This window comes from Rhineura floridana, chromosome 6 (genome assembly GCF_030035675.1).
Source record: "Rhineura floridana isolate rRhiFlo1 chromosome 6, rRhiFlo1.hap2, whole genome shotgun sequence".
Taxonomy (NCBI): Eukaryota; Metazoa; Chordata; class Lepidosauria; order Squamata; family Rhineuridae; genus Rhineura; species Rhineura floridana.
The window spans coordinates 94,131,793-94,414,924 of record NC_084485.1 but is presented as its reverse complement, the minus strand read 5'-3'; the positions used below and the strand labels follow the sequence as shown (position 1 = coordinate 94,414,924).

The 283,132-nt window shown below is 42.3% G+C and overlaps 7 protein-coding genes and 1 long non-coding RNA gene across 31 annotated transcripts; 5 read left to right on the top strand and 3 right to left on the bottom strand.

Moving 5' to 3' along the window:
* The first annotated feature begins 12,265 nt into the window (after positions 1-12,265).
* PARS2 (prolyl-tRNA synthetase 2, mitochondrial) lies at positions 12,266-19,795 on the top strand. 2 transcript variants are annotated; one of them, XM_061633122.1, is made up of 2 exons: positions 12,266-12,695; positions 15,919-19,795. In XM_061633122.1, exon 2 carries the CDS (start codon positions 15,954-15,956, stop codon positions 17,376-17,378), a length of 1,425 nt encoding a protein of 474 aa, XP_061489106.1. In that variant the 5' UTR covers positions 12,266-12,695; positions 15,919-15,953; the 3' UTR covers positions 17,379-19,795. The 2 variants fall into 2 exon arrangements, with proteins under 2 accessions (XP_061489106.1, XP_061489105.1); XM_061633121.1 differs by lacking the exon at positions 12,266-12,695 and adding an exon at positions 13,521-13,743.
* MROH7 (maestro heat like repeat family member 7) lies at positions 17,130-58,646 on the top strand. 9 transcript variants are annotated; one of them, XM_061633112.1, is made up of 24 exons: positions 17,167-17,205; positions 23,122-23,170; positions 24,199-24,513; positions 25,489-25,601; positions 26,410-26,511; positions 28,231-28,319; positions 28,827-28,947; positions 30,055-30,150; positions 32,080-32,184; positions 32,634-32,772; positions 38,462-38,574; positions 39,318-39,470; positions 40,460-40,614; positions 42,775-42,907; positions 45,235-45,398; positions 46,796-46,933; positions 47,048-47,165; positions 49,727-49,867; positions 52,455-52,616; positions 53,517-53,672; positions 54,164-54,286; positions 55,678-55,780; positions 56,622-56,684; positions 58,082-58,646. In XM_061633112.1, exons 3-24 carry the CDS (start codon positions 24,360-24,362, stop codon positions 58,324-58,326), a joined length of 2,886 nt encoding a protein of 961 aa, XP_061489096.1. In that variant the 5' UTR covers positions 17,167-17,205; positions 23,122-23,170; positions 24,199-24,359; the 3' UTR covers positions 58,327-58,646. The 9 variants fall into 9 exon arrangements, with proteins under 9 accessions (XP_061489098.1, XP_061489095.1, XP_061489099.1 ...); XM_061633114.1 differs by lacking the exon at positions 23,122-23,170 and having other exon boundaries at positions 17,130-17,205; positions 49,727-49,795; XM_061633111.1 differs by lacking the exon at positions 23,122-23,170 and having other exon boundaries at positions 17,130-17,205.
* An 11,606-nt stretch (positions 58,647-70,252) lies between these two features.
* On the top strand, positions 70,253-82,531 carry TTC4 (tetratricopeptide repeat domain 4). Of its 2 annotated transcripts, none has more exons than XM_061633099.1 (10): positions 70,253-70,701; positions 73,446-73,563; positions 73,780-73,878; positions 74,970-75,047; positions 76,301-76,425; positions 76,527-76,613; positions 76,728-76,942; positions 77,588-77,669; positions 79,784-79,866; positions 80,598-82,531. In XM_061633099.1, exons 1-10 carry the CDS (start codon positions 70,594-70,596, stop codon positions 80,698-80,700), a joined length of 1,098 nt encoding a protein of 365 aa, XP_061489083.1. In that variant the 5' UTR covers positions 70,253-70,593; the 3' UTR covers positions 80,701-82,531. The 2 variants fall into 2 exon arrangements, with proteins under 2 accessions (XP_061489083.1, XP_061489082.1); XM_061633098.1 differs by having other exon boundaries at positions 70,255-70,701; positions 73,780-73,941.
* LOC133387729 (transmembrane protein 205-like) lies at positions 79,531-93,070 on the bottom strand. Of its 9 annotated transcripts, XM_061633103.1 has the most exons (7): positions 92,865-93,070; positions 88,984-89,017; positions 87,364-87,456; positions 86,817-86,845; positions 85,061-85,232; positions 84,381-84,544; positions 79,532-84,040 (listed from the first exon to the last, which is right to left on the bottom strand). In XM_061633103.1, exons 5-7 carry the CDS (start codon positions 85,158-85,160, stop codon positions 83,741-83,743), a joined length of 564 nt encoding a protein of 187 aa, XP_061489087.1. In that variant the 5' UTR covers positions 85,161-85,232; positions 86,817-86,845; positions 87,364-87,456; positions 88,984-89,017; positions 92,865-93,070; the 3' UTR covers positions 79,532-83,740. The 9 variants fall into 9 exon arrangements, with proteins under 9 accessions (XP_061489093.1, XP_061489085.1, XP_061489087.1 ...); XM_061633109.1 differs by lacking the exons at positions 85,061-85,232; positions 88,984-89,017; positions 92,865-93,070 and adding exons at positions 85,698-85,747; positions 87,717-87,966 and having other exon boundaries at positions 79,531-84,040; XM_061633102.1 differs by lacking the exons at positions 88,984-89,017; positions 92,865-93,070 and adding an exon at positions 87,717-87,964.
* Positions 93,071-100,664: 7,594 nt separating this feature from the next.
* On the top strand, positions 100,665-124,246 carry FAM151A (family with sequence similarity 151 member A). The gene is made up of 7 exons (XM_061630639.1): positions 100,665-100,800; positions 106,894-107,040; positions 114,265-114,417; positions 116,823-116,982; positions 119,761-119,985; positions 121,933-122,072; positions 124,080-124,246. Exons 1-7 carry the CDS (start codon positions 100,665-100,667, stop codon positions 124,094-124,096), a joined length of 978 nt encoding a protein of 325 aa, XP_061486623.1. The 3' UTR covers positions 124,097-124,246.
* Positions 124,247-125,546: 1,300 nt separating this feature from the next.
* Positions 125,547-280,633, bottom strand: ACOT11 (acyl-CoA thioesterase 11). 6 transcript variants are annotated; one of them, XM_061633095.1, is made up of 18 exons: positions 280,462-280,631; positions 279,809-279,930; positions 198,252-198,364; positions 173,675-173,864; positions 165,400-165,469; positions 157,578-157,638; positions 155,177-155,278; positions 153,718-153,853; positions 152,062-152,218; positions 150,097-150,216; positions 149,519-149,663; positions 143,169-143,224; positions 137,235-137,301; positions 130,512-130,595; positions 129,509-129,642; positions 128,831-128,962; positions 127,334-127,460; positions 125,547-126,730 (listed from the first exon to the last, which is right to left on the bottom strand). In XM_061633095.1, the coding sequence occupies exons 4-18, from the start codon at positions 173,802-173,804 to the stop codon at positions 126,575-126,577; spliced, it is 1,677 nt and encodes a 558-aa protein (XP_061489079.1). In that variant the 5' UTR covers positions 173,805-173,864; positions 198,252-198,364; positions 279,809-279,930; positions 280,462-280,631; the 3' UTR covers positions 125,547-126,574. The 6 variants fall into 6 exon arrangements, with proteins under 6 accessions (XP_061489079.1, XP_061489077.1, XP_061489076.1 ...); XM_061633093.1 differs by lacking the exon at positions 198,252-198,364 and having other exon boundaries at positions 165,400-165,466; positions 280,462-280,633; XM_061633092.1 differs by lacking the exon at positions 198,252-198,364 and having other exon boundaries at positions 280,462-280,632.
* Positions 179,093-183,856, top strand: LOC133387727 (uncharacterized). The gene is made up of 3 exons (XR_009763544.1): positions 179,093-179,540; positions 181,415-181,457; positions 182,606-183,856. It is a non-coding gene; the product is annotated as an uncharacterized LOC133387727 (long non-coding RNA).
* Positions 200,544-203,117, bottom strand: LOC133386729 (uncharacterized). Its single transcript, XM_061630479.1, has 2 exons — positions 203,089-203,117; positions 200,544-201,787 (listed from the first exon to the last, which is right to left on the bottom strand). The coding sequence occupies exon 2, from the start codon at positions 201,384-201,386 to the stop codon at positions 200,736-200,738; it is 651 nt and encodes a 216-aa protein (XP_061486463.1). The 5' UTR covers positions 201,387-201,787; positions 203,089-203,117; the 3' UTR covers positions 200,544-200,735.
* Positions 280,634-283,132: the final 2,499 nt, after the last annotated feature.

The following is a 283,132-nucleotide window of genomic DNA, read 5'->3' as shown; positions in this document are numbered from 1 at the left end:
TGCATAACATAGTCAGACCTTCAGTCCCTTCAGGTCCTTTCTAATCACCATTGCTTGGTTTAAATATTTGGCCACACTTAAAGTGACTAGTTCATCAGAGCCCTGAATAAGAATCTTTAAAAGTGTACTAGCCGAACGACCAGGATAATTTAAAAGAATAGGATTTAAAAGATCTCTTCTGACATCCTCGTAAAATCTGCATTTAAAAAGGACATGCATGACCATCTCCACCTCATGCACATCACAAGGGCAAAATCTAGTATTTCTTGGGATCTTTTCATATCTGCCCTCCAACAGTTTCGAAGGAAGGGCACCAAATCGAGCCAAAGTAAAGGCCCGCCTATATTTAGGGATAAAAAGCCAGTACAGATAACACATCCCTTCCATACAAGGCAATGTGGGTAATCCCAATGCCCTGGGAGAACACGGCCCCTTGGCCGCTGCCAGCAGTTCTTGATTATCTATGTCAATGAGACGTCTTTTAACCAATGCCTTAGCCACTTGGAAATCCATCCATAGCAGTTCTTGGGGTAAAAGACCAAGTGACTCAAGTCTCAGCCTGACCAATTTAGGCCACGTTGCATTATAAGAATCATTTAAAATCTGTCTAGCATAAGACTTTAAAGAAAGCTTACAGAAGCAGTGTAACCAATAATAAATTGTGTGGAGGCAAGCTAAACATTTTAAGGAATTTAAGCCGACTTCCAGCATAAGAACGACCCCTGAGACACATTTAGGGACACCGAGTATAGATCTCAGAGCAGCATGAAGAGGGCTGTGATGTTCCTGCTTATAGTGTAAACATGGTAAGTGCTGTTTATATAGAAGACATATGGTAAGTGGAGTGAAAGAGGAGGGGGGAGTACATGAGCAGTAGAATGCTGGATGATTGGCTGAGCATTTGAATGGCTGGGAGTATAAATGGAAGAATGACAGTTGAATCTGGGTGGATGTTGGGAGTGTGGAGAAAGAGGTGTTTGAGGGTGGAGGTCAGGAGTGTGGAGAAAGAGGGAGTTGGAGTTCTGATTAATAATCAGTCAAGTACAAAACAGGAATAGATGAAACCATACGCTTGTGAAACATTCTAAAACTAATCTTGTTATTTCTGATATTTAATAAATACTTATTTGGTTTTCCAAAGGCCTGATCCTTGGCTGGGGGATGTACATACCAGAAGGGAGGGCAAGGTAATTACCAAGGCTGAACAGAAACAGTATCTAATGGTGGCAGCGGTGAAGGGAGGAATAATAACAATTCAAGTATCCAGAGCAACCCAGAGTTGTATGCGTTATCTATAAAGATACAAGGGGGTTGGGAACAGCATAAGCACGCAGTCACAAAAGTAACCAGCTAGAGAGAGACTCAGGCAAAGTCTCTGGGAGTATTGGTTATAGGACGTGACTGGTGGTGCTGCCTAGCAGGGGGATCTAGTGAGATCTGTGCTAGAGCGGAGTGAGAAACCATATAAAGGACGGTCCGGACTGGTGGTATCCCTGGTGGTGCCTAGTGAAAGGCAGTAGCCACAAGCAGGTGGGACCTGACAGGGAGAACCAGGGAAGGACGTCACAAGGGCCTTCTATGGACCCCTTAAAATATGAGGACCAGATCGGAGCACCATATAGCAACATCGGAATAATTTTGGTCCTAATTATACGTACGGCTGCCGGGACATACCTCCCTCCTTTGCAGAGATAAAATCGTATTAGTGCTCCCAAATTTTTACCAGCTTTGTCTTTTATATAATTTGCTTGTGATTTCCAGCTACCCGACTCATGAAACCACATTCCCAGATATTTGTAGGAATTAACCTGTTCGATTCTACCAGATCCTAAACACCAGGGGAATCTAACCTTCCTGGAACATAGCAGGGTGGACCTCTAAGAGTAAGATCCAAGCCTTTTAGCCTATCTGAGCAACTTTGATATTATTTTGCTACAGCTAACAAATAGAAATATATAAAACTAATTAAAAGTAATCATCCATATATTTGAAAGCTATGATCAAGTCTTCTCTTCTAGAAACTCAAGAAAAATATTCTAAGCATTGTCCATCCAATGGCGTTCCCGCCTTGTGCGGGGGAGTGTTTGCCGCCACCCCACTTCTAGAAGGCTCGGGAACAGTGTCAAAGGTTTCCAGGAGGGTCAGCTGAGGTTTGCTGACCAATGAGATGTGAGGCAGGAGTGGGTTTAAAAGCCCACTCCTCCCTCCAAATCTTGCCTCTTTTTGCCTTGCAGCACCCCCTCCCCGTCAATATGGGCTTAGCTAGTGGCCAGTTGGGGCTGAGTAGGAATTTTTTTGGCGGGATTTTGATTTCAGAATCCCTTTGGTTTTGCCTACTTCATACTGCTGGGTTGATTCGATTGGCTCGTTGTGGATGACCTGTTAATGGCTGGCATGGAATTTGGGCAGGTGAGGAAGGTGGGGACAAAGTAGGACAAGGAGGCATGTTGTTAAAGGGCACTTCCTAGGGAACTACCAGTGCTGAATAACTAGTGGGGATCTGGGCATGTCCTTTTGGGACCAGCTTGCACAGAATGGTGAACGCCCGTACGGCGGGGCCAGGCTGCGGAAGTTGGAAACACATACTTGGCTCTGCTAGCAAGGAGGAACAAGTTTTCCCACTTCCTTGGCTGGGGAGTCACAGTCCATTGAGACTGACATGCCCAGGGGACTGGAGGGAATACTCCCTTTCAGTCAGGTTTATCCTCACCTGCCCAAAGTAAGTTCAATTTGGATATTTGGTTGTAATTGGCTGAAGTTTAATATTTGTTATATTTTAATAAATATAACATTATTCCATTATGGTGTCACGAGTCTTCTTTGGTGTGGTGGCAATGCTCTGTTGTCAGAGCTGCTGCGGATATCCACAGATGTAAAAAATACATTTCCCCACCAAAGCAGTTGTAGAGATCAATTCACCAGTAAGTATTGAGAGAATCCTTCTTACAGGCACATAGCCTAATGTTAACAGATGGCTGAAAGATACATTATAATGAAGACATCCAATGAAGATGAATGTTGGATGATTCAGGACAGGCAAAAGAAAACATTTCTTCACACAGCAACAGCATATAGTTAAACTATGAAAGTGGTTTTCACAAATGGCCACCAACTTGGATGGTTTTAAATGAGGATTAGACAAATTCATGGAGGATATGGCTATCAATGGCTGCTAGGCATGATGGCTGTGCTCTGCCTCCATAGTTGGAGGCAGAAAGCACAGGAGGGGAGATCGCTGTTGTGCTCAAGTCCTGCTTGCGAGCTTCCCATAGGCATCTACTTGGACACTATGCTGGACCAGATGGGCCATTGGTCTGATCCGGGGGCTCTTCTACTTATATATATGCAGGTTGACAGAATCTGTTTCATCTACTTCATACCAGAACGTTATAATTCAAAGGTAAAGCCAAACTAGTTAGTTTGCAATGCATTGTATTGCCAGCACCAATCATTATCAGATATCTCATTGACTCAATAGTGCCAATGCAAACTAAATGTTACTTTTTGCTTAATTAATCTTAGACAAAGATCTACAGGGCTGAGTCTCCATTTGAACATGGGTCTTCCATGTTGACACCCAGCACTGTGTATCCATGAACAAGAGGAAAACCTACTAGGGATTGATCATGTGCACCCAAAATGCATTCATGACACTCCTCTTGCAATCTGTACTAGGGTTGCCAGGTTCATGGCCTGAGACTGATCCTGTGTCTTTAGGAGAAGAGAAAGTCAGCCAAGTGCAGGTGTTCTTGCAACACTGTAATGGGAAAAACCACAAGGTGGAATTCTCCCCCCTGCACAACTTTTAAAGATACAGAAGACCTCTTGGAGGCTGGACTTGGCAACCAAGAGGTCTTATGTTTCTTTAAAAGTTGTGCAGGGGGAAGGGAGAATTCCACCTTGTGGTTTTTCCCATTACAGGGTTGCAAGAACACCTGCACTTGGCTGACTTCTTCTTCTCCTAAAGATACAGGATCAGTCTCAGGCCATGAACCTGGCAACCCTAATCTGTACTAGGTACCCATAGTGGGAAAACCAAACCATCACGGTCATCTACATTCCCCCTATATTTTCTTTGATCTTAGGGGAAATCCCTCTCCAAAATCAATGTTTTAAAAACAAGTGTTTTGCAGTTAGGTGATGGCTATTGCTCACAGTCCATTGTTCACCTAGTTAAGAAGCATTTAAAGGCAAACCTACCTAATTTGCACTCCCCACAACAATACTCAAACTGAAACATAGCCATTCTTTAAAATCCACACTTATCTGAATTTTGCAATGCAGATCTCCAGGCAAGTGATGTTACAAATATGCACATACTGAGGTTAATTGCATATAAAAATGCAAACATCAGTGTAAATAACATACAAAACACACAATACATACAAAAAGGATTAAATTGATTAAATTAAACAATTGATTACGTTTCTTTTAGTTGCAACCCAGTTTTTAATAGCATGATTTTGGAAAGATCTGAAAGGTATATCTATTTCATTGTGGTATAGCAAAGTCTGGCAATTAGCCTTGATAAAGAAATTGTCGCAGAAGTTAAAGATGGTGAAAAACAGAAATGTAAAAACTCTTTTGTGGCAGAGTGGGGGAGCTTTATTACATATACTAATGTAGCAGACAATAAAAACAAAGTTCCCAAGGCATTCCAAAATTTATGAAATCTATAAAGGTGGCCAAATAATAATAACTGATTGTTTGTATATTTAGAAAATCTTATTTTACATATATGTTGTTTACCCCTTACTCTCAATGGACATATGACTTATTTTTTAAAAAGTAATAAAATTAAAAAACCAGCAAAAAGGATTAAATTAGGGGAAATTGCTTGCAAAAATGTGCATAAGGAAAAATCTGTATATTAGAAGACATTTGCATTAAAATGCTGATGAAGATTAATGAGTATTTTTTTAAAAAAAAAAAGCCCTGCAAACTAATGTGGAGAACTGAGCTTAAGACTGGAAAAAATGAGAACCTGAGAGAAACCAAAACTCACCGATTCACCCATCAGTACTGGGAAGAAAGGTCACCAAAGAGGAGAAAATCTGGTGTGGCAGAAAAAAATATATCCGATTTTCTGGAGAAGGGAATTATGGACACCCTTTGTCAAAACCACCTTCCTCCATTTTACAACCATTGAAGGAAGACCCCCTTCATTTGAGGATAGGCAATATCTACACATGTATATCTGGGATGGAGTGCTTCCTGAAAGGAAAAGTGTGTAGGGTTGCCAACTGGTCAGCCCAGCAGGATTCCTGTCCCTTGGACAATAGCTTCATAGATTATAAAATAGAAGATGTAATGTTCCTTACGACTCCATGTTAGGGACACCTTCATATGTTGCATAAGTGTCTGTCATGGAGCTTGCAAGGCTATAGGAGCCTGTCTGGAGCAAGAAGGTTAACAACCTCACAGAAGAACAGCCAGGTGGATCCTGGTCACCATGGTTTATCATGGAGTGGGTCTACCTCATGGGTTGCATGGGAAAGTGTGTGGGATGGACAAAACTCTATCAATACTGGATGGACTAAACTGATTCAATACTGTATTGTGAAAATCCAGAGTTTACAATCCCAGTGGCAAATCGCCTTGACCTGCTACGCTTAAGATGAGTAGATACCCCAAGGGTGTAAGAAGGGAAGAGGAAATGGTAAAATAAGTTCTTTAAATCATGAACATCATGCCCAAAGGAAAACCAGAACCACCAGAACTGCTTTGGGAGCAATGTTTGCTGATCAGCCTAACAGTACGAATCATTTATAAACAACTAGACTACTGGAAACAGGTGCATCATCCAGAATACAATAATGCTATGCTACCTTTTTAGGAGCCGGTGTAGTGTAGTGGTTAAGGTGCTGGACTATGACCTGGAAGACCAGGGTTCGAATCCCCACACAGCCATGAAGCTCACTGGGTGACCTTGGGGCAGTCACTGCCTCTCAGCCTCAGAGGAAGGCCATGGTAAACCCCCTCTGAATCCCGCTTACCATGAAAACCCTATTCATAGGGTCGCTCATAAGTCAGAATTGACTTGAAGGCAAACCATTTCCACTTTCATGCTACCTTCTTGCTGGTCATGGACCGAAATAAACATTCAAATGCATGCTACCTTTTTATGCCTGTGTTAGGCATTATGCCATCTCCCGTTTAGTTTTACTGTTAAATTATGTTAGCTTATTTGTATTGCTTTATACCATGTTATATGGATTTATTTATTTATCTTTGTGTTGATTTTATGATTTCTAATTGTTGCTAATGTATTTTTGAATTGTTATACTTATTGTTAATTTGATATGTTGTGAGCCACTTTGAGCACAATTTTGTGGGAAAGTGGCATACAAATAAACTGGGGGGGGGGAGTGGATCCTTTACCCGTAGGAGAGCAGCTTGTGGAGAGCAAGAGGACTCAAACAAAGAGCAATAGTCAGTAAAGGAGCATACCTAAATGATAGCAATGCTAAGATCCATGCCTCAGGTCAACAGCTTGTGGTGATTTTTCACTGGGCAATCTACCGCTACAGGCTTTAATTAGACAGTGGTACTTGGGGGGCTGTGTGTTTCAAATTCAATTTAGAATCCATTTTAATTCTGCTGGGTCCTACTTTTATGCAGACCCTTTGGAAAAATCAAAGAGGGGTGTGTGCTTTTTCTCTCTTTCTGTCTTTGGGAGTGGCCGGGGAAGCAATCAGAGGGGTTGCTACCTACAACACTCCTTCAAAATTCCAAATGCAGCCATGGGCCCAAGAAATTTGGCAACTCCTGGTGTAAAGTGATGTACATAGGTAGAAAAAATAAAGCCCTAATGACAGCACATAATAAGAGGGTGTCTGAATTAGCTATGATTTACCGTAGGATAGTCTGAAAATGTCCACTCAGTAAAGGTCAGCTTTTCTGCCTCCCGTTCCCTTCCAGGGCTGGCCCCAGGCATGCCGGGGCCCTTGGGCACCATGCTGCCCCAGGCCCCGGTGCTCCCCTTCTGCAATTCACGGCAGGATCTCTGCCACGGATCACAGGGCAGGAGCTTCAGAGCCCCCGCCATTCCCTCGCTCAACCTACCTTTTTTGGCTGTGTTTTCTGGCTGCTCAAACTGCGTGTGCAGGGCTACCCTTAACCAAGATGGCGGCTGAGGTTTCCCTAAGGGGCTGAAGCCTCTGCTGCCATCTTGGCTGATAGCAGGGATGCACACGCATAGCCCCAGGGGCCGTCAGCCAGGGCCCCACCTGGCCTCCCTTTGGAGCCAGCCCTGTTCCCTTCCCCCACTTCAAATTTGATATGCCTTTGCTAGTTTCAGAATAGCACTCATATTATGCTGATCACTGCAGAATTACTAAATACACAATTTATTTGGCCTATACTGTTAAAAAATTGTATAGAGGAAACTATCCTGTGTTTAAGTTAAAAAAGTGAAGGAAATATGTAGTCAAACTGGCCCATTTTACTGAAACTAAACTCTGTTCGATAGCTACAGGCTTCTTCAGACTGAGAAAAATTCACAGCTATTATGCCTGCTCAGATGACTGAAAAACAAACATAAAGACATCTGGCTGATCAGGTTATTAAAATTGTATATTGTGCAAGTAACAGTGAAGCAGGTTTTGTAGAATCACTAGCATGGAGAACAAAGATAGGCTTCCATGGGAAAAGGTTTAGATTAGAACATTGCCAACAGAGAGAGACAAGCAGCAAGCCAACTGAATGCTGCAAACTGAGCCACTAAGAAAGTGAGATTTCTGCTTTGGTCGATATAGGCACAGGCAGTCCTTTAGGTATATGGATCCCGATCATATAAGGCATTGAAGATGGCAAGTGGCACCTGGATTGGACCCCAAAGCATAGAGATAGTTAGTACAATTGATAGGAAATGGGCTATATATGAATGCATTTGCCCATCCATAAAAAGACGTGCAGCTGCATTCTACCTCAGCTGAAGCTTCTGAGTCGTCCTTGAGGGTAGCCCCACATAGAACACATTACACTAGCCAAACCTAAAAGTTGCAAAAGCATGAACAGGTGTGACACAGTAAATACAGTCAAAAAAATGAAAAGCTAATCCTCTCTCTCCACCCCTTTCTCCCTGTGTCATGTCTTTTAGAATGTAAGCCTCCAGGCAGGGACTGTCCTATTGATCTTTGTAAGGCATTCCGAGAGCCTTTTTGGCTAAAGAGCAGGGTAAAAATGCTGTAGGCAAGTAAATGTAGATGCTGGCAACAATTCCAGCTTGCATTTCTAGAAGGAAGCTTAGGCTCTTAAAGTGTTTAGATGGGGAAACAACAATCCCATCACAAGGTTATTAAGTCCTAGACCATGGGTTGTCCTCTGTCTTGTCTGGATTCACTTTCAGTCTGTTCACCTCATCAAATATGCTTTGTTCTCTCAAATTTCAATGTAATGGCTGCTGCTGATAGAGACAGTTCTGGAACAGGAGGAACCAAATAGCAGTTAGTCCAAATGAAGCTGATAGAAGGAGCCTCGTAGTTTCACCTCTCCCTCTGAGGAAAGCAACAAGGTAAATCATTAGGGTGAGGAGATTGGAGGCTCACAGGTGGAAGGTGGGAAAGAAGAAAAATCTGCGCCGGAGAAGAACTAGGGAGTCAAAATGGTTGTATTGTATTAGAGGATATCAACAGTGTGACCAAATCCAAGTACATCCTCTGGGAAGGTAATAGTCCCTTTGTTGTAATTATAACATGAGTATTCATTGTCACTCAAAACCCTACAGGATGAGGCCACCTAGAGCATGAAGAGGTTAAGCAGGATAATTGGCACTGGTAAAACAATCCAAGTAGTTACACAATTTAAAGAAAGCCTCTGAGCAACAGAATAGGAGTAGATGAAGTCCATATTGAATTTTGGTAAAGGTGAGTCTTTTGAGTCCCAGAGACCTCTCCTTGGCTATACAGTCCAAGGATGCAGGTGTAGGCTGCCTCAGGCTCTGTCACACCACCTGGCAGTGGAGCTGTCCTGAATAAATGCTGGTTGGTTCCTCCACGGTCTTCTCTGGATGGCTTTTTTACTCCCTTCTTTGTTATCTCCCCAGTCTTCTCTCCCAATCATAAACTCTCCTCAGAATGTCTTCAATCTCTTCCCAGTCTCCTCATCCAGAAAACTTAGGTATCCGTCCTGTGTCCCTATTGTACACTGCTTAGAAATTGTGATATTAATCAATGCATACATTATTTGTTTGTTTGATTGATTGATTGATTGATATCCTGCCCTTCCTCCCAGCAGGAGCCCAGGGTGGCAAACAAAAGCACTAAAAACACTTTAAAACATCATAAAAACAGACCTTAAAATACATTAAAACAACTTGAAAAACATTCTTTAAAAAGCTTTGAAGACATCTTTAAAAAAAGGTTAAAAACTATTAAACTATTTCAGATTACTGTTGGCCATTTCTTTCATGCATCCCCTCCAATCCTGAGGAATCCAGATGTCCAATCTCTCAAATGTCACTTCGGACATATACCTTGACTTGAATAATATCTATAAGAGGTGTGAAACAGGTCTTACATCTGGACACTAAGTATTGAGGAACATGTTGTAAACACGTGGAGGATTCCTGGGCATGATATATACGCTCTGTAACAATGATGGTTAAATTTATACCCTGTTTTTGTGTTTGTGTTGATTTGTCAATGCCTTGTTTCTTTACAGAAACAAATATGAAAAATTAAAAATTAATTAAAAATAAATGATCTAATGAATGATTGCCTTCAGCAGTTTCTAAGGGTCAAAAAGGGATGTATTGCAGGTATGTTTAGCCTTGAGACAAGAAGACTGAGGGGAGATATGATAGCACTCTTCAAGTATTTGAAAGATTGTCACACAGAGGAAGGCCAGGATCTCTTCTTGATCATGCCAGAGTGCAGGACATGGAACAATGGGCTCAAGTTACAGGAAGCTGGATTTTGGCAAAACATCAGAAAAAACTTCCAAATTGTTAGAGCGGTACAACAATGGAACCTAGGGAGGTGGTGAGCTCTCCCAACACTGGAAGCATTCAAGAGGCAGCTGGACAGCCATCTGTTGGGTATGCTTTAAGTTTGATTCCTGCATTAAGCAGGGGGTTGGACTCGATGGCCTTATGGGCCCCTTCCAACTCTATGATTCTATGATTCCATACAAGGCAACATTGCACAGGGTTATATTTAGATACAGTAATTCCTCAGTTATTGAATCCTCCAGGAAGGAAGCTCCTTTTAAGGCTTTTTTTAAAGGTGAAACAGCTTTGCTTTGCTATGGATAACCTTTCAAGCCCCTGCCTTTGCTTTAAGGTGAAACTGACTAACCTCTGTCTTTGCTTTGCTATGGATAGACATTCAAGCCTGTGCCTTTGCTTTGCTAGGATGAAATTGACGAGCCTGTGTGTTGGCTTTGCATTAAAGAGTTCTCTTGCTTTCTCCCAGGAGTGGGGAGGGAAGGATACAATACAATTCAGAGGAGGAGAAGGAGGGGAGGGGAGGGGAGTGCCATGTAGACACCCTTTAAAGCCCCTGTTGAAGCTGCCCCCACCATTTATGAGCAGGTGTAGGTAACCTATCCTTTCCATATTATGTCTGCCTCTGTTACCAAAGTTTCTGTTAAAGTAATAATGTCCAGAAATGCATCTACTTTGTTAACTGAGGTATTACTGTACTTCAATAACTCTACCAGAAAAGTTTATCTCATCAGTCATAGGCCTTCTCTACATTCAGAGCCAGGAGACCAAAGGTTTATGAGTGATGAACAATATTAAGAAATCTTTGTCTATTGACCTATCCAAGATGAACCTGGTCTCTCAATGCATAATTTTTAATCATTGTATTAATTCTACTGGCCAACAATACATTAAATATATATATACATCCAGATAGCCAAAGAAATAGGGTGATAAACCTTGTTTAGTCCTGTCCATAGTGATTAGGAATAAACCTTAATGTATGCCTCTCCAAGAATCCAGAATACAGCTTTTTTCCAACTAAAAATACACCAGGCTAAAAACAAAAGTCAGGACCAGTGGAATTTCTGTTGTAAATATATTATAAATGTCACCTGGGAAGCTGTCTCCATCTGACATGATTCCTGGATAAAGATTTTTAATGGTATCTCTCACCTGAGGGAAACTGGACTGTCTGGGAACATTTTACGCTGATTTGAAACAGATTTTAAATTTACTCAGCTATACACCTTGATGCTCAGTCAGGATACCCAGTCTTACAGAAGCTTGCAAAAGCATTATAGATTTTTCCCAGGTCATTGATTAAAGCTCCAACATTAATATTTTAACAAAGGAATAACTTTAGCGCTGACTCACAGTTATTCCTTTGCTAAAAGATCAGTGTTGGAGCTTTAGCAAAGGAATAACTTTAGTGTTGACTCACGGTGAAAGCCAGTGTGGTGTAGTGGTTAGAGTGCTGGACTATGACCTGGGAGACCAGGGTTTGAATCCCCACACTGCCAAAAAGCTCACTGGGTGACCTTGGACCAGTCACTGCCTCTCAGCTTCAGAGGAAGGCAATGGCAAACTACCTCTGAATACCGCTTACCATGAAAACCCTATTCATAGGATCGCCATAAGTCAGGATCAGCTTGAAGGCAGTCTGTCCGTTGACTCACAGTATGGCTACGCCTGATCCAAAGCCCTGCCAGATTTATTCCCACGAGTGTAAAACCATTAGTAACTAAAACCTTTTTCTCATCAGCAGCTGGCAGTTCTATATCTCCCCCCCCCCTTGCATCAGTGACCTATAAGTCTTTTGGGAACCAATTTGTGCTTTTGCTCTGAAAGTTTGTCTTGTTTTAAAAGCTCTTCTGTTTCTGTGTGGCTCTGCTTTTCAAAAAGTGTGTGAAGAGCGTCAAGCTTACACATGATCCCCAGATGAACTGCCCTACAATAACGCTGGTGTTATTTCGCAAAACGTTTTCAAATCCTGAGTATATGTCTCTTTTTTATTTTTGTAAGCCCCTAACCAGAGCTTGGAAAAATTACTTTTTTTGAACTACAACTCCCATCAGCCCAATCCAGTGGCCATCCTAGCTGGGGCTGATGGGAGTTGTAGTTTTAAAAAAGTAACTTTTCCAAGCTCTGACCCTAACGCCTAACCCCACTGGTGGGGGGGGGCAGGCAGGCTGGTAAACAGCTTAGTGAGCGGCGGCGGCGGCGGCTTAGGCGAGCAGCGCGGCAGTGCCGGCGTTTGTCGAGGGCGGCGCTGGAGCGGCGCAGTAATAGGTAAGGCAAGCAGGCGAGGAGCGCGAGCGGGCCCGCCTTACGGCGGCGGCAACGACAACCAACGTCGGGGGGTGGGGGGTTGAACCTCTCGTACTGAGTAACAATTTCGATTAGGTTACAAATCTTCTCATCTTAACCTGAGCGTAAATTCTGAGCAGACGTTATAGGATTGCATCGTCTCTCTGTCAAGTCTCCAGATTCCCACCCAAATAATTCTGAATAACCCTAGAGATTTATGTAGGGGCAGGGGTCTATTAAAAATGACATTTTCCACATGAAAGAAGACTTGATTTGGGAACAGTATAACGAACTGTTTTTATTAATGAGGCGTGGCGGAATACAGTGCTGCTCAACCATATCTACTACACTAAAATCCTGGAATTTTCCATTATCTTCTATGGGCAGCTCTCATTTCTGTCCCAAGGAGAAAAGTCGGAAGAGGAGGAATGAGCAAGTTCGGTATTTAGGCAATTGAATCGTGAGTCTAATTTTCCTGTCACTTGGGGGGGGGGGAAATAGAGTAGCAAAGATTAGAGCAGGATGCAGCATAAACATTAGATAAAATGTATCTCTATGATGTATGAGAGGGAAACAGCGGTAGAAGATTAACACGCAGAGCCTGGATTTCACTTTTCTTCTGGTTCCCATTTACAATTTTATCTCTGGGTGGAAGGGCCCACCAAGATCATCCTGGAATGTAATTCACCATTATAGATACAGTGCTGGGCTTCGTTCAGAAAAATCTCCTGTGCCCTCACATTATTGCTTGGCAGGTGCAGCCTTCACCACTGGATCCCCATAATAAAAGGACAGGTATATCAGTTGAATTTTACAGATCACCTGGTATCACCCCGTCCCGCCCTCACTTACGCTATATAGGTTTGGGGGATCGTGGACTGTAAAATCTAGAAAGGTAAACATTCAATAGGCGACGCCTTTCTTATACCTGCATCTCCTTCTGTTGCTTTTCTGCATTCCCCGAGGCATTTGAAATTATGTGAATCAAGTCAGGGGGGAAAGTACATGCTCCTTGCCCAGTTTCTTTTAGGCTTGTTTGTGTATTTCAAAGCGCTGCAATAAAAGGAAGCCTCTAACTCTTCCTACTTTGACATTATAGTTTTTATACAAAATCCTATATATTTCCACAATTCCGGCCCCGCACATGGAAAATTCTACCGACGACAATATAGAACCGAAAATCTCTCCTAAACAAAACGCTGAAGAGGTAGAATACTCTTTTGTACAGCCCCTTTTCGTGTCACGTGAGACTGCCTGATATAGAATCTTTATTGTTACTGGCTGACTTGTTTAGCCGTCCGAGACAGAGAGAAGAGTATCGTTCTTTTCTTCTTCGTCTTCATTTTCTTTATGCTTCCGGTATCGTTCTGAAAGGAAAAGGAAATTGTACCTGCGCCTGCGTAGTTGCCGTCTGTTTTCTCCGCGTGGTGTGTGCAAAGGAAGCTGCAAGAGCTGGAAAGTTGCAATACGGGTTAATAATATCGCTGAGCTTTCGAAGGGGGAATTTGGTAAGACTTTGGTCTTGCAAGTTTCCCATGAACAGAAGCTGCGTCTAGCACTTCAGCGGTGTCCTCTCTCTCTCTCTCTCTTATCTATCTATCTATCTATCTATCTATCTATCTATCTATGTTTCAGTCCCACCTTTCCTCCAAGGAGCTTCTCCTCCCTCTCCATTTTATCCTCACAACAGCCCTGTGAAGTAGTTTATGCTGAGAGACTGTGACTGGTCCAAGGTCACCCAGCAAGCTTCATGGCTGAGTAGGGATTTGAACCCTGGTCTCCCAGGTCCTATTCCCACACTCTGACCACCACACCATATCACTTTTGCTTCAAAGGGCTACTTCTTATGAGATCTGAACTTTATCTACTACACTTACAGTTTAGGTAGCTTTGCCACTAAGTACGTGCAGCCCAAATATTCTGTATCTTTATTTGGAAGTAAACCCTACTGTGTTCAGTGAGACTTCCTTCCAAGTAAGCGTGCACAGGATTGCAGCCTTTGTGGCAAAGCTGCCAGTGCCTACCTCCCTCCACAGAAATATCAAGATGCAGTCCGTATTAAAAGCTGGCACTGATCAACCATATAGACAGTTATCCCAAAATGGATAGGGTTTGCTTGCTTGTTTATTTACCCACACTTTGTGGTATTGCTGAGTACGTGTAAAAGAGTCACCGGTACGGAACCTGTCACTATAAATCTCTGCATCAAAATGATGCAGGAACCGACATTACTCTTGAGAAAGACAGATGCACAACTTCCTGTTGTATTTCTTTATGTACAAGAATAGTTCTTGAACATGAAGTATATGACATAAAAATACAAACTTCACAACTTGCAGGTACATTTGGTTAAACATTTCAATACAAGTCATGATGCTTCAAATGAATTGCATTCTTTCTTGTTTTATTTATGTTTTGGTGTTCATTTGAATTATGAGGTTATGTGTCTGAGCTCACCTTTGCAACTACATATGGATTTCCCGTTCCTCATATCTTGTGTGTAATTTAAAATGTGTTTGGGATAGGAAAACCTGGTTTTTATATCTGTGTAGACCATGATGGAGTGCAGTAGAAATTTGAGAAACAAGCAATGGGTTTAAAGTCCAAGAGACATTTTTTGGCTAAATATGAGAAGTCTGTTGTAACAGCTGTGTAATTGGGGAATGTAGAGGGGAATTTCCATTCCTCTTTTCCTGCTTCCTCTCTTTCCCCACATAGTCCCTGGGGGTACTTTGTGAAGAAATTATTTAGACAACCTCTTCATTTGGTCCAGAAGTGGACTAAGAAGATACTTCAGTTGCTTTCCATGGCTCTTCAAAAGTTGTCTTTTGCCTGTAACTACATGACAAGCCAATTGGTGCTGATATGAAGCCTTACACTACAGATGGGGAAGCTATAGTCCTCCAGATGTTATTGAGCTGAATCTCATCAGCCCCAGCCAGTATGGCCAATGGTGAGGGATGATGGGAGGGCCATGGGTTCTCCATCCCTGCATTATATATTTCCTATACAGATGTGTAAGATCCTCCATGGCGCAGACTGGTAAGCGGCGGTAACGCAGCCAAAGCTCTGCTCACGTCTGGAGTTCGATTCCAACGAAAGGAGGAAGTCGAATCTCCGGTAAAAGGGGTCGAGGTCCACTCAGCCTTCCATCCATCCATGGCCGGTAAAATGAGTACCCGGCATATGCTGGGGGGTAAAGAAAGGCCGGGGACGGAACTGGCAATCCCACCCCATATATATGGTCTGCCTAGTAAACGTCACAAGACGTCACCCTAAGAGTCGGAAACGACTCGCACTATAAGTGCGGGGACACCTTTACCTTTTATACAGATGTGTATGCAAGTACAGGGATACACCTCTTGTGTGAGCATCGCAGGTGTCTCTATTTTGCTGCCTATAGACATGTTTTAAAGGTGATGAAGCAGCTCTTAAAAGTCCTTTGAGCCAGTCTTGGGAAGCATATTCTCCTAGAAACTCTTCATTTCCTTACCAGTTCACTAAATCAACCAGAATAGTTCAACTCCATGTTTAGCCAAAGAAGCTGTGTTCAATGCATTCCATTCTTCTTGTGGTAGCTAGACTTTGTGTAAATTACTTTCCAGCTGGATATAATATAGTTTAATTTGTGCATCTGTTTATGTGAAATTAATTGCTCTAATTTTCTCTCTCTCTGCCTGAAGATTTGAAAGAGAAGCTTCATCTGTGAGTCTTGAAAATGGATGGTCTTAGAAGAGGGAAAACACTCCTTCCTAATTTGATAAACTGGATTGGCTGGTGTCAAAAACAGCAACCATGCTGCAGGTTTTATTGTGATCTTCGTTCAAGACAAAAGTACTTATCGCAGCACTTCCAACTGATGAATCTGTGGGAGGATAGCATAGCATCACAGGAAAGCAAACCAGGAGAACTGACATGTAAAAGTCAGAGACTGATGTTACTAGCAGGACTGATCTATCCAGCCAGCCCCGGCTGCTACCATTATATGCCCTACACTGTCCGAGCATTGGAGAAGCTCATCAAAGTAATAGACCGAGAAATGCAGGCCATAGGGGGACAGAAAGTAAACATGCCCACATTAAGCTCAGCACAGCTCTGGAGAGCCAGTGGAAGGTGGGAACTGATGGGCAGTGAACTTTTACGACTGGCAGACAGGCACAGCCAAGAATACTGTCTAGGACCTACCCATGAAGAGGCCATCACTGACCTAATAGCTTCTCAAGGCCACTTGTCCTACAAACAGCTTCCTCTCTTGCTGTACCAGGTAACAAGAAAGTTTCGAGATGAGCCAAAACCACGTTTTGGGTTGCTGCGTGGCCGAGAATTTTATATGAAGGATATGTACACCTTTGATGCCTCCAAGGAGGCTGCTCTCCAGACCTATGCCCTAGTGTGCAATGCATACTGCAACATATTCAACAACTTAGACCTGCAGTTTGTGAAAGTCCAAGCAGCCACCGGAAACATTGGAGGGACAATGTCTCATGAATTCCAACTCCCTGCCGACGTTGGTGAGGACCGGTTGATGATGTGTGCAGACTGTGACTTTTCAGCCAACGTGGAAACAATATCTCCAGATGAGAAGCATTGCCCAGTTTGTAAAGGAAAACTAGTTGAGAGCAAAGGGATTGAAGTTGGCCATACTTTCTTCTTGAGTACAAAATACTCTTCTGTTTTTAATACTGCCATCCGCACTGCACAGAATAATCATGTTCCAGCTGAAATGGGCTGCTATGGGCTGGGTGTGACTCGGATTCTTGCAGCCTCCATTGAGGTGCTGTCTACGGAGGATGCCATTCGTTGGCCAAACCTCATTGCACCATATCAGGTCTGCCTTATTCCCCCAAAGAGAGGCAGCAAAGAGGAGAAAGGGGCAATGCTCCTGGAGGATTTATATGACTGTATCGTTGAAGGAGTCCCTCAGCTTAAGGAGGAGATAGTGCTGGATGATCGGACTCAATTTACCATTGGTAAAAGATTAAAAGATGCTAATAAACTTGGATACCCCTATATTATAATAGGTGGGGAAAAGGTTTTGGATGAGCCTTCTCTATTTGAAGTATGGAATCAAAACACCAATGAGACATTGTTCCTTACCAAAGAGCCCATTGTTGAATTGCTAAGCAAAGTGCAAATTCCCTAAATATTGAGTATCTGGCTTTTGAGATGTTAATGTTTTCCTCTGTTGTCTTAAGCAGATGGCTATGGAAGTATATGGCATTTTTACTGTATTAGTTTATATTTTCTAAACCAAGGATTGAACTGGAGGCAGCTATGGTGCTGTCTCTGTCCCAAAGCCTCATGTGCAAAGGGTTGCCCACTGATTTCAATGGCAGGGACAGTGCCATCTGTACACTAGGGATGTTCTACAAGGGTAAGGAACCTGTAGGCTTCCAGTTGTTGGAGTCCAACTTCAGTCATCTCCACCCAGCATGGCCAATGGTCAGGAGTGATAGAAATTGTAATCTGACAATATCTGGAAGGCCACAAGATCCCCATCCCTATTCTGTATGGAGGCTTCTCACTAACATACTCAACAGGTGATAAAAGTGTCCTGCTTGACATTTCTTTTGGGGAGGGCAGCATGAAGCTGAATGTAATTAAGGTAAACAGCAAATCTGCAGTGAAGTGCTTACCAGTGTAGCTGTGCTCATGGAAGGATACCATATTTTACTGTCAGGACATCAACAATTGACAGAAGTGAAAAAGCAGATCACAAAAGACAAAAGAGCAAGTTTTTACCCTTCAAGTTTTTTTAGGTGTGCTGTGTCTCTGTGTGAGAGACTCACTTGGATTGTGTACTAAACTGGATCTTTTCCATCATCTTCTGTTGCTTAAATTCAAAGACTGAGTTGCTCAGATACACAATAGTGTGGGCCTTAATTATACCAGCCAAAATGATCTGAAATGATTTGAGATGGACTTTAATGAGAATAATATATCAAGTCAATCTTTGTAACATTTTTTATTTTTAAAAAAGAAAAATCACTTTTTAAGCTGAGTATGCCCCAAATCTGCATGTTAATTAAAAGTAAATTTTCGTCTTCTGACCATGGGGTTGGCTTTCTAAGAATGGATGATCAAGAAACAAATTCCAAACAAAATGAAGGAACCTAGTTTAATGCCAAGCTTCTGAGTGAGCCAATTAAATGAGCTGTTCTGAAATCTTGACACCTAATTACCAAATAGGCTGCTTCTGTTCCTCCCCTCTTTGAGATCATGTGCTGTAATCTGCATTTTCAATATCCATAAGCATTTCACCTAATTAAAATATGTACAGCTAAGCTGAATATTAGTTTGTTTTAAAGAGGCCCCACACTCCTGACTGTTACCTTTTCCAGTGATAAGCAGTGTTGAGAAATTAACAGTGCAATCCAATACATGTAAGCTCCACTCGGTTCAATAGGACTTACTCCCAGGTAAGTGTGTATTGGATTGCAGCCTAAGGCTGCAATCCTCGCCCCACCTAATTGGGAACTTTCAGAAATGGTTAGGAATGTGCTGTAAGCCAGGGATGGAAAAGCTGTGACTCTCTAGGTGGTGTTGGATTACACTTCCTATCTTTCCTGGCCATTGGCTGGAGCTGATGGGCATTGGGAGTTTAATAATTGGAAAGCTACACGTTTCCCATCCCTAGATTACTGTGAAGCATGGAGCCTGCTTTTTTAGTTGCAATTCTGCAGTAAACTGTCTGGGTGACTTTATGCAAGTCCATCACTCATTCACAAACTCAGTCCTCCAACAATATGGTGCAATGAGGTGTGGCTTCCTATTCAACTATTTTGCCAGTTTATTGCAAGGTTTATAACAAAATACTGGCCTTGTTCTACGTAATGCTAAGCTGTGTGAATGAGTCTCACGATCTTGTACTTTCCTTTTCTTCTAGAGGAGATCAGAAACATATGCTTCAATTTCTAACTAAGAGTTGGTAGTCCAAACCTGGGCTAGCAGTATTATGTCCAAACCTGGACAAACTATGGTTATGTTTGACTGTGGTTTAGGGTAGGGGTAGCAAGTGTGGTAGTCTCCAGATGTTGTTATGCTGGCCAATAGTAAAGAATAATTGGAATTACAGGCATCTACCACATTGCCTACACTGGTAAGCAACAGGCCAGCCTCAAACTATAGGTCGTGATCCTGACTTTTTCCCTAAACCATCGTTAAGATTAGCCATAGTTTTGGGTTTAGACATAATGATATACCATGGTTAACTGAGAACCCAAGCAAAAATTTCCAATCTTATGGCCATCAGGAGGGGAAGGGGAATGCATGAGCCTAAGACTCATTCATGTAATGCTAAAACATAACTTATGTTACATCCAAACCAGGACAACACATGGAATGCTTTGAGCACTCTGAAGTGCTGTGTAAATATTTAACCACTTATTTTATTACATCTAATAGAGATGTTGCTGTATTTTGATCATTATTCTTTCCCCCATACCTTCTGCCATCTCTCCCTAATAGTTTCTTGAGAATAAACGCATCCTTGCAACAGCTAGTTGTTTTGTAGGATTTAGCTTCACTCTGCCTAGAGCTTTGAACAGCATCATTTTTGGCAAATTGTGCAAATCTCAAATGAGCTTCAAATTGATCAGCTAGGACACTTCCAGATACTGGCTTTCTTCTCTGCTTGTAGTGCTTTTGTACAAACCTGGCATGCAGGCATGCTTCCCTTTGCATAGGATTACTGCAAAACATCAAAGCTGCAATCCTCAGTCTCTGTACTTTGGCTGTAAGCCCCAATAAATTCAGTGGAACTTATTCCCAAGTAAATATAAATAGGATTGGCCTGCCTGAAGTTAAGCATGTAAGCAAAAGCAACCATCATACAAAACCAGCACCTCCAACCTGCTGTGATAATAGTTATCTCTTTTATTATACAGCATGGATTTTTTGCATTCCGTAATGTTATATTGAAAATACCCCCCATGCCATTCCCATAAGCTCATTTCAAAACAAAACTTTATAAAACTTGTAGTCCTGAATTCAGAAACGCTTGCTTAACAACCCTCTAAATTTTCATGGCAATACACAAGACAGACATAGAATTGAGAGGTCAAAGTGTAAAAAGAGAGAAAACCCAGACCCCTTTTGGACTTTTTTCTGTCAGAGTTCTCATAATTTGTTGAAATTCATTAAAAATCAGCCATGTTCACAGAGTACCTGGAATCCTATTAATGACCTTGCCCCATATTCTGACCTTCATCTTCTGCAGTTTAAACGTTATAAAAATGCCTGGCTGATTTTTAATTAATTTAAGAAATTTAGCATTGAAGTCAATGATAAGCACAGGCATCCTCAGTAAGAACCAACTGCCAGTGTTCTAAAAGCCAGATGCACAGCTGCTTGGCTAGGCTAATTGGGGCCACACCCACACCAGACTTTATTTCACTTGAGACAGTCATGGCTTCCCCCAAAGAATCCTGGGAAGTGTAGTTTGTGAAGGGTGCTGAGAGGAGACTCCTATTCCCCTGGCCGAGCTCCAGTGGCCAAAGTGGTTTAACAGCCGCTCTGAAGCTTTGTGAGGGGAACAGGGCGTCTCCTAGCAACTCTCAGCACCTTTCACTAACTACACTTCCCAGGATTCTTTGGGGGAAGCCATGAGTGTCAAAAATGAAATAGAGGTCTGGTGTGGATGTGGCCAGGGACAGTTTTGGTTTAAATGTGGGTGGGAGGCTACATGTGCCTGCTGTAAAATAAAAAGGGGAAAACGTTGAAAAGCAATGATACTGTTCACAATGTTTTCCTTTTGGAAAGGAAAGCAGCTTCCCCTCTGTTCAGTGCCCACCCACCCAATCTCCTCCCCCAGGTCAGTTTCACCTATCCTAAGCATGATTGCACAGGAGTAAATCCCACTGAACTCAAAAAGCATGCAAATGATCGAACCCACCCTCCCATATGCTCAGAGGCACGTTACCAAATTCTTCCAAGCTACACAGGAAGTGGGTTGAGTTGTGAAAGACCAACGCAAATTGTGTTCACATTTTTACAAATTTGTAGGGCAGTACAATATCTCAGAGAGGAGGTCAGGTCTCCTGCTCCCCTGGTGCATTCACTCTAGCTGCCCAATTTTCCTGCTTTTTAAAGTTTGATAGAAATATCTGTTGGCTATCGGTACATTCTTAAACCACAAGGGTTTTTGCCTATTAGTGAATAAAGAACTCTGGTTTAGTTTGCACCTATTCTTGCTGGGGAAGCTTACTAATATCTGGAGGCACCTTAAGACTCTCTAACCTATTTTTGCTACTCGTGTGCTGCAAGAAGATAGATAGAAATCTTCAAAACTGAACCGGGGTCTGGTCAGGTTGCTTCCTCCTCCCACCTTGTTTCTGTGACTGGGAGAATTGGAGGAAACTACCCTGCTTTGTATACTTCTCTGCTTTTATATACTTTTTATCTCTTTCACCCATCTTCCACTGTCCAGTACTGGTGTAAAGTATGCACACTCCTTCAGGACTCCCTCAGAATCGTCCTCCTTAATATAAGAAATAGCTGGTAGATGGCAGTAGGGATGATTCCCGACCCAAAATCGATAGCATACTGATAAGTGAAACAGGACAGGGTCAAGCAAAAGGTGCTCAAGACAGTAAGACTGGGTTGCTAACCTTTTTGGGTCTCTGGGCACATTTGGAAATTTGAAAGGGTACTGTGAGCATCACCCTCTCTGGCTGCTTCCCCGCCCCCTGCTGCCACCTCCCAAACAGATAGAAAGAGGGGAGGAGGAAAACACATATGCAGATTCTTTGCTTTTCTATGGGGTCTGGGTAGAAGTCACAACCAGTAGATTTCAAACAGTCCTGTTGGGTTTGCATGATTTTACACGGAGCCCCCCAAAGCCACCATCTACATTAGTGGACTGCATAGTAAAAATCATAGATTGGGTTCCTGCCAAAGTCACACACACAAAAAAAATTGATCCAAGACACAGAGCCTCATGGGTCTTCATGGTTTTTACATAGCATGATAACACAACCACCAGCATATCATAGAACACATTTGGTGTTGGTTTTGTGGATTCCTTATAAAAATTATGAGAATTCACAATGATCCATGTTTTTGCACCATAGCTGTGCCAGAAAACCCCAGATTTTATTTTTTTACAGTTGTGTCAAGGTTGAAAGACGAGATCTGTGTTTGGGGGTGAAAAAATTACACAATTTCAAGAGGTTCTTGTTTACTGGATCAAACGTGTAATGTTTACTGGCTCCAACATGGGCCTTCGCTGTCTCTCCTGTGGCATCCCAATTTCTCCCCAGCCTCTGCCCTTGTCACTGTTTCCCTGCCTCCTGCCTCCCAAATCATTCCCCTTTCCCTCCTACCTCTTAGACTGCAATCTAATCCACACTTACCTGAGAGCAAGTCCCATTGAACCCAATGGAGCTTACTTCTGTATTGGATTGCAGCTTTCTATTCAGCTTTCTATTCAGCTGTTAAGATGTCAACTGGAGCTTTGAAAAGCAAATAGTGCTGAAAGAGTAATTAAGAAAGAGCATGGCTCTTCCAGTGTCCTTCAGCTCTGTACTTTTGGGGGGGGAGATAATTACCCTTACCACTTCATTACTAGGAGGGCAGTCTCAAAGGCTTTGCAGACACCAGAGGAAGTCCTCAAGGGCACCATGGTTTCCACAGCCATATGGTTGCCATATTGACAACCCCAGCCATATGGGGTTTTGGAACTTGGGAAGAAAACTTTCAACTTTTTGGTGTGTTTTGACAAGGGAGTGTCCATGGAGTGCCAACATGGTATTATTCAACAACCATGTTCAGCTATCTTACCCATTGTGTCCAGGATCTTGGATACTATGCGACCAGCAATGTAGGCTTGAATGATGACATACACATCTCCATTGTGACATTGACTAGTGAGCCCTTTTCTCCATCAGAGGAAAAGGAATGTGAAACCAGTGAGCAGCTGTGAGCTTTCACCAACAAGTAAGCAAGTGTAATTATTTCTTTTTCTGACTCACTCAATTGTGTCTGAAGGGTAGAGGCCATCTGTTCCTCAATATCAGGCCTACTTCCTTTATCCACAAATGGTGCGGTGTCATTTAGGCACTCAGCTGGGTACCTGGCTCAGTAACCTTGGCCATTCCACTTACTCTCAGTCTTGTGTATCTGAGATCCTAAATTGCTTTGGAGTGAAGGATAGCAATGTAACAAAACTCTTTGGCATGTTCAAGTATGTATTAGCTATTTCTGTGCAAATGAGCTTTGACTGTCACATGTATATGTGCAACCACAAGGCATATTGGTATTTCCCATTTTAAATAATTATCTCCAGTCAGTCTTTCTGTCACCTCTTCACTATGCTTCTCTCTGTACCTAATCCAAATTGGGATCTGATAACCTTAAGGCTAAATCTGGGTAACTTAGCTCTGTAGACTTTGGGGCTGTATTAATTCTTCTTTGGAATAACATTCTTGGTGTAGGCTACTTCTTCCCAAATATTGCTTCTCAAAATCTGAATTGGTTATCAAACAATATTTTTACAAAGGCACTAGACTGCCTCTTACACTTTTTTCTCTTAAAAGAGAAGGACTGTCCCAGTTTGCATGACATAACTCTAAGTCAAATCATGATTTAGAACAAATGCATGAGCATGCAAACTCCTGGAGAGGAGATTGAGGCTGCTTTGCTCCTCTTCCAGTCCTGCTGTGCTGCTGTGAGCTAAGCCATGGTTTGGCTTAGCGTGCCATCCAAGTTTGGACTCATGGTTTGTCTCCTCCAGACAAGCAATCAACTGTTAACCAAGAACAAACCTTGGTTACTGCTTGTGGTTTGTCTGAAGCAAGAAAAACCATGAGACTGGGTTCAGGCAACACACTCAGCTAAATCATGACTTAGTTTGCAGAAGCTGGAGAACCAAAGTGGCCACAAATCTGTGAAAATCTGCATGTCCAAATATTTGAATTTCACTAGTGAGACATTACTAATGTTATCAATTCCTGTCCCTCATACAGGAACACTGTTCATGGTGAGAACATCTGTCTTAAGATTTGGAGCACCTGTGTCTGGGGAAGTCAAGCTATGGATCAGGATTTTCTAAAAGGATACCATCAAGCCTTTTGCAGTTGGTGAAGAATCAGTTGCTCTTTTAGTAATTCAAAAATACCTCTCTGTGATGTCAAAGATGGAGAAAGAAAGAAAAAATCTGGTCACTGGGAATAAAGAGTCAGCCAACATCCTAACAACTCAACAGTGTCCTCTGATGACAAAGGGAGAATTATCCAACAGTCCTCCACCTAGCACATTGCTGGAACACTGCATTTCTGAGGGTAAAGAGTGACCTCTAGGGTTGGGGAAATACGTTGAGCCAAGATTAAAGTACAATAAACAAACCATAAATATTTAAATACCAGCCATTTAATTCTGTCCCCAGTATGATGATGTATCAGCTAGTGCTAAGAATTTAGTAGTCTAGGTTAATGCTTCTAAATTGTTGTGTTTATGGAAACATAACATCTGAAATACCATGGCGAAGCACTGAAAGTCAGTGTTGATGCCCAACTATGTGATATTCCGAGCAGACCCAAGGAAATCAATGGACTTGTCACCCAATCACCCAATTTAGTTTAGTTTATTTAAAATGTTTATTAGTCACTTTTCATTGCCACGGGCAATTCCGGAGCAAAATACAAGTTTTTAAAATAATACAGCAAAGTAAAATATAGCTACATATATGTCTGCAATTTCTTTAAACCACCAGGCAGAACTTACATGGCATTAAAACAACCTGTATGAAAAGTTGTCTGTACTGAGCTAGATAGACCAACAGAACCTATGTGAAGTAAGCCACCCTTTATAGCTGTACTTTATAGCTCTGATTTTATCAGTGTATCAAAATTGGACTGCTAATCTTACAGCTAGATTTTTCCAGTCTGCCCCAAACCCCTCATTCTTACCAGAAATAGGAAAGTCAGATGAAGATTGCAGTGGGAAGATTTCTACTTGAATAAGCAGAGAATCCTTCCTGGCAGCTTTAATTTGCTCCATAAAACTGTTTGAACTTCTTGATGGCCTACCATTGATTTTCAAAGAAAGCAGAGACCCAAATAAATTGCTCAGGATTAGAAATGAACAAAAAGGCCATGTTTTGGAGGAAGAATGAGGATAGATTTGTGCCAGTTTTAGTAAGCCTATGTTTACTACCTCACATGTCTGCTTTAGAGTAACAGAACCAGGAGTGGCAATAGACATGTCCATACCAACGGTGTCCTTTTTCAGTTGCATTTACCTTTTATTTATATCAGCTTCAATAACTTCCAGTGATGTCTATGGAATGATGCTGTACGACCCAGAAGTAAAGGAAGAGGATACTCAGCCAGCCACTGAAAGAGCTGCACTGAATGACTGTAATAAAATGGTATGAACATGTTTCTGTTAATCTGCCTTTATCATCACCCTTCCCTGTACTTCACTCCAACAGGGAGTATACATTTGCAATTTTCTATGTATACCTGAGCCTTAATACAGGTAGGTTCAGAACTTCTTTCAGTGCAAGAGCTCACTTTTGAGTAGATACGAAGCTTTAGTAAATAGGAGTAGATATTTGCAGTTTGGGGGAAGCCAGTATTGGAGAGGTCAGAATGCACCAGTGCTCAGAATCTCTGTTCTCACAGGCACGTGCAGGTCACTGATTCACCTTCCATGTTAGTCCATAGAACAATTGGCTGACTTCAGACTTTTGCAAGATGAAAGTGTTTTGACTATGATGACGTGAGCTCTTAAAACTTTGTCTTCCTTTTCCCATTCAGACAACATGGTCCTTATGTAATCATGGAGATCAGTATCTTCTTGCATATTGTTCAGGGAAGACTAGGGCATAGTGAGCTGATTCTGAGTGAGGGGACTAGGGAAAGCAGAGAGATTGTACTGATTTGTGATGATTATGTTCCAAGTCCTGACAAATTCCTTTCTGTACTAAAAGTATTTTTTTTCTGTATCACAGTAGCTCAGAGTCTGCCCAAACCAGGCATGTTGAAGGAACAGCCCCAAGACACGGTAAAGCCATGAATGCCAGGCAATCAGCTGAATAGCCATTCAGCTACTACTGTCCAATATGCCATTGACTTGCTTTTCCATATTATAATGTAATTAGCTCTGGAAACTGGTTCTGAGCCCATAGGGTCATATGTGCAAGTACCTAAAATCTTTCACCCTTTTCTTGGTAGTGTCAAATAGGTCCACAGGAATTCGATTCGAACATGAGTGGGAATGGTAATCAACCTTACTGCTGTGGGACTCAGAAACTGCAGCTGGTTGAGCAGACAATGGTGAGTCAGATGTAATGTGCATCCTTTACTTTGTGAAGCTGGGGCTTGGTTGAAAACAAATATTGGTAAAATGTAATTGAGTATCTTAGCAATACAAACAGCCCAATCCTATACATATTTTCTCAGAAAACACTGAGTCCCAGTAGTCCTGGAACTAAGTCATCACATGTGAATAATCATCCATTTATTTGCATATTTAATAGATGGTACAATTCGTCTAAATGTTAGACCAGTGCAGAGAACTCACACATTACTGCAGCTAGAGCAGCAACTTTGCTGAACAGAGTAGAAGCGCTGGAAAAGACAAGCTGTTCCTCACAGAAGTTTCTGTTGCTTTTTCACATGAGTGTCTTATTTGTTTACTCAATACCTATCCCATCTTTCCTCCCAAAGGAGCCCTGTCTTCATTTCCCATTGCACCATTCACATGACTCACAAATAAGCCAGTCCTGCTAAAATGCACAAACAAGAAGCAAATTGTAGATATATGAACCCATCTTAAATTACTGGAGACGTCCTTGCTATAGATGCCTAGTTTGCATTTGCCTTGATGTTCTAACAGTGCAATTGAAACCCAAGATTTGCAGGAATGAGAGAGATTCAGCATATCTTTCCTGGTTGAAATGGGACTATACTGGTGTAAATCCATCATCCTAGCTAAGCCAGCAGAATTTAAGCCAGCATAAGTCCCCAAAAAGGGCATTCCAAGGGCACAGCAGGAGTGGGAAGGAGAGACTTACACCTGTTCCAAATCCCTTTCAGTTTGGCTACATAACCTAGTAACCCAGTTGAAAAAGGCCAGCAACAAGAATGATGCAAGTTAAATTCCTCCTGAATGGAGTTTAGAATAGAAGTAACTTATGCCAGCATGACTTGTGCTGGTATACGTTACACTGGCTTTCTGTAGATAGGATTGCTGTGTAAGTCCTCACAGTGCATGATCTTCCAGCTAGTGGGTTGCATTGGGCTCTGACTTGAAGTAGATGGCACCATTTTCTTTTTGCTGTCATTTATCACCTTTTTTTAAAAAAAAAGGAGAGGGGCAGTTTCCTGATGAAAAGGAGGGCAAAAACATCTATGCAGCCCTAGCAGTGACATGCCGGGGCATATGCACCACCCTCGCAGGCCCACTGCCACTATCATGGGGACACTGCAAGTGACTGCCACTCACCTGTTCATGGGAGCAGCTGACAGGGAAAGAGAGGCATTGCCAAACAGAACTCTGAGCTGCATGCCCAAACTTGTTGGCACTGCCAGCTGCCCACAAATCAGCCAAAGGCCACTGAGGGCAGCTAGCTCTGGGCCCCCAAAACTTTGAGCTTGGCCTGTTTCTGTGCCTATCATTATAATTGTGTATTAGAGGTGGTTTGAGCAAGTACATCGTTTCACACCCCGAAAGGCCTGCTATGGCTGCTGAACTTCTCTTGCCTACACAACTGTTGAAATAGCTAGAGCCCTGTCCTCGTTTGCGTTTCATCACCCTAGAGCAGGGATGGGGGATCCTGTGACTCTTCAGATGTTCTTGAACTCTCATCAGTCCTAGCCAGCATGACCAATAGTCAGAGGAGATGGAAGTTAGAATCCAGCCATATCTGGAGGGCCACAGGTTCCCCACCTTCATTCTAAGAGAGAGAATAAGAGAGAGATAAAAATAGGCAATAAATAATTTAACCAAGACCTCATTTCCTTGCATGTTTACCCCTCATCTGGGATTCACAGGTACAGATTTCAGACTTGTCTCTAGACAACATAGATTCACACTCCACAGCTTTGCGCTGTCAGGGGATGCTTCTCCTTGAGGACCTAAGGTACGTCAGATCTATACCCCAACATCCTCTCTGATCCACATATTATAGGAAGGTACAGAAGAGTTAATGAGATGAGAAATGTCATCAGAGACTGCCATGTCTGTGGAATTATTAGAAGCAAAGCACATAGAAAAGCCAAACCTGTCTCGGCTCAATGACTACAGAAGGGATTGTCTTGCTTTATTGCGCTAGTGATGAATAATGTGACATATTTCTGAGTATGCTCTAAAGTTCTACGATCTAGACCTGGCAGTTCTGAACTCAAGTCAGAGCTATAGGCTCAAAAAAGACTTACCCAAGTCCCTTGCCTCATAGTGAGCTGCCATACCATATTCTGAACAGTGACTGCCCCTTTGTAATCTGCTCACACATTCTTACAGCAGTACAGCAACTCATAAATCAGGCATAGTTTCCTTTACTCTGAACTTTTAGGTGACCCATGCCACTTCCACAGAGAAAAAATATAATGTACACTGAATGTTCTCTGTCTGTTCTTCCCCACCTCAGCCAAGTGGAGCCTTCTCTGTGGGCTAAAGAGAAGCTGCTCAGAGTATGCATTGCCAGCATCTTTGCCTTGCCCTCAGTTAACATCTTGCAACGTCAGAATGGGAAAAAAGTCAACATACAGGTATTTTATCACCATGTATTGCAGGGGTGGGGGAACCTGTGGTCCTCCAGATGTTGCTAGACTATACTCCCCATTATCCTTGGTCTTTCGCCATGCTAGCTGGAGCTGATGAGAGTTGGAGTTGAGTCTGGAGGGCCCTAGGTTCCTCCTCATTCATTTATTGATTGTCAGGGCTGTGTCTGAATAATAACGTATTTTGGTGTTGGTGTTTTTTAAAAACATCTAGTTTGTTTTTTTAAAGAACATAAGAAGAGCCTGCTGGATTAGTCCAATGACCCATCTAGTCCAGCATTCTGTTCTCACCGTGGCCAACCAGATACCTATGGGAAGCCCAAAAGCAGGACCTGAGCCCAACAGCACTTTCCCCACTTGTGTTCCCCAGCAGTTGATATACACTGCCTCAAGGACACACGACCATCATAATTAGTAGCCATTGGTAGCCTTATCCTCCACTAATTTAAAGCCACCTTAGTTGCTGGCTACTTCCTGTGAGAGCGAATTCCATAGTTTAACTATACGCTGCATGAAGAAATACTTTCTTTTGTCTGTCCTGAATCTTCCAACATTCGTCACTATTTCTCAGACTTCTGTGATGGCATTGTTGGTCCACTCAACTTTGTCATGTTATGAGAAGGATTCTTTGCCACAGTTGTGTGAGATGCTGGCTTTCTAACAGTTGGATGTGACATCAGGTGATTAACAGATGAACAGCCCTATCAGGATTGGGAAGATAAAGATCTGGCCTTTCCTACTCTTGTAACCTGAGAAAGGGTTTGATGGGGACCTGTGTCTAGTCTACGAGTATGATAAAATGCATCAAGCATGCTGTTCACTGTTAGGCAACCCTTAAGCATTTTAATAGGGCTTTGGAGGGAGAGCTGCATGCATTTTTGAATCTTAGGGGTTGTATTCAACTGTCCTACTCAGAGAAGACCCATTGAAATTAATGAACCTAAATGAATCATGCCCATTAGCTTTAATGGGTCTACTCTGAGTAGGCATGGCATCAAAAACTGCCCTAGGTTTATTAGTTACGTCAGTTCATAGATACTGACATGTAATGTTATAGTAATATATCATATTATACAACTTTTATTTCATTCTCAGGCATTGTACAACCAAACTGTAGAAGCTATGGAAGCAATGCTGAAATGTCTATTATCGGAGAGACCAAATACTACCGAACTGTGTGCACTTTTAGGTGTAAGCAACTGTTATCTATTTGTGCCCCAAGGAATCAGTTGGTGCAAGTGATGAGAATATATATGTGCATTGGTATTCTTCTCTCCAAAGAAAAAATCTATGCCTAGTTTCATGAAGCAGATGTCTTTTTGCCTTTCAGTCTGTGAGGTTTTAACAGAGTTGAATATTATATATAGGAGGAAACTAATCTGGCTTCAGAGAAGAGAGGGGAGGTAATTGCTGCAGTTATATATGAACAGAGGAGTATGTCTGATGATTTAAAAGCCCATAATTTATAAAGAAAAGTCTTTCTCATCTTAAAACCACACCTAGAAATAAATATTTTTTTTCATTCATACAGTCATAGTATGTACAGATGTATAGCTCAGTGGTAGAGCACATGCTTTGCATGCAAAATGTTCCAGATTAAGTCTCTGGCATGTTCAGGTAGTGCTGTGTCTATACAGTAGGGCCCCACTCATACAGCAAGTTCCGTTCCAGGCCCCTGCTGAAAAGTGGGACCCTACTGAGCTGGAAGATCCTCCATGGCGCAGAGTGGTAAACGGCAGTAATGCAGCCGAAGCTCTGCTCATGGCCGGAGTTCGATTCCAACGAAAGGAGGAAGTCGAATCTCCGGTAAAAGGGGTCGAGATCCACTCAGCCTTCCATCCATCCGTGGCCGGTAAAATGAGTACCCGGCATATGCTGGGGGGTAAAGAAAGGCTGGGGACGGAACTGGCAATCCCACCCCATATATACGGTCTGCCTAGTAAACATCACAAGACGTCACCCTAAGAGTCGGAAATGACTCGCACTACAAGTGCGGGGACACCTTTACCTTTTACTGAGCTGGAGCGCAGGAGCTCCCCATGCTCCAGCTGACAGCGATCAGCTGGACTGCGCAAGCTCCCCGCCCTACAGCTGATCGCGTGATCAGCTGTAGTGTGGGGAGCTCCAGCCGCCTTGCTCCAGCTGACAACTATCAGCTGGAGTGCAGAAGCTCCCCGTGCTACAGCTGATCATGCGCTACAGCTGACAGGGATCAGCTGGAACGCAGAAGCTCCCCGCTCCAGCTGATCATGCGCTACAGCTGATCAGATGTAGCACGTGATCAACTGTACTGCAGGGAGCTCCAGCCGCTGCGTTCCAGCTGACAGCGATCAGCTGGAGGGCTCAAGCTCCCCGTGCTACAGCTGATTGCGTGCACCAGCTGATCAGCTGTAGTGCGCAATCAGCTGATCAGCTGTAGTGCGCAATCAGCTGATCAGCTGTAGCGTGCAATCAGCTATAGCGCGGGGATCCCTGTCAGCTGGAGCGTAGTGGCTGGAGCTCCCCGTGCTACAGCTGATAGACCCGCTGGCGCCACCATATTACTGGAACGCCAAAAAGCAGGGCGCCAACAAGTAGGGCCCTACTGTACCCTGGAAAACCATTGCCAATCAGTATAGACCAGGAGTGGTGAGACATTTTCAGCCCCTTTCCTTCTGGGCAACCTTGGAGGAGCCACTTGCCAGTGGTGGGTGGGGCCAGAGACAAAAATGGGCAGAGCAATGGATTTAAATGTTACCTTTATACATCAGGCTAGTTTCCACACATAGAGGCACCCCTCTCTATCCTACATTCAGACAAGCAAGAGGCATTATTAGGGTTCAAGGCCCCAGTCCAGCCAGGCAAAAACACTTGGGGTGTGAAGCGGGTTGCCAGTGAGAGGTGTGGCTTGGAAAAATTCTAGGGGCGAGATAGAGAGTCCTGAGGGTCCCACTTAGCCCTAGGCCTGAAGTTCCCCTGAACTGATAAATGGATGGCCTGACTTGGAATCAGGCAGCTTCCAGTGCGCCTGTGTATGGCAAGCTAGTCAGAAAGACAGGAGCACGGCTTCCAATAGGAGTTCTGATAGTATGTACTTCCTCTTACACAGTTGCTAACAGTTTGTCCCAATAATCCCCCCAGCACTTGGCACCCTGGATGACTTCAGGACAAGCCCACGAACGAGCAAGAGCGGTGAAAGCCTATGTGTCCCTGTTAAAATTCGCAGCCACCTGCCCCATGTTTCACGTGAGTGCTGCCTTTTGACTTGGGGTGGCTTGGCCACAGGTGTTGTGAGGATAAGACATACTCCCATAAGCAAGACTTCAAGACACAGAAGTCTCTGTGTGACCTGCAAATGTTCGGACTGAAAATGGAGGTTGGTATGTGTGAATCAGACGCAGATGGCAAGGTGGCGGGGGGCAATCACCTGACCACTAGTTGCCCGTGTCGCCGCTGCTGCATACTGGCATTGTTTTGAATGAGACTCAACAGGAAAAGATGACTGAATTACAAACCCCATTTCATTTATTTATTTGTTTGTTTGATGTATTTATTATTTATTACATTATATCCCACCCATCCTCCCAAAGGAAGGCGTTTCATTTGAACATGGGGACCTTTTCTATTCAAGCAGCACAAAGATTCCTTGTCTTCCCGTCAGTGTCAACAGAAGCACTCTCAATATCTCCATTCAGATGTCGCATGATGACTGTTCTAGGCTGGGGCTACTGATTGGTCAGCTGTGCCTGCGTCTCAATGATCCCAAAAAGGAGATTGGCCAACATGCGATGGAAGGCATGTATTTCCTGTACTCCCTTATGCTGCACAGAAAGGGTAAGTCAGGAGCACTGAAAACTCCAGTATCTGAACTGTACATCTATATAGCAGGAAACTGTACTTTATTTATTCAGCAACATGCTATTCTGTAGCCATTGGCTTGCTGCCTCTGAAACTATTTTCTTCTCTCCTATATTTTACTGAATTGGGGTATTGCATTATACTAGGAGTCCCCAGGGGCACAACTGAAAATCAAATAAACTGTTGTTGGCACCACAGAATACCCATTTCACAGAAGAAAAAATATTGATGCTCAGAATGTCCTCCTCCCACATCAGACAAGATCCACCCACCCACCCACCAAAAGACAAAAACTCACACCCAAAACAACACCCACCACCACCAAACAACCAAAAAAGGAGGAGGGCTGTCTGAGGGCATTGTGTTGCCCATGGACACGTTGTTGGGCACACAGCATTGTATTATGTAGCTATATATTGGCTATTGTAAACTCTCTTGAGGTCATTAACAATGAAAGGCCAAATCTATAAATAAATAATCACAAGGGACCACCCACTGGAGACTATTCTGCAGAATAGTCAGTGCAATTATTCCACAATTAGTTTTGGAGGGTTTTTGTAGTGTGAATTGTGCAAAGTGTTGCTGTACTTCACATATTCACAGAAACAGAAGGAAAAGAAAATGGTTTACTATAGGAAACGTCACTAAAACTGCAAAGTAAATCAAACATTTAAAGTGACTATTTGAACTATATCAACTGTCTTAATATTGTTGCTTCCTCCCTGCTAAAACAAGATCAGCACAGCATATGTCTTGTTTCAGCTATTTGGACTGATTGCAGGCGTTGTCACCTCTCACCATATGCTCAGAGGCACATGTTACCAAATTTTTCCAAGCTACACAGGAAGTAGATTGGATTGTGAAAGACCAACCCAAATTGTGTTTGCATTTTTACAGATTTGTAGGGCAGTACAATATCTCAGAGAGGAAGTCAGGTCTCCTGCTCCCCTAGTGCATTCACTAAAGCTGCCCAACTTCCCTGTTTTTTTAAAGGTTGATAGAAATATCTGTTGGCTATAGGTACATTCTCAAACTGCAAGGGTTTTTTTGCATATTAGTGAATATCTCTGCTTTTTAGTTTGAGAGGTAAGAAATGCTATCTTGTGCAAGTTTGCTGAGAATGGATTGATCATTTCCATACTTATTGAGTTAGTGGGATTTACTCCCCTGAAATCATGCAGGACTGGAGTGGGCAGAGGAGGAGAAAGTAGGAAGAGGGGAGGGGAGGAAGAAGGGAAGGAGAGGAAGGGAGCAGAAGGAGAGAGGGGAAAGGAGAGAAGGGGGGAGGGGAAAGGCAGGTTTGACCATTTGCATGCTTATTGAGTTCAATGGGATTTACTACCATGCAGTCATGCTTAGGATAGGTAAAACTGACCATGGGGGAGGGAGAGAAGGGGGTGGGGAGAGGGGAGGGGAAGGAGAGAGGGGAGGGGAAGGAAGGGAATGTGATTGGAAGGGGGAGGGACAGGAGGGGACAGGAGGGAGTAGGATGGGAGGGCAGGTTTGATCATTTGCATGCTTTTTGAGTGTAATGGGATTTACTCCTATACAATCATGCTTAGGATAGGTGAAACTGACCTGGGAGAGGGGCAGGGAAGAGGGGAGGAGGAGGAGAGGGATGCTAAAAAAGAATTTGAGGAGCACATTGCTAAGAACATAAAAACCAACAACAAAAAATTCTATAAATACATTCAAAGCAGGAGACCATCTAGGGAGGCGATTGGACCCTTGGATGATAAGGGAGTCAAAGGTGTACTAAAGAACGATAAGGAGATCGCAGAGAAGCTAAATGAATTCTTTGCATCTGTCTTCACAGTGGAAGATATAGGGCAGATCCCTGAACCTAAACTAACATTTGCAGGAAGGGATTCTGAGGAACTGAGACAAATAGTGGTAACGAGAGAGGAAGTTCTAGGCTTATGGACAATATAAAAACTGACAAATCACCGGGCCCGGATGGCATCCACCCAAGAGTTCTCAAAGAACTCAAATGTGAAATTGCTGATCTGCTAACTAAAATATGTAACTTGTCCCTCGGGTCCTCCTCCGTGCCTGAGGACTGGAAAGTGGCAAATGTAACGCCAATCTTCAAAAAGGGATCCAGAGGGGATCCCGGAAATTACAGGCCAGTTAGCTTAACTTCTGTCCCTGGAAAACTGGTAGAAAGTATTATTAAAGCTAGATTAACTAAGCACATAGAAGAACAAGCCTTGCTGAAGCAGAGCCAGCATGGCTTCTGCAAGGGAAAGTCCTGTCTCAGTAACCTATTAGAATTCTTTGAGAGTGTCAACAAGCATATAGATAGAGGTGATCCAGTGGACATAGTGTACTTAGACTTTCAAAAAGCGTTTGACAAGGTACCTCACCAAAGGCTTCTGAGGAAGCTTAGCAGTCATGGAATAAGAGGAGAGGTCCTCTTGTGGATAAGGAATTGGTTAAGAAGCAGAAAGCAGAGAGTAGGAATAAACGGACAGTTCTCCCAATGGAGGGCTGTAGAAAGTGGAGTCCCTCAAGGATCGGTATTGGGACCTGTACTTTTCAACTTGTTCATAAATGACCTAGAATTAGGAGTGAGCAGTGAAGTGGCCAAGTTTGCTGACGACACTAAATTGTTCAGGGTTGTTAAAACAAAAAGGGATTGCGAAGAGCTCCAAAAAGACCTCTCCAAACTGAGTGAATGGGCGGAAAAATGGCAAATGCAATTCAATATAAACAAGTGTAAAATTATGCATATTGGAGCAAAAAATCTTAATTTCACATATACGCTCATGGGGTCTGAACTGGCGGTGACCGACCAGGAGAGAGACCTCGGGTTGTAGTGGACAGCACGATGAAAATGTCGACCCAGTGTGCGGCAGCTGTGAAAAAGGCAAATTCCATGCTAGTGATAATTAGGAAAGGTATTGAAAATAAAACAGCCGATATCATCATGCCGTTGTATAAATCTATGGTGCGGCCGCATTTGGAATACTGTGTACAGTTCTGGTCGCCTCATCTCAAAAAGGATATTATAGAGTTGGAAAAGGTTCAGAAGAGGGCAACCAGAATGATCAAGGGGATGGAGCGACTCCCTTACGAGGAAAGGTTGCAGCATTTGGGGCTTTTTAGTTTAGAGAAAAGGCGGGTCAGAGGAGACATGATAGAAGTGTATAAAATTATGCATGGCATTGAGAAAGTGGATAGAGAAAAGTTCTTCTCCCTCTCTCATAATACTAGAACTCGTGGACATTCAAAGAAGCTGAATGTTGGAAGATTCAGGACAGACAAAAGGAAGTACTTCTTTACTCAGCGCATAGTTAAACTATGGAATTTGCTCCCACAAGATGCAGTAATGGCCACCAGCTTGGATGGCTTTAAAAGAAGATTAGACAAATTCATGGAGGACAGGGCTATCAATGGCTACTAGCCATGATGGCTGTGCTGTGCCACCCTAGTCAGAGGCAGCATGCTTCTGAAAACCAGTTGCCGGAAGCCTCAGGAGGGGAGAGTGTTCTTGCACTCGGGTCCTGCTTGCGGGCTTCCCCCAGGCACCTGGTTGGCCACTGTGAGAACAGGATGCTGGACTAGATGGGCCACTGGCCTGATCCAGCAGGCTCTTCTTATGTTCTTATGTTCTTATGTTGAGAGGGGGAGGAATGGTAGGGATAGGGAGGAAGGAGGGGAGAGAGGGGGAGGGGGAGGAGATTGGTTAGGTGGGCACTGGGCAGAGAAAAAGTCCTTTCCTTTTCAAAAGGAAAACATTCTGAACAGTATCATTAGTTTTCAGGGTTTCCCTCACCTTTTTATTCTACAGCAGGCACATGTAGTCTCCGACCCACGTTTAAACCAAAGCTGTCACTGGCCACATCCACACCAGACCTTTATTTCATTTTAGACTGTCATGGCTTCCCCCAAAGAATCCTCGGAAGTGTAATTTGTGACAGGTGCTGAGAGTTGCTAGGAGACGCCCTCTTCCCCTCACAGAACTACAGTCCCCAGAAGAGGTGCTGTTATATCACTCTGCCCACTAGGAGTCTCCTAACAACTCTCAGCACCCTTCACAGACTATACTTCCCAGGATTCTTTGGGGGAAGCCATGACTGTTTAAAGTGGAATAAATGTCTGATGTGGGTATGGCCCCCTGATTAGCCAAGCCAAACAGCTGTGAGTCTGGCTTTTAGAACCCTGACAGTTGGTTCTTACTGTGCATGCCCACACTTATCATTGACTCCAATCTTAAGTTTCTTAAATTAATTAAAAATCCGTCAGGCATTTTTTTTACTTTTAAACTGCAGATATTGAATGTTAGAATACGGGGCAAGGTCAGTAATAGGATTACAGGTACTCTGTGAACATGGCTGTTTTTCAATTAATTTCAACGAATTGTGAGACCACTGACAGAAAAAAATCCAGCCAGTGTCTGGATTTGTTTTTATCGGGTTTTACACTTTGAACTCCCAATTCTCTCTGAGTGTTTTGTGTATCACCATGAAAACTTAGAGTGTTGTTAGGCAAGTGTTTCTGAGTTCAGGACTATAAGTTTTGTAAGGTTTTATTTTGAAATGAGCGTATGGGAAGCAGCAGAATGGCATGGGGGGTATTTTCAATTTAACATTGCGAAATGTGAAATATCCATGTTGGCTATAGCATACAGCCACTCTTGTGGCTGTATAATACACATATATATCCAACACAAAACCAAATTAAAGTATTTCAGATGACTTTGTATTACTTCATTTGGAAGATATGTTCTGGAATGTAGAAAAGTCCACAACTAGCCATTGGATGTTTTGCATCATTGTTAAGGAATTCCAAAATTGGTGAGTGGAACAAAAGTGCTTTTAGAACCATCACTGTCACTTGAGGCCCAGGTGACCTCAGTGCCTAGGCGGGCCTATGTCCAGTTGAAGCTGATGTGCCAGTTATGGCTATTTCTGCATAAAGGTAGCCTGGCCATCTCTGATAGTCTGTTAGATTATTGTAACATGTTCCACATAGGACTGCCCTTGAAGATGGTCTGGAAATTACCACTAGTACAAAATGCAGCAGCCAGAATGCTGGAAGGGGCAGCAGGCCACAAGCATATTATTCCTATTTTAAAACAGCAACACTGTTTGGCAGTTGTTTTTTGAGTCCAATTCAAGATGCTTACTCTGACATTTCAAAGCCCTAACTGGCCTGAGACCTTGTTTGACCTTGTTGTTAACTGTCCTATGGCTTGTACAAAGAGCAGTATGTAAATCATCAAAATAAATAACTTGCACAGCCTGAATTTGCTACTTGTGGTTGAATTCCACTTGCAGAATAGTGAGTCTGGAAGTGCCCTGTGTCTATTCTCTTTCCTGTTCCTAAGCATGCTTCTGTTGTTCCCTCATCTACTGAACTCAAGGCCCACCCTTAGCTGTAGATGACTCCTACAGGCTCTCGCTAGTATTTTTGGCCATTCTGTAGCATTTACCTGTAATTTCCCTAAGAAAAGATGTTGCTAGCATGGTTTGGTCCCGGGGCCATTATGGATCTGACCATTATGCGTCATTAACCAGCCATTTCGGCTCCTTGACCATCTTTTGTCCAAACTCCAGACACCTACATAACAGTCAGATAGCAAACTTGCAAGATACAAAATAAAAAGAAGAAGAAGCACGTATTAAATGGGAAACTTTAAAATCTCTCTTTTTCTGACTAGGCACTGAAATGAACACTGACTCCCTGGAAGCAGAGCCGCTCCACGTTTATGAAGAGGTTTTGGGTGCCTATGACCCTACTACATCTCAGCAAAATATTGCCCGTATTATTAAAGTAAGTCTTCAATCCTAGATGTGATACAGTAGAGGATCTGCAAATCATTGTACATCATTGCAGAGACCATCCTATTTTTTTAACTTAGTCCTCCTGATAGGGTGTAAAGAGGGGAACAAATCATAACTATAATTATTTAATCTTTGCAGTGATATTTGGGACAAAGATTTCAATCTCCAGAACATAGTTCATCAGGGCTGCAATCCTATGCACACTTATTTAAGAGGAGAAAGGCCCATTGAAGTCAGTGGCACTTCTAAGAGTACATGCATCAGATCTTGCCTATTCTCATTTTTCTTACATAAAACTTGGGGAAGGGCTGTAGCTCAGTGATAGAGCACATGCTTTGCATGCAGAAAGTCTCTGGTTTAGTCTCTGACATCTCCAGGTAGGGCTGGGATTGCCCCCTGCGTGAGAGAGCTGCTGCCAGTCAGTGAAGACAGTACTGAGCTAAATGGACCAATGGTCTGACTTGGAAAAAGACAGCTTCCTATTTTCTTATGTAAAACCAAATGTTGAGAACATTGAGTTGTAATTCTGTACACTTTTACTTAGGAGCTAATCCTATGGAATTTAACTTCTGAGTAAACGTGCACAGCAACTGGCTCCTCCACAGAACCTTTATTCCTTCCTGCAAAGGTCTCTCAATAAGGAAGACATTTGAGCTTGACTTACTGGTCTACTCTCAGCTGTGTTCCTAGCTTAGAATACCACAAAATGCTGCTCTACGTCTCCCCTCTCAGGAATTTGCGCCATACCTCACCTCAAGACAGATGACAGAGCTTTTCTTAACCGCTATAGGCTGCCTTAAGGAAGCCAATAGGAGCACCACTGCAGCATCACACACCATCACATCTGTCATCCTGGAGCAGTACAAGCACAAGTTACGTAGGCAGGTAGGAGATGTCTGGAACAGGGAGGGAAAGCCAAGGAGTGACTGTGGCAGCTTCTTTAGAGGTGCCACTAAGATGTTATTGCCTGAGGTAAATGGGTCTGTTGCGAAGGCTGTGTCAGTGCTCGCAGGATGTCTTCCCATGTCAGTACCTCATTATTGATTAGCTGATTCACACACATCCAATATTGGGCAGAACCAAATTGACCCGAGCAGGGAATTTTTGAACCTTCTCACCCCTGGGGACAGTGCTGGCCTAAGACATTTTGCTGCCTGAGGCAGAGTAACAAGTGGCATCCCCAGCCCAAGGCCAGTCCCATTATTTTGGCACCTGAGACAGAAAATCTCACAGGCACCTCTCCTCCTCCTTGGCAGTAAAAAATATGATTATTTATTAATCTGATACTCTTCCCTGAAAACGCAACCTTACTCTGCCTCATGGTGGGCATTCCTGCCTGGCAATGTAAGTCTCCATTTCGGTAAAGTTTCCACAATAGCAGTGAAGGAGGCCACATCACTGTTTGTCACCTTTCACCTCATGGAAGATGACTGCCTGAAGCATGGAGCATTTTGTATCCTTGCATGTTGTTGTTATCATCATCATCATCATCATATTTATTTCCTACATTTCTTCCAAGTTGCTCAAGCAGTTGTACATGGTTCTTCTCCTCCTCCTCTCCATTTTATTGTCACAGCAACCCCGTGAGGTAGGTTTAGGCTGAAAGACAGTGACTCGCCCAAGGTCACCCAGTGAGCTTCATGGCTGAATGTGAATTTAAACCCTGGTCTCCCAGGTCCAAGTCCAACACTCTAACCACTACACTACACTGATTAGAACCCTGGTTCCCTTCTGCTCCCTCCTCCAATGTATATCCCCTGCTCTTTGGGGGATCTTGTAAAATTCTGGTTTGTATCTTGCTGATGTGGTACCCACCCCATGCCCTACTTGGCTCCAGCAGGGCATTTAATTGAATCATGGTTGTTTTCTTTAAGGTGCCAGAAATTGTGAATAAGATTTACCAGCAGCTTGGTTCCATCTACCAGTTCCAGGACAGGCACATAATGATGGGGATTATGACTGAGCTGGCTCATACCTACATGGCAGAAGTATGCAGTGCCCTTCTCCGGTGCCCTTTCCCAGTCGACAGGTACATAGCTCCATGATGCTTAGCCCAGCTGGTCCAGTCTTCACCCTCTAAGCATCGTGGAGGGCAGGGAGACATGATAAAGGTTTGTCTTAGCAAAGATAAATAAAAGCAGCCAGGAAGATCCTTATGGCTGCCACCCTTTCCCACAAGAATAGACTGGAATGCCACCTGCTAGCAGACTGAGTGTGAAGCTTAACAGCCTCAGGCCATCACCCTACGTAACCAAATTCATAAGAAGAGCCTGCTGGATCAGGCCAGTGGCCCATCTAGTCCAGCTCTCATATCCTGTTCTCATAGTGGCCAACCAGGTGCCTGGGGGAAGCCCGCAAGCAGGACCCGAGTGCAAGAGCACTCTCCCCTCCTGCGGCTTCTGGCAACTGGTTTTCGGAAGCACACTGCCTCTGACTATGGTGGCAGAGCACAGCCATCATGGCTAGTATCCACTTACAGCCATCCTCCATGAATTTTCTAATCGTGTAAAGCCGTCCAGGTTGGTGGCCATTACTGCCTCTTGTGACAGTGAATTCCATAGTTTAACTATGCGCTGCATGAAGACGTACATTCTTTTGTCTATCCTGAGTCTTCCAGCATTCAGCTTCATTGGATGTCCATGAGTTCTAGTGTTATGTGAGAGGAAGAAAAACTTTTCTCTGTCCACATTCTCCATGCCATCCATAATTTTATACACTTCTATCATGTTGTCTCTAACTCGCCTTTTCTCTAAACTAAAAAGCCCCAAATGCTGCAAATTTTCCTCATAGAGGAGTCGATCCATCCCCATGATCATTGTGGTTGCCCTTTTCTGGACCTTTTCCAACTCTAGAATATTCTTTTTGATGTGAGGCGACCAGAACTGTACACAATATTTGGAATGTGGCCACATACAGAAAGATCAAACAGCTCATGACCGGGAGGGTTGGAGCAAAAGGCGTGGTATGGCTATGAGTTAGAGGAGGCATAAGGAAATGTAGGTAGACTCTGGGTTGACAGGAATAGAATGTGGAACTGCTCATGCTAAAGAGAGAGGTCAAATTTTAAAAAAGGATAAGGAGGAAAGGGGTGTATATTGCTGCAGGCCCTGGTCAGAAGAAAGGAGATTGTACTGCTAAGAAACCAGACAATAGCTGGGTAAGGAGAGATAAGTATGGCCTTTGTATCTACTACCATAATGTTTCTTATGTCTGGAAAAACCTCCCTCTTCATCCTCCTGTTCCCTCCTTGAAATCACTAGTGCTTCTCTTCTTTCAAATACCTCTCCAAAACCCACTGTTTCCATAGAGCAGTCTCTACATGGAGAACTTGTGGCCCCTCCAGGTGTTCTATGACTCCAACTCCCATCAGCCCCAGCCAGCATGTCCAATGGCCATGGGCGGTGAGAGTTGTAGCCCAACAACATCAGGTAGACTAAAGGTTCCTCCAGATGCCTGCTTAAGACCATCATCACCAAATATTTCCTGTGCACCTTCCTAACCTAGCAGCCAGCCCCACTGCTCCTTTATCAAGCCTTATCTTCTCTCACACTTTTCGCCATGCCTGCCTCTCAGCTCAGTTGTAAGCTTATGGACTGTGATGAAGCCTACACCTAGCACTCTTTGGGTTGGAGCATAAATGTGTAAGCAAAATAAATAAAATAAAAGCAGTGGCTGAAAAGAAGACAAGGTTCAGGAGAGGCAGAGCTGGCGTCAAGGGTCTGCATGGTTGGGCATCTACTGAGCGCCACTGACATGACCCCCTTGATGCAATGAGGTGGTATTCTAAAACACAGCTTAAAAATAGTCTTTCATCAATGATCTTCAGGATGCCAGGAAAAGTCCCCTTCAGCCATCAAATGCCTGGGTAAACAGGAACATTTTCAAATTCCTCCTGAAGGTTTATAGTGATGGGAGACAGACGCACCTCATTGGGGAGGTCATTCCACAGACAGGAATGTATGACTCTCCAGTCCTGATGTTGCTGGACTACAACTTCCATCATTCCTGGCGACTGGCTGTGCTGGGTGGGGCTGATAGGAGTTGAAGTCCCAACAACGTCTGAAGGGCCACAGATTCCTCATCCCTGCTTTATACAGTCAAAAGAGTGGAGGGAAGGACAATGGCTGAATTGTGAATACACAACTTGAAATGTGTCTGTTTCCCCCCACCCCACCCCTCAAACTTGCAGGTATGCTGCTGAGATGTGGTATGTGTTAACCAAAACATGCTCATATGATGAACTAACTGTCCTTGTGAACGTACTGCTGAAAAAGCTGCAGCGGAGCCCAAAGTCCACTGGAAACTATATCACACCTCTGGCCGTAAGAAATTGTTCAAACTTGTCTCTCCTTCCCAATAGAAAGGAACAAAACTACTGGATGATTTTTACAAACGAGCTCCAAAGAGAGATGGAAGAAAGCAAGTTCCAGTATTTGTCCTGAAACAACTTCTGTGTAAGGGCTGCTTCGGATATGGCAAAATCCACTGTAGGAAACAGCATGCAGCCTGTGTTTGTCACATCACCCAATGATTACATACATCAACATCTTTCTATTATGTACATGCAAAGCCATGTAATTGTCAGAAATGAAACGTGCTAGTCACATGTAACAAGCATGCCATGCTGTATCCAACAAGGAGAACTTTTCATGCCAGAAGATTGTAAATGACCTGACTGATGTCACTGTAAAAGTGTGAAAAACCCTAATAAATGATCATAGATCAATCCATCGCAGGTCCTAAATGCTACTCATAGGGAAGGGCAGTTTGTATTCCATGTCTCAACAGTCCTCTTAGGCATCCAAACCCCCACTCAATTAGAATTGTGTAAGGTGAAAAACCACATGAATCTAGAACCTAAAACTACTGAGAATCTTTTCAGATATTGCTACTCCTCTTTTCAGGGGAGAAGGAGGAGGATAATAATGCATAATAATATATAACACAGTCATGGATGCCTACCAAATTTCACACACATAGCCTCAGGTTGGTCACTATTATTAGCCCCTTGTTACAGAACTGCAGTGGGCAGGGCTGAGACTCAGGAGATAATTGATTAGCTCAGGAAACATAGTGAATCTATGCCAAGACAATTTTGAGTTGGATGTTTCCTGCTTAACAGCTTAGTTTCTTTGCCATATATAAGGATATATAGGAATATAGAAACAAAATCTGTTCTTGAGGTCATTGTCCACCAGAAGAATACAGCATCTCTTACTCCAAATGGATTTACATGAATACAAAACAGTTTTTAAAAACGACCTCAGTGCTTAATTTGGATTGTTGATGTTAATCCCACAAAATCTGCTTCAGAAGCTTTAAATGGACCTTTGCATTTTATATCCCATATCCTGTAATAACTTGAGCAGTTGGAGAAAAGAGTTCTTTCAGACATGTGTAGGGTGCCTTTCCATCACCACTGATAAACACTCACCCATCTGTCAGTAGAGCAGGATTAGAAGTGTGGCTTCTAGGCAGGAGAACAGGCTATAACGTTGAGGTCAGCTTGACCCTTATCTTAAAGCACAGACCTGATATTTTACTCAGGGTGGTGTCTTGTCAAATTTGGGTCTAAACAGAAGCTCAAGATTATTGTTCACATTACTTTTGTACTCCATAGGGATAATTTGATATTGTTTGTGTTTTAATGAGAAAATACATCATTTGTACTTTTCAAAACAATACAGAAACTGAAACAAATGCATATATAAATATGCATACAAATGCATACATTGGTGAAAAATAACAAACAAAAATGCAATCTGTTAGGGGAAATAGATTGCTATATATATTAGACAAAACAGCATATAAAATGTGTTTATTAGGATAAATTCACACTAAAATGGTGATGAATTTTCATGAGGATTTTGGGGAAGGGGTCACAAACTGCTTCAGAAATGTGGAGAACTGAATTTAACATTGGAAAAATCTTAGAGTACCAGAATTGACAGATTTGTCCATCCCTAGTGCTCCATGCTCACATTTTTGTGCTCCAGGCTCAAATTGCCACAAGGGAAGTGTAATATAAACTATCCAATTAGCATCTACAGCTAATACTTGGGCATCCAATTAAATTAATTATGCTATTTGTGAGCTATTAAAATAAAAACAGTGAACTCTATAATTACCACAACATTTGTGTTGTGGGACCTCTCAAACCTTCAGAGTGATATATGCAGATTCAATAGTTGAATAAAAGAGGATCCAACCCTTTTACTTTCTTCTGCTTTTGATTTAGAAACGTAAATACTTTTTCATCAATTAAGAGTGTTCTGTGACAACATTCACCTGCTATTTATGTATATCCATCCTTAGCATACAGTATGCTAACATAATTCATCCCAGATCCTTACTTCCTTGGTATGTTTTGTTTTTAATATTTTGATTGCGTTCTGTAATCTCAATATTACACACTTTTGTGGTTTGGTATTTTAGCATTTCCTATAAGGGTAATTATCATACCTAATAATATTATATATCTAATTATACAGAGGCTGCATAGACCATTAACCTAACCCAGTAAGAGGTCTTTACATTTGAAATTAGCCCAGAAAGAAAAGAATAAGTGGTACTGGAGTAACAATCCCCTGCAAGAAAATGAGAACTGCAAAGAAAAGATCTTACTACAGTGTCTATTTCCCTCTCTCAGGCTGCCAGCGCTTTCTGCAAGCTGTTATCTATGCCCAAATGCTCAAATGTGGCACTCGACATCTATCCCCGGCTGTTGATGGCACTGCTTGTTCAGGTGCACTATAGCATCAGGCACAGCGTAATAAAGAACTCAGATTCTGAGGAGGAATTTGAGCCTGTGGGGTAAATATGAGAGAAATTGTTATGGTAGGAGCCAAACACCCTCATGGACATATTAAGTGCTCCTTTGTAATGACGTGCTTCCATGCACTATATTCTCTTGAGTAAATAATGCACACACACACAGATCAGGGAATAATCTGGCCTAGCGTCAGTACCCTCAGGCAGTTGCTGCTTCACAGCACCTCAAAAGAGAATCTACCACTTTCACTTATCCTGAGCTTCACACCCCCTTAAAAAAGGCAGCCAAGTTTGGAGGTTGCCATTTTAATTTCTGACAATGCCCCTGATGTAGCATTGCTGTGGGGCATTGGTGGAGGACAAAGCATTGCAAGCATCAGAAAAGCCTCAAATACTTGCAATGGTCAAAGTGGAAGTTCCCAAAGATGGCTGTATTGCAGGAAGGATGCAAGTCCCCACCTGTGCATCAGAAGGGAGACGTGCTGACCCTTCAAACTCTTATGTTCTGCAGATACAATTCAGTAGCAGGACTACCTGACTGTCCCTGGATAGGGACAACCTGACCACTGTAGTCCATGCATTGGCAATCTTAAGAATAGATTACTGCAATGCACTTTAGGTGGGGCTGCCCTTGGGTCTGGTCCAAATGTTTCAGGTAGTGCAGAACACTGCAGCTAGACTAGTGATGGGAACAGACTACCACCAACACATTACACCAGTGTTAAAAGGCAGTGGTCTCCCATTTGCTACCAGACCAGGTTCAAGATTGTTGTACAAAGCCCTTAACAATTTAGGACCAGGATGCTTTAAGGGCTTCTTTACCCCATATGTCTCCATCTGATTGCTGAGATAATCTGGGGGAGCATTATTAGTAGTCCCCCTAGACCAGAAACATAACGCATGGCAATAAGGAGTCATGTCTTCAGTATAGTGGGCCCAACTCTATGGAACTCCCTTCTAGTAGAAATCATGCAGGTGCCATTCCTTCAGACACCCAGTTAAAACTGTTTTTTACCTGGAGGGATTTTCGCCATGAATCTTGCTCTGATGTTTTAATTTCCTTTGTTTAATTTGTTTCCAATTTTGTGTATTGTGTTTTTAAATTTTTGTATGCTGCTTTGGGACCAGTGGTGAAAAGTGGGTTATACATTTTTTAAAAAAAACATACAATAGTACTTAAAATGTATATAGTGCTTTCCTAACTGCTCAAGTGCTTCATCAGTAATCCTTACACCAGCCCTGTAAAGTAGACTTTACTATTATCCCCATATTGCAGATGGAGGGGCAGAGTCCAGAAGAGCAGTGGCTTACCTAAGGCCACCTAGTGTATGAGTTCATGACAGAGGTAACATATGAACTGGGAATTTCCCAGCTCACACTCTGAGTCACTGTGCTACACCTGATCCCTGATGTGTCTCCTGTTTGTTTGTTTAATTCAGCTATATTGTGACAGCACTGAAGACTCTTCTCCTAGCTGCAAGGTGTTATTGCGAGTTTGCTCTTATTGAGAAGGAGCAGGGCTGGGAGCTGCTCACCAGCTGCAACGATCACCATCGGGGGGTAGCCCTTCTTGCAAGGTATGAAGTAGTAAGAATTTGGTCAGAACACACCAAAGCACATTTTAAACATTTCCCAAGTGCAGAATTAACCTCTGACCATATGTGTTTATTTGTGTTGTGTTTCTTAACCAGAATCATGCTTCAGTGCTCCTATTATTTCAACCTCCTGAGGATCTTGTACCTCTTAGTTCCCTTCCTGGAGCGAGGAGATGAAGAGCACCAGATCACAGCAATGGCTTTCTTCATTGAGGTAAGAACCACTGATATAACTTCTGCACTTTGGAAAAATAGAGGCCTGCCTGGGAATGCAGAGTGACTTGATGTGCTTGTCTCAAAGGATGGTTGTACAAATATAGTGGCAATGTCCCTATGTGACTCTATGGTGTGTTGTCAAATAGTTATTACTGGTGCTGTAACTGGGTTTGGATCAAAGAGAATGAATTATACTTGTGCTAGTGCATCTGAAGAGCAGCTTAATCCTGTTGTATTGTGTGCAGGGCACTGTAGTTAGAATAAATTAGGTAAATAATCTGGTTTATTAAAACAATCCAATTATATTTATTAAAAACATAAGCAGTTCAGTTGTGGCAAAATAAGTAACAAGCAATAAAAGAACTAGTAATATCACCTACAGTGCTAAGTTTGGGACTCTACCAGTGGCATACTCGTCTTACCCAAAGCCATACTTCCAAAGTCCAAATGAGAAGCAGGCAGACCTACCACATTGTGAGGTCAGGTCACTTCCAACATTGCTGCTGGTTTATTGTGTGGTTAATCTGGAATCTGGAGACACTACCCAAGTTATTAAAAGACTTCCACTTTTTTCAGACGTTACAAAACCAGCCCGGATTAAAAACAGATTTAACTGCTTAGCACCACATAATCACTATGAACAAAAAAAAATTATATCAAGGAACAGATATCAGAGGAGTAGATGTATTAGTCTGTATATGACTAAAGGGAAACTTTCACCACACCTCCAGTTAGTTTACCATCATACTTGCAACACAGCATCTTTCTACAACTACCATCTTACCCACTGGATACAGCAAATATCTACTCAACACTAACAGGAGGAGAATTCTGTATGGACTCCTTCAGATGGTCACAACACCAGATTAGAGACTGACACAGAGCTTATCCACCACCATCCACGATCTGCAGTAATCAGCTAAGAGCATTGTTTTAGCACAAAATTACTACACAGTTAAAGGGGCCAACAAAAGAGGGGTTGCAATAATCATGAACAAGTTGGACTATATACAGGAGGCTGAGAGACAATTCTCTAACACCAGATTTTGCAGGACCCTGTCCTCAGCCCCCACTGAGGAATACCAGAAGGAACTAGATAACCTGATCAAGAAAATTCCTACAGATTTACAAGATCAAATCTACACGCACACACAACCCAGGAACCTCAACCAGGGATCTTTTACTCAAAATTTACATGCCAGGCAATCCTGGACACCCCATTGTTTGGGTGTTGGTAGTATTATGGTTGGTGTGTCTGGTCATTCTCACACCATATGCTGCCAATGCTCCACATTTCTTGGAGAACACTACAGACTTTTGGAGGAAATTACAATCCATTGACAATCTCCCAGAGAATACCATGCTTACTACCATAGATATTGAGACCCTTTACAACAGTGGGGAACCGCTAGCCTGTGGGCCTCATTAGTTGCACCTAGCCTCCCCACAAGGCTCGCATTTTGGCCCAGCCACACCCACCTGCCATCATGTATTACATCAGGAGTATTACATCAGGTGAAGATGAGGCTGGGTCAAAAGGAGTTGGCAAGTCCCAGCAATCAGTTTATCATCACTGCCAAGTGTGGCACTTTGAAGCCCCAACAATTAGCAGATTGTCTGGACTTTTGCCCATATGGCTTAAATGGATCCCCTGCAAGCCATGCTGTTAAATTTATGAGGGAGAGAGATAAGCAGTCTTTAGTAAAGACTCAGCTAATTGGGCTGCCTTTGTGATATTTTAAAACTCCTTTTGGGACAGGAGTTTTTAGACAATGGACTACAATGAACTACACCAAGATGTACCATTTGATGGGACTGATCCTTTATTCCAATTATCTTTGTGCACCAAATTGAGCCCTGGTGCATACTATAGTTCAGGAGTGGGGAACCTGACTTGGATGGCACATCAGATCCTTATTTCCCCTACCCTTGCAGGCCAAATTTGAGAGGTAGGTGGGGCCACTCGCCTGTCAATTGCCTGATGCCACGATGACATCAAGTGATGATCACTGGAATTTCAAAACACCACACAGGGCATGCAGTGACCACTGCCTGGTGCTTTGAAATGCCAGGATTAAAGTAACAACTGATGGAAGGTGACTTCAGCCTTGGGGATCTCTGTCACACAGCTGATGTGATCCAGACACAACTCTACCTGCCCCACACCTGATGTAACCTATGATGTCAGGTGTGGGGCAGGTGGCGTAATTTGGGGCAAACAGGCTCGCAGGTCAAATGGCCAGAGATTCCCCACCCCTGCTGTAACTGAATGCAGCACAAAGAATAAACAATATAAATTTCCTTAAAGACACAAGAATGGATGGATCATCTCTACTGCAGGCTTTCTGCTTAACATGGACCAAGAAACTGATTGGAGTGCCAGTGGAAGGGCCACTGTGTACTGTGAAATTTGGGCAGAATTTGTAACCAAGTGCCAGAAGCAGATTAACACATTTTCAGCATCTGAATAAGTTCCTGGGGATGTTGCTTCCTAGATCAAACTGAAGCAGGTAGTTGCTCGTCAACTCATTTCTCGTTGACCTGTTCTTTGTCTTTTAGCTTCTTTGTATGTCAGAGGCCAGAAGACTTCCAAAACAATATTCCTTGTATCGTCTGAAGCGAGGACTGGTTAGTGAAAACCCCATCATCCGGGCATTGTGTATCAAAGGACTGGTCAATATAGCAGACTGGATGGGGGAGGTAAATGACAGGGCCTGTTGTGTAATTTCACTGGATTTTGTCTAGAAGTTCAGAAATATTTACTGAGGATTTAATTATATTCCTATAGACCTCACAGAGGTGCTTCAGATTCCATTCCTGCAAAGCAGATTGAGATCTTAGCTGATGTAGGGAGGTGCTAGTGAAGTAAAACCACAGAGAAAGTGATTGGTCCTATCTGCCACAGCTCACAGAAGATACATTTTACACTCTGATGTAAACTGCTGCCTAAATTAAAACTATAGTTTTATGCATCTGGTTCCATATGGCTAATTTCCACTATCACCCTTGGTTGCATGGCTAGCCAGCCATTTGTGTGGTGATCAGGGTTGAGACTTTGCATTTTCATGGACAAGCAGATGTAGCAGCACTCTGTCATGAGCCCAAATCACAAATCAGTGTGCCTTTGCTCAATCTACTTTAGAGTTGTTAGTAGTGGCATGCTTTCTTTCTCCACTGGAGCAAGCATTTCCTGTGGTGGCTTCCAGATGACCTGTTTATTGACCATTCATCCTGATTTGCTTGCACAAAGTTTGTGGAGAGGTTATATGATGCTGTGTCAAGCAATCATAATCTTATGCTTTCCAGTGCATTTTCCTATCTCTTTCCTTATTGCAAAAAGTCCAGTTTTGGAGGGAAGCGGGTTTGTTGTGCAAGAGCACGATATCAACTTTAATTGCACAACCTGCATTTGCCAGGATTTTGTCATGCCCCTAATTCCACCCCTTTACAGTGATTGGTCCATAATGGTAGTTTGCCTTTCATGTTCTTTTCCATAAGAGCGCAAAAACATATACCTTTTTTTTAAATAATGCGAATGCACATGTTTGTGTTTAAATAGAAATTCCTTCAACTGCAGAAGGCACAAATCATTATTATTTATTATTATTAACAAAATTAATGGAAATGGTTATTTTATAAAATACCCTTGTCTGGGCTGTTACATATAACATAGTACATACTACTTAAAAGTTACTAATACAGAGGTAAATTCCGTGTTTTCAATGAATTGTTTGTGTAATATTGCAAAATAGCTCTGTTTTTAATTGACTGTGCCCACCTTGCCTTAAATGAAGTGGTTTAAACGTAGCAGGCTGAAAACATGCATCTTGGGCAGGCTAAGTTTATTTTTTCCAACAGCTAGAGTCATTGTGGTAAGCGGCGGTAACGCAGTCGAAGCTCTGCTCACGGCCGGAGTTCGATTCCAACAAAAGGAGGAAGTCGAATCTCTGGTAAAAGGGGTCGAGGTCCACTCAGCTTTCCATCCATCCGTGGTCGGTAAAATGAGTACCCGGCATATGCTGGGGGGTAAAGAAAGGCCGGGGACGGAACTGGCAATCCCACCCCATATATATGGTCTGCCTAGTAAACGTCACAAGACGTCACCCTAAGAGTTGGAAACGACTGGCACTACAAGTGCGGGGACACCTTTCCCTTTTACTTTAGAGTCATTGTTGAAGTAGCAACATATTGTAATCAGTCTGATTTTACATCAAACTGCAGTTTCAGATTCAACTGTTAATGAACCCAAAATAGAAATAGGACATAACCTCCAATTTGAAACACAAAAGGCTGTCTTCATCATGTGACATTGACCAATAAGAAGGCTTTGAAATTAATAAAAATAAATTTGACACAGGTTTCTACGATAAATAATGAGGGAAATATAATTTTCTAGATTAGATTCTCTGTAGAAACAATAGTAACACAGGAAAGAAGTAAGAACACCAACAAACATACAAAAATGTAATTCTCCATCTTTGGCGATGGCAGGTATTGCCACTCACCATATGCTCAGAGGAACATATTACCAAATTCTTCCAAGCTACACAGCAAGTGGACTGTGAAAGACCAACCCAAATTGTGTTTACATTTTGACAAATTTGCAGGGCAATACAGTATCTCAGATAGGAGGTCAGGTCTCCTGCTCCCCTGGTGCATTCACTATAGCTGCCCAATTCCCCTGATTTTTAAAGTTTGATAGAAATATCTGTGGGCTATAGGTATGTTCTTAAACCACAAGGTTTTTGCCTATTAGTGAAAAAACCTTTCCCGCAATCAGAAACCCTGGTAAGGGGGCTTACTTTTGAGTAGATATGTATAAGATTTCAATTTTAATGCACTTTTACAGTTGAAGAAGGTGGGTGCTTGGCTTTTTGTAATATTACAAAGGAATCTTAAGCCTCTGATGCTATTCTGGAGCTTCACTTTCTTGGCCTCAAAAATGTTTCTAATCCTGTGCTTTCCATTTAAACATATATGAGAGCCAGTGTGGTGTAGTGGTTAAGGTGCTGGACTACAACCTGGGAGACCAGGGTTCGAATCCCCACACAGCCATGAAGCTCACTGGGTGACCTTGGGCCAGTCACTGCCTCTCAGCCTCAGAGGAAGGCAATGGTAAATCACCTCTGAATACCGCTTACCATGAAAACCCTATTCATAGGGTCACCATAAGTCGGAATCGACTTGGAGGCAGTACATTTACATTTACATTTTCAGAATAACTTGTTATCCATAGTGTGGTATATAAACTGGATCACTGGAACTTAAATTACACTTTTATGTACAGGAGGTAAAGGTCTTATTGCCAGCCATGACAAAAGGCCTGTCTGGAATGGATGGGCAGCTGTTTGTGGAGACTGTTGCTGAAATTGAGAAGATTCTTGCAGGAACAGAAGGAGCAGACTGTATTTGCAATCTCACCCTTTCTCTTCAGGAGCTATTCAGTGATGTAAGAAAACAGCTGTGTTTTGTTTGTTGCAAGCCAGGATGCAATCTTATCCTCTCACAGAAGCAATTCTCTTTTGAGGTCCCATTGATACTGAAATCTGTTGTGGTGTATTTAGCTTGGGGACTTCCCATGTTCAAATCCCTGCTCTAGCAGTGCCATTAAGGAAAATGGGTGTCCTTGTGGCTGTCGCTTTCTCTTTCTCAGCACAAGCTACCTGACAGGGTTGTTGTGAATATAAAATAACGGGATAATCACATGTGCGGCTTTAAGCTCAGAGATGGAGCAAAATAAAAATGTAACAAATAATCATCCTGCCTATAGTTCTATACTGCATAGCTTCAACAGGAAAAAAGCAGAGATGGCTCAAGATATGTTAAGGTCTGAGCCAGAAAATCCATATGATGCTAAAAATATAATAATAAAGAATTTACCATCTTTTAATGATACCCTGAAATCTGAATCACCCTACCTAATGGAGGGTCCTGGAAAATATGGTGCAGCTACTACTATCTCATATAGCCCTATACATCTTGGGACCAGATTACCTAAGGATTATCTCTTCCCTATTCCTGACTGATCGCTGTACTCTGCAGAAGAGGGCATTCTGCCAATACCATCTTATCAGGAGGTCCTTGCTGCACGATGTTGGAAATGGGCCGTTAGTGTGGTGGCGCCTATCTTTTGGAGTAACTGTTTAAAATGATTTTTTATAGAGAGTTGTTTTAATTATGTTTTTATTATATTGTGAAATTACTTCAAGATGTTTCCTAGGAAGTGATTCATAAATGAAAACAAATAAATAAATAATGGGTGGGGAAATGGCTAGTCCTTAGCAAATTTTATCAGACTTAATATTCACTGCAACACTCTCACTGGCTTCCTTTGTTTTGATAATTACAGGAGAGAGAAAGTGTCCGGGCTTCTGCCATATGTCTTTTTGGGAAGATGGTAAAACGGGCTAAAAAAAGCAACAAACTTGCAATAAAGAATCAAATACTAGAAAGCATGGTTCCATTACTTCTGCATCTCCAGGAGGAGGACTATGACATCACCACGGCAAGCTTCTGCCAACATTTCTCTCTCAATTTCCAAGGCAACCATCAAGATATTAGCAAACCAGATAATTCAGGGAGCTAGTATGGTGTAGTTGATTAGAGTGATAAACTAGGACCTGGGAGACCAAGTTTCAAATCCCAACTCTGCCATGGAGATTGCTGGGTGACCTTAGACTGGTCACAGTTTCTCAGCCTGCGGGTTGTTGTGAGGATAAAATAGAGAGGGAGAACCATGTATGCCACTTTTAGCTCCTTGGAGGAAAGGTGGGATAATAAATAAATAATTCAAGCAAAACCTCTATTCTATCCTTTTTGCACCTGTATCTGCATACCTACATACTTCCTTGAGTGTAAATAAATTTACATGTTCAGAACTCTTTACTCTTTGTGAGCAATTACCAGAAGGTCTATTCTTCCTAAAGGCTATTCAGTAACTGGATGTTATGCTTTCTTAATGATGTAAACCATACATTCTCCCTTCGTGTCTTGCAGAAATGTAGATATGCCTTACATGAATCCTGTCACTTCCTGGGGTGGAAATTGCCAAAGCAGCTTGTCAGCAAGCAAACCTGGCATGAGCATGAAGACGTTCTGCATGAAACCTGCCAGTATCTTGTATGTTATCTACAACTTCTGAACAAATGACGCTTTGGGGATGTTTTACATGCAAAGCATGTGCTCAACCACTGAGCAACATCCCCTTGCCAATTCTTTGCTAAAACGTCTTCGTTAGCAGAAATGATTCTTGACACAAGAACAACAGAGGGATAGAAAACAAGCCTGATTGTGGCAATGATAATGACATTGGAAGAATTAAAACAAAAACAAACAAGCCATTACTTTTTGCATCAATCAGGGTATTGTTGTTTTTAAAAGTATGCATTTTAAAACTCCCTTTCAGGCTTAGGTGAGGGGGGAACAGGAGTGTTGATAAATGTTTTTAGAAGATCATGGGGTAACATTTCTAATTCCAAGATTTTGGAATCATGGAGTGGAATCTAATACTGCCATTCTGCTCAGTAATGGCTTGTGATCCAACAGTTGCTTCTGCAATGTCAGAGGGACTTATTTTCAAGAAGGAGTTGCCGATAATCCCCTCCCCCTCTTCTTATGTTAGCAGAGGGATCTCTTTTAACAAAAGCCATTTTGTGAGTGGGACATCAGCACTAGGATTCCTCTTCCTGGTTGTGGCTGTGATGGGTTATGTACATCATTCTTGATTTTTCATTACAGCCTGACTTTGATTTGTGTACTGGACTTCTCTAAAATGATTTTGGTAATGATAGGTTCTTTATTTATATAGCTCTTTCCTAAGAGTGCAAACAGCTTCACATACATTATCTGACTTACTTACTGTGAGGCAGGTTAGCACTATTCATTATCTCCATAGTACAAGCGTGAGACTGAATCACTTAATGACTCCTAGTAAGTTGTGTCTGAGGTGAAATTTGAATGGTGAATGCCTTAGCTCATAAAGGGCACAGGAATCCAAACTCCCAATCCACCATGCTGGAGAAAGTTTGGATGGAGCAGAGGTAGCCCTCTGCCTAGCTATGCAAGGCTCTGCCAGCAGGGGAGCACCACAATCAGTATGGAAGCTCTGCCAATAAGGAGTGCCCAAATGCACCCATTCATATGGCAGACAGGCAGACGCTACTGCAAATGGCATCTTTGTCAATAGTAGCCAATAGAAACCTCTGAAATGGGGTTGGGCTGGACCAGCACAGGATCTGCTAGAGCTTGTGTGGATCCCGCTGCCATCACATGACAGCCAAGGACCCAGATCTGTTTGTTGCTGAAGCCTGAGAGCTGGTGCAGAGAAGACACATCCCCCACCCCAGCCAGCGCAAATACCACAGCTGTGAATGCAATGCTGGCTGTGCCACTCCATCAACCTACTGATGCTATCTGGGGGTTAGGAAGGATAGCACCCTAATTTTCTTAATAAACTGTGGCAGCTGCTCAATTATTGGATGAAGCCAATTATGCATTTTTTGAGTTTTCAGGTACAGAAACAAGAGGGAAATCTCCAGAGATTCTTGTACCAGGGCCTTTACTACACTGAGAGTCCACTTCTTCCTATAAAAAGGGCTTCCATCATGTTCCTTGGTAAATGAAAAATAAGTTAGCCTCTTCCTATACTTGTATGAGTAAAGCTTAACTGTTTATATCAGTTGTTGCCCTGAATTTTTGATTTCATTTCAGTGTTGAGAGGATTAATTAAAAAAATAAAAAACACAGTCCTGCTAAAGCAGAGGTAGGGAACCTTTTTCAACTCAAGGGTCACATTCCATTATAGAAAACCTTCCAATAGTGGGCATGCCCAGAGCCAAAGGAGTGTGAAACAATGGATATGACTCTTACCTTTGTACAGCAGTCTACATTCCAGCCACACAAAAGCCAGATCTTTCTATATATGTATATATACACACACCCCTCCGTCTAGGTAAGCAAGAAGCATTGACACAGTTCAAGGACACAGACAACAAAAGCATTCAAGGAAGGCATGAATTAGGGCTATGAAAGGGCATGACCTGTGTATAGTACTGAGGGTCAGACAGGCCTGGGGAGCTTTATTCAGCTCATGGGCAAGGTTTGCCACCCCAATGTTGAAGGAATGCCAGTAAAGATGCTTTGCTAACAGCTGTATGGATGGAAGCTTCCGCTTGGCAAGTGTGGATATCCACTTAAAATAAGCTTTTATGGTCTTTTACTTAGCAAAATCAACAGGAATGTTCTGCTAACTTCAGAACCTACATCAGCCCTTCCTTCCCCAATTGTCTGCTACAGTTTTATCCTTTTTCTTGTGCATAACTACTCTAAACATATCATCACTGAAGTTACACTGAAAGCAAGGGCTTATTTGCAAGTACATACACTTGCTACCAGACAATTCTGCTAGACAATGACTCAAAGAAATGATATCTAATTACTTATGTGTTGCCTTTAGGTTTCCTAGTACAACATATGTACAGCAGGGCAGGAAAGATAGAATTGGATATGATAATTCATGGTAAGTAAAGACAGAATATGTAAAATCATTGCAGTTGTATGTTTAGGTATTCAGTAGATGATGCATTTTCAGCACCTACTGAAGACCTTCCTCTTTCAACAAACCTTTCAAGACCTTTATCCCAATCTATATCTGTATTAGAATATTCATATGGGATACATAAAATCACACAATATAATCAAATATAAATTTACATTGCTTTGTAAAGCAATCAAACAAAAAACTGCATTCTTCTGTATTCAAAATTGCACAAACTACTGGATACTTGGATGTTTTAAATATGTAGAATCATATATTCAATTATTTTCCAAAGCTCCATCAGTCATATACAAGCAAGTTTACAGTCTTGGTTTTTGCAGGTTGTCAATTTTACCAACAGATATGAGAGATTCTATAATGTGGTTTCACATCATAGTTATATGAACACAATTGTGCTGCAGTTCAGGAAACTGGGTCACTAGAAGAAACTGCAGCATTAAGGGATTTTTTAGAAAGGACTGCCTTTCTAAAAAGTAAATTCTAATCCTCAGTTGCAGAGAAAGAATGACTAATGTTGTATCTTAGTAGTTAGCAGCTTACATTACACCTGTGCTAAAAGAGCTACACTGGCTCCCAGTTTGCTTCTTAGTACAATTCATGGTGCTGGTTTTGACCTTTAAAGCCCTAAACAGTTTGGGACCTAGGTGTCTGTCTGCCCACCTTCCCCTCATTAGTCATGACCATCGCAGGGGCAAGTGCCTGTTGCAAGTGCCTGCTATTTCTGAAGCCTGATTGGTGAATACTCCCAATGGAGCCTTCCCTGTTGTGGCCCCTAGACTATGGAATGCCCTCCCCTGTGAGGTAAAATCAGCCCCTTCTCTTCCCAGTTTTAGACGGTTGCGGAAGATCCATCTTTTTATATAAGCATTTGGCTAAATTTCTACCCCTGCATTTTGACATTTTTTTTGTTTATGTATGGTTCTTTATGGTTTTGTATTTTAAATTTCTGTGTGGTTTTTATGTATGGTTTGCATTTTTGAATCATTGTAATCCTCCTTGAGACCTGCATTCTGGGCGAAAGGAGACAACATTCAGGACTTGTGCCTTTCCCCTTCTCTCTCCCCCCCCCAATCTCTCTCTCATCTCTCCACCCTACCAGTGTCTAATAATAACCTTCATAAATGGGAACAAGCTTTTCATCCACTCAGATTGTGTAACTAAAATGAGATACACAAGTAAATTCTCCTAATATATTCTAATAATAAAATGTGGATTATTTGGAATTATTTTTAAAGATATCCACAACCACACTGTCCTTTTCTGGATAATACTAAAGGTTAATGTGAAAGGATTTGTATTATTAATATTGATTTGGATCAGAGTTCCTTTATGTGTTAATGATTCCCTTTCATTTTCAGCTCTCGAAGGCTTGATGCATGACCCTGACGCTTCTGTGTGCATAGCTGCAGCTCATGCCCATGACCGTGTTTCTTCCGTTCACTCCAAAGAGAAGGATGGGCTTGATGGCAACAGCAAGAGAGTGGCCAGTGACACTGCAACTGAAGATTCTACGAGGAATTCCAGAACGCAGAATATTATCCGCAGCAGCCCTTCCAGACTTTTTGCTGTTATCAGCCTCTGGAAATCAGCCAATGGAAATTAATATTTGGCCAAAGATGGAAGGAGCTTGGTATACCATTTCATAAGAACAAAAAAGGCTGTGAAGATCACTTTTCCTACACCCAATTTCAGCAAAAACAACAGTATAAGAGACCACAAAAGGAATTGTTGATCTACTAGGTACCTGGATAATAAACACCACTGATTCCCTACAGAATCCAGCCTCTTAGGCTTTTTCTTGCTACAGCTACATTACAATAGCTTTTCTATAAAGGTCAAGGCATCCCCCAATCATTTCTTAACTTGTGAACAACTCTCCTGCAAGTCCCTTTTACATGATTGTAGACAGATATATTAGATCGATAGGAGCCTTGGTATGGAAGGATGGGGGGCAGATGTGCTACTGCTTCTCTTTCCACACTTCTGTAAATCTAGTTTGATGTGTACACCAATGCAGGAGAGGCATAGTGTAAGCTTCCAATGAATTTCTAACTATTTTAAAGATAAAATAACATTCAACAAAAGGTTCAACAAGAGGATAGGCATTGCTGGAGGTGGGTAGTCTTAGTGTTCATCACATTTAAAAATCCATATATGGCTCATTGAGCTTGAGAGCAACTCTGTAAAACAAAATAAGATTAAAAGATGACTAAATAGTAATGACATGCGGGAGGGAATTGTTTATTGGAGATATACCATTAGGTATATATGACCCAATGAGAGCTAGTGTGGTATAGTGGTTAGAGTGCTGGACTATAACCTGGGAGACCAGGGTTCGAATCCCCATATAGCCATCAACTTCACTAGGCTCACTGGGTGACCTTGGGCCAGTCACTTCCTCTCAGTCTCAGAGGAAGGCAATGGAAAACTACCTCTGAATACCGCTTACCATGAAAAGCCTATTCATAGGCTCGCCATATGTCGGAATCGACTTGAAGGCAGTCCATTTCCATTTTTTCATATATGACCTTCATGCAGTCACGAGCTAGAGGGAGCCCCAGCTGACAAAGCGTCAAGGCGAGTTAAGCAGCAGAGTGAGTTCGGCAGCAGGGCGAGGAGGCCAGGGCCCCCCACTCTGCCTGTCTGTTCCCTAACCTCAACTAAACCGCAGTCTCCAACCCATTAACGTAATAAACTTTAAACAAAACTATGCAGGTAAGAAGCCAGCAGGGGTGTGGGGGCTTTCCAGTGTTTTGCACCGCCTGCAGCATGTATGACTATCTGCCTGTTGGACAGAAGTCGTGGGTGTGCTCTCGGTGCAATGAGCTCCTGACTCTCCGGGAACGACTTCATTTCCTTGAGGCCAAGGTGGCAGACCTGGAAAAGCTGAGAGAGGCAGAGAGGTGTGTGGAGGAGGCCTTCAGGGACGTTATAGCTGTGTCCCACTCCAACGATGATAGCTCTCCTGCTATCATGGACAACGATGGTCTCGGGGAAGGAGAGCGTCCAGCTGAGGAAGAGGGAAACGATCCCTTAGAAGGGACCCATTCCTTGGGGGATGAGCAGCTATCCTCTCGTGCCAAGAATATATCTCCAGAGGGTGGAGGATCCTTGTAGTGGGTGATTCGATCATTAGGAACATAGACAGTGGGGTGTGTGATGGGCGTGTAGACCGCAAGGTGTTTTGCCTGACTGGTGCGAAGGTTGCGGATATCACCCGTCGTTTAGATAGTTTGGTAGACAGTGCTGGGGAGGAGTCAGTGGTTGTGGTGCACGTTGGCACCAACGACATGGGGAAATGCAGCCGTGAGGTCCTGGAAGCAAAATTTAGGTTGCTAGGTAGGATGCTGAAAGCCAGCACCTCCAAGGTGGCTTTCTCTGAAATGCTACCGGTTCCACGCGCAGGACCAGCCAGCCAGGCCCAGCTTTGCAGTCTCAATGCGTGGGTGAGATGATGGTGTCGGGTGGAAGGATTTGGATTTGTTAGGCACTGGGGAACATTTTGGGACAAGCCGGGCCTGTACAAAAGGGACGGGCTCCACTTGAACCAGAATGGAACCAGACTGCTGGCACTTAAAATTAAAAAGGTAGCAGAGCAGCTTTTAAACTGACTGAGGGGGGAAACCCGACAGGAGCTGAGGAAGGTCCAGTTCAGAATAAACCTCCCCCCTGGGATAAAAACCAAAGTAATCTTGAAATTTTAAAAGGGGTAGGCCTAGAAGTAGGCATTGTCAGAGCAGGGGCACAGGATATCAATTCAGAAGAGCAAAATTACCACAGGCCAAACCACAAGTGCCAAAGACACTTGAAGAGAGACACTGCTTACAAGTGCCTGTACACTAATTCTAGGTACCCTCTGAACCAAGTTGGGAGAACTGGAGTGCTTGGTCTTAGAGGAGAGCATAGATATAGTGAGCATAACGGAGACCTGGTGGAATGGAGAAAACCAGTGGGATACGGTTATCCCTGGATATAAACTATATCGGAAGGACAGGGAAGGACGTACTGGTGGCGGAGTCGCTCTATACGTGAAAGAAGGCATTGAATCCAGCAAGCTTGAAACCCCAAAAGAGGCGGACTCCTCCACAGAATCGTTGTGGGTGGTGATACCATGCCCCAGGAGGGACTTAATACTGGGATCTATCGTCCCCCTGATCAAAATGCTCAGGGAGACCTTGAGATGAGATATGACTTCCCAGGAGGATCGCTCCGCCTGTGCTGCCTCTGAGACGGGCTCCCGTCTTGGATGAAACTTTTTCAGTTTTAAAACCAGTCAGAAGGGCTTTTTGACTGGGGAAAATTTCTTCCGGATAAGGAAGAAACATAGAGATTTCCCACACAGCTTTGTTGTGTTTGTTGGAGACTGGAATTCATTAGAATTGTCTGTGAAAGAAGGCCTTCCAGCAGCTTGGACGGAGCTAGGATTTCTAGCTAGCTCAGCTGATTAAGTGAGCCGTTTTTTTTTCTTCAAAGAAAAACGGATTAACAGGCAAGCATTCTCCTGTCTATGCTCATTATTTTGTTATCTATACAGCTAAAGAGATTTGTCAAAGAACCAGCAATTAAGAAACCTTGGGTGAGTCATAACCTTCTCTTTTATTCATGGAACTAAGGGGAAGAAAATAAAAATAGCCTATCTTTTTTTTATTATTGCAAAAAGCTGGCATGGAAATCAGCATTATAGAGATTACAAACGGATGAGGGGTTTCTAATTGGAAGAGAAAAAAATTTTTTTTGATTTATAAGACTTCTGAGTAATATATGTCTGGGACTATTTTTTCCGGTCTACTTTTTTCTTTTTTCTTTTTGACGAATCTGCTCATTCTTTCTGCTACTAGTTATTTGGATGCTGTGAACTAAAGCTGTTTTTGTACTTCTGGACATATAAGAGATAAGGAAGTCCGTGCTGTCTAGAGTGTGACGTCAGTTGGTTTGAAAGATTAACTCCTTTGTAACTGGATAAAGAAATAAACTGTTCTTTGCTTGGGACATTGAAAATTGAAGGAGTTTTGTTCCTTTGGTTTTAAGAATGACAATTAAGAAGATGGTTGAGATCATGGATGTACAAGAAGGGACTTTATCTTTAGATATGTTTCAGAAAATAATGAATGGGATTAAGCTAACAAAACAAGAACTGAAAAATAACAGACAAGCATTGAAAATTGAAATTGGCAAAATGAGACAGGAGCTGAAAGAAATTCAGGATTCTATGAGAAAGGAGAATAAAGATAGATCTGGAAAACCAAAAAAGGATGAAAGAAAAATTAAAGGCAAGGTTCAAACTATGGAGATTGGATTAAATATGGACTTGGAAAAAGATTTGGATTTCCTGGCTGTGATGGATCCTGGAGACAAATATTACGGTTTGGAACTCAGCACTGTCCCTGAAGGAATTGATGAAGAGATTGGAGATAAAGATATTATCGGTTTGAAAAAATTCTTGGACTGGAAGGATTCGATGGAACTTGAAATGGAGAAAGTTTACAGAATTAATCCCTGTTTTGTGTCAATGGAAAAACCTTCAAGAGATGTGCTAGTGTATTCTGTAAAAAAGAGGCACAGAGATGCAGCTTTGCAACAATACTTCAGTGATACGTTCGGAATTGATGGCAAGGAAATATCTGTGATAAAGGAAATTCCTATCAGACTCTTATTATATGACTATGACAGCAAGATTATTGGGTGCGTAAAGATGGAAGATGGAAGATGGAACCAACATGGATAATGGAAGAAGAGCGATTTGAAATTACTGGACTTAGTAGACTTGATGAGTTGGATTAATTGACATGTCTATCTAGAAAAAGATGGATGGACATATATCTCAAGGATTGGAAACTTCTCTTTGACTTTTTGTGGAAGAATAAAATGATATGATGTTAATGAGATTTGATACCAACTAAGATAACCGCTGGAGGAAGGTGATTTTATAATCTATTAAGAGACAGGCTGGTTATATATTATAGACTTATAGCTGAACTACGACAAATCGGAAGTCAATAGTTTTTTTTTCTTTTTTATTGTATTAGTTATTAATTTGTGTTTTTTCTTTTTGTATTGTTTTGGTTTTGAAAATTTGAATTAAAATTAATTGAAAAAAGAGAGAGAAAAAAAGAGATGAGATATGAAATTGAGGAAGCATCCAAACTAGGAAATGTGGTAGTAATGGGTGACTTCAACTACCCGGACATAGACTGGCCGCATATGTGTTCCAGTCATGACAAAGAAGCAAAGTTTCTAGATATTCTAAATGACTATTCCCTAGACCAGTTGGTCATGGAACCGACCAGAGGGACGGCAACCCTGGACTTAATCCTCAGTGGGGACCGGGACCTGGTGCGAGATGTAAGTGTTGTTGAACCGATTGGGAGCAGTGACCACAGTGCTATTAAATTAAACATACATGTAACTGGCCAATTGCCAAGAAAATCCAACACGGTCACATTTGACTTCAAAAGAGGAAACTTCACAAAAATGAGGGGATTGGTAAAAAGAAAGCTGAAAAACAAAGTCCAGAGGGTCACATCACTCGAAAATGCTTGGAAGTTGTTTAAAAACACTATATTAGAAGCTCAACTGGAGTGCATACCGCATATCAGAAAAGGTACCGCCAGGGACATGAAGATGCCAGCATGGTTAACGAGCAAAGTCAAGGAAGCTCTTAGAGGCAAAAAGTCTTCCTTCAGAAAATGGAAGTCTTGTCCAAATGAAGAAAATAAAAAAGAACACAAACTCTGGCAAAAGAAATGCAAGAAGACAATAAGGGATGCTAAAAAAGAATTTGAGGAGCACATTGCTAAGAACATAAAAACCAACAACAAAAAATTCTATAAATACATTCAAAGCAGGAGACCATCTAGGGAGGCGATTGGACCCTTGGATGATAAGGGAGTCAAAGGTGTACTAAAGAACGATAAGGAGATTGCAGAGAAGCTAAATGAATTCTTTGCATCTGTCTTCACAGTGGAAGATATAGGGCAGATCCCTGAACCTAAACTAACATTTGCAGGAAGGGATTCTGAGGAACTGAGACAAATAGTGGTAACGAGAGAGGAAGTTCTAGGCTTATGGACAATATAAAAACTGACAAATCACCAGGCCCGGATGGCATCCACCCAAGAGTTCTCAAAGAACTCAAATGTGAAATTGCTGATCTGCTAACTAAAATATGTAACTTGTCCCTCGGGTCCTCCTCCGTGCCTGAGGACTGGAAAGTGGCAAATGTAACGCCAATATTCAAAAAGGGATCCAGAGGGGATCCCAGAAATTACAGGCCAGTTAGCTTAACTTCTGTCCCTGGAAAACTGGTAGAAAGTATTATTAAAGCTAGATTAACTAAGCACACAGAAGAACAAGCCTTGCTGAAGCAGAGCCAGCATGGCTCCTGCAAGGGAAAGTCCTGTCTCAGTAACCTATGAGAATTTTTTGAGAGTGTCAACAAGCATATAGATAGAGGTGATCCAGTGGACATAGTGTACTTAGACTTTCAAAAAGCGTTTGACAAGGTACCTCACCAAAGACTTCTGAGGAAGCTTAGCAGTCATGGAATAAGAGGAGAGGTCCTCTTGTGGATAAGGAATTGGTTAAGAAGCAGAAAGCAGAGAGTAGGAATAAACGGACAGTTCTCCCAATGGAGGGCTGTAGAAAGTGGAGTCCCTCAGGGATCGGTATTGGGACCTGTACTTTTCAACTTGTTCATTAATGACCTAGAATTAGGAGTGAGCAGTGAAGTGGCCAAGTTTGCTGACGACACTAAATTGTTCAGGGTTGTTAAAACAAAAAGGGATTGCGAAGAGCTCCAAAAAGACCTCTCCAAACTGAGTGAATGGGCGGAAAAATGGCAAATGCAATTCAATATAAACAAGTGTAAAATTATGCATATTGGAGCAAAAAATCTGAATCTCACATATACGCTCATGGGGTCTGAACTAGCGGTGACCGACCAGGAGAGAGACCTCGGGGTTGTAGTGGACAGCACGATGAAAATGTCGACCCAGTGTGCGGCAGCTGTGAAAAAGGCAAATTCCATGCTAGCGATAATTAGGAAAGGTACTGAAAATAAAACAGCCAATATCATAATGCCGTTGTATAAATCTATGGTGCGGCCGCATTTGGAATACTGTGTGCAGTTCTGGTCGCCTCATCTCAAAAAGGATATTATAGAGTTGGAAAAGGTTCAGAAGAGGGCAACCAGAATGATCAAGGGGATGGAGCGACTCCCTTACGAGGAAAGGTTGCAGCATTTGGGGCTTTTTAGTTTAGAGAAAAGGCGGGTCAGAGGAGACATGATAGAAGTGTATAAAATTATGCATGGCATTGAGAAAGTGGGTAGAGAAAAGTTCTTCTCCCTCTCTCATACTAGAACTCGTGGACATTCAAAGAAGCTGAATGTTGGAAGATTCAGGACAGACAAAAGGAAGTACTTCTTTACTCAGCGCATAGTTAAACTATGGAATTTGCTCCCACAAGATGCAGTAATGGCCACCAGCTTGGATGGCTTTAAAAGAAGATTAGACAAATTCATGGAGGACAGGGCTATCAATGGCTACTAGCCGTGATGGCTGTGCTCTGCCACCCTAGTCAGAGGCAGCATGCTTCTGAAAACCAGTTGCCAGAAGCCTCAGGAGGGGCGAGTGTTCTTGCACTCGGGTCCTGTTTGCGGGCTTCCCCCAGGCACCTGGTTGGCCACTGTGAGAACAGGATGCTGGACTAGATGGGCCACTGGCCTGATCCAGCAGGCTCTTCTTATGTTCTTAAGAATGCTAAATGCTACTTTATAGGTTTGACCTGGGCTTTGATGATCACAAATGAAATATGTGAACTGATGATAAAACCATTGTGCTTGAGATGTCAGTTGACAATGAAAGTTCTGTGTTTGGTGTTTGATTTATGACAAATTATCCATATATAGAACTCACAACTTCATGCTGAAGTCATCACCAACTGATAAAAATAATTAATGCCTTTGATTTCCAGACCCTGATATTCTGTTCCAGGCAATTAAGACTCCTGTTCCATCAGTAAATCTGCAGTGCTATAACTGCTCTTGATCCTGCTGTCACAGAGCTGATCTCTTAGGCAGGGCAGGAAGTGTCATTGAGTTCTCTCCTTTCAGCACACTCTCCCTGAGGAGGCACCAGTGTTGATCCCTAAGGTTTATCTGGATTCACTTCTCTTTCTTCATCCCTCAATTTGAGAGCAGGGGTAAAGATGGAGAATGCTATTTTCAAAAGGCAACCCTATTAACCCTACTACATCACACTGAAATTATAGTTTGCCTTGTCACATCCAGTGTACGTTGATGATTTCCTAAGAGCATCAGTAATCAAAGTGCTAGTCTGTTAAGGGGGATGCCAAAAATGTGGCCATAATTCTATTGATCGTTACTCTCCTCCTTCCATAGCTGTCATTTTCCAACCTCATGCATGTTTAGTAGTGAAGCTGCTGTTATAATTTGCACGGATAAAGACAAAGCATGGTGGGAAAAGCTAAAGTTGCTTCTAACAAAGTACAGAATTGTGGATCTTGTGTATGGAACAAACATGCAATTAAAAACATTAATGTTAAACAAAAATTATGGGTAGAGGAGGAAGAGTGCTTTATTTTTGTGGTTTATCAATGGAAATGTTTGCCATGCAGGATCAAAATGTCTTCTCAGTAACATCTTTTTTATTACTTATGCCACAATATTTAGCTTTTAGATAGCACTCCGCAGGAGTGGGCTGAAGGTAGACCAGGATCTACTGGTAGATATTTGAGTGATGTGAAGTACATCAGCAAGGATTTCTTATTCCCAACTGTTTAACAATGGCAACAACAAGAGAACTCTTTCCCACCCACCCCCAAAATTATACTGGTGAAATGAATAAACCAGGGGAAGAGGTAATCAGGGGTGGAGTTTTGCAGGTAAGGATTGTGAGCTCAATTCAGTTTGGTACCCAAATAAATTCCTGGGATAAGAACACTTTAATTCTAAGCGTATATCTTTTGCATCTGGCTCTAGCTGGTAGATCTTGGGATCCTAGTAAAAAACAAAGTAGATCACACAAGTCTGATCTATAGTATTCAAAGAACTTTATGTACATGTTCTTAGAAATCCTTACAATAATCCTACAAGATAGATTTGTGTTAAAATGGCATGCTTTACCATAAAGCCAATGATGCAGCTGCTTTGGGTAGCTGACTCTAGAGAAGGGTGCTCTTTTCTTGCCTGCAATGTTGATTAATAGTGAGAAGTGATGTAGCAAAAGCAATTAGGAGCTATAACAGAAGGTCTGAGCAAGTGATATCAATGAGATTAAACAGGAAACCTATTACGCTCCAACAGCAAACACAGAAGAAGAGGAACTGGAAAGATTTTATGGAGAAGTACAGGAAGAAATTGATCACACACAAAAACAAGATGTGCTGATAATGATGGGGGAATGGAATGCAAAAGTAGGGAACAGAGAAGAACTAGAAACTGTGGGAAAATGGGGTTTAGGAGATAGAAATGAAGCAGAAGAGAGCCTTATTGAATTCTGTGAAACCAACTATTTGTTTCTTGCGAACACATTTTTTGAGCAACCAAAGAGACGACTGTATGCATGGACATCACCAAATGGTCAATATAGGAATCAAATTGATTATATAATTGGTAGCAGAAGATGGAGAAGTTCCATATTTTCTGCGAAAAGAAGACCAGGAGCAGACTGCAGTACAGATCATGAACTGGTCGTATCAAAAATCAGAGTAAAGCTAAAGAAGAACAACAAAGCAATCATAATGACAAAATACAATTTAAATAACATTCCAGAAGAATATAAAGATCAAATAAGGAACAGATTTGAGGCTTTAAACTTAGTTGATAGAGAAGCAGAAGAACTATGGATTGAAGTCAGAGACATTATCAGGGAAGAATGCAAAAAAAATACCTCTAGTTAAAAGGAGAGAAAGACCTCAATGGATAACTGACGAAACTCTTAAAATGGTTAAAGAAAGGAAAGAAAAAGAAGATAGAAACACGGTCAGAACCCTAAATGCAATAATACAGTGACTAGTACGTAGGGACAAAGAACTATTACAATAGTTAATTGTATAGAAATAGAAGAGGATAACAAAAAGGGTAGAACAAGAACCCTATTCCAAAATATTAGAGAAATTAAAGGGAAATTTAAACCAAGAGTAGAGATGCTGAATAATCAACAGGGGAACACACTGACTGACCGAGATGATATAAAAGGAAGATGGAAGCAATACACTGAGGAACTTTATCAAACAGATGCAAGGACGACAGATTCATTCACGGAGGAACCGTATGATGAAGAACCAGAAATTTTAGAAAGTGAGGTGAACGCTGCTCTTAAAATACTTGGAAGAAACAAATCACCAGGAACAGATGGCATACCAATAGAGTTGCTACAAGCTACTGAGAATGAATCCATGCAAATTTTGACAAAAATGTGTCAAGAAATATAGAAAATTAAACAATAACCCACAAACTGGAAGTGTTCAATATACCAATTCCTAAAGAAAGGGGATCCCAGGGAATGCAGTAATTATCGAACTATTGCCTTAATATCCCATGCAAGTAAAGTAATGCTCATGATTCTACAACAAAGGCTCTTACCATATATGGAGCAAGAAATGCCAGATGTCCAAGCTGGATTTAGAAAAGGAGGCGGTACCATAGATCATATTGCAAACATACGTTGGAAATGAAACCAACCAAGAAATTTCAGAAGAAAATCACCCTGTGCTTTATAGATTACAGCAAAACCTTTGATTGTGTAGATCATGAAAAACTATGGAATGCTTTAAAAGAAATGGTGGTGCCACAGCATCTGATTGTCCTGATGTGCAACCTATACTCTGGACAAGAGGCTACTGTAAGGACAGAACATAAACCAATTGGTTCCCAATCAGAAAGAGTGTGAGACAGGGGTGTATTTTATCACCCTATTTGTTTAATCTATACACAGAACATATCATACAGAAAGTGGGATTGGAACAAGATGAAGAAGGTGTGAAAATTGGAGGGAGAAATATCAATAATTTAAGATATGCAGATGACACCATACTGCTAGCAGAAACCAGTAATGATTTGAAACAAATGATGCTGAAAGTAAAAGAGGAAAGCACAAAAGCAGGACTACAGCTGAACGTCAAGAAGACCAAAATAATGACAACAGAAAACTTATGTAACTTTAAAGTTGACAATGAGGACATTGAACTTGTCACGGATTATCAATACCTTGGCACAGTCATTAACCAAAATGGGAGACAGTAGTCAAGAAATCAGAAGGCTAGGACTGTGGAGGGCAGCTATAAGAGAACTAGAAAAGGTCCTCAAATGCAAAGATGTATCACTGAACTCTAAAATCAGGATCATTCAGACTGTGGTATTCCCAATCTATGTATGTGAAAATTGTGAAAATTCGACAGTGAAAAAAGCGGGTAAGAGAAAAATCAACTCATTTGAAATGTGGTGTTGGATGACAGCCTTGCAGATACCATGGACCACGAAAAAGACAAATAATTGGGTGTTAGAACAAATTAAACCAGAACTATCATTAGAAGCTAAAATGATGAAATTGAGATTATCGTACTTTGGACACATAATGAGAAGACATGATGCACTAGAAAAGACAATGCTGGGAAAACAGAACGGAGTAGAAAAAGAGGAAGGGCAAACAAGAGATGGATTGATTCCATAAAGGAAGCCACATACCTGAACTTACAAGATCTGCACAGGGTGGTCTATAACAGATGCTATTGGAGGTCATTGATTCATAGGGTCCCCATAAATCATAATCGACTTGAAGGCACATAACAACAATTCTTTAAAGTAGTTTGAATTCGACGTTTTAAGGTTGCATTCCCATATTGACTTAGAGAAGGAAGCCCCATCAAATTCAGTAGGACTTGCTTCTGTCTAGACATGTACAGCAATACACTATACAGTAGGGCCCTTTACGGCGCTTCGCTAATGCGGCGGTCTCAATTAGGCGCAATTAGACTAAAGCCCCCGTAACGTAACCAGACCCCCGCCGAAAAGCAAATACCGCTGAAAAGCGGAACTCATTGAACAGAATGGTGCACGACTCCCAAAAACCACCGTAAAAGCAGAACAAGCACCATATGAGTGGGGCTTTAGTCTAATTGCGTCTAATTGAGACCGCTGCATTAGCGAAGAGCCGTAAAGCAAAACGCCATAAAGCAGGGCCCTACTGTACAACTAACTTCTTAAGGCAAATCAGCATTTTGCATAATGTCTGCCTAGGTGTTCATTACAACTTCCTGTCCTTAGTAATTATTTCCTTAGTCACTTGGGCTGATGGAGCAACTCAGCTTCGAGTCCAGGGCCGCTATTCCGCGCCTGGCTCTGTCTGCCTTTTCATCCCAAGTCTCCCCTCAGGCTGAAAGGGGTCTCGCCTCCCTGGGCTCTCACATTCAAGGCAAACACGCACGACCTCCGCCGCAAGCTCCTTGCCTCCCCCTTGCAGCTCCCTGCTTTCTCTCCTCCTCCGAGTCCTTCCTCTCAGTGACACGCCAGTTCCGATACAAGCTCCTAGGCGTTAATCTCGTCGCTCAGGTCGACTTTTCCCACCTCCAGCCCTCCCTCAGATTCCTCAGGCAATTGACGCCCCTCAAGAGACCTCATTTCTGACTGGCAGAGGCGGCGCAGCGGCAGCAGCAGCAGCAGGCATGAAAACAAAGCGGAGAAAAACGCGAGTGTGTAAAAGTAACGTCTTCGGCCTACGATGACGTCGCATCGCCACTGTCAACCAAGAGAAGTTGCTTCTGACTTCCGCATCTTGCTGCTTTTGGACCCGGGGCCGCCTCCGGAAGGGCGGAACGATCGACGCTGGCAGGGCCTGGGAGCGAACCCCAAATGGCGGAGTCTGCGGAGGAACAAGAGGCGGATTTAGATGCCTTCCTAGACAAATTCCGGGGCCCTCAGCGCTATGAGGGGGCATTCAGTCCACAGAACTGGGAGCAGGTGCGACTCGGGGGGAGGGAGCGGCTGTTATCCTCGGAACTGAGTTGACAGGGGCAGGAGAATGGCGTACGAGACAACGTGGCTCAACCCCAGTGCAAAAAGGCTGCTGGGGAGATCACTTGGGACTTGGAGTGAGGAGAGAAAAGAGTGTGATCTTGACTATGCATTAGGGGCAGCTAGTGTAGAGGCTTGGAGGCTGATCCCTTGGAGAGCCGAGTCTGGCATACGCAGTTATCCTTACAGCAGCCCTGTGAGGAAGGCTGAAGGATAATGGCTAGCCTAAGCTTTGTGGCTTAGTAGGATTTTGAAGCCGCCTCTCGTTGCATCGTCTATGCTATGGTGTGGTGGTTAGACTGCTGGACATTTTGAGACTATGCAAAATGCTAATTTGCCCTGAAGCTAGCAGACTGACTACTGTCTTGCAGCCTAACCTACCTAACATGGTTGTTGAGATGATAAAATGAGGTGGGGGAGACTCGTGTGCCATCTTGAGCCCCTTGGAGGAAAGGTGGGAAATAAATGTAATAATAAATAAATAAACACTTACTAGCCTTATGCAAACCACTAACTCTCAGGCCCCCTAACCACTGCAGTATGAGGATGATTATAATGACCTTAACAGGGTTATTGTCAGCGTTGCTAACACAGGAGAAGCATTGTTAATACTGGCTTGAAGCATTCAATGCAAATGCTTAGTGTTGCAGCCATTAATTTGAGCCAGAGTTGAGTCCTGGAATTCTAAAGCATATGAAATAATAGCAAAGATGAGAGTGCCTGGAGAGCTTGTGCAGAATGCCTTGCCTTCAGTGTTGATAACACAGTGTTTTAGCACTGTGCATTACTGTTTCACTTTAACATTTAAAGTAATATATTATTTTAGGTTTAGATACAGTGTCCGTTCTTTTGCTATGTGTTCAGGTTGCTGGTGTATTCTGAATTTGCCTGTAACAATAGAGCTTACCTGATAACTGTAACTGTTCTGTTGGCACAATGCTGCCTTCTCTCATTTGCGAACTGAAACTCATTACCTGACAGTGTACAGTGAATGTTGACCTTCTAACCAGTATAATATCAGAGGAGCAATACGTGTTGTGACATTAGAATATGTAATATTTAAAATTTGCATATTGGATTGTTAAGTTAATATACATGTCAGTGTATTAAAATTTCACTTGGAGGAACATGATTCCAGACTTTATGGACATGACTCTCTCATGCGGTATGGTTAAAACAGAGGCTGGGAACTTGTGGATCTCCAGATTTTGCTGGACTGCAATTCCCCTCATTGTTGTCTTTCGACCATACTGGCTGGTTCTGATGGGAGCCGGAGTCTTAACAACATCTGAAGGGTCACAGATTCTCTACATCTGGCTTAAAATAGGGTTATGAATCCTGTGGTCACATTTTCCCCTCACATATATTTTAAGAATAAGCTTGAATGGAACTGAAAGTGAGCAGATCAAAAGAAAGATATGGTTGGGTAAATTATTGTCTGCTCACGAGTCCTGGAGTTTAAAAAGAACATACACAAAGACATATAATTCAGGTTATATCTGCCACCCTTTCGGTTGCTTATTCATAAACATTGGCTTTGATCAGAAATCTCACTTCCCATGGAAACTGAGGTGAAAGAATGGGAAAATGATACAATCCTGCTCTGATTAGTCAGAATCATGGTAAGAAAATTTTAAAGTATTAAGGAGAAGCTAGTCCAAATGAAATATTAATTCTGGTTACATTTCCCTGTTACTTTAATGCTTTATTTTAAATGTATTTTAATGAATTTTTGCCATTCTGATCTTGAGCCACCCTGACTGGTGCATAAACAGTAGAAAGGCAGAATATAAACTTCTATATAAAGAAATTTTAAGAGATGAATGAGAGAGTGGGTAAATATTGCAATAAAATATGTTACTGCTGTTCTGACATAATAAAGACTTGTGCTTTCTACCCCTTTAAAAGAAATCTGATTCCCGAGTCATATTTTAAAGCCCTTGAATAGGAAAAATGAGTCAGTAACAACTCTTAAGTTAACTCATCTGCCCTTCTGAATAGATTGCCTGCAATATGGAGGAAAATTGGCATATGAGACTGGTGGTTTGTGTCTACATGATGTTTCCTGTTTTGAGAGTGAAATGTATCATGGGCTGATGGTTCACACATAACACTAAGCCATAGTTTAATCACTGCTTAGAGTTGTGTTTAAAATGGGCCTATGTGCCTCTCTGTGTAAATAAAGTTTGGCAGGGAAAGTTATTTATTTATTTAATTTATACCCCACTTTTCTTTCCATGCTAGAAACCCAAGGCGGCTTACATATGGTTCCCAGGCGGTCTCCCATCTAGGCACTGGCCAGACCTGACCCTGCTTAGCTTCAGCAGGTGCTGGCCTCATGTGCCTTCAGACCATAGCCTGGGATAGACAGACGTGATAGAATTTCTGTTACACTGTTGAGGGTTTTGTTTTTCTGGGCCAGGAAAATTGTGAGTTTGACTTGCACTAATGATGCTAATGAAGTATAAGGACACTAATTCTGAAATTACTTGCCCTGACAGTTGAAACCTATGAATGTGTGAATTCTTTAGAAAAACCCAAGGGCAAAAGTAAATGTATAGGAAGAAAAAATGCAAGTTTTCCTCTTAAGTACCTCAAATAAAAGGTATCTTTCCGAAGGCATGTGAATGTTTTGAACTCTTACTTTTCTTCCACCCTTGTTAACTTGGTCTGTCTGCATTTGTTGACAGGAATTTGACCAGATTCCAGTGTTCATGAAGAAAGCTCCTTCTGAAATAGATTCTGAGCAGAATCCTGACCTGGCATGTCTTCAGTCTATTATTTTTGATGAAGAACAAACTCCTGAAGGTACCTTTTGTAGTTTCTACTTGCATATTATAAATTTTACATTTGATGGAATTTGCAGTGTTCTTCAACACTTCCTCTAGGAATCAAAGGGCATAATTGTTTTATTTGTTATGGACAACTTGGCTTTTAAAGGAGTGTTGAAGTAGGTGGGCTCAGGACCCCATCTACTAGTGATTGTTTTTCTAAGGTTGTAATGTCTCTCTTGTTTTTCACCAGAGCAAGCCAAGACCTATAAGAATGAGGGCAATGATTATTTCAAGGAAAAGGATTATAAGAAGGCTGTGATATCCTATACTGAAGGACTAAAAAAGAAATGTAATGACTTAGAATTGAATACCATACTTCATACGAACAGAGCTGCTGCCCAGTTTTATTTGGGTAATGTACAATATTCAGTACTGTACCTAGCTCAAATTATGTATAGCAGCAAAAGTATCAAGATGTAGGGTCATCTCTCTCCTGTATGTTCCAATAATCATGAATTTGTTCTTAAATGTTTTTAAAACAAACAAGAAGTCTTGAGGTTGCTAAATTTTAGAGCCATATCTGACAAGATCCTCGGTAGAAAGATGTTCATCCAACAGTGTCTGGTGAGTTTCCACAGACTAATAATTGTACAGCTACATCTTTGCCTGTAAAATGGGAATAGTAACGCCTGGTGCACAAGACTTGATAGTGAATGAAATGAGGATTATTGAAATCCACTGAAAGGTACACTGGAAAAATTTGGTGGAATTTATGATAGTTTACTTGAACCCCTTAGCATCCAAATTATTATTGTATAATATATTATTATCATATAATTGAACAGTGATGACCAACTTCTGTATTTTTGGAGGCCACTCTGTTCTCCAGACAGTGTTCCATGGGATGGAAGTATTTCTGTAATAAATTAGCAGTAAAGGTTTCCAAATTACAGTAGGGCCCCGCTTTACAGCGCTTCGCTTTACAGCATTCCGCTAATGCAGTGGTTGTCAATTACAGAAAGGCCCTACTCTTACAGCGCTTGTTCCGCTTTTACAGCGTTTTTTTGCCGTCGGGTGCCATTTTGGTCAATGTTAGTCAATGGGTTACAGTGGTTTTCGCTTTACAGCGGGGGTCCGGAACTTAACCCGCTGTATGAGTGGGGCCCTACTGTATGGAGCACATGTGCTCTGACATAGCATTGCATATAGATATATACACTTGCATATTATATACAAAATCAAAAAGATGCGGCCCCTCTAATTCATTTCTACTACGTATCTTTTTGATCTTGTTGCTCTTTTATGTAACATAATCACTTCCCTTTTGGTAAAGTGAGTGTCTCGTGTGAATGAACTCTTTTTTTATCATTGTAAATAATAACTAACCTCCCTTAAAATCCAATGAAATGACTCAAGTTTTATAGGATGTGTTTTGTTTAGGTAATTACCGCTCTGCTCTCAATGATGCTATTGCAGCAAGAAGACTGAAACCCAACCACCTCAAGGCAATAACAAGAGGTAAAATAGCCTATCATTATATTAATGTTCAATGGTTACGTTGTAATAGTAATTAAGTAGTTAAGAAAGTAAGATCCTCCATGGCGCAGAGTGGTAAGCGGTAGTAACGCAGCCGAAGCTCTGCTCACGGCCGGAGTTCGATTCCAACGGAAGGGGGAAGTCGAATCTCCGGTAAAAGGGGTCGAGGTCCACTCAGCCTTCCATCCATCCGTGGTCGGTAAAATGAGTACCCGGCATATGCTGGGGGTAAAGAAAGGCCGGGGAAGGAACTGGCAATCCCACCCCATAGGCCTGGGAGCCATATGCAGAACAGTGAATTCTGTTCAGGAAACCACAGGAGGATGGTGAATGTTGTTTGTGCCAGCTGGTAAAGAGAAGAGAGATGGGAGAGGCCAGCAAATTTACCTTCCTTTTTTCTCCCTAGCAGCCCTACTGACCTTGGGGCCCATGAGTTTTGTCAGGGCCAGGATAAGAGAAATGCCAGATGTGGCTTATTGCCACCCTTGTTCTCTTTTGTGTTTGTTTTTTGCTCTGTTGCTGCTTTGGAAAAAGAGTGGGAGATCTTTGCTGTAGATGCTTGTGGGCAACGATTCATGCTGCTCAGGGATGCGTTGGAGAGTGCGGGTGAGAGGTGTTAAGTTGCTCCATAGCCATATGGAGAGTCTGTTGGCATAGTGTGGCACCTTCTTGATACAAAAGACAGAGGGAGTAGACTGCTGCAGGTGAAAGATGGGGTGGTAACTGTTGCTAAGATCATTAGTTGGTCAGTCTGTTGAATGTTCCGTTTGCTTATTTTTATACAGGTGTTTGGTTAAAGTTGAAATCCTAATTGTTGCCCTTCTTGTAACTTAACTTTGTTCACCTTATGATGGAACTGTTAATTTGTTGCTGTTTACAGGAATTGTTTTAATGATTTTGTACAGCAGTTTTTACATTTCTGTGTATCTTTTCTCCTTTGTTCTAATGTTCCCCGTTCTTTGATTGAAAATATTCTGTGAAGAGCAGGTTATAAATACTTCAAATAAATAAAATAAATATAGGTAACTTGGAATTCCATGATGGAAGAAAAGTGGGATATAAATAAGTCAGACTAGAATTCAGGCCCCTATGGCTGTTTGATCAGTGTCTTAAATCTTGGGGGGGAAACCTGACCAACATGTCTGTCTCCCTGTTTGTCACCTTGAAATTTTAAAGTTTAGTTAAGCATGTTGTTGTTTGCTGCAGATGTGTGTAACGAACTAACACTTTTCTAGGAGCGCTGTGCCATTTGGAGCTCAAACATTTTTCTGAAACCATGATGTGGTGCGAGGAGGGGTTGAGAATAGATCCCAAAGAAAAGAAACTTCTAGAAACGAGAACTAAAGCTGACAGACTAAAGGTTAGAAGGGGGAAATGGAAACCTGATTATAACAACAGTAGACTGAGACTAGCGGAACATTAATCTCCTTCTCACAGTTATGATATAGCTTTGTCTTTCAGCGTACTGAAGAGAGGGATTTCAGAAAAGCTAAATTGCAAGAGAAGAGGGAACAATCTCAGAAGGAGGCCTTACTGAAAGCCATCAAGGTAGCTTTTTTTTTCTTTTAGGGGGAAGGAGGGGAATTGCCCCTTGAAACTTTAAATGCATAAAGATGAATTTTAGATCCTTGCCTCAAATTTTCTTTTTTTCTTCTTATGTAGGATCGGAATATCAAATTGTCTCCAGCATCCTCTAAGGATGACACTGTGATATCAGCAGGCCTGGCTGAGATATCTTTAGATGGGCTCAGCTCAGAAAATGATGTTGGTGCCAAAGTCTGTCTAGATGAGAATGGCAGTCTAACTTGGCCGGTGCTGTTCTTGTATCCTGAGCATGGGCAAACTGACTTCATCTCTGCTTTTCATGAAGAATCAAGGTTAATTTTTTAAAAGCCTAATTAAAATAAGTACAAATTAACATAAGGGAGGTAGCAGATCCAAGAGAAGGGAGGAGGCAGCAGGTCCAAGTCATACAATTCTGCCATGTTTCCCAGTATTTCAGCAGGACTGTTGAGATGTTTCTCTGAATGTGCATAGCAGGAGTAGAATCATGCCTGCTCGCCCCATGCTCTAATCTCAAAATAATGTCTGAACCAGCCTTCCCTAGCATGATGCCCTCCAAATGATTTGGACTACCTCTCCCATCAGGTTCAGGCAACATAGCCAATGGACACGGACGATGGAAGTTGTAGTCCAAATGTGGAGTCCTACAGCCCATTTGTATGAAGTGGTGTACACTGTTTTAGTGACTGAAGGGACAGTACTATGAGGTTATTATTTTGGCTTAATATTAAATAAGAGAATGGATTTATGATCTTCCTGAGTATTCCTGTTATAAGAAAGCATTGAAGAATTTAATACAAATACCACATTGATTAGCAGCCGTTATGAAATTATGTTGCCTTTTATTCCAGGGACATTAGTGTATCTACTTGAATTCAACTGTAGTAGATGCCGAAGCTGAACTGTTGTTACACACTACTAGTAGCTGCAAGATTAACATGATCCATCTTGTATTTCAGATTTATTGACTATTTAATGGTCATGTTTGAAGAACTACCTCCCTGGGATATAGAAAAAAAGTATATTCCGAGTGAACTAGAGGTAGGAAACTGCACCTGGCATTTGTCTGTCCTTTCTTAAAATGGATATTCTAATATGTTCCCTTTCTAGTGTAGCCTTGAGCAGTGTAGCTCCATGTGGGATGTGTAGACCTTTTGAGCCCTGATGAGGTGCAGTAGGGGAGCATTGGGTTCTGGCTGAGGAGAATGGGAGAGAGGACAGAGATTGAGGAGATTAGAGGAAGTAAAAAGGAGCCATTCAGAGAAGACTGTGAAAGAGAGAACAGCCACCACTTTCTACCATCACTTAGCAGTATGCTGAGCAGCAGCTTTATCACTAGAAGTGTGACAGCCTAAGGCAGCCTACATCTGCATCTTAGGACTGTGTAGCCCAGGGATGGAGAACATGTGGCCCTTCAGATGCTGTTGGATTAAAACTACCATCTTCCTTGACCATTGGCTACGCTGGCTTGGACTGATGGTATTTGGAGGCCAACATCTGGAGAGTCACGTCTCCCCAACCCTTATATATCATAGATAGATCTGAAGGACTCCACATGCTCACATTTGCCTAACTCCATTATTGGACCCTTATCTTGTTGGTTATAGACTTATTTTAAATTGGAGACTCACAATGTGTATGTATATTGTTTATCTGTACCTCTTACTTCATCCCCTCCTTTCCACAGTTCAATGTTAAATAAATCCTAGCTCTCTTTTTTCTATTCTATTAGTCGCTCACTGGTTGCTTCCTTAACCTCCTTTCAAATATTGAACTGGAGATACCATTATTTTGCGACTCTGGCATTTTCCCCCTCATCCATCCGACAAGTGTTTGAACCCAGGTTCCTGTGTTTCCCTGTACAACAAACAGTGCTGTGAGGGGAAGTGAAGTTACATTTGGAAGCACCACTGAGATAACTTTATATGTTTGAGGGGGGTACATATTGTGGTACTTGTTTTAGTCAGTCCAGCAACCCCTTGTTTATATAACTAAGGCTGCAGTCCTATTTGCCAGTGAGTAAGTCCAACTGACTCAGTGTATTTTATAGGACTGTACTGTAAGCTATATGCAGGTTATGCTAAACAATTTTGAAAGTGCTCTAGAGTTTACAGTTCATTTGTATGTTTTATAAATTCACATTTATATTTAACTTCTGTCTTGTCTGCCCACCTTCTTCAGTAGATTAAGTTGTTTTAGGAAGAGATATATTTTAAAGTCTGTCTATATTGTTCAAGACACACTGTGAGCACAGAAGAAATAAACATAATTATAGTAGCAATATGAAATTTACATCAGCTTAGCATTAAGGCTCCAGGACACTTTTATAATATAAAAAAATGTTAATATTAGTCAAGTTGATGAACAGGGTCTTTCAATGACTGCAAAGTAGGTATTTTCCAGTATTTCCCATCTATTACAAAATAAGGCCTTGAATGAGTCTGATGTACAGCAGTAGAATGGCTTGAGGAAATAGAACACGAGTGTATTGTGAGACAATTTTGGGATGTTGTTTAGTAGTTTCCAGGCTGTGATTGTCATTCAGTGAGATAGGAAGTATAATGTGCTGCTGGAAACACTTTAGAAACCATCTACAATATGTTGACCTTTTAACAGTAGGTGACTTTTGATAAGATCTGTGCTTTGGAGAGAGGAGACCACAGCCTGTTGTTTGGAGAGAGTGCTCTTTTTAGCCAAGATTTCAATAGCATTCTGTATTACACCTCAGGCTATAACTTTAAGGCAGAGAATAATCTCAAATCAGAGGGTTACATTATTCACAAATCTCTGCCAAATTATTTTAAAACTTAAATTTATTTAGATTTATAGACATTAATAATTATTCATTTATTTAGATCTCCCAAAGACTTGGAGTATATGACAAAACATTTTTTAAAATCCAATTAAAGCAAGTAAATAACAATTCTTAAACTATTACCCTTCTACCCATTTAAATCTAAACTCCCTAAACTGACTCAAAAAAATTACAGCGACAAACCAAAGCAGTTGAAAGGGTTTCTCATCACATGAGTAATTGCTTGTTAGTATTGCAGATGCCCTGCTGAGCTGCATAAATATCCCAGCAAGCCTTAAAAGTAATGTTGCTTGCTCTTGTTCACGTTTAGCCTGTTTGTTTCTCATATTAAATTGCACAGCTTTATTATGAGGATGAAGAAAGAGGAGAGATATACCAGATAGGCACGGAAACAACATTGTTACAAGCGCTGCAGCACCAAAGGTGAGATGCTGAGCTGAGGACTGCATGCTATTCATCTTTATCATCTAGACGAGTGTATAATATTGAATCAATAGGATTCACACACTTGCTTCAAAAACAAAGTTTCTCTTTCTAAAAGTAATTTAATGTTAATCATTATTGTTCAGTAGATATAAACATCAAGCAAAACTGCCCGTATGTTATCAGTTCAGTTTAGAAACTACGCCACCTGCAGCTGAAGCTAGTTCATGCGTTTCGCTACTGTGATGCCTCAGTCTTTTCATGGGGGTGCCAGCCAGACGTGGCAGTTACTCAAGGGTATAGCAAAGCATAGCCACTACATTGACAAGATGGGTTGTGTTTTCAGACTATCTTGCAACAAAAGGTTAGCCGATAGCTTCTAAACCTAAAAAGGTAACTTGCTGCTGTTGTGTGTACATGGACTTCCAGAATGTCATGGATCTCCACAATACAGGCATATTTTCTTGCAAAGCTGGCTTATTAATTTGTTTCAACAGTCAGAGCATATTATTTATATTTCTGTCTTATTTTCTTCCAAGGTTGTAGAGCAGACTTGAAAATCTAACCTAAGAAGTTATAGCAGTATCTTTCAGTATGGAGTGGGGAAAATGGGACAATGTTTGTGGTGTAACAAAGCCTGCATGCACAAATACTAGCAAACAGCTTTTCTTGAATGTTGTGAAATGGAGGTTGACTGGAGACTGGAGGTTGACTTTTAACTGTTTTTGCAGGTACTTCATAAAAGCTGGGACTCCTACCTTTTTGGTTTTGGTCAAACTTTCTCCTTTCTCTAGAAACTACTTCTTTGGAAAGAAGGTTCACCATCTAAAGTGAATGCGCATGAATTCTTTTTGGGGGAGAACACCCCCCCCCCGCATATTGGAACAAGCCCTCTTGAGATTTATAAACTGGAAAGATGGAACATTTTGTATGTACATATTTTCTTCTACAATCAAGATGACAGTTGTTACGACACGTGTTCTTGGGAACTTGTGTGTGTGAACTTGCCAGCCACATGTCCCATGAAACACACGTTGAGCGGAGGGGGATGTTTTGCTAGGGATAAAACTAAGCGCTTTGCCCTGAAATGTGCCTAAATGGTGTGTGTATATCCAAGAAATGCAGGTCCAAACCAGACTAATGCAAAGCTTTCTTGTATTGAGAAAAGAGATGAATAGTATTACAAAATTACTGGGTGCGTGGCAGCATTAATCATTAATATCCTAACCCATTCATAACTTCAAACTAAGAGTTTAAAGGACCCTATTACTATAAAGAGTGACAGGTAGGAGAGATTACCTATCGTAGTCCAGGAGTGGGCAGTTGAATACAGCTGAAGTGATGTGGAAGAGCTCTGACCCAAAACCAGGAAGGATTTTGTTTGTCTCAAGGCTGGTGCCAAGACACAAAATCCCTTCCTGGTTCTGTCCCTGCCGTCCCTCGCTTTGAGAGCGTAGTTACACGTGTTGGAGCTCAGATTGCCATTACCCCCTCCTTCAGCGCAAACCTCTTTTTTTTCTCTCTCATCCCCCTGCAAAGGAAGGGTCTGGGTATGAGGTGATTTTGTGTGTGTGTGTTTCTAGCTGATGCTGAGAAACTCAGGCTACTTTCTTTGAACAATGGGATTGTTCTGCTAGAAGTCTGCCAAAGAAGAAGAAAACAATTATTTCAGTTTCTCTTAGTTGTTTTTGTTACTTCCAAACTGGCCTTGTTGTCCTTTACACTGTACCTCAGGAACGCATAACCAGCAAAACAAAGGGTGTGTGGGGTGGGAGTTATAGTTCAGCAGGCTCCAGGACCTTGCACCTAACACAGTTTACTAGACCTGTTTCCTAATCCTAGCCTATACAAAACTCCCCTGCAAAAGAATGAAATATTTGTGCTACAGAACCAGCACTGGCACTTCCATTCACATTTCCTCTTGTATTACAAAATAATTTCGGTGAATAAGCCTCATTATTCACATTTTCTTAAAAGTAAAGGAATAGATCAAAACTGCTCATACTTTTAAGTAAAAAACTGTTCCACCTCCACTGTCAGAGGCAATATGCCTCTGAATACCAGCTGCTACTTATCACAGGTGGGGAGAGTGCTGTTACACTCAGGTCCTGCTTGCGGGCTTGCCATGGGCATCTGGATGGCCACTGTAAGAACAGGATGCTGGACTAAATGGGCTTCTTTGGCATGATCCAGCAGGGTTATGCTTATGTTATCTACCTAGATATTTAAAACACTGAATTTTGCTTGAGAGAAACAGATTTTTGGTCTGAATATTTGGTTAGTTTTCAAAGTATCCAGGTTGCCATAAGTTCTGTTAATTTCAGAGGGGTTTTTACTTGCAGACCAACTTGGCATATAACTTTGCAGCTGTAAGTACCGTAAATTAAGTGTTTTGGGTGTTGGGGAACATACGTCCAATGCTATACAAGTATAGCTAAAAATGCTGTTTTAAGAAGGTTTGGAATGTGTGGGGCCTCCTAATTGCCTACCCTCTGTTGTTACTCATAGCCACAGAGATTAAACCACAGTTGTGATTTCTTTACCACTGTCTTTTGCACTTCAGCAAAGGAATGTGGAGCTCATTGTTGAGAGCTGTGCAGTTTTATTGACTTTTCTGTGCCTAGATCACATTAACCTCTTGAAAATAAACAGTTTAAAAAGGTGATGAACACATTCGTATGTTCTAAATTAAGGTTTGATTTCTGGAAGAAGTACATTTCTCACCCACCCAGCTGCTTGTGGTCACTGTAGCATCTCCGTCCATGCTACCAAATTAGAAGTAATAAAACACAAAATGACTTGTTCTAGAGTAACAATATATCAAGGATGCATCTTCACACTGAGTCTGTAACATCCCTCCATGTTGCAGCTTGTTTTTGAAGTGCTCTCTTTTGCTGATCAGTAAGGTTTTTTACACACAGATCATTTTTGCAATATTAATGGACTTTCTCCCAGTACAATACTGCATTTTACAGTATGACGCTGCAGCCAACTTTATTATGGTAACCCATAGCTTTATCCTGCTTTGGTACCCTATAATGTATATGTTTGGGATAGTCTATATTCAAAATGCAATAATCATATTTTGCCAGCATCAGTGGTTCAAGATATATAATGAAATTAGCACCATCTAGCAATCATGCCAAGGCTATTCCATTCAAAACCCCTGAAACAAATACATTAAACCATAGATATTTTTTGTTATAGCTTGTTCCCTGCCCCCCCGATGTGAAACTGGGACAGTCCCTTGTCACCTTGATTGAAATTTGGTAGAAGCACCGGGGGGGGGGGGTCTGACAGAACTGTGTAAGATGACTGCATCTTGCCTGTAGACTTCTGTCTATCATTCCTGATACTAATGGCTTGATAATTCAATGAGCAAAACAATCCTATCTGGGTGGGGGAGGGTACATAACTAGCTAGACTATAGCCATCGTAAAGCTTAACTTTAGTTTATTTAGAAAATTGGGAGCAGAGGGCAAATGAAGTGACAAATGTTAGCATGGCAATTCACAAATTCTGTTTCAGCTGTAAACATTTGCTTACGAAGTTTTAAAAACACACTCCATACTTGAAGTATTTTCATTACATTAAATTGTCTTGGGTACATCAGTCTCTCAGAACTGTCTTTATCAAGTAGTCTGTTCAGTATATAAGAGCAACAAGGAATCCACTGGTCTGTGGAGTCACTTAGTGCATGGGCTGCCAACCCAACAATGGCTAGAAAATTTGCAGCATATTATACCAAAAACAGCACCTGTGGGTCGTATGTGGGAGACTGTTCTATAGCAATTCAGGTCATGGCTTAAAGAAAACCATTATAGTTCATATTTTTACAATCATTCCTAAGCAGAGTATTTATTTACCCATGTAATCATAATGTTGAAAGATGAGCAGCCATATAGTAGAGGCTCAGGCCATTGCATGTGATGCAGCACAGGTTGCAGAGGGAAGAGAAGCCATTGTAGATGCTCAGTCTGCTTGTCAGCTCCTTATAATTAGAATCCAGTTGATGCAGCCGTATAAAGAACTTGTGTGAGAACCACCCAACATCTTCTCCTAAGCCATAGCTTTGTTCAATCAGGTGCATTTCAGCCATAACGTCTGAGGTCACTTGCCCAAACCACTGAGCGTTTAGAGCAGCAACTATGACACAAACGAAGAAGACTGTAATCTGGAAAGGAAAGATAGTTATGCCATGAACTTTTTATTGCCAGGCAATATCAATCAGTAAGTGGGAGCTTGCATATTGCATGCAGCTACATGGCTTTGCAGAAACCCTGTTTGGATTTATGGCTGGTACCAACATCTTAAACCATTATGCAATGCCTGTGGCCCTGGCGTTGCGGATTATTATAAAATAAGATGGTGTGTGGACCTTGCCATGGCATTTTCAAATCAGCATTAACACTAATATTTCAATCCAAGATGTCTCTGCATCTTGGATTGAAATATAACAAAGCAGTATGGCAAACTAACAATGAACATAATATTTTAAGCAGGAGGCCCAATACCTGCATGGTTTCTTCCTCATTGAGAAGCTTGCTGGGATGACACATAGAAAATATGGTTAGGTTGATGAAAGCACAAGCCGACCCAATGTGGAAGTAATAAGGGAAGAGGCAACTTTGAATGAATCTGAATGTATGTTGTGAGAGATTGTTCCTCATCACAAAACCTGCAAGAAAAAAAGAGAAGAGCACAAAGGAATAGATTACTTAAATTATATATCCCCATAACATGTCTATACTAAAAATAATAATGAACAGCCAATATTTTTTAAAAATAATATTGGATGCAAAATAAATAGACATTTATAGTTTTGGATAATCTCTTGCTTCAGAATGGAGCTTATTTCCATTGGTTATTAGAGGTTTCCATACTTTGTACTTTCTACCTTCCATGTCATCAGGCCAGCTCTGATGCCCAGAAATACAGACAATCCAGGAAGTAAATCTCCCTGCTATCCGGTGTTCTCATCCCTATTTGCTCAGCCCATATGCTTATAGCCAAGCAATAGTGGCTCTTCTCTTTCTGAATTCACTGCATATGCCACTCGAAGTTCTATGTCCAGAGCAATCCCATTTCTCCAAATAATATTGAATGCTTCCCAAACCAATCTAATAACTATAATTAATTTGCCCTTTGAGCATCTATGTGCACAGAGTGGGTGTGTGGAACAGTTCCAACCTACTGGATATAAAAGTCACCCAGATCTGCATTCCCCAGAAAGTTGAAAGAAAAACCAAGTGGAGCACTTTCACTAAAGTTGAGGGATCAGCATCTGTGGGCATGGTACTACAAGAAGGTAAGTCACTTGCAACGCCCTTGGATGAACTTCAGCTTGGGAGACTCTCTTATTCCACCTGTTCAGACACACCAAGAGGCAACAGAAAATTATTGTAGCTTCAGTCTTCAAAGCAGTAAGAAATGTCCTCCTCAGAATTAGTGTGATTGTTATCAAAACTGTTTTTGTAGCAGTACTCACCGGTAAGGAGTAGCAGCACCTCTTTTTTTGCTGCCCATGTCAACCATTTTGTGCTGGCATTCATGGTATTTTTTTTGTATCAAGGTATGAGTTCCTGCACCTCATTTTTTCCCAAAATGTTTCTCTCTGTGTGTGTGTACACACACACCCCACTTTTCTTAGAGGTATATTGATGTTTCATATGGATGTTGTGTAGGAACTAAATTAAAAAGTGTCAGCTAATAGTGCTTAAAGTACAAGTTCAGGCTCCCAAGAGAAAGCTTTTCTGAGTCATCTGTGAACTGTGGCCCTCATAATTTCCACTTTTGAGTAGACTGATAAAAAGATGGTTAGGTCAGCTCACCGTATGCCACCATAAAGCCAGGTCCAGGTTTTAGACACTTCAGGCGACATCTGGAACCATTAATGTCAATGAAAGTTTTAACCACTGATTAGAGTATGATGTGGGTTGCACACACAGATTTTAATTTTTTGCAGCATTTGTCCCATGGTCATCAAATTACAATGGAGGGAAGCTGCTCTATTACTTTCAAACGGTTTCTCACCCCTAGTTGATACCTCTGTTGGAAGAAGTAGGATTGCATCTATCTATAAGTAATATAGACATTATTCCAACCTACCAAAAATAAGTGCTACGTCACACGTCACAAATTCTTGCAATAATGCACCTGGGATATATGTGACAGGAAGCAATTGCCAACTGTGGTTTTTCAGCCACAAGAGGAAACACTCTGTGTGTGACTGTCACCATGTGAGTAGCACATCAATTCCCACAGAGAAATGCTTTCAGTGCCCAGAATGCTGTAACAAAGTGGGTGCAAAGGCATAATATAGCCTTAGGTATAGGCTAAACCCCTTAGACTGCCAAGAGCTAGCAGGAACTCAATCCCACCCACCATTAGTATCTGGAAACCCACAAGCAGGAATAAAAAGAACAATAATTGCCTACACATTCCCAGCAGGCCCTGCAGCCATGTCACCTTACAGACAACTATCAAAAGTGTTAGAGACAATTATTAAAAGTACACTTTCTGTTACATACTTCTAGATGAAGAACCCACTACAAGTGTAGATCCCAGTTGATAGTTGCTTATCAAAGCTGGCAATCATCTACTTCCAATAGCAAAAGATGGCTGGTATCTTAATTTATTTGGAATTGTTTTATACATGCAATTGTTTTTATGGATGCAGTTGTTTTATATATGTTGTTTATTGCATTGTAAAATCATTTTGATAGCCTTCAAAGGAAGTGATGATTCATAAACGAAACAAATAGGAATAGGAATGCTGCAACATGCGCTTTACAAAAGGAAACTATTTTCCCCAGGGAAACACTCATATTGATCTGAACAGAATACAGCATATATAGGAAAAGCAAGCTAGAATTAACTGGACTAACAGTTTTTTCCTCCTTAAACTTAAAGTACATAAAGGTGGACAATTTACTTGCAGACAAACACACCTCACTCTTTTCTTTGTCATCCCTTCACCCTGCAACACAGAAAAATAAAACTCAGAGGCTACAAGGAGTGGTCAAATACAGTTTCCCCAAGGGATGATCAGATAATGGAAAATAGACTGCCTTCAAATTGATTCCGACTTATGGCAACCCTCTGAATAGGCTTTTCATGATAAGCGGTATTCAGAGGGAGTTTACCATTGCCTTCCTCTGAGGCTGACAGGCAAAGACTGACCCAAGGTCACCCAGTGGGCTTCATGGCTGTGTGGAGATTCGAACCCTAATCTCCCAGGTCGTAGTCCAGCACCTTGACCACTACACCATAATCTCAATCAGATAATAAGCACACCTTTCTGCATTTAAGAATACATGAGCAGGAACCCTTCCTTTTATTCAGGATAAATGAATCTAGAATGACTCCTGCCACTCCTCATTTCTGTACTAATAACAGGAAAGTACATTAGAAGTGTGTTAGGACCAGTCTATAACAATGGGTTCAAAAAGCAGGAGCGTGTTACATCTCTTCAGCTACAATCCTAAATCTGCTTACCTGCAAGAAAGCCTAAATAAAATCAATGGGATATACTTCTAAGTTGACTTGCATAAATTGCACTGTTGATCTCCGTAGCATTGTCACACCAGTCTGAGAGAAAAGCAAATGGAGAGTGTGGCCAACGATATTTCAAAAAGGATTTTGCGACTAGCAACTATGGAAGCGTTGACTTCAAAACATAACCTTCCTTACTACCAAGAAATAACAGCTATATTTGTGTATTTTTCAGTGCATCGCTCAAATCTGCCATACTCCCCGCCGCCCAATACTCCCATTCAGAGAATCCCAGCAGCACATACAGCAGCAAAACTGTTAGATCTGATCCAAAACAAGAAAAATGGCATCGTTACCATCAGAATAAGCAGAGTCGAAGGACACGGTACAAAATTCAAAAGCGACGTAGGCACTACACCCATGTCAAATGGTCCGCAAAGCGTAGCCAGAAAATATGCACAGAAAGCATTTTGTAGCAGACAGACTTGTACTGCATCCCGGAACTGTAAAGGAAAGTCCCCCTCGCGGCAGGAATGCACAGAAAAACAGGAGAGACTGGGAAACCCTCGCGGTGCTGTTTAAGAGGAGCCAGAAACCAAGCGGGGGCGGGGCGGGGGAGCATGTAGCAATGTGCAAGTTTGCACAGGCGGAATTCCACGGCTTTTTGGGCGCACGTGGTTTACTTACAAGGCAACTTTAGCCCGTACCCCAGCAATCGTGGCAAGGCGGGAAAAATGGAGGGGGGAAGAAGGGAATTGCGCGGGTCCGTTTGGAAAGGCGATGCTCCGTGTTGTACACAGCCGCAGCAGCCTCCCCGCCCAGCTGGAACTTGGCAGTTCTCAGCACTTTGGACGGCAGAACTGCTCGGGGCGCGGCTGTAAAGATCATCCAGAGGGGCGATGGGGCACGATGGAGATCCGAGTTCCTTCTGATCCGCATCGTATCTAGTCAGCCCCACTGGGTGGCTGCCACCCTCCTATACCTGGCTTGGTAGAGTCGGGGCAAGCAGCAGCGGCTGCAGCGGTGTCCAATTTAACCGTCCCGACGGATCTCCAAGTTCTGCTTTGCCCACTCTAAGGCGGGGCCGGTGAGGGGGGGGGGAGTCTCGGCCTCTGAGCAGTCACCTTTGGCCTAGTTCATTTTTCCTAAGCCAGAGAGGGCTTGCCCCCCTCATTACTGAGTCAGTGGTGTACCTAGCATATTTGACACCTGGAGCGGATCATTTTTTAACACCCCCCTCCTCTGTACGACAAAATTATTTTCAGTAATAATCATGAAATGAAACGAATAATAATAATGGCCAGAAAAGAAGCAGACAGTGTTTCAGCCCTGTTGCGCAACATCTCTCAAGGGAACCGCTGCACACACTCAGAGGCACACACTGTCTTCACCATCCTTCTTTCCCAAATTCTAGTACTGATCTCACGCTCTGGGGCTCAAACAAAGCTGGCAGCGGCTCCCTCTCGCCGCCCGTCCTCATCTATTGCCCGTATGTCTGTCGCGGCGCTGGGCGCCTCCACTGGTTGCACCCGGGGCGGACAGTAACCTTTCATGTAACTAGAGGCATAAAATGCTTTTTTTAAAAAATCCACAAACTGAATGAGTTAGCCCAAACAGACCTACCATTGGGACCTGGTTCAGGCATTGGTCAATTTTCCTGCAAGGAAACAAAACAGACAACACTCAGCTTTTGTGAAAGCTTGCTACTGTTTACTCCAGGATTATATCAAGAATCGATTCAGGTGGCCTACTATAGTAAATTCCTTGCCATCCCAAGGATAAATAGCGTTTTGTTTGTACTGTTGCAACCCTATTCAGAGATAGATGAATGTGGAAATAAAATAAACAGAATGTGGAAATAAAATAAAATAAAATTTAAGCCACTCATGGGTCAAAATATGAAAGGGGCAACCACTGATTGTTTCTTTTAATGCCTACTCTTAAAAAATGTGATCCTAGCCATTAATAAACATTTGTTCAGGCCTTGATGGACCTTATTGCAAATAGGTCACATCCATACCATTCTTTTAAAGCACCTGGCTTCCTCCAAAGTATCCTTGGAACTGTAGCTTGTTAAGGGTAATGGGAACTGCAGATTCTTTGGGGGAAGCCATGTGCTTTCAATGTATGGTGTGAAAAATCCTCATTGTCTGTTAAGAATTCTGCAGCATTCCATAAGTACAGGGGAAATGCTAATACTTCTGTAGCGGTCCTATGACTAAATTCCAGAGATAAGTCTTCCTTTCTCAGTAGAATTTACTGATGTCAGATACATTAAGATGAAGTAAAAGCGCACAGCGGCAAACAAAGTTCTTGCAAGCAAAGCAGCACATGGGGAATGAAAAAAAAACACTACAACCTTAGACTTGCACTGTTCTACAACCCCCATCATCCTTGCCCATTGGCGAAGCTGGCTGGAGTTGATGGGAGTTACATTTATGTGGTTCCCAGGCACTTGTACCTGCTTAGCTTCAGCAAGATGCCTTATGTGCCTTCAAACCCCACCTCAGGACTATTAAGGTTGGGTCATATTTAGGGTTGCCAGGTTCAGGGCCTGAGACTGATCCTGTATCTTTAGGAGAAGAGAAAGTCAGCCAAGTACAGGTGTTCTTGCAACACTGTAATGGGAAAAACCACAAGGTGGAATTCTACCTTCCCCCTGCACAACTTTTAAAGAAACATAAGACCTCTTGGTTGCCAGGCCCAGCCTCCAAGAGGTCTTCTGTATCTTTAAAAGTTGTGCAGGGGGAAGGTAGAATTCCACCTTGTGCTTTTTCCCATTACATTGTTGCAAGAAAACCTGCACTTGGCTGAATTTTCTCTTCTCTTAAAGATACAGAATCATTCTCAGGCCCTGAGCCTGGCAACCCAACCTCTAATGCTCCCCAAGTACAGCAAATGAGGATAGGGAAAATCTAGAGTAAGACATCCCCCCCAGGTTTCCTGTTTTAGCTGCTCCATTTTACATGGTAAGAATTCTAAGAACACAATGTATGTGTACGTTGGGCTTTTCCTAACCTGGTACCTTCTAGGACTCAGGAGAGGGGCAAAATCCTTGGGATCCGGACCTCTGGAGGGCCCAGGCTTCTGGGGGCCTGCACTATGAAAAAAAACAAGCAGTACATTACAAAATAAATTCTGGTGTCTCAACAGACCAGAGAGTGGCTATAATGTCTGTTGCTAATCTCAGCATATCCAAGTATCCTTGGATAACTTTTACAGAGAGTCAGAAAGGGGGAGTGCCACCTTTCTCCATCTCGGGTTTTAATGTCATGACCACAGTATCCTCCTGGTCTAGCTTCCTGGAATGAGAATTGGGGACACTATGTTACGGTGGCCCCAGTCTTACCTACAGGACCAAGTCCAGAAAATAGCTTTGGCTGCTTTTGGCCCCCTGGCAGTTGTGCTGTAGGAGTGCTGCAGGGTACCATCTTATTATTTATTTATTTAATTAAGCTTATATACCGCCCGACTAGCAACAGCTCTCTGGGTGGTGAACATTAAAAATACAATAAAAATAACACAAAACTGTACAGTCTAAAATCAAAATATAATAATTTAGAATTAACAGGAATTAAAATGCCTCAGAGAAGAGAAAGGTTTTAACCTTTTAATCTTATTCCCAATGATATTTAATATCTATATGAAGCCAGTGGGAGTGGTCTTTAGGAATTTGGGGCTCTACTTCTCTATAACATCTGAATCAGGAGAGGTTGTGCAGGTCCTGGACTGGTACCTGGATGCAGTGGTGGGATGGATGAAGGAAAATAAGCTGAGCTTGAATCTTGGAAAGACGGAGGCACTGGTTTCTGTAGCCGAGAAACTGGTCAGTTGCCTACCCTGGATGGGACTGCACTCCCCGTGAAGGAGTAGATATGCAGTCTGGGGGTGCTTTTGGATCCAGCCCTGTCACTGGAGGCCCAGGTAGTCTCAGTGGCTAGAAGTGCCTTTTATCAGCTGCGACCGGGAAAGCCTGGCTGGCTTTCAAGCACTGGTGACTTCAAGACTGGATTACTGCAATGAACTCTATGTAGGGCGTCCCTTGACCTTGACCTGGAAACTTCAGTTAGTGCAGAATGCTGCAGCCAGATTGCTGACAGGAGACCCTGTCACCATATAACACCTCTGCTCAGGGATCTGCATTGGTTGCTGATTTGCTGCCGGGCCAAGGTCAAGGTGTTACTGTTGGCATATAAAGCCCGTAACAGCTTGGGACCAGTTTACTTGCGGGACCGCCTTACCTCATGTATACCCACTCGAGCACTTTGATCTGTGGAACTGTTACAGGTGCCACATAATGCTCATTCTGTACTTTTGCTAATTTTAATTGTTTTTCAAATGTTTTTATTTACTCATTTTTAACTGTTTTATCAATAACTGTAGTATTTTTGGTAAACTGCTTAGAGGTTTTTTCAGTCAAGAGATATATACATTTTGTTAAATAATTAAAATTAAATTAAAAATAAGCACCAACATTTATTAATATGATTCAGATATGGCAAAGCACAACATATATCTTGAGAGCAGAACTATTAGTAGTAAGCCCTACTTCACAGTTCACAGAACTGTATTAGCACTACTACTAAAGTAGTTTCGTAATGCTGTAGTACTAAAAATGTTAAGTTTATTTATTTTCACTTGGATTTGTGAACAGTGTTATTTGTAATAAACATATTAACTATCTCCTTCTGCTAAATTTTGTTCATTTATTTTCAGTCTTTCTCACCCTAAGTTAAACCTCAGTCTCTCAAAACTTGTTTAAAGAAAGTAGTAACATTTGGTTTGTAGGAAGATTGAGGGAGGGGCCCCAGTCATGCATCTCGTCCCGGGCTCAGTGCCAGCTCTCAGCAGCCCTGGTGCCCTCCAATTGTTTTAGACCACAACTTCCATTAGCTGCCGATGGGAGTTGTAGTCCAAACCATTTGAAGGACACCAGGTAGGCAAAGGCTGATGTAAGTGAACTGAACACAACATGTCTATTCAGTTAATGGATAAATTGAGCTTTAGGTTGAGAGGCAAAGGAGGTGGTAAATTTAGCTAAATTGACCCTTACTGTATGGTGTTCATTTTGTTGTTGTTATTTGAGGATATCTTTTGTTGTACGGTCCACTTCCAGCACAACTGTGTAATGATTTCAGGTGATTTAGGGTGCAATCCTATAAACATGTCTAAGCCCATTGAACTCAGTGGGACTTCTGAGTAGGCATTCATAGCATTGCATTGTTAGACACGTGGATACTGTTAGTGAAATGAGTTCACTTGAAATATCTGTATCTCCTTAGTATGAAGGAATGGAATGAAACTTTATTTTTACCCCGCCCTTTTTCCAAACTGGAACTCAGGGCGGCTTACAAATAAAACTACATGTAGTTAAAAACATACAAAAATATACAATTAAGATACAATTAAACTATACGCAACCTTAAAACCGTGAAACAGGCACTTAAAATACTAAAAAAACAATTTAGAATAATACAAATAACAGCATAAAACAATAAACAAACCTTATAAAGCCCAAGTAGTAGTTGTCTGCATCTTGGTAACTCATGTGTATAGCACAGCAATGGAGACAGCAATCCTGATTTGTATTTTGCCAATAGAAGACTGAGCAGATGACAGTTCTGATGATCATTTATTAGAGAGTTGTTATGAGCCACTGTCTGTCAACCTCAGCATCCATATGAAATGCCGAGTTGATCATGCAGGATAGTTGTGACGCCCTTTCCAGTCTGCTGTGTGGGGGTATAAATGGTGGACAGCATTACATTACATAGAGAATCATTGCCATAAGTCACTTGGCAATAAATCACTTTCTCCCTCCACCTGCAAAATGCTGATATTGGCAGTGGATTACACTGCAGGGTTGTTGTTAGCCACACTTTCAATATGAACCTCACAACTGCCACAGCCATTAACAATAAGGGAATTAGAATATTGAGCAGCTTGTTTCTCCCTTCCTGGTACAGGAAACATCTGCAGGGCAATTTTTAAAACTCTTTTTCACACATAAGAAGACCAGGGTTTGAAAAGGCATGGGGTTTTTCCTTTGCTCCCTTTGGTTTGGGGGGGGCATGATTGCCAAAACTCTGCAACAAAAATTTCTTGGCTTTCTCCATGAGTCACTGTCACATTAGGACTCTAATGAGAAAGAGTGCTGTGGTGTCAAAAAGTAGCAGCAAATCTAATCTACAAACAAAGGAACGGTCAGTCTCTATCACGACTTATGTCTGTGTTTTTCTCCACAGAAGTTAATGGCTGCTAAATGACAAAGTAGAAATGAGCCTAGTATTCTCCTAAAGACAGGAGGGTGCAACATGTTGAAAGTGCTGTGTGAGTGACAGACAGCAGCCAGGCAACACATTTTTAATTAATTGTTTGTGAAGGCATTTCCTTTCAAAAGCCAGACTAAAAGATCCACCACCCTTCTCCCAGCCACACTTCCTGCTAATTCTTGTTCCTTCCCCAACCATAATATGAGAGAAAATTAGGGACAAAGAAAGAGAAAATATATTAAGTTTGGAATGGCTTCGATTAAGCCTTATATTTCATTCTCCATACACTTCAATATTTTGTCCAAATAAGTGCATCTGTGTGACTAGCCTCTCTCCTATGAAAAAACACAGGATTTCACACACACAGTAGAGATGGACCAACATTTCTACTAACCTCTGCTTCACAAGTGAGGTAAAAAATAAATTTTGTGGCTGGAGTGCTAAGGAAAGGAGAAATCTTCTGCCATCTCTCATCTCTTTAGCAAAGCAGCCATAGCCACTGGCTCTGTCTTCCTCCATGAACGGTTGTAGTTCCTCAAATCCTTGGCCATACTGAAGTTAAGCAGAGCCAAGATATTGATGAAGTTGGTCATGGAACTGGCCAGACAGGAGGCAACCCTCAGCTTAATCCCTAAATGATGCCCAGGACCTGGTGCAAGATGTAAGTTTGTTGAAATGATTGGGAGCAGTGACCACAGTGCTATCAAATTCAACATATATGAGGACAATTGCTAAGAAAGTTCAACAGAGTCACATTTGACTTCAAAAGCAGAACCTTCTACAAAAAATGAGACTGGGAAAAGATGAAGTTGAAAGGGATTGTTAAGAAGGGCAAATCCCTCCAGACTGCTCAGGAAGTTATTCAGAACCATAGTAATAGAAGTTCAGTGATTAGGGGCAAGGCGGCTTCCTTCAGAAAATGAAAATCTTGTCTGAATGAGGAGAACAAAAAGGAACACAAACGTTAGTAAAGTAAATGCAGGCAAAAATAAAAGATTAAAGAAAATCAAGGAGCACATTGCTAAAAACACCAATGAGAAGAGATTTAAATACATTAGAAGCAGGAAACCAGCTAGGGAGGTGGCTGGACCTGTGGATAATGAGGGAGTCAAAGACATGCTAAAGAGGGAAGGGAGGCTGAAGAGAAGCTGAATGATGTTTTTGCATCCATCTTGCTCTGCAAAAATGTAGAGCCTGAACTAACTCAGGAAGGGAATCTGAGGAAGTGAGGCAAATAATGGTGACAAGAAACAAAATATGGGACCATACTGACAAATTTAAAATGAAGAAATGACCAGATCCAGATGGCACCAGATCCACCCAAGAGTTCAAATGTGAAATTGCTAAACTTCAAAGAAAAAATATGTAACTTGTCCCTAAAATCAGTTCCCATATCTGAGGACTGGAAAGTGGTCAATGTAAGAACAATTTTTAAAAGGGGTTCCAGAGGGGATCTGAGAAATTACAGGCAGGTTAGCTTCTGTTTCAGAAAAAAATGATGGAAAACATAATTAAAGATTGGAGGAGGAAGAGGGGAAGAACCACCACCACCATTGTGGATTCTGCAAGGGGAAATCCTGCCTAATTAATCTTTTAGAGTTCTAATACTTGAAAGCATATGAATTAGGGTGATCAGTAGACATTGTATACTTAGACTCAGGGCTGGCTCCAAAGGGTGGCAAGATGGCCTCTTGGGTCATCACCGACAAGGTGGAATCAAGGAGTACTACCAGACCACTTGATCCTTCAGGGGATGTGCAACACCCTACCCAGAATAGGCCATTCACATAATTCTTGGATCTGGGACACACAAATTCACAGCACTTCCATCTTGTTGAGGTTTAGCTTTAGTTTATTGGGCCTCATCCAGGCTATCACTGTCTCCAGACTCCAGTTCAGTACTCTGCCACTGCACTAGACATGTGGATAGAAATGTTCTCTCTATGCCATGATAACTAAAGTTAGTTTCAGGGACTCCTTAATCCCAGCTGTGAGATTTCCTACCATTGTTACCCCATGAGCCTTGCATCTACAATAAAATGTCTGTGCGCTATACAATATGAAGTAGATGTGGTTGGATCTACTTCAGCCAGAGCAAAGTGTTTCCATTAGCCACACCTGGAGGGGGAATGGGTTGATCTGCTGATCAGTTGCAAAATCTCTTTGAAGCTGAATTTAAAAAAATGCACTCAAGCTGCTCCAACCAGGTTTTACAGTACAAAGGGGCAGGATCTGACTAGCATCGTGTGCCCCCCGTTTTCAGAAAAGAGAGGCAGAGACGCACTGGAACTGGCAGAACAGTCAGTGTTTCTACCCTTAATTTCATTAGCCCAAATATCAAAACTATGGGCCATCTCTTGTTCATTTGCTGTCCCCTGCTGAACTAAAACAAGCACTCAATTAAATGAAACTTTTATTATTATTTGAAACAATGCATATCTATACAACAGACTAAGGGAGCATCTAGAGTGTTGCACTTTTGCACAGATCTCTTCACACATTTGGGGAAATGCCAGTATATGCCCTTTGCACAATAAAGGTTGTATCCAACAATGTAATCCTGTTAGCGCAAGGAGTTGCACTTGAGCAATCGAACTTCCCCTCCCTCTTCCCTTCCTGTCCTCTCCATGCAGCAGTTTAAGAATGCACAGAGGTAAATGTCAGGGTTCAATTTACTAACACACCAAAAGGGCAGCCATCGCACACAGATAAAAAGAGGAGGGGAGAATATGAGTTACTATTTACTATATTTACCTATCTCAAAAAGGTATCAAGCGATTGATTCTTAAAATCCTACGCAAGGATTTCATAACAACTTGCATCTCTATCTGGATATTGCCAGGGAGGATGCTAGAGAAATGAAGGAAACAAGTAGAGGCTGGATACTTATTTCTTTTGATGGGGGTTCCTACTTCATGCTAGCGGTATAAATAGTAACACTTCTTTGCAAGATGATTTGCATTTCCAATAAAAGCTAAAGGTTGCGTTTCAGCTTGCTGAAGATCTTTTGCTAAAGCTCAGTGTGTTTTACAAGTTGATCCTATTCGGTCAGAAATAATCGCCATTGTGACAGAGCTTGATCCCACATAATGTGCATGATTGCAGTCATACTGATCCTAATAAATCAACCATTATGCTGTGAGTATATATAGATAATGGATCAACACATCTGTCTACATTTTGGACTCTCCTTTAGGCATGGCTTTGGGGCCTGTCCTAATGAACACCTGTACTTCAAAATCTGCCACTACACTGACAGTCCTGCAGAGAATTCTATACAACAGAATAAAGTACAGGAATACCTCAGTTAACAAAGTACATGCGTTCCTGGACATTATTTCTTTAACAGAAACTTTGGTACCAGAGGTAGAAATAACATGGAAAGAATAGGGATAAATTCCTAAACCACAAAAAAAAACAGTTCAACATATTTCAGCAAACATTTTGTTCAAAACTAACAATACACATGTTTGAAATCAAACTACCAGGCCAGGTAAGCCTTGCATACAGACCACTTGAAGGCTTCTTCCAAAATGCATCCAGGGATGCCTACTTTGCCTTTTTTCTTTTTCTTTTATCATGTAGCATTTTGCTATAGCAATCTAAGCTTTGAGCACAGCTCTCCATACACTCCGGCAGGCAGGCAAGGGGCAGCCACCCCCACCTCCACCACCCTGTGCTTGGTCTCTCTCTCTCTCTCTCTCTCTCTCTGCCATCCTCCCCTACACTTGAGCAGATGCTCTGCAGTAAACGGCGCTTCCAGGGCACCCAAAGCACTGTCTACTGCAGAGGTGCCTGCACCACCTGGCAAGGAGCGCCATTCCAGCCATGAGAGCTGCTTGCAGCAGCTGCAATCCAGTAGACAAGGAGCCACATTCTGACTACGTCAGAACGCGCACACCCAAAAACTATTTCGTTAAATGGAGCTTCTTTCTTGGAGGATTTGTTGACTGAGGCATTATTGTATCTCAGAGCAGCTTGTCCTAACAGTTCAGCCAGAAGGTGGCAGTAGAATGGAAGTTTTGAAGAGAAAAATGATTATGATGCACAAAAGCTTGGAAATGAATTAAAACAAGTCTGTTAAGGAGCGCATAAATCCTGGATCAGACTGTATTTTCTTTCAGCTTGACTGCATCCTTCCTTACCACATGCAGATGCTGGAACAACATTTAGGCAAGGGTGGCTGGCGCTCATTGGGACTGGGAGGAAGAAAGGCAGGAGGACCAGCTGCAGATGGAACCAGAACCAGGGGCAGACAGAGCCACCCCTGACTGGCTATAAGGAAGAAGTCAGGCAGGTGGGGGCTGGCTGAGGGTAGACTGAGGTTGATGGGGCAGTGCTCCATTTGCCCTAATGGATGAGCCTCCATTAGGAGCATAGTCTCTTGCAGCTCTGCCTAGAGATGCCAGATATTTTATTTATCTATTTATTATTTGATTTATATCCCACCCTTCCTCCCAGCAGGAGATTAAACCTGGGACTTTCTACCACATCTGAGCTATGTGGTAGCTGAAGAGCTATGGCCCTTCTCCACTTTGTGTTTGGGTGACAGCTTTGAAAAAGATGCATTGTAGTCTTACCTATGGCATGCTCCTATTGGAAGTATGTACCACTTTCATTAATTTATTGATTGAATGATCATTCTAGCCAAAGAAAGAAAGAAAGAAAGAAAGAAAGAAAGAAAGAAAGAAAGAAAGAAAGAAAGAAAGAAAGAAAGAAAGAAAGACCCAGGTCATGTTGTTAACAAGGCCAAATTACTCTGATCCCTACCAAAGAGGTCCTGCTTGAATATTGACACCAGTTTTATACACACTACAACTGGTAGCTTCTTGCTTGAAATCCTTTTCAGACCACAAATGTTCCAGGTTATTTTATCTTTTTTCCCCTTTTGTTGCACTATAGTGAAAGAGGTATCCTTCCAGATGGCAAAGTATGGTAACACTGGAAAAGCACTGCAGAACAACTAATATAGCAGAACAATGTGCATACGCTCCTGTTTAAATCCACCCACTAATGCACCATTAAGAACACTAGAACATAAGAGGAGCCTGCTGGATTATGCCAATGGCCCATGTAGCCAGCATCCTGGTCTCCCAGTAACTAACCAGATGCCCATGGAAAACACACAAGCAGGACCTGAGTGCAAAGCATACTCTCCCTTCCTGCAGTTTCCAGCAGCTGGTATTTGGAAGCATACTGCCTCCCCCTATGGAGGTAGAGCATAGTCATCATGGCTAGTAGCCACTGGTAGCCTTTTCCTCCATGAATTTAATCCTCTTTTAAATCCATCCAAGTCAATGACAAGTTACAGAATGCACCTGCAACAACAACAACAACCAACCAGCAGTCTAGAGGGGCCCTTTGTTATTGATCCTGGGAGGAGCTGTGCCAGGAAAACTGCATGCACTATATTGGCTGAAAGCCAATCTGGCAGGACAATGGAATAATTAGAAGACTACTTGGCCACTGCAGTGCACACTGACTTTGGCTGCCACATATAGAACAGATTGCTTGGTTATTGAACTGTTTCTGAAGTGCACATTCAAGAATTTAGCATTAACAAAAACTGTAGAGCCCCAGGCTAAGCTACAAATCAGGTTTGTTTTCAGGTCAGTGAGAGACAACAAACCTGGGATTCTGTTGTGGTGCATATGGAAACAAGGGGATCAAACCAACAGCCAGGTGGGGCTTCGAGAAAGGAAATGCATACAGGCAGAGCAACAGCTCTCTGTTAAAACACTTATTTTGTAGCCATCGTGTATGGCTGCAAGCTGGATCAGCTTGAACCTGGTTGTCATGGTTTTAACTAGGCAAAGTATGAGAGCACTCTGAGGATTTGGCCCAGCACATACAGTGTATACTCAACCCTGCCTTGGGATATGTAAAGCAAGCATAGTACTTAAGGGCTTTAGTGGGATTTACAGAGGTATGTCTCAGGTTCCCTCTATGTACAGTGGGATGAGTTCAATTGTTATGAGATCTTGAACCTTCCGCATTTCCCAGTGCATGTGTAGCTAATGCTGTAATTTGAACAGAAATGCTGTAATTTGAACAGAAGCTTTTCAGATGAGTATCTTCTCTTAATCTGGTGGGGTCAGGAAAGCTTAGAAGTTATAATGTCAGCATTATTTCAAACCTGTTGATTTAAAACTAGCAGGCATCATGTCCCCACCCCCACGGGGTCTAATGTGAGCCAGTATTTATATGTGCAGTTCTGAAGAGGGAGGGCCTATCCTTGCATCATCTCAGAACAGCTGCCTTCAGAAACATGACTTTAATAATTCTGGGTTGGAAGCCCCTCCCCCACTGCATGTATTGAGAAGATGGACTTTGGCCTCAAAATATTGTCATGGCAGTGAATGAAAGGAGGGACAGATTCCATATAAGCATAAACCCAGGGAACTTCTGTAAACTTATTCCTGAGCTAGCGAGCTCATCACCAGTGGCTTCTCTTCCTTGCAAGAAAATCTTCTTTGGCTATTCCAGATTGTTAGCTTGTCACTCCAGCACAGTGAACTGTGATTATCAGGAGGCAAATTCTGAAAGGAACCATGGAACAATTAAAAAAGAATTCTTTTTAAGGCAGTGTCAGGTTATCAGAAGAAAAGGGCATGAAGGCTTGTTAGGAAAAAAAACCAAGAAAGTACCAGCGTGGTTAAAAGAAATGCCTGCAAGACAGTGAAATATTATTAGAAGGAAACTCCTCCAAGGTAGCAGCATGGCAATCATGATTAACGTGAGAAGATTCAAAAACTATTAAGGAAATCCCACAAGGCAACAGTGGATTATTGGAAGGAAACTCCTCCAGAGCTGTGCTGGATTTAAAAAGGTGACTCCTACAAAAAAGTAGTAGACTGTCTGCATTAAGATCTCTTTGTTCTGGTTTCTCTTTTTGGGGACTGAAGTTTCTGGCTGGAGTTTAACCATTTGGAATTCCCCCTCCACTTTCATGTACTTTCTCATCCTGTTTTTTGGAAGGAAGTGGCAATTGTTTAGGCGAAGCTGTGTACGTTCTAGTGGGCTTAAAAGAATATGACAGTTTCCAGCAAGAAGTGTCCTTCCATTGAAGGAAGAGGAGTTGTCATTGCTGCAATCTGTGCTGTGGCAGTGATTTCTGTTTGCACAGTTCTTACCGTATCTCTGACAGTTGCCAGGAAATTCCAACAAGGTACTAAGCTGAGCAAACTGGGTTTGTTGAAATCAGGGCAGTGTATGACTGTGAGTTTCACACAAATGCTGCGATTGAAGGCCTAGCATTTGTAATATATTTTTTATCTACATGTTGGCTGGGTAGGCTCTCTGTTACAGCTATGAGAGTAGTCCATTCTAAACATTTTACTTACACAGTCCATCTGATATAATGCCAAAAAGGAGGAATGCAGGCAAGTACATGGTTAACTACTTTATGCATCATGAGTTTTGGCCATATTATACAGCCACAAAAGTTGCTGTATACTATAGCCAGCATGGATTTTTCACATTCCGCAATGTTAAATGGAAAATACCCCCGCATGCCATTCTGATGCTTCCCATAAGCTCATTTCAAAACAAAACCTTACAAAACCTATAGTCCTGAACTCAGAAACACATGCTTAACAACCCTGTCAATTTTCATGGCGATACACAAAACAGTCCGAGAAACTCGAGAGTTCAAAGTGTAAAAAGAGAGAGAGAAAACCCAGACCCCTTTTGGACTTTTTTCTGTCAGAGTTCTCACAATTTGTTTAAATTAATTAAAAATCAGCAATGTTCACTGAGTACCTGTAATCCTATTACTGATCTTGCCCCATACTCTGACCTTCATCTTCTGCAGGTTAAAAGTTAGAAAAATGCCTGGCTGAGTTTTAATTAATTTAAGAAATTTAGCATTGAAGCCAATGATAAGCCCAGGCATGCTCAGTCAAAACCAACTGTCTGTGTGTTCTAAAAGCCAGACTCACAGCTGCTTGGCTTGCCTAATCAGGGGGCCACACCTACATCAGACCTTTATTTCACTTTAAACAGTCATGGCTTCCCCTAAAGAATCCTTGGAAGTGTAGTTTGTGAAGGGTGCTGAGAGGAGACTTAAACCACTCTGGCCACTGGAGCTCTGTCAGGGGAATAAGAGTCAGCTGCTCTGATTGAAGCTCTGTGAGGGGAACAGGTCATCTCCTAGCAACTCTTAGCATCTTCCACTAACTACACTTCCCAGGATTCTTCCACTAACTACACTTCCCAGAAGCAATGATAATCTAAAATGAAATAAAGGTCTGGTGTGGATATGGCCAGGGACAGCTTTGGTTTAAATGTGGGTAGGAGACTACGTATGCCTGCTGTAGAATAAGAAGGTGGGGGAAACCCTGAAAAATGATACTGTTCACAATGTTTTCCTTTCGGAAAGAAAAGCGGTTTCCCCTCTTCCCAGTGCTCACCCACTTAATCTCTTCCCCTTCCCTTCTCCCTTCATTTGATAACATGTGCCTCTGAGCATATGATGAGTGGTGGCAACACCTGCAATCAGCCCAAATAACAGAAACAAGATGTGCTGTGCTGATATTGTTTTAGCAGGGAGGAAGCAACAGTATTAAGAAAGTTGAGATCGTTCAGATAGTCACTTTAAATAGGTTTGATTTACTTTGCAATTTTAGTGAAGTTTCCTATAGTAAATAATTTTCTTTTCCTTCTGTTTCTGTGAATATGTGAAGTACAGCAACATTTTGCAACACTAAAAAAACTCCAAAAACAATTGTGGAAAAATGGCACTGACTATTCCGCAGAATAGTTTCCAATGAACATGAGGAGTGTCTCAGTTTGCACAAGATAAAACAGTGGGAGGTGAAACATATTGTAGCAAAATTGTAGGTGTGCTCTATGTTTTTAATTGACTATGCCCACCTTAAGTGGAGGGGTTTAAGCACAGCAAGCTAAACACTTGCATCTTGGGCAGGCCAAGTTTGTTTTTTCCAACAGTTAGAGTCATTGCTTAAGTAGCAACTTATTGTAATCCGTCTGATTTTACATCAAACTGCCGTTTCATATTGAACTATTAATGCACCTAAAATAGAAATGGAACATAACCTCCAGTTTGAAACACAAAAGACTGCCTTCACCATCCTATGACATTGACCAATAAAAAGGCTTTGAAATTAATAAAAATAAATTTGACACAGATTTCTAGGATGAATAACGAGAGAAATATAATTTTCTAGGTTAGATTCTCTGTAGAAACAGTAGTAACACAGAAAAGCAGCAAAGTAAGAACACCAACAAACATACAAAAATGTAATTCTCCATCTTTGGAGATGGCAGGTTGCTACCACTCACCATATGCTCAGAGGCACATGTTACCAAATTTTTCCAAGCTACACAGAAGTGGATTGGACTGTGAAAGACCAACCCAAATTGTGTTTGCATTTTGACAACTTTGTAGGGCAGTACAATATCTCAGAGAGGAGGTCAGGTCTTCTGCTCCCCTGGTGCATTCACTATAGCTGCCCAATTTCCCTGCTTTTTAAAGTTTGATAGAAATATCTGGCTATAGGTACGTTCATAAACCGCAACTTTTTTTGCCTATTAATGAATAGGTAATAGTTTCTCACTGGTCCTACTCCCAACACAAGATGCTACATTTGTCAAATGATATGTTTGACTGGCGATACTGAGGTTGATGGAAATGTAAGCAAGCTTCCTGTTCCTCAAGCAGAAGGTTCTGAAGTAGACATCTGTACAATGTGAATGCTTTCTTTCTTAGACACCAATTGTAGGGTTATTTTAGCCACACTGGACATTTCTGGGGCTGATTTCAAGAAATGAATAATGAGTAAACTCAGAAGGTGGCTGAGTAGTGGGTAAGTGACTGTTGATTTCTCCGAGGTGCACACATACTCAACCCAACCACAGCGCAATCCTCACAGTCTTGCTAACTCTTCCCTAACCTATAGAGGAAAGGCCATAGCTTAGTGGTAGAGCACCTGCTTTGCCTGCAGAAGGCTCCAACTTAAATACCTGGCATCTCCAGGGACAGCTGGAGATGTTTCCTGTCTGAAACCCTGGAGATCCACTACCAGTCAGTGTCGACAATACTGAGCCAGATGTTTCAATGGTTTGAGTCAGTACAAAGCAGTTTCCTATGTTATAGAATTCCATAGGCTGAGTGGCTTTCTTCTTCAGTACTGGGGCTACATTCACACCAGATATTTATTCCACTATTATTCCACTTTGAACAGTCATGGTTTCCTCTAAAGCATCCTGAGAAGTGTAGTTCGTGAAGGGTGTTGAAAGTTGTTAGGAGACTCCTATTGCCCTCATAGAGCTACAATTCTCAGAGTGATTTAACAGTTAGTCCCTCTTCCCAGAGAACTCTGAAACTGTAGCTCTGTGAGGGGAATAGGGGTCTCCTAGCGACTCTCAGCAGCCTTCACAAACTATACTTCCCAGGATTCTTTGAAGCAAGCTATGACTGTTTAAAGTGGAGCAATAGTGGAATAAATGTCTGGTGTGATTGTTTCCTTATTAGAATTTGCACAGAAGTTTGGCCATGTGAATCATGGATCTTTGCTATATTTTTGTGGGGGTAAAATATAAGCATTTCTACATAGCAGAGAAGAAAGTTAAGCCAAGAATTAGTAAGCAGTTGAAGGGAAAGCCAAGATGTGAAGACAGATCCACCTGAGCCATGCAAAATTCCCATCACTAATAAAACTTCATAATATCCTCCTTGCAAGTTTTGGGTACTTAATGCTAAATCAATCATTTAATTGTTTATTATGGTCAGCTGACTATTAAGCAAAGTACATAATATAAAATAATGCAAAATCACAACCTCAGAAGAACCAACTGTGAATCATTCAAGTTGACAGGCTAGTAAATAACAATCACAGCAGATCTGAGAGATATTACAACTGGTAGTGGCCAGAGGAGCTGTACAGGTGGGGCTGCATTGCTGTCCCAGCTTCCCAACACCTTGTGTCACTACCACTTACCAAGATGGGGAGGGACAAGGTGCAGGGAGCTCAGCGTGGTGCAGCAGCAGAAGCAGCATACTGGCTTCACTACACTGCATCTCATGAGCTCCCTATGGCTGTAAACAGACTAGTCACCAAATCAAAGCATTTCCATTAGCCACACCTGGAGGGGGAATGGGTTGATCTACTGATTTGTTGCGAAATCTTTTTGAAGCTGAATTAAAAACAAACACTCAAGCTGCTCCCATCAGGTTTTATAGTAAAAAGGGGCAGGGTTTGACTAGCATCCTGTGTCCCCATTTTCAGAAGAGAGAGGTGGAGACGCACTGGAACTGGCAGAACAGCAAGTGTGTTTCTACTCTATGCCTTTCCCTCCTGATAAGCGGCAGCGAAGCACAGTGTTGGGCTAGGAGAGCAACTACCCACACGGCCCTACTGGCCTCCACTAAGTATAACATTCTGATATATTGCCACTTGTTCAGTAACAGATTTATTAGATCCCCTCCAGGAAAATATTTAAAAGGATCTCTATGGATCAGTCAGGAAATCACCTCATAGTGGGATAAATTGCATTTTCTCTAACCCCTTGATGAAGCCTACAGTAGAAGAATATAAAAGGTTGTTTTTAAGCTCCAAGTGATTCTAAGGATACAGTGCCTTGCAAAAGTAATCAGACCCCCGACCAGTGCTCTCATGTTACTGAATTCCAAAAGGTACATTATACTTTTGTTCTGTATGATATTTTATTTTGAAACACTGAAACTCAATTATTGTAAGGTGACATTGGTTTTATGTTGGGAAATGTTTGTAAGAAACAAAAAACTGAAACATATTGCTTGCAGAAGTATTCAACCCCTGTGCTATGGAAGCTCCCAGTTTACACTGATGAAAGAAATTGCCCTATTTGTATGATATTTTATTTTGAAACACTGAAACTCAAAAACCATTATTGTAAGGTCAGCATGATGCTGCCACCACCATACTTCACTGTAGGGATGGTGTTTCTTGAGGCGTGGGCAGTGTTAGGTTTGTGCCACACATAGCCCTTTGAGTTTTGGCCAAAAATCTCCATCTTGGTTTCATCTGACCACAAAACCTTTTCCCACATTGCACCTGGGGCACTCTTATGTTTTCTGGCAAACTCCAGATGTGCTTTCAGATGGTACATTTTGAGTAACAGCTTCTTTCTTGCCACCCTCCCATACAGGCCAGTGTTATGTAGAGCTCTTGATATGGTTGATTGGTGCACCATTACTCCACTCGCAGCCACTGAACTCTGTGGCTCTGTCAAAGTGATTGTTGGCCTCTCTGTGGCTTCCCTCACAAGTCTCCTTCTTGTTCGAGTGCTGAGTTTTGAGGGACAGCCTTTTCTGGGCAGTGCTTGGGTAGTGTGATGCAGCTTCCATTTCCTGATTATTGATCCAACTGTGTTCAGTGGGATATCCAAACACTTGGATATTATTTTTACCCTTTTCCTAATATATGTATTTGTATTACATTATCTCTCACTTCCGTAGAATGCTCTTTGGTCTTAATTTTCCTTCAGATCCACAGCCAGACCTTCAACAGTGGGGGTTTTATCCTGACAACGTGACAGCAACTTTAATGTTTCACAGGTGGAGGCCAATGGTAAAGTAACTGTGTCCTCAATAGGGCAATTTCTTTCATCCATGTAAACTGAGAGCTTCCATAGCACGGGGATTGAATACTTATGCAAGCAACATGTTTCAGTTTTTAGTTTCTTACAAACATTTCCCAGCATAAAACCGATGTCACCTTACAATAATTGATTTTGAGTTTCAGTGTTTCAAAATAAAATATCATACAGAACACAATTACAATGTACCATTTATAATTCAGTAATAAGAGAGCATTGGTCAGGGGTCTGATTACTTTTGCAAGGCACTGTAGCACCTATCCTTGAATGGAACTTTGGCAAAGCTGCTATCTAGGATCTGAGAAGGTCAAATGTTAAAATGTTCCAATAAAATTGCTCTTCTGTATTTGGGTGTCAGAAAATTTAGATATGGCATACATTCGTTAGAACAAGTCAGGTCCTAATGTTAAATGCATTTTTGTTACCAGCCAAATACATCTTACTTAGAAAGAAACTGTTGCCCCTTCCCTTATTGAAATGAATGAAATATGGTATGTTCCTCCACAGAAGATATTCACTAAGTGCGTCTAAGAACCAAAGATGACACAGGGAGTTGTTCTTATTTCCACAAGTCTTTTATTTTGTGTATTGGTTAAGTTGTTATTATAAGTAATCCATATTTATTTCTCTACAATTTCCTGTTTGGATCCTGATCTTTCAGACATGGCACCCAGGCCAGCCTTCAGTACAGGTGGAGATATGTTGGATTATCTGCTAAATCTGAAGAGAATTGACAGAAAAGATGGTTTATTGGTCAGTTGGTACCATGCTGCAAACAGAAAGCAGGAGATGGAAGAGGCCTTAAAGAGTAAGAAGCATGTTTTCTTCTCCCCAATTAGGACAAGCCTGGCAAAGAGTACCAGAGTAGGAAAGAAAATCAGTAGTTATATTTCAGGCAAAAAAACCCTCCTGATTTTATAGAGCAAACTGTGCTTTCAAGGCTGCATATAAACCCTAATCTTTTTAAAATAAAATATAGATTCAAATTTTGCATCAAGATTTGCAACCTGAATAAATTATGCAAGTTTTGCCCATATCTTTATTTTAAATACTTCATTATTGTGTTGTTGTTGTTATATGCCAGTGGTTCCCAACCTGGGGGCCGTGACCCCCGGGGGGCTACAAAGTAATCCAGAGGGACCGCAAACAGTAAATGAATTATTTATTAACTTTTTAAAAAAAGTCTTCATTACCTGGACAATTTGCTCCCTGCTGCCGCTACAGATGACACCTCCCCCTTGCTCCAAACAAGAGGGGAGGGCTTTTGCTGAAGCACCAGAGCATCTTTCAGGCGTGCTGAAGGCAGGCACCTGCCTATAAAACACGTGGCAGATGCCAAAGGAGGCTGAGGGTGGAGCTACCAGGAAGAAGAGGGGATGACTATTATGACTCCTGTTTCCTCACACTGCCGCTGCTGATGACACCCTTACTCCGAACGAGAGAAGAGAACTTTTCGTGAAGCAAAAAGAAGCAAGGCTACAAGGAAAGGCTACTTTCCCCCTTCCTTCCTGGCAGCCAGCCTGCCTGCCTTTCTTGACTCCTGATATACTGCCGTCTCCTTTAAAAAATTATTCTTGTGAGGCTGCCCAGAACTCTCCTTCGGCCCAGATGCAGCCAAGGAGCAATGAGGAAGTTCAGGACTTGCTCGCCCCCCCTTCTCTGAGGCTAAGTTTGTGTGCCAGCATCCCCCGCCCCTTTCTTCCACCTACACTCTGCCCTCATTTCCAAGATGCTACGAGGGCTTTCTCCATCCCACGTGCCTAAATGCTTGCAGGAGGGGCAGATGTGTTTGTGTGTGTGCTGATCTGTCTTCTGCTCCGCTCTCATTTCCCAAGTGCATGCTAATCAAGTCATCAGTTTTGATAATCCTCCCAAGGCCTAAAAGCACTAACCCCTCTACTCAACCTATCCACCCTTTTGTCTTCACAATCTAGCATCCCCACCACTACCACATTGCTGCTGCTGCTGCTGCTGCTTCTTCTTCTTCTTCTTCTTCATCATCATCATCATTATTATAAAGCTCAGCAGGTTGGCTGAGGCTGGGGTCCACATACAGCAGCTGAAATTAATTTATTTAATTATTACTGAATTTATATCCCACTTTTCCTCCAAGTTGCTCATGATGGTACACATAGTCCCCCCCTCACTATCCATTTTATCCTTGCACCAACCCTGTGAGATAGGTCAGGCTGAGAGACTGTGTCTGGCCCAAGGTCACCCAGTGGACTTCATGGCTGGGTGGGGATTTGAACCTGGATCTTAGTCCAACACTGTAACCCACTAGTGTTGGGAGACAGAACTGTACATCTTTAGACTAGGTGGGGGGGAGGGGGATACCAATTTGATTGGACCTTTGCATTAAGACAACACCTCCCTGTCTGCAGGGAGCTTTTCATGGAAAAGGATATTTGGAGATGCGATTTTGCCACGGGCCATTTTTTCAATTAACAGAGACTAAAATTACAATTAGCATGGGGGGGGTCATGAATTTCTTTAGCTTATAAAGAAGGTCCTGTACTCATAAAGGTTGGGAACCACTGTTACATGCCTTCAAGTCAATTATGACTTATGGTGACCCTATGAATCAGTGACCTCCAAGAGCATCTATCATGAACCACCCAGTTCAGATCTTGTAAGTTCAGATCTGTGGCTTCCTTTATGGAATCAATCCATCTCTTTTTTGGTCTTCCTCTTTTTCTACTCCCTTCTGTTTTTCCCAGCATTATTGTCTTTTCTAGTGAACCATGTCTTCTCATTATGTGTCTTCTCATTATGTGATGAAAAATGAAATGGACTGCGTTCAAGTCGATCCCCATTTATGGTGACCCTATGAATAGGGTTTTCATGGTACGTGGTACTCAGAGGTGGTTTACTATTGCCTTCCTCTGAGGATGAGAGGCAATGACTGGCCCAAGGTCACCCAGTGAGCTTCATGGCTGTGTGGGGATTCAAACCCTGGTCTCCAAGGTTGTAGTCCAACACTCTAACCACTACACCACACTGGCTCTCTTCCAAAGTATAACTTCCATTATTGTGTATTTCCCCTCGTTTTGCTTCTGCTAGCCATAGAAAGGGAGAATACACTACAAAGACTCACTCTTCCACTGCTGGAAGTTGTAGTGAGCTTCCCTATACATATATCTATACCTATATAAATATCAGTTTGTATGTGCAGTTGGAGAGAGTCATCATCCCTGAAACTTGTTTTCACTCACAGAACTTTGTTGCTGGAAAAAGCAGTTGTCCACACCTTTCCAAGCTTCTCCCTGCCAGTATAAGGGCTAGAAACGTAAAGAAATAAAACTTTGGAGTCTAAGCATACAGAATTTTGCACCAAATGCAAAACCCTGCCCTTTTTGTCAGTGACAGATGCACAGAATTGTTTCTACAGTCCATCTTCATGGGGTTTTGGTTTCTTTCCACTGCGTTTAAGACAATATTTATTTATTTATTTATTTAATTAAGCTTATATACCGCCCGACTAGCAACAGCTCTCTGGGCGGTGAACATTAAAAATACAATAAAAATAACACAAAACTGTACACAAAACTGTACAGTCTAAAATCAAAATATAATAATTTACAATTAACAGGAATTAAAATGCCTCAGAGAAGAGAAAGGTTTTAACCTGGCGCCGAAAAGATGATAGTGTCGGCGCCAGGCGCACCTCCTCGGGGAGACCATTCCATAGTTCGGGGGCCACCACTGAGAAGGCCCTAGATCTTGTCACCACTCTCCGGGCTTCCCTATGAGTCGGAACCCGGAGGAGGGCCTTCGTAGTAGACCGTAGTGTACGGGCCGGTTCATATCGGGAGAGGCGTTCCGACAGATATCGTGGTCCCGCGCCGTATAAGGCTTTATAGGTAAGTACCAACACTTTGAATCTGGCCCGGAAGCATATTGGAAGCCAGTGCAAACGGGCTAGCACAGGTGTTATATGCTCAGACCGCTTAGTTCTTGTTAGCAGTCTGGCTGCCGCATTTTGCACTAGCTGTAGCTTCCGAATCGTCTTCAAAGGTAGCCCTACGTAAAGCACATTGCAGTAGTCCAGACGCGAGGTTACCATAGCATGTACCACTGATACCACCAATAGGCATGCTATCCAAGATGGTAAAGCTTATGATGCACTTTTATGCATTTGGTTACCATGGCAAAGCCAACTGCATTTCACATGTATCACCTTTTTTCCTACTAGTCTAATGCTGACAGTTCTAAGATATGCACTCCTCTATAGTCCAGTAGGAAGAATTTTGTGTGTGTCTTTCTCCAAAGTTGTGCATAACCCAACCCATGCACCCATTCCTAATAAGACTCTAGACAGGAGTAGGCCCAATCTCCAGCCACAGTACTGTGGGAGGAAGGACAGCTTTAAATGTGAAGACAGATGAAACGTTTAAATGAAGGTTCCATACCTACAGTGTGATCCTGGCTTTACACTTGCCTGTATACAAGTATAGCAGGAAGGTGAATATTAGATCAGCTGGCAATCTTCCCCTGGCCCCAATTATCTCATTTCTTTTCTTTTTTAAAAAATGTGATGCCGCCGCACATAGAGACTGGGGAAGGTATGAGAGTGACACCACACTCACTTTTCTCGTTGATTCAGAACCACTCCATAAAGCTTCTTCAGACAGGTTACTTTTTGGAGAGAAAAAAGGTACATTTGGACTGTAACTGCCCATAGTGAAGATGCTTCCAAAACAACTGTTCTACGAATGCTGAATCATTCTGTCTTCACCTTCCCAGGCTTATTGAGATTTTGGTCTTCTTTGCTAAAAGTGGTGTGCTCTTGTGCACAGTTCCCAAGAAACAAACCTTCCTCCCATGTACAGCCAGAAAGGAGACCAGCAGGAGGGAAGAAAGTTGGTCTTGAAACTCAAGCTGCCAAGTGTTTTCGCTCCCTCAAATACTGCTTAGAACATGTACCTTAGTGCTATGACCTCATGGGAAACCCACATTAAACCACTCACATGGGGGCTAAAGGGATATAGACCTGGTAATGGGAGTGAGAACTTGTTGATAAGCCTTAATCGACAGAAAAGCACCTCCAGTTTATTTGTCAATCTATCTGGTTGTGGGGAAAGTTGCTTCCTGCACAGAAGATAACGTTAAGGGCCTAATTCTTGATTCAAAATGGTTTTTAATATACATGTCTTCCAATACATTTTTTATAACTATGGATTAACAACCATGATTGAAAAGTCCTGCTAAACTTTAACATATTAACTACATCAAGGCAGACAAATCTGCAATGATAAGGGGAAAGGATGGCTCACATTGTGATAAGAATGAGCAATTGATTCAAGTTACATGAGATAAGACAGCGCCGTCAGCATGGAAAGCTATGGTTCCCACTCTATTTGAAGGGGCTTATCACCTTATGATAATGAAACTAGAGGAATGGGCAGAAAGCTCCAGGCCGATGCAGAACTCTTCTGCTTCCATATCAGCTTACATCAGACTTTTTACTGGCAAAATGGAGCATTTCATTGGGAGGGGCTGAAATCCTTCCTGATCAAGGAAGTGGAATAGAGAGGTTTCTCTTCAAATATCTATCAGTTAGCAAGAGGAATATTTTAAAAAATTGGAGGGCCTCTGCAAATTTAGGAAAGCTACTGTCCTGGTGGGTCAGACACCAAATGCATATTTACTTCAGTTAGATCTGAATATGTTGTGTATTGGGTGCATTTTTAGCAGTGTTCTATTTCTTTGTCCTATGAACTCTATCAGTTTCTCCTTTTCCTTAGACAACAGTTTGTATATTATTAAAGGCCCCATCTGCACTATACATTTAAAGCAGTAACAGACTTAAAGCATGGCAAGGACAGTAGCTCAGCTGTAGAGCATCTGCTTTGAGTACAGAAGGTGCCAGATTCAATCCCTGGCGTCTCAAGTTAGGGCTGGGAGAGACTCCTGCCTCAAACCCTAGAGAGCTGCTTCCAATGAATGCAGACACTGCTGAGCTAGATGGTCTGACTCAGTATAAGGAACTTCCTAGTGTTATACCACTTTAAACAGTCATGGCTTCCCCCAAAGAATCCTGGGAACTGGAGTTTGTTAAGAGTGCTGAGAGTTATTCTGAGACCCTTACTCCCCTCACAGAGCTACAATTCCCAGGGTTATGTGGGAAGAGGGATTGATCATTTAAACCTCTCTGGGAATAGTAACTCAGTGAGGGGAATAGGGGTCTCCTAACAATTTTCAGCACCCTTAAACTACAGTTCCCAGGATTCTTTGGGGAAAGCCATTACTGTTTAAAGTATGATGCTGCTTTATCTGTACAGTGCAGATGGGGCCTAAATCAGAGAAACCATAGCCTTCCAGATGTTGTTGAATGCCAACTCCCATATGCCCCAGCCATCATGGCCAATGGTTTGGGTGGATGAGAGCTGCAGTTCAGCAACATCTGGAGGGCCCCAGGTTCCCCATCTCTGCTTTACAATAAAATGATGACCAAAGAAAGGAGGAACCTATTGATGGATTACTCTAGTGAATAATGATATGACTGAAGGCATATATGACTAGATCAAAGCAGCAATGGCTATGTTGAAGACAGTCACCAAATACCAGAGGAGTAGTGCATTAATTTGTTGCAGCAAAAACCACCCAGAGGCTTGTGACACTTGAAACATGAACAAATTTATTATGGCAACCAACATGGTACTCTCTAGATGTTGTTGGACTCCAACTCCTATCACCCCTGCATTCCTGCATTGAGCAAGGGGTTGGACTCGATGGCCTTATAAGTCCCTTCCAACTCTACTATTCTATGATTCTATGATCCCTGATCATGGCCCAGACTGGGGCTGATGGAAGTTGGAGTCCAACAACATCTGGATAGCACCATTTTGGCTACCTCTGGCATAAGGTTTCATGAATCAGAGTCCACTTCATCAAATAATCCAATAAAGTGGAACCTAGTTAGTCCATGAAACCTTATGTCATCTTCATAAATCTGATTGTCCTCAAGACTCTGTGTGGTTTTTACTGACCAAATAGTAATTCAGGGTGCTTAACTAGTAATGTCTTAAGATACAACTATCAAAACCTAGCTCAGTGCTGCAACAGAAGTTAAGTAGGTGGGATAGGCATGGATGCTCAACACACTTTACAAAGCAAATATGTTCTGTGTTTATAATGAGGGCACTTCCGTGCAACAGTTTACTGTGGATTCTGTGCTGTTCACACATGCAAGATTTCTGCAGCATCCAGAGGACATTGACCCTATCAAAATGCCTTTCCACATTCTCTCCCATCTAATCTGAATTTATTGATTCTGGGTTTTTTTTTACTTAATTGGATTTTCTGTGGAAACAGTAAATCTAGATGAACTGTGAAAATCATATGGGACATCATTTTGATGAGGATGTGGTATGGATTCTGTGCAAAACTTGCATGTATGAGCAGAACTGAATCCTGCGTGGAAGCTGTTTTAAAGGTACTAGGACTCACATTTGCTTGGAAATCACAACTTCTGCCTAGATGACCTTACTGGCTCCTATAAAGGGTGGGATATAAATCGAATAAATAAATAAATAAAATATAAAAGTCCATATGTATTGCATGTGTTTATAGTTAGCAATTGAGTGATGATGAAAAAGCACTCTGAATATGGCCAGTTATTGCTAGCCGTATAACATGGCCAAGAATAGATTTCTCATTGAAACCAGGTTCCAGAACTTATCTGTGTTGAGTTCTCATTAAAATTAAACCCTCCTTGCAATAAGAATAGATATTATAGTACACTATGAGTAAATCCTTTTGCATTATAAATGATGTATGTTTGTCCTGTATTGATAATATTTGCTGTAATTATTATTGGGTATTTTTAAAAATGATAAAAGAGAAGCATAGCAAACACTCTTATATGACAGTGCTTTTTTAACAGTTGAACCTGAATGTATCTAGAAGGGGGCCCTTAGACTTTGCTCCAATCCCAGCCACTGAAATGTAAAATGGTGCCACTGGGCAAAATTTGCCCAAACTCTGCCCAGAACTTTCTTCCCTACTCTCTGTGTGTGATTGTACACAGGTGAAGTTATGGCCCTGGAAGCTGATGTCACCATTGAAGCATATAATACACCCAATGAGACAGACAGGCCTATCATGGCCCACCCACCTGACATCTACAGTGATAACACCTTTCAGGAATGGCTGGAAGCTGTGCTTAAGTCATCCAATAAAGGTATGTTGGCTGAAAGGAGGGATACCCATTCGAGTGGGTGGGAAGGCCAATGGATTTTGGTTTGTTTGTTTTACTTAAATTGGTTTTGTTTGAAAAGTATAATTTACAGGCTGAGGAGGAATTGTTTATTTATCTGTATTTTGTATTGGCAGCCTTATGATCTTTCCCTGTGTGATATACACATAAATAGCTGAGAGGGTGCATGACTGCTCTTACACATGTGTTGAAACCACCTGGATGGCCTCTTTCTTGTGAATGCAGAGGACTGAGGTTTCTCACTTTCTCCCCTTTGCCCTGGGGCTATTCATATTCCTTATATGTCCTTATATACCTACACTTGCAGGTTTATCGACAGCAGTTGTCTGATTAGGCAAGTTAATGGTTGGTGATCCCTTCCAAGAATTCTTGGGAGATACCAGGAAAATAAATGGGAATTCAACAGTGGAGTATCTTTATAACATTTATTTCTTAAACATTTTAACATTTCTTAACACATCTTAACAATTAACATTCTACGTGAATGCATATAGTTGGCTTTAGCCAGCAAGTCAGAATCAAACAAGTTACATTGCAATCTATCTTAAGGCTTCTATTCTGTTACCTTTTTCAGTATCTATAATTCTTATCCAGAAAATAAATGAACGTTTATCTCACCAAATGTGGGAGTCAAACCTTGGACTGTTGACAGCAGGCGCAGCATCTTCGACCAGGCTAAGCAAGCTTATATTGGTGTAATCAGGCTCCTACCCCCCCCCCTCTCTCACTCTCACTCACACACTACATATATATATATACATATATATACACATATATATACACATATATACATATACATATACATATACATATATATACATATATATATACATATATATATATATACATATACATATATATATACATATACATATATACATATACATATATATATATATATACATACATATATATATATACATATATATATCACACATAAGGACTCTTAGTGGGAAATCAACAAATACATGGGGACAGCCCACAACAGCATCTTATTTCATATATATGAATGCACACACACTGCCCTGGGCAACTTCCTGAGAGCAATGTACGACCACCAATAGGAACACCATCATCATCATCACCACCACTACTACTATATTTATTACCCTTCACCACAAGGTCGCAGGGTGGGTAACAACAAAATACAACACCTATAACAAACTACAATCACAACTAGAGTTGTGATTTAGTTTTAGTCACAACTAAAAATATTTATCTCATGTGTCAAAGGCCAGGGTAAAGTGTGTCTTCAGCATAATGAAAGTCCAAGATGCAAATCTTTGGGGAGAAAATCCCACAACTTAGGGTTTGCCACAGAGAATGCCCTCTCTCAAACCACCCTCCCCCAACCTTCTGAGGGTAGAAGAACTACCAAGAGAGGCCCCTACTGATCTAAACATCTGAGAGGACAAACCACCTCAATGGAAAAAGCAGCCTATGGACAACTGGTTGCTCTTACAGCAAGGATGGGGTACCTGTGTCACAAGATGTTATCAGACTACAACCTGGTTAGGGCTGATGGGAGTTGGAGTCCAACAAATCTAGAGACCCACAGGTTCCTCATTCATGCCTAAAAGGGTGGGCAGGAAAAATTTAGGAAAGAGAGATGGGAAAGCTCAGCCAAAGCAAAGAAAAGCAGGAGTATTTCTGAATCACAGAAAATGTGGAATAGAAGGAAGCCCATAACGGGAAAACATATATTTTGACCTTTGAAGTAGCAGCTTATTGCTGGGTGGAGACACTTGGAAGAGAACATGCATCCATCTACCATGGGGTGGGTGGGTGGAATAAGGAAAAATCTTGAAGTATAGAGGGTGATGTTCACTCAAGTCTGAGAAGCTTACAGTCAGGAATGGGAAATTCCCTAATTATTTTATTACTTGCATTTTATTTATCGCACTTTCTGTTCAGTGGTGGACCCTGAAGCGACTTATCGGGCACTACCAGATGAAGTTATATTGATCAATCAATCCTGATTTCTTTTCAGAAAATGTGGGCAGAGGTTATACAGTATCACCATCAGATGATGGTGGAAAGTGCAGGATAATAGTTTTCTGTCACTTTTCTTACTGCAAAAAGTCCGATGAGGGGAGCAGATTTGATGCACAAGAACATTCCTTGCTTTTTATCACACTGTACCCACTTTCTTTCTTTCTGAAAAATTATGAAGATATACTCTTATTGCTCAAAGGCAATTGACCTGAATGTGTGAGAGATCCATGCAAAGTATGGCAGTGCCCACAGTGTACTTATTCATGGGTGGCATTCATCTAGCCATGCAATTCATGCTAGAACAAAACGGGGCTGGTGAGGAGCACCAACAGAACCTGATGGATTTCACAAGATTTTCTTCCTTCTCCAAATAGCTATCAAGCTGGATTTCAAAAGCATCAAAGCTGTTGGTCCATCTCTGGATACATTAGCAAAAACCTCCTCTCAAATGAATATTGACAGGCCTGTGTGGCTAAATGCAGACATTCTGAGAGGACCAAATGTACCTTTTAATATTGCAGTTAACGCAAGCCGGTGAGTAAAATCATCTTTTATTGTATCTGTATCAGAATGAATTTTCCAGTTCTAATTTCTCAAGAAGGCAGGAACCAGGGCCGGCCCCAGACATGCCAGGGCCCTTGGGCACTAGCTTAACCTGGGCCCTGGCACACATGTGCACACGCACACATACACGTGTGTGCGCACGCAGGGCCAGCCCTGACATGCTGGAGCCCTCGGGCAAAAGCCTGCCCCAAGCCTTAGCGCTCCCCTTCCGTGACTCATGCACGGCAAGAGATTTGGGACTCCGCCATTCCCTTCCTTACCTTGTTCTGCGGTTGCGCATGCAGTGGTGCCCTTAAGAAAGATGGCGGCTGAGGTTTCCGTAGGGAGCTGAAGCCTCTGCCACCATCTTGGTTCATGGCAGGGATGCGAACGCAAAGCACGCATGCGTGCCATCAGCCAAGATGGCGGCAGAGGCTTCAGCGCCTTATGAAAACCTCAACCGCCATCTTTCTTAAGGGCATCGCTGTGTGTGCAACCGCAGAACAAGGTAAGTTAAGGAAGGGAATGGTGGAGCTCTGAAGCTCTCAGCCTGCGATCCGCAGCAGCAATCCTGCCACAAATCGCGGAAGGGGAGCAGAGGGCCCCCCCAGGGGCTCCTGTAGCCTCAGGGGCCCTCAGGCCAGTGCCCCACCTGGCCGCCCCACCTGGCCGCCCCACCTGGCCGCCCCACCTGGCCGCCCCACCTGGCCGCCCCACCTGGCTGCCCCTTGGAACCAGCCCTGGCAGGAACACAGGAGTCTAGCTTATACAGAGTCAGAACTTTGTTCCAGTGAGCTCAGTATTGTCGATTAACTGGCAGTGGCTCTCCAGCCTCTCAGAAAGGAGTATTTTGTAGCTCATTCCTGAGAAGATCAGACCTGACTACAGTAACACATGCCTTAATTGCATCTAAACTGGATTACTGCAGGGTGTTCTACATAGGACTACCCTTGACAGGTCTTTGAAAACGTGTTTCTTCAGAATATGTTGATGGCGCTCACCCACAGGATCATATTACTCCTATTCTACAATAACTGCATTGCTTACCAATTTGTTTTTGGACACAATTCAAAGTGTTAGTGATTAAATTATGTAAAGGACAGATATATCACACATGTGCAAATAATAAAACTAAAGGAGTAGGATATACATCATTGGTAGAATAATCTGGGAGAATAAGGATTCCATTAAAGATCAAAGAGGGAGGTATGTAATAATAAAGGGGATTTTAGATAACAAGGCAATCACAATTGTAGCAGTATATGTCCCAAACTCCACACAAGTTGAATTTTGTTCTAAAGTAATAAATGAGATAGACAAGTTCCAAGAAGAGGAATTGATTTTGGCCAGCGACTCTAATGCAGTCATACATTCTAAATGGATAAATCAGTAAAGAGAGATATCAACAAAAACAAGTTCCAAAAGGGTTTTCAGTCCTGGGTAACACATTGGAGTCTTATTGATGTATGGAGATAGATGCATCCAAATGAGAAAGCTTATACATATTGTTCAACAAGACATATTTCATATTCTAGGATAAATTATATATTTGTGTCTCTTGTATTGTGTTTAGGGGATAGACTGTAGTAGCACATGTTGATACCAAGAATGCCTTACCTTGTAAGATGCAGTTGGCCCCACTCTCTTATAGTTTTTTACTGACTGGTTAACAAACTTTTCTGATCAAGCAAGCACTTGTTGGATAGCTAGAATGATCAAACCAACTTAAAATATTAACAAGGTTAATTTGGCCACAGTGAGAACAGGACACTGGACTAGATGGGTCTTGGGCCTGATCTAGCAGTTTTTTTCTTATATTTTTATGTTCTATGGCCATTTCACATGGTCCCTAGCATGTGTAGATGCTGCCTGTAGTGGGACACAGGATCACGGTTCAGGTATATACACACTCTCCACCACATACACAGAACTCCTATTTACAGCTCTATGACACAAACATTGTACGCACGGTGGCAGATGAATTAAAACCTGAGACTTGCTCTTATACCTCTTCTTGTGTAAACTCTGTGCACACGAGCAATAATGTGAAGTGGCCCATATAATCAAAATTGCCTCACATCTGTGCAAGAGGGTGCACCAGTGGGCAAATAAAGTACAATGTGCACTCAGTATTCCCACTACCCTAAAATGCATGGCAAGACATCAACAAAATGTGGAAAAATTTGCTTCAGATAGCTTGGGAAACCAATAACCCACATCCATCTAGCATAGCAACTAGAACCTTGCTGTTGGTCTGCAATGGAGCCAACATTTCCTATCTGAAAGGCCTCAAAATCATCACACATTGTCAATTATTCTGCTACCACAGGGCTTCCCTGAGCCAATTTTGCAAATAATCCTTGATAATGCCAAGTGTCTACTTGACTCTGTCAGATGGCCAAGTTGGCTTGTGCCTGGAAACCACGTATTAATCATAATTCAGCCAAATAGGATTTCCTTCTAAACTTCAGATTGTATTTTGCAGGCTAGTAGTATCTTAGCTCATATTGGCATAACATGGCAGATCACAGGGAACAAAAAATAATGAGGGAAGGGCCTTGGGATGAGGGTAGGGCCTTGGGATGAGGGTAAGGGCATGCTGGGGCCAGATGGGAAAACTATTGGAGACCAGACTGACTGCCAATCCTAAATAAGAGAATCTGTCCAGACGAGCTCCGCGTCTTGCCTATTCCAAGTATGGAGAAAAATTAGAATGGCTTCCTCTTTAGATCCATGCAGTTGCAGCTATATTGTTGTTGTCGTCCCCAGATTCCTCTCACTCATCCAGGAGAAGTTCCCAAACTGCACTCTCTCCCCAGGATGGTCAACCCTCTATTTACCTTTCTTTCCAAACAAGACCTACACACAGAAAATGGTTGAAGAAATGCATGGCCTTGTAGGGAAGCTGCCTCAGCAAATCACCTTCCCTGTAAGAGCTGTCATGGCAAGACTAGCCTGGCCTCATTTGAGTTGGCTTCTGAGCCAGTCAAATAGGTAAGAGATTGACAGCATATTCATTTTTGAGCTCCACTGCAAGAAGATGATGATGATTCAGAAATCTTTATTTATTTCACACGAGAAATGTGCAAACTATATTTATTTTATTTATTAGATTTATATCCCACCCTTCCTTACTGTAGGAAATATGCAGTAGATCTGGCCAAAATAGAACTGCTGATAACATTACAACAAATCTACGTATTTCCAGTCACAAAACATATCAACCTGTCAAAAGGCGCTCCCTTGGGAATATTTATTACCCATGAGATACAACATTGATCTTGCTACATGTTTCAGCAAAGCCAACACAAGAACACTGTCTGTTTATTCACAGCAAAATGGAGGTGGGGGAAGAGGAAGGGGTTCTCACCACTACGGATGCTTTGAACTCTGGGAATTCTGGTGTGAACTGACCTGATTCACACCTCCTGGACTAATGTGTGGATTGGAACATAATTATCCTTCACATTTTACACTTTTCTGAATTTTGCAATTTGGCTCTCCATTCCCTTTTATGCCATTTTGTCAAATCAAACATTCACAACCAAGGATGCTCGCCCCAGGTACCAAAAAGTGGTCATTAGGAGTTTTGGAGCACAATGTCATCAGTGTGCTGATGTCACCAGCGGCAGCTGATGACTCCATGTCAGTGGAGCAGTGGAATCCACTCTAGGTTTTAGTCCAAAGTTTTAAGGAGCTGACCAAGGTCCTGAAACCTATAACCACAATAGGTTAAGCACCTTGGACTGCTCCGCAAAAGTTTGAACTTAAACCCAGAGCAGATTCCACTGCCTTACTAACATGGAGCCACTAGCTGCCATTGGATGACACATAGCTATATTTCTCCATAACATCTGAATCAGGAAAGGCTGTGCAAGCCCTGGACTGGATGAGGGCCCATAATAAACTGTTTTGAATCCTGGGAAGGGGGTAGCTCTGTGAGTAGGTTGTTCCTGTGACCAGAAGACAGGTCAGTTGCCTACTCTGGATGGGGATGCAATCCTTCTAAAGGAACTGGTAATAGTTTGGGGGTTCTCCTGGATAAGTCTCTCATTAGATAACCAAGCGACCATGTGTTGCTTAGGAGTGCCTTCTACCAGCTTCATCTGGTATGCCAGCTATGGCCATATATGGATTGGGATAATATGGCCACTTGAATCCATGCATTGGTAACCTCAAGACTAGATTACTACAATGCATTCTATGCAGGACTGCCTGTGGGCCTGGTCCAGAAGCCCGTTAGTGCAGAATGCAGCAGCTAGACTGCTAATGGGGAGCAGATAGCCAACAACATTGCTAAAACATCTACACCATATGCTACCAGGTCAGGTTGAAGGCTCTTGTATTAATATACAATACCCTTAATCTTAACAATTTGGGTCCCGGATACCTTAAGGATCTTATATCCCAGTTTGATCACTGAGAATACCCAGAGGAGCACTGCTAGTTATCTCATGTGTTACAGAGGCCCAACTGGCCTCCACTAGAAGTTGGGCATTTAATGACACCAATCCCCTGCAAAGATTTAGTATGCATCCTCACATTTGATGTTCAGGCATCTTTTGAAGACTTTGTTATGTAGGCAGACCTATGCAACTGTTTACATGTTTTGATCAGTCAATCATTTTAATCTGTTTTATGGTTTTATATGTTCTTGTCGATATTGCTGTATACCCCCATGTTGTATTATATGAATTGGCTGTATACAAATACTTTTATTAATAACTGTCAAGGATTCTCAGTGTAACCATGTCTGCTCAAAAGTAAGTCCCACTGAATTCATTAGGGCTTACTCTCAAGGAAGTGGTATTAGGATTGCAGCCTAATCATGGATCTTCTACACATGTGTAGTTTGGGTCTTAGCAATGAATAATTTCCTGTTTAATTCCTTGACTTCATAGCATGTAAAATTACCAGTACCTCCAAAATGCCTTTTTCTAGGTACAGTTTGACTCTCTGGCAAGGGAAGACTGATCCAGTTACAGTAGAAGATCTCCTGTTTATCCGAAAAAATAGCCAACCTGAACAAATTTATTATGACCTTTATGAACCTGTTTTGACTCGGTTCAAAGAATTGGCATGTGAGTATTAAATTTTACTTTAAAAATGTAGAGTAGACGCTTCCACCAAAATAAGGGGGAAGTCAAAGTGAGATCATGAGACATGCATATCATATAGTAACAGTCACACCTCTTCTGGGCAATTAATACAACAAGCTTGTAAATAGCCACTTGCCTGATTCCCTGTAATGACTGGGAAGCATTCAGAAATGAAGTTTTCTTTCTTTTAGGCAACAAATTATTAAAATCAGAAAGGGGTCTAACAAAACATTGTTGGGACTTAAAATGGAAATGGACTGCCTTCAAGTCAATCCCGACTTATGGCTACCCTATGAATAAGGTTTTCATGGTAAGCGGTATTCAGAGGGGGTTTACCATTGCCTCCCTCTGAGGCTAGTCCTCCCCAGCTGGCTAGGGCCTGCTCAGCTTAACACAGCTGCACAAGCCAGCCCCTTCTTTGTCCGCAACTGCCAGCTGTGGGACAATTGAGCTCCTTGGGACTATGCAGCTTGCCCACGGCTGCACAGGTGGCAGGGCATGTAACCCCTGAGCCACTCACTGTGGGGGTGATCTTTAGCTGGCCCTTGACACCCAGGAGACATGAGCAGGGATTTGTACTCACAGACTCTGGACTCCCAGCCAGGCTCCCCTCCCCACTGTGGGACTTATGTGGGTTTTACTTGCAAGGCTCAGTCGAGTGCCCATTTAGAGTCACACATATAACTGGCTTGCAAGTCATATCTACAAAAATGCAAAAACAATAGAAAGTCACACCAGAAACTGATTATGCCTCAAAAGGTAGTGGCCAGAAAAATACTTACTTCTACCTTGAATTGTTTTGAGAAGGGACACCCTTGTATTTCAAATGGAGCTAAGCAGTATTACTGAATATTTAACCTTCCTTCCAAAACTTCTTTGATCTTTAGAGTTCAGAGTGTTGGCTCTTCCTGTCTACAGCAGAATTAAAACTCCTTTTAGAAAGCCACAAATTTCCCAAGTCACTATAGAATTTTCCATTCCTATTTAAAATCAGACAGATTGGTGTACAGGTGTAGCTAAGAGTATGAGCCTATTTCAAATAGTGCCTTGGCCATGATCTTATTTGTGGCTGTGACATCACAGCCCATCAATTATCAAATAATGAGCAAGATCTCAAGGAGAACATTGGAAGAAAGCAGGAGAGGCTTGATAGCCGACACTGTCCTAATTAGGTAAACAACAAAGGAGATATTTTAGAAACACAGGATGCTGTCTTACACAGAGTCAGACCAGTGATCCATCTAGTTCAACACCAGGGATAGCCAATGTGGCACCATCTGAATGTTTTTTTATTACAACTCCTATAATTCCTGATTTTTGGCCATTCTGGCTTGGGCTAATGTGATTTGTAATCCAACAACTGGAGGACACCAAGTTGGCTACTTTTGATTTACACTGACTGACACTACCTTCTCTAGGGTTTCTGACAAGGGACATACCCAGCCCTCCCTGTAGATGCTGGGAACTTAACCTGGGACCTTCTGCATGCAAAGCTGGTTCTCTACCACTAAGCTATGAACCTTCCCTACCAGGAATGAGACACCTGTGGCCCTCCAGATGGTGCTGGACTCCAACTGCCACTGGCCCTAGCCAGCATGGCCAAGGTCAGGGATGATGGGAAGTGCAGCCCAGCATCATCTGGAGGACCAGCTGTTTAATAGTATTAAAGGCATTTGGAGTTTTCATGAACAAGTATTTCAGTCTCCAGTTTCAATCAAGAGGGGCAAAGCACCAAGAATCAAGGAGACTGCACCCAAGTCTTACTCTTTGTACATTGATTCTGCAAGGTTTCAAGACTTTTGTTTAATCTTAAGGTCAGTAACCTTTCATCTCTGAGCTCAGCTGGCACACTGAGGAGCTCCAGGAGAGCTAAGCCATAGCAGAGACTCAAATTTGACTAGGTTCTTGTCCTGCAGCTTACTCCTGACCAAAGCCATATCACCAGCAGTGGTATGGTCTAGAATCTAGTTGACTTTCTTTGTTTTACAGCTGGATTAGTAGTTTAACACATGGACTAGATGTTCAGATCCAGGTTTACTTGTCCTTGGTTCTCAGCACAACAGGAAGCTCCAGACGGCAAGTGTCTCAACTGATATCATCAGATCAGCTACAAAGTCTAACCTCTGCTACTTTGACTACTTGACTTTTATTGTACACAGTAAAAAGGTACCAATGCATCATCAGTACAGCAAGTTCTCCAAGAAATATTATTTTCAACTTTTGTGTAATCTAGATAGTTCCACTGCATCAACATGTTGGAAATGCCTTCAATTTATAGACTATTCCTTTTGGTTGTGACCACTTTAAAGAGAAAGCAGACATGGCTCTTAAGAACTTGACAAACGAATGAAGTTAAACCAAATTCTCTATCAGATTTTGCCCATGAACATTAGTCAGATATGGCTGGAGCATCATCACTGGACTTATACTTTAAAAATCAGTTTTCATGAACAAACACGTATTTCAATATGTATAAGGGATTTATACATTAAAAATGTCTAGCCCTACTGATTTTTAAATGCAGATTTTAGTGGTCATATAAAGGCAAAAGAGCAAGGTTCTCTGTATTACCTGTGGTTTGAAAAGTTTCCAAGTCCTACACCAATTCTGTTTCAAGACAGGCAAATTGGCTGACCTGAACAAAATATGCAAATCAAGTGAACCTGCACATTGGTTTCTTTTGGATCATTTATGCAGAGCACCAACACCCTTTTTTGGCCAGTGTCATTATATAATTTAGTCTCTAGGAAGCAGTACACTTAATCATATCTGGAGTAGAGTCAGGAGTTTTCTGTTCTGGTTTTGTTGAGAGAAAGAATATAATATTGTCTAGTTTCTTGACTGGTATGTCCAACAAACCTCCTAACCCTTAACCACCACAAGTTATGCTCAGTCTACCTTCATTTTCATTGTTTGCATGTTTTCATCTTGTTTCTAGATCTTTAAGTGCTAGGAACTTGATTTCTTTAAAATTAAGTTCACAATACTGGATTCTATACCTGACTTCAGTTTCTATGCTTGCATAATGCGAATGCAAAAGCATGAAATACATGTGTAACAAAGCAACTAAACCTTAGAAGTAAGCTGAAGTTGGCAATAGTCAACAGCATTTAGTGGAACCAGGACCTCTTTTTAATCCTATCCTACATTGTATGGCTATTACTTTTGTAACACAACGTCCTTTCATTCACAAGAAATAGCTGTTATTAGATGTGGTGATGAAGCATGTGTAAATCAGTGTGTATCCAGAGTCAATAACTTCACCGATATACTCCCAATGTTATGGATACTATCAGAACCCAGGAAAGTATGTATGCATTTCAACAGTGTCCCCACTAAACCCTCTGGATTATGAAGTGGGAAGGAATATGTGAACACCAAATATGTAATTATGAAGTGGAGGCTTGTCATAGTCTCCAGAGAGGAGCTGAGCCCAACAAATGCAAACTCAGGATCTTTTAATTTTTAATATGTTTTTATTGTTATTTCTTTCAATAAACTCCCACAGCTCTGACAAACAATAAAAGATTAGAATCCAGAACTGGCAAACTTTGTGTAAAAGGGTAAGAGAAAATACACAGTAAAAATGAAAGATGAGGTACTCAGTGCATGACTGTCTATGGATCAAAAGAGAGGAAAGATTCTCCTTCCCCTGCCCCAAATATGGAGCTGTCCCTCTGCAGCAAAATAATCTCATCTCCTCAGGCTTAGACTGATCAAAAAACCTTTCAACATTCAAAAAAGGTTAAGGAAGACATTAATATTGAAGAATGGTTTAAAAAATTATTACATGTGACATGATTTAACAGTGAGCTGCATTTGTGTAATGTACAGTGAAATAAGGTAGTTAATTAATGCCAGGAATGCCCTCCACCAATCCAAATATTATTTTGTAGATTCTTCCAATAAATAACAATTCCAATGAATTTTCATTCTGAATTCTTGTGAACCTTAATACCCTTGGTTAAAGGCACTTTAAAAAAAGTTTCACTTCCACTGCTTCTATATGAAGTCATTTTCTGTAGTTTTTTTTTAGTGACATTCAGTTCAAAGGTTTACTCCCTACTAGTGTTCTCCCACCTAGAGTTCTAGACATAGCAAGAAAGAGTCCTTTTTCAAGTTTTCCTTTACATCAGATTTTCCCGTCAATCAAATACAAGACTTCAACAGAAGCCAACACAAGTGTGATGAAGGACATGCAAAACCCAGGAACAATCATCATAAGTTGCTTCCTGAATAAGTGCACACAATATGATCACTAAGTTTCTGATCATTCAATCATCCTGCATAGAAATCTTTATTCTGATCATAAGCCAATAAAAACGGACTTCCTCCACAACTTAGAGCTATGCAATTTATGCATTTGAACATGCCAGTTTCCTTCCTCTCCTTTTATCATATACTTACACAGGTCATTTCAGTATTTACAGCAATGCTCATCATGAGATAAGATTGCAAAAACTAGTTTTGCAGAAACCGTATAGTTAAAGATTCTGAAGCGCAGCAGAGAGATTGTCTTTGTTTTTCAGAAGGAACTGTTCACAAGCTTGAAAGGTGGAATGGAAGCTTGAAGAGAGGCCAGCAATGTTAGTTGTGATGTAGGCCAAAACACCAGAAGTGGCCTGGTGGTAATATGACACCTGGAAACAAAAGAATTTTGTCTATTAGTTTTTGGGAAGGCTTCAGTTTCCTGACCCCAAACTAAAAATGTGTTCTTTTCCCAATCTAAGAGTTGACTGCAATATCAAATGGACCTTTGGCTCCTCAAACTCAATTCCAAATCCTAACTTGCACAAAACATTCAATCCCAAACACATTTGCAGATGTGATTGCATGGAGAAAAGCATTGTGTTAACCAATAGTACACAGCAAGTTCAGCAAGTGACTTGCTTCAGTGGCTTCTTAAGTTAGTACCACAATTGCAGAAATCGCTGCTGAGTACATGTACATATTGCTGAATCTCTTCACAAAGAGCATGTATTCCAACACCAGGCAACGAAAACAACAACGAAGACAATCCTGTCAACAAAGCTACTCTCGGCACAAATAGTGGGTACTCACCTTATAATACATATCCCAGGAAACTAAAGCAAAATACTGTTTTCTAAAACAGACTCACAAGACAGTTGGGATATAGATGCAGAGAGTATGCTGTGATTACTTTGGTTTGGAATGCTAACCTCCAAACCACTGAGCCACTGTTGTTCATTGCTTTAAACCCTCCTAGAAGGCTAAACACTTACCTTGGTGATGTCATCTGTTTCCTGCCAAATACAGAAGCCAGAACACAAGGTCTCCCCTCGGGTATACTCTGGCTTTGCTGGATGTGTTGGCAGCGTGACTGATCTGAATGCTACAACATATGGGTCACTGGGGGGGGGGGAAGAAAACCCAGTTAGAGCAAGTGCAGTGAACTTTCTCCCCTCTCCTCTGAAATTCACCACGCCCACAAGAATTTATTTATTATTTATTTATTGTACTTTTAGACCGCCCTATAGCGACAAGCTCTCAGGGCGGTGTACAGCAGAATAAAACCACATTAAAATACAAGTGAGTGTGGGTACAATATAACAATAAAAACATTTTAAAAACACGGTTGAGACCAAAATTAAAATAAAATTACAATTACAATTACAATTAAAATGCCTGGGCAAAGAGGTAGGTCTTTACCTGGCGCCGAAAAGATAACAAAGAAGGCGCCAGGCGTATCTCGTCAGGGAGGGCGTTCCATAATTCGGGCGCCACCACTGAGAAGGCCCTAGATCTAGTTATTGCTTTCCGGGCCTCACTGTGAGTTGGGACCCGGAGAAGGGCCTTCGACGTCGAGCATAGCGAACGGGTAGGTACATAGCGGGAGAGGCGTTCCACCAGGTATTGCAGTCCGATGCCGTTAAGGGCTTTATAGGTAAGAACCAACACTTTGAATCTGGCCCGGAAACATATTGGTAGCCAGTGCAGTTGGGCCAGGACAGGTGTTATATGGTCAGATTTTTTAGTCCAAGTAAGAACTCTGGCCGCAGCATTCTGCACCAGCTGAAGTTTCCGAACCGTCTTCAAAGGTAACCCTACGTAGAGTGCATTACAGTAGTCCAATCTAGAGGTTACCAGAGCATGGATAACTGTGGCAAGGTTCTCCCTGTCCAGATAGGGTCGTAGTTGGGCTACCAGCTGAAGCTGGTAGAACGCATTCCGTGCCACCGAGGCTACCTGAGCCTCCAGTGACAGGAGTGGATCTAATAAGACCCCCAAACTATGGACCTGCTCCTTTAGGGGGAGTGTAACCCCATCTAGGGCAGGTCGAACATCAACCATCTGGGCAGAGAGCCCCCCCACCAGCAGCATCTCAGTCTTGTCAGGATTGAGTCTCAGTTTATTAGCTCTCATCCAGTCCATTATCGCAGCCAGGCAGCGGTTTAGTACATTGACAGCCTCACCTGAAGAAGATGAAAAGGAGAAGTAGAGCTGCGTATCATCAGCATATTGCTGGAAACGCACTCCAAATCTCCTAATGACCACCAACACATCTTTGCTCCGTTTACTCGGTGAGCTGAAGCTGCCCTGAACTACTTTAATCTAGTTCTTACCTTTAGCTTTATGCAAAACTTAAAAAAAAAAATTCAGAAGAGATTTTGAAAAGCCATCTGGGCACTAGTCTTTTACAGATGTGTGTGTACCATATTCAAGGCAGAGCTGATGATGTTCTGGAAATTGCAATGGAGAGGAGGTGCTTGCCAACATACCCTTTGCTGCAAGGTTTTCTTTGTGACACGAGGACAACAAAATCCTGAGGTTTGTTTTCCTCACTCATAGTTTGGCTAATAACATGATAGATCATGTCCTCTTTATCAACTTGTTGGACAAGTTCAGAACTCCTGCAAAAAAAAAAGGGGGGGGGGGAAGAATTGTAAAAACAAAAACCAGGAAACAGAAAGTGAACAGCAGCTGGAGAGGGCTATTGCCCTTAGCCATCTGGTTGGAGACTCTGGGAGAAGAGATGCTGGCCTAGATAGGTCTTTGGCCAGGAGGGCTTGTCTCAGGTTCTTATATTTGTGCAACAGCAACTTAGGCAATATTGTACCATAGATAGCAACAAGAGTCAATTAGATCATCTTGGGGGAGGGGTGATCAAAACTGAGAAACAGCCCTAGTACTGGGTCTAGTATCACTGGTATAGTCTTCCACCTAGCTCAATAACCTGCTCTGATCTGTGTTATGCTGCAGTTCTGCACGAGCACAGGAAAGGCACAAAATGTGGTACTGGGCACAGAAACCAGCTTTCCGAGAATCTCAGCTTTTGGTTTTCACTGTGCTGCCCCAAAATGTGTGGGCAGAAATATCCCTTTATATTGTGAACCTGAGAACTGGGGACACCATCCCTAACTAACTAAAGAGTAACTGTCAACCACCTAAGTACTTACGCATAATGCTTATCCCACTCGTGCCTGCGTCGCAGGTCTGACAGCAGGAGGAAGGCCTGCATTGCATCGATGCAGATGGTGATCTCTATTCGGATAGAGAGGAATTTGTCCTCTTCTAGCATGTACATCTTGACCTTTGAGAGTGAAGGCAAAGACACTGTGAAAACTGAAAAAGGCATCTCTGTCAAAAATTCTCTTTATTCTAGTTCAACACAAACGTAACCTAAGCGGTTTCATTGTTCATGGTACACGCAATTCAGAGAACAAGAAAGCAGAGCTTGGAAAAGTTACTTTTTTGAACTACAACTCCCATCAGCCCCAGCCAGCATGGCCACTGGATTGGGCTGATGGGAGTTGTAGTTCAAAAAAGTAACTTTTCTAAGCTCTGCAAGAAAGTAGTGCTTGTAAACACAAAGACCTCTTCTCGATTTAGCAGAGACAAGTATCCATCTTCAAAAGCCCAGGGCTTGTCCCCCTGAAGGAACATTTCCCTTTAGCTCAAACAGCATGATCATAGGTGTAGCTGGAGAAAGAGCATCTGAGTTCTAGGAATATCCTCAGCAGTCATTTCAGCGTTGGCTATTTAAATGTTAAGTCTTAAACACCATTGTCCTACCAGTTCCTACCAGGGATCTCCCATAATCCCCACCCCACCCCTTTTGAGACAAACATGCAGAATTTGCCAGAGCTCCTTCCAGAAAAATGTCAAGTAGGGCTGGGAGAGAATCTAATTTGGAAACCTGGAGAGCTGATGCCAGTCAGTGTAGACAATACTAAGCTAGATGGACCAATGGTCAGACTCAGTATAAGGCAGCTTCCTATGTTCCTATGCTTCCTAAGGAAAGAGTTGTAATATACCAGCAACTCAATTTAGCAGTCTGAGTGCTTGAAAACAGTGATTCCTCCCCGCAACGGACATGAGATGGGATGAGACGCTTGGATACTTGACTATATGTTTTACATTTCAGGCTGAATACAGTTGCTTGAGGACGGGGTTAGCTACCTTGTCTCTTTCGGAGGCAAGCACCCAGTTGGCCTTAGCTACTAATGTCTTCAGTGCAGTAACATTGTTGTAACTCAGATAAACCTGCACAAAAAAACACAAGAAAACAGCCCATTACTAAAAAAAAAAAAAAGCTTCTAATTTTGTTTTTAATATGTCCAGCACAGCCTTTTCCTATTCCATTCTCTCATCATTCCTCTTATCATTATTAAATTATATGCTGGAGGGCAAGGACTATTCTGAACTTTTCTCCATTATTGTAAAGTACTAGTGTCCTAGTACATGTCAACTGCTCTAGAAATAAATGACATTGCCTCATATGCCTTTTGTGACATTTTCTCTGGAATAATTGTAATGTTAGAGATTTCACAATTTTGAAGTCTCAGAATTTTTTTAACACACTTAGCCAGGTTCCATAGAATTTATTTACCCGGAGTTACAGGTAGTCAGCTACTAATAGTCAGTGAGTGCCACCCAAGGCAATCTCTGTGATCCCAAGGCAAAGAGCTGGGGGGGATACCCTCTTTCATTTCCCACTGCCCCATCTTCCTTCACCCTGGTAAGCAGTCCATCTGATTCTTGAACCCTTCCTTATACCATCTAGTATCACCAAGTTCCTGCTAAGAGATTCACTTCAAACAAAACTTCCTTTCAGAGAGAGAGTCTAATATTCCCCCCCCAACCTACATAATATATTAAGGCAAAAGAGTCCAATAGGCTTTCAAAATATGCATTTCATTGTTGAGGACTGATGAATTTTAGGGGCACCGTGTATCGTTCACATATTGATAATCAAATAAATCCTATGGTATCTCTCTCACCTCCTCACCCCTCTCTCCTGTGCTTAAAATTATTCACTGGCTCCCAATTGGTTTCCTGGTCTAATTCACAGTGCAAGTTTTAATTTTTAAAGTTGATTTGACACTCTTGTGCAACAAAATTGCTTTTTCCCCAAATTAGACTGTTTTGCAATAAGGAAAGTGACAAACAAATGCACTGAAAATTGTGCAATAGAAATTGCTTGATGCAATGTTGTATAAGCTCCTCGCAAACAAATCAGAAAAAATGCTTATTAAATAGCTGATTTCATCTAACTTCCCCTCAAACTTTATTGAGGATTCATTCTGATTTGTTTTGAACAAACAGTAGCCTTGAATTGACCTAGAATGTTCTAAAGTATAACCTGTCCCCATAAACCCCTAAACAAATGTTCAGATAATCATCAGAGGCCTTGCTCTGAGTGCCACCGCCTTTGGAAGCAAGGTAGGGCCTAAAATTGCCTTCTGAAGGTATATTAAGAAGTAATAGCTGCTGCTGCTGCTACTTTAATTTATTATCTATCCTGCACTCTGAGGTCTCAGGGCAGGTTACAACAGTTTAAAATACATGATGAAAAACAATTTAAAACAACTTAAAATCAAAACATCACAAAAATATGGTGGATCCTAAAAATATTTACTAATAGGCAAAAAGCCTTGCAGTTTAAGAACATATCTATAACCGACAGGTATTTCTATCAAACTTTAAAAAGCAGCTATAGTGAATGCACCCAAGGGAGCAAGACACCAGACCTCCTCTCTGAGATATTGTACTGCCCTACAAATTTGTCAAAATGCAATCTACTGTGTAGCTTGGAAGAATTTGGTAACATGTGCCTCTGAGCATATAGTGAGTGGTGGCAACACCTGGAACCAACCCAAAAAACAGAAGCAAGACGTGCTGTGCTGATCATGTTTTAGCATGGAGGAAGCAACAATATTAACATAGTTGATGTACTTCAGATATTCACTTTAAATATGTTTGCAATTTTAGTGAAGTTTCCTATAATAAATAATTGTCTTTTTATTGATTTGTTATTTATTAGATTTATATCCTGCCCTTCCTTCCAGTAGGAGCCCAGGGCAGCAAGGAAAAGTACTAAAAACACTCTAACACATCATAAAAACAGACTTTAAAATATATTACAACAAAACATCTTTAAAAACATTTTTTTTAAAAAAATCTTTAAAACATATTAAAAAGCAATTCCAACACAGCAGCAGACTGGCATAAGGTCTCTACTTAAAAGGTTTGTTGAAGGAGGAAGGTCTTCAGTACACACTGAAAAGATAACAGAGATGGTGCCTGTCTAATATTTAAGGGGAGGGAATTCCAAAGGGTAGATGTCACTACACTAAAGGTCTGCTCCCTATGTTATGTGGAACGGACCTCCTGATAAGATGGTATCTGCAGGAGGCCCTCACCTGCAGAGTGCAGGGATCAACTGGGTATATAAGGGGTAAGACAGTGTTTCAGGTATCCTGGTTGCAAGCTGCATAGGGCTCTGTAAACCAAAACCAGCACCTTGAAGTTAGGCCAGTAGCTAATACGTAGCCAGTGCAATTATCACAGTAGTGAGGTGACATGTTGGCAATACCCTGCCCCAGTGAGCAGTCTCACCACCACATTTTGTACCAGCTGCAGTTTCCGGACCAACCTCAAGGGCAGCCTCACATAGAGCGCATTACAGTAATCCAGCCTGGAGGTTGCCAGTGTATAGACAGCAGTGGTCAGGCTATCCCAGTCCAGAAATGGCCACAGCTGTCTTACCAGCCAAAGCTGATAAAAGGCACTCTTAGCAACTGAGGTCATCTGGGCCTCTAGCCACAAAGATGGATCCAGGAGCTCCCTCATTTTCTTTTGCTTCTGTAAATCTGTGAAGTACAGCAACACTTTGCAAAATTTACACTAAAAAATTCCAAAAACAATTGTGGAATAACGGCACTGACTATTCTGCAGAATAGTCTCCAGTGTCTCAGTTTGCACAACATAAAATGGGGGGGGGTTGTGAAATATATTCTAGCAAATTTCTAGGTGTCCTCTATGTTTTTAATTGACCATGCTCACCCTTCCTTAAAATGGGTGGTTTAAGCATAGCAGGCTGAACACATGCATCCTGGGCAGGCAAAGTTGGGTTTTTCCAACAGCTGGATTAATTAATTAAGTAGCAACATATTGTAATCAGTCTGATTTCAACATCAAAGTTGCAGTTTCAGATTCAACTGTTAATGCACCCAAAATAGAAATAGAATATAAGCTCCAGTTTGAAACACAAAAGACAGTCTTTACCATCATATGACATCGACCAATAAAAAGGCTTTGAAAATAATAAAAATACATTTGACACAAATTTCTAGGATGAATAATGAGTGTTGTATGAAATTCATTTAATGTCTTAATGTTTTGTATTTAGCTCTGTTCTGCAATGGTCTTTGGACTAGGCAATAAACATATTAAGTGAAATATAATTTTCTAGGTTAGATATTCTTTAGAAACGGTAGTAACAGAGGAAAGAAACAAAGTAAGAACACCAACACAAAAAATGTAATTCTCTGTCTTTGGAGATGCAGTCCTGTTTATAGTTGTTGCCACCACTTACTATATGCTCAGAGGCATATATTACCAAATTCTTCCACACTACAAAGGAAGTGCATTGGGCTGTGAAAGACCAACACAAATTGTGTATCTGTTCGCTATAGGTATGTTCTTAAACCTCAAGGTTTTTTTGCCTATTAGTTATTTATCTGCTTTTGAATGGGAGTTAAGAAATGGGATCCTGTGCAAGTTTGCTGAGAATGGACTGATCATTTACATCCTTATTGAGTTCAATGAGATTTACTCCAGTGCAATCATCCTTAGGAAAGGTGAAACTGACCACAGTGGAGGATAAGGGGCAGGGACAGAAGGGAAGGGATAGGAGGGAGGATGAGGGGAGGGGAGGTTTGATTATTTGCATGCTTATTGAGTTTAATGGAATTTACTCCTGTGCAATTATGCTTAGGAAGGGTAAAACTGACCACAGGGGTAGAGGATAAGGGTGAGGGGAGAGGGGAAGGATGAAGGGAGGGGAGGACGAGGAGAGAGGGTGAAGTGGGAGAGGAGGGAAAGAAGGGTGGGGAGAGGGAAGGAGAGGAGGAGGACAGGGAATGGGAGGAGATAGGGGAAAAGAGGGGGAGGGCAGGTTTGATCATTTGAATTGTTATTGAGTTCAATGGGATTTACTCCTGTGCAATCATGGTTAGGAAAACTGATGTGGGGAGGGCGGGAAGGAGATTGGGTGGATGGGCACTGTCAGAGGGCAAGTCCCTTCCCTTTCCAAAAGGAAAACACTATAAACAGTATTATTTTTCAGGGTTTCCCCCACCTTTTTATTCTACAGCAGACATGTAGACTCCCACCCAAATTTAACCCAAAGCTGACTCTGGCCACATCCACACCAGACATTTATTCCACTTTAGTCATGACTTCCCCCAAAGAAGCCTGGGAAGTGTCTGTTTGTGAAGGGTTCTGAGGGTTGTAAGGAGACTGTTTCCCCCCTCACAGAATTCCAATTCCCAGGATTCTCTGAGAAGAGGGGCTGACTATTAAACCACTCTGGCCATTGGAGTTCTGTCACGGGAATAGGAACCTCCTGATTAGCCAAACCAAACAGCTGTTACATTTTTAGAACACTGACAGTTGGTTCTTACTGAGCATGCCTGTGCTCATCATAGACTCCAATGTTAATTGTCTTTAATTAATCAGCCATACATATTTTTTTTAACTTTTAAACCACAGAAGATGAAGGTCAGAGTATGGGACACAGTCAGTAATAGGATTACAGGTACTTGAATATTGCTGGTTTTTAACAGATTGTGAGAACTCTGACAGAAAAAAGTCCAAGCTGGGTCTGGATTTTCTTTCTCTTGTTTTAGACTTTAAACTGACGATTCTCTCTGAGTGTTTTGTGTATCACCATGAAAACTTAGAGGGTTCTTAAGCAAGCATTTCTGAGTTCAGGACTATGTTTTGTAAGGTTTTGTTTCAAAATGAGCTTATGGAAAGCAGCAGAATGGCACGGGGGATGTTTTCAATTTAACATAGTGGAATGCAAAAAATCCATGCTGGCTATTGCATACAGCCACTCTTGTGGCTGTATAATACATCTCAGGAGTCAAAGGCTAGGGTAAAGAGGAACACCTTCAGCATTCACTGAAAACTATATAGTGAAGTTGCTGGCTGTACCTCCGTGGGGAGGAAGTTCCACAACTTAGGGGGCTCCACAGAGAATGCCCTCTCCTGGGCACCGTCCTGGGCTTCTGAGGGCAGCAGAACTACCAAGAAGGTCTGTAGGGAAAGTGGCAATCTTTCAGATATTTGGGGCATAAATCATGCAGGGCTTTAAACACCTTGAACTGGGCCCGGAAAGAAACGGGCAACCAATGCAGCTGTTTTAAAACAGGAGTTATATGAGATCTAAACACGACCTCAGCCGGTAATCTGGTTGCTGCATTTTGGATCAGTTGAAGTTTCTGAATCATCTTCAAGGGCAGCATTGCAATAATACAGTCTGGATGTTGCCAGAGAATGGAGTACTGTGGCCAAATCATCTCTGTCCAAAAGGGGCTGAAGCTGGCAAACCAGCTGGAGCTGGAAAATGCACTCCGAGCCACCAAGGCCACCTGAGCCTCCATTGACAAGGCTGGATCCAGGCATACCCTCAAGCTGCGAACCTGCTCCTTCCTGGGGAGTGCAACCCCATCCAGAACAGACCAGTTCCCCTTCCTGGACATGAGAACTCTGGACACAACTCCTGTCTTTTTGGGATTCAGCCTCAATTTATTGACCCACATCCAGCCCATAACTACTTTTTGGAAGCAACCCTAGAAGTATGAGTAGAACCACTGAAGCACAGTGTGCCCAACCCCCACCTCCCTGAGACGTTCCAGAAGGATCCTATGGCCAACGATAACAAAAGCCTCCAAGAGGTCAAGGAGAACAACAGGGTCACACTCCTCCTATTTCTCTCCTGACAAATGTCATCATCCAGGGCAGCCAAGGCAGTTTCCATGCCATGGCAGGCCTGAAGTCAGACTGGAATGGATCAAGTAATCAATTTCCTCTAAAAAAAAAATAAAAAAAAATAATCATGCTTGAACCTGGGCTGCCACCACCTTTTTGAGCACCTTGCCCAAGAAGGAGATATTTGCCACTGGGCAATAGTTGTTTAACACTTCTGGGTCCAACGGAGTCTTTTTCAAGAGGGGACACACCACTGCCTCCTTCAAAGCAGATGGCACCTCCTTCTCCTCCAGTGAAGCATTAATCACTCCCTGGGCCTACCTAGTTAACTCCCTATGGCTTATGAAAGCCTTTGGGGGGGGGAGAGAGAGAATGTTTATATGGAAGAGGCTGCTATTTCCCCCCAGTAACTACTAGTACTGTTGATACGGTTAGAAAAAGCTTTTTGTTAATATTTTTAATTTTCTTTTGCTCCTTATGGTTAGCTTTTTAGCTTTTTTTAAAAAGTTTGAGTATTTTTTGTTTATTGTGCTTTACTTTTCTCTTATGTCAGCTGCCTAAGAGACCTGTTATCAGACTCAATGTACTTAGCTGGAACATGTCCTTGAACTCTGATAAAGCCTCTTGCATGCTTAAATGGAAAATAAAAAAGGTGTGTGCATATATGTAGAAACTAACCTGCTATACAAAGGTAAATTTCACATTCATTGGTCTGCCCAATTTTGTCTCTGGTCCAGTCCCTGCCCCCACTGGCATGTGGCCCCCAGAAATTTGCCCAAAAAAGAATGTGGCCCTCATGCTGAAAAATGTTCCCCACTCCTGCTTTAAAGGAATCTAAAGCCTATTTGACAGGCAGAAGTTAGCAACTTGCAGGGTACAAAGAAATCTCAAAGTTTATTTTACCTTATTACTTTGATCCCAAGGCACAGACAAAGGAGCTTCCGTATGTTTGCAGGAAATGACATATTTTCTGCATAAAGGAAAATAACACATTGGTTACTCTGCTGTAATATTGTCAACAAAAGGTAATTAAAAAGACCTCGTAAAATATGCGCTTAAAAGAAAATAGCTGATACGTTCTGAACATGACCTTCCTAAGAAATTATATAAAAGAAATAATCTTATTTTTATGTTATCTTGTTTTTAGGATACCTTGTAAATTAGCCACATGAGTGGACTGGATCCACAGTGCAAGATACAGGAAGTTCAATAGAGACCTATTGGGCGAGAGGATAGCAGGGGCAGGTACAGAGGCACAACAGAGGGGGGCAGGGATAAAAAGTGTATCCCTCCCTGCTTTTTCCCTCATCATGTGAGGAGAAGAACACCTGAACAGAGCTCACAACACCAGCTTAATTAAGCCTGTAGAGCAATCCCAGTTACACAAGAGAGCAGCTTTTGTGTACATGCAGAGTATACGCCCAAAACTGGGTGGGCGGGACAACCCACCTGTCAATCATGTTACATCATAATGTTGTGTGACTGACAGGTAGGCAGCCCCACCCACCTAGCAAATTTGGCCCACAAGGCTGATCCAAATAAGGATCTGGCCTGTGGAGCCACGAAGGTTCTCCACTCCTGCTATAACTGGACTAGTGGGTAAATTCGTTTTTTATGTCACAAAATTTATATACTGCTTGATTGTAAAAAACTTCTAAGTGGCTTACAAAAGACATTAAAATGTTTTTACTTGTTTTTAATTGTTTTATTGATAATTTTTAAAACAAAACAACAGCTAACTAAAAATTAATTAAAACACAACATCTAGAAAGGCTTGCCTAACCAAAAAAATTTTCAGTAGCCACCAAAAGGAATACAGTGAAGGTGCCTGCCTGATGTCAATAGGCAGGGAATTCAAAGAGTAGGTGCTGCCACACTAAAAGAATGATTTCTTGCAAGTGAGATTGAGTATTATAAAACTCCTAATGACTGCTCCCAGTATCTTCATATAGATATTATACAGTACTTGGGATTAGATGGTACCCCGTGGCATGCCACAGCATATCTGCCAAAAACCAGTGAACTAGGGAGAGGGGAGGTCTTCCTCTTCAGAAACTTTGTTCCTTTTTCAAATTTTTCTTAAGACACTTTAAAAGGAATAAATCAAAGACTGGTAACTATTATCCAGCTGAGAACAAGTGCAAGATTATAGGTACCAGCTTTAGGGAATATTGGCTAGTTAGGACCTGGAACACCTCTTATTTCTAGCATGGGGTACAATGTGCAAAAAAGCAACTATAAAGATGGAGTTTTTGTTTTTATTAAGTGAATTCCTTTGCCTGCACTCATTTGTGGCAAAATGTACCTTGGTTCCTTTTGGGCTTTTTTTGGTGAAAGAAAGTAAGACAGGCAGACACATGGATAAAATCATGTTCAGATTCACTCCAGCATGCTGTAATCAGTTCTATTGCCTTATCTCATATATGAATCAAGAGACCCACTTACAAAGAACTACTTACGCAATTTCCTGCTACCTCCCCCAACATATACTGCAGTAGATTCCTTTTTCCTAGTACTAGGGTTAAAGTCAGAAGTATCACATAATTACTCTAAAATAGGATCTGGTATAGGAGACAGCAGCTCTCAAATTTAGACACTGCTATTAAATTTTGGACTATTTTCAGAGAGGATTTGCTGTATACAGACAATACGTAATGGGGATCAATTTAGGGGCTGGAAGCAAATGGAAATTGAGTGGTATGGTATTAGAACTCAGCCTAGTAGAGTCCATTGCTCTTATAGAGTTTCAGTACTAGCCTTGGCCTCAAGTGACAGAAAAGTTGCTTAGTGCCAACAGCAGTGCACAGTCTGTCAGTCACTGTTCTTTGCTCAACTGAATCACTCCTATACAATCTCATTATCAGTGCTTAAAGATAAGGAAATGAAGAGGAAAGATTTGACCGATAACAGTTATCTATGACCTTCAAGATGACAGACCCACGGTAAAGTGGTCCAAAGTACCAAATAATAGAGGTCTTGCCTTAGCAAACCAGATGACTTGGACATTTTAACCACAGAGAATCTTAAGAAGAAGAGATCAGACAGAACAAAGTGCACAGGTTTAGTGGAACAAGGAGATTCAGATATATGCTCACACAAACACACACTCTTGCACACAATTTCGCAAGAAAAAGAATTTCCTTGTATTCTTTTTTTCTCCATATCAGAAGACACCCATGGAGTCCCAAGGTTATAAATGGAACATCTGGTCAGATAGTAACATCTGTAATTTACTATATATTATTTAGATTGCAAGCCTTCAGTCATGGCTGTATTTTGTGTTTCATATTGAATAACACATTATGGTTTTTTAGTTTTAAAAAATAAACATTATTAATAAATTCCCTGGATTGGCAGGCTGCAAGACCAGCACTAACACAATATGAAATAAAATCACGAGCCCAATCCCTGGGGCTGATGGGAGTTGTAGTTTAAAAAAGTAACTTTTCCAAGCTCTGGATTCACGTGGTGGTGATGAAATGCCTTGTGCTACCATTTTACTACAGTAAATGTGTTATTACTAGTTAATATACATTTGCCATTTATGAAGGAGTCAGAGTCGGAATCGGAGTTGGTACATTTCTACCGACTCTGACTCCACCCAAAATTGCTCCCGACTCTGACTCCACAGCCCTGCCTAGAGCACCTGAATTCAGCATGCACCAACCTTACCCTCCAGCAGCCCTACTGAAAAAGAGGATAATGGTACCTTCAAGCTGCAATAAGTGTGCACGTACGCACACTTGATGCATACATTATAGAGCAACTGGAGGCATAGTCTAAACAGTTCAATTACCAAAAAAAAGGTCTCCCCAGTGTGCTTTGCACTCCACCACTTAAGCACCTTCACTTCCACCCAGACAATACAGCTAAGTGGCCAGGCTGATTGATATAATGTGTTTGCGTGGGCCAAGTCTTCCCTTAATGGTCCACCATCTGCAAGACCCTTAAAATAAGGTGTGGCTGGGGAGGGGGGGCAAGGGGCACATACAAACTTGTACTCGTCGGAGGGTGAAAGTTGCACAAGTGTCTTATTGAGCTTCTGCAGCTTCCAAATATATTTAATCACAGCAAAATAGTCCCTCCTATGGCTTCCAAACATATTACATATGTTTTCCCTCTCTGTATGTAACAAAAATATTTTATTTATTTATTTATTTATTATTATTTCATTTATATCCCGCCCTTCCTCCCAGCAGGAGCCCAGGGTGGCAAATATCAAATGTGAAGCAGCTCTGAAACAGAATCAGTGCTTGGTCCACTCTCTCAGCATTCTCCAAAGTTTAACCTCTGCCTTAAATCACCACACACAACATGAGGAGGCTCTCTTAGTGCCAATTTGATCATTGTCTTGATGGTGAAAATTACACATGTACATCTGAACCCCAAACAGCAGGTAACAGCCAAGGGCTAATGTGTGGGTCATCTCTATGTGCACCCTCTAGAATTAATTTTACAACAAAGATCAGATTGCAGGAGAGTTCTGTGCTGCAGTATTTTGAGAGTTCACTTGCTGGCAAGGATGCAAAGGATGCAAAGGTTGTAGGCCTCAGACTCCACACTAGTACATAGAAACACAGGAAGCTACCTCATACTGAGTCAGAGCAATGGTCTATCCAGCTCAGTATCGTTTAGATTGATTGGCAGCAGCAATCCAGGGTTTCAGACAGGAAGTCTTTCCCAGCCCTTGTTAGAGATATTAGGGATTGAACCTGGTACCTTCTGCATGCAAAGCAGATGCTCTATCACTGAGCTACAGCCTATATAAAAATGAAGTCCACATGAGTTCTTAGTTTGTTGGCTTGTGACTTTAAAAAAAAAGAATCACCCAACATTATATTTTTGTCTTCAAATTAACATTTTTGTTAATCAAAATACAATATGTCTTTGGGAAGAGTATCTCATAAGAGTGCATAGACAGGGAGCTTTGCATACTTCTAGTTCTCTGTACTAAGCAACAGTCAGAGAACAGGGGACTCCTGAGCAAGACAGACACCATGACACCCCTAAGTTGGAGCATTCTGCTCATTGTTGCATTGCTTATGATACTCTCACAGCATATATTGTTCTTCCTTCTCAAGTCTGCCTTCTCTCACTGTTCTCAAGAGAGCACATTGATCTAGCATTAATGCCCCGAGAACTGCGGCCTTAAGGATAATGCATGCGGTCTCTGTCTGTGTTCTGTAATAAATTATGAATTAGAGACAACCAAAGAACAAGGCTATAAATACACGATGAGGTTTTAATGACATAACAGAGAGGCAAACTGGAGAGGGTTCTGATGTCACTGGACAGCAGAACTAGAAGCAGAATGAGAAAACAGAGCTGAAGGAGGGCTTGTTTTATAAAGAGGACTGGCTGCAGAAGAAAGAAAAAGCAGTTTGGAGGCCAGGGGGCGAGGAGCAAGAGAACTTTTCTCTTAGCTTTGCTGATTGCTTTTTTCTTGCTTTCCCTTTCTTCCATGAAAACTTTTTTTCATTCTTACCTAGTTTTCTACCTTTAAGAACACAAGAGGCTATTTATTGCTCTTCACTCCCTGCATTTGAATCCAACATATTTTGCATCAAATGTAATAGAATATGGATTTCTTAAGGATCACAACATTCAAAAAGTTAAAAAAAAGAACAGAGCAAGTTTCTATCCCCCTTCATCGTAGAAATAGGTTTGAAAGCATGCAGGCCAGGCAGTGCCCGCAAAAAGCTCCAGTGCTAAAGAAATGGAGTTGATGTGCCTTGCATGATTTCCACCAGTTATTCCATGACTGCATTCCAGCCAGGCTGCGCTGTTCAAACTGCTGCTCTCCTATTTCACAGGGTTAGTGTCAGCCCATTTGTAATGCCAAGGTTCAACCTTAAAATGTGAAATAACAAAAGGAAACATACTTCTGAGCATGTGCAGAGTATGTGCTCCTTATTAGGGAGGAAACAGGGAAAAACCAAGCCATGCTGTTCTTGGGCATGGGACAGGATAGACATGTGGTAAGTCCAAAAGAGTACTGACCTCCTCAAAAGTAGTCATGCTCATATGGCTACACACAGGCCAAATCTGGCTTGCAGGTCTACTTCCATCTCTGCATGCGTTTCTCTCTCTTACACACAAAGACACACACACACCTCTCTCACCTGGTTTCATTACCAGGCAAGCACTTGAGAGACATCTCCCCCTCATTCCTTCTAAATCCTTCTCCTCAGAATCATCTCAACTTAGGACGGGATTCATTCACTGTGTTTCCCTACATACCAAGCATCCCCATGTTCAGCTCTTGCCTTGCTACTGTGACTGGCGTTTGCCAGCTTCAACGGGCTGAACAAAGGAGGAAGGGCTGACACTACATGCTGGGTGTCAAGGGCATTCCATACATGAATCCTGGCCACATAGTGAACAGTATCCCATGAGGACAACTGCCAAAGCATGCAGCTGCCTGACACTTCAGAAGGTGGCAATTTATTTCCCAACGTGTGGAAGTTTCAGACCTTTCATTATTAGGCTGTCCATTGATAAAGCATTGCTAAAAACAACAAGCCTTCCCATCACTCTCAGTTGCTCAGCACTCTACTGTTTTCAAGAACCCCACCCTTGGCATTCTGCTGACCCATGGAGAAGAGCAGAAACTCGGCCACCTGTGGCTCAAACCCAGGGCCCACATACATAGAACGTTCTGCTTATATATAGCTGTTTCAATCTCCTACATATGAATACAATACTTCAGCAGGAATGTACAAAAGAAAAAAATCACATATGGTCATAGTTAAAGCATTATATTCCCTACTTCACTGGGGGGGAGGGGGGAGGGTGATGCAAAGACTTTGCCAGTATAACAAATACTTTTTCACTTACCTGTCCAGTCTAATTTTTTTCCTGGCACTAGCTTCTTTGAACCGTCTTTCTCCATCCTGTTAAAGGGAAATCAGATGGATGGGCTACATTTTGAAGGCACAGAAACAACAAAATGAGGCTTTAAATTTAACAGATGGGCCAGATGTTAGGGTTCAGCTCAAAGAGTCCAGGTTCCCCTACTTATTCTGCAGCAAAAACTTTATGGACCAGAAAAGACCATCACTAACATTGGATCCCCTGACAAGTAGCATCAATACAATGAAGTAGGATGTGTGACAAAATGTTGCAGCACAGTCAGTTCATTGGGTTGTTTTAGGGTCCCATCCCCCCATCCCAGTTTATTCTAATACACATGTATACATATATATATACACATATATACACATACAGATATATATACATACACACACATATATATATACATATATATATATATATATATATATATACACACACACACTTTTCCAAACCTTGGGGTTCCCTCTCAATACTTTCCGCTTTTGTCTGGGTGGTATTATTTTGACTCAGCAATGGTACTAATGCCTGAACATCAGATATAGAAGGAATGATATATTCTCATTCTCATACTCACAGAAAGTGGTCGTTTGGTACATCAAACATTCTATATTTATTCCAGTCACCAATCCCGTTAGACGAATAGTAGCAAAGATAAGAGAAAACAGCTACAGCACACTTGTACTGGAGAGGTATGAGAAATATGCAAACAAATGGCAGCTAGGGACAGATGGACCCGTTAAAGTCCATTCCAGTTCTACAAGAAGAGGGGACCAAGACCACCCTGTCATATTTCTGTGCAAATTTTTAACGGACATCCTTTAAAAATCTGCATGGAAACCCAAAAGAAAAAAAAAGACTTAATGAAGAGGTCCAAGGTTTGCAGCACTGCCTCTCCTCCTCTAAAAGATATTTCTTCCCTTTAAACTTTTAAAAACAGGTAATGCAGTTTACAAAAGGTATACCATATTGCTTTTAAAGTACAGAACAGCATAAAGTCCTATGCTCTAGCTACTCCAGGCTGTGGATGGCTGGATTGCCAATTTTTAAAAGTTTAATGAAAAGAAATACATTTTGAAGTACAGAAGCAGTGCAGCAGCCCTTGGACCGCCTCCCAAAGGGATCATCAGGACTGCAGATTCTGAAATGGATCCATAATCCAATCCAAGTCATAATCCATCCAGACTGAATCATACGAGTCCACTATGGAATCCAAGTTTGGTGGATTCAACCCCCATTGCTACCAGTAACAGGGAGAAAAGGACCAACAACACACTCCTACCGCAAAAGAAATCCCACTGTCTAAGCAGGGCTGCTTCCGGCTGGGTGTGGCTCATGCTAATAAAGCATTGCTCTTCCACTGTAAGCTACAAGTGGAATTGCAATTGACTTTCCACACTAGCCAGGATATTGAACTCCCCATATGTTCATCCCACTAGGTTCCATCCACACTAGTGGGGGTGGCATAGGTGCTATAGTCAATTCACCTGAGCAGCCATTTGAAGTGGGAAAAACATTCTGAGCAACCTTTTAAAAAATTATTTGTTAAGTGCTTATTCAGAAGTAGGACTGGGCATTACTGCCCATGAAACAATGGTTAATGTTTGCTTTGGACTGGAAATGTAGATTGCAAATATTAGGGGAAAAGCACGTTGCTAAAATGACAGCAATCAGAAAGGATTTTGTTTTCTTTAGTACTACAGTATTATTTTATTTCACTAACATTTAATTTTTTAAAAATATATAGCTAGAAAACCATTTTACTGCTAATTAAGAGGGTTTTTTAAAAAAAATAAGAGTTATAAAATGATGCCATCTACAATAGTTATAGTGAGTATGTACTAAATTGTGATAGGTTCACCTATCTACATAAAAATTTTGCCTTTTTCTAAAAAAAGATGAAAGATGCTAAGGGCATCTACTAATCTATTGTGCTATTCTTTCCAACCTTATGTGAGCAAACAAGGTATGGTGATTCTGCACTAAACATCTAGCACGAAATCAACCTTGGTGCTATACAGGACATTTAATCCAACTAAAGAGCATTGAGCATAGAACAAGATGGTTCAATGCCCTTTTGGATTCCACGATTTCCATTATTCTACTGTACTTTGACATGAATTAAGCACGTAAAATTGCCAGGCATTTCACAAAAATTCAGTATTATTATCAACTGCATTATACAGCCACAAGAGTGGCTGTATACTATAGTCAGCATGGATTTTTCGCATTCCACAATTTTAAATTGAATATACCCCCATGCCATTTTGATGCTTCCCATAAGCTCATTTCAAAACAAAGCCTTACAAAATTTATAGTCCTGAACTCAGAAATGCTTGTTTAACAACCCTCCAAATTTTCATGGTAATGCACAAAACAGTCAGAGACAATCGAGAGTTCAAAGTGTAAAAAGAGAGGGAAAAAACCCAGACCTCTGTTGGACTTTTTTGTCAGAGTTCTCATAATTTAACAAATTAATTAAATTAATTAATTAACAACTTAATTAAAAATCAGCCATGTTCACTGAGTACCTGTAATCCTATTACTGACCTTGCCCCATACTCTGACCTTCATCTTCTGCAGTTTAAAGGTTAAAAAAAATGACTAGCTGATTTTTAATTAATTTAATAAATTTAACATTAAAGTGAATGATAAGCCCAGGCATGCTCAGTAAGAACCAACTGTCAGTGTTCTAAAAGCCAGACTCACAGCTGCTTGGCTTGCCTAATCAGGGGGCCACATCCACACCAGACCTTTCTGTCACTTTAGACAGTCATCGCTTCCCCTACAGAATCCTGGGAAGTGTAGTTTGTGAAGGGTGCTAAGAGGAGACTCCTATTCCCTGACAGAGCTCCAGTGGCCAGAGTGGTTTAACAGTCACCTGCTCCAATTGAAGCTCTGATTGAAGCTCTGTGAGGGCAACAGGGCATCTCCTAGCAACTCTCAGCACCCTTCACTAACTTAACTTCCCAGGAATCTTTGGGAGAAGCCATGACTATCTAATATGAAATAAAGGTCTGGTGTGGCTATGGCCAGGGACAGCTTTGGGTGGGAAGCTACATGTGCCTGCTATAGAATAAAAAAGTGGGGGAAACCCTGAAAAACAATGATACTGTTCACTGTGTTTTCCTTTTGGAAAGCAAAGGGGCTTCCCCTATGCTCAGTCCCCACCCACCCAATCTCCTCCCCTCCCCCCCTCTCCCCCCCGCCCCTCCCCCAGGTCAGTTACACCTATCATAAAAGCATGATTGCAAGGGAGTAAATCCCACTGAACTCAATAAGCATGCAAATGATCAATCCATTCTCAGCAAACTTGCACAGGATCCCACTCCTTATCTCCTGGATTGAAAAGCAGAGAAATTGATGAATGGGCAAAAAACCTTGCAGTTTAAGAACGTATCTATAGCCAACAGATATTTCTATCCAAGAAACAGGTATTTCTTCCAAGCTGCACAGGAAGTGGATCAGACTGTGAAAGACCAACCCAAATTGTGTTTACATTTTTACAAATTTGTAGTGCAGTTCAATATCTCAGAGAGGAGGTCAGGTCTCCTGCTCCCATGGTGCATTCACTATTGCTGCCCAATTTCCCTGCTTTTCAAGTTTGATAGAAATATCTGTTGGCTATAGGTACGTTCTTAAACCACAAGTGTTTTTTGCCTATTAGTGAATTTAAATCCCACCTTTCTCCAAGGAGCTGAAGGTGGTTCAAGGTGGCATACAAACATGGTTCGCCCCTTCCTCATTTAATCCCCACAACAACCTTGTGAAGTAGGTTAGGCTGAGAGGCAGTGACTGGCCCAGGGTCAGCCAGTGAGTGGGGATTCGAACCCTGGTTTCCCAGGTCCTAGTCAGACACTCTAACCACTGTACCACACTGGCTCTCACAACATTATTCCTGTCCACAGGCTTATAACGTCAAAGGTATAACAATACATATTGGGGAGATGCTAGGAATGTCAAAGAATAACAAGGCATATTAGGGAGGAATAAGTGTTAATCAGGATCAGATAGGATGAATAGGTATGTGTTAAAGAGGTGCTTGGATGTAAAAATAGGGGAATGAGATCCCAGGAGGAAAGGCATTTCAACGTTTTACATGTTTGAATTCTCTGGATTTGTTTTATTCACTTTTATATGCTTTTATATATTTGTTTGGTTGGTTTTAGGTTATGTTTTTGTTTTAATTTTTTAATGATTTTTTTGTTTTTTAAACTATATAGCACTTAGATCTTTGAAATATAAATGCTTTTAAATAAAATAAAAATAAATGTTGCATACAGGATTTGCCACACACCAATTTATTTTTTCTACTGCAGAAATGGTCTGCACAAGAATTCATTCCAAAAACTTATTTAAATGGTTTGCTGCTGAATGGCCCAAGTGTGCACAAAACAGATACACAAGGAATAATGACTTCTCTTGAAGAACAAGATAAAGGAGGCGGTAGGGAAGAAACTAGGTTCGTCAGATTTAAAAGACCAATTGATAGCAAAATTAATATTTCCCCACGTATGAGAGAGAGAGAGAGAGTTATTAGTTCACTAAACAACATCTGTTAATTTTTAGTTCATTGTCAATTTTAGCGACGCGTGTATACCTCTACCACATATGAAACATTGAAAGGTGACAATTGTTCAATACAGAGGTTTAACAGTTCAATTACATAAATTAGTAATGCCTCTCTCAAAAATCAATATACACTTGCTTAAGGCATGCTTCATACACATTATTTTTTGACATAATAAAGCTGCCACAATGTGGGTTTTGCCCACGGTATTTGCATGGCAAATATCATTCTGTGTGCATTTGACATGGTGAGATTTAAGATTTCTGCATTCTAGAAAGCTAGTGCTAGATCTCACCATATGGAGATCAGGATATACTGTAAGTCAACATTCACCATGTAAAATAATGGACAAAGGTTGCTTAGGTATCAGTGCTTCAGCAAGGCGAATGTGCAATATTTCTCAGTGCAATCTTATGCATGCCTACTCAAATGTTACTACCAAATAATTCAGTGGGGCTAAATCCCATAGTAGCACAAACAGAATAGCAGCATCACTTCCTTAAACAGGGAACTATATGAAATATTTGCTTCACATGTGCTTTGCTATAGAAATAAAGCTTTTCTTTCCAAAAGATGATACCATCCATATCTACAGAAAGAACAGACAGATGCAAATAAAACCAAATCACACGGAGATCAGTTTGTTCCACTAAAACTACGGGGAAGTCATTCCGGGTCAAGAAGCTCTATGCATACACGTAGAGTTTCCATGCCAAGGACATACTGTGAGATTAGAATAATTGTCTGTCATCTCAACAGTTGATCAACTTTATTCCTATGGTAGCTACTATCTTTCCTTCCGCAAGGAGAAATGCAGTTTGTTGGGGTGGGTGTGTTTTCGATCAAGACAATGACCAGGGGAGGAGAGACTTAAGCAGCCCCTTCCCATTACTCCTCCACTCAAACTTAAAGCTTCCTGATGTTGTTTTTGATTAATTTTAAAAAAAGAGCCAGGAGACAAATATATATGCAACAGCATGCCACATCTTTTTTGATCCTCTATGTACAATATATACCACCACTTGCTAAACTAGGATTATCTGTCCAGTGTGCAGTTGAGCCTTCCTTATTTCCTTTAACTCCCTTCTCAAACTTGCCTTTTGCTGCAAACCCTGTGAATCTTCCTTCTAGTTCTTAGCACTTATTGCAAGTTTAAAATGTGTGTAGTTGAAACATTATTCCCTAGTCTACCCATGTCTCCACTTTCTTCCTTCCTTTCTCTATTTCAGACTATGCGCCCCCTTATCATACCTGTTCTTTGTTAAAGCATCATATGCATAGATGGTGCTATAGAAATACTTACAACAACATCACAATTAACATACCATTGTGCATGTTAAGAGAGCCAGTGTGGTATAGTGGTTAGAGTGCTGGACTACAACCTGGCAGACCAGGCTTCGAATCCTCACACAGCTGTGAAGCTCAGGGCCAGTCACTGCCTGTCAACCTCAAAGGAAGGCAATGGTAAACTACCTCTGAATACCGCTTACCATGAAAACCCTATTCACAGGGTCGACATAAGTCGGAATCAACTTGAAGGCAGTCCATTTCCATTTTGTGCATGATAATCTTCCTTAAGAGATTTTTCTTGACTTCTACACTGACATGAATCAAACTTTGAAGGTGGCCCCAAGGAGATGGCTGATTTTGCATGGCTAACATGCTTCAGTGTAGCTTCAGTGAATTTCAATGAGAGTCAAACAACGTGATTCAGGACCACTATTCATCATATTCAAAGCCATGTAATGCCATTGCTGTTTCTTACCCCAGGTTCTGGTTTCAGTACTGGAAGCGTGCGTGGCTGACCCTCTCCATTCAAGACCACAAAGGTCATAAAGGCACTGTTTATATGTCTTCGGCTGACTTCCATTTCATGTCGATAGGCCTCTACACATACCCCAACCTCCATGCTGGAATTAAGAACAAGATTTTTTTTTTCAGCTGCCGGAAATTGAAGTACACGTAACATTGTGACAAGTAGGAATGGACTCTAATTTCTTAAAAGGGCCTTTTTGTTCACTCTACTTCCTGTGGACTTGTGGACTTATCTGAATTCATTTTAGCAGGCAGATTCCCAAGAACATATGCTGATTTTTATTTATTCACAGATGAGCCGAGCTCTGTCTTTTGACTCATTCTGATGATGTCAGTAATCAACAACTTTTAAAGGTCATTGGCAAAATCTCTTATCTGCTCCATTTTTTAAAAAAACATTTTAATATGACATCTTCCTGTTCACTGATTTTGCATTTATCCTGGTGAATCATAAAATGGTTTAGTTTAGACAACTGAAGTAATCTTTCTGAACCAAACCCATTAAGCTCTGTAAGAGGAAGATAATACCTATTCTTGAATGCATTGTTGACAATGGCCTTGAACAGGAGGCGGTCCCCAACTTGAGATGGTCCTCTGAAATGGAACATTTCTATCGTCTTCAGGGTTGGATGGGCTTGGCACAATCGGCTAGGGAAGACAGAGAGAAACCAAACTGAGTATATTCTGACAATGAAACAATCAAGCCTGGTATTCTTCTGTAAAACAGAATATCTAAATACTTCTGCCAATTAGTAACAGGTAGGCTGCAATCTCACATGAGATGTATAATCAGTTCACCATTCACAACACAGCCCATTTTACCATGAAAGTCACACCATGCATTTAAAGCACATTACTTCCCCCAAAGAAACCTGTAGTTTGTTAGGGGTGTAGGAAATTGTAACTCTGAAGGGTTAACTACAGTTCTCAGTCCTCTTTGGGGGAAGCCATGTGTTTTAAATGTATGGTGTGGATGTGACCATAGCAAGAGTCAGACCTAGGCCATTAAGCAAAGTTAGTTTCCCCTCAGGTTTTGTTGCTAGGGAAACGCTCTTTGTCAGTCTATGAATACACTGGGAGCCCCTAAAAATGAGGGAGTGTGGGAAGCTTCTGAAGCACCCATTTAACTTTCCTTTTATCTCTCCTCTTCACAATTTATGTAATCCCGAGAATTAAATGACACTGTGCCACCTACAGGAAAGCAACTAGCTTGTCTCCAGTAAAAGGGAATGACAATCTTTGGCACTGTTCAGGGACTTTGGACAAAAAACAATTCCACAATGGAGGCTGCCAGTGCTAGAACAAACTGTCCCTGGTGAAGAGAGATGCAGTGTGTCTGCCTGATTATGTGGAGAAGGCAAATACTATATACACTAGCCTCCAGAGAGAGTGAAGTATATGAAGGGAGATGCATTTCTGCAACTGCCAGGGGGAGATTTGGGGAGGGCCACAGTTCAGTAACAGAGCATGTGTTTTGCATGCAAAAGGTCCCAAGTTCAACCATTAGAATTTCCAGACAGGGCTCAGAAAGATTCCTGTCTGAGACCCTGGAGAACTACTGCCTGTCAGTAGACAACGCTGAGTTAGATGGATCAATGGTCTGACTTGATATAAGGCCACTTCTATGTTCTATACCACTTCTCCTCACAAAAAGGACAGTGCACAGAATACAACTTTGGAAGTAGAAAGGTAAACGCTCCTTGAAGGGGACCATTTTCTTTTATCCTATTCTAACAAGTCAAACTTGTTTCAACAAGGGATCTCTAGCTTGTGGGACAATGGCTACAAGAGGTCTCGCTTTGCTTTTGCAGTACAAAAAAAATATGATAGCTAGACCATTAGGATGCTTCCTCTATACCCTTTGAAGCAAAGCCCTTACCATAATTGGCTATAACATGAATTGTAGTGCTGGGGGGGGGGAGTGGCTCAACAGAAGTAATATGGAAAGGAGCCAAACTTTGCCAGCACAAGGAAATCCAAGACAATGGCCATAGCTCAGTGGAAGAGCAAATGTGTGCATCCAGAAGGTCCTAGGTTCAATCCCCTGCATCTGCATGCAAGACTGGGAGACACCTGTCTGAACTCCTGGAGAGGCACTGCCAGTCATTGTGATATAGTACTGAGCAAGATGGACCAATGATTTGACTCAGTACAAGGCAGCTTCTTATGCTCATAAAGGAAAAGGATTTGCATTCCTAAATTTTGGGACGGCTCTGTTAGGCAAGCAGGCAATTAAATAGGTGCCAAAGAGCAATGCTTTCAATACTTCTTGAAGGACAGTTCAACAATTGTGTGGTAGTAACACATCTGCTATTAGTAAATGATGGAACAGAAGTGCTCCAATGGAAAAGTAGATCTCACAGTGACAAACTCGTTTCTTTATATGTGGTTAGCCCAAACTATGTGTAAAGCAGGAATTGCAGGGTCCAATTTTAATCAATCAGGGAACATCATCATGTCTACTTTCACCCCAAAGATCAAGAAGTAGACCACCTTGCTGCTATTGTGGCCACATTTTCCATCCAGGCCATGATCTGTCCTCCAAATGTGTTCCCCTGATGGTTGGCATGTGGAGGCAAAATGAGTTCCACACTCTCCACTCTGGTCTTTTCTGCAGGTACTATCATGTTGCACTCTCTGTTCTCCAGCTCTGTTGGGAATAGATGATGCATTTTACCTGAGAGGTATCTGGAGAGGAACAATCTTCTCATGGTTGAACTGCAGACAGACAAAGCTGAGACAACCCTTGAGTCCCTTCCCCCACACCCTTTGCAATATGGAGTTTGGCATGGAGATGGGCAGGAACAGCTGCAGGCTTATCCTAGTACAGGACACACACAATGGTTCCTGTTATGTAGAGCATGCAGCCCTAGGAAGCCACAGAATAAACTGGCAGCAGGCAGATACCAGGAACTAGAATACAATGACCCATAAGCTCCATCACTTGCTCCACACCATGTTCTCTGAGTATGCTGTGCACGGTGGCAATTTCTTCCCAATTTCTTCTTCTTTGGGCAGCAAACTAGGGCTCATTGCCATCTCCATTTCTGTTTTCTTTTGGGCCTTATCCTTCACTTTTGTTCCAGTTAGTTCCATCTATAGCAGTTCAAAGTGCTTATTTCTTTGTTAGGGGCTTCATGAATTTAAAAAAGAAGAAGAAAAAAGGTACTGGCAATTAAGTAAGCTTTGCAAAAAGTTAAGTGGTTGTCAGGACCTAACACTGGCATCTGTGTTGTTCCTCTTGAAACAGCTTGGCAAGGACAGCCAATAGATTTAAAGCCACAGCTGAGCACTTTCTTTGCAGCAATTGGACCCCTTAGGAATTTAGCCACAGACTGATGGTGCATTCTTAGAAACTTCTTCCACTATTGCACCTTTGAGGCTATCTTGTATCAAAACCGCCAGCTACTCCTATCTACTAGGAAATACTGTGAGACTGCCTCCATTCTATATGTAGGAACAACAGAGACAGCAAGGCTGATTGCTTTCAAAGATTGTATCTGTAGCAGACCTCAACACATTCTCTTTTCTATGTCCAAGCTAATACTTTATGCAAGTCTCACTAGAGGAAAACCAATGCACATTAGTACATTTGTATACATCATGATTTGAAAAATACATATATCATATCTATTTGGTAGGAAGCTGCAACTGGCCATGCAAACATGTGGTCAAGGCACATGCTGCCCTGGGCTCCTACTGGGAGGGAGGGATATAAATCAAATAATAAATAAAATAATAAGTGTGCTGGCACATGATGTACACAATGCTTTCCTACAGTTTCATGCAGCAGGCGATGACTAGAGACAATGCTGTCTAGCAAAGTGTGAGGAATTGGTCCAGTGTTAACAACTGTAGCATAGTAATAGACCTATGCATTGCACCAATATTCTACACGTAGAGTGTAGGTAGTTCTACATTCTGAATGTACCTTCTACATTCTGTTGTGGGTGCCCTCAATTTAGATGGCTGTCATGCTCTCCAGATGTCCCAATACAAGGTTAGGTTCTACTCTCAGTATTCTATGGCTGCCTATTCCCTTTTCCTGCTCATGAACACACTTTGCTATTTCCAGCACCAAAGCTGGACTGATATATCAGACAACCATTCTATAAGAAGCACCAGAAAAAATCCTGTTGGTTACTCTACCAGACTGGATAGGGCTGTTGGATACAAGGTCTTTGATGGTATCAGTGTGGGCCAGTCGCATACGCCGGCGTTCAGCAGCAACGCTGTACTCAATCTTCTCCTCTTCTGTTTGAGGGACCAGGGGCTTTAACTTGATCTAAGTGCAAGGAAAGACAGTGTGAAATATACCTTTTAGCACAGAGCTTTTGCTGGTGTTAAGCATCCTGACCTGAAATTTTCCTCGTTCTGAGAAAGGAATCCAACAATGACCTTTTATTTATTGACATAACGCAATATCATGAAGTCACATTTCAATAGTAACCACCATTTGAAACAACAGTCACTCTAAAACAATTTACAGGCCAGTAACACACTAATATAATGAAATAAAACAACTTTAAAAACAAGTTTCATACCACCAGCACTATAAAATACGTGAGTTTTTAAATGCCTGTTTAAGTCTGTACTGATGGGGTCATACAGAAATCATTTTGGAGGGAGTTCCATTAGCTTTGGTCACTTGCTGAACTACAGCACATACTCATATAATTACCCAAAGCATTCCCAAACCACATTTTACCTATTTTTCCATTTTCAGATATGTTCTGTGGTCTGCATAGTTCTGGCATAACACAATAAATGTGTCATTCACTTTGATAGGATTGTGTGTGTGCAGATGTTAAGGGAGGAATGGCCTTGCAGATCACAGCAAATTGTACCTCAGAGGGCAAATATTCACTTTCAAACACTGTTACCTTTGTACAGTAGGCTGCCTTCCAGCCACTCAAAACTCAAGAGGTTTCTATACAATCTGTCAATTCAAGCAAGCAAGAGGCATTATCCAAGGACACATTTCAGCCAGGAGAGTGTGCAGCAGGTTTAGTGAGGGGTGATGGTGGTCTGAGACAGCCAAATAAAGAGGGCTGAAGAGCCTGACATTCCCCATCCCTGGTGTACACCTTGGTCCTGGGCATGCTTACTCAGAAGTCACACCATGTTCAATTCTCCCAAGTGTGCAAAGAACTGCAGCAGCCTTCATATAACTTTCAAACACTGCACAACCAGTCCAAGTTCTGCAAGCTGTATTTATGTCAGCATGTACTGATTTGTATTAAAAACCACAACACTCAATACATTCATGTATTCTAGAACTCTAGACCAGCTTATAAGTCATGCATGAATTAACATATTTTATTTTTCAACATTTCAATTTAAATCTCAGTAATGCTGCACCAAGACCATAGCATACAAAAACTGAAAGGTTAAAAAATGTTATTTCTATAAATAGATGTTAAGGGCCATGGTAAAACAGCTGGAAGAATCAACAGGAGTCTTCATACACTCTCTAAATAGTCAGGGTAGTCTCTGTAAAGAAAGTCTCAAGGGGAAAAGGGGGCTGGAGGAATGGAACAGCAATGTTATTTTTCTGACTACCAAAGTTGAAGTTACAAGTATTTAACTGTCCAGGATCTATGCCTACCTTAGCGGCTGGCTTGCCTTGTGCGACAAAAGTTGCATATGCTTTGCACACACTCCATTGCTCCCCATTGCACAGATCTTCATAGCTGACCTGTACACCAACCTAGAAACAATAATCAGTGGGGAGGAGCATGAAGATATTTTTTTTAAGCATCAGCTATTTCCATTCAGAAACAGAAAATCTCAAAGAACTGGACACATTTCCTTCCTCAAAATAACGCTTTGTGGCACCTGCATTGTATAATAGTTCTTAGTTCTGGTTTGGCAATTCATATTTCTGAATATTTAAGGGAGAACAGAGGGTGCGATTATTGCCTTCTATCTGCGGATACTCTCTTAAGCAAATGAATCACAGAGGTTTGCTCTCTAGGGCTGCAAAACAAAAACCATATTTCCCTTGGATCAGATTGTTCCCTTCTCCAACAAGTTACAAACAAAAAGAGTGGGAATCAGGGTGCCTTTGGGCTTGAACTGGCTAGACTCGTGTTCTGAGAATTACAGAAAAGCTACCACAATTAATGGGAAAAATGAATATTCCCTAGACCATGGCCATACATATTTTATGCCCTGCAAAATGTGGTCTGTAGCTTCCACGAACAACTGCTTTTAGGTTTTGCTTTTTATTGAAAAACAAAGTTTCTAGCCCCTGTCATTGTGGAGGAGAATTTGATGACCTGTAATCCATATCACATGCAGAGCAAATTACACAACAGTGACAGCTCAGAAATATTTACATGTGTCTTTTTAAAAAAGCTTCTGATTTTCCCCCAGCTGACATTGTGTTTCATGAATAATGTTTTTATTCAATACAATATTTAATATAATATTAACATACAACATGGACTGTTTCTGCTGATATGTTCCAGGATTCACATGTACAGAACTAGATGGAAAAACCATCCAGTAGATACAAGCCTTTGCTATATAAAGGTGGTTGGTTAGATAGAATTCTGGCATACAAATCTTGCCAATGAGCTTCAGGAGCTGAGCAACTCACCTTAAATGACTAGAAATATGGAAAATATATTGCAGCTGCAGTACAATCCCTATGCCTAGCAAGTGAATTTGAGCAAAGTCAGATGATCCTGACCTGCTTTCTGCACCTCACTGATATGGACAGTGTACATTTGCACAGACTGATACAACCCAAAAAGTTCACATGAACCCGCCCGACAGCTGAGATATAGTCTTTGGAGACCCTTTTCTAGAACCTCCCACCATGAAAAGCGAGCAATAACCACAGACAGAGCTGCTTCTGTGGGTGCACCCCAATTACACAACTCCCTTCCAACAGAGTTTCACCTGGCACCATATTTGTTGTCTTTTATTTAACACCTGTGAAGTCTGTTCTGTTCACTTAAACTTTTGGTGGTGGTGGTTAAATTATATTGTTTTATTATTCATTGTTGCTGATGTTGTCTCAGCCTGTGGTTTTATTAGCTGCTGCTCCAAGGCTGTATGTTCTTTTAAAAAATTTTCTCATGTGGTTAGTATTGGCTGTTAAAAGCTGCTTTTGTTTCATACATTACTGCTTTTGCAAATGTTTCTATGGTTATTGCTTACAAATCATGTTAAGTGTCCTGTATTGTTGTTGGCCAGAAATGTGGGGTATAGGTGTTTTTTAAAAAAAAAAAAAATAGAATGGGCTGCTATGTAAGCAAAATACAGGCAAGCTACCCATCCCCTGCACTGCAATGAGTTTCACCATGCACCAGTGTAAGGGTCCTTAAGCTGTCTGAAGCAGCTCATAGGATAGGGATGAAGGAAATCCAGAAACTCACCTGAAATTTAAGATTAACTTCCATAGCAAGGCAAAGACCAGCCCTTCCCTTAGCTAGGACTCAGTTCAAATGGATGGAGTGATGACATTTCTGTGACCTGTATTGCTCCTATAGGACTCCTAATCCCTTGCCCTCTCCATCTTCCTTAAAACCATCCAACTCCATCCCTTGCCAAATATATTTCATTTAAGCATTTACTTAGCAAAGCTTGTACTTTTTCATTTGCCCCCTCACCTGTCCGTATCATTGATAAGTGGTTGTAACCATTCTTTCATATTTTTATGTTATGTTAAACATTTTATCAGATACGCTGGTTGTTTCAATTCAATAAACAATATATTTTAAAAAAAATCAAACTCAGCAATGTATCTTCAAATTAGCGTAACAGAGGCCTATTTACATCATCTATTCCAAGAACAAAATTTAGGTTCATGTGAAACAATATTTGAATGTGAATGGCTGCAATCCTAACCGCATCTACTCAGAAGTAAGTTCTACACTGAATTCAATGGAGCTTACTCCCAGTTAAGTGGGGTCAAGATTGCAGTCTTAGTCATTTATTGGGGACAGGCTGTTCAAAGAATTTAACTCCTCCAAGATAGTGTGTTGAAGCATACAAACCTCCATGCTAGAGTTAAATGCTCGGTTCACTTTTGCTTTGATGTTGACAACCTGCCCAACACTAGGGACAGAAAAAAAAAGATAAAATAAGAAACATTAAAATGCAATTGGTAGAAAACATCCTGTGGTTCTGATATGCAGGAGTTCTATCTGACTGGTGGGCTCTGCTCTACAATACTGCTGTCATGGTACATTTGTCAAAATAGCTTTCTGCTCAAATCACTCCCAATGGGTGAAAACACAGTCAGATTAATTCCTGAGAACTGTAAGTTAGGTCACCCGGACAGTTCACAGAAAGGCTGGAAGGCAGCACTGGATAGACCTAGAGATTTATGGAATAAAAATGATATCCCCTCCCCACTAGGTCCCAAGTGGAAGACTTTGGAGGCCCAGACTTCGTGTAGTTTTCTGGTTCATCAGAAAAGGGCACACAGATAAGATTTGACCCTTGACTAAACACACATTTAAATCATATCTACTATAAAGGAAACGGAATGTGTAGTCCCTCAAAAAGTTATCTGCCTGGGTTCAGAAATGTTCAACTTTAATATAAGCTCTCAAGAGCAATAGCAAATCTCTCTCCCCTTTCAGCTTCCTAGTGTAGAATCCTAAGGGTGAGAAGAGAATTATCAGGTAAAAAGGTCATGCAGGATGATCAAGGCCTGCTTGAAACATTTCATTTCAACACACATCCTTTTAAGACTTTCCATAAGCTCCCATCGGATCAGCCCATTTTCAAGATGTAGGGGTTCACTACCACAAAAAAAGTGCATACCATAGCGATACTGGATAGTGAAGAATACCACCACCCTCTTGCTACATATTCATTGAATATGCATGGCATGAAACCAAGATACTGCCCCCATGTGGGGGTTATTTAGGGGATGCTTCCAGATAGATGTTTATTGTGGGATCAATGCTCCTCATGCATGCAAAACTTTTGCAAATGACATTAATTTTCCTTCACATAATTGTCCCCATTTAAACCTATTGCCAACAACCCATTTGCAGTATCTCAATGACCAATTTGCAGCAGTGAGCCCCTCAGAAGGAAGCACCCTGTGAGATTCTTTATGGTACACAACCACTTACCAACAGATAGTGCATCTGTTGATAAAACTCAAGGTGATGCTTTCAGGTAGGCCCAAAAGGTGGGGTATAAACCAAATTAATAATGTTTCAGAATCATATACCATTAGCTGGAGTTTAGCTATCACAGTATAAAAACTATATTTTAGAGAGCATGTGTTTCAACGTGCTGGTTTTTTAAAATATAAGCAGAAACAATGGGTTTTGAAACAGAACTGCCTTCATACTGGCCTTAAACCACCCAAAAGGTATACATGTGCACAAGATATCATACTATGACAATAAACACAAATACCAAGCAAAGATTCACCCGTTTATCCATTTCCGTTCTCACAAACCCTTCATTTCCAGAACTAAACTTTTAGAAATTATATGCAGACAAGTAACTATTTTGTAATGAAGACACCTGACATGCAAAAAGCACACAAACAAGATCAAGAAGCAAATAAGCATTTGTCAGACTATTTAAGACTTTGCCCCATTTCAAAGAGACATAATTTAACTCAGGGACTGAACCATTCACCCTTGTTATCCCAGTCAGTTTGCTTCAAAGCACATAAAAAACCCAGAAGATTTGGAGAGACTTGTGGATCAACTTCCTTTTCATTAGAGAGTCATCAGTAGTTTGGTGACAAATCTCAGCTGAAAACAACAGCCAAGAAACTAAACCAGAAAGGTGGCAGTAACAAAACTATTCAGGTGTTATACACAGACAATGCCAGGGGCAGCCAAGAGGTTGCTCGACTACAACCTCCATCACCCCTCACCATCAGTCAAGGGAGTTGTAGTCCAACAACACCTGGAGGGAACCACCTTGGATACCCCTGGGTGATATGGTTCAAAAAGTACATGCAGTGGTCCAGGGCTTACTAAATGCTGTGGGTACATAACTGACCTTTGTGTGAATTATAAATGATGACTGCCTCTTTACTCATTTGAATGATGGACTTCTGAAGAATTCTGCCCCACCTGATATCAAATAATTTCTTCTGAATTAATATTATTTACAATCACACATCATTTGATGGAGATTTAGCTATCACAGTGCTCACACAGCATAATCCTGTGCATGTTTATCCAGAAGTAAGTCCCACTGTGCTCAACAGGGCATACCCCAGTCCCTGGAAAATGCAGAAAGGACTTCAGCCATGCTTTAGGGTCTAGTTTCTACCAAAAAAATTAACATGTATTTACATTTTTTTAAAAACATTCATTGTGTGCATAATGTATATTAAATGCAGGGTTGGGAGAAGCTACTGCTAGATTCCCTGTGCATGACCAGCATATTGCTAATATCTGTGTGACACTGCAGGTCTGCACACTCTGGGAATGCATTCATATGACATTAAGTAGAAAACATTACTCATCAGAAGCACAACTGTTGGAGAATTCTGCAGATTTCAGATTTTCTGGATGATCTGATCTGATGTATCTTTTAAAACTCCCACTTTCACTTGAGAGTCTAAAGGTGGCTAACACGTAACAGTTTGCATCACTGCTTTTTTGAAAGCCATTCTTCATTATGGTTCCTTAACAGACTCCAAAGCTAGTCACTCTTCCTTTTTAATACTCCTCTCATCTGGGTTTAAAAATATATATGTGAAGAGCTATTGGGGGCAGAAGTCCCCCACATGCACCTTTTAGCTCCAGTTCTCTCTTTCCATTCAGTTTTAGTGCACTGTTAAGAAAATCACTCCCATAAAGTGAGCTCTTCATTTGGCAACTGCACATTTTTCTGGAAGCCAGAACAGCAGATGGACAAAGCAACCATTTTTCACACAACCATTTCATAGTCACATGTGAACCCTCTGAGGAGTTACAGTTTGTTTTAGAGCCTAGAATCTAAACAGAAAAACATCTGCAAGCTGCAGAAAGTGAATATTCCACTTTAAGAACCATCTCTGTGCACAGGAAGAGCAGGCTAGTAGGTACATTCTGAATACAGTGTCAGTTGGGTTAATTAACACTGGTATCTCAGGACATCAGTGAGTTAGGAGATCAGCAATCTAGTCTACTGCCATAAATGTTTGTACTGCAAAGGCTCATACCAGGCTTCGTCCTTCCCACATAGGTACCAAGGAGACTCTATATGCAGCTGTCTAATACAAAGGGGTAGGAGGGAAAGAGAGCAAAGTAGGGCTGAAAAAAGAAGTCACCCATCACAATATCAAAGTACACTTTTGCATAGAATAATTTCTGTGAGATCCAAGGGATGAATTTTATTACAGGATCTTTACATGCTTAAGATGTCCAACCCACCAGGTCAATAAAACTGAACATTCTTATGTGTACTTTATATCTGTAAGAAAACAGGGAGGATAGGCTAAGACAGACAAAATACCAGCAGGGGCTGCCCTTATTTTCTATTCATTTCATAAGGGAAAAGTGTAATGTAGCAGACAGTGTCTGACATGAACTCAAGCAGACCTGAATCACAACTCCAGCGTAGCCTTTAAGCTCATTAGATGACTAGTCACTATATTTCAGCCTAATCTACCTCACAAGTTTGTTGTGTGGGTTAGCAATGGAGGGGGGCTTGCCCAAACTCCTTGGAAAGAGAGATAAGAAGTTGTTAAAAAAGAAGAACTTGGGGCAGTGGTGAAATATACTTGCTGAGGGTGTGAGAACAACTTACACATTTCACCTCTGCAATTACACTTAATTTGATGGTAAGCCAGCTCTCTGGTTCTCTTCCAAATGTACCATTAGAAGTCTGATGGAGTTTGGAATTTATTATTGTATATCCACCTTCTCTTCTCTTTCACACCTACTAAATTAGTCAGACTTACAACAGGATCTCCAACAGTTACATAAGCTGTTGCCAATCTGGCACCCTCCAGATGTTTTAAACTACAACTCCCATCAGCCCCAGCCAACACATCCATGCTAGCTAGGGCTGATGTGAGTTGTGTCCAAAATATCTGGAGGATGCCAGGTTGGCTGCTTTCAGTTAGCCATATGCACCCAGGACAGGATGCACAAGCTCAACTGCTGGAGTCTGCCAGTTACACAATTTCACCAAAATTTCTGTACCTTTTGCATTGCACCCTTGCTAACCAGAAATACAGCTATTCTCACTGAACTAGGTTCAGAAAGAAAAAGAAAAAAAATGTTTATTACATGTCACTTTCGAACTCCCCATCAGGATTTTGTTGCCATTGTACCAGGATTGGTTTGTTTGCCTGTTAAGAATTACAGCTAGGAAGCTCCCGGAGGGTTTGACTTGCAAGCAGACTTGGCAGCAATGCGTCAGGACTTGACTGATGTGGCTTGGGCAGAGGGTGGGTCCCAATACATCCAGTCCCTGCAACTAACCACACCCTGAGGTGTGGTCACGCTGACCCATCAAGATGAATCAGGCTGCCTTAAAACAACTATGGATCTAAACCAGAGCTCGGAAAAGTTACATTTTGGACTACAACTCCCATCAGCCCCAGCCAGCGCATGCTGGCTGGGGCTGATGGGAGTTGTAGTTCAAAAAAGTAACTTTTCCGAGCTCTGATCTAAACAACCTGTGTCAAATGCATGCCTTTATTTTTGTCTTTTTAAAGATGAATGTTCTTGGGCTCAACCTAGAGCCAAAATACTGATCCAAGAGGAGTTCCTGCATAGAAACACCTTCCCGGCATACTAGAAGCTGACCCAAGTTAGCAGGCTATTGATCTTAAATGTACCTTTGTGACCCTTTCAGCAAGCAGCATGCAAGCTTCTCTCAGGCAATCCTGCCTTATGTTGTCCTGCTTCTTTTCAGTCTCCCTGGAGTACTACGATGTGGTCTGTATGCTAGTCTTGATCTTGGAATATGTGGATTGTGCGACGTCTTGTACTTTTAATCTGTCTTTTTGCTTCCCTGGGGCCTAATAAACATGAATAGGAGTACTCCCGCTGCTCCCGTAGGACCTGTATTGGAGTGCCAGTGTTTTAAACTGTCACAGTCATTACCATATAGGCCCCATCTGCACATTTAAAGCAGTATCATGCTACTTTAAAGAGTCATGGCTTCCCCCCAAAAATCCCAGGAACTGTACTTTGTTAAGGGTGCTGAGAGTTATTAGGAGACCCCTATTCCCCTCACTAACCTACTGTTCCCAGAGTTTCCTGGGAGGAGGGAAAAGACTATTATACCACTCTGGGAACTACATCTCTGTGAGGGGAACAGGGGTTTCCTAGCATCTCTGGAGTGCACCAGGGTTCCCCAAAAGCCTTTCTGAGTTACTTTCTGGCAAGCTCCATAGCCCATACATAGCCCTACAAACACAAAAAAGGTTAAGCAATCTTTGATGCAAGTGGTCAGAACACATTGTTCCTCTGTGTAAACAATACAGAAGTCCAGAGGCAACCAGCTATCAGGGCTGTCAACTAGGAGACATGCCCTTTCCTGGGCATCCAACCTTTTGCTGAAGGCAGGCATCCAGGTGTCTCTACCACAACATAAGACAAGCTTGGGTCTAAATGTAGCACCATTATCTATGGCAGGAACAGAGAACCCAGAGGCTGTTGGGCTACAAGTCCCATCATTCTGGACCACTGGCCATTCTGGCCGGGGCTGATGGGAGCTGGAGTCTAACAACATCTGGAGGAGTACACATTTCCCATTCCTGATCTGACACCATATTGAGTCAAGCACATGGTTAATAAAGCCAAACATTTCAAAAGAATTAATATAACGGGTGCTCAAATAAAGTAATATAAAAGTTTAAAATATTACAAGACAGAACTACAAGTTCACAAAATCTTCCAACAGTTCCCCCAAAATAAGGACACGACAATCCACCCTATAGCCTAGAAAAAATATGTAGAGTTTGTGCATACTTGCCCTATGACAAAGACGCTCACTTCATCTTTCACCACTGCCTAAAAGGTGGTTTGTTAATTTGGAACATTGGTGTGCCATAGGGCTTGCACTTCCACAAATGACATGAAATTGTTATGGTAATGCACTCTCACATACTCACAAATAACGAGATAATAACAGTTCAGCATGAATATTACGATCCAGAAAATTTGTGTTAAGTCTATACGTTTAAATAGAAATGGCATAGGGACGGACCGTAGGTTAGTGGTAGAGCACCTGCTTTGCATGCAGAAGATCCCAGTTTCAGTCTCTGGGATCTCCAAATAGGGTTCCAAAGCTGCCTTATACAAAGTCAGACCACTGGTCCACATAGCTCAATATTGTCTACGCTGACTGGCAGCGGCTCTCTGGGGTTTCAGATGGGAGCAGTCGATGTAAACCACTTAGAGGTTATGGATATAAATACTGTTAGATAAAGAAATAATAAAATTCCCAGCCCTACTTGGAGCTGCCAAGGATTAAACCCAATATCTACTGCAGGCAAAGCAGATGTTGTCGCACTGAGCTATAGCTCTTCTCACAAGATCCCAGGGAAAGACTCCTGTGTGAAGCCTCGGAGAGCTGCTGCCAGTCAGTGGAAACCATAATGAGCTTGATAGACAGATGAGCTAATTCAGTACATGGCCAGTTCTTATGTTCTCAAGTAGTTTGTCTCCTCTGACAACACTGTTTTGTCATCTTCTTCTAGAAGGGACCACAGCTTGCTGACAGAGCACATACTTTGCATGCAAAAGGTCCCTGGTATCTCCAGTTCAAAGGATCACAAGGAGAGATTGAGACCCTGGAGAGCCATTGCCAGTCAGAGGACATAATCCAGGGCTAGATGGACAAATTCTGACCTGGTATAATGCAGCTTCTGATCTATACAGAAGGACAAATATATTCTTGCATTGACACACACATTACTATGCAAGGTGTAACACAGGCACTGGCTCATTTTCTAATCTGAGAGGTACTGAGGCTCAAGCCCTTTGAGGAGTCATAATCCTATGACCCAAAACCATCCTCCCCAAACACTAGATGTGTAGGGCAAGCCATGATCAGTAGGGAAAGCAGTATTCTACGAATGCTCCAACGTACTCCCTTTGATCCTAGAATGTAAGCCAGTCCAGAACTGACTCCTGGAATTCAAAACAGGTTCTGACATTGCTCTGATTACACCTTGATTTTGGGGGATGTCAATTTGTGTGTAAGTGCAACCCTACTCTTTAACATAACACCTGAAGAGGACTACAGCAAACATGTTGGGGGCAGTGGGGACAAATGTGCTAGAGCTACACACAGTCTTCATCACTCTCCAAGTCATGGAGGACGATCATCTGAAACGAGGAGTGTCCTGTACACATGGAAGCTCCCTGCCCATTTTAGAACCCTGAGAAATCAGGATTCTAAAATGTGCAGGGAGAATCCACAAGTATAGAAGGTCCATCCCCCGCGAATTGGAGAGATGAGACAAGGATGAGGGGGAGCAAGCGTGCTTGTTCCCCTACTACTGCCCCCTCAGGTATTTACTTTATTTTCATGTATAAGACCTCAATAGGGCTGCAATGGCAAGGAAATGAACACAATCCAAACCCTCCTCATCAACAGTGTGTTCTTCCTTAAGAGCAAACACCAAAGGCCAGCAATGTTTTGCAATGCTACACTGAAACAGCACAGTCGGAACACCTCATCTTAATTGAAAGGTTAAAAACTCATGGCTTCTCCCTAATATTTTTCATTGGCTACCCTGGTAAAAAAAAAACCTGGGGAACTCACCCAGAGTAAAAATGACTAATTAACATGGCACAAATTTCTACATCTTGTACATTTGCTGAAAAATCCAGTTTAAAGAAAATCCAGTTAAACTACGAAAAAGCAAGGAAGTGAGGCAGTTACCTAATTGTGTGCTCAAAATAGATATCATCCACTGAAGCCGTGACGCAAGGGCAGCCAGCATGCCTCTCTGCTGAAAAAGCAAACAAACCACATTAGATATGTACATCATTACACCAAACAGGGCTCTTTCTGTTCACAGTAATCACAGTTGCAGACTCAGAATGGAAACAAGAAACCTTCGTTGCAGGAACAAAATCTGCACCACAGTAGAATGCATAAAACTGCAGAGTCCAGTACATGAGCATGCTATGTTAAGAAGCACTACTACAATTATCCCCACATGCAGAATTGGGAAAAATTCCCAGGCACATGATCACCCAACTGCCTAAAAAGCTACTGTTGGAACACAAGATTATTCTGGGTGTTTGGCATTTGAAATATTTTTTTTTATTTAAAGGCTATGCATCTCTTCTATGATCATGGTTTACCTATACCTGGAGTTCATTTTCGTTTGCCTTTGGGGGGGGGGGTGCCTGCTTTTTTTGAGGATGTGGACTGCTTTTTTTCTGTGTTTTACTTATTTCAGTGTGTTTTGCTTGTTCTTGGGGACGGGGTCTGAGCATTGCCAGTTTTTCTTCTGGGAAATGAATATTTTGTGGTATCTTAGATTTCCAAAAGTGCCTTGGGCCCAAAAAGGTTAGTGATCCCCCTCCTACCTATCTGAATGAGTATAGCTACCCTCCTAGTTCTCATTATAAATGTAAGAAATTTTATTTTCACTTTACAAGCTGCTGCATAAACAGGACCATAAAATACGCCATATGATAATATACCCTTATCAATAGTTTTCCTTTGCTTCAGTTCTTCAGATCAGATCAGGAATTGATTATAACAGGTCGATAAGCTGTAATCAGTTTAAATTGACAGATTTAATCACAGAAAGCTTTAATTAATTAACGAAGAGAGCCCTTTTTAATCAGCTAGGTCAAATGTTAACTTGTGTAGCTTAGACAGGAGCAGGAAATCCTTTGCAGCCTGAAGGCCACATTCCCTAGTGAGGAAGCTTCCAGGGGCCGTATTCTAGTGGGGGTGGGGACAAAGCCAATCATGAGTGGGATAATAGGTACAATTCTTAGCTTTGTATACTAGGCCTCATTCTAAAATTCATTCATACAAAAGTTAGAAGGTTTACACACACACACACACACACACTCCTCCATCCAGGCAAGCAAGAGGTATTATTACAAGAACACATTCCAGACAAAAAAGTACTCAGGGAAGGCATGGAGCAAGGCTGGTGAGGGATGTTGCCTGGGAAAAGGGCTTATGGGCTAAAGGAGGTGGGCTAGTCTAGGGAGCATCCCAAGGGCCAATGAGAGGCCTAAATGGCCACATTGGGCCACCAAGCACAAGGCTCTCCACCTTCAAAGCAATGTCTATTTGTGTTTTGGTTCTGGTGCATGACAGTCAAAAGGAATAAAGTGAACAGTATTAAAAACTAGCTTTCATTTGAATACCGAATGGTATCTTATCTAACACTTCTTTCAGTGTGTCACCAACAGTATAGCATAGAATAAGTCCTATACCAATATCAAATATAGATGATTCACAAATGCATCAAAGCAATCAACTTATTAGTCTAATGAAAAGCAGATGTTTTACTTAATTGGTTTACAATCCTTTTTAATAATTATAATTTTAAAATGATTATAACCATCAGAACTGTAACATTTTAGAAGCCAGGTAGGAGGCTCCTTATTAACCTCTGCAGCAACCCAGATGCCAGTTGCCAGGCCTAACTTTTTTTAAGGAACTGGGGGGTACTGGGCACCTGGATTTTTCCTACTTTTGGTTCCAATCCATCAGTCAATCACTTAGAGTAATCTATTAGAACCATTTTGAGCAATTTAAAAGATAATTGCCTTGAAAACCCAAAATGGCCACACTAAATTTGACAAGACGACTTTGGCAAAAAGTGGATTACTTAAAATGAAATTGAAGATATCTGTCAGGAGAAACAAATCTCTTTTGGAAGTTTGGGAGTTATTTAAATGACTAAGAGATAACCTCAGATTAACGTGATACCAACATAGGAAAGCTACAAACAAGCCCAAAAGACTGCCAGTGTGGTTAAACAGCAGCGTGGAGGAAATAATAAAAGGCAAGGCAGCACCCCTAAAACATGGAACCTGTGCCCAAATAAGGGGGGCAAAAAATGAGTGTGCACACTGGCAAAGCAATGGCAACCAAGAAAGAATGTGAAGAGCCAATTTCTGCCATAAAACTACATTTTATTTATTTATTTATTATTCAGTTTATTAGTCGCCCATCTGGCTGGTTGACCAGCCACTCTGGGCGACGTACACAATAAAACAATACATTAAACATTAAAATTTAAAAACCTAACAATAAAAACTTAACCCATCCCAAAAGCTTTCCTGAAGAGCCAAGTCTTCAGAGTCCGGCGGAAAGTCATCTCAGAGGGGGCATGACGGAGATCATTTGGGAGAGAATTCCATAGGGTGGGGGCCACTATTGAGAAGGCCCTCTCTCTAGTCCTCACCAGTCTTGCTGTTTTTACCGGTGGGATCGAGAGGTCCTCTGAGGCTGATCTTGTTGAGCGGCAACCCTGACGATGCTGGAGGTGCTCCTTCAGATAGACTGGGCCAAAACCGTATAGGGTTTTAAAGGTCAGAACCAACACCTTGAATTGGGTTCGGTAAGCAACCGGTAACCAGTGCAACTCCTTTAACACAGGAGTGATGTGATCTTGCCAGCGGCTGCCTGTAATCAGACGAGCCGCCGCATTCTGTACCAGTTGTAGCTTCCGGACCGTTTTCAAGGGTAACTCCATGTAGAGCGCATTACAGTAGTCTAGGCGAGAGGTGACCAGGGCATGTACCACCGGTGGGAGTAGATGGATAGGAAGGTAGGGATGCAGCCTCCGTATCAGATGGAGTTGATACAGCGCCATCCGGCTCACAGCCGAGACTTGAGCCTCCATGGACAGCTGGGAGTCCAAAATGACCCCCAGGCTGCGGACCTGGTCTTTCAGCGGCAAACATACCCCATTGACCACCAGGTCCACATCCCCCAACCTTTTCTTATCTCCCACAAACAGTACCTCGGTTTTATCTGGATTCAGCTTCAGCTTATTCCTTCCCATCCGGCCACTCACCGACTCCAGGCATTTGGACAGGGTTTCTACAGCCAACCTTGGTGAAGATTTGAATGAGAGATAGAGCTGCGTGTCATCCGCATACTGATGACACTGCAGCCCAAATCTCCTGATGATTGCCCCCAGCGGCTTTATATAGATGTTAAATAGCATCGGGGAGAGGATAGAACCCTGTGGCACTCCACAAGTGAGAGGCCACGGATCCGAAACCTCCTCCTCCAATGCTACTCTTTGGTACCTACCGGAGAGGAAGGAATGGAACCACTGCCATACAGTGCCCCCTATACCCAATCCCCTCAGGCGGTCCAAGAGGATAGCGTGGTCAACGGTATCAAAAGCCGCTGAGAGATCAAGGAGAACAAGGAAGGTGCATTCGCCCCTATCCCATGCCCTCCTCATATCATCCACCAAGGCGACCAAGGCTGTTTCAGTCCCATGTCCAGGCCTGAAGCCCGATTGAAATGGATCTAGATAATCCGCTTCCTCCAAGTGTGCTTGCAACTGTTTTGCCACCACCCGTTCAGCCGCCTTGCCTAAGAATGGTAAATTTGAGATTGAATGACAGCTCCACTTCTGGATCAGGAACTGGTTAAATAACAATTTTCATAATGGAGGCAAGTCAAAGCATGAATCATCTGTGGCCAGTAAAATTAAACTTTCTCTAAGATGTAGGGGAGGACATTGTCCTGTCAATCTTCAAGTAAAATTCATCTACTAGTCTGGATGGCGTCTGGATGTGCAATGAAGTGGAAGGTGGAGGTCCATCTTGTCCTTCACCTCAGACAGCAAAATATCTTGGGGCTGGATCTGTGAACTTGTTTAGAAGTTAGGGGAGAGTGATGAAATAGCAAAGTTTGCAGATGAAACTAAAATTATTCAGGATGGTAAAAAACCAAGCAGACTGCAAACAGCTCTATAAGGCTTTCTTTTTGAACAGAAAACAAAATGGCAAATGTGGTTCATTGTTATTGAAGTTTGGTGTATATTGCAGTAGAGTGCAGAAATGAATAGTCAGGTAAGACTAGTGGTTGAAATAATAAACTTAAGGTTTATTATTCGTGGGAAATAAAGCCATTCTGTGTACAGACATACATGTGGCCTTAACAGAATCATGAAGCTAGCACTCACACACACTGTCACTAACAAGAAGAGGAGGGAAGTAAAGCCTGAAGGAAAAACAACCAGTAGTTACTCAAGAAAGAATCAGTGAAAGAAGAACAGTTTGCCTTTCTTCTACTGTCAGGTTACTTGTTACAAGCACTGGTGCTTTACTTCCAACAACTGTAAGTGTAAAAATTACGCTAGTTGGGGGGTGGGTCTCTCTTTCTCTCACAGGAATTCATATTCCTTTCCCACAATTTAGCAGAAATAATTCTAGACAAAACTCAGATTTTTCTCCAGTAAACATTACTGGCAGTATGTTCAGGGCAGAAAGAGGAAGTTCTATTTCACAGAGCACATAATTCACTGCCATGGGATGATGCAATGACCACTAGCTTGGATTGCTTGGTTAAAGGATTGGACAAATGCAGAAAGGACAGGTGTATCAACAGCTTGTAGCTATGACAGCTATATAGAGCTTCCAGGTTCAGAGGTAGTTTACCTTTGAATCTGAATGCCAGATGCTGAGAACATTTATTTATAAAAATAGTTATATACCACCATCTTGCAAAAGATCAGAGTATTATACAGCAATGTAACATTTAAAAGCAATATAAAACAATCATTAAAATGACCAGCTACTCAGGGGGCATTTTAAATAACTGCATAGTTTTTGCTGGCACAAAAACCCCCTTCAATTTAGTCTTTCAAGACTTCAAGAGATGCCTGAAACTCAAAAGCAAAGATACCTGCTGAATCGCTCCTGGGAGAGCGTTCCAAAGCATTGGACCAGCAACACTAAGGGCTTATCCAGACAGAGCAGGATAATCCACGGTTTCCATATTCGGTTTGTCATCTGATAGTCCTCACTTTGCCTTTTAGTTCGCAATTTCCCAATTAAAAAAAACACTTTTTTGCACCCGCACCCGCAGCGGTAAGACCCCTACATTCTTTTTGCTTTTTCCAAGCTCTGCCTCTAAAACCTCCCCCTATCAACCAATTGGTCAGCAAAAAAATTACGTATGCTCCTCTCCCCCTTTGCAAGGAAGCACAATATGGCTGTAAAGGAGTTCTTGCCTGGAAGGAAAGGCTGCTGGTCGGTTTCATGCCTGCCTTCCCACAGAGAATGAAATGGACACCCTTTTCTTGTTTGCATTTGCCATATTAAACTTAAAGGAATGTATGCTTTTCTGCCTTTATTGATATTTAAGGAGATACACACGCTGGCAATGCACTTATTTCTCCAAAAAAGCAAGAAACTTGTCACCCCTCCCCTCCTTCTCCCTTTCCTTCCCAGGAGAATGAAATTGACAAAGCTTTCTGGAGCAGACTTGAAACCAACCAGAAGCTCTTTTCTTGTTTGCATTTGCAATACTACACTTAAACCAATGTATGCTTTTCTGATTTGAAGCAAAAACCCCAAGCAAGTAGAATGAAATTGACAGGCTTTCAGGGGCAGGCTGAAACCGACCACCCCCCCTTTCTCACTGGCTGTGCATTGCAGATCTCACCCAGAGCAGCCGCCCAGTTTGCAGGCTGGCAAAAAATAAAATGCATCTGCGCAGTAGTTGCAGACCCCCACACACACACCACCATTGCGATGATTGGTTCAATTTTCCCGGGCTTATTCTCGCACATGCGCAAAAGTGCAGATACATGATTGGCTGGAATGAGGAGTGGCAAGGGGAAACACCCAAGAACCGCCCATCAGCTGTAAAGTCCGCGGTATTGCATCCTAACTCCTGAAGGCACAGCGGTTGATTCCCGATTTTAAACAGCAAATCGCATTTTTGCCGGTATTGCAAGGAGCGGATTTAACCCGCGAAAATGCGTAACAGCGCCAGACGTCATTTGGACGACCGAAAAATGAACACACATAGTGGGTATGTCACACATTTTGCAGTTGTCTGGATGAGCCCTAAGTGTCTGGCTTCCAGCAGAGGCCAGTCTGGCCTTTGTAACACAGGGGCACAACAAACAGTGCTCCTCCATATGATCTAACACATCTATTCTACCTCTGAATTGGCAACTGGAGGGGGAGGGAGAGAGAATATTTTTCTTGGAGCCAACTGAAGCCTCCAGTTGCTAGCCTTTAAGCTTAGGCAAGGAAATGAGACTATTGCCTTCATGTCCTTGTTGGAAGTGGGGCAAGAGCAACTCCTGTTTGGATTCTTTTGTTTGTTTTCCAGAAGGTAGAGTTAGGGTCCTTCTGCTGGCTAGGCTCACCTATCTTTAACTGTACTCTTCTCTACCTAACTTCCTTCTGTTGTAAGCTGATATGCTCAGGGAAGCTGACCTGACCCTCCTTCGTTTGTTGTCTTCTTCGACTGCCAGAGGAGAGAGGACGCATCTTTGTCTTTGCTCTCTCTCCTGAGCCATGAGGACAATACCCAAGTCTGGGCATTGCGCCTCAAACTTAGTTAGAACTAGGTATGCCTTTCCTATCTACTATATATTTCTATAAATAAAGTAGCTTTTCTTATTTTACTAAGTCTTAAGTCTCAGTGATCTAAATTCAGGGTAAAAGCCTGCTACAGGTAAATACACATACTGGCCCACAAGCAGCTCAGACCACTGAGTATCTCTGCATATATATATTTCCATAACAGTCCTGCTTGTATGTCCTGGAAGCATATATCTGCCTACTGCTGGACAAACAGGTATGAAATGGATCTTAGCTCCGATTCAGTACGGCTCCTCTTACTTTCTTATGGATTCTGCAAAATAATCTCTGGTGGTCTGGTAGGTGGCATTCCTGCCTATCAGCATGCAGCATTAGAGTGTATTGCCTTTCCCAAACCTATCAGCATACAACAATGTGACTTGGGCAGGTTTCAAGTGGAATAAACACATCCATTAAACACTTCAGATCCACCTACTTTCAAAATACAAGCTCTTTTATGAAGCTCCTTAGTAGTTCCACTACAGTGTAATTGAAAGTCCTAAAGGCATGATGCCTAGAAACAAAACAATGGAACTACACTCCATATTAATGACCAACAACTGTGGGCATCTTTGCTCTGTTTCCCCTTTCCCCTCATCTTGTTTTGAGACCTATGGGTTTTCCACAAGCACTTTTGGCACGGTGGTCCTTCCCACCCTCTACTTGTGCAGAGTTACAATCTTAATATGCTGGACAGCAACTAGTTTTATGGGAGGGCAACTTTATGAAGAAGATGGATGTTGGTGGGGTAGACCACTACGCCAGTGCATGAACCATCTTCGCATAGTCCTCCATACCTGTCTTTCCTCTGAACTGGCAATTGGAGAGGAGGAACAGAAAATATTCTTCTTGGGGCCAACTGAACCCTCCAGTTGCCAACCCTTCGGCTATGGTTTAACTCTCAGTTGGTGAGTATAAGCGACCGTGTGTGTGTGTTCATTCGTGTTCCTTCTTGGCTGCTTCGAGCCCTAGAGTTGAATTGTTCACCATACACGTGCACTAACATGACTTTCATGTCACAGTTACAACTGATTACATGAAACAGAATAAAAGTAAACAAAAAAATTAAATTCCAAATGAGCCTGACTGATATTGAGACAACTTTTTCAAACGGTTGTTTTTCAGCACAATAGAGTAATAACAATAATAATAATAATAATAGCTGCAGCATATTATGGGATAGGGCTGTAACCAAGGGTTGGCGTGGGAGGCCCGCAAAGCAGCTCCTCTGCAAGTCTTGGGTTACAGTCAGAGAGCCCTCCTGACCTGGAGCCCTCTAAATTCAGCTCCCCCACTTCAGACGTTTCTATCTGCGTTTCCCCCCTTGGATTTATTGACAATTAGGGAAACACGCGGGCCCGAGCCCTACCACTTGCTTCCTACCCTGTTCCTACTACACGAAGAGGACTCTCTTTTTGCGCGGCGAGTGCTGTGGGTGGAACGTGCTCAGGCCACCTTAAAACCGAGCACTGAGCAAGCTTAGGCCTCACGCACGCATGCAAGCACACACACACACACACACACACACACTTTTGATTCAGCCGAGGGAAGGTTGCTAAGAAACAAGCTCCCTCCCCTCCGTCTGCTCGAGGCAGTGAGCGGCGGCGGCTTACCAGAGAGGCAGGCTGCCGTGTCGATCCATTTCAGGAGCTGCCCAATGCTGAGCTCCCCGCGGTAGTTGGTGTGACAGGGCTGCACCATCTGACTCATTTGAACCTCGGTGGCATTCCGGTAATTCTCCATGTCGTGCTGCTGGGGCTGCTCCTCCGAAAGTGCCGAGTTTGCTGCTGCAGCCGCGGAGCTCTGCAAGTGTAGGGGATTGGGGGGGAGGGGGAGAAGAGCGTAAATCGGGCCAGGAGAGATGAAAGAGAACAAAGCATCAAATCATTATTGATAGATACCAAGTCACCGCCGGAACCTCTGAGCAAGTGGGGCCCTGCCTATGTCTGGCCGCCTGCTGTATCGATCGCATTCTTGATGCCCGGTTTCCTCCAGAACCAAGCTATGCAGCGTGTTTGACACAGGGACGCACAGACCCCCTTTGAACGCCACATTCCTTCTTGTCCCATCAGAAAGAGAGCCTTGGCAACTGAGGAAAATTCCTGTGGGTGGCCGAATACTATTTAATATCTGTAGCAACATGTCCCTGAAGTCTTGAGGGTCTAAAAACAATCACTTCCAAAAAGCTGAGTTAACGTCTACCAAGGGGCTTATGTCCCAAATAAATCCTCTCCTTCTGACAAATTCAAGACAGTGGGAAAAATTACCAGCAATTGACAAATCCCAGGCAAATACTGTCCCTCTAACCAGCAAGCAAATTCTGGCCTTAACTGATGGGAGTTTCACAGAGATTTTTTAGGCTGCCCTCTCCTACTGCCTTTCCATGAAAGCACTGCACATAATGTCTACTTATCCAGTTGAAGCTTGGCAGCATTGCCATTTTCCCCAAAATACCAGTCTCTACAGGAGATGCGGCAGTAGGGGATGTTGTGGAATCCCAACATGGAGATGAGGGTCAGCCAAACATTAAAAACAGCCAATAAACCTTTCCCAGGGCTTTTCTATTACTGATGCTACCCAATTTTCATTTGTGACATCCTACCCGAGGATTCTTCCTAACCAAAGAGAGATGCATGACATAATAATTTTCAGTGGGGTGTCTGTGTAGCAGCAAACACAGCTGAGTGCCTTGTGGCTCCTTAAAAGGCTAATAAATTTAGTCCAAGATGTGTATGCCATAATGCAGTCTACTTCATCAGATGCATGAAATGCAATCCTTAAATTGCAGGTGTATGTCGTGGGTGGGACTGTAAACAGCGAAATGACATGCATCAAGTAGAGACAGTAACAAGTACATTAATGGAAGCCATTCACAAAGCAGTGTTCGTGATAGTACAAATGTCCTGGTGTTGGTAAGCTACTAAACACACGTAACATGATTAAAAAGAGGGGGAAAACTGTAACAGATTAAAACAAGGACAAGAATGGAAGCTTCCTCTCATCTCAGTGGACTAACTAGGGTGATGATAGTTGGTAGTCATTATGACATGAAGACAATGGGTTCTTTGCCCAGAAAATTTGCTTTGCCAGGAAATTTCAGCAACAGTAGCACAATATTCACACTCTTCCTATGCCCTAGAAGTTTTAAAAATGGCACTACATATTTGAACAACTAACAAGGTTATTATGCTGGGACTGAAGTCAAACTATGAGTGTGGCTGTGATAGCTGCCCAACTACATTCCATGGTGCAATCAAAATGGCAGTGAATGTGATACCTGGGAAAAGCAGCACCTTTGAACTTTAACTCCTTGGAAAGACGATATTGCTGAAACAACAGAATTCCTTGAAAAGGAAGATGTTTTAAGCATGCATTCTTAATGCAAGTTCACAAAACAGATGGTGAAAGAACTTCAGACATGACAATACATGCTCCACTAGAAATAATGCTGAGAAAAACAGAATGAAGTAGAAAAAGAGGAAGACCAAACAAGAGATGGATTGATTCCATAAAGGAAGCCACAGACCTGAACTTACAAGATCTGAACAGGGTGGTTTATAACAGATGCTTTTGGAGGTCACTGACTCATAGGGTCGCCATAAGCTGTGATCGACTTGAAGGCACATAACACACACATAGCAGGTATCAGCCATGCATACTGGGGTGGGCAGAAAGAGGGGGGGGAGGACTCCCCTTTCAACTCTTCCTTGTTGCATTCCATTTGTCAACAATTAGGAGGTGAAGCAGTGAGACAAACTCTCCGCTCAGGCAAAACTCAAGGCTGCTTAACATAACGTTTACCTCACACACATAATACTGGTGTTTTTTAAAAAAGGTTTTTTGGTAACACAGATTTCCATTTTGGTTCAGATAAATGTGCTGGGAGGCAACTGTAAATGCATCAGTTTCAAAAAGATACTTGTGACACTATTGCCCCACTATATTTTGCATTTTGTCTAGGATATTCATTTTTGTATATTAGAAAACACAACTTATTTTAGGTACCAAGAACAGCAGTGGTGTTGTGGAGAGAGGGAGAAAAAAGGTAAAAAGGACAGCGGCCCTTAGCACTGAAATGAGACTCCTCCCTAGCACACCTACTACACACTTGCTAAACAAGGTGTATAGTTTCGCTACCGGTAAAATAGACTCCCCTTTCACATAGGCTTGGACATGAGAAGCTAGCAATTATTTGCTTAGCTGAAACACAAAAGCTGGGATTTGCTGAGGGTTAGGCACTGAAAAGCTATTGAAGTTCAATGATTCTTTTAAGCCACATACACACAAAACAGAGGGTCTTGCTGGCTTGGGGTTAACTCCCTGGTGTAGCCTACCCCAAGGTTAATTCACATAAACATCTGAACTTTTCTTGGAAGTGCTCTTTGAGAGACAGAAAGAGTGTAATCCCCCCCCCACTCTATACCACATCTTTATAGAAGTACCTTCCTGCTTGAGAAAGGTGCTGGAATAGGGAAATACAACACATGCCATTCCAAATTGGCCCCGGAGCAAATGTTTCTTTTTGGGCATCGCCAGAAAAGCCTGTTCCAAAGAGATCTTTTTTAATTATTTGAGCTGGAGTTTTGGCAGAGTCAGTTTGTAAAGAGGGCTTAGGTTTTTTTAATGTATAAGCTTATGGGGGAGCAGGGAAGAGAATAAAACTAGAATCTTCTCCAAAGCCTAGAAATAGGGTGGCCTAAATACCTGAATAGATGAACCATAACATTTTAATATAACAATTAATAGAACACCCACATAGCAGATACCAAAGTCCCCACATACTAATATTAATTGCAATGAAACAAAAATGCATGCTGTTATGGTCAGTTTCGGTTTCTTTAAAAGGCCCATATAGTCAAAAGACAGACTATAATTTGAAAAACGTTAAAATCACATGCTTTTATGTCATCTTGGTTGGTCCCAATCAAGATATTGCCCAATTGTGGATTTTGGAGTTTTAAAGAAGTTGAAATGTCTGTTTTGTAATACGTAAAACTATTTATTGAACCTCTATTATTGATTGATTGACTGATATCCCACCCTTCCTCTCAGCAGGAGCCCAGGGTGGCAAACTCTATGCATAGAGCATCCTTACCACATACGTCAGCACATGATCATTCTGAATGACTCATCTACTATTCAGAATAGATCAAGTCACTAGCCTAAAAACCTTTTTCCTTTCTGCACTGCCTGCAAGTTAGACACTGCCTTTGGAGCTATATCATATCCCTTGTATAGGTTAGGTAAAAGGGGAAATTTCTCTTTTAACAGAGCATTTCTCCCTGAAAATATACATGTTTTTCTATTATTATTTTCAATTATTAAAGAAACAATCTTTAAATTCATACAAATATGTTTTTAATTGCCCAGCTAGTTTTCTCTGGCTACAATCCTACAGAATTAAGTTGCTCTCATCCTACTGACATCAGCCTGGTTGAAGCAGCCTAAATGTGTAGAGGATACCAATTTTGGTTTCTGCATTCAGATTTTTTACATATGTGATGTACAAAAAATAAACTGATTCATAATCTGTAATTGATTCATAATCAATCTGAAATGCTTATTATAGTATTCTTAGAATTTCAATACCTTTATCAGTTATTTTAATAGAATATAATCATGCACATACAGTGTATCCTCACAAATCCAAAATGTATACAGTCAAAAATCTTAATAAAAACAAAACAAAAATTCATCAGCTCTCTTCAAATCCCTCACTGAAATAAAAAAGGAAGCATTGTTTGTTGGATGATTTTTGACTTGTATAGAAAAACTTTACAGGAAAAATGGGCAGAAGTACTTGTAGACACCCATCTCTTGGCTCTTAGTTTTCAGAATTTGAGCTGACAGCTCCTTTTTTATACCAATATTGCATCAAAAATGACCTTAATCTGAATATGAGTAATTCACCAGACAGCAGACACAAGTCTAGAATTTTGTTCCTGACCTTTCCTCCTCTTCTTGGCCTAGCTGTGCCCCCCCCTTCTGTACATCAGTTAGGACTTCCTCATTGTATCAGCTTGAAATTAACCTAACAGTGTAATAAAAGGAAGCAACTGCAGGGTGCAATGGAAGTAATCTCCCATTAAAACAACATCTCTGGGTCCACAGCAGAATGGAGTCCATCCTCTTGGAGAGATTCTACTTTTCTCAGGACTTCCAAATGTATTCCATTTATATAGCTACTGATACAGGAATTCTAAAACCTTAGGTTAGCAAGAAGGCTGCAGTGTAGTTCCAAAGACAGAGATCTCACCATTTTGCAGCAAAATCATTTCCAGTTTTTCTCCCAGCCATGGATTAACGCAGGGAAGCCAAAACCATTTAGCAGGTAATTAGCAATATAGACATGCCAGAAGAATTCTAGTGCTGAATTGACACTTGTCTGTTACATTTGTGTGTAACTGGCACCCTCTTAATTGAAACCTGCTATCTAATTTTAAGCCAAGTCCATGCCTAAGTAAACATGATAAGCCAGAGGTATCTATATTTAGCTTTTTTTTGGCCACTTAAAAAGATACAAGCCAGCTAAACCAATCTTTCATTCTAAATTGATGTTGTGTAAGCAATGTGACTCAGCACTAATTCTTAAGAATGTTGCTGCATTCCTCTACACAGATGCAATAGGTAAGGTGCAAGCTGTTGTTAGAACAAAATTATGTTGGTAAAACAAAGCAAACAAGCTTGTGGAGGTACACATTTAACAACAACATTTTAATACAACTTCCTTTCCAAATAATGAACCAAGAGTGGATCTAGGACTGTGAATCACAAGGTTACTTCTTAAAAGGTAGCCACATGGAATTTATTACACACACACCCCGGGGGAAGGCAGAGATGTGTAGCCTCTAATTACATGGTTAAAGCTCAAGCAGTAACACCCCTCAGAAGCCACTTAGAAATCTGGGGAAACAGGGATGGCAATACTGGGCTTAGCTATACTGATGGAAGCTACAAACAATCACTTCCCCTATAGTTACATAAAATGCACATGGTAGCTTTGTAAACAGGACTGAAATGGGAGGGTGTGGGGTGGACTGAATGAACAGCATACGTTGGCAAACCACGCTGCTGTTCTCAGTACACTATCTCTCAAGACATTGCGATCTGACCAGTGGAAAAACAGGATGTGGTTAACTTTATGGCTGTAAACGATACTGACATCTGTAGTGGTTAAATAACTGCCTGCATATTGCCACGTAGATATGCTGTTGTCCTATGTATGTACGTGATGTTATACAATAGTTAAAGGTCATAGGCTGTTTATGGAGAAAAAATAATCCACGCCTCCAGGCGGAGGTAATAATAAAAGCGGAGACCAGAATTACGAGGGGGGCTCCGAAATTGAACTCTGGTCTCACCGTGTCTCACTGTGTCGTGATATCTACATCTGGTGACCCCGACGTGATTCAGAACAAACACCCTCATACCCACTGGCAGGATCAGCCAACGGTGCACCTCAGCGTACAGCTCCCATTCGTGAGTATGGGGGGGGAATTGTCAGCTCAGCAGAAGGTTCATGCACAAGAGCTACAAAAAATTTTAAAACAGGATACCTCAGCTTTTATAAGTCGTTCTCACATTGAATCATTGTTAAAAACAATTCAATGTCAATGTCCATGGTATCCAGAGCAAGGATCACTACGTCAGTCAGATTGGATAAAGATAGGGAGAAAATTACATGAAGAACCAAGAGCACCTATTCACCATCTCTTATTATGGCAAAAGTGTGCTGAGGCCATTAGTCATTTAGGGATAAAAGAGACATCGCTGTTTGCCAATTCTGACCAGAAAACTCCTCTTTATCCCCAACTTTCTTTACCTACACCTGAAAAGGATATTGAGAAATTTGTAAATGCTCCTCCATATAGCCCTCCAGTCCAACAAGAACAGGTTACTGGGAAGGTTAAAGCAGCCATAGCTCAGGCTGCAGCCTCAGGATTATTATCTATGGAAGAAATGGGAGACTGGGAGGGTACAATTTCAGCTTTTCCCGTTACATATCAGCCAGATCCTAATAATGCTAATAATCGCATAGCAACTTGGACAGCTCTTCCGTTTTCTGTTATTAGAGAAATAAATAAGGCAGTAAGAGAATATGGGATTACGGCTAATTATGTACAAGGGATGTTGGAAGGAGTAGCTACTGGATATAACATGATCCCTCAAGATTGGAAGGATCTCTTTAGGATGATTTTGACTCCTTCGCAATATGTAGTTTGGGACCAAGAATTTAGACATGCTGCTATAGCAGCTGGGGATGCTAATATCATTCCCGAGCAAATTTATGGGTCAGGTAATTTTGCTACCATAGCACAACAAGGGGTATTGCCTGAAGCCGCATTTCATCGAACTGCTGAGTGTATACAGAAAGCATTTAAAAAGGTGCCTGCTGGGAAAGAACCCTTACGTTCTTTTACGAATGTACGGCAGCAAGCAACAGAGCCCTATTTTCAGTTTGTTGACCGTTTGAAAGAGGCTCTGACACGGCAGGTTGATAACCCTCAGGCACAAGGGGAATTATTGTTAAAATTAGCTTACGAGAATTCTAACACAGACTGTAAAAAGATTTTGAAAAACATTATTCATAGACCGCAATATGAATTGGGAGACATGATTCAAGCTTGTGCAGAGGTAGGTACACATGTTCATGCCATGACATTGTTAGCTGGGGCATTAAGACAGGGTAACAAACCTACAGGCAATTGTTTTAATTGTCAAAAGCCTGGTCATTTCAGAAGGGAATGTCGGGCTCCTGGCGGAGGAGCATTTAAAGGTGGGGGCACTGTTACAAACCGGCCAAAGAAGATCTGTCCGAAATGTAAAAAGGGTTATCATTGGGCTAATCAGTGTCGTTCAGCTCCCACTACCAATACCAATGTGTCTTCCCGTCCTATTGAGGGAAACTGAACTTGGGGCAGGCTTCCAGCCCCGAATCTCAAGGAAGTGTACCCACCCCTGCTACTCAAGGAAGCGCTGGAATTGATTTAATACATGCAGAGTCAAAAGATGTTCCTTTGCCTGGAGCAGTTCTTTTAATGCCTACCACACTCACTGGCCCTTTACCAGAAGGCACCGTAGGCCTTGTACTACCGCGATCCTCTGCTTCCAAGAATAATATAATGGTGGTACCTGGTGTTATTGATTCTGATTATCAGGGAATTATTTATATTCAGTATTGGAGTCACCTTCCCCTTCAGTTGAAGAAGGGAGATTCTTTTGCGCAACTATTGTTATTGCCATATCGTCTTTTCACATCGAACACTTCCTCCCAAAAACGTACTGGTGGATTCGGATCTACAAGGACGAAATCGCCGAGTGTGAGTATTTCAGGTAATCCTTTCCATCCACAGATAGCTGCAGTACTGGCAGAAGTGACCAGGGAGAAACCGGTTCGTAAGTATTGTTTAAACAATGTTATTTTTGAAGGTATTATAGATTCTGGGGCAGATGTCACAGTAATTGCTGAACATAACTGGCCATCCTCTTGGCCAGTAGAAGTGGCCCCTTCTGTGTGGGGAGTGGGCGGAGCTCAGGATTCAAAACGGAGTAAGGATTGGATACAAGTTGTTGCTCTTGATGGTGATCGTATAGCCCACATTCGCCCTTGTATTTTGGACATTTCAGTAAATCTGTGGGGAAGGGATTTACTGGAGCAATTCCAGACCACCATTGTTATTAATGATTAGCCAACAAAAGGCAGCTCTTCCTTTACAATGGAAGACAGACATACCCATTTGGGTAGAACAATGGCCCTTACCCAAAGAAAAATTAGAAGCTCTGCACCAACTGGTAAAGGAGCAACTGGAAGCTGATCATATAGCAGAAAGTAATAGCCCTTATAACACCCCAGTGTTTGTGATTAAAAAGAAATCTGGAAAGTGGAGGCTCTTCGTGCCCTCCTTTGCACACCCATAGAAAGTCATGCCCTTCATCATCAAAATGCTAAAGCACTCCAGAAGCAATTCCATCTTACTGCCCAGGAAGCCTCTGCCATTATTCAACAATGTCCCCAATGCACACAGTTAACTCTATCCCCAGAACCAGGAGTGAACCCACGAGGTCTCATAGTTAACCAGTTGTGGCAAATGGATGTTACACATTTTCCTACTTTCTCCCCATGGAAGTATTTGCATGTTACAGTAGATACATATTCCGGATACATATGGGTAACTCCTCAGAAAGGGGAAAAAACTAAGAATGTTATTAATCATGTCATTCGTTCTATTGCCATCATGGGCCAACCTCAGACGATAAAAACTGATAATGGCCCTGCATATGTTTCACAGCAATTTGCACAGTTTTGCACTAAGTGGTCCATTACACATTTGTTTGGTATTCCTTATAATTCTACAGGTCAAGCTGTCGTCGAACGTACCAATCGTACCCTTAAAGAGCATTTGCTTAAACAAAAACAAAAAGGAGGAGTACCACTGGGATTGGCCACCAAAGAGGAGTGGCTGGCACAAGTGTTGTTTACCATTAATCATTTAAATTTGTCTCAATCTCCCAATACTCATTTTTCCTTTTCTACTCGAGCGCAGCGGCATTTTCAGCAGTCGGAGTCTCTACCTGCCCCGCGGGTGCAGTTTCGGCAACTACCAAATCCAGAGTGGAAAGGCCCAGTTCCGCTTATAACGTGGGGTCGAGGTTACGCGGCTGTGTCTACGCCTGACGGTCCTGTGTGGGTACCTGCTAGGTGTATCCGGCCCTGGAAAGACGATGTCCTGGCACGATAATCTTAAGAATCCCATCCCTAATTTTTCTCTGCAACTTCAGGATACTGGGATGTCTTCCAGGAAGCGTGGTCGGAATGTTCCGCAACCTCCCGTGACTTGGGGCCAAATAAAGAACTTAGCAACACAAGCAGAAAAAGCAATGGAACAAGCCGGGGTGGACAAGACAACTGAGAATACCATTCTTGCTTTAATTGCGTCTTTAAATACAAATTCTATTTTTGTACTTTGCATTTGTTGGATTTTAGGAAGCGCCGGGGCTGACAGGTTGGGGCAGGAGTTGGGGATGCGGTTTCAACACAATATCTGGGTTCAGTTAGCAAGAATGACAAATGTGAGTGACTTTTGCATGACTGAACATGTACAGGAAATGGGTATGTTGGGAACATGTTTAATACCCGTATGCAAAGCACCTGGGGATATTGGGAACATTACAGGACTTGGGCGATTCATGAATACTTCAGAGATTAAATATCATACTGTTTCGAATTGGGGAACTCCAACCTTCCAGCTGCCTGTTGATGCTTTTCAATTATTTACATCACATGTTGCAAATTCCATTAATAATACGTGTGCTCGGATGGCTAAGTCAGATTCTTAGATATGCTATTCTTTTACTCATTTTAAGTATAGGCTTATGCTGTTTTTTACAATACCTTTTCCAGACGTGTACACCTGTTGCTCCGCGACCATTACGTAGTAATTACTTTTTGCTAAAAAATAAAAAAGGGGGAGATGTGGGGTGGACTGAATGAACAGCATACGTTGGCAAACCACGCTGCTGTTCTCAGTACACTATCTCTCAAGACATTGCGATCTGACCAGTGGAAAAACAGGATGTGGTTAACTTTATGGCTGTAAACGATACTGACATCTGTAGTGGTTAAATAACTGCCTGCATATTGCCACGTAGATATGCTGTTGTCCTATGTATGTACGTGATGTTATACAATAGTTAAAGGTCATAGGCTGTTTATGGAGAAAAAATAATCCACGCCTCCAGGCGGAGGTAATAATAAAAGCGGAGACCAGAATTACGAGGGGGGCTCCGAAATTGAACTCTGGTCTCACCGTGTCTCACTGTGTCGTGATATCTACAGGAGGGTCTCACTCTGAGAATTTTTTTAGTATACAAAGGAATGTACAAGTTTAATAAATCTAAATCAAATGAAACATTTTCAGCAGCTTTGGAACACTCTCCCTTCACCAACTTTGCTTTATTTGCCTTCAGGCGATGTCACATAGTCAAATCCAATGGCTATGTGGCATTGTGATGTTATTGGCTAGGATTGCTCATGTAACTAAAACTGGGGAAGATGATGACACAGTAATAAAAATAGTAAGTGCCACTGAAGCAGCCGTACATAAGGGAATAATGGCAGTGAATAGGACTGAGAAGATGAATGAGAGCAACACAAACACAAACAACAATTCATGTGGGCCACCCCTACTTTTAAGCAATTACCACATGGGTAGATTCCAGTCATTTCAAAGAACACTAGAAGGACAGAGATTACAGTGGCCTGATGCTCATATACAATAAGCCATTTTTGTCCATAAACATTTTTCTTTGCAAGAGTATTTGTAATCATAATGATCAAATATCATTTATGTATGTGGGTGAAACAAAAGAAGTTGTATTAGACATTCTGTTCAGTACACACTTGATTTGATCAGGAGCAATGGCAGTGCCTTTATTCACCGGGCAAGTCTGGCAAAGAGTTATGTGCAACATAGAAACTCACACGTTGTCCTATACTGATCATTAAGTTTCATAAAAAAGAAAAAAGTACAGTCTTACCTTACCTATTTTTCATTCCTATTCTTATTCTCCAGTGTGGCAACAATAGTTTAGATTTATTAATCAAACTACTCCAGCCAACTAATGATAAGCCATTAAGCAGCAACAGGTTTTCCCATCCCTGGACTGATCAAGCTTGCTGGGAACATCTTGGAAAGCACCACGATTGCCCACAGGCAGATGCTACGTACAGAGCAAGGGTCAATGGCTGCTTTCTTTCTCGGAGAACAAGTTTGTCTTGTGCTCTCTATAGAAATCTACACACAGATCACATGACATCAGCTTCAATGCCATGACTGAAGCATCCTGGAGCTGCTGAAGAGCAATTACGTTACAGCACAGGCACCCACAGGAGCAATGAATCGGAGCAAGTGCCTGTGGTGCTAATCGAAATGAAAAGGGATTGTTGAGTGTCATTGCAACAGCAAATGGAGATAATGAAGGACATTGTTTTTATAAAATAAAACATGGGAAGCATTTAAAAATCTGGAACAATTGTTTTTATCTCTTAAAATCAAGAATGGTGTAGAACAGTCCAACATTCACTCTAAACCAGTGGTGCAGTGGTAAATTTTGAAGTAAAGGAGCTCATTGTAGCAGCCTCTATAACCACACCCTCAAAGAGACTCTATAGACATGCCCCCAAGGAGAGGCCAAAAAGTGCAGGCAGTTGTGTTGATCTCCATGTTTGTGTGTGTGTGTGTGTGTGTGTGTGTGTGTGTGTGTGTGTGTTAGCTTAAAAGAGTTGCAGAGCACAGTGTAATACCCATTGTATTAGTATCTGCTGACAGTCATAGAATACTGAGCTGGTAAAGAGTGGTACTGTGGTTAAAATGTTGGACTTTGACTAGCAAAATGTAGGTTCACATTCCTGATCAACTGTGAAGTTCACAGTGTAACCTTGGCCAATCACTTTCACCCTACCTAACAAAAGAGGTCGTGGGCAAAGCCAAAACTGTCCTCTTAACTCTGCAAGAGTACACCACTGGCAAATACTGCTTCAGTAGGTGTTGTCCTTGCTCCTGCCCTACATTCCCTCTACTACACCCCTTCTCTCAGTTCCATGTAAATGCCACAACAGCAATTGCATTTAGCTCGCAGCATGGATCCAGTTTAACTGCTCATTGTTCTAACAGACTGTCTATTAAACCTTTGGTTGTCATGTGGATTCAAGAAATGTAGTATGTAATAAAATTTGAATACCCAACACCATTATTTGCATCTTTCATTAACAACTTGCTAGAAAAAAGAAGTTATGCAAAGCAGGACCAACCTTAGAACAAAAGCCATTTTAGAGCGAAGACTTTCCCAACTCACAATTTCAATAGGAAATGCAGTTCTTCTAAGACCAGTCATCATATCCTGAAAGCATGCAACATGAGGAAGAAACTTAAGAACTGAAATATCAACTAACTACTTTTTGTCAGTGGATCAGGCACAAAACAACTCAATTATTTAAGCATATCAACTGAAAGGGTTTACTCAATTTCAGCAGAACTGACCACTTGATATTAGCGGTCACTTGAACTGAAAAATAAATGAGCGGTGCTTACAGTTGAATACAGTACAGTAGGGCCCCGCTTACCAGCGCTTCACTTTCCAGCGTTACGCTAATGCGGCTGCGGGAAATTCCCCGTTTTAAAGCCAATTTTGTGCTTTTGCGGCATTTTGTGGCATTTTGCGGCATTTTTGCGCAACCCGCCCCATTATACTCAATGGGTTCCGCTTTATGGCGGCAGTCCGGAACGGAACCTGCCGTATAAGCGGGGCCCGCCTGTAATGCCTCAGTTAACAAATCCTCCAGGAAAAAAGCTCCTTTTAAGGAAGGCTTTTTTTAAAAAAGGTGAAATTTACCAGCTTTGCTATGCTATGGATAAACTTTCAACCTTTGCTTTAAGGTAAAACTGAACAAACTGTGTCTGCTTTGCTATGGATAATCTTTCAAGCCTGTGCCTTTACTTTAAGGTGAAACTGACCAGCCTATGTCTTTGCTGTGCTATTAATAAACTGGCAAGCTTATGCCTTTGCTTTGCTAGGGTGAAAGTGACAAGCCTGATGGTCTAGGTCCAAATGGACATACTGCATTTCAAGGGCATTTTGGTTTTCCATCTTTGTGAACCTCAGCACATCCTGCAAGCCCCTTAGATTCTGCTTCTTTTTTCTATCAGTCGTGGACTATCTCACTTGGACCTTCCTCAGAACAAGGTGGAGAGGTTGCCAGTGCTCCTGCTGCTAACACAGTAGCAAAATAATAAAATCTAAGTGCAGAAAGAGAAGAAGTTGGGGGGCAGAGCCATCACCCAAGAGCCTTCCTGCCTGCCTTCATATGGCCGAGAGAAACTACTAAAACAAACTTAAAAGCCACTGTTTTCTTTTGTGGTTCCACCAAAGTACAGTGTCTTGAAAGCAGTTCAACACAAAAAAAATCCCATGGCATGTGCTGAGCACAGTTACACCATTTCAGTAGTAAGCTATAATACATAACAGGAATCATGTAATTGTATGCACATTCACCTGGATGTAAATTCCACTGCTCACAGAGGAAACTGCTTCAGAGTACATACATAGCTGTATGCCTGATACTCACTGTTCCTGATCTTCTGGCACCTAAAGTCCCAAGAAGTAAGCTTCCTGGAACTAGATAAACTATAGGGAGCGGCTCAGTGGTTCAAGTAGAGACTTTAAGAATTCTATGCACAGTAAGCACATAAAAAGGTAATAGCCAGTCTAAAGTGCATTTAAGTTAGTGTGCAAGCAAGAGAGCTTTAGATTCTCCAATTGCAAATGAATACCATTGTGAATGTGAAACACACAGCCCTGACAGCTGGTCATATGACCTGAACTTTCAATAATGTCTTTTCCAAGACTCAGGGCAATCCATAAAAACATTCTGAGAAGGATTGCATGAGCCAAGCAAATGTGCACTTGAGTTCAACTCGATGTGAAATAGTGGTGCCTTTGCCTCAGTACTGCCAACTTTGCCAATTTTAGATACTGAACCCATGGATTGGCTTGCAAGTCATGCCTTTTAGAGGAGGTGGCATTCACCAGGTGCCCTCACCAACTGAAGTGCAACAGGTGGCTACTAGGGAAATGTGGTGGTGGCACCCCAATTACAGAATGCCCTTCCCAGAGGTTGGGGGTCTTTACAGCACCAAGTAAAGGCCTTTTTCCCCCCAAGGCTTTTAAATTGTGAGCTTCTAAATCCACTGAATGTTATCAGATTTATACTTGTATACCACCTCCGAATACCTCTTACCACGAAAACTCTATGAATATATCCAAAAAAGATTCACAGGATTGCCATAAGTCGTAATCAATTTGAAGGCATATAACAACTTTTAGTGATACTGTGCTTTTTTATTATTTGCTGCTGAACATTTATATGCTGGGATTTGTGGAATGTTTTTATTCTGCAATTCATCTATTTTAATGGTTTGAATGTAAGCCACCCACAGAAAACTGTTATTGGGTGGCATAAATACTGCTAATAAATAAATAGTCACATGTTTATTTCACCACAACCATAAAAGCTGTTACCTTATGTTTTCAAAATTTCTAAAACACATTATTTGTACTTATAGTCCACCCTTGACCAAATGACCTCAGGGCAGATTACAAAAAATGTCCCAATAAAATGTGCAATTTACATGAAAATCATAAAATTAAAACCGTAGAATGAACTAATAATGAACAAAACATCACCAGAGAACAGCAATGCAGCTGGAGGAAAGATAACTAGTTGTCTTGACCAATCATCAAAAAGCATACAATGATAGCACTGATGTTGGCAAGGCTGGCTCCCTTGCCAGTAAATGCAAGGGTTGAGGGTTCCTGCTTTCTCCCTTCCTCCGTGTCTATGTAGAGTCCTTGTATGTCAAACGTTAGTTCACTTAAGCTCACAGGTTATCAACAGCAGTCATTTAGTGCAGGTGCAAGATAGAGGAGACCCCACTTAAGAATTCTTGAGTCCTGGGAGTTACCAGACAATTTGTTTGGGAGTCAGACTTCAGACAGAACAGTCTTTATAATGCATAGCATTCATTCATATCTTGCACACTACAACTAATAAAATGCATTCTAGGTGGCCTTAGCCATCATTGCAGAAACAGACAAAAAGAAATATATATCAGCATGAAAGAAGTTGCTAGATAGCCATTTAACATCAAAGTAGAAGACTCTTCATGAAAACAAGTTACAATAGATGAAGGACTGAGTTAAACTCTAAGTCATATTATAGAGCCAAAGTACATGGAAATCCATGTCATAATACATCACCCATCAGATGTCATGGATGGAATAGATGGATGGTTCTCCTGCTTCCTTTGACCCCTCACTCCAGCAAAGCTGAGGGGTCCTGAGTGCTATAAAACCTGGCCTTTTATGCACTTTCTTATCAAAGGGAAGGCGTGTTCCCATGGCTTTATCAATTATGCTGCCTACTACAGGAGGCACTAGCAACCTTCCTGCCTTTTCCTAGAGACCACAGGCACGACTAGTGTTAACAACTAGTTGGTTAACTGTCTGCAGCCACACCACATAAGCTTCCTCTTAAAAGAGCCAGAAAGTGTTGGCTGACTGCCCAGATATCTTATCTCTACGTATGTTCCAGATGCTTTCATAGGAAAATTACAGCTTCAGTTAGGAGCCAGAGGAAAAAGGGGGATAGCTTTAAAATACTCCTTTTTACTGTTTGGTTCTTATTCATTATACACACATTGCAATAAATAGATTTTATAAGCTATTTCAGCAGAACTTAAGCATATTCTAAGCAACACAAACAAATGTAAATGATTTCAGCACATTTTATGCATATTTTAAGCCATTATCTGAGTTGGCCCATTACAGCACACAAGATGCGCCTCAGAGGGAATGTCATTCTACAACATGGGGGCCACCAAAGAAAAAGCCCTCTCACAGCAACAGAGCCCCTCAAACCATAGAGGGTGGTAACAGGGTCTCCATTGCTTATCTTAACATTTGTATATGCCTACATTATGGCCACCACATAGAGCTTAATATGTAGAAACAGCTGTCTTGTAGGTATTTAAAGCAGCTTCCACACGGCAGTCATAACACCTGCACAAATCTTGAGACAGCCATCACATCTTTCTTGCTGAAGAAAGCCTATCCTAAAATCAACGTATCCATCAGTGATATATTGCAAAGTACTGTTAGAGTTCATCCTTATGGTGATTAACTAAAACTTAACACTGGCCATGATGACTTATGTGTCTGCTTAATATTATGGCTTCCATTTTTAAAATCCCTCAACTACATACAAGCTAATTTTATCGTTTTCTATATTGGGATTACCACCTTCTGATTCCCAAATGCCTGGATCACAAAATTCCCAGGAAGTCCACCTCAGTCCAGGTCAGATATGCCCTCTGAACCACAAGCCTCAGCCCCATCATCTTTTCCTCCAAAGGTGACCACTGGTGTAATCTGTCTGCAAAATTGGTATAGGTACAGAGTAGGATCTTAGTATGGTAGCCCTCTTGACCAAACTGACATGTGGGATTTTCAATGAAATAAATAATCTTTATTACAATACCTGATGGAACGCCTCTCCCGATACGAGCCCACCCGTACACTACGCTCAACATCTAAGGCCCTCCTCTGGGTGCCTACTCAGAGGGAAGCTCGGAGGGTGGAACAAGGGAGAGGGCCTTCTCAGTGGTAGCCCCCAAATTATGGAATGATCTCCCTGACTAGGTGTGCCTGGCACCATCACTGTTATCTTTTCGGCACCAGGCCAAGACTTTCCTCTTCTCCCAGGCATTTTAGCATGTGTTTTTAAATTGTTTTTAAAATTTTAAATTGTGTTTTAAATTGTTTTTAAAAGATGTGTTTTAAATTTGTATATTTGTTTTTAATGTTTTTAGTTACTGTAAACCGCCCAGAGTGCTTCGGTTATGGGGCGGTATACAAATACAATAAATAAATAAATAATATACTAGATATCAAATGTGACAGTAAATAAATATGTTATTGTCCATATCCTACCACACTAATCCCAATTAAATCCTCCCCCAAACCCACAGCCCTTCTAACTAGATGTTCTCTTGTTGAACCCTAATCCTATCTAACTCTGTCAAACCCCAACAGTTTTTCTCTTCAAAACTCCCATCGGAATTCTCACTCACACACACCCTCCCACCTGTCAGTCATACGTCATCTGTACCTACTACATTCTATTAGCACTTCCTTACCTGAACACAATTTCAAAATACTTTAAACATATAAATTTGCTAAGCACTTCCAGAAAAAGATCATTTGCATCCACCAGGACTTGGACTCCAATGTTATAGCAGTTGAATCACAGGAGGCATCCAGAGCACAGCCTTGTCCTGATTGTTTGGATGAGTTTCAGTTGGTGCAGCTCGAGGATGTTGACAAAGATGCTTGGACAGGTGCGTGCAACCACTTCTGGACCCTTGCCCCTCATGGCTAATAAAAGCTAGCAGGAATGGAACAGCGGGTTGGGCCAGGGAGGTGATTAATGCCTCACTGCGAGAGGGAGTGGTCCCTGGCTGCCTAAAAGAGGCGGTAGCGAGACCACTTCTGAAAAAATCTTCCCTAGACCCAGAAGATTTTAATAACTATAGACCGGTGGCAAATGTCCCATTCCTGGGCAAGGTTCTGGAACGAGTGGTTGCTAGCCAGCTCCAGACACTCTTGGATGAGACCGATTATCTGGATCCATTTCAGTCAGGTTTCAGGCCTGGTTTTGGCACGGAGACAGCCTTGGTCGCCCTGTATGATGACCTTTGTCGGGAGAAAGACAGGAGGAGTGTGACTCTGCTGATTCTCCTTGATCTCTCAGCGGCTTTTGATACCATTGACCATGGTATCCTTCTGGGGAGACTCGCTGATCTGGGAGTAGAAGGCACTGCTTGGCGGTGGTTCTGCTCCTACTTGGCGGGTCGCCTCCAGAAGGTAGGGCTTGGGGAACATTGTTCGGCACCCTGGGTTCTCCAGTATGGAGTGCCGCAGGGGTCAGTTCTGTTCCCCATGCTTTTTAACATCTACATGAAACCGTTGGGTACGGTCATCAGGAGCTTTGGAGTGCGTTGCCATCAGTATGCTGATGACACGCAGCTCTATTTCTCCTTTTCATCTTCTTCAGGTAAGGCTGTCAATGTGCTGAACCGTTGCCTGGCTGCGACAATGGACTGGATGAGAGCTAATAAACTGAGGCTTAATCCAGACAAGACTGAGATGCTGCTAGTAGGAGGTTCTTCTGACCGGATGGTAGATGTTCAACCTGTTCTGGATGGGGTCGTACTCCCCCTAAAGGAGCAGGTTTGCAGCCTGGGAGTTGTTCTTGATTCATCCCTGTCACTTGAGGCTCAGGTAGCCTCGGTGGCCCGGAATGCTTTCTACCAACTTCGGTTGGTGGCCCAGCTGCGCCCCTATCTGGACAGGGAAAATCTCGCTGCAGTTGTCCATGCTCTGGTAACCTCCAAATTAGATTACTGCAATGCGCTCTACGTGGGGCTGCCTTTGAAGATGGTTCGGAAATTGCAGCTCATGCAAAATGCAGCAGCCAGACTATTGACACGGACAAAGCGGTCCGAACACATAACACCGATTCTGGCCCGCTTGCATTGGCTGCCTATATGTTTTCGGGCTCGATTCAAAGTGCTGGTTTTAACCTATAAAGCCTTACACGGCTTGGGACCACACTACCTGATGGAACGCCTCTCCCAATATGAACCTACCCGTACACTGCGCTCAACATCGAAGGCCCTCCTCCGGGTGCCTCCTCAGAGGGAGGCTCGGAGGATGACAACAAGAAAGAGGGTCTTCTCAGTGGTGGCCCCCGAATTGTGGAATGATCTTCCTGACGAGGCACACCTGGCGCCAACATTACTATCCTTTCGGCGCCAGGTTAAAACTTTCCTCTTCTCCCAGGCATTTTAGCATTTTAGTATTTTAGTATTTAGTATTTTAATATGTGTTTTTGTCTGTCTTAAAATGTTTACAATTTTGAAATTTGGATGTAGTTTTAAAATTGTTTAAATATGTGTTTTAATTGTAGATGGAAGTTTTAGTTTGTACACCGCCCAGAGAGCTTCGGCTATGGGGCGGTATAGAAATTTAATAAAATAAATAAATAAATAATTTTGATTTTGTTAAAGATAACTTTCTAGTTCCTGTTTTCTTTGTTCTGTTGTGAAACCTGTGATTGGCCTTAATGGAAACTAGTGAACAGTCTTCTTGAGAAAATGACACAATTTTGGAAAATGAACTGTTAACCCTTTGAATACTGTAGCTACATAGGCACACATTTTGTCTTTTCATGCCAACTTAGGGCAGAGAAAGTTTGTTTAAAGCTTTTTTTTTCTAAACGTGCATACAGTGTCTGAATGGCTTGCAATTCCTACTATCAAATTATGCAATTGACAGCAGAGGTTTAAATTCCTCTGGGTGATACACAACTAAGTTACTCAAATAATTTCCCACTAATTTCAATATTGTCCTCTATGCCTACCCATGCTTCCCTGCTCTGTTCTTCTACCTTTATAAAGCAAAACACTGATGAACAAAATTTGAGGGTGAGGGATTATATGAGAAACTGAGGCATGCCAAAATGCTTACAAAGCTGAAGGAAAGCCTATCTGGAATAACAGAAAAATAACTGCCTCTTTTGGGGATTTTGTTTTTAAACTTTAAGAAGAAACCATCATTGTCTGATGTGAAAGTCATAGAAGATTAAGATCTAGGATCTTGCATTTTCACTACAGACCTATGCAATGGTTGATTATTATTATTCTTTGTGAGGAGCAGAAACTAAGAAACTGTGACCTGACTGAGCCGTGAAGTGATTCTACAGCAAAGCTACAGGTCCAAATATATTCTTCTATTCACTAGCATCATTTTAGGATGCTTCCAGACACGTGTTTGCTGTATGCCTGAGGAGCACCAATCCCACAACTTTTTTGCATCATCCACATAGCATCATCACCAAAATGCCAGTCTACATTCCCCCTGCCTCATTTAATTTGGATTTGCAGTTTCGATGGGGAAATCCAGTACATTTTTTTTAAAAAAAACCTCACTGTTGACCTATTCACAATATCTCAAAGTCCCAATTACAGTATTAAACCACTGTCTGGAAGCACCCATGGACAAGTGAGGCAAATAAAAACACTTTTAGTACTGCCATTGTTGTTTATGCAAGGTCCCAGTTACACAGTCAGCACTGTTAGCCCTTTGTATGAGGCAGGATCTGAAACTAATAAAGCTACCAGGACAATCCTGACCGTGGCTCCCCCAAATGGACAATAGCTACCCTTCTGAAGACTAACCTTTCTAGATTAATCTCAGCTCTTTGCTTGAGCAACAGGGCACTAGATCTTCCTCTTATCGTTTAGTCTTTAACCCCACCCCCTCTATTCCTTCCCAAACCACCTGACTCTTGTTACTCTAATAGGGCCATCATCCAATCATGGCAGTCTCTTGTGCCCTCCCCCGCTGTAAATCTTTTGTCAACTGTGTTTCCTGCTGGCCATCCTCCTGCATCTCAGTGGAATGCCAGGATATGGGCCATGTGGTAAGGCCCATAGCTCAGAGAGACCCCTGCCTGAAACCAAAAAGCCACTGCCGGTCAGTGTAGACAATACTGAGCCAGATGGACCAACAAGTCCGACTCGGTATAAGGCAGCTTCCTGTGTGCCTGTAGGTCTTTACTAAAGCCATCATTCAGCAAAAGTTTTCCAAAGATTTGCACCTGAGAGTCCAACACCAACTGTATGGCCTGCATGAAGGGGAAAGACTGCACAGCTCAGAAAGATGGTGTCAGTATGGACTTTTCCAAACCACTTCTTGTGCTTTTTCAGGCCTTCTCAATGTTCTTGCAGTGGCAGTAATAGTAACAGTAATAGCAGCAGCAGCATGTGAACCTCTCATTCAATAACAAGCCTAGAAGCACTGTCACCCATCACTCCTAAAAATGTAGACTTAAGCGGGAGCCAGCAAGCAAGCTAGGCCATTTGATAGGTTTTAGACAGCTCCATGATGCCGGCTCAAAAATGTAAAAAGAAATGCACACTTAGGAATAAAATGGAAGAGATGCAAAATGCTAATTTTCCCTGCCTGATAATTAATTCTAACAGAGGTTTTGATCAGTTCTCAGAAGATAGGCTTTTGTTTACTTGCCCTTCAGGAAAGGAAAGCTAATGACACTAATAAATGACTATTCAATATGAACAATACGAGGAAGAAAAAGTGACAAGCTGTTAACTAGACAAGCTGTATAATTAAGGCCAAGCTGATGGTGGAGGTTGATTTTCCTCCTTCAGAGAACTCAGAATCTGGAGCTGCAGCAAAATGTCTCAGTTCGGGAAATTAGGCTTTAAAATGAAGAACATTTAATATAATGAAGACAGAAGCTTGACATTACCTTTGTTGTCATATTAAATTGCCCTCCCTTGAATGTATTTAGCTACATAAAAAAGAATTAAGGGACAGGTTCTAATTGCTCCAGTCTCTGATAAGGATTTTCTCTTTTTTCCCCATTCTTTTAAAAAGAAGTTGTGTTAAACAGGATCTTTGCCATTAATCAGTTACCTTCCCCTGAAGTTAACAAATCCTGCATAAAGAATAGGATCCGATGTTAACATGGGGTGTGATTAGAAGGGACTGAAGCCTTTGAAAGCCAAGGCATTGAAATCTGGCCTAGTCAAGCAGGAGTCAAACAGTCTGGTTTTTTTTTTTTTTAAATCACTGCATGTCTCTGCAGAGAAGTCATTAAAAACCAGCAGACAAAATCCTACAAAACACACTGCAGGAGAGGACTTTGTATTCCTAACAGGAATTAGACATCCTAATGGGCCTTTTTCCTTCTCTTGATTTCAAGTGGATGCAGGATCAGGACAACAGCCTCTAAATGTGCAGGAATGCAACTTAATATTCACTGTGCAACATTCATAAGAAGTCACTGCACGTCTGTGTTACTGCAGAGCCGGGATATTTATGCACAGCCCCCTAAGTATTGTTGTGAAGGGGGGTGGGCTTGCTTTGCTCACAGCTAGTTTCCACTCTTCCCTCATCTAACAGAGGCAATATGCAGTTGCTTGGATCTGAGGGAAGGGGAAGGCAAATGAGAATATGAAAAGTAACACTGGCAAAACAGACCTCTCTGAATTAGAAATTCTAGTACATTAAGTCATACTAGCCAAGATGTAAAACTCGAGGCCAGATTCATATAAACAAGCTTGTAAAAGGGAGGGGATGCTGTATAATGTGTCAGAAATAGGCATATCAGCATGTCAAATGGGTACATTATGAACCACACGTTATGCATGGCCTCTGTCCACAGTTGCTTTTAACGTAGCCATCATACATCAGCTTATTTGTGCATATTAGGCCAAAAGTTATACCAGAGATGGGCGAAACATCATGTCTTAATGTCATCATCACCACCACCTATGCTCAGAAAGCTGGGGAACACAGAAAATTGCTACCTGAGTAATGTATCTTATTGACATCCTTTTTGCTACTTAGTAACTTGCAAGCTCAGACTCAGTGCTGTGCAACATGAAATTTTAAACCTTCATGCATTAAAATAAAAATTGACATGTACCAATGATCAAATGAGAAGAAAAGGGGGAACAGTCATAGGCTAACACAAAGGTTTTGTAGCAACACCCAACACTTCTGCATGAAACATTGTGGGGCGTCAAGCTTCTTATTTAACATGGCAGCCCAAAAACCATTTACCAAAACAGTCACTAGCATAAATTTTGAATTTCTGAAGGAGGTGGCATCACTCAGAGGACATAGAAGGCAGAGTGGTGGATGGTTTCAACTTAAATGATGCATGTACCAGCTGCAGTTTAGGTTTTGTACAACTACAAATCCATTCTCAGCTTAGGTTACTGAGGTTTTTTGAACTGGGGACCTCAGCAGCCAAATCTGAGCACTTTGCTTTATACAACACTGTAGCAGTCTGCCAACACTGAGCACCTTTTGCCTGCTATTTACTACACCTAGGTGATGCCTGTACAACTGGTAAAGGGAAGAATTACAGCTTGCAAACACAGTGATTTCTCAGGGGAGCCAGTAACATTTTCACTTGTCCCTATAAGTCTAGTCTGGCTCTTCGCTCTTCTCCAGGATGGGCGCCAGCGCATGGTCAGATTGTCCCAGCAGGGCCCCCTTCTTTGGATGGGATGGTGGAGCCCATTCCATGATCCGTGGTAACATCAGGTCATGCTAGCCCATACTGCTGTGAATTGCAGTGCGGGAGCTCCCAGGCACACACACCCCAATACAGTTGGCACAGGTTTAAATAAGCCCGCCTGCCTCACCTACCTATTGCGTTAGTGCATCAGTGTGCATTCCCCATGAGATGCACACGCATGCATGCCATGAACCAAGATGGTGGCGATGGCATTCCTAAGGGGTTAACACCCCCACCACCATCTTGGGTGATTGCAAATGTGCAGCGTGCACACTGACATCATAGGTAGGTGGGGCAGGCAGGCCTATATAAGCCCAGCACTGCCTGTATCGAGAGGGGGTGTTGAGGTGAGCAGCGCTGTGGGCCCAGGCAACGGCCCTGCTCTTTTCTATAGAGAAGATGAGGCTCCTACAAGATTAAGCTTCCTCATGTAAAGGCAGATACAGGCTTCAACTTATTTTTAGAACAAACTTATAACAAAGCTATTACAAATAAAACTAAAAATATTTTTTTAAAAGACACTGCTATAGGAGATTAGGGTAGTTTTTGCCAGTAGGGTCATTCTGCATTGTGGCTGCAGGGAGAATGTATTCACAAGTATAAGAAACAGGCATAATGGCTAACTGATTTAGATCACTCATTATTAACTGCTTTACAAAATTGCTTTACCAGCTGGTGGTCCTGACACTCACACAGCCACATTCCACACAGCAATCACAATAGCAATTAATGTTCAACTTGAGCAAAGAATCACATTTCCCTCAGACACAAAACATAGCACTTCCAAAGCCGGGGAAATGTGGTATAACCACAACAGAAGCGCAACCCTGAATATGGATGTATAGACTGTCCATAAGTATGAGAAATTAAATGCACATCTATTGAGCAGAAAGGCATCATGAGTTAACAATAGCTGTCATCCAATCACAGGATCAGCCTCATGGCTGTCAACCTCAAAGGGCTCAAATAGAAGGTTTAAATGACAGTGTTTAAAAAAAGGCAGACAGAATGGGAAACAGGAGTCCTAGTCATACACAGCTGTTGAAGGCTTTTACTTTTTCTCCTTTCCTAGCTGCAGGCTGGCAGTTTTTGGCACTGGCTGCAAAGTAAACAGCAGTTGTCCTTCAAGGAACATACATACATAATTCCACAAAGGCCAGCATTTCTATTTTAGTGACTTGTTGAACAGTCTGCTTTATACGTGCAGCTTGCTGATAGAGTAATCTAAGGACTGAGCATTTGTGTGCATGTGCGCACATACACAGAGAGACTCAAGCTATACCTACTGTGCTTTCCAAAGCTTTCTTACTAATCATGCCTCATTAAACTATCTTCTCTGTGTGTTGCTTCTCAAAGGGGCTTTTGAGCTCCAGTCCCTCTCTCTGCATCCCCCCTTATACACATACAACACCCCAGGTCATGTAGATAACAACTAAAAATACTAGCCAACTAAATCTCACCTTTAGAAATGGTTTTGGGTTCCACTTAGACTTCTTGTCTCCCAATTTTTAGTCTTGGAATATGATGAAAGAGACATTCCTGGCTGTAGAGTTTTCCACTGAAAAATACTTGCCTACATGTCATCAGCAAGCAGAGAGAGAAAGACCATCAAATGTGTAGAAGTTACACAATGTTCAGCTTCCTCCTAATATAATACCAAATACTGGTCATTCTATCAAGATTAGAATTATGTAACATTTGCCTACTTTCTTTCCAATACTTCTGGACTGAAAAAGTAGGAGTTGTGAAGAATTTGCCACTTTCAGAATTGTAAAAGATGATAATACATGTGTGCCACATCCACATGTTAACTCACATGAAGTGAGTTTCACATGATCAAGGAGCAATGGGGTCACCCCTAGCCCCACCAGTCAAGGCCTTTAAGCTTTCCTTGGTCCTGTCTACCAGTGGTGCCTGGCGCTTATTGGAATTGATAGGGTAGAAGGCAAAGAGATCAACAATAAGTGGAGTCAGAGCCAGTGAGAGAGCCAACTAATTCTGGTTTTGTCCCCATCCTCCTCCCTGCTGATTTCTACAAGGGCAAAACTGAGACTAAGGAGGAAGAAGCTGGCAGGCTGTGTCATTCCTTGGAATGGTGGTAAGCAAGGAAACAAGCAGGTGAGGGCTGGTTGAGGTTGTGGGACATTGCCCCAATGGAAAAGCCTCTATTGCTGTCCATGGATTAGGTGTAAACATCTGCAAGGGGAAGGCCTACACATAGGCTGTGGGCACACCAAAAGCAATGAGAATGGTTTTTCTGGCTGCGTTTTGAAGTTACTCTGCTCTCGGCTGGACACACCTCCCTTCCCCACTGCTGACTTCAGATCTTTCAAGACAGCCCATAGCAAACTGTCTCTGAGCCTACAGCAAAGTGTTTCCATTGGCCACACCTGGAGGGGCAACAGGTTGATCTACCAATCAGCTGTGAAATCTGTCTGAAGATGAATTTTAAAAACCACACTAGAGCTGATCCAACCAGGTTTTAGAGTAAAAAGGGCAAGATTTGGCTAGTGTTGCGTGCCCCTGTTTTCAAAAAACAGAGGTGGAGACACACTGGAATCAGCAGAACAGTATCTCTCTACCCATATACACCCTTAAGCACATCAGCTTCCCCAGGATCAACATGGCCAAAGTTCCAAAGTTCTACGGGCACAGGCTTTGCTTCGGCAGACCTCCATACATTAACATTGGCCTGTCCCAGGCTGTGGTCTGAAGGCCTATAAAGCCAGCTCCCTCCTGAAGCTAAGCAGGGTCAGGTCTGGTCAACGCCTGGATAGGAGAGCGCCTGGGAATCAAATGTAAGCCGCCTTGGGTTTCATGAAAAGAAAGGCGGGGTATAAATGAAACAAACAAACACTGGAACAAGGGAAGCCATGAAAGGAGGCAGGGCCAGCAATGCAGCACCTTGTTCATGGGAGCATTCTTCATGCAAACTTACACACAGAACAGACTATAACACTTGAAAGTAAAATAGTATAGGTTGCTCTTGACAATAATAGGGAACTACCTGTAACCAAAACATCCTTAAAATAGGAGAACTGGGGCTGAAAAGTGCATTTAAAAAAATCAATATTTAACCTGCGATGTGTGTTAAAATCAACTGTAAATCCAATCTGTTCGTTGTAGGCACTCAATGTCAATTTTCATTGTTAACAGATTTCTATACATCTTAGATTAATTGAAGCAATAGGTTTAAACAACGTATGTTTTTCCTGCAATAATTAACAAACAGAACTACTGCTCGTGTAAATAGCCTCAGTAGAATTACTAGTATTGGGATATTATAACATTGCTTTAGCCAATTAAGCTCAATTAAAAGTTGAAACAGTAAAAACAAATTAAATTATTCAACTACCCTTTTTTTTTTTTTTTTTCAATAATTTTTATTCAGATTTTCATAAAACATACAAGACAAAATCATAAAACATTCAAAGACAAAAAACAAAATCAAAAATAGTTAAACAAAAAGAAAAAAAAGAAAAAAAAAAACAAAAATAAAAAATAAAGAGTAAAATATTGACTTCCCATTTGTCAAAGATCAAATCAGTTATAAGTCTATAATATATAACAATCCTGTCTCTTAAGTCATATTATAAAATCACTTTCCTCCAGTAGTTATCTTACTTAATCATCAAATCTCATAAACATTACTTTATTCTTTCCACAAAAAGTCAAAGAGAGGTTTCAATTCTTTAAGAAATATATCTATCAATTTTTTTTTCCAGATAAGCATATCGATTAATCCATCTCATTACTAATTATGATAATCTTATTGTCATAACCATAGTCAAAATAAACATTTCAATTAATCCATCACATCAGAATCTGTTAGGTTCAATAATTTCAGTAGCCATTGTTCTATTATCTCTATTAGTTCCATTTTCCATCTTCCATCTTCAGTAGTCTTGTTAAGTCCAGTAATTTCAATATCCAATCTTCCATTATCAGTATTCCATAATAATCTTGCTGTCAAAGCCATAGTCATATAGTAAGAGTCTGATGGGGATTACCTCTATCCCAAATATTTTCTTGCCATCCATTCTGAATAGGTTGCTGAAATACTGCTGTAAAATCATATCTCTGTTCTTTTTTTCAAAATACACTGGGTCATCTCTTAAAAGTTTTTCCATTGTCACATGGCTGCAGTTAATTCCATAGATTTTCTCTATATTGGGCTCCATCACATCATTCCAGTCCAGAAGATTATCCATGCCATTGATAACTTTATCTCTAGAATCTTCATTCATTTCTTCAGAGATAACATTGAGTTCCAAACAATAGATTTTATTTCTAAAGTCCATAGACTCCAAATCTTGTTCCTGTTCCACGTTGGTTCCAATCTCCGGGATCTCCTCTCTCACAGGGACCCCTATTCCAGTCTCCAGGGTCACCTCTCTCACAGGGACCCCTGTTCCAATCTCCGGGATCTCCTCTCTCACAGGGACCCCTTCCAGGGTCACCTCTCTCACAGGGACCCTTATATCTTTAATCTCCTGCTTCATTTTACTCAAATCAATTTTCATTATCTCAATCTCATCCATTATTTTCTGAAACATAGTTATTTCCAGATTTTCAGCCACTTTCTTAATTGCCATTTTAAAAGAAAAATATAGGAAAACCACTTCTTATTTCAGCAACAATTGGGTTAATACTCCAAACTTGGTGACATCACAGTATAAACAGAGCAGACAGCCTTATCTCTCCAATAGTTAAGTAAACAAAATGCAGTTCCCAGGATCGAAACAATTAATGGCAATCGTCAAGAAACAGATTCGTCAAAATAAAATAGACCAAAAAGAGAGTAGTCTCAAAACAGTATAATATTTTTCAAAATAAAAATCTGGAATAGAAATCCCTCTTCTGTGTATATCTTTAGAATGCAAATCCAGGACAGCTTTTTGCAACAAAAACAGAGATAAGCTATTAATTAGTGCGTAGCAGAGAGAAGTTACGGCTCCCCAGTGAGATGTCAAAAACTGATCAATCTGGCAAATCTCTTTTAAACAGCAACAATTTAAGTCAAGTAAAAGAAAAATATAGAAAGAAGGGTGCTTGCCTGTTAGTGCGTTCTCTCTTAGAAGATAAGGTGAACGTTCGCTTTATCAGATAGAGCTTGCTGTTAAAAATCCGTCCCACCTTCGTCGGCTGGACCTCGTCCCATAAATTAATGAGATCTGGTCGTCCCAACAAAAATAGGCTTTGAGGTTAATCTCTTCGTTTCTCCCTACCCGGGAGAAGTTTAATCAGTCAAAAAAAAAGAAAAAACTGACTGATATATCTGAATAAGCTTCTTTTGAGGCAGGAGCCCGTCTCAAAAGCAGGCACAGGCTAAGTCACCCTTCCCGGAAGTCCAATTATTCAACTACCCTTTTTAATGGATATACTTGTTCTTAGGAGGAAGCAACAGGCCACTAATTTTGGACATGGTCCATTTTTAAAAAAAACAGGATTAGCACACTGCTTGAGAGATGGTACAGTGTATTAAAATACGAAGACATAGCAGTAAATGAAGATAAGAAAATATGCAATTAAGACCATCAATGTGAAAATAATAACTAACCTCAGCAAGTTTTACAAATATAAACATCTATGTTATCCATCTGAGAAAGCAATGAAGAGACGGAGGTCTTTCTGTACAAGTGTAATAGTTATTCCAGGAATGTGACAAAAGGACCAGCAAATACCACATGATGTCCTCAGCGGGTTCATGACCAGCAGAAGGCATATCAAATGGGGGAACCAGCCCAGCACTATTATCCTTCAACAATCTTGCTATGGAGAAACTGCACAGGCAGAGCCCTAAATTATTAATTTACATTCTAGAAACATTAACAAGGTGGAAGAATATTTTCAGAGTACTTGTCTATTGAAACTAACCAAGTGTCTGTCCTCATTAAAACCTTCAGTCTCAGTCAGCTGTCAAAATTTTGAAAGCTGTTGACTGATGCAGACTTTAGGGTCACCATGGCAACAAGATACATTACCTAGGTGATGGCACTCCTACACTGTCACCCCTTGGGTGACCTACTTCTTGGGGGAAAAGTGTTTGTATTATATTTTGTATATAAGCCTTCAAGCTGAACATTCCACCAGTCACTGAGGTAATTAATGGGCAGGATATCTACACTGCAGAAGCAGGATTTAACAACAACAACAAAAGTAGAAAAGTTGGCGGGATCATTCAGGCCAATATCACAAATCAAGTATGAATTTCAATTTGCTTGTAAATAGTATATATTATATTGTTTACAAGCATCCAATTAACAATGAGTAGTTTTAGGTTCTTTAAAAGGATACACTGTTAAGAAATTACCATATAAGTGTCCCAAAATTTCTCAGGAAATATCTTGTCATTTTCCAGTTTCGTATCAAATCAGGATGAAAAGCAATGCTACATGAAACAAGCAGTAGAGGTCACAGAAATATTCAGACAAGCAAATGGTACCATCCTTTATAAGACTGTATCATCGCTGAATTCATGTGGCAAAGATCTCTGTTTTTGAAGTTACATAGCTGGAAAAGACTTTTAAAAGAACATTAAAGTTCCTCCTAATTGCAAACTCAAGCAGTGAGTACAGACAGAATGAGTGTCAAAACAAGACCATTAAGAAACAAGGGGAGAGGGGTATTTGTATGACTGAGGAATACAAAACCTTGAGTTTTTTCAGAAATACATACAAAACACACAACCTATGTGTGTGAGAGAAAAAAGACTCAAAACCTCATCCAATGAGTATTGAGCATACACAACATCCCTGGTATGCTGAATGTCAATTGGGGAGGAATTGGGGAGCTGGCCACTTCGAGTCATTTTCAGATGACAGTTATTGTCTAGCTTCTGTGCAAGTTGTTGGTACAAACAGTATTGGGTTACCTTGAGGTAGGACCTTTGTTCCAAGAAAGACAGGAGGAATGCGACTGTTGAGATACCTGGACCTCTCAGCAACTTTGATGTCATCAGCCATGGCACCCTTCTGGATAAGCTGCCCAAATTAGGTTGGCAGTAGTTCCACTCCTACTTGTTTCCAGAAGGGGGTGCCATTTATTTTGAAGTGTTCATAAACAGCTTGGTATTTTAAAATCTCTTTAAAATTTCTAAGCAGCGAGATTGGGGTTCCAAAATCCTTTATTCTTTCTTCCAAGCTGTTCAACATCTACATCAGGCTGGCTCAATGTTTTAGGGGGCTAAGGCCACACTAACCCATAATCAGCCCTCAAGGAGCCACATGTCAAAGTGGGTGTGGCAAAAGTATAAAAATAGATATGGTGAGAGGTTCTCAAAGAAGGCTTTCCCATCAGCCATTCTACACTATTTTAAATAATTTATCATTGTTCATTATTGCTAAATTCATTACAAAAAAATAAATATTAAGGGACAAGTTTGAAGGGGCAATACAAACCCTTTTAGTATCACAGAATCACAGAGGGAGACCTGCAAGAGCAATCAGTAAAAGTATTTTTTTATTTTTGTGACAAATTTGGGGAAGGTCCTGGCAGCATGGTACCACAGCAGAGAACCCAGGGTTAATAATAATAACTAACTAACAATTAAAATTTTAAATGAAAAAAAATATTGGGAGGTCCTGAGGACCACAATAAATATTTTGGTGTGCCGTATACAGCACTCGGGGTCTTGGGTTAGCCAGCCTGATGAAACTGTTGGAAGAAGTCATCTGAAGATCTGGTATGAGGTGCCTCCAATACTATCCAGCTTTCTCTCTCTCTCATCAAGCACGTGTCAGTCCTGAACCAGTGGTTGGATACAGTAATGGACTGGATGAAGATGAACAAACTTGAGTCTCATTCCAGACAAAATGGAAATATTGTTGGCTGGTGGTTCATCCACCTAGGTATGTTCAGCTTGTTTCAGAAGGGGTTGTCCTCCCCCTAAAGGATCAGGTTCACAGTCTGGGGCAGGGGTGGCTTATTGATCCAACATTGTCAATTAGAGGCTCAGGTGACCTCTGTGGCTCAAATTGCCTTTTATCAGTTTTGGCAAATATGCCAACCTACAGCCTTAGGAGATAGTTTGGCCACAATTACCCATGCTCAGGTAACCTGCCATTTTAGACCACTGCAATGTGCTTTATGTGGGGCACCCTTTAAAAATGGTGTGGAAGGTGCAGCTTGCCCAGAATGCGGCCACAAGATTATTAACTGGGACTGGTCAGTTTGATTGCATTACACACATGTTTTGCCCATTTCCTAGTCCTTATCTGGGCCCAATTTAAAATGCTGGTTTTAAATTTTGAAGCCCTAAGTAGTTTGGGCCAAGGCTATGGGAAAGACTGCCTTCTCCCATAAGTACCTACCCAAAATTTAAGATCATCTTCAAATGCCCTGCTCTCCTTTCAGAAATGCCCCAGCCAAATGAAATGAAGCAGATAGCTGCCAGAGAGAGGACCTTTTCGGTAGTGTCACTGTGAATATGGAATAGCCTTCCCAAAAAGGCTCGCTTGGTGCCATCTTCGCGGTATTGTTAGTGCCAGGTGAAGACTTCTGTTTACCTAGGCCTTTTAATATTGCCCAAGTTACCTTGTCTTATTTTTAGTCTGTTTTTAATTTGGGGGTGCAGAGAGTTCAGAGTTCTGTTTTGTTGTATTTATGTAGATTCACTGCCCCTTTTTAATGGTTTTATACTTTACTTTGTATTTAAATTCCTTATATTTATTTAAGCCCCCAAGAAAACATTATGTTCTCAGGCAGCTTACAAAAGTCAAATAAATATGCCCTGTGTGAACTCCTTATACATCATTGGCCTGAAACATATTGCAGGTTACATCATCAATCTGGTTTCTGTCACCAAGTGGGCTGGTTTTGATTCCATGGTAGGGGGTGTTACCCTGACACCTTTGTCATGGATGGACCATTGCCTGATGAGATTTGATCAAATGGTGGCAGCTCTCCCCTGTAGGGATGGAGGAACCAATTAGTATCAACTGCCCTGGAGACTTATGGAATCTCAAGGATTCTTGAATGCTCTGGGATACTGGAGGTCACATCTGCACCATACATTTAAAGCACTATTACACTACTTTAAACAGTCAAGCCTTTCCCCAAAGATTCCTAGGAACTGTAGTCTGTTAAAGGTACTGGGAGTTGTTATGAGACCCTGTATACACCTCAAAGAGCTACAATTCCCAGAGTGATTCAACTATCAACCCCTCTTCCCAGGATTCTTTGGGGGAATCCATGACAGTTAAAGTGATATAATAGTGCTTTAAATGTATGGTGTAGATGTGGCCTTAGTATTGCAGTCCTCCTTGTTTGGCTAAGTGCGTAGGACAACTATACTAGAATTAAAAACATAAATGCCGAAGAGGCACCAAATGAAATACTGAGAATGGACCAAGAAATCTGAGCAGGAGAGGAAGAATGCAGAGAGAATTGTCAACTTTCAGCTTCACTAGCTTGACTAGTTGAACTTCTCCAACAACTGAATCTACCAGGTCAAAACGTGAATTATGTGCACATGAGCAAAACATCCAACCAACCTACTCCACCACATTTTCCACCATGGCATCAGGCAAGGCAATTAAATTTTCCAGTGATATAAGTTGCCCACACCTTTTCTGAGAGATAGAGGATGTCAGCTAAAGTGGAGCAATGGAGGATGTCAGCTAAGACAGATTCAAACAGCCGTTAGAAAGTCCAACTGAAATTCTTGTAATTTCTAACTGGGATAAGTGCAAGTGGAGGAAACCTTTATGCGGAGGGAGGAATTACTATAAATGATCATTAGGGGAGTTTGGGGGGAGTGATTGCACCACTTTCTCTAGAGGCACTTAATTGCCACAGGCAATGGATGGATGGCATAGAGATGCAGAGCTTGGAAAAGTTACTTTTTTGAACTACAACTCCCATCAGCCCAATCCAGTGGCCATGCTGGCTGGGGCTGATGGGAGTTGTAGTTCAAAAAAGTAACTTTTCCAAGCTCTGGAGATGGGGCAAACTTCATCCAGTCAGTGGATGCAATTCTATTCAAGATCTGACTAACATTACTTGGGTCAGAAAGGGATCTCCACGATTGTCATTGCTTTATACTTACATCCCACTCTTAAACCTTGAATGGGTCTTACAACATCTCAAAAATTAACAAAATAAAACATTGAAACATAAAACATCAAAACATAACCACAACAGTTAATAGTAACACCAAACAAAACCAAAGCCAGCAAGATAGGACATACACTAAAATAGCATTTTAGTTTATTTACCTAGTATCAGAAAGACAAGTTAATACCAGGCAAACCTCCCTGAAAAGGGCATTCCAAAAATAAGGTACTACTAATGGTAAAGACCAGGTCACTACCCATCTCACCACAGAAGGCAAGGGACTTGAAAAAGGGTCTCCAAAGTAGATCTCCAAATGCAGGCAGATTCATTTGAGAGCAAAAGGTCCTTGAAGTACCCTGACCCTAAAATGTATAGGTCAGTTTTATCTACCTTGCCAGGCATCATGCAACTTATCTTCATTGTACAAACCATATTTGGTCTGTAAGTACCTTTATGGCATACCTGATGACTGGCTTAGTGAGCCACATAGTTTTCAATTGCTTAAAGGGGCTGTGATAGGTTCTAAAGGGCAGCCAGGTGGGGCACTGGCCCGAGGGCCCCTGGAGCTACAGGAGGCCCTCCGCTCTCCTTCTGTGATTCGCGGAAGCATCCACAGACCGCCATCCCTCTGCTATCCCCCCGCTTTACCTACCTTTCCGTTGTTTTTTGTGGCACGCAGATTTGCCATCAATTAAGATGGCAGCCAAGGTTTCCTTAAGGGGCTGAAGCCTCTGCCGCCATCTTTGCTGATGGCATGCATGCGTGCTACACGCGCGCATTGCTGCCATCAACGAAGATGGCGGCAGAGGCTTCACCCCCTTAGGGAAACCTCGGCCGCTATCTTGATTGATGGCAAACCTGCACACACCGCAAAAACCAACGGAAAGGTAGGAGAAGCGTGGGGCTAGCAGGGGGATGGCGGACAGTGCAGAAGCTCCTGTCTTGCAGTCTGCGGATGCTTAAGTTCTGTGGATCGCAGAGGGGGAGTGGAGGGGCCCAGGGCATGCTGGTGCCCAAGGGCCCTGGCATGCCTGGGGACGGCCCTGACTGCAGTGTGGTATTATCCTAGGGCAGGCTTCTCCAGCCTGGTGCCTTCCATATGTTGCTGGACTACAGCTTCCATCAGCCCTGGGTGCTGTTTTGGATATGTACTGCAAAACGGCTTTAGGGCACCAAGTTGGGAAAGAATGGCCTAGATCAAGGACAGGGAACCTGTGGTCCTCCAGGTGTTGCTGGGCTCCAAATTTCATGTTCAGAGATTATGGGAGTTGTAGTCCAACAACATCTGAAGCGCTACCAGTTCCCCACCTCTGGCCTAAATGAGGGACTGGGGCAGGTTTAAAATAGCACAGGCAACACCATTCTCCACCACTTGAGAGACTGTTGCTTGCCCACCTTTTACCTTAACCTAGATTCTTCTTTGTTTCAGCTCATATACAGTATTCCCAATTTTAAACCATCAGAACTTCTTTCACACTTTCTGGGAATATTTAAAAACAGAAACATGAGCAGCTATCATGAGAGTCTCATGGGGGATTATTGGTGTATAATTAAGCAATATCCATAGTAGCAAGCAATATTGCATTAGCCTGAAATAGTTTGAAAAATTCCATTGAGGGGCAATGAATGACAATTATCTTCCAAAGTATCCCCAACTTCGGAAGCACAACAAGGGCAGGGCAATAATTCTTTTCCTCTTTCCACCGAAGAGGTAGCCAGAGAGAGGGATCCAGGAACCCCACTGCATATAACCAAGCAATACAACAAGTTTATGTAATTTTCTGTTCATGTAATTTTTAACAGAGATCTATGAAAAGGTATTAAAATGAAGGGAAATTCTAAACTTGTGTTTGCTTCACAGATACACACATCATTATGCCCCCTTGAACAATTAGGAACAAATTTGAATAGAATAAATTTGAGAAATAAAACGCATATTACAAAAATCCTACAGATAAATTACTTTCTCTGTACATCTACACATACATGGCCTGTGCAAGATTATGCAAATAATGCTAGGGCTTAGCTGGAAATTGCAACCACCACAGTCCTTTCCTGATAAAGCCCCCCCCAAAACCCATCAGCCCTCTCCATAGACATACTCCCACTTTACTTTTTCTTCCTCTTTCCCAAAGAACTGGATGTCCCTCTATGATTCAGAAAATGTATAGTATTACACTCCACAGTAGCAGCATGTATCAAAAGTTCCATTTCTTTTGAAATGAGGCCACTGACAGCTTATGGCGTTTTGTAATATTTATTCACACATGCGCACACACAGATTGGGCATAATGGACGATACAGCTTAACTCCTACAAATGTCCCATATTCACTGTTTCCCATCAGATTTCTAGGGATACACAGTCAGTCCTAAAAATGGTGTTATCTTACAGACTTTAAAGCAGGCACCCTCCCTCTCCAAATCATGTTACTGTATCTCCAAAGAATTCTAGTCTATTGTGTCTCACACACCCAGGCACCTGGATGACATCCCCTCCAGCCAGGAGTGGGGGAAGAAAGGCATGCCTTCTTCTAGAATGAATTATTTCACCATGTCCTTAGTTATGCAAAGGCCAGCTATTCAGATCCATCAGTGTACCCTCTACAAATAGGAACTGGCCAACTAATTGGTTTGCCCTCTGTAGCAATCTCCGGTTTTCTTTTTGTAACTGGAGGGAGGGAGGGAGGGAGGGGAGAGAACCCTGAGAGATCATTCAGACCAACTTCCTTTCTCACTACAATAGCAATAACATTCCTGAGAAAGCAAACATAAAAGTCATTCTTCCCAAGGAGGTTCAGAGTCTGTAATCATGCACTTTACAAATAGGATGGTGGAAGAGGTTCATTGTTTGGGCAAAACATCAAGAATGTGCCCCTGCACTTCCCCAGAATGTGTTGCTGCAATGTCTCAGCTGCGTGTCTACACAGTAGCCTGCTTCAGTCGCAGCTGTGAGTCTACACATTCATACTTGGCCAAGTTTTGGCTTAGCATGATGTGCAGACTAGGCCTGTATCTGTGCTGAATTGTTGCTCTCCTCTGTATGCTCTCATTCATTCCTGTTCATTTATTTATTTATGAAAATATGTCCACGCCACAATTTCATTTTTAGAAAGTATCAAAAAGATGGTCAACAAATATATATACACAACACATAAAAAAACAGTATCACAAATCACCAACCAACTTTAAATACTTATATATTTAAAAACTTATATATAAACGGTCTGTATAAGCCTGGCAGTATAGGAATGTTTTCAACAAACATCTAAAAGTTAGTAGTGATGGCACCTGCTGAAGGTGAGCAAACGTTAATTTGTTTCCATTAATATTATGCCATCATATTATTATGGCAATCACAGCCCTTTACCCAAGAATGGATGTTTATCTCCCCATTTCTTCCTGATCTTTCTGTATGACAATGTTTTTTTACTACTACACCATGGCTTGTTTGGATCATCCAAACCCTGCCCATTGGCTCCAATATGGTTTGCTTATTGCCAGAAACCCCAACCTCAAGCCATGGTTTGTTGTTGGCTTACAAACCTTGGCTTGTTTTAACTATTTCTTGGCATTAAGTGAACCCAGGACCCCTCCCTAACTATGATTTGGCTACTCCATCCCAGAGTACATCCCATGCTACAAAGGCATGAGGCAAGAAGAGCTGGAAAGCAAACCAAACTAGAGGAACGAGCCACTGTTTATTTGACTGACTGTTTAACAAACCATGAGTTGTCTCTCAAACATGGCTTAGCATTATTTATTTATTACATTTATATACCACCCCATAGCCGAGGCTCCCTGAGTGGTTTACAGCAATTAAAAACAATAAAAACAGATATACAAATTATAAAACACAAAAACAATTTAAAAACACAATTAAAAACAATTAAAAACAATTTTAAAACACATGCTAAAATGCCTGGGAGAAGAGGAAAGTCTTGACCTGGCGCCGAAAAGATAACAGTGTTGGAGCCAGACGCATCTCGTCAAAAAGATCATTCCATAATTTGGGGGCCACCACTGAGAAGACCCTCTCCCTTGCTGCCAGCCTCCCACTTTCCCTCAGAGTAGGCACCTGGAGGAGGACCTTAGATGTTGAGAATAGTATACTGGTGGGTTCATGTTGGGAGAGGCGTTCCATCAGTGTACAGGTGGGTTCATGTCGGGAGAGGTGGTCCTAAGCCATGTAAGGCTTTATAGATTAAAACCAGCACCTTGAATCAAGCTCAGAAACATACAGGCAGCCAATGCAAGTGGGCCAGAATCGGTTCTATGTGTTCAAACTGTCTGGTCCCTGTTACCAATCTGGCCGCTGCATTTTGCAGCCTCACGTAGAGTGCATTGCAGTAATCTAGCTTGGAGGTTACCAGAGCATGGACAACTGAAGCCAGGTTATCCCTGTCCAGATAGGGGTGTAGCTGGGCCACCAACCGAAGTTGGTAGAAGGCACTCCATGCTACCGAGGCTACCTGAGCCTCAAGTGACAGAGATGGTTCTAGGAGAACCCTCAAGCTACGAACCTGCTCCTTCAGGGGAAGTGCAACCCCATCCAGGACAGGTTGGACATCCACCATCCAGTCAGAAGAACCACCCACTATCAGCATCTCAGTCTTGTCTGGATTGAGCCTCAGTTTATTAGCCCTCATCCAGTCCATTGTCGCAGCCAGACACTGGTTCAGCACATTGACAGCCTCACCTGAAGAAGATGAAAAGGAGAAATAGAGCTGCGTGTCATCAGCATACTGATGGCAACGCACACCAAAGCTCTGGATGACTGCACCCAACAGTTTCATGTAGATGTTGAACAGCATGGAGGACAGAACTGACCCCTGTGGAACCCCATACTGGAGAGTCCAGGGTGCCGAGCAATGTTCCCCAAGCACCACCTTTTGAAGCCGACCAGCCAAGTAGGAGCGGAACCACCGCCATGCAGTCCCTCCCACTCCCAACTCAGCCAGTCTTCCCAGAAGGATACTATGGTCGATGCTATCAAAAGCCGCTGAGAGATCAAGGAGAATCAACAGAGTCACACTCCCCCTGTCTCTCTCCCGACAGAGGTCATCATACAGGCCGACCAAGGTTGTTTCCGTGCCAAAACCAGGCTTGAAACCCAACTGAAATGAATCCAGATAATCGGTCTCATCCAAGAGTGTCTGGAGCTGGCCTGCAACCACTCGTTCAAGGACCTTGCCCAGGAATGGAACATTTGCTACCGGCCTATAGTTATTAAGATTTTCTGGGTCCAGGGAGGATGTCTTCAGGAGTCGTCTCACTACCGCCTCTTTCAGGCAACCAGGGACCACCCCCTCTCGCAGAGAGGCATTAATCACCTCCCTGGCCCAGCCGGCTGTTCCATCCCTGCTAGCTTTAATTAGCCAAGAAAGGCAAGAATCCAGCACAGAAGTGGTTGCATGAACCTGTCCAAGCACCTTTGTCAACGTCCTCAGGCTGTACCAACTGAAACTCATCCAAGAAATCGGACAATTATATGAGAACCAAGCCCACATGGCTTCCACACCAGCTGAAGACAAATATTTCTGGGGCAGTAAAAGAATGTCACCAAATATTATACATTGGCATTACCTGGTATGCTAAAATATAACCTATTTCATGACTAAAAATAAACACCTGTAAAGACACCTATCTTGCCCCCCAAGTTTTTCCCTACAAAAAAAATCAAATTATTATTATTATTATTATTATTATTTTATTTATATACCGCCCTAATAAATGAGATTTATTCCAAAATTTATCTAACGTTCCAATTAAATTTCAAGAAGAAGCTTGAAAATTAGGAGGAACAATATGGATGCATCCTAGAACTCCCCATCCTATCCTTCCATCATAGTTAGAACAAATGCTGTTAGTATTGTCTACTCTAGCAGATGTCTGAGCAGGGGGTTTGAAGTCAGCTCAACTAGAGAGTTGCTGAGCACCCTTTAGCAAGTTACTTTCAGCATCAGTTCTGCATCTATAAAGTAGGTAGAAAGATGTTGACCTTGTTTGTTATAAATATTACACTTGGGACCCCACATCCCAAACATATTTACTTAGAAGCAAATATTTCTGATTTCAGTGGGATTTACTTTCAAACACTTATATATGCTTATACTATGTAGTATATTTAAACTTTGTAGATTATATGATTAACACATTTTTGATGTCTAACCCCCTCTATCTGAATAAATTTAATGTAAGAGGATACCGTGCAAAGTAGAGGTAGGAATACTGACAAAAAGATAAACTTTTGCTTGTGGAATGAGAGTTTTAAAACTACAGTATTGCACCACTACCGAAAGAGCAAATTCAGTACATTTTCTGCTTTCATCTGACAAATGCTATGTCATGAAACAAAAATAAAAAGGTTCACCACTCTGTCATGTACCTTTGAAAATAAAGTGTGCATTTCCTCCTTTACCACAGAAGTGATTTTTTTATTGTATGCATTGTATACCAATAGAGTTTGTTGAAGCTGCCTTTAGGCAGAACTTGCATCAGTGCACAAGTATTTAACACTAAACATACTTAAAGTACTCTAGAAACCCTCTTGTTACACCTCCCCCAAAGACTAGATGTTCATAGGTTGAAAACTCATTTCCTCCACACTTTATTTTAAAAAATATTCCTCAGAACCCAGCAAAACCTACTCCACGCTAGTTCTCTCCCGACTCCCCTGCCTCTCTCACCTTCAGAGGAAGCTGAAGATTATTCCTGTGAAACAGGGAAGTACTTGCAGTAAGTGATTAGTTCAGACTGAGACTTGTCACTGAGGAAAAAACATCAGGCCACCTGCTTGCAGTACTTTCCTGCCCCATGCTCTTTACTCTGTATGTGTCTCGAGGGTTTTCCAGCACAGCTACTGCCAAGTCTGTTCTTCAGATCACTAGGGAGTGGTATACTCTCAACTTCCGTTTAAAAAGTCTATTGAAGTTTTCTTAAGGTGGAATTTTATGTAACTGTTCATCATTAACCAACTTTCCAAACTCTTTCATCAGTCTCTTCCCTGGCACACACACACCACTACCCTTAGATTAACAGGAATTTCTTCAGAATTTTCAAGAATCTTGAACATTAGCCACAATGAGACATGCATGCCCACATACTACTTACCAATTCATAGGAAATAAATGAAGCAGAGAACTCCGAGTCTGAGGTCGCTTCAGAGGACCTGTTTAAAGAGCATTCAGTCTGACTTGTTTGCTGAGAGATTAGATGATGATGCCTGTTTATTTATTTTATTTTGTTCGATTTATATACCGCCCACAGCCCAAGGGCTCTCAGGGCGGTGTACAACATGGATAAAATACAATAAAATCACAAAAACAATAAAATATACAGTATTAAACAAGTAAATAACCAAGATAGATTAAAAACACAAATAGGTTAAAATGCCTGGGAGAATAAAAAGGTTTTAACCTGGCGCCTAAAAGATAAAAGTGTAGGCGCCAGGCGCACCTCATCAAAGAGACTGTTCCATAATTCGGAGGCAACCACCGAAAAGGCCCTAGATCTTGTTACTACCCTCCGAGCTTCCCTGTGAATCGGAGCTCGGAGGAGGGCCTTAGATGTTGAACGTAGTGAGCGGGTAGGTTCATATCAGGAGAGGCATTCTGTCAGGTATTGTGGTCCCGCACCGTGTAAGGCTTTATAAGTCAAAACTAGCACTTTGAATTTGGCCCGGAAACAAATAGGTAGCCAGTGCAAACGGGCCAGAACAGGTGTTATATGTGCAGACCGCCTAGTCCTCGTCAGCAGTCTAGCAGCTGCGTTTTGCACTAGCTGTAGTTTCCGAACTGTCTTCAAAGGCAGCCCCACGTACAGCGCATTGCAGTAATCCAATCTAGAGGTTACCAGAGCATGCACAACTGAAGCGAGGTCGTCGCTTTCCAGATAGGGACGTAGCTGGGCTACCAACCGAAGGTGGTAGAACGCATTCCGTGTTACCGAGGCCACCTGCGCCTCGAGAGACAGGAGTGGATCGAAAAGAACCCCCAAGCTATGAACCTGTTCCTTCAGGGGGAGTGTAACCCCATCTAGAACAGGTTGAACATCCACCATCTGGTCAGAGAAGGCGCTCACCAACAGCGTCTGGGTCTTGTCAGGATTGAGCCTCAGTTTATTAGCTCTCATCCAGTCCATTATCGCGGCCAGGCAGCAGTTCAGCACATTAACAGCCTCACCTGAAGAGGATGAAAAGGAGAAATAGAGTTGCGTGTCATCAACATACTGGTGACAACGCACTCCAAAGCTCCTGATGACCGCACCCAGCGGCTTCATGTAGATGTTAAAAAGCATAGGGGACAGGACCGATCCCTGCGGGACTCCACAATGGAGAGTCCAGGGTGTCGAACAATGTTCCCCAAGCCCTACCTTCTGGAGACGATCCACCAAGTAGGAGCGGAACCACTGCCAAGCAGTACCTCCAACTCCCAACTCCATGAGTCTCCCCAGAAGGATACCATGGTCGATGGTATCAAAAGCAGCTGAGAGATCAAGGAGAATCAACAGAGTAACACTCCCTCTGTCCCTCTCCCGACACAGGTCATCATACAGGGCGACGAAGGCTGTTTCAGTGCCAAAACCGGGCCTAAAACCGGATTGAAACGGATCTAGATAATCGGTTTCATCCAAGAGCACCTGGAGCTGGCTAGCGACCACCCGTTCTAAGACCTTGCCCAGGAATGGAACATTCGCTACCGGTCTATAGTTGTTCAAATTATCTGGGTCCAGGGAAGGTTTCTTCAGGAGTGGTCTCACTACTGCCTCTTTTAAGCAACTAGGGACCACTCCGTCTCTCAAGGAGGCATTTATCACTTCCCTGGCCCAGCCGGTTGTTCCAGCCCTGCCAGCTTTCACTAGCCAAGAGGGGCAAGGATCCAGCACAGAGGTGGTTGCACGCACCATTCCAAGCACCTTGTCAACGTCCTCAAGCTGTACCAACTGAAACTCATCCAATAAATAAGGACAAGACCGTGCTCCGGATACCTCATTAGGTTCAACTGCCATAATACTGGAGTCTAAGTCCCGGCGGATGCATGAGATTTTATCTTGGAAGTGCCCAGCGAACTCGTTACAGCGGGTGACTGAAGGTTCTATAATTTCCTGAGGGCTAGGATGTAAAAGCCCTCGGACAATTTTAAAGAGCTCCACTGGGCGGTTGAGGGATGATTTAATAGTAGCAGCGAAATATCGCTTTTTCGCTGCCCTCACCGCTACTGTATACAGTTTAGTGGAGGCACTTACCAAGGCGTAATTGCATCCGTCAGGAGTACGCCTCCATCTGCACTCAAGCCTTCTCCTCTCTTGCTTCATCGCTCTCAGCTCCGGGGTATACCACGGGGCTGCATGAGCTCTGCATGGGATAGGGCGCGCAGGAGCGATCGTGTCCACAGCCCTGGTCATTTCCGTGTTCCACAGTTCGACCAGGGCTTCGACAGGAGCACCTGTCTTATCAGCCGGAAAATCCCCCAGAGCCCTTTGGAAACCCAAAGGATCCATTAGTCTCCGAGGTCGGACCTGGTTAATAGGTCCTCCACCCTTGCAGAGGGAAAGGGCAGCTGTAAGCCTAAACTTCAGCAAGCGGTGATCTGTCCATGACAATGGGGTCAAGAAAAAACTCCCCACCTCCAAATAATGACTATTTACCCTGTTTTATTTAGGGGGATATTAGATGTTGCATCAAGCATTGTCCCACACTTTCCAGGGCATTTTCCCATCATGTTGCAATGAGGAAAGTGGTCTTTTTGCAGTGAATCCAATCTTTTGGAGAAGTGGGTTTCCTTTGCAAGAGTGCCAAAGCAGCTTTAATTGTGCAACATGAATTTGCCTGGATGTGATTGAATCTCACACAAAAATAGTGACAAACTGGAAGTGCCCTGAATCCCTAAGGCACATCATAGTTGTGATTTCAGGGTTTTTCCACTCTGCAAAGTCAACTTAATTTTTTTTTATCACAATACCTCCTACAAAATATCTTAAAGTTATACAATGGGGGACAATATTGTCAGTAAGCCATATGTGAAGAGGAATTTGTTGACCATGGCAGCAGGGAGTAGGCCTTTCAAGATATTTCCTTTCCTTCTCTCTCTCACCCACACCTCTAAGACCGAAGTTGTAAAGACACTTAAACCTCCCACAACCAAAGCATGCTGGGTGAAAGACTCTCTCCAAATGACCAGGACTTGTTCCGAGTATAGCCAATAACTGAGCAACAAAGAGATAAGTGGAGGCTGCAGCTGTTGCACTTGCAGAACTAGGATTGGGAATTCATGACTGCAATTTTGCGCATGTGCACACACCTGCATAATTTAATAGAATCATAGAACAGTAGAGTTGGAAGGAGCCTATAACAACATTGAGTCCAACCCATCACTCAATGCAGGAATCCAACTTAAAGCATACCCGACACCTGGCTGTCCAGCTACCTCTTGAATGCCTCCAGTGCTGGAGAGCCCACCACCTTCCTAGGTAATTGGTTCCATTGTCATCCCACTCTAACAGTTGGGAGTTTTTTCCTGATGTTCACCCAAAATCTGGCTAGTATTTGAATCAAAGATTTGCTGGTCTTGATTCATGACTTGCTCAAATCACACCAAAACCTTTCCAAGCTAGCTGTCAGCTCTGCACTGAGTCAGCAGTGGGGGTTGGAAATTCCTGGGTCGTTAGCAGGGAAGGGAAGTCCTTAGCCAGCAGACTGGTTGTAAATCTGCCAGGCCAACGAGGAGGGAACCTGATAATAGGGTTGCCAGGTCGGAACCATTCAAAAACCTGAGAAAATGGGGGCGGGCCCTAGTGACGTCATGGGGCGGGCCCTAGTGATGTCATGGGGCGGGCCCTAGTGACGTCATGGGGCGGGCCCTAGTGACATCATTAAACATTATACATTGTATCAACCACAGTTGCTTGGAGCATACCATTCAAAAAAAATTCTCTGGAGATTAAAATAGAAATCTTACCTAAAATAGGGTGTTCCTAGGTCCATCTGAAGTGACAAAGTCATTCTTTCTCACAAGCTTAGGGTGATGCAAAATGGAAATGGACTGCCTTCAAGTTGATCCCAGATAGGGTCTTCATGGTAAGCAGTATTCAGACGGAGGTGGTTTACTATTGCCTTCCTCTGAGACTAAGAGGCAGTGACTGGCCCAAGGTCACCCGGTGAGCTTCATGGCTGTGTGGGGATTCCAACCCTGGTCTGCCAGGTCACAGTTCAACGCCTTTAGGGAACATTTAATCTAGCTTACTTGCTTCTGGCAAGAAGGGTTTACGTGCCCTCAGGCCAGGCCATTATTGGAAGAAAGAAGCTCAGTGTTGCAGAGATGTTAGATGGGAGCACAGATGGATGCCCCTGAAGGCAACAACTGTAAACATGCTTATTAAGGAACTAAGCCCCATAGAACTCAATAGGACTTACTTCTGAGTAGATATGGTTGCAGCCATGTTAAGGACAAGGGAGGGCATTCTAGGCAAACAGTTGGCAACTGCCTGTCAGCATTGTGCTGTTGTTAAGACTTGACTGGGGATCATCCACAAAGTTATCCATAAGGCACTGCAACTTTATGTGTTGGCTGGCTACTGCAGTGGGTGTCCCCTAATATTTATGGCCATACAAGCAGGGTGAGTGTAGGCAGCAATTGCCTTTCTACTTTATGAGGCCTTATATAGGACCGACAGGCAGCAGGAGAGAGGGGAGGACCAGAAAAAGAACAAAAATAAAAATAAAGGAAGAGAGCGCCTCCTCCTAAGCAATAAGCATGTGCACTGTGCAGAGCGCCTGCCTCCGTTTCCCCCCGAAGCCGCCCCACCCAGCCTCGACGCCAGCGCCTTCTGGGCCAGGCAACCTTGGTGATCTCTGGGCCGCTTCAGCCCCGGCACCTCTCTGCCCTCCCCCCCCCTGAGAAAAATCAACTCATTTGAAATGTGGTGTTGGAGGAGAGCTTTGCGGATACCATGGTCTGCAAAACAGACAAATAATTGGGTGTCAGAACAAATTAAACCAGAACTATCACTAGAAGCTAAAATGATGAAACTGAGGTTATCATACTTTGGACACATAATGAGAAGACATGAGTCATTAGAAAAGATAATAATGCTTGGAAAAACAGAAGGGAGTAGAAAAAGAGGAAGGCCAAACAAGAGATGGATTGATTCCATAAAGGAAGCCACAGACCTGAACTTACAGGATCTGGACAGGGTGGTTCATGACAGATGCTCTTGGAGGTCACTGATTCATAGGGTCACCATAAGTTATAATCGACTTGAAGGCACATAACAACAACAACAAACCTCCCTGATAGACTGTGGGAATGCTGTGGACACAATATATTTCAACTTTAGCAAAGCTTTTGACAAAATGCCACATGAAGATTGCTACATAAAAATCCAATCCACAATGGTAGAGAATAAGCGAATTAATAGAAAATTCTGTATTAAATCCAAATTGGGCAGAATTTTAGCACATCCCTATCTGTGAGTGAGCCCCATTTATTTCTGTAGGACTTGTTTCTGAGTAAAAATAGACTTGAATAATAAATATAAAACTAAATGGTTATATAAAAATATTCCTCATACATTTATCTTGCCTGTTGAATAGCACTATGTAACAAAAAAGTAGCAAACATGTTAGATGTAGAAGGTAGTTTCTGATTCATTTAGCTCTCTTGTCACGAGGACTTATTTGCAAGTGTCATGAATTCCAGTTCTGCAAGTGTTCGATCTTTCAGGTTTTTATACCATGAACAGCTGCATCAGACAGAGAGGCTTCTCCAACCTGCTTTCTGTCATAATAATGCTGTGGTGATGGGAATATTACTGTCTGATTATTTCCCTGTCATTTCAGTAGTATTAAAGGTACAAAATACCCATCAAGGATTAGCATTCCCCATAATAGCATGTTGTTCTCCCTAGACCAACAGCAAAATGGAAAGGAGTGGCAGAGGTTCTTGACAACTGCAGATATGACAGATTTTCCCAAAGGAAGATACTATGATGCTTAAGAGGGGACACTATGACAGTTGTTCATGCTCTGGTAACTTCTAGATTGGACTACTGCAATGCGCTTTACGTTGGGCTGCCCTTGAAGACTGTTCGGAAACTACAGCTAGTCCAGAATGCAGCGGCCAGATTGCTGACGCGGACCAGAAGGTCCGCTCATATAACACCTGTTCTGGCCCGTCTGCACTGGCTTCCTATTTGTTTCCGGGCTAGATTCAAAGTGCTGGTTTTGAACTATAAAGCCCTACATGGCATGGGACCGCAATACCTGGTGGAACGCCTCTCCCAATATGAACCTACCCGTACACTGCACTCAACATCTAAGGCCCTCCTCCGAGTGCCATCCCATCGAGAAGCTTGGAGGGTGGTGACTAGAACTAGGGCCTTTTCAGTGGTGGCCCCCGAACTGTGGAACAGTCTCTCTGATGAGGTGCACCTGGCGCCAACGCTACTATCTTTTCGGCGCCAGGTGAAAACCTTTTTATACTCCCAGGCATTTTAAAGTGTATTTTAACAGTATTTCACTATTATTTTGTATTTTGGACATTGTTTGGTTCTTTTATTGTTTGTTTGTTTGTTTTTGTTTCTTGATTTATTGTATTTATACACTGTGCTTGTTTTATCTTTTGTACACCGCCCAGAGAGCCTTCGGGCTTAGGGCGGTATATAAATAAAATAAAATAAATAAATAAATGATATTCTGATTAGCAAGCTAGCTGAATGTGGACTGGATGGAACAGCTATTGGGTGGATCCACAGTTGGCTACACAATCATATTCAGAGTGCTAATCAATGGTTTCTTCTCAACCTGGGGGGGGTAACTAGCTGGCTACTATAGGGCTTGGTCTTGGACCCAGTGCTCTTCAACATTACAAAATTCAAAGGGATCTTAATAGGCTGGAGCATTGGGCTAAAAACAGCAGAATGAAATTTAACAGGGATAAGTGCAAAGTTCTACACCTAGGAAAAAGAAACCAAATGCAGTTATTAAGATGGGGGATACTTGGCTCAGCAATACTACATGCAAGAAGGATCTTGGGATTGTTGTTGATCACAAACTGAATATGAGCCAACAGTGTGATGTGGCTGCAAAAAAAGCAAATGCTATTTTAGGCTGCATTAACAAAGTGAGTGAAGTACTAGTTCTCCTTTATTCAGCACTGGTTAGGCTTCATCTTGAGTACTGCGTCCAGTTCTTGACACCACACTTTAAGAAAGATACAGCAAACTAGAATGGGTTCAGAGGAGGGTAACGAGGATAATCAGGAGACAGGAAACAAAGTCCTATGAGGAGAGACTGAAAGAACTGGGCATGTTTAGCCTGGAGAAGAGCAGACTAAGGGGAGATATGATAGCGCTCTTCAAATACATGAAAGGTTGTCACACAGAGTAGGGCCGGGGTCTCTTCTTGATCATCTCAGAGTGCAGGACATGGTATGATGGGCTCAATAATGCTGGAAGCCAGATTTCAACTAAACATCAGTGCATTAAATTGAGAGAGAGACAGTGACTGGCACAAGATCACTAAGAAACTTTTATAGCAGTGTGAAGCTTTGAACAAAAATCATCCTGGTTACTGTCCAAATACTTTCTAGCTGATACAAGTACAGTGGCTATTTACTGTCCTGGTTCTACCCTACAGATCCTCCACCTGCCTTTCATTTCCTCTAACCTCCATAGTCTCTCCAGTCAATCCCCCTTTTTAAAAGGTCTTGTTCCTTCCCACTCTATTTTCTATATTTTGGTACATGCATTTTCTTTACTGCTTGCCTTTTTAAAAAAACCAGTACCGCTGGTTTGGACTGAGGAAAAGGTGTGTGGCTTTGCTCTAACTCCCGTCTCAATAATAATAAACAGGCAGGCAACCTGTCAATTAGTACAGGCTCCATCTACGCAAAACAGGAACGTGTAATGATTATTTTCTTCCGCCGGCTTTTCTTGCTAGGTTACTCACTGCTCCCCCAAATCGCCCCCATTCCCATTTCTTCCAGGTAGGGAGGAAAGAGCGCGCTGAGTCTCCCACCCGCCTGCTGGGAAGCCTCAGCTGAGGCGTCGCGTGATCCGAAAGAGCACCGGAAGTGCCCTCTCACTGACGGGAAAAATCGCCAAAATAAAATAACGTTTGATATTGTTTTTAAAATAAATAACTTCGTTTACGCTAGGCAGGATTTCATTTCTTTTTTTAAAAAAAGCAAAATGTTAAACATGTAAAAGTGAGCTATTTTACTTTTAAACCATTTAGGATGGCAGGCGGGGGGGGGGAGAGAATGGGGGTGGGGGCAGGGAGAGTGAGCGATCTGATCTCTTACTTTTAAACCATTTAGGATGGCAGGCGGGGGGGGGAGAGAATGGGGGTGGGGGCAGGGAGAGTGAGCGATCTGATCTCTTACTTTTAAACCATTTAGGATGGCAGGCGGGGGGGGGAGAGAATGGGGGTGGGGGCAGGGAGAGTGAGCGATCTGATCTCTTACTTTTAAACCATTTAGGATGGCAGGCGGGGGGGGGGAGAGAATGGGGGTGGGGGCAGGGAGAGTGAGCGATCTGATCTCTTACTTTTAAACCATTTAGGAGGGCAGGCGGGGGGAGAGAATGGGGGTGGGGGCAGGGAGAGTGAGCAATCTTACTTTTAAATCATTTAGGAGGGCAGGCGGGGGGGGTGAGAGAACAGGGGTGGGGGCAGGGAGAGTGAGCGATCTTACTTTTAAACCATTTAGGAGGGCAGGCGGGGGGAGAGAATGGGGGTGGGGGCAGGGAGAGTGAGCAATCTTACTTTTAAATCATTTAGGAGGGCAGGCGGGGGGGGTGAGAGAACAGGGGTGGGGGCAGGGAGAGTGAGCGATCTTACTTTTAAACCATTTAGGAGGGCAGGCGGGGGGAGAGAATGGGGGTGGGGGAAGGGAGAGTGAGCGATCTGATCTCTTACTTTTAAACCATTTAGGATGGCAGGCGGTGGGGGGGGAGAGAATGGGGGTGGGGGCAGGGAGAGTGAGCGATCTGATCTCTTACTTTTAAACCATTTAGGAGGGCAGGCGGGGGGAGAGAATGGGGGTGGGGGCAGGGAGAGTGAGCGATCTGCTCTCTTACTTTTAAACCATTTAGGATGGCAGGCGGGGGGGGGGGAGAGAATGGGGGTAGGGGCAGGGAGAGTGAGCGATCTGATCTCTTACTTTTAATCCATTTAGGATGGCAGGCAGGGGGAGAGAATGGGGGTGGGGGCAGGGAGAGTGAGCGATCTGATCTCTTACTTTTAAACCATTTAGGAGGGCAGGCGGGGGAGAGAATGGGGGTGGGGGCAGGGAGAGTGAGCGATCTGATCTCTTACTTTTAAACCATTTAGGAGGGCAGGCGGGGGAGAGAATGGGGGTGGGGGCAGGGAGAGTGAGCGATCTTACTTTTAAACCATTTAGGATGGCAGGCGGGGGGAGACAATGGGGGTGGGGGCAGGGAGAGTGAGCGATCTGCTCTCTTACTTTTAAACCATTTAGGATGGCAGGCGGGGGGGGGAGAGAATGGGGGTGGGGGCAGGGAGAGTGAGCGATCTGATCTCTTACTTTTAAACCATTTAGGATGGCAGGCGGGGGGAGAGAATGGGGGTGGGGGCAGGGAGAGTGAGCGATCTGATCTCTTACTTTTAAACCATTTAGGATGGCAGGCGGGGGGGGGAGAGAATGGGGTGGGGGCAGGGAGAGAGCGATCTGATCTCTTACTTTTAAACCATTTAGGAGGGCAGGCGGGGGGGGGAGAGAATGGGGGTGGGGGAAGGGTGGGTGAGCGATCTGATCTCTTACTTTTAAACCATTTAGGAGGGCAGGCGGGGGGGGGAGAGAATGGGGGTGGGGGCAGGGAGAGTGAGCGATCTGATCTCTTACTTTTAAACCATTTAGGATGGCAGGCGGGGGGAGAGAATGGGGGTGGGGGCAGGGAGAGTGAGCGATCTGATCTCTTACTTTTAAACCATTTAGAATGGCAGGCGGGGGGAGAGAATGGGGTGGGGGCAGGGAGAGTGAGCGATCTGATCTCTTACTTTTAAACCATTTAGGAGGGCAGGCGGGGGGGAGAGAATGGGGGTGGGGGCAGGGAGAGTGAGCGATCTGATCTCTTACTTTTAAACCATTTAGGAGGGCAGGCGGGGGGGAGAGAATGGGGGTGGGGGCAGGGAGAGTGAGCGATCTGATCTCTTACTTTTAAACCATTTAGGATGGCAGGTGGGGGAGAGAATGGGGGTGGGGGCAGGGAGAGTGAGCGATCTGATCTCTTACTTTTAAACCATTTAGGAGGGCAGGCGGGGGAGAGAATGGGGGTGGGGGCAGGGAGAGTGAGCGATCTGATCTCTTACTTTTAAACCATTTAGGAGGGCAGGCGGGGGAGAGAATGGGTGTGGGGGCAGGGAGAGTGAGCGATCTTTTAAACCATTTAGGAGGGCAGGCGGGGGAGAGAATGGGGGTGGGGGTAGGGAGAGTGAGCGATTTTACTTTTTACTGCTGGGGGGGTCCCTGCAGGGGCGGCGGCTGCTCAAGTCCTCCTGTCTGTCTGCACTGCAGTCCCTGCTGCCTGACTGAGAAAGAGCGGGAAGGCGGCCAGCTACAGCCCAACAGTATGCGTGTGTCAATCACGCATGCGTGGCTGAGGGGGCCAATGAAAAGCCGGAGATCCTCCAGTTTAAACAAAATATTGCCGGAGGCCGGAGACGGCCCCCTTTTGCTGGAGACTCCGGCAGAAAAACGGAGACCTGGCAACCCTACCTGATAAGGGCCAGGCCTGTCTGAAGCTTACTTGCCAAGTCACAAGTCCAGAAGTGAGGACAGTAGAGGTCCGGGATCAATTGCCAAGGGGTCAGTCCAAGAGATGCTGCAGGGAAACTGGGAATACACGAAGCCACGCCTGACGTTGCAGTCAGCAACAAGCTGCAGCCAAGGTGTGCCTTATAAAGAGCAGGGTTGACAGCAGGTGTGAGCCCTCAGCGTTTGGGCCTTACGGGGACAGGCCTGCCTCTCTTCTGCCTGACCTTCTGCTGTCTACGTTCTGCAGGTGAGGGGGGAGTATCCTGTTCACTGTCTGCGTCTGGCTGCAGGGCCTCTGCTGTATCTGGGGTGCTCTGCAGCTGAGGGGGAGAAGGAGCTGGATTCTCAGGAGTCTCTTCCGTGTCTCCTTCTGGGTCTGCTGCTCCTGGGTCTGCTGCTCTTACTCCCGAGTCATCCTCATCGGAGGAGTCCTCTGATGGGGCCATGACACTAGCTTTTGTTCAAACTAGGGTGCTGCAGAAGACTGGATAGTGTGCTCAAGTGAAGTGAGCAAGCTGTATAATAATTAGAACTGCTTTGTGTGGTCGTGGTGGGCTTTGAGAAGACTGAGGCTGGGTGCACAGTCACTAGTTATTTCAAAAGCAACGAGACCATTTTGTCTAGTTGTAGTTTCTAACATGTTTGCCTATGGCTTGACACAGCTCCCTTCCCCACTGCCGATTAGGGCTGCCCACAGTAAAGTGTTGGCCCAATCACTGTGTCTGCCTGAGCCTACAGCAAAGCATTTTAATTGGACACACCTGGAGGGGCAACAAGGTGATAGCCAATCAGTGTTGAAGTCTGTGCAAAGCTGACTTCAAAGTAAAATGCACTCCAATTGTCACTTCCTAAGTTTCAGAGTAAAAGGGAGTGGAGTTTGCCTAGTGTTGTGTGTCCCTGCATTCAGAAAACTGAGGCAGAAGCGCACTGAAGCCAGCAAAACTACAAGTGTGTCTCTACCTCAACACAACAGCTCCAACTTGCTTCTGTTCCGGCCTAACCAATCTTTTGCCATTTTGGCTTTCTAACCCTCCTGGTTGATTCAGCTGGGTGCGGCTTGCCCCAGAAACATAAGGCTAAATTGCCAGTCTATTTGGTAACCCACAGAACAGAACTTTTCCTTCTGGGTTTTTTTGGGGTGTGTGTGAGAGGGACAGAGAGAAGACAGGAGGGTCAAGAGGGCACACCTGGAAGTGTGATCTAGCATTGCTAGCTGACTGAAACAGGGGATCTTAAGCTTTCTGGACACCCCTTGGAATAGCTGGAAATTACTGAGGCTCACCAGTCACAAAATGGTGATGGAAGTGCAGTCAGCCAGCTGACCAACAAGGGCTGCGTGGATGTGGAGAAGGACAACTTGGCCAACGACGTTATGTGCTTCCGAGAAAAGAAGGAATGTCTCTCCTAAGACCACGTCTGCTGTGGTAACTGTGTGCATTATTTGAAAACGAAGAAAACATTGTTTTTGTTGCAAATTTTTTTTTACTTTGTTCTTGTTGCATTGTTCTTGTTGCAATGTATTTTTACTGTGTATTTTTTACTGGTTATTTCTTATGTATTTTTTTCTGTAATATGTTTTAATATGTTGTTCACCACTTTGGGGGCCTTTTGGCCAAAAAGTGGTATATAAATAAACTATAAACTAAATTAAACCAAACCAAAATGGAGGCAAAGTGTGGCTTAATCACCTGGCAAATATTATCATCACTTTATACTGGCATCTAATTCATCTTCATGCAATATTGATAAATTCTTTGCCACAGTGTTTTCCTTGTAGCAAGGAGTTCCATAGCTCAGCCTTCCTCAAGCTATATACAGATATTTGCATCTTTACTCAGCATGCAAAGAGTTGCTGGGGCTGACATTGGTCCAACTAAAAGGCTAATGCATTGCCAGGGGATACAGCAGACAAGTGAGAGGGCCCTGGGCAGGTGGTGGCACTGAGGCCCACTTGAAAGTTGCCCAAAGCCCACTGGTGGGTCCTAGCCCACTACCTGAAAAACACTGAACCCTTTTTGCAACATTCCAATAATTCATTCTTGACCATCAACATTCTTTTTTGTTTACTAATACTGTAATATTTTAAATGTTCTTGCTATTTTTTAATGCCACAGTAGGAATTATAGAGGTGCTTTATATGTTGGGTGGGAAGAGAAACATAATGAGCACACATTTGTTACAACCCTCGGGATCAGGCTGCAGTTCACAGAAACCCTTTGACCAGGCCAAACCCAATCGATTCCAACTTGGACTCACTAATATGCTTTTCTCCATTATGTTTAGTGTGAAATAAGCTTAGAGTGTTTCATAGAACGGACTACAGAACACACAGATCTTTGCGATCCTAAACAGCATCACAGCATGACTGCTCAAGCTAAGACATTGTCGCAGCAAGTTGACCCCCCCCCCGAAGACCGCTTAAGTAGACTTGGGGTGGGCACACTACTTCTGCAGGAACTGTCTCCTGGATTGGGTCTGGGCAAGCAAACAGGCACTCCTTCACAAGGGCTGGGGAGATGGCTCAGTCTGTGCGCCGACATCCACTGACACACCCTTGGCAATGGGGGTGGAGACAGCTCTGCCAAGTCCGTTCCAGTCTCCTCCCAAGGATGCGCCTCCAATTCCTCTCCCTCTGAGGCTGTGACGGGCCAACTCAGAATGCAGCTCAGGAGGACAGGCAGGATCATGAGACAATGGAAAGCAATTCCACAGCCCGCTCAGGTTCATCAGCAGCAACACACGTCTCAGGGGCGGGGCTGTCACTAGCCAAGCTACTGAAGTCCTCCCCCATCTCAACCCCCTCCCTCTGCAGACCACGGGGACCCTCCCCCAGATCCCAGTCCTCGTCCTCCCCTTGGTCGCTCTGCCAGGTGTTCTCAATGGGGCCTATGTCACCCTTGATGATGAACAAGTCATCTTGCAACCTAGGAATTATAGTAATCTTTCTTTTTGTAGCACTGCATTTTGCAGCATCCTCTTTTATACACAAATTGCTAGTGAGCAAAGACATGCCTAGACACTTTATGGCAGACATGCAGGTCAGATCCCCAAATTATTGTTTAATGCAAGCCCCATGGAACACAACCCTAAACTCATTTTCAACTCCTCTTAGAGAAGAACCACTGTTGTTAAACTACACTATAGCTGCGTACAGTTACGCTAGCCTATTTGTAGCACAAAAATATTTTTTTTTCAATCTGGAATTGTTCACGCTCATCGTCAACAAGCTGCATTCCATTTAGACTGATTCTAGATCCTGCCGTACACAAGAGTGGGTGCGGTTACTTGATACGCATTTGAAAACCTCCCCCTTGAATTGGTTATCCACGCCTTTTTCTCCCTGTACATGCCCCAGGTGAATGAAGGAAGAAATGGCGACTGCAATCTAGGTATATGCCATCCCACAGTGTCATTGGGCAGGTGTGGATACACACACACACACACACACTACCAGGCCCACCTACATCTGTTTTCAAATGAACAGACAGCAGGGTAATGCAAAATTAACCTACAAGAGCTTTTATATTTGGGGAATGAAACCAGTTTATAAAGAAGCGCTTTTCAGGGGCAAAAAAAATGCAGTAGATGTAGATTGTGTGTGGCCTACATAGAAAAAACAGAAGTGGGGAAGCTCCAGCCCATGACCTTCTCTCCATCAGCCCCTGCCTCCTCCAAAGGCCTCACAGCGTATCCAAGGCTTCCTGGTCAGCTCCACTGACCTCCACATTACTGCTTTCTATTCCACAGCTCTCCCACAGTAAAATCAAATGGCGAGGACTTGAAGGAAACAGCAAATTGGAGACAGCGGTAGGGGGGCAGGGAGTGTAGGAAAAAGCCTATCACACACACAGTTTACATTGTTGTGAGAAACACTGCAATCAAAAATTAAAAGCAACCCTGGGGTTGCATCCTATTCACATTTAACAGGGGCTTACTTCTAAGTAACACAGAGACTTGTGCTGTAAATGCTTTTTAACCGTGTGAGAAGTTCAACCACTGCCACAGATTAGGCATGGATGCAGTAGATGCACCATCCCAGAGGAATCTTGAAATTGAGAAGGGATATTTTTGCATCAAGTCATACTTTAGTTCAAGCCAGATGTAGATGTTGGATGCAATAATTCCTGGATGACATTCTACAGTGAATCAGAACAGCCCCTTTTGCTCTTAGAAATTCAAGTATTTGTGAGGATTTTTTTAATGGCATAATTCAAACACTGAAAAAGGAATTGAACTAGGCAATAACACCCTTTGTCATGATCCACAGGAGGCAAAGGCCTTGGCTTCTAAAACTTTCCATTAGTTCTTCTTATAAGTGCCCTTACATTTCTTTAGAGTTGCTCTTTCTTATACACTTAGATATTTACTCTTGAGCCTAGGGACTCTGAGCTGGGTATTGGCTGTCTGCACATGTTTGGCTTGACTATGAAAGGAGGGTAGGAAGAGAGGGTAACATGCACAGACAGAAATATGGGTCTGAAGGACAACTATGTCCAGATGATCTGAACGATCTGCAAAGAACTACATTTGTTTCCTATTATTCAATCAAAGTTAAGTTTATACATATGATTTGTTTAAGGGTAAGACTAAAAACAGCACTTTCAATGGAACAATTGGGTTCTAAACACAGTTCCAGCAGAGTGTCTTCATCGTGCAACTTATTTTAAATCAACCCTAGACTTTTAATTTGTACTGTTGGATCCCTGAAGCCAAACCATATGAAGTCTACGGTCTCTCATAAAAGTACACATTGTCACACCAATGTTGTCTCTGCAATCAGATACCACAACTCCTTTGTGTCAGTTCCCTCTAGCATTCATTCATGCCTTCTTGCCACTTCCATTCTATGGTTCTCACTCTCCTGTACCAGCTTCTGTCATAACATACAGCTTGCCTGCCACTCACAGACCACCATCCTCAGTAGCATAGTGGCAAATTCAGAAATACAGGGTCCCTTCGCAATAGTCACAGCCACATACCCTTCTGAAATTACAGAACAATCTGGCCTAGCTTGAATACTGTTTTCTGATTCTCTGTCACTGTCACCATTTGACTGTCCTTTCTCACTGTTAGAGATACTGCTTGAATTACTGATTTCAGTGTCTACACCTTTATCTCCTGCTGCTTGATGGTGTAGATGGGATGCTATCATCAGGATTCACTGTCTTCTTCAGCAATTCTGCAGAATTTTCACTCCTGGTTTTTTGAAGTAGACACTAATAAAGGCTTGCTTGCAATTGACACTCAGTGGGGCCTGCATAATTGGCTGAGAAAGTCCTACAGCAATAAAGTATTTCTCCCACAAACACACTCTTTATCTGGGAGCTTTTTTGCTGCTGGGTTAAGGCAAAGCCTGTTTTTCCTAAATGAAGGAATTCACACTCTCTAAGCAGGACACTCATTTTGCATACGACTTTATAATCTTTTGAACTTTGTCATCCCCTTCTCCTATCTCCCTGTGTTACCCCCTCCTCCTTCCACACATACCTAGAAGACGACAGAGGTTTTAGCCCATTCAGGCATTTTTTCATCATCATCATGTTGTTGTAGGGTAAGGAACTTCCTTTGCCAAATTTTCCTTCTTGGTTGCTTTAATAAGACCCAGAGTAACTGCATTTGGACACAGCTTGAGTTTCAGGAGGAAACATAAGCATGGGAATTTCCAATCTTAACCTCTGATATCAGCTGCACCACACACACACACTGAGCCATATTCATTTGCATTTCCCCTCACTATGCACAGAACAGATATACAACATCATTAAAACCTGAAACACTTTCTCTCTCGCACACACTTTCTCCTCTACTGTCGAATGTATTTTTATCTGTTTTCCTCCTCCTCCCTACTTCTGGCTTTGGGCTGGAAAAGCCACACATCTCCCCCCCTCCTTTTTTTGCTGCTGTGCTGAAAATGAGACCCTTGTTAACAAGCGGACAACAAACTGGAGGACATGCAGTAGAGAGAGAGAGAATGCTCTTCCCCCCACCCATCTCCTTTTCCAATTTCCCTCATCTCCCATTGTCCTGCTTGTGTCCACCCTCCTCCTCTGGAGACTCCATCATTCACTTGCTTTCCATCATCATCTCCATAATCTTTCCTCCTTTTACTCTGATTGGCTCATAGGACACTGGAGACATAGAGATCATGATGGGTGGGACCTGGCTCCCAAAAAAGGAAGTCTAACACACCACCCCCAACCCTGGACAACTACACCCTGACCATCCTACATTTATATCCATCTAGCCTAAATATCACACTGCTTGCTGTTCCATCGCTGCATGCACAGCATGCATCTAACACACATTCACAGCACATCCACCCCCACCCCCATAATCTTAGGAATTGTGGTTTGTTAAGGGTGCTGGAAAAAGCTCTTTTAGATCAAGTCTTTAGATTTTGATCTTCCACCCATCACAGCAGAAGGTTTGACTATATGATCTACATGACCCACTACAGCTCTACAATTCTAACATATCACTACCTCTAAATACAGAGAGTCTGACCATTCCTTACTATGTTCTTTTTAAAATTTGTATTAAAACATTTATTTTCATTTTTATTTGATTATTATTAGTGTTTTTTTCAGAAAGGTAAACTCAAAGCAACTTACAAAACCTAACATTAAAGACAAGTGCAAAAACAAGAACGAAAAACCTTAAAATATACAAATAATATATGTAAAAGAACAGATTGAGCTCAACCCCACTCCACTAAAAAATATGCAGAAAATTAAGGTCCAAAAGCCTGGATGAATAAGAATGTTTTTGCCTGGCGCCTAAAAACAAATAGTTATGGCAGCAGGCGTGCCTCGCTGGGGAGATCATTTCATAAATGGAGAGCCACCACCAAGAAGGCCCATCCTTGCGTTGCCATCCTTCGCACACCCCCTCGGAGGGGGCACATGGAGAAGGGCCTCAGATGACAAATGCAGGATCTGGTTTATATCCCTTCTTTTGATTCAAAAGCGCCACTCAGTGTGGCTTCCAACATTTAAAACGACAATAGGAATAGCAGTTAAAACCAAGCATAAAAACTTTATCTACCACATATAACAAAAGCCTACCAGAATAAATGGTTTTTAGAAACCAACGAAAAACATGAAAGGTCTTCTCCCATCCACATCTATAACAGATCCCTGTTCCGCATGTAATCACCCAGTTATATTAGTTAAAAGCAATTGCTTCCATTTCACTCTGCAGCTAGTTAAGGCTAGATGTCAGGCAGATCAATGTTAAGCACAACAGAACCAACCAAAATCCACATAAGCTGAACCAGTTAACATACATAGTTCTAACTGTATGTTTAATCACTGCCTCTACATTTACTAGTGGCTGCTAAATAAGTCAACCTTAACACGTTGCACAGATCCCTCTATGGAAAGTCCCCACCACGGAGCATCTTCACACCACTGCTAGTTCCCATCCAGAGCAGCTGCTCCTTATGGGAACTATTTCAAGCATCCTCCATGTACATTGACCAGTCCTCCACTGTGGAATTGGAAACAGCTCAGCCCAAGCACTGGATCAGCTGTATGGAGTGAAAAATAGCAAGGCTTTAAAACAGAGATCCACAAGTGTCATAATCTTCTGGTTTTGCCTTTCTGGTAACAAAATGTGCACTACCGCATCACGGGATAAGGACCCATGAAGAAGCTGCATTTATAACTCAAGTGGAGATCCAGACCACAGAGGCAATAGAAGCAGCAGAAAATTGAGACCAAGTCGGGGGTGGGACTACAGTTAGGAGGCAGCGATTCTGACCCTGGTTATTCCAGGTTTTTAAAACCATTTCCAAAGAGAACCTTGTGAAACACTGTTCCTTGATAAAGCTGCCACTATGGATTCTTCTTCCCTCATAGTACTAAGGATGGAATGTGTTTTAAGCCTTAGCATGTGAAGTCGTATTATAATGCTGTCCTCTTCAAGCTTGTTATCATAGTAAATTATAATACCATTTCTTGGTTTCCTTTACCAAAACAGACGGTGTCCTTTCCTATAAGGGCATGCAAAAGATGTCTTAGAAATCTAGAGTATCCAACCCAATTAGTTTTTCAGCATGATTCTTATTTAGAGAGCTGCACATCTTGCATAGTAAATATTGAAGAGAAAACCTGTTAAGCAAAAACTGGCATTGCCCATTGAAGAAGGGCTTGAAGCAAATATCATCACATTGTTTATGGCATACCATCCATCTGGCTCAGATTTTATCTGGAATACATATCCAGCACATCCCCCCAGAGGTGGCACTTTCCAGAACATTTTATAGCATTGCTTCTCTTTCCACCCCCCTCCCTCAGGCTTGTTTACAATGTGTACATTTTTTATGGCTGAGGAAAGAAAACAGACTCTATGATCATGCATAGTAATCAACCCTCATTATTTACTCTTAATGATTTTACAGTATTTTTACACTAGTCCCCTAGAAATTTTAGTCATCCCAAAGAGAATAGCTTGCTTGTAACCATTTGCTAATTGCACGTATGAATGTCAATTAATTCACTTAGCTAATTATCCACTCTATGAGCATCATGCACCAAAGAACTGTAAAAAGACAGGCATATGGTAATAGATTTGGAACAGACCATGGCATGTTGGTGTGTATTCATTTCATCAGATGAGGCATTGTTCGGGGGGCGGGGGACACATGTGTATTAAGTTAGCACGTCAGCACACCCTAGATGAAAAGATGCTGTCAGCTTGGGGAATACCGCCTCAATAAGCCATAATTACAGCATTATGCTAATTGCGCCTGAACATTTATCAAAATATCATGCCACTGGAAGGATACTGGAACGTCACTACAACTTTGGTTTGGAGACTTCATCATAAGTCAAGCATTTAAGAGGTTCTAATCATCTTGTTCCTTTCAACATGAGCACAAATTACATTACATCTAGCAACCCTCTTGAAAATCACTAATAGGAAAAACACAGCTTAATTAACAGAATTCCTCATATCTAATCATAAAGAAACCAAACATTTCCAAAGGCCACACAAAAAATGTGTTTTGGGTCAAGAGCTGTAGCTGTAGTAATGTATGGCCCTTTGGTTGGAGAAAACACATCAAATAAGGAGAACAAAACCATTCAAGAGGAGAGAAAAAGTTACAACTTATTTTAACAATTTTCCCTCTAGAAATCGGCAACATGGAATGGCACGTTTTACAGCAAGGTCACATCCACACTATACATTTAAAGCACATGCTGAAACTACACCTCTTTAAAAGATGGAAGATTCACGCTAAGGCAATCTACAGCTATGGATAACAGAAGAAGGCAAGAGTTTGGATATTTTATTGTGTTACTAGAGACTGCATCCCACTTGCTCCATTTGCTAACCCCTTGCCACTCCCACTATGGTAACCCACTAGACCTCCCTTTTCCCACCCCATGTAACTACTAAGCTCTCTTTTCACCTTCCCAACCCCAATTCTGAAGCCAGTTTTCTATTCTCCAGCAAATTTTGCACTCGTTTTCACCTTCAACCCAATGTCCATACCTTTTCCTCCCTCTCCCCTCCTTTTCTGCACCCCCTAACACAGATCACCCACATGGTAACTTCTGCCTCCTCCCACACATTGCAATTACTAAGCACCCTTTTTACCTTCTGCCCAATTATGAAGCCACCACTATTCAGCCCTCTTTGTACTCAGCCCTCTTTGTACTCCATTTTCATCTTCAACCCCATGCCCATGCCTGCTCCTCCCTCATTTTTTGGAGACCTCCAATTGCCTCCATTTTCACCTTCACTCCTTGCCTTCTCCTCCTCCCTCATTTTCTCAACTCCAGTTTGCACACAGACCACACCTATTTACATGCCGCCACCTCCCTCCTATTCTTCAACCTCCCTTTGCATACTAGTTTCCACCTTTACCCCTTTATCCTCCCTCCTTTTCTCAGTTCCCCCTTGCACACAGCCCACTTGCATTTCCATGCCTCCTCTCCCTCCTATTCTGCAGTCCCCTTTGCACAAACACCCCATTCTAAACAATGGGAGAGTTATAAGTAAAGCAAAGATGGAGGAACAGTGAGGGGGAAAGTGTTGGCTTTAAGCAACAGGAGAGGTCTGAATACAGCAAGAAGGGAGTTGGGAAAGACTCTGTTGTACCCATGTTTACTTTTTGGTGTTAACTTTTGTGTTATACCCATCTCCACTATTTCTCCTTATTAAAAACGTTTTTTAAAAAACCTCAGTGTCCCCTATCTATTCAGATCTGTTTTAAACTGCCACTTTCCCCCTTTTATTGTCTCTTTATCCTCCCTGCTTCACCAGGGCAGGAGAGGATCCCTGGGCTCCTGCTGGGAGGAAGGGCAGGATATAAATCTAATAATAAATAAATTGTTAGAATATGTACAGACATAATTTGGAGACCACATCCCTGCTTTGCTCCTCCCCTTCATGTTTCCATGGAGATGAAGCCTGCTCCTCCAGAGCAATGACATTCATAGGCAAACATAGAAGATACAGTACACACACAAACACACTTAATTAGTAGTCACTCACTTTAACTGTGCAGCATAAGCTTCTTGGCCTGGTGTACCCTTTTTCCCCTTCCAGGCAAATTATGTATACCACCTTGCAATTTTATATGAAAGTGCAGTTTATAAATATTTTAACTGAATAAATCACAAATTCTGAACATATCTGTGTGACAGATCATGGACTATCATATATAATTGAGGGCTAACAACCTGTGGACTTGTATGTAAACTAGGGTTGCTGATGGTGTACCCTCCACCCTGCTGCCTGGCAGCTTCTCTGGCCAAGCTGGCAGAGGCCGGCTCAGCTGTGGTATTGGAGGAGCCCAGAACGATAGTCCTGGGTGATTTCAATGCCCATACTGAGGCTGCTGCTAGTGTTCCAGCTCGGGACTTCATCGCCTGCATGGCAACCATGGGGCTGTCTCAAGCTGTCACCAGCCCAACGTATAGGGCAGGGCACACCCTCAACTTGCTCCAGATGGAGGAAGGGATGGTCTGGAGATTAAGGGGTGGATGTCACCCCATTGTCATGGTCAGACTACTTCCTGGTGAAGTTTAGACTTACAGCTCCGATCTTTCCCTGCAGGGGTGATGGGCAAATTAAGATGGTTCGCCCCTTCAGAGACTAATGGAATCCATGGGATTCCTGAATGCCCTGGGAGAGTTCCCAGTAGATAGAGCAGCTGACGCTATTGAAGCCCTTGTCACACTGTGGAACAGCGAGGCATGTCAGACTCTTAACACAATTGCCCTGAGTGCTCTCTTTGGCATTGTGGAGCCTAAGGGCAATGAAACAGGCTGGACAAAGGCTAGACCTCAAGTGGTGAAAGACGTGCTGTGAGGCTGATCGGGCATGAGTAAAACATCAAAACCATGCCTACTGTGTGGCAGTGAGGGCAGTTAAGAAGGCCCACTTCTCTGCCACCATTACGTCCTCAAGTAGCCATCCAGTGGAGCTTTTCTGTATTGTCAGGGGTTTGCTGACATCATCTCCAGGAAATGGAGTTTTAGACCCTTCAGAGGCCCACTGTGAATTGTTTGCAAGGCACTTTGAGGGTAAAGTTGCTTGCCTCTGTAGCAATCTTGATGCCCATCCACATCTACTGTAGTCCCCAATGAGGTGTCCAGTGCAACGTCTGCTGCAACTTCTTGGGATCAGTTTCAGTTGATGCAGCCTATTGATGTAGACAAGGTGCTTGCAACAATCTGGCCAACAACTTGTCCTCCCAACCCTTGCCCTTCTTGGCTTATTAAAGCTTGCTGATGTTGACCATTGAACTGTACTGTCACTGATTTTATTTTCCATCAAGTCTGCAAGTTTGGAGAAGTAACACTGTTATGTCTTTGCTGGCTTGAGAGCAGATACTCCAAGGCCAGCCGTTGTCATGGTAACGTGAGACAGCAACTGGGAAAGTTCTAACAGAGTCTGTAAGTTGTGTCTTCTGTATTTTGCCTCTGAACTGAGAGGTAGTCTTCTGTGTCATGTCTTTGAACTGAGAACTTCTCTCCTGGGGGGGGAGCAACTCTACATGTAATCTTAAAGCCTTAAGCCATAATGTCTTGTAGTAAAGACTCTTAACCTGATCTAATGCCTCTGTGATGTTTCTTGCTCAACTTAACTCCAATGTAACGTATGCTGTTTCACGCAACAACGCACACACGTCAACAGGGTTATGGGCCCAGATCCACAGCGCGTTACTCAAGAGTAAGTTGCTGGTCTGAACGGCAAACGGAGTTCCAGAGAGGGCAGCTTGATTGATTGTGCCAGACAGAGGTGAGCAGGATGGCTGTAAACCTGTCTGGGGGAGGCTTGCCGATGGAACGACTTAATGAAAATAATTATGCCAGCTGGAAGCCGAGGATGCGGGCTTTGCTGATAAAAGAGGATTTATGGGACATTATAGATGGACCCCCTCCGGCGGTACTGACCGCGGCCTGGACGCGTAGAGATCAGAAGGCGCAAGCTTTTATACTTCTGGCTCTATCAGACTCTCAACTGTTACACGTGAGAGATGTTACAAACGCCAAACAGATGTGGGACGTGTTGGAGGCCCTACATGTGCAACAGACCGCGGGATCTAAATTGTGTTTGGCAAGGAAGCTGTACCAGATGCGCTTCACGGGTGAGTGCGAAATGAGTGAGCATCTCACGGAATTCAGGTGCTTGTTTGCAGAGCTGACGGACCGAGGTGTCGAACACTCTGAGCTTCAGAAGACCTATCTGATCCTGGCTTCACTCAATGGGACTTGGAATAATATGGTCATGGCTTTCGAAGCCATGCCTGACGGAGGTCTGAATGTTGCGTTTATTGAGGAAAAACTGTCCCAGGAATGGCAGCGGAGACAAGAGGCGAAAAGTGCTGAGGAAAAGCAAAGAGCCAAGCTGAAAGAAGAAAGCAGCTGCAGACAGGAAAACAAGCGGGAACAGCAGCGGCTGAAGTCTTGTTATGCCTGTGGGGCTCGTGGGCATCTTCAAAGAGACTGTGCAGTCAAGCGCAACTCCAGGGAAGGAGGCTTGAAGCAGGGAAGTGTGAACTTTGTTTGTAAACAGAAGTCTCAAGATTTAGGACCTATTGACTGGCTTCTTGACAGCGGTGCAAGCCATATATTAATCAAAGACAGGAGTTTGTTTTACACTTCAGAAGACGTGCAGGATTTTGTGCAACTTGCGGATGGATCGCGGAAGAACGTGGAAGCCCGAGGACTGGTGAGATTTGATAAACTTGGAATAATGTCAGATTGTTTGTTTGTTCCAGAATTGGCTCATAACATGTTGTCAGTAAGAAAACTGGTGAGTTGTCAATTTTCAGTCTTGTTTGACAGAGGGAAATGCTTTGTGCAAAGAAGAGGCAAAGTTGTCTGTCAGGGTTTCATGACACAAGGGCAGTTTAAAATGACCATGGGTGTGAAGTGTGCTGATGCCTTGAGTTTAATGGGGCGGAAAGAGAATGACGGTCAGAGCTGTAAAAAGACAGCTGTTAAAAGCACACAGCCACAGTATTCATGTAATGCAGTCAGGCTGATGCCTGAAAGAGTGCATCGCAGCCGAATTTACAAGCCACAGGGTAAGAGACGTGGCAAACGTGCACCTAGAGCACAAGAGAATGCATATTTCAGAGTTTGGTGTCCAGAAACACAGCAATTAATCCTGAGCAGAAGCATTAAAGTTGCAGAGAAGCCTTGGGATCGAAGGCAAACAGTCATTCTTACAGGGTCAGATGACACACAAGCGCAAACATTTAAACCAGATCTTGACATAAAAGTGGAAGGCACACATATTCCACTCAGAGATGTGTTAAATGAGCTCATTTGTGGGAAACGAAGATCGAAGAAACGCAAGGTTGAGGAAATGGAGGATCCTGGGCACGCTGTGCCAAGCACAAGCACAAATGGGGGGGCAGAGAGAGCAGCCGCCCTAGTGCCTTTAAGACATTCTACAAGATCAAATATAGGGAAACCGCCTGAAAAATTTACTGTGGGGGTAATTACCAGTCCTGGAATGCATAAACAGGTTGAAATGGATCCTGAAATGTTATATTTTACTTGTGTTCAACCAAAGTTTGATTGAATAAAGTGTTAGCTAAATGTACAGAGATGTTCTGAACTGTACTGAAATGTAAACTGTATTGCAAGATGTATGGTGGAAATGTATTATTGTTATTGTTGTCATGAATTACAGACATGATGGGAAAAAGGGGGAATTGTTGACCATTGAACTGTACTGTCAATGATTTTATTTTCCATCAAGTCTGCAAGTTTGGAGAAGTAACACTGTTATGTCTTTGCTGGCTTGAGAGCAGATACTCCAAGGCCAGCCGTTGTCATGGTAACGTGAGATAGCAACTGGGAAAGTTCTAACAGAGTCTGTAAGTTGTGTCTTCTATATTTTGCCTCTGAACTGAGAGGTAGTCTTCTGTGTCATGTCTTTGAACTGAGAACTTCTCTCCTAGGGGGGGGAGAAACTCTACATGTAATCTTAAAGCCTTAAGCCATAATGTCTTGTAGTAAAGACTCTTAACCTGATCTAATGCCTCTGTGATGTTTCTTGCTCAACTTAACTCCAATGTAACGTATGCTGTTTCACGCAACAACGCACACACATCAACAGCTGAGGGGGTTTGACCGAGTGGATCCAGGGTGTGGTCAACATGTTGTTGCAGGAGGGAGTGGTTCTAGCCACCCTGAAAGAGGTGGTGATCTGACCACTCCTGAAAAAGCCCACCCTGGACGCATTGGTTTGTGACAACTACTGCCCAGTCACAAATACCCCCTTTTTAGGGAAGGTGATTCAGAGGGTGGTGGCGCAGCAACTGCAAGTACTCTTGGACGAATCTTGACCCATTCCAGTCTGGTTTCAGGCCAGGTTGTTCGGCCCGAAGCAGAGAGATGCATTCTAGAACCTCGTTCCCTCCTTACTCTGCTGTGTGCATAGCTCCATTCTTAATAGCAGTATCTTAAGATAATCCTGGCCTATTATCTCCCTATTTATGATGGGGAAGGTGATGCTGAGGCTAAGAGAGCTAGTTACATAAGCCCACTCACCCACTAAATTCAGGGTTTACCCAAGGTTTGACCTGAAGGATTTCTACCTCATGTAGGTCATGTGCTTAACCTCTATGATATACCAGCCCCCTATTTGCCTAACACATTTCATACATTTGTAACTGAGCCTGCAAGTTTGGCTCTTGTAGACTCTTTAAAAGCTGGGCATACTGTAATCTCCTTTTATAGCTAAAGAGGATGCATCACAATTCCTCAGAAGCACACTAACTTAGCTCTTCTGCTAGCATTGTACAACCTGGAAACTTTGTACTTCCATCTGCAAAGAGGATAATAAAAGCAGTTTTGCAGATATCTCCAGTGGAAAAGGCTCATTATGAAATAGGAAAGAGGCACTAGCTAGCACATTAGCCTAATAAATCAAAGCCTCCTGGATTCTTTTGCATTACCTAGCTTCGCCTCTGGGGCAGCTTCAGTTTCTGACAGAGATGAGAATCCTAATCACGGTATTAAACCTTTGTGAGTGTGCTATCAAACCAGCCTCCCTCAGTCCATTCCCAGCTACAACTGCCTGTTTTCCACTAACCTTCCTTTGAAATCCCTATGGGCGCTCAAGACAGGCGGGCAGATTCACTTGCAGCCAGCAAATTAACTATTTAAAGGAAGTGTCCATTTCTAGTCATGACTGCTGGTTTAAGCTTCATCTTTAGACTGAAGCTTATTCTGGAGGCCCATACCACTCTACCCTATATAACCTATGACCTTCCAAATGTCACTGGACTTCAATTTCCATCACTCCCAGCCAGCATGGCTAATGGTCAGAAATAACAGGAGTGGAGTCCAGCAACAATTGGAGGACATGTTCTCCAATCATACAACAGCCATCCATCATGCAAGCACATTTCTGCTGGCCTATAAATCCCACTCCACATTATGGTATGAATGGTTGGTTCTGCTCCTCATGGCATATAAGCTACTGGCAGTAGCTGAGAAATGGAAGCATCTCTCCAGTGTCTTGTAAAAAGGAGGTTCCCAGAGTGTTCTGAACTATGCACAGTTTTCAAAGGAATCCGGCTCAGTAAACACAGCCAACCTGTTCTCCACAGTTTGAGTTGGGTGGGGACTTTACTGCATATTTAGCACCATTATTATTAACATTTTATAGTGCTTTCAGGTGTTCAAAGCACTTCATGTACATTATCTAGGTCACTGGTTCCCAAACTGTTTTTCCCACAGTCCACTTGAAAATTGCTGATGGTCTTAGTGGACCACTTAATTTTTTTCTGCCTGTTGCAGCAATTGTAATGTGCTGTGCTAGATGCTGTATTATTTTTAATAGTATTTTTATTGCTTTTATTTCTTATACTGTATTTTATAGTATTACAATTTACATTCCATAGAATTCATAGTAAGAACTAAAAAGAAGCACTGAAGTGCAATTAAAAATCAATAAGAATAGTTAATGTGGACATGTTAGAAACCACCTAAATGAAGCTCACAGATCAATTTCAGAACCCCTGATCTAGCTGCAATCCTTTCAACAACCTTTTAAAGGTAAGACAGCATTATTGTACCTCATTCTGTAGATGGCGGAGGGGGACCGAGACCGAGTGAGTGGATTGCCTACTAGGCCATCAAAGCAGGTCTTAAGGAGCGACTTCTTGAGTGAGCCACTATGTTTCACTAGCTCACTAGTTAACCCAGCCCATCCATAGAGTATTTTTAACCATAATCTGTGAAGATAGAAGCATCCTGAGTATATGGCAGCAGCATAGTTAAAGCAGCCATTTGACTCCATCACAGATCAGACATGAGGAAATAAGAGGATGCACCACCAACATATACAGCTGTCACAGCCACATACACAACTGAATATACATTTCTATGGCTGTGAGCACACTACTCACCTACAGCAAAGTGTTTTCATTGACCACACCTGGAGGGGCAATGGGTTGATCTGCCGATCACTTGCATAATATGTCTGAAGCGAATCTAAAAAAAAATGCACTCAAGCTGATCCCACCAGTTTTTACAGTAAAAAGAGGTGGGGTTTGACTGCATTATGTGCCCATTTTCGGAAAAGAGAGGTAGAGACACACTTGAATTGGCAGAATAATAAGTGTGTGTCTACCCTATGTTAAACCTCTGCTTGCATATATAAATACAGTAGAACTGGCTCAAAACAGTGTACCTGTCCCCATAGCTTATTTCTGGCTGTGCCCTATATGGCCACTACAAAAGAAGCAATCAATCTAGTGTAAAAGTTAATACTTAAAAAAAATTCAGCTTTGCAATTACTCCTAAAATTCTGTAATCTCTTTTGGAAAGGTAGCTCAGCGAGGATGCATCCAATGCTTGACTACTAAGATTGCAATCCAATACATGTCTACTCAGCTCTATTGCATTCAATGGAACTTACTCCCAGGTAAGTGTGTATTGGATTGCAGCCTAAATTATTGCAATTTCTATATATTGTCTTTTTGTGCTTAATATCCTAGTGTAAAGAAATGAATTAGTCATTATCATCTGTCTGGTAAATGGTTTATTAGCTCTGTCTTATTACCAAATCATAACTTCCAACATTTCACAGAGAAGAACTGATAATCTAGGCAGTGCTAGCAGCTTATTCTATAGAATCTTCAGTTTGTATATAAATTTTTTTTTTTAAGTGTTCCTTACAACTTAAAATAAACTTCAAATTATCTATATGATGCATGGCAGAAACACTCATAAGCCAAAGTGGGTCTTGAGCAGAGTTTCCTACAAACAAAAGAGCAGCACTTTGCCATCATGTCTGATGATATCGACCCCTCCCCACAATTAATAATTATAAAATCAAATAAAACATGCAATTTTTACAGCTTACAGAAGCAACATCTGCTTGGTTCATAATCTGAATCGTTTCAGTGCCATATTCAATAGACCTAATTAAAGGGGCTCATAGTAGCTTGCTCATGAACAGCCCAACTAAGCACGCCTCAGAGAATTTCTTAATAAATTAAAACCCAAAATTACACTTTCTTATATCAGAATCTTTATAACTTTTTACTCAACATGTTAACTCCAAATATAAAATTTAAAAATATTAAAATTGGAATCGAGCCAACTTGCAAGAACCAGCTTCCAATTGAGATGGATGGCACTGTTATCAACAGGTGAGTAGTGTTCTGTAAAAGGCACAAATTGAAGAGAGAGCAGAAACAATATATAGGTACATAGTATCTCTGTGCCAACTGCTAACAGTTGCAGTTGGAAGGTTTGAGAACAAGAACAGTTTGGTGTGTATTGAACACACTACGCATGCAAGTCAGGTAAATGTCACATGAAGATAGCCTGCTGAGTACCTAGTTTGCAGTTTGAATTCACAAGTAGCCTGTATGCAAATGCTTGTCAAACAGTACCTGGACACCTAAAAATGCACACATGCTCTTTTTCTCCCGTCTAGACCTGATCTCAGACTACAAGAAATTACTCTGCAAAATTGATCAAACTGATGTATTTCACTAGCAGTAATTATCTATGCTTACGTCCATGAACGGTTTTAAAAATCTGATCCACTATTTTAACATTCTTCCTGTGGTTTAAAAGCTGGGGCCATTCCCTTGCCAAAACCAACAGTGTTGAGTACATGCAAAACTGATAATTGATCAAAAACACACCCAGTTTGCAATTCATTCCATGTTTACAGCACCACCACAAAGGAGGCAAAAGTGGCTTAAACTATCAATGCTCTGATCTGAAATCCATTTAGTTTCCTGCTTTGCATCCACCAATTCCACGTTCCAAATTTATAAAAACCATGCACACCACAGTGCATTATGGGAGGAAAGAGAACCTACCTAGTTGGAAAGAGATGAAGAATTTATGAAAAGTACAGGATTTTATCATGTTTCCATGGGTGCTTCCAGGTGACTTGTTTACTGAGGATTCATCCTGATTTGTTTGCAGGGAGATTAGAATGATGTCGGCTATTTAATGAGCTTTCACTCCAGTTTGTTTGCAAAGAGGTTAGATGACACTGATGTTGCATCAAAGCAAGTGTTATCCCATACCTTTACACAAAAAGTTTGATCTTTGGGGAAAACAGGTTTGTTGCTCAAGACTTCTCAATCAACGGCATGACCTACATTTGCCGATATGTGATTGAATCCCACCCAAACATAGTGACAGTCTGGAAGTGCCCCATGATTGCAGAGGGTTTGCCAGCAATTTAGACCACAGGAAGGGGGGAAAGCAGCTTTAGCAGGCTCTTAAAATACACTGCTCCAAATGCAGCACTGATCATGTAGTACAGGAAGGGTTACAGCACGTTAAGAAAAACTGAAAGGGAAAACAGAAGTTTTTAAAGCTTTGTAATTAACTAGCTTGTCCATGTTACTCTGCCCTCTTCTGGAAGGAACTAAATACTGAATGGACTGGTAGGTACCAAAGCACTACATTCTAATCTATGGAGACTTATACCATGGTTACTTCATGTGTACATGCCACCTGTTAAAGAACAAGTAAAGGCATCATCCAGCATTAAGCTCTTTACAGAAATTCAAAGGAGGCCACGTCTGAACCAAATCTGGGCCATTTACTAACATGAAATATCATCAAGATATGAAAAAGGAAAGGTAGGGTTTTTTTTTTACAAGTGATAATGCCTTTTTGGCCTGTAATGAGTCACTTAACGATTGTTAAACTAATACAGCAAGAGGAGAGTCAATTTTCTTTTAACAAAACTATGCAGTTAACATAGTTTGTGTCAATTTTAGATGTCAGAAATACAAATAAATTTTTAAAGAATAGCTTACAGAAAATAGCTTCAAATATACCTTCCCTTTGAATTCAGTTCTAAAGTTATAGCTCAAATTTAAGATTCAAGCCTTAAAACACAGAGCTCTGCATTCATGCTGTACTTGTTCACCTTTATAGGATATTTTTATGCAAAATATTGATTAGCCTAAAATAGTTATCTGAAACAACTATGAAATAAAATGCAGGCTTTCAAACTGAACATCGTGCAGTGTAGCTAGATTGAGACTGTTAAAGTGCAACACTCATCTACATGTATTTCTTAGCAAGGTTTGCAGAATTATTTAGGTTCTAGAACCATAATTGTCACAACTGTATGATAAAGCAGATGTCAGCTTGACAATAAACCCAAATGCTACGGAATGCCCTCCCCAAAAAGACCCACCAGGCCCAGATGCTAACGTGTCATCAGGTGGCAGGATAAAACCTAGGTAGTTGGGTTCTATTATTGTTCATGCTGGCTCTATTCTTGTTAGTTTTAGTTTGTTGGGAGGGTTCTCACTGTGTTTAATTTTTTAAAAAACCATTCGTTATATTATTTCAATATTTATTTATTTATTATTTGATTTATATCCCACCCTTCCCCCCAGCAGAAGCCCAGGGCAGCAAACAAAAGCACTAAAAATATTAAAACGTCATAAAAACTTTAAAACACATTAAAACAAAACATCTTCAAGAACGTTTCTTTAAAAAAGCTTTCAAAACATCTTCTAAGTTTAAAAACATTTTTAAAAAATGTTTAAGAACATATTAAAAAGCAATTCCAATACAGACGCAGACTGGGATAGGTCTCAACTTAAAAGGCTTGCTGAAAGAGGAAAGTCTTCAATAGGCACCGAAAAGATAACAGAGATAGTGCCTGTCTAATATTTAAGGGAATTCCACAGGGTAGGTGCCACCACACTAAAGGTCCATTTCCTATGTTGTGCAGAATGGACCTCCTGATAAGATGGTATCTGCAGGAGGCCCTCACCTGCAGAGCGCAGTGATCGACTGGGTTTATAAGGGCTAAGATGGTCTTTCAGGTATCCTGGTCCCAAGCTGTATAGGGCTTCGCACACCAAAACTAGAACTTTGAACTTGGCCCAGTAGCAAATATTGTATATCACTAGCTACCAAGAACAGGATACTAAATTACATTTTAAAAACAACAACAAAACACAATGGCAGTCCTCTAAATACCTCCCCCTGCTACCAAATAGATGGACATATCAAACACTAGGGGAAAAGTCAAGTATTGCCCAATGTTCTACAGAGCTCCTGTCCCACTCCATTTGTAATTCCTCCCACTGACCACACACTATCACACTATCACACGGGCAGAGGGAAAGCATTTATTATGCTACTGCCATTTGGATAGGAGAGCCAGTGTGGTGTAGTGGTTAAGGTGTTGGACTACGACCTGGGAGACCAGGGTTTGAATCCCCACACAGCCATGGAGCTCACTGGGTGACCTTGGGCAAGTCACTGCCTCTCAGCCTCAGAGGAAGGCAATGGTAAACTCCCTCTGAATACCACTTACCATGAAAACCCTATTCATAGGGTTGTCAGAAGTCAGAATCGACTTGAAGGCAGTCCATTTCCATTTTGCCATTTGGATAATGAGGTCCCCCACTCCTGGTAGAGATGTAACAATACAGGCACCCAATTGTGTACATGGGTGATCTATAACATACACACGTAGGGAAGTTTTCATGCAATAATTGGCCCCCAGTCTTGCAGCCATTAGTAACTTGGGGATGGGGACGTATATTGCAATGGCAGAGCACATCCTTTGCATGCATGTAGCCCCAGGTTCAATTCCTGGCATCTGTAAGTCATACTGGGATTGGAAATGACCTCTGCCTGTAGTGGTTAAGGTGTTGGACTACGACCTGGGAGACCAGGATTCGAATCCCCACACAGCCATGAAGCTCATTGGGTGACCTTGGGCCAATCACTGCCTCCCAGCCTCAGAGGAAGGCAATGGTAAACCCCCTCTGAATATCGCTTACCATGAAAACCCTATTCATAGGGTTGACAGAAGTCAGAATCGACTTGAAGGCAGTCCATTTCCATTGAAACTGTAGAGCAAGGGTTGTTAATGTGTGGCTCTCCAGAAATTGAACAACTGTCATACCCAAGCATTGACCATGTTGGCTGGGGTTGGTGGGAGCTGTAGTTCAGCAACATCTGAAGGTCACACATTAATACACCCTTGCCCTACAGAGTGCCATCAAGTAAGTGTAGCCAGTACTGAGCTAGAGATGAACAACTGGTTTGATTAAGGTTGCTTGCTATGTTCCTAAGTCTATAGCATTAAAACAGTGGAATCCTACCCCAACAGGTTGAGAAACCAATATGAGCAGTGGTCTTGGAATGCAAGACTAACTTTTTCCCTTTTTTAAAGAAAAAGTGCTTGAGGTAAATGAGGCTATGACTTGTATGTTCTTCATTTAATTCTCTAGGCCAGCAGCAGCCACTGCCACCAAATAATTATGGCGCGCACACAGTCTACAAGTTGTTGCTAAGTGTATTCCTTCCCACACACAAATCCCAGAAAGCTGCCTTGCAGGAGCAGCAGATCCCCACATTTTAAGAGGGGGAGGGCCCCAGTTCCAACTCCCTGGAAACATACAAACATAATGGCCTTGATTTCAGAAAGCTACTCTTCCATGGAAGTTTGGAAGCACACAACAGAGCTGAGCAACGTCCTTTATGGATTAAAAAAATAAAATAAAATTGACGCAACAGCCCAACTTCCTTGTTCCTGTTCTTCAACGTCTCCCCAGCAACTGTGGTACCTTCCCTTGGCTACTCTGAGAACCTTTTGTTGGCAGATTTTTTTTATTGCATCCGCTAATCTCCCTCCTCTCTCTTTGAAAATGACAGATGTAAGCTCAGATCAGTTGCATGACCCACGCCGTTACTGCAAGACAAAGAAGTGTTCCCAGAGAGAATAAAGACCTGCTACACTAGATGCGGTTTTCCCCCACCCTCCCCCAAGTCTCCAGGGGTTTATGAAGCAGTTGAGGGAGAGGGAGGAGAGACAGAGAAAAACTGCTCTGGAAAAAAAATCAAATTAGCGTGGCACCACGTGGACTTTTTAAAAAGAGGCTCCAAGGAACACCGCAGCAAGGATTAGCACGCCAGCTTTATCGCCCCCCCCCAACACACAGCTCCCTGCCAAAATTAATCTCTCCCGCTCCCCAAATTGGGGAATGAAATGCGTTTCCTTTGGGGAAAGAACCTGCCGGTTACGGGGTGCAGCAAGGTGGAGTGGTCTCTAGGGGGCAGTATTGCTCCGAGTTCCTTTTGCGGACAGTCCAGCTCGCGCAGCGAATATTCCTCTTCTCAGAAATGTCCCCTTTCACACCGCCCCCCTCCCGACTTTCATCCCCAAGCTCTGCATCCCCTTCCCTCCCTCCCTCGTGCCAAATGTCAGCCTCAGGAGGAATTAGCCATTGCAAAACCCCTAGAGAATAGAAGAGAGCCGGTGTTGCACAGCAGAAAATACCAGGGTCTTTTGCACCGTTGAACCTCCCCCCCTCCCCACATCAGGCACTGCAGTAAGCTCTAAAGCAAACCTGCTGTACCCCTCTTTTTTGAGGCAGGAGGGGCAACAGAAGGGCTAGCTTGCTTCCCACCCGTCATATTTTCCTCCCGTCTCCTCTTTCCAAGTTGAAAGAGGCAGTGAAAACATAGGAAATATAAACCAAGTCGCCTCTCGCATTAAAACACACACACACATACAATAAATGGCTACAGCACAAGATCTGCAATAATGGGTTTCTCCAAGCAGATTATTTCCCTCACCCCACCTCCCAAGACTCAAAATTTTAGTTCTGGTAGAAGAGCCACATTTGGAAGAAGCCGGGAGGCTCCTTTAAAAACAAAAACATAATATCTCCATATTATTTCTTCCTACAGAGGCAGAAAACGGAGCCCCCAGCAGCTGGCTGTGTAACCACGTTCGCAAGTAGCCCCATTACTGGGAGGGCGCAGAGGGCAACCTCTGCGTTTCAGCTCCCTTTCACAGCAACGGGGGGAGGAGGAGGTGAAGATATTGATAATGCCAACATAGTTCCTCCCCCGGAAAAAATTACTTACAAAGAAGAAAAATAATCTGGATTTTAAAAACACACAAAGTTTTGCTGAAGAAAAAAACTTCCCATCTAATCATTGAGGGGAAACTTTAAAAAAAGGAGCAAACCACATAGAGAGCGCGCGCCTTTAATTGAAACCATCTCTGCAGTGGAAAAACAGACCCCCCCTTTCCCCCGTGTCCTATGAAATCATAATAAGAAACGTGCAAGGGGAGGGAGAGAACAGGGCTGTGTGAGGCTAGTATAAAATCCTGCAGACACTGGGACACAGTTTTGATACTATGGTTACTTGATCTGACCAAAACATGCAGCAAAGAGCAGTGACAACAACAATAGATCAAGCAGCAAAGGAAATTCCTTCCGGGATGGACAGAGTGGAGGGAGGAGAGCTCTGTGGCTGGAACGCTGAGACACGAGGCTCCGCCAATCAGCACGCAGCAGCCAGCAGTTTCAAAATGCCCCTGCTTTCCCCAACCTCCCCTCCCTTTCCCCTGCTCTACACAAGAATTGCTGAGACGTTTCTCTACACACGTCTCTGTAACCCTCAGTGTGCTGCAGCAGCGAGATTTCCAAGTCACCCAGCAGACACACAAACCACATTACTCAGCCCTAAGTTGCACAAGTTAGGATCATAAAAATTCTTTCCCCAGTTTTGGTTTTCTACTAAAGCTTTAGTGTGCAACGAAAAACATTAAAGATACCCAATATAACTTGGCCCTTTTTGCTTTTCTAGCATCAAGGGTAATTATGCAGTAAAGCCCTGTTTATTAATATTGTCAGGACTTGACTAAGATACCATAAGGACTTTGCTAAATCATCTATGTTATGATGTGGAGGGAGGGATTAGCAAAACAATCTATTAAATTAAAATGAGATTCCATCAGTTCCGTGTATGCAGTGGACTATGCAAAGAGTTACATTACATTTTTTAAAGTAGCACATGAAATTTCATCACATTCAGAGAATTAAAATATTGGACACTAACCCAAAAAAAGTGATTAGGAGTCTATGGTTAAATAAAATTAAAGAAAAATGGAGCATGTAGGGAGAGAAGCAGTGAATGAGGCATCCAAAAAAGTCTAACCATGCTTGTTAACAGAATATATCCGCTTGTAAAGCTTTTACAAATCAGGTAACCAAACTGTCAGGACATATGCCTACCTCACAGCATAAAATCACAATAGCTCTGTGCTCCAGTTGATAGCCAGCACTTCATTTTTTGTAACAGGAACATCCCCAATTCTCCTACTCTTTATGAATAACAAGATTGTATTAATTATGCATATACAGTAGCTGCAAGCAGATTGCTAGTTTTTTCATCTCTAAGTACTTGATTTTTAAAAAAGGAAAAGAAAAAAAAGAGCAAACAGACCATTCATACTCTTAAAAGAGCTTAGGCTTTTTCTGCAAAAAACCAAAAACTTCAAGGGCCCTACATTTTCCAAAGCGAAGGAACAAACATTTGTAGGATCTTTCTCCTAGACTGTAAAATGGCTGGAGCAAAAGAAAGATGCAGGCGGGGAAGGCAGTCAAGAGGGGGAGGGGAAAGAATCAAAACTTGTTAGGTTCTTTCCTTGCCTTTAGCATTCAGTGGCTTGGATTGCCTAACACACACACCTTTATAAAACTCTCCATGCAGCTGCTCCAGAAAACAGGAAACTAGCAGTAACTGGAATGCACAGCTTGCTGTTTTTTTATTTTTGGTCCCAGTTTTTTTATTATATATATATTAGTCAAAACTTAAATTAATGACACACAAGTTCTGACTAACTGGGAAGTCCACTTCCCAATAATGGCATTAAAAAAAAATGCAAGAGCAGTCTCATTGCTTGCCCATTCCTTCAAAAATCATATATACTGACAACATGAAATGGGAACTTGCAGGGAGTAAGAATTTCAGAACCAGTAGATCAAGAAAAGCAACTTTCGCACACAGGCCTTTTTTGAAATGTTAGATGTGTTGCTTACTTGAATCAAGGTCAGCGGTGATGATCAACCTACACCGGTCATCTGCCCCGCATAGAATAGCATGTAAATTAGAGCACTGGGAGTAAAAAGCAGCATAGTTTATTCAGAGATGGTGCAGCAGGAGTACAATCTCCTCAGCCACATTATGCAAGGTCTTCTCACGCTTTGGGCTTGCCCACACTAATGTATAATGTGGATTTGAACTTGCTTGTGTTTTCATTAATTTATGGCAAACTAAACAATGGCCCACAGACTGGAAGCATTCAATATATATTCCACTTCCAAAGAAAGGGGATCTCAAGGAATGCAGTAACTATCAAACTATTGCCTTAATATCCCATGCAGTAAAGTAATGCTCAAGATTATACAACAAAGGCTCTTACCATATATGGAGAGAGAAATGCCACACGTCCAAGCTGGATTTAGAAAGGGAAGAGGTACCAGAGATCATATTGCAAACATACATTGGATAATGGAACGGAGCAAGGAATTTCAGAAGAAAATCACCCTGTGCTTTATAGATTACAGCAAAACCTTTGACTGTGTAGATCATGAAAAACTATGGAATGCTTTAAAAGAAATGGGGGTGCCACAGCATCTGATTGTCCTGATGCGCAACCTATACTCTGGACAAGAGGCTACTGTAAGGACAGAATATGGAGAAACCGATTGGTTCCCCATCGGAAAGGGTGTGAGACTGGGGTGTCTTTTATCACCCTATTTATTTAATCTATACGCAGAACATATCATACGGAAAGCAGGATTGGACCAAGCTGAAGGAGGTGTGAAAATTGGAGGGAAAAACATCAATAATTTAAGATATGCAGACGATACCATACTCTTAGCAGAAACCAGTAATGATTTGAAACAAATGCTGATGAAAGTTAAAGAGGAAAGTACAAAAGCAGGACTATAGCTCAAGGTCAAAAAGACTAAAGTAATGACAACAGAAGATTTATTCAACTTTAAAGTTGACAACGAGGACATTGAACGTTAAGGATTATCAATACCTCAGCACAGTCATTAACCAAAATGGAGACAATAGTCAAGAAATTAGAAGAAGACTAGGACTGGGGAGGGCAGCTATGAGAGAACTAGAAAAGGTCCTGCAATGCAAAGGTGTATCACTGAACACCAAAGTCAGGATCATTCAGACCATGGTATTCCCGATTTCTATGTATGGATGTGAAAGTTGGACAGTGAAAAAAGCGGATAAGAGAAAAATCAACTTATTTGAAGTGTGGTGTTAGAGGAGAGCTTTGAGGATACCATGGAATGCAAAAAAGACAAATAATTGGGTGTTAAATTTTTTCTAACCAGAACTGTCACTAGAAGCTAAAATGATGAAACTGAGGTTATCATACTTTGGACACATCATGAGAAGACATGGAAACACAATAATGCTGGGAAAAATAGAAGGGAGTAGAAAAAGAGGAAGGCCAAACAAGAGATGGATTAATTCCATGAAGGAAGCCACAGACCTGAACTTACAAGATCTGAGCAGGGTGGTTCATGACAGATGCTCTTGGAGGTCACTGATTCATAGGGTCACCATAATCGACTTGAAGGCACATAACATGAAATCCACTCCAAAGAACTGCGATCTAGCACATTTTCCCCTCTGAATTTGGATTTTCCTGATCCAGGGACATAGCAATAAGTGGTGAAAAAAACCACACCCAAACTGGGCAGCTGACACTTTGCATGGGGAGGGGGTATCCTGTGAGCAGATCAAGCCTTTGCTTTAGTTTTTCCCCTTTCCACGTCCCCTTATCTCCCCCCATGTTAACTCATTTTCCAGCAGTACTTGTGCTTACTTTCAGCAGCCTCCCCCCAGTTGCGAGCACTGCCTTGAATTATTATTATTATTAAAAATTACTCAGATTTGTGCAAAAAAGGAGCATTAAAAATTGCCCTTGCAGCTACAGGAAGTAGGAAAGGGGAGGAAAGGAACCTGCAACCTTTCATGGAAGCAACTCCAAATCCTTGCCTGGCTTGGAGGACACACATTTTGTTTTGTACTGCTCTTTTGTGCAAATCTGGAATATTGAAAAACCTGTATTTCCAAAATAAAAGTTAAAAATTTAAGAAGTGCCCCATACAGCTAAACAAATACCTGCAGGCATGCACCCAACAGACCTTGAGTTTCCAGAACTTAGATGGGGAAGCACTTATTGAGGGAAGGGGGCAACACCACAAAGTGTGAATACATCCCATTAGCAATGCCCTGCTAGTATGAATAGGAAACACTGGGAAAGATTTACAAGGCATACAACTGAAAATGTTCATGTGTGAACAGAAGAAGGCATGCAAACATGCACATGGAATTGCTAAGGCATATTAATGCCTTAGTGTGGGTAGAGCTTTCCCTCCATCCAATAGCCAACAGAAAGTGAACCAAAATGGGGCCATTAAAAAAAAGAGAGAAGTATTCACATGCTCAGAGGAATCTGTACAGCTTACAGAAGTAAAACTTTTTAAAAAACGCTCCTTAAGGGGCCACCACCACCGCCGCATAAAAAGCCCCCTGAGGATTGAGCATTAGCCAAATAATATTGCCAGTTGGGAAAAAAATGAATGAATAAAAGGAAAGTGACAGAATGGAGTATTGTGAAGGAGGATATGTCTGCCACTCTAAACTTCTGGTTAGAAGGCAAGGATACACTGCAATATTTCATTGCAGGCTACATTTCTTTATGTTCACTGCCACACTATGAATGTGAGAAGAAATGCCATAAAGCTGCACATTGACACTTCTGTGGGTCTACACTAGCACATTGGGTGCTGGGCCCACACAATCCACACAATGACCTGCTATCTGCCTCCATCCTTCTGAACCTTGGGAAATGGTCTGCAGAGTTGAGCATGGCGGAATCACCCATTACTCCACTTAATTGTCCCTGCTGTCAACCATGTTAAGCAGAAGTGAGTCAGCTAACACGTTCCATCAGCAGAAGGATTTCCACTTGTGCAATGGAACTCCTCTCCTCTCCCCATGCTTTCTCCAAATCTATTCTAGGGGTTGCCCCAATCCTCATAACATTTTAGAAGTGTGCAGGGCATGCACAAGGAGGGAGGAGTTCCATTGCACAGGTAATGGGCTCAAGTTACATGAAGCCAGATTTCGACTGAATGGCACAATGGAACCAATTACCTTGGGAGGTGGTGGGCTCTCCAACACCGGAGACATTCAAGAGGCAGCTGGACAGCCACTTGTTGGGTATGCTTAAAGTTGGATTCCTTCATTGAGCTATGGGTTAGATTCCATGGCCTTATAGGCACATTCCAACTCTGCTATTCTATGAAGTGGAAATCCTTGTGTGCTGATGGAACACATTAATTGGTTACTGCCCAAAACAAGTAAGTGCAGACACCGCTTAAAGTATCTCTATATCTGTAGTTTCCCCCCTCCTCCTCCCACAGCGATATAACACTGTCAGACCAAGACTTTAAAGTAATAGGCTGAGCTGTTGGGCCTGTACCATGATGTTAACTGGCATCAAGATATTCCTCAGACATGTATATCAGTAATTATGTTCTGTGCAGTAATGATGCTGAGGAATTGCTAGAGATGTATGACTTAAGTCTTACAAAGCCTGTCTTACCACTTGGTTCGTAATTGCTATGCATGAGGCAATCAAATCAGGATGCAAATCTATATTTCAAGTTTTGCTCTCAAGATTAAAGATGCAATTCTATGCACACTTACTTGAGGAAGTTAGCCCATTAAACTCAATAGTACTTGCATTTGAGTAAACATGCAAGTGATCAGGCAGTGTAACTCCAAAACAGAATGACTAAATTTTGCATATCAACTCTTATTTCCGACCAGTGAAATTACTCGCTCTTGTGTTTTCCTTTGGTACCTGGTGGTTCAGAAAGTTCTGTCTCCCATTCAGAGAACACCACTTGCACCTAACATAGTGGTCCAAATCCCACTGATGTTAATTGTTGGACCCAGCAGTGTTACATAATGCATGAATGGCATGAACTATCCAGGATGGTACTATACACTACATGTGCTTTTAAGTATATAACCTGCTGGAAGGACTGAGTGATAACTGCCACTATGTAAGAATCTAGTGCTCAAGATGATTCTTTTATAATCCAAATGGATACCATCCTGCAGGTGGCAGTCTATAAGTAACAGGTGAACAGTGGTGTCTTATTCAAGTCTCCATCCAAGTAAAGCTCGCTGTACTACTCCAATCTGTGCCACTTATGGAAAGCTGTATCTCTATAGTTTAACTTTTATGAAGCTGAAATATTTAATGATGGACCTGTTTAGTCCATGCTTTCTTCATACATTTGAGCAGATCCTATCACCCCTGGATGATAAACTATGTCAAAAGACATAATGTACATATTGGCCAATCATGGGAAAAACTGGGAAAGAGTCCCATAACACAACTAGCAGGGGAAGTGCTGCTGACCAAATCCATGAGTGGTCAGTTCATTTTACTTTTCTCTGTGTAACTATGTACATGTCTATGACCAGGGCTATTCATATGAACAAATAACAAATATTGTGCAGACATAAAATTAGCATACTGATCTGGACTGTATAGCCTACAAACCATTACAGTTTTTTTTTATGCATAGCCCTACTGAATTTCATGGCCAAACTACACATGCCATTGAAACATGCCAGCTCTCACTGCTAATAATCTGCTTCAAACTGTAAATGGCAGCTGCTGGGGGACCTAATCAGGATTCAGATCGTAGTGTAAAAAGGAGAGCAGGTTTACTCTTTCCTCTTGTACCATGTTCCCAATTAGAATGTTCCCCAATGCTGCTGTTTGGCATGAGGGGCAGCTCCAAATGGCACAGTGGATTAACAGTTTGTCTGGTGCACGCATGCATACACACACAAACCGCAATCCCAATCTTGATTAGCCTCCCCCCCCCAGCTGTAATTTACAGGTTAAAAAAAATAAGATACATTAAATGCCAAACCATGCATTTTAACATTACTGATAGCTTGGCTCTCAGTTAACATTTTCAGTTTTTTTTTAATTGACATTTTGCACATTATCCAAATGTTAACATAAGTGTGTTAATTAAGCAGGTTGCTCATAGCACAGAACTTGAGCCACATACCCCGGCAAGCACTTTGTTGCTTTTTGGTATCTGCTGCAAGCAGTGCACATTGGTATATGTTCGGTTTTGACAATTTGAAAGGCAGCAGCTTGCAAGGGACAAGTATACCCAGCAGGGCTCACTACAAGGGTGTTCACATATTGCATAGTCTTCATCAAGACTATGCATTTGTATGCATCTTGGTGGCCAACTGATTCGTTACTCATTTGAAGTGGTTACCAACCAGCAGCTAGTTGTTGTAAGCCTTGGTCAGTACCTAGTTTTGCCGTGCCAAGCCTGGTTCACACATCATACTAAGGCACGATTTGGCTCAGGGTGAACACATAAGCCTGCATGCTGTGGGAGAGGAGGTTGCAGCCACTTCACTCCTCCCCACTTCTTTTGCTGCTATGCAATGCCAAGCTAAGCCATAGTTTGGCTTAGTATGTTGTCTGAATGCGGGCTTATTGTTTAGTTCTCCCAAACAATCCACAAGCCGTAAGACACAGGACAAACTGTGGAATGTCTCAAGCCACACGTGCCTTTGCCATCATCCCCCAGAATGACCTACTAGCAAATCTCATTCTACTCCAGTGTGCCTTGTTTCTGAGACAGCAACTGGAGAACCAGATAGCATCTGTCATACCAGCAAATTTTCCCCAAAGCTTGCCAGTTATTGATCCCTACCAAGTCAGAATTTGATTGGTGTTTTTGTGCATTCTGCTGGCTTTGAAAGAAGAAACCTCCCAAAAATGGGGTGGTGGTGGTAAAAAGTAAGCTGAAAGCAAAGTCAAGAGGGTAAAATCTCTCCAAAATGCTTCGGAGTTGTTTTAAAACACAGTATTAGAAAGCTCAGCTGGAATATATACCACAGATCAGAAAAGTTACCCCAGGGTCAAGATGATCCTTGCATGGTTAACAAGCAAGGTCAAAGAAGCTGTTAGAGGCAAGAAAGCTTCCTTTAGAAAATGCAAGTCTTGTCCAAATGCAAAGAACAAAAAGGAACTCAAACTTTGGCCAAAACAAATGCAAACAGAAATAAGGGATACTACTGATACAAGTTTATACAAATATGCCTGGTATAAGAAAAATGGAAAGAGAGAGGTTCCGCCCCCGCCCAAACAATATTAGAACTCGGGGACATCCAATGAAGCTGAATGTTGGAAGATTCAGGACAGACAAAAGAAAGTACTTCTTCACACAGCACATAGTTAAACGATAGAGTTTGCTCCCCCAAGAAGTAGTAATGGCCACCAACTTGGGCACCTTTAAGAGAGGTGTGATGCCCCTGTAAATGTAATTACTGTAAATATGGTAAGTGTGGGTTTATTAGAGTATATGTGGTAAGTAGAGTGAGTGAGAGGTGGGAGTACATGGGTTGGAATGTTGAAGAATGTTGTGTGATGATTGGCTGAGCATCTAGGTGTCTGAAAGTATAAATGAGAGGATGACAGTTCTGGGTTCGAGTGCTGAGAGGGGTTTTTGGAGAGGGTGGTGGTTGGTTCTGGGTTTTGGAGGGGTGGATTGGATTTAGGCAGGTAACGAGGCAGGTTATCTATGACTAAGAAATATAAAGAGTAACGCATCTTATGAAACCACACTCTTGTTGACTGAACCTTTAAGTAATCTTGTTATTCCCTGTGTAAGTAAATAGATTTTGGTTTACCAAAATGCCTAATCCTTGGCTGGGTTTCACAGACCAGTAGGGTGGGCAGGACATATACCAAGGTGGGGAAACAGTATCAATGGTGGCAGAGGTGAAGAGATAGTGCAACATCAGCAGGAATCCAAAACAACCCAGGGCTGTAATCTTTATAGGCACAAAGATACAGGGGGATTGTGGCCTGCAAGTGCACCCAGACACAATGTAGCAATAGGCCAGGAGGAGACTAAGGCACAGTCTCAAGGCAATCTAGTTTACAGAGAGTGTCAGGTGGTGGTGCCTAGCAGTGGGATCTTGAGAGATTTGTGCTAGGGCCAGTGAGAGAACCATTGAGAGACCAGGACCCTGAGGTGGGATCGAGACAGGGTGGAGACCACAGGAGGGGTCCTGACATGGGGATTAAACAAATCCATGGAGGATAAACCTATCAGTGGCTACTAACCATAATGACTAAGCAAGGAAAACTGCCATTTCACTCAGGTCATGCTTTTGGGCTTCCTATAGGCATCTTGTTGGCCACTGTAAAAACAGAATGCTGGACTAGATGGACCTTTGGCCTGATACAGCAGGGCTCTTCTTAAATGATCCATTTGTGGCCCAGCCTGTATTTTTCCACAGTCTACAACATGCCGCTCAGGAAGACAACCATGCTGCTTTCCCAGCAGTCTCTTCTCTCCCCTCTTCTAAAAAGTAGAGTGCCACAATGTGTGCTATAGAGAGGGCTTGGAAAGACCCCAAGCCAATATCCACCAAAGGGATTCCAGTATCCTAGTCTTGCATCGTCAGACGTGATTCATGATATTGTACCATGGGCATCACAGTATACATGTGCCAGGAAGGAAGAGTTAAATGCCAAATGGGATTTTTGAACCCACTCACACACACACCTCTTCACAAACATATCTATTGACTTGCAACTGGGAAAACACAAAAATGTGGAAGCTGAGAAGTCGCATGGCGTCTGGGGGATTTACTTAGAAATGGACTGCAAAATACAGTTGTAATGACAGTCTGCATGAAGCTAGCAGAGGCTCCAGCAAGAAATTTTAACCAGTATTACCAACATAAGTGGGAGGGGGATGTAACCTAAAAGAAGACACAGGAATACCTCACTTAACAAAGTGCATGCATTCCTGGACATCACTTCTTTAACAGAAACTTTGGTAGGAATAACATGGAACAAACAGATATAGATTCCTACACCACAAAAAAGGAGCAGTTCAACATATGTCAGCAAACTTTTTATTCAAAACTAATATGCATGTCTGAAATGAAACAATCAGGTCAGGTAAGTCTAACATACAAACCACTTGAAGGCTTCTTCCAGAATGCATCCAGGGATGCCTGTCTTGCCTTTTTGCTTTTATCATGCAACATCTTGCTATAGCAAAATAAAGCTTTGAGCACAGTTCTCCTCTCTGTATATTTGAGCAGGCATGCAAGGGGCAGCCCAAAGCCTGTGCTTAGTCTGTCTCTCTGCCATCCTCCCTTACACTTGAGCAGATGCATCTGCAGTAAGCAGTGCTGCCAGGGCACCCAAAGCACTGTTTACTGCAGAGGCGCCTGCACTACCTGGCAAGGAATGCCATTCCAGCCATGCATGAGAGAGTTGCCTGCAGCAGCCACAATCCAATAGACAAGCAGCCCCATTCTGACTATGTCAGGGTGTGCACCCTCCCCCCACCCCCCAAAAAAGACTTTGTTAAAAGGAGCTCTTTCTTGGAGGATTTGTTAACTGTATTCCCAGTTCTATATGTTTTACTCCTGAACTGTTCCTTCTGCCATTCTTCCGGCCCTTGCGAGAACAGTTCCCCAAAGCCATAAATCACATCCCTATCTCCACCCCACCCCCACCAGCTTCCCCGTATGTCTTTCCCCCATGAAGTTCCAGGCTGCCTAAATGCAGAACAGCCTTTTAACTTGGTTTGAATATTTGCAGACATTTTAGGGAATCAGGTAAAGATTTCAGCCTCTCCAGACAGTGTCTGGAACACCTCCTTTGCAAGACTTCATTTAAATGCAATCTGTGCTCAGTGTTTCCCACTGCCACTGAGGTGTGGAAGTCTCACAGAAAGCAAGAGTTATGTGCTTTGTAAATGGTCCAAGTAAATCCTACCAAAAAGCAATGGAAACACTAACAGATGACACAGACAAGGTTTTTTTTTAAAAAAAAAACAATGCATCTACATTGAAGTGGGGGTTGATATTGCAATTTGAAAAATGTAAGCCTATGACATACTGAACAGCTTTGGTCTCAGATTCACATAGACATCATTCTACAGAGCATTAACAGAAATGCAGATAACTGGCTCCCTACCTTGTCTGAAAAATAAGCTCTTACCTTATTTGTATAATGAGCACTCACCAGGGTTTAATTCCATAATCAGTCTCCAGTACCAGGACAGAGTCCAAGGCCATGTACACACTAACCCACTCATAGCACATAAATATAAGGATTTTTTCCAATCTGGAATTGTTCATGCTCCTGCTCAACATGCTGCTTTCAATCTGGATTGATTCTGAATCCTCATGTCCACAATGGTGGATGTGGTTATTTAATACACATTTGAGAACCCTCCCTTTGGTAAGGGTTATGCACACATTTTCCTCCCTGCACATGCCCCAGGTGAATGAAGAAGAAAGTGGCGATTGCAATCTCGGTATACACCCATCATTGGGCAGGTGTGAATACACCACCCCCATTGTCAGGACCACTTACATCTGTTTTCAAATGGACACAGCAGGGGTAATACAGAATCAATCTGCAATGAGCTTTTATTTTTGGAATTAAACCGACTTAAGAAGCACTTCTCAGGGACAAAAAATAAGCAATAGATCTAGATTATGTGTTGACTAAGTCGAAAAAACAAGTAATCAGTCTCGATTGATTCCAGAGTAAAATGTTGTATGTACACAGCCCAACAACGTGTGAAGTGTCTCCAAGCATGTTCAGAGAGTGTTTTTCCCACAAAAACACATACTATCCCCATGCAATTAGGGTTTAAGATCAGGCCTTCTAAAACAAATTATATACCTTCCTAGTTTGCTTGAACCCTAGACTCTTTAAAAAACAAACAGTGTTCCTGTTAAAAATAATGGAGTGCCAACTTACTGTACTGTGTTCTAATTAATGCCAGTTGGTGTTTCTACACTCTCATCTATTGTTCTCCAAATAGGTAGCACTCTGAAATAAGATCTGATCACAACCTATTTTATGTAGATGTCCTGTTATTTTTTTAAAATTATATTTATATCCCACCACTCTTTCCAAAAGAGCCCAGGACAGCAAACCTCACAAAACAATTTAACAGCAACAACAAACAAGCATTCTAAAAAGCTTGATACAGTCTAAAGACATTCTAAAATACAGTTAGTTTAAAAATATTATTCCATCCAGTGATCTCCAGGTTTCCAGGAACAGAAATGTTAGGCACAGGCAAGCGTTTAAATTCTAGTATCACTGTTCAGTGGTTCTTACGCAAGCGAACCACAAAATGGATACAGAGCAAGAACAAATGGGATGGAACTAGAATGCTTAGCTACTGCTGCTTGGCTTTAATTACTTCAACATTTAGATGCTGAACATGGCAAATAAGAAACTGCACTAAGGTTATTGTAAGAAATAGCTCAAGATCAGATATAAGACTACCTGGAAGAGATGCAATTGTTAAGAGATGTAAAGTTAGTGTTAACACTGTAAATGGAAAACAAAAAACGCTAATATTGCAATGCCTTTATATATACATATATACACATTTACAACATCCCCCTTTTGGATGCACACCTTAACATGGTGAGGGGGTTTGAGAGTTTAGAAGAAGCTGAGAGCAATGCTGTCAGGAGTCTAGACCAAGAGGCTAGGCTCCTAGCAGCGGCACCCAAGTCGGAATGGTCAAAAGCTGAGACACCAGACTAAGATGCATCCAAATCAGAGGAAGGCAATGGTAAGCCACCTCTGAATATCTCTTCCCATGAAAACCCTATGAACAGAGTATCCAAAATGCAACATGAGATAGTGCTGGAAGATGAGACCCCCAGGTCAGAAGACACTCAACAAGCTACTGGGGAAGAACAAAGGACAAGTACAAGTAGTGCTGTGACTAATGATGCAGCTGGGTCAAAGCCGAAAGGAAGCCCAGAGGCTGATGCACACAGATGCAAAAGGAGAGTCCGGAGTTGTACGACGCACACAATAGGAACATGGAATGTGAGAAGCATGAACCAGGGAAAGTTAGAAATTGTCAAGCAAGAAATGGAACGTATCAACATTACAATACTTGGCACAAGTGAATTAAAATGGACGGGAATGGGACACTTTCAATCAGGCAACTACAAAATATTTTATGCAGGAAATGAGAAATCAAGAAGAAACGGGGTTGCTTTAATAGTGAGAAGTGATGTAGCAAAAGCAATTAGGAGCTACAACGCAAGGTCTGAGCGAGAGATATCAATGAGATTAAACAGGAAACCTATTAACCATCATCCAAGTCTATGCTCCAACAGCAAACACAGAAGACGAACTGGAGACATTTCACGCAGACGCACAGGAGGAAATTGATCACACACCAAAAAGACGACATCACCAGATGGTCAATATAGGAATCAAATTGATTATATAATTGGCAACAATAGATGGAGAAGTTCTATACTTTCTGCAAAAACAAGACCAGGAGCAGACTGCGGTACAGATCATGAACTGGTCATATCGAAAATCAGAGAAAAGCTAAAGAAGAACAACAAAGCAATCATAATGTCAAAATACAATTTAAATAACATCCCAGAAGAATATAAAGATCAAATAAGGAACAGATATGAGGCTTTAAACTTAGAGAACCAGAAGAACTATGGACTGAGGTTGGAGACATGATCAAGGAAGAATGCAAAAAGACAATATCTCTAGTTAAAAAGAGAGAAAGACCTCAATGGATGACTGAAGAAACTCTTTAAAAGGTTAAAGGGAGAAGGAAAGCAAAACCAAAAGGAGATAGAAACACGGTCAGAACCCTAAATGCAACAATACAGCGACTAGTACGTAGAGACAAAGAAAACTATTACAATAGCTATTGTATAGAAATAGAAGAGGACAACAAAAAGGGAAGAACAAGAGCCCTATTCCAAAAATTCAGAGAAATTAAAGGGAAATTTAAACCACGAGTAGGGATGTTAAATAATAAACAGGGGAACACACTGACTGACCGAGATGAAATAAAAGGAAGATGGAAGCAATACACTGAAGAACTCTATAAAACAGAGATGCAAGGATGACAGATTCATTCACGGAGGAACCATATGATGAAGAACCAGAAATTTTAGAAGGTGAGGTAAAAGCTGCTCTTAAAATACTTGGAAAAAACAAATCCCCAGGAACAGATGGCATACCAATGGAGTTGCTACAAGCTACTGACACTGAATCAGTCCAAATTTTGACAAAAATTTGTCAAGAAATATGGAAAACTAAACAATGGCCCACAGACTGGAAGCATTCAATATATATCCCACTTCCAAAGAAAGGGGATCCCAGGGAATGCAGTAATTATCGAACTATTGCCTTAATATCCCATTCAAGTAAAGTAATGCTCAAGATTATACAACAAAGGCTCTTACCATACATGGAGCGAGAAATGCCAGATGTCCAAGCTGGATTTAGAAAGGGAAGAGGCACCAGAGATCATATCGCAAACATACATTGGATAATGGAACGGAGCAAGGAACTTCAGAAGAAAATCACCCTGTGCTTTATAGATTACAGCAAAGCCTTTGACTGTGTAGATCATGAAAAACTATGGAATGCTTTAAAAGGAATGGGGGTGCCCAGCATCTGATTATCCTGATCACCCTATACTCTGGACAAGAGGCTACTGTAAGGACAGAATATGGGGAAACCAATTGGTTCTCAATAGAAAAGGGTGTGAGACAGGGGTGTATTTTATCACCGTATTTGTTTAATCTATATATAGAACATATCATACGGAAAGCGGGATTGGACCAAGATGAAGGAGGTGTGAAAATTGGAGGGAGAAATATCAATAATTTAAGATATGCAGACGATACCATACTACTAGCAGAAACCAGTAATGATTTGAAACGAATGCTGATGAAAGTTAAAGAGGAAAGCACAAAAGCAGGACTACAGCTGAATGTCAAAAAGACTAAAGTAATGACAACAGAAGATTTATGTAACTTTAAACTTGACAATGAGGACATTGATCTTGTCAAGGATTATCAATACCTTGGCACAGTCATGAACCAAAATGGAGACGATAGTCAAGAAATCAGAAGAAGGCTAGGACTGGGGAGGGCAGCTGTGAGAGAACTAGAAAAGATCCTCATATGCAAAGATGTATCACTGAACACTAAAGTCAGGATCAATCAGACCATGGTATTCCCGATTTCTATGTATGGATGTGAAAGTTGGACAGTGAAAAAAAGCAGATAAGAGAAAAACGAATTTGAAATGTGGTGTTGGAGGAGAGCTTTGTGGATACCATGGAATGCAAAAAAGAAATAATTGGGTGTTAGGAAAAATTAAACCAGAACTGTCACTAGAAGCTAAAATGATGAAACTGAGGTTATCATACTTTGGACACATCATGAGAAGACATGATTCACTAGAAAATACAATAATGCTGTGAAAAAGAGACGGGAGTAGAAAAAGAGGAAGGCCAAACAAGAGATGGATTGATTCCAAGAAGGAAGCCACAGACCTGAACTTACAAGATCTGAGCAGGGTGGTTCATGACAGATGCTCTTGGAGGTCACCGATTCATAGGGTTGCCATAAGTCGTAATTGACTTGAAGGCACATAACAACAACAAACACTTGGGATATTGTGTACAGTTCTGATAATACCATATTTTTGAAAGTGTGTAGACCAAGAAAATACTTTACAACAACGGAAAACCAAATGATCAGGGGACTGGAATGCCCCTCTAAGGAGAGGCTATAGCTGGAATGGGAAACTGTGGTGCTGCAGATGTTGTTGGATTCTCAGCTCCCATCAACCTTAGCTAGCATTGCCGTCGCGAATACAACAGCATCTGAAGGACCACTGGCTCCCCATCCCCAGGCTAGAATATTTTGAGCTTTTCAGTTAAGAAAAAAAGCAGTGGGAGGAGATACAATCAAGGCTTATAAAATTATGCATGATTGGAGGTAGGCATTATTGGGCAACTGTCAAGGTCCATACCTGTGCAGGGGGCCCATTTTGACAGGAGCAAGGAGATGGTGTAGCATTCTCCGCTTCCCATGTGCTCTCCCTCCCAGGCAATTGTGTGGATTGAACTAGAAAGACAGGGAAGCAAGTGGTGTTTTGGTGAGGAAGCGGAAAGCCCTTCAAAACCTGGAGCTGACACTGTATGCCTGGTATGGAAAAAGGGACAGGGAAAGTTTTCTTCCTTTCATATGTAATACTAATACTCAAGAGACTGGCAATGAAACATGCAGTGGCAGAAGATGTAGAACAGGCAGATTAGAGAAAGTACTTTTCCCACACAGTACATAATTAATTTATGGAGCTCAAAGCCAGAAGATGTGATGATGACCACTAGAACTGATGCCCTTAAAAGGCAGTTAGAGAAAATTATGGAGGATAAATCAATGTCTTCACGTTATAACGATTATAAGGAAACTCCAGCTTCAGAGGCAGCATGCCACTGAATACCAGTTGCTGGAGAGCAGAAGAGGGCTGTTGCCTTCTTGTGGGCTTCCCAGAGCCAGTTGGTTAGCCACTGCAGAAAACAGTTTTGCTGGATTAGATGGACCTTTGACTGGATCCAGCAGGCTTCTTCTTATGTTCAAAGCAGGATAAATGAGTGAGGTAAGTGGTAATTTCAGATGTACTGCCATGAATCTAAACTAGCATAACCAGAAATACAACTGTACTCAGCATTTGATATCTTCCTCAGGGCTTCAGCATTATTTAAACCCTAGCTCTCAGATTTAAGGCTTGTTTACATGGGACCCCAGATTCACATTAAACATGCTGCTTTTCCCATTGCGATTGATTTTGACAGTTCACATACTTCTGCCCTCGCTACGAATTGGCTGTCTTTCTTTGTAGCATTCACACACGTGTGCGTTTATTGCTATCAGCATTTCCTTGTTGCCGCGCCCCCACGTCAGCATGTTAACTGCAGAGGCGGGGAAGGGGCGGTGTTTCCCTAAATGAACAGGCACTTGAAAGAAAGGGAATTGCTCCCACCCGGGACTGTTAGGCTTTCCCTGTGTGAGATTGGTGTGCCTTTGGCACCCGGGACAAGCCTCAGCATGCGTTCTGGGAAACATAAAAAAACCCCAAACAATTATCTTTAGAGAGACATTAAAAGCAGCCACTAAAGGAAGCATTGACCGTTTAATATTATCGCTCTCCGTGAGTGGGGCAGATGCTGGGATGAGACGCCAAGACAGCTCCCCTTTCCCCTTACCCCAGTGGCGCCTTCACCAGCCTCCTCTCGCGTGGCTGCGAAAAAGGAGCATGCATCAGCCTGAGGGGGGGAGAGATCCAGCTTTGGGGGGGAGTAGAGGGATGCTACGAGGCAGAAGAGGTCCTCCACACACACACTTTCTCACACTCTCTCTCGCGCACACACACACTAGACGTAAACAGCGCCAAAACCACAACTCCGAGGAAGGAATTTTACGAGCTCCAGCCCTGCTACCCTCGATGAAGGGGTGGGGAATATGATTTTGTTTAAAGGAGCGGGGGAGGAAATGTACTGGGGGGGGGAAGCAGGAGAAAGGAAGGTGAGAGCAACCAGAAGTTGTTTCGTCAACTGCAGGAAACCAAATGATGCTCAGAGACAATTAAAGGGGCAGAGAAAAGGGAGGATCTAATGGCGAAGCAACTGTGCAGCCAAAAAAAGGTGCTTAAAAGGTAATACACGGTAGAAGCAGGTGCGGATTTTAAAAGCAAATGCTGGTTTTTGTTGCATCCATTTAATCCGGAGTTAAAGGCAAAAGCAGTACAATGCACGTGCGTTGGGTAATACGTTGAGTAAACGGTCCAAATTAAAAGGATCTGCAAAAAGCAGTGGATGCAGATTTTTTGGGCATGTAAACAGGCCCTCTGACATAAGCCAGTAGTCAAGCCAGTGAAAGCTCAGGTGGATACCCAACAAAGAATGTTAAACTTTTTGTACATTCATCCAAAGTTGCAAAAGATGTCTTTTTACATTAAGGTCCAAGCACAGGACCTTTAATATTTTTGGCCACAAGATTCATCCAACCCAAGTAATCAAAGTCCTAATATCCTTCCTTCCTTTTGCTTTAATTTTCTTCTCCTCTGCTGGTCTCACCTACCTTGAAGTCACTGGCAGATCTGCTCTTATATCATAGAGAATCTGGCCAGGCTTGGCCCAGGCAGCATCATCATAACCTGGATTCTGAGGTATATGAGCAAACTATAGGAAATGAATTCCCTCATTTGTAGTAGTCACCATGGATGCTACATCTTCTCTGCGGCAGCATCCAAAATCTCAAACTCCCTACCTAGCAAGATCCTCTTTGCTCCCTTAAGGCAGGGATAGCCAATGCGATCACCTCCAGGTGCTGTTGAACTACAGCTCTCATCAGCCATAGGTAAGGATGTGATAGAATTCCACCCAATTCTGATTTGGTACCAAAATTTCTATTAATTTGCTTACTCTCAATCGCTTAGGGTTAGATTTAAATGTAGCAAATTTCTGTGGCTATTTTGAAAATGGACTTTTTTAAAAAAAACCTGCCTCTAAAACATAGTTTGTAAGCATGATAATCAATATTTCCCTTAAAATATCAATATTTTTTCCAAGTGAAAAAAACAAGGATCGGTAAAAGCAGTGGCTAACAGATTCAGAACAAACTTGAATCAATGCCAGTCTGTTAGGTCGACACAGAATGCTTTTGAACTGGCATTGACTAATGAATCCCATTCCTAGCCACAAGCAACATGGCCAATGCTGACTTAAGATATTCTTTCACTGAGTCCATACTTGGTATTAGCATTCAGTTGTCTTTACCTTCCTTTTGATATTTTCAGTCTCCTACGTATACTAGCTCTTACTTGTGTTTTTAAACCTTTCACGAATGGCGTTTATGTATTTTTGCATTGCTTTTCATACATATTGGCAATGGTCTCCTGCTACATGAATGAAGTGTAAGCATCCAGGTCATGCACTTGTTCTTTTTCTGCGTTTACACTCTTTGAATCAGTTCCCAGTGGCACCCAAACTCTGGTTCAGTTAGACAAACCACAGTTCCCAAACAAGTTTAATTTTAACAATAAGGTGAGGGGCAAGTTGGGAAATATTGCATAGATTGGGCAGGAGGGGAGAAGGAGTGAGAAGGCAAGTAACTGGTAAAACTTAGTACTCTGCTGCAGCATTCCCCACCCTGGTGCCCTCCTGATGTTTGGGCTACAGCTCCCAACAGCCGCAAACCAGTAGCTGGGGCATATGGGAGTGGTAATCCAAATCATCTGGAGGGCAACAGGCTGAGGAAGGCAGCTCTACCACTTTCTGACTAATGCAGCATAGAATGCTGAATCCAGAATACAGCTGAATTTAAGCTGGCAAAGAATGCCATTTTGCCAAATGCACAAAATATTGTTTTTTTAATTCTTGAGTCTCTTTCTGATGCTTTGCCATACTCAGCAAATTAGGTTTCCTGGAGCCACAAGTTTCCCTCATATTAGAGTCCCATTTTCCCATTCCTGTTTCACTAACATGGGGGGGGAGAGAGAAAGACTCTGGTTGGCAGGATCATACCAACCTTTCCCATCATCTCACGCTAAAAGCAGTAGTAATACATCACCAAAGGCTCTCAGGTTCAAGCATCCTATGTAACATTGGTTTCAAGAGCTCTTGGCTCCTTTTTAGCCAAGAGATTATCACCATACCCCAGCAATACAGCAGTGGAAAGATATACAGGCTTCAACATACAAGCCTTGTAAATTTTATTTATTTATTTATTTATTTATTTTATTACATTTTTAGACCGCCCTATAGCAATAAGCTCCCAGGGCGGTGTACAGCATAATAAAACAGGTTAAAATACAAAAACACAATAAAACATAATTAAAAATTTTCAATTTTAAATTCAAATTTTAAAATTTTTAAAATTTTTAAAATGCCTGGGCGAAGAGGTAGGTCTTTACCTGGCGCCGAAAAGATAGCAAAGAAGGCGCCAGGCGTATCTCATCAGGGAGGGCGTTCCATAGTTCGGGGGCCACCACTGAGAAGGCCCTAGCTCTAGTTATCGTTCTCCGTGCCTCCCTATGCGTTGGGACACGGAGAAGGGCCTTCCACGTCGAGCGCAGCGACCGGGTAGGTACATAGCGGGAGAGGCGTTCCACCAGGTATTGCGGTCCGATGCCGTTAAGGGCTTTATAGGTAAGAACCAACACTTTGAATCTGGCCCGGAAACATATTGGTAGCCAGTGCAGCTGGGCCAGGACAGGTGTTATATGATCAAATTTTTTTGTCCCAGTAAGAACTCTGGCCACAGCATTCTGCACCAGCTGAAGTTTCCGAACCGTCTTCAGAGGTAACCCTACGTAGAGTGCATTACAGTAGTCCAATCTAGAGGTTACCAGAGCATGGATAACTGTGGCAAGGTTCTTCCTATCCAGATAGGGTCGTAGTTGGGCTACCAGCCAAAGCTGGTAGAACGCATTCCGTGCCACCGAGGCTACTTGAGCCTCCAGTGACAGGAGCGGATCTAATAAGACCCCCAAACTACGGACCTGCTCCTTTAGGGGGAGTGTAACCCCATCTAGGGCAGGTCGGACATCAACCATCTGGGCAGAGAGCCCCCCCACCAACAGCATCTCAGTCTTGTCAGGATTGAGTCTCAGTTTATTAGCTCTCATCCAGTCCATTATCGCGGCCAGGCAGTGGTTTAGTACATTAACAGCCTCACCTGAAGAAGATGAAAAGGAGAAGTAGAGCTGCGTATCATCAGCATATTGCTGGAAACGCACTCCAAATCTCCTAATGACCTCGCCCAGCGGCTTCATATAGATATTAAAGAGCATGGGGGACAGAACTGAACCCTGTGGGACCCCATATTGGAGTATCCAGGGACTCGAGTAATGCTCCCCAAGCACCAGCTTCTGGAGACGATTCTTGAGGTAGGAGCACAGCCACCGCCAAGCAGTGCCTCCAACTCCTAAGTCCGCAAGACGTCCCAGAAGGATACCATGGTCGATGGTATCAAAAGCCGCTGAGAGATCAAGGAGAACCAACAGAGTTACACTCCCTCTGTCTTTCTCCCGACAGAGGTCATCATACAGGGTGACCAAGGCTGTTTCTGTACCAAACCCCGGCCGAAAGCCCGATTGACATGGATCCAGATAATCAGTTTCATCCAAGAGAGCCTGGAGCTGGTGAGCGACCACACGCTCTAAAACCTTGCCCAGGAACGGAACATTTGCTACCGGTCTATAGTTGTCAAGATTTTCAGGGTCCAAGGAGGTTTTCTTTAGCAGCCGTCTCACCACCGCCTGTTTCAGGCAGGGTGGTACCACTCCCTCTCGTAAAGAGGCATTGATCACCTCCTTGGCCCATCCGGCTGTTCCGTTCCTGCTAGCTTTTATTAGCCATGAGGGGCAAGGATCCAGAGCAGAAGTGGTCGCCCGCACCTGTCCAAGCACCTTGTCCACGTCCTCGAGCTGAACCAACTGAAATTCATCCAATAAAACAGGACAGGACTGTGCTCCGGACACCTCATTAGGCTCAACTGCTACAATATTGGAGTCAAGGTCCCGGAGGATGTTTGCGATCTTATCTTGGAAGTGTCTCGCAAACTCATTACAGCGGGCTATTGATGGTATTATTGCGTTCTGAGGACCAGAGTGTAAAAGTCCCCGAACAACCTTATAAAGTTCCGCTGGGCGGTTAGAAGATGACTGAATGGAGGCAGCAAAGTACTGCTTCTTCGCTGCCCTCACCGCCTTCACATAGAGCTTGGTAGAGATCTTCACAAGTGCAAGACCACAGCTGTCGGGAGTTCGTCTCCATTTGCACTCAAGCCGTCTCCTTTCTTGCTTCATCACTCTTAGCTCCGGGGTAAACCACGGAGCCAATTGAGCTCTGCAGAGGAGAGGGCGCACCGGGGCAATCATGTCAACTGCCCGGGTCATTTCCGTATTCCACAGATTGACCAGGGTTTCGACAGGAGCGTCAGTTTTATCAGCCGGAAAACTCCCCAGAGCCTTCTGAAAACCTTCAGGATTCATTAGTCTCCGGGGGCGGACCATCTTAATAGGTCCTCCACCCTTGCAGAGGGGAGAAAACATTGTGAGCCTACACCTCAATAGGCGATGATCTGTCCATGACAGAGGAATAGATGTAAAATCCCTCACTCCCAGATCACCATCCCCTACTCCAGTAGCAAAAATTAAGTCTAGAGTGTGCCCCGAAATATGCGTAGGGCCAGTAACAAATTGAGACAGCCCCATGGCTGTCATGGAGGCCATGAAGTCCTGAGCCGCCCCAGACAAAGCGGTCTCGGCATGAATGTTGAGATCCCCCAATACCATAAATTTGGGGGATCGCAACACCAAACCCGAGACCACCTCCGTCAGCTCAGTTAGGGAGTCTGTTGGGCAGCAGGGTGGACGGTACACCAACAGTATTCCCAGTCTGTCTCGCTGACCCAACGTAATATGGAGACACTCCAGACCATTAGCTACCTGGATAGGGTGCCTAATGAGAGGGATGGAACTTCTATAGACCACAGCGATTCCCCCTCCCCGACCCTCGGATCTACCCAGATGCTGAACCGAGTACCCAGGTGGGCACAGCTGGGAGAGATTAATGCCTCCCAGATCGCTCACCCATGTCTCAGTAATAAATGCCAGATCGGCCGCCTCATCCACAATTAAATCATGGATGAGGGAAGCTTTATTATTTACCGATCTGGCATTAAGAAGCAGCAACTGGAGATCCGAGAGTTGGCTGATAGAACTACCAGCAATCCTGTGGATGTGGGGAGGACCGGAACACGGTACAGCCACCAATTGTCTGGGCCGAGTTCCCCTCAACCGGCATGTCCTGCTCACAACGCCATACCTCCCATTACCCGTCACTACGCTAACAGGGGCCCCCTCTGGTCCCCCCTCCCAATACCCTATCCTCCCGCCCAGGCACATAATAAAATAAAATAAAATAAAATAAAATAAAATAAAAATACACACACACTCACAACATACAGTCATACAAACATCCACTCATTCCATTCAGGTCTACACAACAACCACAGTCCCGTGCTCCATGCGCACCAACGCAGCTCTCAAACCGTTCTTCCCGGGAAAAGCGCCACCTGGAGCCTCGTCCTGCGAGGTGCCCATGTGCAGAGCAGGAGCCCAAGAAGGAGAGAGCAGAGATGTTGGCCAAGCAGCAGCAGCAAAGCAGGCAGATGGCTCTCCCTCCCTGGGCGGTGATGGTCCTCTTCCCTTGCAGGCACTGGATCTCCCAAGCCCCCTCAGCCAGCCGGCTTATATATCCCCTCCAGAGAAGGGACAGGTGGAACAGTATCAGGCACAGCTGGCTGAGTACCTGGAGCCTGGTCCTGCAAGGTGCCCACGTGCAGAGCAGGAGCCCAAGAAGGAGAGAGCAGAGATGTTGGCCAAGCAGCAGCAGCAAAGCAGGCAGATGGCTCTCCCTCCCTGGGCGGTGATGGTCCTCTTCCCTTGCAGGCACTGGATCTCCCAAGCCCCCTCAGCCAGCCGGCTTATATATCCCCTCCAGAGAAGGGACAGGTGGAACAGTATCAGGCACAGCTGGCTGAGTACCTGGAGCCTGGTCCTGCAAGGTGCCCACGTGCAGAGCAGGAGCCCAAGAAGGAGAGAGCAGAGATGTTGACCAAGCAGCAGCAGCAAAGCAGGCAGATGGCTCTCCCTCCCTGGGCGGTGATGGTCCTCTTCCCTTTCAGGCACTGGACAGAGCAAGAGCAGCAATTTGGATCCAGGTGCATACTGTGTATTCACTCCACAATGGTGGTCCTTAGTCACCAGTTGTAATGCAGACTGTCCTTTGTCTGTCTACACATTGGCACAGTAACTAACATATGTAATCTGAGTTCAGAAGGAATTTCCAAGAAACTCGCAGTAATCAAACAGCCATGCTAAGATTCATTTTGTTGAACCAGGAGTCAAACAAGTAGTACACTTCCAGTAGGGCAAACCTTAAAGTACACTGCATTCTTGAGCCCCAGGTGACCTTCTGATCTTTCATCCTCCTCTTGGCACTTTTATTTAGGACATATCTGCAGTATAGGTTTGAAATGGTTCTATGGTCATTCTTAATGGAAGGGGCATAGCTCAGTGGCAGTGCATCTGCCTTCCATGCAGAAAGCTCCAGGTTCAATCCCCAGCATCTCCAGGTATGGCTGGCAAAGTCCCCTGCCTGAAACCATGGAGAGCCACTACCAGTCAGTGTAGACAATACAGAGTAAGATGGGCCGCAGGTCTGACTTTGTAAAAAGCAACTTCCTATGTTCCTTTTCTTCTTCGGGGAAGGCTAGAGATCTGTAACAGAATTCCCCAGCAGCCTTGTCAAAGAACTTTGGGGACTGTTATCAATATATGCTTGCTAGGCATGCCCTTCAAATTACAGAAGAGAGAGAACTACCTCCTACCAGTTCTTCTGCCAGGGCCGGCCCCAGGCATGCGGGGGCCCTTGGGCACCAGCCTGCCCCAGGCCCCGGCACTCCCCTTCTGTGATTCGTGGCAGGATTGATACCATGGATCGCAGGGCGGGAAATCCCAAGCTGCCTGCCATTCCCCCGCTTCACCTATCTTTCTCTGCTGTTTTTTGTGGCAGCACGCACTGCGCATGCAGGTTTGCCATCAATCAAGACGGTGGCCAAGGTTTCCCTAAGGCGCTGAAGCCTCTGCCACCATCTTGGTTGATGGCACGCATGCGTGCTACACATGTGCATTGCTGCCATCAACCAAGATGGCGGCAGCTGCTTCAGCCCCTTAGGGAAACCTTGGCCGCCATTTTGGTTGATGGCAAACCTGCGCACGCAGTGTGCGCAGCCGCAAAAAACAGCAGAAAGGTAGGTGAAGCGGCGGAATGGCGGGCGGCTCTGAAGGTCCTGCCCTGCTATCTGTGGCAGCAATCCTGCAGCGGATTGCAGAAGGGGAGCGTAGGGGCCCTCGGCCAGTGCCCCACCTGGCCACCCTTTAGAACCGGCCCTGTCCCCTGCTATTGGAATGTCTAGTGAGTGACTGGGTGGGAGAAAGCTGTACTCCTATCTGACTAGTGCAGTAGAGACCGCTCAAACCTGTCAGTACTGCCATGGTACTTCTACTACAGTAGACAGGAAAGTTTTGACAATTGATCAGGAATACTTCAGTAACATTATGCATACGCCTTGGGCATGAGACAGTCTTTTTTATTTTCACAAACTTCTCAATACAATACAGTTTACTGCCTTCAAGAAAACTGTTATACACAGTTACTGGCCTTGTAAGTTCTCTCACAATACAATCACCCACACACCATGCTTGATATGTGGGAAATAGATACTAGACGTAGATATGGGCCTTTCTGGGAGGAAGGGCGGAATATAAATGTAATAAATAAACAATAATAAATAATAAATACGTTAGGATTTTGGTCATAACCTTGCAACCATTGTTTTTGTGGTTGATGTGGATCTCTAATTTTTAGAATTTGGAAGTGCTGAAAATGTTTGGCAAGTTTAACTTCTTGTTTAGTTTCTCTTGTCAAGAAGTATAATATAATTTTGATTTTACTTTCACCCTTTTAAAAAATACTTATTAATTATAGAAACAAATTTTTGTAAATACTTTTAAAAGACAATATATGCATGGTTTCTGTAGGAACCTGACATCAAGCAAGGCTATCCTAGACTACCTGAAGACACAAGTAAACTATAGATTTTTATCAGAAAAGAGGATGTTGTTTTAGTCTTATCAGCAAGACACCATTCCCACATAAAGTAATTTTGTTGTCATCTGGTCTACCTACTGTAATGATGAAAGCTCTCAAACATTTAGTTGTTAAAGATTACAAGGCGTATTTGGGAGCACTAGTTAATCATAGAATCATAGAGTTGGAAGGGGCCTTGTAGGCCATAGAGTCCAACCCCCTGCTCACAGCAGGAAATCCACAGCTAGAGCATCTCCCGCAGATAGCTGTCCAGCCTCTGCTTGAAGACATCCAGCGAAGGGGATCCCACCACCTCCCTAGGCAGTCGGTTCCATTGCCGAACTGCCCTTACTGTCAAGAAGTTCCTTCTAATGTCCAATCTGAATCTACACTCCTGCAACTTAAAACCATTAGACCTAGTCCTACCCTCTGGGGCAGCAGTGAACAAATCTGTACCCTCCTCTATGTGACAGCCCTTCAGGTACTTAAAGAGTGTAATCATGTCACCCCTCAGCCTTCTCTTCACCAGACTGAACATGCCAAGTTCCTTCAACCTTTCCTCATAAGACTTGTTCTGCATACCGGCTATCATCCTTGTCGCCCTCTTCTGAACCCGCTCTAACTTGTCTATATCTTTCTTAAAATGATGTGCCCAGAACTGAACACAGTATTCCAGATGAGGCCTGACTAATGCAGAATATAGTGGGACTATTACTTCCCTCGACCTGGAAACTATAGCTCTGTTTATGCATCCCAAAACTGCGTTTGCCTTTTTTGCCGCAGCATCACACTGCTGGGTCATGTTCAACTTGCGATCCACTACAATTCCAAGGTCCTTCTCACACGCACTACTGCTAAGCCGGGTATTTCCCATCCTGTACCCGTGCATTTTGTTTTTGTGGCCTAAATGCAGAATCCTGCATTTGTCTTTATTGAATGTCATTTTATTAATTTCAGCCCAATTTTCTAGTCTATCCAGGTCCCTTTGGATTTTATTCCTGTCTTCCATTGTGTTAGCTATCCCTCCCAGTTTCGTATCATCTGCAAACTTCATAAGGCTTCCCTCCACCCCATCATCTAAGTCATTGATAAAAATGTTGAAGAGTATCGGCCCAGGACAGAACCCTGTGGCACTCCACTCGAAACCGCCTTCCAGTCCGAAGCAGAGCCACCGACGACCACTCTTTGAGTACGGTTTTCCAACCAGTTGTGAATCCACCTGACAGTATTTCCATGTAGTCTGCATTTGACCAGTTTGCTAATCAAAAGGTTGTGGGGGACTTTGTCAAATGCTTTGCTGAAATCTAGATAGATGACATCTACAGCATTTCCACCATCTACTAGGCTAGTGACCCGATCAAAAAAAGAGATGAGATTAGTTTGACAGGATTTTTTCTTGACAAACCCATGCTGGCTCCTATTAATCACAGCATTGTCAACATGGTTCTTTGAGGACAGGCAGCTGGACTGAATAGATTGGGAAAGAAAGTTATATATTGTAGGAAAGTTAACTACTACCCTTTTGTCTTCATAGTTTGGCTTCTATGTCATCTTTCCAAATGTATCTGTAGCACTGAAATATTTGCCATACCACACAGCCTTCAAATTAGGATTTTAATATCCTTTAAATAGTGGGTGCAATAGCCCACATTTTAGCTAACTATGACAGCCTTCCCCAACCAGTTACCCTGCATATGTTAGACTACAAGTCCCATCAGCCCCAGCCAGCATACCCAATGGTCAGGAATGATGGCAGCTGGAGTTCAACAACATATGCAGGGCATCAGGTTGGGGAAGGCTGAACAATGGCAGTAACCATTTGGACTACTTGATGCTCCTTGTTTTTATGTAGTCTTGTCCCAGTGGTTATAATTTTCCTGTGACTATTTGTGTTACTCACCCAATGACTCAGTTTTTCTGGGGGGAGGGTTGTTTGCATTGTTTTCCTCTGCTTTGCTTGTCTGGTTTCTTGTGTATTTTGTTTTATCATTGATATATTCTGTCTTTATTCCCATTAAATAGAAAATGTTTGGGGGGACTATGGCAATAACCAGAGAGTACCTGAGGACACTAGCTCACATGCGATTACATAATTCTACACCATATCAATATCCTGGAATTAACCACCCCCTACTCTGGAGTTCACAGCTGGCACCATGGACTTCATCCATTCACATTAATCGGAACAGTTTGGTGGTGGGAACTCAGATTTGGAGTACATAGACCACCTGACCATTTGAGCCATCTGACTACTTCATGCCAAGTGACATCTCTATCCAGATGGTGTCCATACTAATGAAGCAGGTTTCAGACATATTGCAAGAGCCTCAGTGCAACATAGCAATGTGAGTGAAATTGAACTGTAAAGCAGACCGTTCTAGTCTCAAGGCCACTAGATGCACCAACTGAATTGCTGGGATTTGATCTCATATTCGGCAGTTCCAAACATTCTAGTCACCACACCAATTAGAAACCAATGAACCAAAGGCAAGTCTCCAAGAGCCCACTCAGTATCGTCTGAATTTGCTCAGGAATATGTTGCTTTAAATAGCAAATGTAGTTGCCTTTACTAGTACTATGTACCATGAGACTGAAGCCTCTTCCACAACACTAGGAATTGTGCAGCCAAGGAAGGACTATATGGAGATGGGTCAGTAAGTAGAGCCTCCCAGAGCTCTGATTTGCAAAGACTGTTCTAGTTGGACATAATAATTTCAGCTCCGTATTCAAAGCTGCCAGCCCCTTGCCACTTTTCTCTTGGGTACACTTCCTGCTCTAGGATCTATTCAGAGCACCAGCTTTTGCTGTGAGGTAAGCAGCATTGTTTCAAGTGTGATAAGCACAAACTTAACAGCCCTGGAGAGTGTAGCTCTCTCCCAGAGAAGGGCAGCAGTGGGTGTTGGGGAGGGGAACGGAAAGTCTCTCAAAAACACAGCACTTCACAACAACACTGTTCAGACTGAAATCCAGCATTCTTTTTACAAAATGGGCTGCACAAGCCTCAGATTTTCAACTTTAAATAAATAAAACAGAAAAAGCCTTCTACGCTATAGTACTTCTACAACAATTTTAAAGTTGAATTCATAAATGGTGTAAGCTACATGAAAAACTTTAGTACTATTACAATCAAATGGAGTATATGTAGTTTAAGAGCCAGTAGGCCATCTTTAGCTGTTGTTTTTGGTCACCCAGGATGTAAAGCACATTATCACACAGGCTTCCTTTGAAGATAATGTGGGGTTTATGATTACTACCACAATTTCATTAATTAGATAACTGAAAATGGAAAGCGAGGATTTGCTCACTCTCCTGTTCAAGCTAGCCCATCAATTTCCTGTAGACGCTGCCCTTCTCCAGTGAGCTACACTGCTACACTGACTTGTACATGGGCCAAACTAATATTTCAGCTCGAATCAGTGCTTTTACATCCACGTTTTGTTTTTACACAGATTGCCAGCACAGGAGGGGTAATTTGGATTCCCACAGCAGGCAGCAGAAGGTTAAAGCTCCCTTACCTTCCCCTTCTGGGAAGGCCCCAGTCTGCACTGGGCACCCATGCTGACAGTTTCAGTGAAAGCATTTTATTGAAGCTGCTGTTGTTGGTTTTATTCTTTAAAAAGGAACAGATACTTAGCTACCATAATGTCACATTTGTCTCTTGAAGTGTCCGTGGTTATATACACACCAAACTTTTAAAGCACTTTCCCCCCTGTTCAAGAATCTTGGGTACTGTAGGTTACCACTCACTAGGAAAAATGCCTGGGACATTATTATTATTATATATATTATTATATTGATTAGTTGCCTTTTTTTGCAGCAGTGACTCAACATGACACACGATATAAAAAACAAAACCTTAAAACCTAATATAAGAATAATAAAATGACCCTAAAATGCTCAACCATAACATATATAAAAGGGCAGATCCAACTCAACCCATCCAGCTAAATAGATGAGCAGAAGAGGCCACAAACATTTCTAACTACACTCCAAATTAAAGGGTAAAGGCCTACATGAATAAAAATGTTTTTGTCGGGATCTAGTGATGGTACCAGGCCTACCTCCCTGGGGAGAGCATTGCACAAACGGGGAGCCACCCTTAAAAAAGCCCACATCACCCTCCACACCTCCCTTGGAAGGGCACCCAGAGAAGGGCCTCAGATGAAGTCAGGGTCTGGGTTGGTTCATGTGGAGACAGGTGGCCCTTGGGGTACTGGGGTCTCATAGGTGAAAACCAGTGCTTTGAATTGAACTCGAAAGCTAATAGGGAGCTAACACAGTCATGCCAAGGTTTGTGTTATATGCTCAGACTGTCTTTCCCCAGTCAGCAATCTGGCCATTAAATTCTGTACCAGCTGCAGTTTCCAAACAATCTTCAAAGGCAGCCCCATGTATTGCTCATTGCAGCAATCTAACCTAGAGGTTCAAACATAGAACATGGGAAAGTTAAGGCTTCCATGGGAGGAGAAGACTGTGTCCTCCTCAGTTTTTGATATAAATATTAGAATGTCACCACTCACACTTTAAAAGTAAATTAAACAGACACGTGAACACTCCCCATCACATCTAGTTTGGCTCTCATGGGCAGGTCCACACCATAAATTTAAAGCACATGCAATGCATATTTAAAACACATGACTTCCACCAAAGAATCATGGGAATTGTCACTTGTTAAGGATGCTGGGTATTTGCAGCTCAGTGAAGGGGAAACCACAGCTCTCAGAATTCTTTGAGGGAAGTCACGTGCTTCAAATGTGCATTGGATGTGCTTTAAATTCTTTTCGTTTGTGCTACTTTCCTTCAAACACAAATTGACTTTCAACATACAGCCACATTCCACATACAGACTCCCCTTCCCATATTTTTCAAGTTTTGTGTTTTGCACGGACTCCCTTCAGGTGTTTTTTTTTTTAAGTCATAAAATCCCACAGTTCAGCTCTTCTCTCTGGCTTACTGCCAGAGCCAGTTAACACGCAATATCCAATCCATCAGGAAAGACTGGATACTCCTTTTTCTGCCAGAAAATTATCAGATGGAGACACACTGGATTTTACTGATTGGATAATCAGGAGACTGCTTAGTTCCATGACTCACCTAAGCCTTGGGGTGAATCCAACCTTTTTTTTCCCTCCATCACATCCAACCTGGAATTTCTTCCTCTGTCTCTCTTGCCTTTGTGCAGCAAAAGAGAGAACCAACCCCAGGATCCAGCACCTGTGTAACATTAAACCTCTCCATGCTTTGTCAAGAAAACTCAAAATCTGTAGTGAAAACGAGTCACATACAGATGGTGAAAAATTACTTATTTTATAAGATTTCATTTAAATTGTAAGTTGTTTGATGAGCTTTTATTTTCTACAGAAAATGGACTATCTTGGCAAGAATGACCACATGTGGAAAGAGGTAACACAGGTTCCACCAAGAAGTCAAACTCTAAGCAGTGGATATTGAAGATAATGCTATCTATATAAGCAGCACTGCGGACACTTCCAGGCCAAGATTGGACCCAAAGACAAAGTCTGACATCTAACTCATACGCCAAGTAGATCCATGAAACCAACAGACTTCAGAAGTTAGTCATGATTAACTTCTTACCTCATTGACTGGTCTGCTCTGTCCGAGTATGACTTAGTATTCAACTAAAGTAGATGTTGCACAAGCACTCAGAAGATGCAAATATTTCAATAACTGCCTTACAAATCATCATATGGTGGTACTTGGCTACAGTTTGTGACTTACCAGAATGCTGATTTTCTGAACTCTCAGTAATTTTGCACCTCCTGTGCCCCAGAACCACCTATTATTTCTACTGGAGTTCTTCTTTTGTGGCATGTTGCTCATATTGTTCCTCAACTGATCACCTGTACACACACAAAGGACAAGTGGATTTTGCATCATTTTGAAGTTTCTAATTCAAGGCTCACCATCCCAGGTTTTAGTACTGCTCTTTCACAGCAGTACCTCAACCCCAATCTGGCTAATTATTTTACCAAGGATAGGGGAAAACATGCTGCAGTTGCTAAGCAACCACCCATCACTTCCTGCTATTAGATAAAACAATGGCTTTAGGGCAGGTAAACAGTGTGTTGTTGTCACTAGAAGGCCTTTGAGTTTTTGCTGCCTCCTATACTAAAAAAGTAAAACTTGTTTCCATGCACATCTAGTCAGCCTTCTCTAGCGCCAAGCAGGTATGCAAATAGCATACAAGCTTCCTAGAGTCATATTGCACAAGATGGCTTCTACAGGAACACCTACATATCTGTATGCATGCAGATACTAGTATCATTTCTCTCACCCAAGCTTCAAGACCCAGGCTTTGGGAAAAGGAGTGGCATATACTCAACACAGCTCATTGCTCCTAAGCTACACCCAAATTCACCACTTGAACTCACCTCCTGGTAAAGCCAGCTTTGCCTCACAGAAACAGATTACAAAGACACTGCATCCTTGTTAGTGTGAAGGCCCTTATTTGTATGATCTCTTGACAAGCACAGGACTCTGGGATTTAGCCCAGAATGGTTTCAACCATTTTTTTTAAAGCAGCAGAATCCTAAATATACATACTACTGCTTTGCCAGAGGCAGCTTAAAAACTTACAGCTGCTGCTTTTAACCAAAAGCTAATTTGATTAGGTCCTGATCCTGCATTCACCAAAGGCACCATGTGACACTTTTCCAACCGTGTAGGTTTATAGAGAAGGAGAAGAAAACTAACATCAAAGCCTTGAGTCTGTATCTGGTCACCGTCTTTGGGTTGTATTCAACTAAGTCCTACTCAAAGTAGACCCATTAAAATTAATGAACATAGGTTAGTCATGTCCATTAACTTTGATGGGTCTACTTGGAGTAGGACAAGTGTTAAATACCACCCTTAAGATGAATCTTGGGAGAACAGTTGCAAATGAGGCTTATACCAAGGCCTTTGGAGGAGGAGCAATGCCCAATAAAGTACAAAAACCAGCTGTTACCCATGTTGGTCTCCAACCTTAGAGGAAATATAGTTTCCTTAGTAGACTAAAAGCTGCAGTAAAGGGAAACTAGACAGTCTTTTAGGTGTGTGTCTTCTAGGTAAAAAGGCAATAGAAGCAAAAGAATCTCTGCATCTTAAAGATACAGGATCATGGCTTTATCACCAGCCAACATTTCTTCTCTCTCCTCCACTCCATTGTGCTTTGTTTATTATCTAGCCTGATGAAGAGTTCTGGAGAACTCAAAAGCTTTCACGCTATGCTGTAACATTTTGGTTGGTACCTGATAAAGCAGCCTTTCCCAACCAGTGTGCCTCCAAATGTTGTTGGACTACAACTCCCATCTTCCTGACCATTGGCAATGCTAGCTGAGGCTGATGGGAGTTGTGGTCCAACAACATCTGGAGGCACACTGGTTGGGAAAGGCTGTGATAAAGATATTGCCCTAATAATAGATTTTGGACAGTTTTAAAATGGTCTCTCTCTGTCTTTCTCTCTCTTTGTTCCGTTTATCAAAGGGACAGGAAGCCTTGGGTCATATACTCTTCATTTAAAATTGTCTGCAGGTCTGTGGTTGGGTGTGGCACACAGACAATGTGAATAAAATAACAGAACTAGAAATAATGTGTTCCAAAACAGTTTCATGTTATTAACTGATGACATTAATAACACTATTCACTGTTGAAACTGAAGTCAGGAATTGCATTTGTAGGCAGGAAAAGGGATTTAACCAAGAAAAGCGTAGACCATTCCACTTCACCCACTACTCTTGCACTAGAATAGCAAAGCACTTTTACCAAAAATGCAAACACAGGCAGACACAGAGCACGTAAACTGTAGGGCTTTAGCCCTTATTAAAAAAATCCTCCTCCCCAGCTTTAGTGGAGTCACCAACACCCACTTAACCCTCCTTTGCTGGAATTTGTACATCCTAACAAGGGTCTGTTTCAAAGAAACAGGGACAGTTCTGTTTACACACCTATAAAATACACAAAGCAAACAGTCAAAGCAAAGTTCCAGTTCACAGGGGCTAATCACAGAGCAGACATGTGTTATTAAAATACTACCTCTTAGCTTTGGACAGCATTGCTGCTGACCACTCCTAAATGATCCAAGTCTACCATCCAAATACAAAAGGAAAAGTCTTCTTCCAATTTTGTTCTTCTTTCAGCCATTTCTAAATTATAGCAAAGTGGAATGGGAACATAATGACTTGCCTACATTCCAGCCGGCCACAGAATGATCTTGTGTGGCATTGGTTCACAGGGCTTCTACTCTCCACATGCCAGTCAATTTTCCCCAAAAGCTGCTGCTGAATTATAAGCTAATCTAAAAAAAAAATAGCAAGGAATGGGTTCAAGCTACATATATATAAATTTAAGCCTGGGCTTGTGGGGAGGGAGGATGGAAGGGATGTTGATGGACCAGATCTGTACAGGGGAAAAAAGTATATAGGGAAATTCAGAATCTTCAGTGCAAGAAACCACAGTCATGCACTGATGTAGATGTCTATCTCTATACAGTGGTTTTAGGGCAGTGTACGTCCTGTCACATGATCTGGGACAGAGCTTTTTCATCTTTACATTTCTGTAAAAGTCCATTGTTCGGTGGCAGAGCATCTGCTATATATACAGAAGTCCCAGGATCAATCCCCAGCATCTCCAGGTAGGGCTGGGAATGTTCCTCATCTGAAACCCTGGAGAGCTGCTGCCAGTCTGTGTAGACAACATTGAGCTAGATGGACCAATGGCAGCTTCCTATGTTCCACTTTATATGAGAGTACACTATCCCATACATCAGTGGTTCCCAACCTGGGGGCCGGGACCCCCAGGGGGGCCGTGAAGTAATCCAGAGGGGGCCGTGAACAGTAAAGAAATGAATTATTTATTATTTTTTTTAAAAAAGTCTTCACTCCCTTGACACTGTCTGCTTTCCACTGGCGCTGCAGATGACACCTCCCCCTTGCTCCAAACGAGAGGGAGGCCTTTTGCTGAAGCGCCAGAGCATCTTTCAGGCACACTAAGGCACACATGGCAGATGCCAAAGGAGGCTGAGGGTGGGGCTACCAGGAAGAAGAGGGGATTACTATCACTGAT

Bases quoted from the DNA above. Each gene is read 5' to 3' on its own strand.
- LOC133386729 (XM_061630479.1), bottom strand. From the start codon at position 201,386: ATGGCAATTAAGAAAGTGGCTGAAAATCTGGAAATAACTATGTTTCAG.
- TTC4 (XM_061633098.1), top strand. From the start codon at position 70,594: ATGGCGGAGTCTGCGGAGGAACAAGAGGCGGATTTAGATGCCTTCCTA. The intron at 70,702-73,445 runs GTGCGACTCGGG...ATTTGTTGACAG, and splicing joins GTCCACAGAACTGGGAGCAG to GAATTTGACCAGATTCCAGT. The intron at 75,048-76,300 runs GTAAAATAGCCT...ACACTTTTCTAG, and splicing joins CCTCAAGGCAATAACAAGAG to GAGCGCTGTGCCATTTGGAG.
- ACOT11 (XM_061633092.1), bottom strand. From the start codon at position 279,910: ATGAGCAACATGCCACAAAAGAAGAACTCCAGTAGAAATAATAGGTGG. The intron at 173,865-279,808 runs GTAAGTCACAAA...CTACACTTGCAG, and splicing joins TTCAGAAAATCAGCATTCTG to AGCTCCGCGGCTGCAGCAGC. The intron at 152,219-153,717 runs GTAGAGTAACCA...TATTCCCAACAG, and splicing joins CAACAGCCCTATCCAGTCTG to AGCTGGAGAACAGAGAGTGC.
- LOC133387729 (XM_061633101.1), bottom strand. From the start codon at position 87,782: ATGGGTGTAGTGCCTACGTCGCTTTTGAATTTTGTACCGTGTCCTTCG. The intron at 86,846-87,716 runs GTAACGATGCCA...TCTGTGTTGCAG, and splicing joins CGACTCTGCTTATTCTGATG to GGTGAAGGGATGACAAAGAA. The intron at 85,748-86,816 runs GTGTGTTTGTCT...TAATGGTTCCAG, and splicing joins ATGACAAAGAAAAGAGTGAG to ATGTCGCCTGAAGTGTCTAA.
- MROH7 (XM_061633111.1), top strand. From the start codon at position 24,360: ATGTCAAAGATGGAGAAAGAAAGAAAAAATCTGGTCACTGGGAATAAA. The intron at 42,908-45,234 runs GTAAGAAATTGT...TCCCTCTCTCAG, and splicing joins ACTATATCACACCTCTGGCC to GCTGCCAGCGCTTTCTGCAA. The intron at 54,287-55,677 runs GTATGTTATCTA...TTGAGTTTTCAG, and splicing joins ATGAAACCTGCCAGTATCTT to GTACAGAAACAAGAGGGAAA.
- FAM151A (XM_061630639.1), top strand. From the start codon at position 100,665: ATGACAGTTTCCAGCAAGAAGTGTCCTTCCATTGAAGGAAGAGGAGTT. The intron at 100,801-106,893 runs GTACTAAGCTGA...CTGATCTTTCAG, and splicing joins TGCCAGGAAATTCCAACAAG to ACATGGCACCCAGGCCAGCC. The intron at 114,418-116,822 runs GTATGTTGGCTG...TTCTCCAAATAG, and splicing joins GCTTAAGTCATCCAATAAAG to CTATCAAGCTGGATTTCAAA.
- PARS2 (XM_061633122.1), top strand. From the start codon at position 15,954: ATGGATGGTCTTAGAAGAGGGAAAACACTCCTTCCTAATTTGATAAAC.